The 258,277-nt window shown below is 42.3% G+C and overlaps 2 protein-coding genes, 1 non-coding gene and 2 pseudogenes across 11 annotated transcripts; 3 read left to right on the plus strand and 2 right to left on the minus strand.

Annotated features, from left to right (window-relative positions):
* Nucleotides 1-697: 697 nt before the first annotated feature.
* Nucleotides 698-50,634, minus strand: EXD2 (exonuclease 3'-5' domain containing 2). Of its 4 annotated transcripts, none has more exons than XM_033187618.1 (10): nucleotides 50,400-50,467; nucleotides 34,080-34,335; nucleotides 33,358-33,737; nucleotides 14,520-14,776; nucleotides 12,993-13,119; nucleotides 8,291-8,622; nucleotides 7,163-7,269; nucleotides 6,774-6,909; nucleotides 5,379-5,735; nucleotides 698-2,176 (listed from the first exon to the last, which is right to left on the minus strand). In XM_033187618.1, exons 3-10 carry the CDS (start codon nucleotides 33,688-33,690, stop codon nucleotides 1,960-1,962), a joined length of 1,866 nt encoding a protein of 621 aa, XP_033043509.1. In that variant the 5' UTR covers nucleotides 33,691-33,737; nucleotides 34,080-34,335; nucleotides 50,400-50,467; the 3' UTR covers nucleotides 698-1,959. The 4 variants fall into 4 exon arrangements, with proteins under 4 accessions (XP_033043509.1, XP_033043508.1, XP_033043507.1 ...); XM_033187617.1 differs by lacking the exon at nucleotides 50,400-50,467 and adding an exon at nucleotides 49,586-49,934; XM_033187616.1 differs by lacking the exon at nucleotides 34,080-34,335 and having other exon boundaries at nucleotides 50,400-50,634.
* A 37,928-nt stretch (nucleotides 50,635-88,562) lies between these two features.
* DCAF5 (DDB1 and CUL4 associated factor 5) lies at nucleotides 88,563-206,451 on the plus strand. 6 transcript variants are annotated; one of them, XM_033187620.1, is made up of 9 exons: nucleotides 88,563-89,214; nucleotides 124,154-124,297; nucleotides 127,205-127,241; nucleotides 128,459-128,598; nucleotides 130,235-130,364; nucleotides 155,578-155,791; nucleotides 172,015-172,081; nucleotides 194,456-194,583; nucleotides 201,736-206,451. In XM_033187620.1, the coding sequence occupies exons 1-9, from the start codon at nucleotides 89,001-89,003 to the stop codon at nucleotides 203,488-203,490; spliced, it is 2,829 nt and encodes a 942-aa protein (XP_033043511.1). In that variant the 5' UTR covers nucleotides 88,563-89,000; the 3' UTR covers nucleotides 203,491-206,451. The 6 variants fall into 6 exon arrangements, with proteins under 6 accessions (XP_033043511.1, XP_033043513.1, XP_033043517.1 ...); XM_033187622.1 differs by having other exon boundaries at nucleotides 128,462-128,598; XM_033187623.1 differs by having other exon boundaries at nucleotides 88,910-89,035.
* LOC117069414 lies at nucleotides 95,736-112,894 on the plus strand (annotated as a pseudogene).
* Nucleotides 162,085-164,074, minus strand: LOC117069413 (annotated as a pseudogene).
* A 28,963-nt stretch (nucleotides 206,452-235,414) lies between the features above and the next one.
* LOC117071889 lies at nucleotides 235,415-235,535 on the plus strand. Its single transcript, XR_004432615.1, has one exon. It is a non-coding gene; the product is annotated as a small nucleolar RNA SNORA32 (small nucleolar RNA).
* The last annotated feature ends 22,742 nt before the right edge of the window (nucleotides 235,536-258,277 follow it).

Below are 258,277 nucleotides of genomic sequence, written 5' to 3' on the forward strand. Positions count from 1 at the left end.
TCTATTTTACTGTGCCTTACAGAAAGCTCCATGGGAAAACCCATTCCTTAGCACCTTAAATGTCCTTAAGTGTTTCTCACCTCTTAGCACGAGGATTAGAAGGAAAGAAAATGAAATCGCCCTACTCCCTGGTTTCAAAGGAAAAACTTTTCTTGCAAAGCTATCAAAATGACTTAAAATCAGGTATGCAAAATTTGAAACATAAGTCATGAGTCACGTTCAGTAACCAGTCACTTTTTTCCGCAAGAATGAATATAAAACAAATCTCTGAGTGCCCTCTTGTGGCAAGCCTGACTATTACCACAACCCAAGTACCAGCCTCTCCCCATCTATTTCCACAGCTCCACTCCTGGGCTCCGCATAACACAGCCACGAGGCAGAGACCCCATAATAACCCACTATAGTGAACGCACATTCCTCAAAGTGGCTGGTACTATTTGTTTTCAAGGATTTCTAGTTTAGATCCCAGAAATGCCTGAAGACAAATGGGAATGAAGGGTCAGAGGAGCAAGATGCAGGATGTGCACGTAGGTTCGTGGGCTGCTATTGATGGCCGATGGTGACTGTGTATGGTATATCCATGCACACATACCATGGCACTGCCAGGAGGCAGGGACCTGTAGGATAAATAGCCCCTTCCCTAGGAACACTTACCAGTTTTATAAAGTCGTGAAGTTTTACATTCACATCCAGTGAGCCTTGTGCTTACAAGAAGTTTTATTTATCAATTTTAGAGCAAACATCACCAACTTGGGCACAATTCCAAAATAGAGCTCTTGTTGGATTCTGGTCATAAAATTCTTTTTTAAGCTTGTTAAGATCTTATAAAATAAGAAAGTTTTCCTAATACTTTAGAAAAAATACTAATCATTAATAAGTTAATTTTATACTCAAAGTGACGGCCTAACATTTTGAAAGATGAAACAACACTCCTCTTTTGAACATCTAATGTATTAAGTAACCTCGTGTCCTAGGCTTCAGAGGAGACAGAGAAGTCCTCATATTGCAACCTGACCAGATGACTCTGGGAGTGAATTAAATGCTTAAAAGAGGTCAGTCTTGCAAATTCGATGAAGCACAGACTATAGGGAAACTGATACTGATTCGGATAAAAGATAACATTCCCCTCAGAAAGTGGTGAAGCTAAAAATCTTGCAGTTCTGGGGCAGGAGAAGTGCAACAAGCAGGCAACAAACAGCATGAAAGGAAAAGCTGAGTGAATTTCAAAGTTCTATTAGGAGATGGAGTTTGTGGTTCTTTCTGCCCCACCCTGGTCAAAGGCTCATTTCCAGAAAAGGATTTCTTCCAGTGATAGGGTGGAAGCATGTGGCAGGAATTTGCTGTTTGGTCCTGAATGTGTAAAGGAAAGCCTTTTCAAGTATGTGAAGTAGACTGAAGTGACCCAGATGGGATGGATCTCAATTACATGAGTTATGGGAGAGCATGAAGCCAAATAAATGATAATGATGATGTTGAACTGGGAAAATAAATTTGACTCCTTGCTCACTTCTCCAGCCTTTGGAAGAACTTTTTCTTCCCTCTTAACGGGACTGATATACTGGACAGCCCCTGTTAGAGATAAACTGAGGCACCAGACAAGGAAGAAATGCATTAAAAACATTTTTTGAAAGTCTTGACAAGTCACTTCTGGGAGAATTCTTCATTTTTCCTCTGCACAGGGATAGCAGAAGAGGGAGAGTAAAAATAAAGGCCAAGGCCTCTCTTGTCCACAAAAATAAGAGAGGATAAAAGACCCTGCCTGCTTAAAATCCAAAACCATAAACTCTCCTTCAAACAGTATCTTTGCTCCAGCAGAAGCATCCTAGGATTAGTCTAGGTTAGTATTCTGATTCGTGTCACCCAAGTTTTGACAATTAATGATGTATTAAAATGGGAAGAGGTGACTCTTCAACCTTGGCTCCAGCTTTCCACCTGTCCTAACCGGGAGGAAAGCAGCTATCACGACAGCTGGATGGGAAGATCTTCCCCGAATTTCCGGAGCAGCTTCTGATGGTTGTGGTCCACTGACCACTGCTGGGGCAGGTGCTTGGGCTGCATGGAGTCCAGGAAGTGCTGACGCCAGCGGCTCTCCAGCTGCATGAGGGAGCGCAGCCCACCCTGGCTGTGACACTGCACCACCTTCAGCCCATGAGGAACATAGTTTTCATTGGAGATTCTGCCAAGACACGAAAAACAAAGGTTCTGAGGGAAACAAGCACAGGATGGCCTCACAGCTTCAAATGCTGCAGGGCAAGGGTAAATGGGGAGGTTGAAGGACTCCTAACGGGTTACTTTGGTGTTTTCCAAACATCCTCTTTCTTATCTCTACCCTTTTTTATAGATTGAACATACAACTCACAATTCCAACAGAAGGTATTCCAGGGTTCTGAGCCCTACTGACAGGAAGGCCACTGCATAATGTTCAGCTCCCACGAGAGGGGCCCTACCATCCAGCTGATAATGGCTGAAGAATGCTGGTCTTCCATTTCTTCCAGGATTACCCAGTGACCAGTTCACCCCTCTTTTAAGTTGTTCATTCTGGGACACAGTATTTATATGAGGCTGTTAAATCAGCCCACATGTTACACTTTTTCACAACACAATTTAATAACTGAATGTAAAATGCAAGGTAGCATATTTCTTTAGAGCCTTCTTTCTCACAAAAAGATGCCAAGCCACAGTGGTGACAAGTGTTTTAATCACAGTGAAATGCTACCATGGTTGCTCAGTTGTGCAAATGGTGCCATTAAATGAGATGAATCCCTCCCTCCTTCCTAAGCAGAGTCCTTCAAAACTGCTCCAATGCCATGTGAATGGTGCTTTCACCTCCTGTGAATAAAGATGGCCTTCCTCAAGGAAGTACCCTGCCCACACACACTCTCCTCTCCCTACATTCATACCCCACTTTCAATCCTCCCTCCCAAGACACCCACCATCCCAGCAGTGTTGGTGTCTCTGGGTATCTGCAGACACTTTATTATTAATATTTAGCTCATGCACTTCCCACTAACTTGTCTGTCTCCAAACAACTGTTCTTCTCAGTCACAAGTCCAGCATTCATCTATCCAATTCAGCAAGATGAATTTGTTAGAAAAGTCTGTGGCTGAAAGGGGAGGTTTAGCTGCTTTAGAAAACATATTGGCAGCTGGGCGTGGTGGCTCATGCCTGTAATCCCAGCACTTTGGGAGGCCAAGGCGGGAGGATCACTTGAGGCCAGGAGTTTGAGACCAGCCGGACCAACGAGGTGAAACCCTGCCTCTACTAAAAATACAAAAATTAGCCGGGTGTGGTGGCACACACCTGTAATTCCAGCTACTTGGGAGGCTGAGGCAGGAGAATCGCTGGAACCCAGGAAGTGGAGGTTGCAGTGAGCCGAGATTGTGCTACTGCACTCCAGCCTGGGCAGCAACAGAGTGAGACTATCTCAAGAAAAAACAAAAAGAAAAGAAAAGAAAACATATTTGGAAATGGGTCAAAGTAGCCAGTCTCTCTAATTTGTAATATATATGACCTTGGCAAGTTACTTAACTGTAATCTCAGGGTATCCAACAAAAAACTTACAAAACAACATCTATTCTACAACCTCACAAAATAGCTATGGGGATAAAACTCTATAATTCTTTTAAAACTTGGAAAGATTTTTAAAATTTAAAATATAATAGCAGTTAACCAGTAAGAAATCTAAATCCTACTTTGTCGGGTTGTCATGAGAAACAATTAAGGAAATTTATGTGAAGTTTATTAGCTGGTTTGCTGCAAGATATAGTATATCTATAAATATCTGTTCAATAAATATTTGCAGTATCTGTAATAGATCAGTAGCATGAGTAAAAAAAAATTTTGTTTTCTAAAAAAATTAAATATTTGCTTATAATTAGAGTTACTTTTTAAGTTTTCAGTTAACAAAAACCCTATAGGCAACCAGCATCACTCTCAAGGTTTTGTGAACTTATCAGTTCCCTTATTTCAACTCCTAGTCCTGTTGGAAAAAGTGACAGTTGGGAGGCAGAACTGCACATGATAGCCCAGAGTTCTTACCATCTGAGCCATGTGCCCATTCATTTCTCATTTCAGAACACTACATTGTGTCACATGAATTCAACTATGTACTCATGGAGAAGGAGGGAGAAAGCAAGGAAGGAAAAAAGAGAAAAGTAATTTACATAGTAACAGCAATTCTGCTCAACATTCCATTCAGTGGGCCGATACCCTGGAGTGCAGGTGAGATAGGAACTATGAATTCATTAGTCACAGTTCTCACAGACCTGTATAAAGTCAAAGACACAAAACCACACATAGAATTGGCCCTCCATCTTTGTGGGTTCTGCATCTGTGGATTCAAACCTCAGATCAAAACGACTTAGGGCTAGGCACAGTGGCTCATGCCTGTAATCCCAGTTCTTTGGGAGGCCAAGGCAGGTGGATTGCTTGAGGTCAGGAATCTGAGACCAGCCTGGGCAGCCTGGTGAAACCCCATCTCTACAAAAAATACAAAGATTAGCTGGGTATGGTGGTGCATGCTTGTAGTCCCAGCTACTTGGGAGGCTGAGGTGAGAGGATCACTTGAGCCTGGGAGGTGGAAGTTACAGTGAGCCAAGAGAGTGCTACTGCACTCCAGCCTGGGTGACAGAGCTATCTCAAAAAAAAACAAAAAAACACACACACACACACAAAACTATTTGGAAAAAAAAAAACTATCTGTACTATCTGTACTGAACATATACAGACTTTTTTCTCATTACTTCATAAACAATAAAATATAAAAACTATTTACATAGCATTTGCATTGTATTCGGTATTATAAGTAATTTACAGGTGATTGAAAGTATACAGGAGAATGTGTGTAGGATATATGCAAATGCTATGCCATTGTATATCAGGCACTTAAGCATTGGTGGATTTTGGTATTCAAGGGAGGTCCTGGAACCAATCCTCGATGGTTACTGAGGGGTGAATGTACTGTATCTCATGGGGAACTTCAGAACTTTGAGGGTATTATTGGACTATTACTTCATCTCATGAGCTGGCATGAGGATTTACGTCTGCATAGAAAGTGTAAGATGCAGCTCCACCACAACTGCACTTTCATGCTAATCACAGAAATGACTGAACTTAAGTGTATGATCTTAAAAAAGGTCAAAGATAGGGACCTCACAAAAAGCAAGTTTCCTATGGAAAGGAAATCCTCAAGTAGATTGTTCTATTCCATTTCTAAGGTATCTTAAACTACTAGCCACCTACTAGGTGAAGCATGAGGCTAGGCACTGTGCCTAAGCAGCCAATGCCCCCTCCCCGGCAAGCATTCTCACTAAGTAATGAGGATTAATGTCCCTGGTACATCCCGCACTCCCTTCTCTGACCAGAACTGTGCTTTGTACCTGGTCTCCAGGCTGGCAGCCTCTTGAAGCATCTCCTCTGTGACCGTGTCTGTGTTATAAAACTCTCTGAGTGCTTGCAGCAGCTCCTCCTTTCGATGAGCAGGCAGGCTCTCTGCGTTGAGTAGGGCCCTGGCCCCAGAACGCACCTGCCGACGCTCAGGATCTTCCAGCAGGCGCAAGCCCTCCTCAGAGCCAATGGGGGCCTGGAATTCCTTGGCCAGCTGTTGCTTCAGATGGTTGTCATAGTAGTTGGAAATGGCATGGCAGGAAGTGCAGAGCAGCAGCACATCGTGGGAGTTGTGGTCCTTCATCTCGATGGGGAAGTGCTTCCGGTACTCATGTGGAATCACGTTCTTCCTGGAACAAGCCCAGCCAGAAAGCAGCGCTCATGAGTGTATGACAGAGCACATGGGAAGACAGCAGACAGGCTACTGGGGTTCTAATTGGGGCCTAACCATGACTGGGAAGCCTTGGGCACCACCGCCCAACACAGATCACAAAAAAGCAGTATCACCTATTCCACTCTCAGCCCATCTATGTCTTAGCTTCCTCTCTCCTGCAAGTAAGTACAGATCACCTGCTGTGGGCTTCAATGGAGGGCCAGTGTAGCAAGAGGTTAATAACAACCTCTGAGAGGGCTGCGCTCCCAGAAGGGAAAGTCTCAGAGAACTGAAAAGATTCTCTAATGGCCTTTTGACACCTGGACAACAACTCTCTCAAGAAGGCCTAGGAACCTGAAAAAGCCAGTTTCCTCCATCTGAGAAGCAAATACCTTACTCCATTTCCTCGCTTCACCAGGGTCCATCACTATTTTCTAAGGAGAACTAAGCTCTCAGGAAAAACTCTTGGCAGCAATGACTTTGTCTCACTTTGCAGGGGAGAAAGGAGGAAAGTGAGTGACTCCACAGAAGCCAGGGAGAAAGCCCAAGTGTCTGGGCACTCAGGTGTAGTTGGCAGCCTCACTCTCATGGTGCAGGGACCCTGATGTGAAACAGTATTACAGCACAGGGCAGGCTTCAGGACATCTGGATACTCCACGAACAAAACCAGGGCTCAAAAAGCTGGTGAGCCAGTCAAGAGAGGATGAGAACAACACAGCTTCTGAAGGAACTGGTTTTCAGTCTTTCATGAGCAAAAGGGAACCGCTTTCCACATGACAGACCATTACTGAGCATAGTGTTGCACTCCAGAAGCTGAGAAATGGCTCAGGAGGCATAAGGGCCACTATAGCAAGGGCAGCAGAATACCAGAGCTCTTGGGGAAGCTGCATGCCAGGGATAAGCCTCTCAGCCAAAGTGGACAGACTCAGCCACAGCCCCCAAAGGCTCCGCATATGGCTACAAAAGCAATTTCCATCTGCCACAGACAACCAGGGTGGCCCAATGCCACACTCACCGAATGTAGGAGTCTCTCTTGCCACACACTACACACAGGTTCTCTTTAACCATCAAGTAATAGTCTCCAGGAGATTCGGGCCTTCCTGCAGGTTCAAACCGTAGCTTCACCACAAAGGGCTCTTCACTCACCAGCTCTTAAGAGAAGAGACATCAGTGTTTGACTGTTCCCCTGCCCCCACCACCATGCCCAAGAAGCAGCACTACCTTCACTGTTCTCTGCTATGGCCTGGCAGAGAACAAGATTTCTGGGTTGTGCCTACCCAGTCCCATGCATCTCAAGGTCTCTCTGCCTTCCTCCATCCCTCCCTCTTCCTTATCTCACTCCCCACTCCTGCCAGCATCCAAAGCACCTAATTAGAGATAAACAAGGACAGCTGAATCTCATACCACCAATGCCTTTGTCCAGGTACCACTGAGCTTTTCTTCTATCACAAGTGCAGAGGGGCTGTCCATCAGGAGCATGGAGAAAGCAGTTATCATAAAGAGGTGATTTTCTGTGGGGAAAGGAAAGAGAAATCTCAAACCGAAAGCTAACTGTGGGTCAAAATGTCTGTTGCTTTCCCATGCTCTCTTCTGAGTGACTCAAACTATTCTCAACACTAAGCACTAAGGTCAAACACACCACTATGGAAAAAACAAACAGAGTGAGAAACCATGTTTAATCCTCACCTGCATTGGGCTAGGAAACAGACCTAAAAATGAATTAGTTTATGCCTTTAGTTTTTAAACTTATGGATTAGGACATTAGGGAGTGTGTCGGGTGGTTTACACACAGCTCTTCTGTGAATGCAAAAAAGAACCAAGCAACAAGAAAATTGCCAAATCACTGGGTGAAACAAAGTAAATTAAAAATTTTAAAGTTGAAGCCAAAGTAATGAGGGCCATGTGGATTTACTTCTAACTCACACGCAATAACACTTCCTTCAATTTAATCATCCAATTAATTCCTAAAGGCATTTTGCTACAGGGACCAAATTTATGCTCCAAAGTACTTATTAGTCATCTTCCTACAACAGAGGAGTAAGTTATACAGGAAATTTTTCATTGGCTAGAGAGTAACATTTTCTTGGAGCTCGATGTCATTCTAAATAATCAATTAACATATGAACAAGAAATCAGATGATGCATTTCTCCTGAAAAGTATGAGGCACTACGTGTTATTTATTTTTGCAGCTAGCCTGAAACAAGGAAGGAATGATAATTATACCCCCATTTACAGTTGGAGAAGTTAAGGCCTAAGGTCACATCAGGGTCAATGACAGAACTAAGCTAAGCTTTCCTCATTTCCACTCCAACTGCCAAAAAATAAAAAAGTAAAAGAGGGGAAAAGGAGAAAAATACATAAATAAAGCAAAGGAGAGTCCAAACGTCTCTGATGGAAAGAAAAAGCAAGATTAACCCCTGGAGAGCTGCTGCTCCCCTACTACAAGCCTTCTCCCTAGACCCAAGGGAAGCACCACACTCTTCGCTAAGGCTGGGACTGACTCTTTACTAGACAGGGAGTGACTCAGTTACCTGGCAGAATAGCCCACCCCTAGGGGCTTTCTTTTATGTTTTCTGGGGTCTCTCCCTTGGTGGTTGCCTGGCACCATCCCATCCATCTTAGACTTCTTATGTTTTGGCTTCTGCTGAGATTCTGTTGCTTCCCCATTAACCTCTTCTCCCAATCTGCTCATTCCTTTGCTTCGAAATGGGATGTCGACCACACCCTGGCATTTTTCCAAGACTTTTCTCCAGCTACTGTGGTCATCGTTGTTTTCTCCAGGTGAATTCCTAGAGAAAGGGTATCCAAGAAGATGAAGAAAGAGAGCCACTGAAATCTGGGCATCCCTGGCAGCATAAATTACCTGAAGAGAAAAGTCAGAGATCAGTGGAATCTGGAAGGCAAACCAGAGAGAGCAACTTCAAAGTCAATCACAAAGAAATAGATAGCTCTTAGGATCCTAATTCAAAATGTACGACAACCTGGGCACCATATACTTCCTTAAAACTTTTTATTATAAAAATTTTCAAACTATACAAAAGTAAATTGAATAGCATGATTAACTTCATGTTCGCTATGTTTTTAACTAAAATAGCTAAGAGAATACTCTAAATGCTGGAAAATCCTCACCTATATAAATCAGTGAAGTTTCTATCTGCTACCAAATTGCTGGACAGATTTCTCTCAACTTTGGGGGAAGGGTAGTTAACAAAGGCCTGATAACTAGTACATGAAATTCACTTTGGAGGCAGTCATCCTCTGGAATAGCTGAAATCATGATTCATTAAGAGGTCTGTGTGACTGTCAATCAGAAATGACCTGCCATATCCATTAATAAGATATTGAAAACAAAGAAAACAAATAGGTTTCAAACATGGGCCTCAAATCAAAGTCACAGGGCCCATTCCTGGAATTTATTTATTTAATAGTAGTAAGTCTTTCTCCTAAGCAACTAGTGATACGCAAGCTAGTCATAAAGAAAAGTACTATGGGCCAGGCACAGTGGCTCACACCTTTAATCCCAGCACTTTGGGAGGCCAAAGCGAGTGGATCACCTGAGGTCAGGAGTTCGAAACCAGCCTGGCCAACATGGTGAAACCCTGTCTCTACTAAAAATACAAAAAATTAGCTGGGTGTGGTGGCGGACACCTGTAAACCCAGCTACTCGGGAGGCTAAGGCAGGAGAATCGCTTGAACCAAGGAGGCGAAGGTTGCAGTGAGCTGAGACCGCGCCACTGCACTCCAGCCTGGGAGACAGAGCAAGACTCCATCTCAAAAAAAAAAAAAAAAAAAAAGGAAAAGTACTGTGGTCAAAACTAAAATTCCACTGGGCACGGTGGCTCATGCCTGTAATCCCAACACTTTGGGAAGCTGAGGCAGGCGGATCACCTGAGGTCAGGAATTCGAGACCAGCATAGCCAACACAGGGAAACCTTGTCTCTACTAAAAATACAAAAAATTAGCTGGGCACAGTGGCACCTGTCATCCCATCTACTCGGAAGGCCGAGGTAGGAGAATCGCTTGAACCTGGGGCTTGAACCCAGGAGGCAGAGGTTGCAGTGAGCTGAGATTGCACCACTGCACTCCAGCCTGAGCGACAGAGTGAGACTCCATCTCAAAAAAAATAAAATAAATAAAATTTTTAAAAACTAAAATTAACAGGTTTTCCCAACAAAAAGTATAAGGACTTTAAAATTCTATTACTTCACCTTTAATAACCAAGCCAGTGAATAATTCTATTAGTAAGGATCATTTATACTTTTAGAGTAAAACAAGTTTGGATAAAATTTTCCACCTAGATCCAACAATCTACATATCTATTAGCAGACTATTTCCCGCAGAAGAATGTGTGCTTGAATGCAAAGACTTCAGAGTTCTCTTTAACACATTATTTTCTAATGATAAAGAAACAAATGGTACTAGGATGACTGGAGGTCCACATGAAAAAGAGTGAATGTGGACCCCTACCTCACAAGACACACAAAAATTAACTCAAAATGGATCACAAATTTAAATGCAAGAGCTAAAACTATATGACTTTTAGAAGAAAACATAGGAGCCAATCGTCATGACCTTGGGTGAGGCAATGATTTATTGACTGTGACACCAAAAGCATAAGCAATTAAAAGAAGAGATTTTTAAAAAGAAACTGATAACTGGAGCTCATCAAAATTAAAAACTATTGTGCTTCAAACAAATAATGGGAGAAAATACTTTATAGATCATCTATTGGAAAAGGATCTAGAATATACAAAGAATTCCTAAAACTCAAAAATAAAATAACAAACGACCCGATTAAAACATGGGCAAAGGATATGTATGAATACACATTTCTCCACGGAAGATACACAAATGGCCAATACGCACATGAACAGACGTCCAGCATCATTACTCATGAGGGAAATGTAAATCAAAACCACAATGAAATACCACTTCATACCTACTAGGATGGCTCTAATGGAAAAGACTGACAATAACAAATGTCAGGAAGGATGTAGAACACCGGCACCCTCATACACTGCTGGTGGGAATACAAAATGGTGTAGCTACTTTGGAAACCAGTTAACATTTCTCAAGGATGAACAAGTGGTAACTGACTCAGCAAACAAGGTTGAAACTAGGCCTATGCAAGTGGTATGGCAAAAAGCCTAAGTTCTAATGGGTTTAAGCCACAGAACCAGGAAAGCATGAGGACTGGAGACACCAGGTATCTGTGAAGGCAAGGGTGAAAACAGAAGGATAAGGTGAAATCTCCATAGAGAACACTTACACTCTGCTCTCCTCCTTTACAGCACAGGGCCAGACAACTATCCCTCCCCTAGCCCAAAAGACAGTAAAAGTTTAAATCATATAATGGTTAAACCACAGAGGATCTGGACCTGGTAATACCACTCACAACTGAAGGGAGGGACGAAATGTCACCTGAAGAAAGGGGGATTAAGGGAGAGATTACACACTGAATGTTAAGACCACTGGCGCCTTTCCCCCATTCAGTGACTGGAATATAGGTAGTGGGGCTTACGCTTCTTGAATAGAATACTAGAAGATTCATCTCTGGAGAAACTAAGTCACCTGAGAGAAAAGACACGGTTACTGACATTTTTTTTTTTTACTTCTCATGCTCCCTTTCTCAAGAAGCTGTTATGAACGTACTCCGCCAAAGCAAGAAAGGAAAAAGACGTGGAATTTAAAAAACAGAGGATCTACTATGAAAGAGAGAGGTGAAGGGAATTCCAGGCTGATGGTAAATGCAAATTCCAGGAGGAGAGTTGGGCAGCAGGCCTAGAGTGCAGTCCGTCCTGGGAGGAGCCAGATGAGAGAGGGCTCTAGGAAAGAAGGCTCCAAGGGAAAATGAAACAAGTGACCTGATGGGTGTCTGAACCAGCCCAGAGGAGATCCATAGTTCTGGTAAGGAGTCTGGGGTGGAAACAATAGGTACATGGACACTATGCAAACAAAATACTAATTATTAATCCTGGAAATAAAAGTAACTGCAGTTTACTATGTGACTCAGCTATAAATAATATAAATACTGGATATTAACCTGATAAAAATGATGATTTGCCTAAATTGGAAGGATGGGGAAGAGAAGTATTTGTCTAGGGGCAGGGGAGCTGCAAGAGTACTAAACCATATCTTCCATAGTATGAAGTCAAAAGATAATATATATAGATAAGGAAGAATAACGCATGCATGTAATTTAGAAGTATAATGATAATTACCAGAAAGAAATGAAAGTGGCTGCCTCTGAGGAGAAGAAGGAAGAAGGATTAGGAATGGGGAAAGGTAATACAGGGAACTATTTACTGCTTCTGAAAATAAGTTATAACTCCTACACACTTATAACACTATGTTTTTTTTAAAATTATGCATTTGTATTCATAAAAAAAAAATCCCTTTTTCTGAAATGCCCAACATATAGTAAAAGGTCAAAAAAATCAGGACTCTTGACCGGGTGCAGTGGCTCACACCTGGAAGCTGAGGTGGGCGGATCATTTGAGGTCAGGAGTTTGAGACCAGCCTGACCAACGTGGTGAAACCCCATCTCTACTAAAAATACAAAAAAAATTAGCCGGGCGTGGTGGTGCACGTCTGTAATCTCTGAGGCAGGAGAATTGCTTTAATCCAGGAGGCAGAGGTTGCAGTGAGCCAAGATCGTACCACTGTACTCCAGCTTGGGTAACAGAGTGAGACTCCATCTCAAAAATGAAACAACAGCAGGACTCTTATCTTTTATTTAAGTGATTATTTTATTGTAGACCAGTTAACTGGATTATCACCGGAGAATGAATCCATTTTAAGGCATCTCCATGCAATACTTATACTATATTTGAGAATTTTAATTTTGTTTTTTTTTTTTTTGAGACGGAGTTGCGCTCTGTGGCCCAGGCTGGAGTGCAGTGGCGCGATCTCTGCGGACTGCAAGCTCCGCCTCCCGGGTTTACTTACGCCATTCTCCTGCCTCAGCCTTCCAAGTAGCTGGGACTAAAGGCACCCGCCACCACGCCAGGCTAATTTTTTATATTTTTAGTAGAGACGGGGTTTCACCGTGTTAGCTAGGATGGTCTTGATCTCCTGACCTCGTGATCTGCCCGTCTCGGACTCCCAAAGTGCTGGGATTACAGGTGTGAGCCACCGCGCCCGGCTGCGCCTGGCCGAGAATTTTAATTTTATAAACAGTTATACTTCAGAAACAATGACCTTCCATTCTTCAACTACTCTGATAAGAAGTACCTGGTCCTCTGTAAGAGTCTCAGCATCCCAGTTGCTGCAACGAAGTAGAAGGGACTTGTCAAGGGGAAAGTTCAAAACAGTCTCAGCGAGGGATTTCAGGCTAAGCCCATTACAGAGCAAATTGTTTCTAAAAGAAATAAATAAATAAAACCATGCATCAGAAATGGGCAAAGGACATGAACAAGAAAATCAAAAGAGACATATAAATAGCCAATAAACAGAGATAACATACTCAATCTCACTAGACATCAAAGAAAATGATAATTTATCTATTTGTGAAACACTTTATAAATCCTTTCTGTACTTTAACTCATTTAATACTCACACCAACCCCGAGAGGTGGCTACATTATCATCTCTACTTTACAGATGAGGAAACTGAGGAACAGAGAGGCTTAGTACTGTGCCAAAGGTCATACAGCTGGCAAGTGGCAGCCCTGAGACTCCTACCCATGCAGTCTGCTCCCGAGTCAGCTTTTAGCCTCTATCCACGCTGCCTCTAACAGCACACAGTGACAGTGGCACCTCTGGGGAGCTGGTGCCAAAGAAAGGAGGGCCTGATGAAGGGAGGCTTTTACTGTTATACTCCATAGACTTTCACAGTTTTAATTTTTACAGCAATATCTTAATGTGTTACTTTAAAAAATTATACTTCACTTATAAGAGCTTTATATAAGCCAAACTAACAAACCAAAATAAAATTTCATTTTATACTAAAAAATTGTGGTAAGCACAGATTTTAATCAGGCCTTCTCTTAGTTTACCAAATCTCCAACCTTGTAGTGACTGTGTCACTTCAGGCAGGGCAAGAGGCTGTTTTAGTCCACAAGGTTATAAATGAGGACCTGTACATAAACATGAGGAGGTCATCATGACCCCCCGCCCCAAAAAGACAAGCTGAAATCAAATTTCCGTAGGAGTAAAATTCTAAAGGAAATCTCTCTTCCTCCCAGATAAGGGCCGGTCTACCATCATTTTTGGCCTAAAGCAGGGTCTGTAAACTCAAAGGCTTATCAGGAGGAGCCAGGGGTTACAATGGGAGTGTTGGGGACTCTGGCAAACTGAACAGAGCATGCTCATCTAAAGGGCACATATGCTACCCAGCCAAATGCTGCCATCTAGAACTGTAGACTCAGTGTAGTCAGATTACCTAATTTTTCAAGAGAAGCCAGAAATACAGATTTTTACATTAAATCTTCTTGATTTAAATAAAAATTTCCAAAAATATCATACGGGAAAAAAGAAAACCAAAAACCCTTTGCAGCCATAATTTAGCCAATGGGACCACCAGCTTTTAGCCTATAGCTGTGAGATATCTCAGTAATGTTTGATCTAAAAAGACTAATTCTAGGTAACCAAAGTTTCACAGAAGTTGGAATGTCTTCTCACAAATTCAGTACGAATCTTAGAAGCCTGTAGTCTCCTATACAGTTTCACATGTTTCACTACTGATTCCCAGGCATCTACAAATCTGGCTAAAATATTTGTCCCACAGCTACAGGAATCCCAGCATTCATACAAACCACACCTCTGCCGCATGGCTAGGTATCGGAGGTCCAGGCACCCCCTAACAACGAGGCCATAATCCTGCAGAAGCTTGCTGGCATCTTCTGAGCATCCCACTCCAACTTTCAAAATGGTGCCATCTGCCAAAATATTCAGTAACGTTCTTGGTAGTGTTTTTCCTCCACAGATTAGCTTAGGCAGGCGAATCAAGACACAGAGACCACTTGGGGAGGCCATTTGTAGAAGTGACAGAGGGCTGGCTTTGCCTTCCAAATTTACCTGCAACAGAGGAAGACAGGGTTGTGGTTCACACCTTAGCACAGCAGCAAGCACAACATATAACTGTGACAAAAAAGTCTAAGAGGTGAATCCTTAAATTCCCAAAGGGAGCATCTGACCAGGTTTTGGTTTGCATCTACAGATAAGCCTACAGTAACGAACGCAATGGATTTTGTGAAGCAGCAGCCTAAACAAAGGTTACCGAGAACCCCAAACACCAAGGCCTGAAATACGAGTGGTCCATAAACAGTGACCAGCTGACACAGGGGAGCTCTGGGACATACACTGGCAGTCATATAGAACATGCTGGTTTTACAAGGCTAAAGAGGCCGGGCGCGGTGGCTCATACCTGTAATCCCAGCACTTTGGGAGGCAGAGGCAGGCAGATCACCTGAGGTCAGGAGTTCGAGACAAGCTTGGCCAACACAGCGAAACCCCAACTCTACCAAAAATACAAAAATTAGCTGGGCGTGGTGGCACATGCCTATAATTCCAGCTACATGGGAGGCTGAGGCAGGAGAATCACTTGAACCCAGGAGGCAGAGGTTGCAGTGAGCCGAGATTGTGCCACTGCACTCCAGCCTGGGAGACAAGAGTGAAACTCCATCTCAAAAAAAAAAAAAAAAAAAAGGCTAAGGAAAAAAGGCTAAGGAGTACAGTGTGAAACGATAAACATCCTCTTTTCATTATCCAGCTTCTGTAATGTACACGCAGGTAACTCTAGTCATTTACCTTATCATCACTGACTCAAGATCCAATTTTTAAAAAGAGGTAGGAGATAAGTGGTACCTGATAATATAATAAATCCTGGTAGCACAAAGTGCTTTCTCAGCATTTTCTAGTCACAAATGGCGTTCGTAAAAAGAAAAAATATATATATATTGAGCATAAGTTAGGGCCTTTAAATCTTAAAAGATACAAAAAAACTTTATACAGTAAGTGATCAAGGTTTAATCTTTTTTCTTTTTTTGAGATGGAGTCTGGGTCTGTCGCCCAGGCTTGAGTGCAGCGGCTCAATCTTGGCTCACTGCAACCTCTGCCTCCCGGGTGATTCAAGCAATTCTCCTGCCTCAGCCTCCCAAGTAGCTGGGATTATACGCATGCACAGCCACGCCCGGCTAATTTTTGTATTTTTTGTAGAGATGAAGTTTCACCATGTTGCCCTGGTCTCGAACTCCTGACCTCAAGTGATCCTTCTGCTTCGGCCTTCCAAAGTGCTGGGAATTCTCCTGCCTCAGCCTCCTGAGTAGCTGGGATTACTGGCATGCACAGCCATACCCAGCTAATTTTTGTATTTTTTGTAGAGATGAAGTTTCACCATGTTGCCCTGGTCTCGAACTCCTGACCTCAAGTGATCCTTCTGCCTCAGCCTTCCAAAGTGCTGGGATTACAGGCATGAGCCACTGTGCCTGGCTGAAGCTTAATATTTTTGGGGTCATAGAAAGGTTTGAAAAAATGCTGAAAGTTAAGGATGTTATTCCTAGAAAAATGTATACACAAAACTCACATACATTTTCAAGGGATTAAAGTTTCCCTAAAGCTATCGACAGAACCCAGATTAAGTACCCAATAAATTCCAATCCTTCTCACTTGTCAGGAGAGGAATATAGGTGAATTAGTTTGACCAAATATGGTGAGATCATGGCAAAGCTAGGACTATCACACTATCACCTAAATTTCTCAGTCCCTAGAATAGTAGTTCTCAACTGAGGGTAATTTTGTACCCCAAGAGACATTTGGCAATATCTGGAGAAATGTTTGGTTGTCACAAGTGGGGAGGAAGTACATAGGCATCTAGTAAGCAGAGGCCAGAAGGCTGCTAAACATCCTACAATGTACAAAATAGTTCCTTAAAACAAAGAATCATCTGCCCAAAATGTCAATAGTGAGGAGGCTGAGAAACTGCTCTAGGGCAATGTGGTCCTCTCGCTACTGTGCTAGCTGCCTGCTGGGCCTGCAGTGCCACAGTTGCATACAAAGTAATGGAAGACAGCGTGCTGATTTAAAGAATTTATAATCTTATAGGAAGAGCAGGATGGATACACATAAACACAAGCTCACACACACACAAAATGACATGGTAAATGCCAAAGGAATGTTTCAAGCAAAGTGTCACAATTAATCAGAGGAGGGACATTGCATAGTTGAAGTGACCAAAATCACACAGAGGAAATAGTCAAGATCACAAAAGAACTGCTGTTAAAAAAAAAAAAAAATGGGGAGGGCTCTGGCCCTCAACTTTTTTTCCAAGTCTTGCTCTGTTGCCCAGGCTGGAGTACAGTAGCGCAATCTCAGCTAACTGCAACCTCTGCCTCCCGGGTTCAAGTGATTCTCCTGCCTCAGCCTCATGAGTAGCTGGGATTATAGGCACCTGCCATCACACCTGGCTAATTTTTGTATTTTTAGTAGAGACAGGGTTTCACAATATTGGCCAGGCTGGTCTCAAACTCCTGACCTCAAATGATCCACCCACTCAGCCTCCCAAAGTGCTGGGATTACAGGCGTGAGATACCTCTAGCCCTCAACTTCTTTTCTAAGGTGGAGTAAAACCATGATCTAACCACAAAAGACTCAGGCTTCCTTCTTAGGCACTGCTTTACCAATGAGGGCTATTTCCGTATCCTCACATGAAAACATGCCAGTTTGATCTCATTGTCTATTTCTTGGGGCTCCGCCAAGGTTAAAAACACCTATAAAAAACTTGACTACTGGGGTTCCTGTTCTCTAATAATTCATCTGGATGTGACCAAATTACCTTTTTAAAAATTAATGAGTAGTTCCTTCCCTCTGTGATATCAACTTTCTCCAAGAAAAAGCTATAAATCTCTACTTCTAATAGCTAGAACTGCTAATTTGACATAAAACTCACTACAAATTTCTAAGGTTGGATATTTGTACCTCTTTACAATCACGTCTCATTGTCTACCATACATTGATTTCCTTGTTAATATAGTGGTGAGTAAAAAGAAAAGAAAAAGATAAAATACATTAAATAAATAACTAGATAAATAGACAGATAGGTAAATTGAGTTGTCTTTAATGTTTCTGGATTGTGCTTAAGATCCAATATACTATAATCAAAGTTTTCTCACTAGGAATCCAAATGTTATGATTCCTGTAGCTACATAACTTATATTGAATACATAATTGGAAGAATAATGGTTCTAGGACAGTCAATTTAGCTTAAGAAAAGATACTTAGTCTTTATTTCTCATATTCCCCCCTTTTGCTTTCTAATGTCTTTTTTTTTTTTTTTTTTTTTTTTTTGAGACGGAGTCTTGCTCTGCCGCCCAGGCTGGAGTGCAGTGGCCGGCTCTCAGCTCACTGCAAGCTCCGCCTCCCGGGTTCACGCCATTCTCCTGTCTCAGCCTCCCGAGTAGCTGGGACTACAGGCGCCCGCCTCGTCGCCCGGCTAGTTTTTTTTTTTGTATTTTTTAGTAGAGATGGGGTTTCACCGTATTAGCCAGGATAGTCTCGATCTCCTGACCTCGTGATCCGCCCGTCTCGGCCTCCAAAGTGCTGGGATTACAGGCTTGAGCCACCGCGCCCGGCCTCTAATGTCTTTTTGCCCTGACATCACTACTAATGGAAAACAAGAAACCCTTGGCTTATCAACATCATTAAAAAGTGACACATTTAATCCTAGATTAAATAAAATTAGTCAACATATATAGAAGTTTGAGACATATACTACATATATTTATAAATTACACACATATATTGCTGCATTAATGTGTTATAGATACACAAAACACAAAGTTTAACTGAGTAATACCACCAATCATTACAGATACAATTTGTAACACTCTGCTGTTTCAGTGATTCATTTAGAGAACACTGGGTTAGAGTCCTCCTTCCAGAAGCCAGGGGATAATCCATTTTGGCTTCAATATTCTTAAAAGAAAAAAACCAACAAAACAAAACAGTATTCTTAAAAAATAGTTTCTGGAATGGCCTGTGATTGTTTAAATGACTTCACGAAGGCAGCAAAGAACGACATGGGACCATCTTCTGGGCTGGAACAGGTTAACGAATGAGCACCCCTAGTTTGTGGAGTTTATGTATCAGTTAAATTTAGGCCAGGGTTTGAGATAGGAATGAGTTTACCCTGTTCAGGCAACAGAACTAAGGCCCACTGTGGCTAGACGCTGGTAAGAGTAGGATGGGAAGAGAGTAGGAGGAGACAAAATCAGAGATGCTGAAATAAGCTACAGCAAGTAAGATCTTAAGAGCATGCAGGTAATTGAGACATTTGCGTTTTATTCTTTTTTTTTCTAAGACAGAGTCTCACTCTGTTGCCAGGCTGGAGTGCTGTGGTGTAATCTTAGCTCACTGCCACCTCCGCCTCCCGGGTTCAAGCGATTCTCCTGCCTCAGCCTCCTGAGTAGCTGGGACTTCAGGTGCCTGCTACCATGCCCAGGTAATTTTTGTATTTTTAGTACATACGAGATTTCACCATGTTGGCCAGGATGGTCTCAATCTCTTGACCTCGTGATCCACCCGCCTTGGCCTCCCAACGTGCTGAGATAACAGGCGTGAGCCACTGCACCTGGCCACCTGCATTTTACTCTAAGCAATGGAAAGATTTTGGGCAGAGGACTGACACAATCTGATCTGTATTTTTGTTAGTTACTGTATGGAGAAAGGATTGCTACATGTGCAAGAGTCAAAGCAGGGAGGCCAGTCAGGGGAAGATTTGCAACAGTCCAGGTGAGAGATACTTGAAGCTTAGACTTAGGAGGTAGTAGGGATGTGATATAGTTTGGATCTGTGTCCCCACCCAAATCTCATGTTGAATTCTAATCCCCAATGTTGGAGGTAGAGCCTGGTGGGAGATGACTGGATCATGAGATGGAGTTCTTATAAATGGTTTAGCACCCTTCCCCGTTGGTACTGCATACTGAGTGAGTTCTCAAGATAATGCTTGTTTAAAAATGTGTGGTGGCTGGGTGTGGTGGCTCATGCCTATAATACCAGCACTTTGGGAGGCCAAGGTGGGCGGATCGCTTAAGTACAGGAGTTTGATACCAGCCTGGACCACATGGGGATGGGTATGGTGGTGTGTGCCTGTAGTCCCAGCTACTCCAGAGGGTGAGGTGGGAGGATCACTTGAGCCTGGGAGGTGGAGAGTGCAGTGAGCCAAGATCGCGCCACTGCACTCCAACCTGGGTGACACAGTGAGACCCTGTCTCAAAAAAAAAAAAAAGAAAAGTGTGTGGCACCTCCCCGCCATCTTGGTCCTGCTCCTTCCGTGTAAGACGCCTGTTCCCGCTTTGCCTTCTACCATGAGTAAAAGCTCCTGGAGGCCTCCCCAGAAGCAGATGCTGCCATGCTTCCTGTACAGCCAATTAAACCTCTTTTCTTTATAAATTACCCAGTCTCAGGTATTTCCTTACAGCAGGGCAAGAATGGACTAATACACTGGGTCTACAGGATGATGGTTTTGGGAAAATCACTTCGCTCAACCTTTACTGCACCAATTATTTGTACCTGTTATGCAAGGAAATATGTAGCCAGAGTCTCCAGAAAGGACCAGGCAGGAGTCAGAAGACCAAAAAGGTATTTAATGTCTCCACCTGCCTCAGGAGAAGGGCAACAATAGCTTCTAAAACATGGCAGGATATTCATTTTGTACTGGTGATTTATCCACAGTTACACCTCATTATAGGTAACTCAAAGAAACCTATACCTCTTTGAGATAGCATGCTGTGTTATTTCCTGCTTTGCATAACCACTTCTTTGAATTTGCATATATTTTGCCATTAAAGAAATTTAACATATTATAACTGTCTGTTTATCTCTGACTTTCAATCATATCACCATCCTGTTGGACAACCCTCAGAGAGAAGAATGTCTCACTGATTTTAATCTTAAAGATGGGGAAGACTAGGGATAACAAGTTTGGGAAGAAGAATCAAGAATGAGTTCTGTTAGGAACATGTTAAGGTTGAGATGACTATTAGACATTCAAGGAGAGATGTCAAGTAGGCAGGTGGATATGAAAGATTGGCATTCTGATTTTGAGAGTAATCACCATATCAATGGTATTTAAAGCCATACAATTAGATGAGAATACAGGAAAGGAATGTAAATTAGAAGACATAAATTAGTGGCCCACGGATCCATCTGCTGACTCACAGACATGCTTTTATTATCATATTATTTTTGATCTCCAAGTATTTAAAAACTTATGCCAGAATTTTTTAATTAGTAGAGTTCACATTTTAAAAAATCCACACTCCAAGTTTCTTTTTAAAGAACTGGACAATCCAATAACAGTTGGCTTGAACTATATGGCAGCTTTCTCATTTATATGAGGCATGAATTCTCTAATTCACCAGGATGTCTTTTCAACTGAAGCCAACTGTCATCTTCCACTTCCCATCATATTTGCACACAACTATTTTTCTAATACAAAGAAATATTTCTCAGGATCTATGCTGCTAGTAAAACTACAAAAATGAAAGACCCTAGAGGCCTTACGTTTAAAGAAAAAATGAAAGGTAATATATTTCCTTATGAATTTGAGAACATTCCTATGTATTAAAAAATGCAAACAATAACTCTGTATCATTCATTTACAGAATCTGTTTGGCTCTTGTAGCCACCCACTATCTGGGAGACCAAGCCTGATCCATTTCAATATTTAGATATCAGGTAAAACAAGACAGGAGACAGAAGAATGTGAGTGTGATGCTTTTGGGAGCAAGAATAATGAGTCCAAGTAAGTGTCCACTGGACTAGAAAACAAGAAAGCCATCAACTTGATCAGTTTCAGTGGAGTAATATGGAAAGATGTCAGACTAAAGTTGGTTGAAGAATAATGAAGAATAAGAAATTATACGCAAGAGAACAGAAGGAAAGAAACAATAGAAATAAGAGCAGAAATCAATTAACCACAAATATAAAGAAGATCAACAAAGTGAAAAGCTGGTTATTTGAAAACACTAATAAAATTGATAAACCCATGGAAGGGATTATCAAGAAAAAAGAGAGAAGCACAAGTAAGCAAAGTCAGGAATGAAAAAAGAGACATTCCTAGATATCTACCAAATGGGGAAAAAATTGTCAGAGGATATCATAAACAAATATATGCCAATAATTTTTTTTTTTTTTTGAGACAGAGTCTCACCCTGTCACCCAGGTTGGAGTGAAATGGCACAATCTTGCCTCACTGCAACCTCTCTGCCTCACAGGTTCAAGCAATTCTCCTGCCTCAGCCTCCCAAGTAGCTGGGATTACAGGTGTGCACCACAACGCCTGGCTTTTTTTTTTTTTTTTTTGTATCTTTAGTAGAGACGGCGTTTCACCACGTTGGCCAGGCTGGTCTCGAACTCCTGACCTCGTGATCCATCTGCTTGGCCTCCCAAAGTGCTGGGATTATAGGTATGAGCCACCTCGCCCAGCCAGGCAATACTTTTTTTTGGAGGGGGAGACATGGTCTCACTCTATTGCCCAGGCTGTAGTGCAGTGGCGTGATCATAGCTCACTGCAGCCTTGGACTCCTGGGCCCAAGCCATCCTACCACCTTAGCTTCCTGAGTATCTGGGACTACAGATTCACACCACCATGCCAGGCTAATTTTTTAAATTTTTTGTAAAGACAGATTTTCATTGTGTTACCCAGGCTGGTCTCATACTCCTAGCCTGAAGTGTGATCCTCCCGCCTCAGCCTCCCACAGTGGTGGGATTACAAGCATGCGCCACTATGCTTGGTTTATGCCAGTAATTAAACATTTTAAAAGATAACATATTTAGATGATAGACGAAATATATAATTTATCAAAACTGAGACATTAATAGAAAATATGAATAGCTCCATAATGATTCAAGAAATTATATCCATAATTCAAAAACTTCCCTTAAAAGAAAACTCCAGATGGCTTCACCAGTAGATTCTAACTAAACATTTAAGTAAAAAAGAAAGACAGTCTTATACAAACTCTTCCAGAGAACATAAAAATAGGAAACACCCCTAATTTGTTGTATGAAGCTAGCATAACTTTTTTTAATCAAAGCCTGACAATGGCCAACCACAGTGGCTCACACCTGTAATCCCAGCACTTGTGGAGGCTGAGGCAGGAGCACTGCTTGAGCTCAGGAGTTTGACACCAGTCTGGGCAATACAGCGAGACCCCCATCTCCACAAAAAAATAAAAAATTAGCCAGGTGTGGTGGTGTGCACCTGTAGTCCCAGCTACCTGTGAGGCTGAGGTGGGAGGATCGCTTGAGCCCAGGAATTTGAGGCTGCAGTGAGCTATGACTGAGCCACTGCACTCCAACCTAGGCAAAAGGACAACCCTATCTCTTATTGTTGACTGATTGATTAAGAAAGAGTTTCACTCTTGTTGACCAGGCTGGAGTGCAGTGGCGCAATCTTGGCTCACTGCAACCTCTGCCTTCAGGTTTCAAGTGATTCTCCTGCCTCAGCCTCCCCAGGAGCTGTGATTACAGGCATCCGCCAGCAATCCTGGCTAATTTTTGCATTTTTAGAAGAGACGGGATTTCGCCATGTTGGCCAGGCTGGTCTCAAACTCCTGACTTCATGATCCGCCCGCCTCAGCCTCCCAAAGTGCTGGGATTACAAGAGTGAGTCACTGTACCCAGCCCAACTCTGTCTCTTAAAAAAAAAAAAAAAAAATGCCGGGTGCAGAGGCTCATGCCTGTAATCCCAGCACTTTGGGAGGCCGAGGCAGGCAAATCACCTGAGGTCAAGAGTTCGAGAACAGCCTGACCAACATGGTGAAACCCTGTCTCTACTAAAAATACAAAAATTAGCTGGGTGTGGTAATCCCAGCTACTCAGGAGGCTGAGGTATGAGAATCTCGTGAACCCAGGAAGCAGAGGTTGCAGTGAGCCAAGATTGTGCCACTGTACTGCAGCCTGGGTGAAAGAGTGAGACTTCGTCTCAAAAATAAATAAATACATACATAGCCTGACAAGGCAATTTTAAGAAAGACAAATCATAGGCCAATATGACTCATAAACAGATTTTGTTTTAAATCCTCTAAAATACATTAGCAAAATGAACTTAGCAATGTATAAAAAGAATAAGACATCATGGTCAAGTTGGATTTATCCCAGGAATTCAAAAATCAATGTATTTCAACACAATAACAGAATAAAGGAGAAAAGATACATAATTATCTCAAGAAATGCAGAATAATTTGATTAAATTCACCAACCGTTCATGATTTAAAAAAAAAAACACTCTTAGCAAACCAAGAGTAGAAATGAACATATTTAATCTGATAAACGGATCTACAAACCTCCTGCAGATATTACACTTCAAGGTGAAATGTTAAAAGCTGTCATTTTGGCCGGGCGTGGTGGCTCAAACCTGTAATCCCAGCACTTTGGGAGGCCGAGACGGGAGGATCACAAGGTCAGGAGATCGAGACCATCCTGGCTAACACGGTGAAACCCCGTCTCTACTAAAAAATACAAAAAACTAGCCAGGCAAGGTGGCGGGCGCCTGTAGTCCCAGCTACTCGGGAGGCTGAGGCAGGAGAATGGCGTAAACCCGGGAGACGGAGCTTGTAGTGAGCTGAGATCCGGCCACTGCACTCCAGCCTGGGCGGCAGAGCAAGACTCCGTCTCAAAAAAAAAAAAAAAAAAAAAAAAAAAAAGGCTGTCATTTTGAGATAGGAATAAGTCAAAGATGTCCACTATCACCACATCTACTGAACGCTATACTGTGATCCTAGCCAGGTACACCAAGGCAAGAAAGGAAAGAAAAAATGTCAAGGACGGGAAATAAATAACATTGTCATTTTCAAAGATAATAGTCTACATAGAAATCCAAAAGAATCTACAAGTAATTAGAATAAGTGAGTTTCGAAAGGTTCCTTAATATAAGAGAAATATGTAAAACTCAATTGCATTTCCATGTACCAGAAACAGAAAAATGTTTAAAATCTCCATTTACACTTAAATTTAAAAATCACAGAAAACTATAAATACATTATTAACAGAAACTAAAGGCCTAAACAAATACTTAGATTCAAAAACTCAATATTGTGGTCTAGCAATTCCACTACTGGATATATACTCAAGTGAAATAAAATTAGTATGTCAAAGAGATAGTTGCACACCCATGTTTACTGCAGCACCATTCGTAATAGCCAAGATACAGAATCAACCTAAGTGTCCGTCAACAGACGAATGGATAAAGAAAATGTGATATAGATATATCTTTCTCTCTAAAATGGAATACTATTTGTCCGTAAAAAATAATGAAATCTTGTCATTTGTGACAACATGGCTAAATCTGGAAGACATTATGTTGTTAAGTGAAATAAGCCAGGCACAGAAAGATAAATACTGCATGAGCTCTCTCATATGTGGAATCTAAAAAAGTTAATCTTGGTGGGCATTGTAGCTCCCTCCTGTAATCCCAGCTACTTGGAAGGCTGAGGTGGAAGGATCACTTGAGGCCAGAAATTCAATACCAGCCTAAGAATCATAGTGAGACCTCATCTCTTAAAAAAAAATAAAAATTAGCCAGTTGTAGTAGTGTGTGCCTGTAGTCCTAGCTACTTGGGAGGGTAAGGCAGGACTGACTGAGCCTAGGACCTCAAGGCTGTAGTGAGTTATGATCACACCACTACACTCTAGCCTGGGTGACAGAGCGAGAACATGTCTCTAAAAAGTAAAAATAAAAAATAAAAGAGTTGATCTCATAGAAGTAGAGTAGAATAGTAGTTACCACAGGCTAGGATGGTTGGGAGGAGAGGAGGATGAGAAAATGTTGATCAAGAATATATAATTACAGTTATATAGGAGGAATGAGTTCAAGAGATCTAGTGTACAGCATGGTGACTATAATGATGATATATTGTATTACTAAAATGCAAAGACAGTGTATGCTAAGTGTTCTCATCATTAAAAAATGATAACTATGTGAAGTAATGCATTTGTTAATTAGCTAGATTTAATTATCCCACAATGTATATATGCACGAAACATTATATATAATACATACAATTTCATGTCAATTTTTAAAAACCCTTCAATGATATAAAGAAGTCAGTTCCCTACAAACTTATCTATACAATACAACCTCAATTAAAATTTCAAGAAAATTTTATAGGACCTGAAAATTGATTCTAAAACGTATAAGAAAATGCAAGCCAGGTGTGGTAGCAGGCACCTATTGTCCCAGCTACTCGGGTGGCTGAGGCAGGAGAATGGCTTGAACGTAGGAGGTGGAGGCTGCAGTGAGCTGAGATCATGCTACTGCACTCCAGTTCAGGTGACAGAGTGAGACTCCATCTCACAAAAGAAAATGTAGAGTATCAAGATTATCCAAGATATTGTGGGAAAAGAACACGATGGCAGGTCTTGCTGTCCCAGATATCCAGAGTTATTTTAAAGGAAAGGTAAATAAAAAAATATAATAATTGGTGGGAGAATAGAAAAATAGACAAGACAAAAACAGATCTAGACACATACAGACACTCATTTTGTGATAAAGTGGCATTGCAGAGCAATCAGGAAAGATTTATCTTTTCAATCTGTGATTCTAGGCAGATTGGCTATCCCTTTGAGAGAAAAAATTAAACTTAACCCTACTGCACATCATATACAAACACACCTAAAAAATCAATTTCAGGTGGATGGTAAATCTGAATCGCCAAGGTTAAAACCATAAAACTCCAAGAAAATAACATGGGGAGAATATGTTCATGACTGTGTATAAGAAAAGACCTGACAAACTTTACTACACAGATCTTCCGTTTATCAAAAGAAAACATTAAAAGAATGTAAAGGCAATTCACGGAATGGGAGAAAACATTTACAGCATAAATTTAACTCTCAGAGGGTTCATATGCAGAATATATAAAGAACTTCTATAAAGATAACTTGATAGAAAATGAGGCAAGAAAAAAAAAAGAAAATGAGGCAAGAGATTTGAACAGACCCTTCATAAAGGAGGATATCTAAATGACCAATAAAATACAAAAAGATGTTCAATTTCATTAGTAATCAGGAATATGCAAATTAAAATAATAGTGAACTATTACTACAAGCCCAACAGAATGGATAAAATTTTAAAATGTGACAGTACCAAATGTGGACAAGGATGTAAAACAAAGGCAATTTTCATATATAGGGAGGTTAAATTAGTATAATCACTTCTCAAAACAGCTGGAAACAACGGGATCATTCATATGCTACTGATGGGAAGGTAAATTCATAAAAAGATCTTGGTAAACAGTTTGGCATCATTTATAAAAGTTAAAGTTGTACGTGCACATGCACACACACACAAACTCCATGACCCAGAACTCCACTCATAGACACATATGCCCAATAATGAATGTAAATGTTCAATTGCACCATTCTTTGCAAGAGCCCCCAAATGTAAATGATATATTGTATTATACACACACACACACACATTTTTTTTTTTTTTTTGAGATGGAGTCTCACTCTGTCACCCAGGCTGGAGTGCAGTGGCACAATCTCAGCTCACTGCAACCTCTGCCTCCTGGGTTCCAGCAATTCTCCTGCCTCAGCCTCCCGAGTAACTGGAATTATACCTGTATGCGCCACCACACCTGGCTAATTTTTGTGTTTTTAGTAGGGACGGGGTTTCACCATGTTGGCCAGGCTGGTCTTGAACTCCTGACCTCAGGTTCAGGTGATCCACCTGCCTCGGCCTCCCAAAGCGCTGGGATTACAGGTGTGAGCCACCGTGCCTGGCCTATATTGTATTATATTTACACTATATATACACACACACACACATATATGTGTATATATACATATACACTATATATATTACATATACACTATACATACGTGTCTATATATAGTGTATCTATATATAGACATGTGTGTATATGTCCATTAATAGAATAGAAAAATAAGTCATGGTATATTTATACCATGGAATACTATATGGCAACAAATCACAGTCACACACAACACAGGTAAATCTCACAATGTTTGGAAAAAGAAGCCAGACCAAAAAAGAGCACATACTCGATGATTCATTTATACTAAATTTAAAAAACAGATAAAATTAAACTACAGTGCTTAGGGAGGCATGCCTAAGTAGTAAAAGTATAAAGAAAACAAGAAAGTAAGTACCATGAGACAGGATAATGGTAACCCTTAGAGGGCAGTGAGGGGACAATGATTGCAAGGGGGCACAACGGGAGCTTCTGGAGTCCTAGTAATCTTGTGTTTCTTGACCTAGTTTCTAGTTACACAGCTGTTCCCTTTACATAAATCATTCAATGTTTATTTTTGTTCAGGCACTTTTCTTGATGTGTTATATTTCACAATAAAAAAGTCTAAAAAAAGACTCAGGGGCAGGTTAAACAGATTAGACAAAGCCAAATAAAGAAAAAGGGAATTGTAAAAGAGACCGGAAGAAATGGTATATAATGAATCTAGAGAGACTCAGATGTTAAATATTAAATTCCGCAAGAGGCTGGGCACGGTGGCTCCTGCCTGTAATCCCAGCACTTTGGGAGGCCGAAGCAGGCGGATCACAAGGTCAGGAGATCGAGACCATGGCAACACCCTGTCTCTAATAAAAAATACAAAAAAATAGCCGGGCGTGGCGGCGGGCGCCTGTCGTCCCAGCTACTCAGGAGGCTGAGAGGCAGGAGAATGGCGTGAACCTGGGAGGCGGAGTTTGCATTGAGCCGAGATCACACCACTGCACTCCAGCCTGGGTGACACAGCAAGATTTCGTCTAAAAAAAAAAAAAAATCCAGCAAGAAAGAAGAAAGGATAAAGACAATCTTCAAAGAGAAATTTTAAATTGACAAAACATATCAGTCCTATTATCCAGATATTTTTCTGAATCCCAAGCTAGAAATAAAACACCTAGACTCATCATAGTGAATCTTCAGAACCAAAAACTCAAAGAGAAGATCTTAAGAAGAGATATGAATAAATTACATTACTTACAAAGAATCAAGATATAGACTGACAGTTATCTTCAGCAGCAATAATGGAAGCCAGAAGGCAGTGGAATACTATCTTGAAAATGATAAACTGCCAAGCCAGAACTTTACACCCAGAGAAAATCTCTTTAAGATTAAAATCAAAATAAAGACATTTTCAAAATGACAAAGTTCATTATCAATGGGCCCTAAACTATTAAAGAATGATTTCAAGGAAGATGATCCCCAAAAGAAGGTCAGAGATATAAGAAAAGGTGAGCAAAGAAAAAGGTAAATACAAGGTCAGGAGATCAAGACCATCCTGGCTAACACGGTGAAACCCTGTCTCTACTAAAAATACAAAAAATTAGATAGGCGTGGTGGCATGCTGTAGTCCCAGCTACTCAGGAGACTGAGGCAGGAGAATCACTTGAACCCGGGAGGAAAAGTGAGCCAAGATCATGCTACTGTACTCCAGCCTTGGTGAGAGAGTGAACTCTGTCTCAAAAAATAAAAGAAAAAGGTAAATACAGCTGGGTGCAGTGGCTTATGCTTATAGGAGGACCAAGTGAGAGGATCACTTGAGGCCAGGAGTTGAAGACCAGCCAGGGCAACACAACAAGACCCCATTTCTACAAAAAAAAAAAAAGCCAGGTGCAGTGGCACATTCCTGTAGTCCCAGTTACTCAGGAGGCTGAGGCAGGAGGATCACTTGAGCCCAGGAGTCTGAGGCTGCAGTGAGCCATGATCACACAACTGCACGAAAGAGCAAGACCTCATCTCTTAAAAAAAAAAAAAAGGCCCAGCATGTTAGCTCACGTACACCTGTAACCCTAGCACACTTTGGGAGGCCAAGGCAGGAGAATCACTTGAGCCTAGGAGTTTGGGACCAGCCTGGGCAACACAGCAAAACCCTGTCTCTATGAAAAAGAGATGGGGTGTGGTGGCTCACACCTGTAATCCCAGCTACTCAGGAGGCTGAGGAGGGAGGATCACTTGGGCCTGGGAGGTTAAGGCTGCAGTTTGCTGTGATCAAACAACTGCATTCCAGCCTGGGCAAAAGAGTGAGACCCTGTAAACAAAAAAAAAGAAAAAAAAAAAAAAAAAGAAGAAGAATACAGGAAAGTAAACACTTTGGTAAATCTAAACAAATATTGACTATAAAGCAAGAACACAGGCCAGGCACAGCCGCTCACGCCTGTAATCTCAGCACTTTCTGGGACCAAGGCAAATGGATTGCTTGAGTCCAGGAGTTTGAGACCAGCCTGGACCACACGGCAAAACCCTATCTCTACTAAAAATACAAAAAAATTAGCCAGGTGCGGTGGCACACACCTATAGTTCCAGCTACTCGGGAGGCTGAGGTGGGACAATCATCTGAGCTCAGGGAGGTCAAGGCCAAAGGGAGCCAAAATCCCACCACTGTAGTCCAGCCAGGGTGACAGAGTAAGACCCTGTCTCAAAAAAAAAAAAAAAAATCAACAACCATTGGAACCAAGTGACAGTGGTGGCACATACCTACAGTTCTAGCTACTTGGGAGGCTGAGACAGAAGGATCATTTGAGCCCAGGAGTTCGAGGTTACAGTGAGCTATGATAGTACCACTGCACTGCAGCCTGGGAAACAGAGTGACATCACCCTGTCTCTAAAAAAAACAATGAAGAACAAAACTAATAATCGAATAAGCATTTACATAAAAGTGAATGAAAAAGCAAAACAGGAATGGAGAATAAATTGAGCATGAATGGATGATTTTTCCTTTTATTTCTGTTTTCGTTTTTTCTTTTTTTTAGACAGGGTCTCACTTGCTCTGTCGCTCAGGTTGGACTGCAGTGGCGGGATCTCAGCTCACTGCAACCTCCACCTCCTGGGCTCAAGCGATTCTCCTGCCTTAGCCTCCCAAGTAACTAGGATTATAGGCGCCTGCGACCAGGCCTACCTAATTTTTGTCTTTTTAGTAGAGAGCGGGGGTGGGGGGGGTTTCACCATGTTTGCCAGGCTGGTCTCGAACTCCTGACCTCAAGTAATCTGCCCGCCTCAGCCTCCCAAAGTGCTAGGATTACAGGCATGTGCCACCGCACCCAGCCTATTTTTGTTTTCTATTCATCTCTTAAATGTATTCTATCTTATTTTTACAAGGAAAGAAGCCATGAATGACTTCTTCATTGAGTTTTTTATGACAGCAATCAGGAAAATGCAGTCATGCCTACAGGGAAATGTGGCATTCAATGTGAGTTTAATACACATCAAAAGTCAAAATGAGGTGGGGGTTAGATTATTTGCCACTTTAACTTATCTATGCCTCTGCTATAGTAATCAAAGTTTTTATTTTATTTTATTATTATTATTATTATTATTTTGAGACACAGTCTTGCTTTGTTGCCCAGACTGGAGTGCAGAGGCGCAATCTCGGCTCACTGCAAGTTCACACCATTCTCCTGCCTCAGCCTCCCAAGTAGCTGGGACTACAGGCGCCCACCACCTCGCCCGGCTAATTTTTTTGTATGTTTAGTAGAGACCGAGTTTCACCATGTTAGCCAGGATGGTCTCGATCTCCTGACCTCATGATCCGCCCGCCTCGGCCTCCCAAAGTGCTGGGATTACAGGCGTGAGCCACCACACCCAGCCATTAAAGTGTATTATTAGATCAATTACTATTCACTTCAGTCTACCCTGTTGTTGCTCAAGTTATACATCGTTTAGTTGGAATAATCCAGGTGCTTGGCACATGTGAATTTTCCTAATCTGCTAGAGCTTACCACTTAAACCCTGTTTTCTTTTATTGTTGCTGATGTAAACAGTTCTAAAATGATGTAACTGTTTATACAGAACAGATTAAAATCACTGATCCTTTCCTGATGGCCCAAGGTTATTGGTGTAAACTACTACTACTATTGCTGATATAAAGAAACACCCTCAGTAGCTGTGGTATAAGGGCTTTTGTGACTACAAAGCTTTCCCCACCCTGTCAGGTGTTCTCTTTCTGGTCATCACAGTGTTGGCATCTAGTAGCCTCTTCTATCAACCTGTGAACTGATTTTGTGGAGCCATTCTGCTTAGGGACTCTTAATTACATTTCCTGGATAGAGCAAGATAAATAGAATTAGGGGTGGAGACTGAAGATGTTATTAAACTGCTGCAATCTCATGATAAAACTTTAACAGATGAAGAGTTGCTTTTTGTGGATAAGCAAAGAAAGTGGTTTCTTGAGATGGAATCTACTCCTGGTAAAGATGCTGTGAACACTGTTGAAATGACAAGAAAAGATTTAGAATATTCCATAAACTTAGTTGATAAAGCAATGGCGGGGTTTCAGAGGACTGACTCCAATTTTGAAAGAAGTTCTACTGTGGGTAAAATGCTATCAAATGGCATCACATAGTAGAGAAAAATCTTTCATGAAAGGAAGAGTCAATCAACATGGCAAACTTCTTTGTTGTCTTATTTTAAGAAACTGTCACAGGCACTCCAACCTTTAGCAATCACTAACCTGATCAGTCAGCAGTCATCAATATCAAGCCAAGACCCTCCACCAGCAAAAAGATTACAACTTGCTGAAGGCTCAGATAATTATTAACAATTTTTAGCAATAAACTATTTAAGTATGTACTTTTTAAAGATATAATGTTATTGCACACTTAATAAACTATAGTATAGTACAAATATAACTTTTTTTTTTCCCCCTGAGATAGGATCTCCCTCTGCCACTCAAGCTGAAGTGCAGTGATGTGTTCATAGCTCACTATAGCTTCAACCTCCTGGGCTCAAGCAATCCTCCTGCCTCAGTCCAAGTTGCTGGGACTACAGGTGGGTGTCACCACACCTGGCTAATTTCTCTTTTTGTAGAGATGGGGTCTTGCTATGGTGACCTGGCTGACTGGTATTAAACTCCTGGCCTCAACTGATTTTCCCCACCTTAGCCTACCAAAGTGCTGGGATTACAATCACGAGCCACCACCACACTTAGCATAAGCATAACTTTTATATGCACTAGTAAACCAAAAAACTCATGTGACTCACTTTATTGCAACATTTGCTTTATTGCCATGGTCTAACATCAAACCTGCAATATCTCCAAGTTATGCCCATTCTGTGAAAATTAAATGAGATGATGCAAGCAAAACATACAGTACATGGCTTTGAGTAAATGATGTTTCAAATGTTAACTGTTATCTTTTAAAATCCTAAGTAATAATTTCCATTTAAATAGACTTCCTTATTTTCTCCATGGCATCCTAATGAAAATGCTACTACAAACATTAACAGTGGCTAATATTTCATGAACACTTACTACTACATGTTAACACTGTGCTGAATCCTTTCTAGGGGTTATTTGAATCCTTTGAAAAGCCACTGGAGATAAGTACCATGATGCTCCTATTACAACCAACCAACCAAAGACTCAAAGAGGCTAAATAGCTTGCCCAAGTTCACAGAATAAGTGGGGAAAATAGAATTCATATAGGTTTGACTCCAGAATCCATAATTGTAAGTACTCCCCCATCCTGAGAGGAACAGCAGCTTCTTTTGCTGCTAAAATCTGCTTACAAGCAAGTTGAGAACAAGCTAATTCATTCTCCTTTAACCTTATTTTCTACTTGACTGTCCAAGGTCCCAGTTGGAAAAGCAGAAGTTTTTTTTTTGTTTTTGTTTTTTTAACGTTTGCTTTTTAACTTACCCACTCACAGTCAATTCCAAGTACTGGAAAATCTTCTAATTCACTTCTAAGCAAGGGCTCGATTTGATCCCACTCTGCCTCCTGAGACACCGTCACCACCTTTGCTTTAAGGATCCGTTCCTCCCACGAGGATCTGGGGGCACTGGAGTGCAGCTGATCATCTTCTGGAGGGGGCAGCTCTCTACTGCCCAGCACTTTCTGCTGTGGCTGTGGGGTCACAGGGCTCGTTTTACTCCTTCGGCGGCGCTGGATGCCTTTCCAGAGGACAAACCCCCCTACAGCCACACCCAGAAGGGTAGTCACTGTCAAAGCCACAAAGTTCTGTCTAGACATCTTCGACTTGTCTACTCTTTAGAAAAGCATATCACTAATCCCACAATCTGCAAAACAAATGGCAAAAATACATTTATATACAGAATATAAACCTTTATATAAACAAGTTTTCCTCTAAAGAAGTCCCATTTATAATATCCGTGCCCACAAATTAAAAGGACTGCTATAGATTTCCACGTGAAATAGTACAACAGTTTAATTTCTTCATCTTTATAATCTCTGTATTCCATTTCTATCTCCATCCTCACCCCAGGAAATCTCCCTGCCCTCTGACAGTTCCCCAGGGCTCTCTTAATGACATAAAATCATATCAATCAAAACGACAGGCTATCTGCACAATGAAGTGTGATCTAGGAAAAAAAAAAAAAAACAATAAGCTAGACTCTCACCTCTAACTGCTGATTAATGAATGAATTTTTTAGTTAATGGATCTTCTTCAAAGTATTTTGCATTTTAAACCTTTGATCACCTAACGGTTGAAGGAAAACTTTTGCTTCTCAATTAAAAAAAAATTGTAATCCTCAGTCAGTTGGTAGGGAGATTTTTTTGACTTCTCTGGAAGGTGGGGCAGCGAGGGAGTGGAGGAAACTGGCTTGAGTCAACACTTTCTGTTGCTCCAGAAGGTTCAGTAGTTCTTCATAGAAACTGATTCGGTTATTGTAGGGTAAGGCAGGGGGATATAAAAGAGAAAGGATAAAGAAAGAAAAAGAAAAAGGTAGAACTTAGAGAGATATCCAAGATGCATAGGAGGTTGCAAACTGAAGTGTTCACAGCGCCAGGCAGGTTAATGTAAATAAATAAAGCAAGCCACAAAATAGTCCCTTTTTCATTTTTCTATAACATGTGGCTTTCTCCATGTAGTTTCTGTTTTCTATATGTGAGAAAGAAATGAGTATACAGCACTATTTCTGTACTATTAAAATAACAGTAAAAGTGCAACAGTAAATAGTAAGTGGCCTGGCCAGGTGTGGTGGCTCATGCCTGTAATCCCAGGACTTTGGGAGGCCGAGGTAGGTGGATCACTTGAGGTCAGGAGTTTGACAGCAGCCTGGCTAATATGGTGAAACCCCATCTCTACTAAAAATACAAAAATTAGCCAGGCATGGTGGTAGGCACCTGTAATCCCAGCTACTCAGGAAGCTGAGGCAGGAGAATTGCTGGAACTTGGGAGGTGAAGGTTTCAGTGAGCCGAAACTACGCCACTGCACTCCAGCCTGGACGATGAGAGTAAGACTCTGTCTCAAAAAGCAAAAAAAGTAAATGGCCTTTGGTCTCAGGGCCAGGGAGAAAACATGGGGCAGCAACCATTCGGCACAAGCTGATGACCCTGTGCAGAAAGAAGGCCCAGAGTGGTCAAATACTTTGCTTATTTAAGAGAAGTCAGGAATCTGAATTTTATATGAAATGTCACCATTTTAAAGTGCTGGCAATAAATTTACAGTTTTAAAAAATATTGTGCCAGCCAAACAAAAACACACTAGGCACCAGGCTACCCTCCGTGGCCTCTGGCCTAAAAGCTAAATTGCCCAAAGACAGAGCAATCAGCTGCACCCTGCCTACACTTCTGTATGGCTGAAGGTTACCCACTGAATGTGTATGGTTTTTATTACTTTTTAAAAATTTCATCAATAATAAAAAAAAAATTTTTTTTTAATTGGATGGAGTCTTGCTCTGTCGCCCAGACCTGAGTACAGTGGTGTGATCTCGGCTCACTGCAGTCTGAGTACAGTGGCGTGATCTCGGCTCACTGTAGTCTCTGCCTCCCAGGTTCAAGAGATTTTCCTGCCTCAGCCCCCCAAGCAGCTGTGACTACAGGGGTGTGCCACCACATCCAGCTAATTTGCGTATTTTTAGTAGAGAGAGGGTTTCACCATGTTGGCCAGGCTGGTCTTGAACTCCTGACCTCAAGTGATTCACCAGCCTCAGCCTCCCAAAGTGCTGTGATTACAGGTGTGAGCCACTGCACTGGGCCAAAAAAAATTTCATATTTACAACAACTTCTGGATTATAATCATGCCTATATAGATATGCGAGTATTAGAGAAGAAAAACTCAATCATAGCAATTATTACAGTAATAATGAAAAGTGGTAATAGCTATGCTGTTTTAAAAACATTTACTTTATTCCAGAAACTGTGCTAAGAATTTCATATGTTATTTTCTCCAGTGCTTTTATTGAAGAGGAAACTGAGGCTTAATGAGATTAAATAATTTGTGCAGAGAAACTTCTGATTAAAGTAATCTGAGAAGACATAAAAGTCCTTCCCTTTTCCACTCTAACCAATGCAAATGCTGGATAAGCCACTGAAAAGATAAAAATGTAATACATAGTTAAGCCCCCAAAAGAAAGAAAGAAATCATCAGGTGCCAGAAAAGGAAGAGGAAACCCAAAGTGGGTGGAAGGTTGAGTGCAGTGGCTCATGCCTGTAATCCCAGCACTTTGGGAGACCAAGGCAGGTGGATTGCTTGAGCCTAGGAGTTTGAGACCAGCCTGGGCAACATGGTGAAACCTCGTCTATACCAAAAATACAAAAAATTAGCTGGGTGCGGTGGCACATGCCTGAAGTATCAGCAACTTAGAGGGCTGAGGTGGGAGGATAGCTTGAGCTGGAGAGGTCAAGGCTACGGGGAGCTCTGATGGTGTGCCACTGCACCCACTGCACTCCAGCCTGGATGACAGAGTGAGACGCTGTCTCAAAAAAAAAATAGGTGGGTAGGTGGGAGATGAAGCTGGGCAGAGACCAGAACTCATATCAGACCCAGCGCTGGAGTTTATCAGCAACCCAGAGGCAGAACTCTAGGCCACAGGCCCAGGACACAGCTGGAATCCAGGAGAGTGCCACACTATCCACAAACCATAAGTATTTGCCCACCTTGGCCCAGGCAAGCCACGTGCCCCAGGCTAAAGGCATGAACAGAATCCCTCGAAAGAGGACAAATCCTCAGCTGGGTGCGGTGGCTCAATCTGTAATCCCAGCACTTTGGGAGGCCAAGGCGGGTGCATAGCTTGAGCCCAGGAGTTTGAGATCAGCCTGGCCAACACAGTGAAACCCCGTCTCTCTACTAAAAATACAAAAATTAGCCAGGTGTGGTGGTGCACGCCTATAATCCCAGCTACTCGAGAGGCTGAGGCATGAGAATCACTAGAACCTGGGAGGTGGAGATCGTAGTGAGCCAAGATCCAGCCACTGCGCTCCAACCTGGGCAACAGAATGAGACTATGTCTCAAAAAACAAATAAAAAGAAAAAATTAATTAAAAAATAAAAGACAAATCTTCAAGCCTACACTTCTCTATGGCTCAAGCAGAAACAAGGCTCAAGTTCACATTATCCTCATAAAAGGGAAACCTAAGCCAATATAAACTGAATTTAAACTGGTGCAGAACTGGTAAATTCTATTGGAACCAGGCACAGTCAATCACAACACACACACACACCCCACTCACTCCATGTAGGAAACATACAGGACTACCATGGAAGATCAGTCCCTAGAAGGGGCTCACAATGAATCACAACAAAACAAAACCCTAAAGCCAATAAAAATAGTGCATAGAGCCATCAAATATTTCCATACCTGAGATCTGAAAAGGACTTTAAAGAATATTCAGAGATATTAATGAAAATAATAACCAAAACGAAGACAAAAAATGTACAATTCTAGATATGAAAAATAGTTATTAAAAAATTTTTAAAACTCAATACTCAATAGACAGGTTAAAATGTAGACCACACATACAGAGAGAGTTAATGAATTGAAGAAAAAAATCTGAGGAAGTCACCAGAATGTAGTTGACAGATAAAGAGGCAGAAAACATACAGAGGCCAGGCAAGGTGGCTCACACCTGTAATCTCAATACTTTGGAAGGCAGAGGTGGGAGGATCACTTGAGCCCAGGAGTTCAAGACCAACCTGGGCAACATAATGAGATCCCATCTTTGCTAAAATTTTTTTTAAAACAGAAAGAATACACAACAAAGCAGAGACATGGCAAATGGACTGAGAAACTCCAATATTCAAGGAATAAAGATTTGGAATGTATGAAAAGGGCCAGATTTTGTACTATTCTCTGAGTCCCAAGCTGGATAAATTATATCTATTCATAAAAAGACTCATATAAGAATGTTCATAGCAGTTACTTGTTTGTAACAGCCAAAATCTGGAAACAGCCTGTTGGCCTGACTAATGAATGCATGACTGCTGGTTCATTCACTGTCTGTCCATGAGAACAGGAGCCTTAACTGGCTTTGTTACCACCATATCCCCAGTGACTCAGCACAGAGTTGATGTACTCAGTAAATAGTTACTGAATGAATGAAATTCAGCTCAAGGTATCATATGTTAACATTTGTATGATAAATGTCTCTAATTCAATCACCAGATTACAACATTCTGTTTATTGAAATGAAAAAAAGTTTTTCCCCTTATCGAGCCTTGATGTTATAAGGAAGTACTATGGTTCACTACTGGGCTGGGAGCCAGAAAAAAATCAAACTTTGATAACAGTTTACTCTGGGATCCAAGCTTTTCAATGCCTCACCAAATCTCATGAGTGAAACAATATGTCATTCTTAAGTTTTTTATATAAATTAATTGAACATAAAACTTTTCTTTCAGACAGAGTCTCACTCTGCTGTCCAGGCTAGACTGCAGTAGCACAATCACGGCTCACTGCAGCCTCAACCTCCCGGGCTCCCACTTCAGTCTCCTGAATAGCTGGGGGTACAGGTACACGTCACCATGCTCAGCACATTTTTTGATTTCTTGTAGAGATGGGGGTCTCACTATGTTGCCCAGGCTGGTCTCAAACTCCTAGGCTCAAGTGATCCTCCTGCCTCACCCTCCCAAAGTGCTCGGGTTATAGGTGTGAGCCAATATGCCCAGCTAAATATCAATGGCTACCTAATGATAGTAGGATTATGAACAATTTTTATTTTTCAAATTTTATATGAATATGTACATATTTGTAATTAGAAAAATACACTCTTTTTAAACTGGTGCTCTTTAGAGATAGGCAAGTAAATATCCCACTTGACAAAACACACAATCATATTCTTGGAATAAATCATACTTTAATGAGTTAAATGATTATGTTTAAAGTGTTTGGAAAGTAGTACATGGTAGACAACACAAGCCCTAACATCAAATAGCCTAGGTTTAAATCCAGCCTGTTACTCACTAGCTTTAGGAACTCACGCAATTTACCAAACTTCGCTAAGCCTCAGTTTCCTCATCTGTGAGACAGGAAGGACAGTCTCCTCATTTGTGGAACAGGTATACCTATTATGCATGATTACTGTGAGGCTTAAGTAAAATCAGTAAAATTCACCTAGTATATTGGCTAGAACATTAGGATTCTATAAACGTTAGCTTTTACTACAAAACCACAGAACTTCTATTGAAGGAAATCAAAGAATCAGAGTTAAAATTTTGGAGTCAAGTTCAGCTCCCACCCAATTCAAGAATCCTTTCCAAGATAATCCCGACAGATCATGACCTAGTCTCTGATTGAATACTTCCAGTATCTGAGTTCTTCATCACCTTCAGAGGCAGTTTTTGTTGAAAGTCCTTGCATTCTGTAAAAGCTGCCTACTTACAAATTGCCCTCTTTGATAGCCTCTGCAGTGACAAGTGTTTACTCCCTCCTTAAAGCCTGTTAAATAGGTGAAGAGAGCTCTGAGACTCCCCTTATAGTCTTCCCGTGACCTGGTTTATAGACTCTCCTGGCCAAGGCCTTCTGCACAGTTCCAAGTTTGTCAATGTATCTCTTCAAATGTGGCATTTGGGTCTATACGCAATACTTGAGGCCAGGCATGATGGCTCAGGCCTGTAATTCCAGCACTTTGGGAGCCTGAGATAGGTGGACTGCTTGAACCCCTCCCACCTCAACTCCCGAAGTAGCTAGTGCCAGGAATTCAAGAGCACCCAGGGCAACATAGCAAAATCACATCTCTACTAAAAAAAAAAAAAAAAAATTTACAAAAAATTAGCCACGCATGGTGGCACGCACCTATAGTCCCAGCTACTGAGGAGGCTGAGGTGCGAGAATCACCTGAGCCTGGGAAGTCAAGGCTACAGTAAGCCGTGATTACGCCACTAAAGTCCAGCCTAGGCGACAGGAGTGAGACCCTGTCTCAAAAAAACAAACAAACTTGAGACACGGTCTAACTGATGCAGGCTACAGTGACAGTATTACTTCCCAGCAGCTGGACCCTATATTTTATTAATGCTGTATGAAATGATATATTTTTTCATAACAGAATCTCATTGTTGGGTCATATAAAGCTTGCAGTAAATTAAAATTCACTGATGCCAAATCAGGTTCTCCATTTTAAATATTTGTAATTTATATTTTGTACTTAAATCAAAAATGCTTCTTCTAAATTTCATCTTGTCTGTTTCAGCCAAATGTTTCATATATTGAGGCCAATTTGCATCTTGATTATACTTCCCTCTCAACTTAAACATAATTTTATGTACAAAACTGAGTATCTGTTTTCAGAGAAAATAACATCTCCTAACATATGCTTTTATTAATTCATTTTTATTTGGAGAGGTTTTGTGAACTGCATGTTTTTTTCTTTTCCAGCCAGAGGATTCATTCAGCAAACTTTTATATAACACATTATATAAGTCAGAGACTGTGATAGACCCTGGGTAAAAAGAGTTGAAAGGCACAATCTGCCTTCAAAAAATTCATGATTTAGCCAAGGAAAAATACACATAACGAACAAGTTGCGAAGACTGAGATAACACTGACAGGTGAAGCACATACAGGTATACAAATGGCTTGGACTTGAGGAAAGAGTGGAGATATTGTTTTTATTTTTATTTTTTTGAGACAGGGCCTCACTTTGTCACCCAGGCTGGAGTGCTGTGTCACGATCTCAGCTCACTGCACCCTTGACCTCCTGGGTTCAAGTGATCCTCCCACCTCAACCCCCGAAGTAGCTAGGACCAACCACAGGCGCATGACAGCACCCCAACTAACATTTTGCATTTTTAGTAGAAATAGGGTTTTGCCGAGTTGCCCAGGCTGGTCTCAAATTCCTGAGCTCCAACACCCCAGCTAATATTTTGTATTTGTGGTAGAAACAGGGTTTCATCAGGTTGCTCAAGCTGATCTTAAACTCCTGAGCTCAAGCGATCTGCCCACATCAACCTCCCCAAGTGCTAGGATTACAGGCATGAACCACCACACCTGGCCGAGTTGGGGTATTATTAAGAGAAAACACGGCTGGGTGCGGTGGCTCATGCCTGTAATCCCAGCACTTTGAGAGGCCGAGGCAGGTGGATCACCTGAGGTCAGGAGTTCAAGACCAGCCTGACCAATATGGTGAAACCCCGTCTCTACTAAGAATTACAAAAATTAGCCAGGTGTGGTGGCGTGCATCTGTAGTCCCAGTTACTCAGGAGGCTGAGGCAGGAGAATCGCTTGAACCTGGGAGGCGGAAGTTGCAGTGAGCCGAGATCGTGCCACTGCGCTCCGCTCCAGCCTGGGCGACGGAGCAAGACTCTGTCTCAAAAAAAAAAAAAAAAAAAGAAAGAGAAAACACTTGCTGAGAGAGATAGTGTCTGAGACTGGCATTCAAACAGGAGCAAGAGTTCTCCAGGTGCAGGAGCCAGACAGGAGGAGGGCACTCCAGGTGGAGGGAATAGCTTGTGCGCGAATGGGAAGGGCAGGAAGCACCACAGGATAGGTGAAACATTTAAACAAATGTAAAATGTAGGCGGGTGCGGTGGCTCACGCCTGTAATCCCAGTACTTTGGGAGGCCAAGGTGGGAGGATCACCTGAGATCAGGAGTTTGAGACCAGCCTAGCCAACATGGTGAAACCCCATCTTTAATAAAAATTCAAAAATTAGCCAGGCCTGGTGGCGTGTGCTCGTAGTCCCAATTACTCAGGAGGCTGAGACATGAGAATCACTTGAACCAGGGAGGCAGAGGTTACAGTGAGCTAAGATCGCACCACTGCACTACAGCCTGGGGGACAGAGTAAGACTCAATCACAAAAACAAAAACAAACAAACAAAAAAAAGTAAGATGTACTACACGTGTAAAATATGCACTAAATTTTTGAATACTTACTACAAAAAAAGAATGTAAAATTTTTTTTTTATAATTTCCATACTGATTTTTTTTTTTCTTTTGAGATGGAGTTTCGCTCTTGTCACCCAGGCTGGAGTACAATGGCGCAATCTCAGCTCACTGCAACTTCTGCCTCCCGGGTTCAAGCAATTCTCCTGCCTTAGCCTCCTGAGTAGCTGGGTCTACAGGCGCCCGACACCACACCCTGCCAATTTTTGTATTTTTAGTAGAGGCGGGGTTTCACCATGTTGGCCAGGCTGGTGTTGAACTCCTGACCTCAGGTGATCCACCCGCCTCAGCCTCCCAAAGTGCTGGGATTATAGGTGTGAGCCACCACGCCCAGCCCCATACTGATTTTTGTGGTGACTTCTTTACTGTGGTAAAATATATATAACATAACATTTACCATTTTAGCCTTTTTTCTTTTTTTTGAGACAAAGTCTTGCTCTATTGCAGAGGCTAGAGTGCAGTGGTATGATCTCGGCTCACTGCAACCTCCACCTCCTGAGCTCAAGCCATCCTCCTATCTCAGCCTCCCAAGTAGCTGGGACTACAGGTACTCCCCACAATGCCTGGGTAATTTTTTTTTTTTTTGTATTATTTTTGTAGAGATGGGGTTTCGCAATGTTGCCCAGGCTGGTCTCGAACTCATGAGCTCAAGCGATCCTCTAGACTTGGCCTCCCAAAGTGCTGGTATTACAGGCCTGAGCCACCATGGCTGGCCCATTTTAGCCATTTTTAAGTGTACAATTCAGTAAGTATGTTCACACTGCTGTGCAATCATCACCATCACCCATTTCCAGAACAACTTCATCCTTGCAAACAGAAACTGTTGTTCAATAAGAATTCCCATTCTCTTCTTCTTCTAACCCCTGATAAGCCCTATTATACTTTCTATCTCTATGAATTCCATATTGGTTTTTTAATATTTATGTTGAAATAGCACTTTGGGAGGTTGAGGCAGGCGGATCACGAGGTCAGAAGATAGAGACCATCCTGGCTAACATGGTGAAACCCCGTCTCTACTAAACAAAATACAAAAAATTAGCTGGGTATGGTGGCAGGGGCCTGTAGTCCCAGCTACTCGAGAGGCTGAGGCAGGAGAACGGCGTGAACCAGGGAGGTGGAGCTTGCAGTGAGCCAAGATCGTGTCACTGCACTCCAGCCTGGGTGACAGAGTGAGACTCAGTCTCAAAAAAAAAAAAAAAGTATGTTGAAACAATGTTTGGAATATATTGGGTTAAATATAGTCATGTGCTGCATAACAATGTTTTGGTCAACAACAGACCACACATACTATAGTTCTACAAAATTATAAGATTACAATGGAGCAGAAAAATTCCTATTGCCTAGTGACATCACAGCCATCTAACCATCCTAACGTTGCTGCACAATGCATTACTCACAAATGTGTGTAATTATGCTGGAGTTAACGAACCTATAGCACAGCCAATCGTATAAATGTACAGCACATGCAATTATGTATAGTACATACTTGATAATAAATGACTATGTTACTGGTTTATGTATTTACCATATGTTTTATTTTACAGTGTACTCCTTCTACTTATTAAAAAAAAATTAACTGTAAAGCAACCTCAGACAGGTCCTTCAGAAGTTATTCCAGAAGGCACTGTTAACACAGATGACAGCTCCATGCCTGTTATTGCCCCTGAAGACTTTCCAGTGGGACAACATGTGGAGGTGGAAGACAGTGATATTGATTATCCTGACTCTGTGTATGTCTAAGCTAACATGAATGTGTGTGTTTGTGTCTTAGTTTTTAACAAAAAATTTTAAAAAGTTAAAAAAAAACAATTTTTAAGTTGAAAAGAGCTTATAAAATAAAGAGATAAACATTTTTATACAGCTATACAACCTATTTGTGTCTTAAGCTGAGTGTTATTACAAGTCAAAAAGTTAAAACAATTTAAAAGTTTAAAGTAAAAAAGTTACAGCAAACTAAGGTTAATTTATTATGGCAAAAATTTTTTAAATAAATTGAGTGTAGCCTAAATACACAGTGTTTATAAGATCTAAAATAGTGTACAGTCATGTCCTAGGCCTTCATATTCACCCACCACTCACTCACAGGTTCACCCAGAGCAACTTCCAGTCCTGCAAGCTCCATGCATGATAGATACCCTACATAAGTGTAACACTGCTTATCTTTTCTTGAGACTGAGTCTCGCTCTATTGCCAAGGCTGGTGTGCAGTGGTGTGATCTCAGCTCACTGCAAACTCTGCCTCCCAGGTTCAAGCGATTCTCCTGCCTCGGCCTCCCGAGTAGGCGGGGCCACAGGTGTATGCCACCACACAAGGCTATTTTTTTTATTTTTAGTAGAGATGGGGTTTCACCATGTTGCCCAGGCTAGTCTTGAACTCCTGACCTCAGGTGATCTGCCTGCCTCGGCCTCCCAAAGTACTGGGATTACAGGCGTGAGCCACCATGCCTGGCCCACTGTTTATCTTTTATACCACATTTGTACTGTAGATATGTTTAGATACACAAATATCATTGTGTTACAACTGCCTATAGGACTCAGAACAATAACATGCCGTATAGGTCTGTGGCCTAGGAGTGATAAGCTATTCCATACAGTCTAGGTATGTAATCGGCTATGCCATCTAGGTTTGTGTAAGTGTGCTCTATCGTGTTCATAAAATGACACATTTCACAGAACAGATTCTCACTAAGTGATGCCATTACTATAGTTCACCTTTTTTCTTTTTATATCTTTAATGTGGCTACTAGAAAATTGTAAATTGGGGCTCACATTCTACTTCTAATGGACACTACTGTGCTAGAATATAATGTGCAAGTAAGGAAACAGAGACGATGCTAGAATGAGTAGATACAGGACAAGTCATGAGGGGGCCATGCATTACCCTACAGGACCCTGGAGAGCAAATAACAGACTTATAAGGAGAGTGACAGGATCAGACCACCATGGTACTAAATATACCAAAACACAATATACCCATGTAACAAACCTGCACATGTACCCCCTGAATTTAAAATAAAAGTTGAAATTATAAAAAAAAAAAAAAAAGAATGAATTGACCATTGAGAAAGTGAAAAGACAACCCACAGAATGGGAAAAAATATGTACAAATCATATTATCTTGGAAGAGTGTGTATCTAGAATATATAAAAATCTCTTACAACCAAATAATAAAAAGACAAACCAATTTAAAAACTGGCTAAGGATCTAAATAGGTATTTCTGTTCTTCAATTCCTTTTTAATATATTTTTTAGAGACAAGATCTAGCTCTGTTGCCCAGGCTGCAGTGCAGTGGTGCAATCATAGCTCACAACAGCCTCAAACTCCTGGGTTCAAGTGATCCTTCTGCCTCAGCCTCTTGACTACAGGTGTGCTAACTGAAGAGACATGTCCAGCTAACTGAATAGACATTTCCTAATAGAGGGTATACAAATGGCCAATAAGCACATGAAAAGATGTTCAATATCATGAGCTGTTAGGAAAATGCAAATCCAAACCACAATCAGATACCACTTTACACCCAGTAGGATGATTCTATTCAAAAAAAACAAATAAGGCCAGGTATGGTGGTGCACACCTGTAATTCCAGCACTTTGAGAGACCAAGGTGGGAGGATCACTTGAGGCCAGGAGTTTGAGACCAGCCTGGGCAACATAGCGAGACCCTGCCTTTACAAAAACAAACAAACAAACAAAAATTAATTCGCCAGGAGTGGTAGTCTGCCTATCGATTTAGCCACTTGGGAGGCTGAGGCAAGAGGATTGCTTGAGCTCAGAAGTTTGAGGCTGTAGGAAGCTCTGATCACTCCATTGTACTCCAGCCTGGTCAACAGAGTAAGACCCTATCTCTCAAAAAAAAAAAAAAAAAAAAAAAAGACAAGTGCTGGCAATAATGTGGAGAAACTAGAAATCTCATGCATTGTTGGTGGGAATGTCAAATGGTACAGCTGCTCTGGAACACAGTCTGGCAGTTATATGACCTAGCAATTCCACTGGCAGGTATATATCCAAGGGAAATGAAAACACATGCCCGTACTAAAGTCCATAGCTATTCATAACAGCCCAAAAGTGGAAACACCCCAAATGTCAATTAGTTGATGAACAGATAAATAAAACGTAGCATATCTGTATGTTATGAGTTGAATTATATTCCCCAAAAAGATATGTTGAAGGTCTAACCTCCAATACCTGTGAATGTGACCTTATTTGGAAATAGAGTCTTCGCAGAAGTAAATAAGTTAACATGAAGTCATACTGAAGTAGGGTGGGCCTTTAATCAAATACGACTGGTGTCCTTACAGGAGGAGGAGAAGAAACAGGTTTACATTGAGCAAATCCAATAATGCAGACAGACACACAGGGAAGGTGACCATTTGAAGACAGAGGCAGAGACTGGAGTTATGCAACTGCAAACCAAGAAATGTCAAGGACTGCCAACAACCACCAGAAACTAGGAAGAGGCAAGGTAGGATTCTCCCCTAGAGCCTTCAGGAAGAGCATGACCCTTGCTGACACCTTAATTTTGGACTTCTAGCTTCCTTAACTGCAAGAGAATAAACCTCTGTTGTTTTAAGCCACCAGTTTGTGTTACTTTGACCACAGCCCTACAAAACAAATATACTATAGGATGAAATTTCATTCAGTAATAAAAAGGAATGAATACTGAAACATGCTATAGCATGGAAAAATCTTGAGTACATTATCGTAAGTTAAAGCAGCCAGTCACAAAAGACTACACATTGTATGATTCCATTTACACAAAACACCCAGATCTAGAAAGACAGAAATATTAGTAGTTGCTTAGGGCTGGGGTCTTAGGGGAGTCAGGGATAGGGAGTGACTGCTAATGGGTATGGGTTTATTTTGGGGGTGATAAAAATGTTGTAAAATTAGACTATAGTGATGTTTGCACAACTCTATGAATATACTAAAATCCTCAAATTGTACACTTTGAATAACGAATTATATGGTGTGTGAATTACATCTCAATAAAGCCATTAAAAAATGATTTGGGGCCAGGTGTGGTGATTCACACCTGTAATCCCAGTATTTTGGAAGGCCAAGGTGGGCGTGTCACTTGAACCCAGGAGTTCAGGACCAGCCTGGGCAACATGCTGAAACCTCATCTCTATAAGTAATACAAAAATTAGCCAGGTGTGGTGGTGCACAACTGTAGTCCCAGCTACTTGGGGGGCTGAGGCAGGAGGATCACTTGAGCCCAGGAGGTCAAGGCTGCCATTGCACTCCAGCTGGGTGACGAAGTGATATCTCATCTCTCTCTTTTTTTTTTTTTTTGAGATGGAGTCTCACTCTGTTGCCCAGGCTGGAAGGCAGTGGCACAATTTCAGCTAACTGCAACCTCCACCTCCTGGGTTCAAGTGATTTTTCTGCCTCAGCCTCCTGAGTAGCTGGGATTACAGGCGCACGCCACCATGCCCGGCTAATTTTTGTATTTTTAGTAGAGATGGGGTTTCACCATGTTGGTCAGACTGGTCTCGAACTTCTGACCTGGTGATCCACCTGCGTCAGCCACCCAAAGTGCTGGGATTACGGGCGTGAGCCACCGCGCCCAGTTCCCCAACTCTTAAAAGAAAAAAAAATTGACAAGTTGACTCTAAAACTAATCTGGAAAAGAAACTAATAACAACCAAAAATATTGTTTTTTAAATGAGAGGACACGAGCTGATATATGACTTCCAATAAAATAATAATCATGATGGAGTATTTACCCTATTAGATGTCAACATATAACATACAGTTTAATATAGGACGTTGTGGTATTGGTCCAGCAAATAGAAAAGTATACCATAGAATAGAAGACAGTCTAGAAACAGACCCTGTATGATAAATGAGTACTTGTGGCCAGGTGAGGTGGCTCATGTCTGTAATACCAGAACTTTGGGAGGCTGAGGTGGGAGAATCTCCTGAGGCCGGGAGTTTGAGACCAGCCTAAGCAATATAGCAAGACCTCATCTCTATCTCTAAAAATAAAAATTAAAAAGAAAAAAAAGAAATTAGTACATAGTGTGGCATTTCAGATCAATGGCTCAAGAATGGACTGACTATTCAAGGTGACAGTGTTTGGAAAACAACAATTATACACACACAATTCCAGAGGAATTAAAGAAAAAAAACTATTCCCACAAGAAGAACTTATAGGAGAAAACAGAGCTTTAGGAGAAAACCCTCCTCTCTCTAAAAGTAGAGGAGGATTTTTCAACTTCAGCACAATTGACATTTTTGGCTGGTGAAATTCTTTGTTGTGGGAAGCTTTCCCGTGCGCTGTAGGATGTTTACCATGCGCTGCAGGATGTTTAGCAGCACCCCTCACTTTTACTCACTAGATAGCCAATAGCAGCACCATCCTAGTGGAACAAACAAAAAACATCTACAGACATTGCCAAATAACCCTGAGAGCAAAAATCTTTGCCATTTAAGAACCACTCAGATTGGGAATGATAGCCACAAAATACAAACACACACAGAACAGACTGATAAATTAAAACCTAAAATTTTAAACTTTGTTTCAACAAAGATGTCATATAGTTAAAAGACAAGCAACAACTTAAAAAAGCAATAAGCAGGGAGTAAATATTATAAACATATAAAAATAACAAAAGATCAAAATCCAGAACATATAAAATACTACTATAAATCAGTAAGGAAAAGACGATCCAATAGAAAGAGATGTTTCTCAAAAGACGAAATACAAATGGCCAACAATCATGAAGATGCTCAATCTCAACAGTAATCAGGGGAATGCAAATTAAAACAGCAATGAGAAATCACTTTTCCATCCATCAGATTGGCAAAAATAAAAAAGATTGATACCATTAAATGTTCGAAAGAGCATGGGGGACTGGGCACGGTGTCTCACACCTGTAATCCCAACACTTTGGGAGGCCGAGGCGGGTGGATCACTCGAGGTCAGGAGTTCAAGATCAGCCTGGTCAACATGGTGAAACCCCCATCTCTACTAAAAATACAAAAATTAACCAGGCGTGGGAGCAGGTGCCTGTAATCTCAGCTACTCAGGAGGCTGAGGCAGGAGAATCGCATGAACCTGGGAGGCAGAGGCTGCAGTGAGCCAAGATCACGCCACTGCACTCAAACCTAGGCAACAGAGCAAGACTCTGTATCAAAAAAGAGAGAGAGCATGGAGGAAATTATTATACACAGTGGGTAGCAGTTTGGCATTCCTAAATCCCCATACTCTCCCACCCAGCAATTCCACCTGCGGGTACCCATCCTTGAGAAATGCTCACATGGGCATACAGAGGTGTGTGGGAAGGATGTTCTCCGCCACACTGTGTCTGACAATGAAAAACTGGAAACAATCTATGGAATCTTATATAACTATGGAATTTACAGAGCAAGTAGAAAGAAGAGGTAGATCTCTACATACTGACAAAGAAAAAATTCCAAGACCTGTTTTTAAGCATAAAACGTCAAGCTGTGTAATGCATAAAACATACATATTTGTAAAAGTTTAAGGCGAAATCTTACAAACATATATCATAACGTGCACACACTTGTCAAATAAATGCAAAGAAAAATACACACAAACTGACAACAGTTCTTATTTTGTGAGAAAGGGACTGGTAAAGAAGAAAGAGAGGAGACGGAAAAAAAAAAATCAAAGAGGATCTGTATTCCACACTCCCCACCCTCACCACCAAGGAGAACATAAAGCTAAGAAAGATTTGTCTTGTTTAAAATTGTTACATAATTTTGTTACAAGACTTTATGCACGGACTATAACTAGAATATTTTAAAAATACATTTTTAAAACAAGCTCAACTTTACCAAATTTAATCCATCTTCCTCCCTGCGCCCCGACCCGCACTTCCTAATTCCTATGACTAACAAAACCTTTCACTTCCTTCTATCCTTGTAACAGAACTAAAAAAATAAAGTATAATTTCAATTTTGTGTTTTTGAGAAGAGGGTATATAAAGGAGTTTGAATGTTGGAATCATATCAAAAGCCTATCAAAAGCTTATCGAGGGATGGGTTTGTTTGTATTTTAAGGAGCAGGTGTCAATTTTATCATAAATAATGATTAAGGTTCTTAGTTTTGATCCATCCAGGGATGTGAAAAACGAAAGAGGTGGCTCCCGGCAAGGCCCAGAGCAGGGTGTGGTCTGGGAGGACAGGGATGGCAGCGCGGGTGGCGGCTCACACGCATCCAGGGGAGAAAACAGCAGCAGTGGCCGCGTGAAACTCGCAGCGCCCGAGGAGCTACCAGGTGCTGCGGGCGGGGCCTCCTTTTTAGCTGACTGGGACACGCAGCCTCGAAGGTCTGGTAGGGGCTCCCAGAGAGAGAGGGTAAGGGGGTCGGAAGGAGAGGCCCGAGGAGAGCGTGGGAGGACGTGGGCAGGGGTGAGGCCCTCCTTGCGCACTTGGGTGCTGAACTGCCCCGCCGTGGGCGACGGGGCCACGCTGTGGGGCGGGGAGAGGGGCAGAGCCAACTCGCTCCGGGACAGCGGGGTCCCCGCAATGTCACCCCGTACACGGTAATATCCCCCGCCCCACGACCCCTCTTGGTCTGCACTGGAAGCCCCTCTGCCGCGCGCACAATCCCGGTGCAAGGCCTCGCCGGCCTCTGAGCCTCACTTACCTGCTGCCTGGGACTGGGCCGCACACCTGCAGCGGGCTCACGGTAAAGTGCTGGAACCTGTGCGGCCGCCGGCGCGCACCCACCCGGATTCACTAGGGCCGTAACCACTTCCGTTCCTGCGGCAGGCCCGGAGGACGTAATCCCAGCTGGGGTGTGGGAACGGGCAACGCCATCTTGTACGGAAGCTCCTGGGGCAGGTGATGCGTACCCAGTCTCTCTCCTCTGTTGACCAAAGAATCTGTTAAAATTGGAAGGGCTTAACGTCTTCTTCAGAAAAGTGACGCATTTGTTTCTGGGATGGTATGTTTGTGTTTTGGTTTTGGCTTTGTGTTTTGTGTTTTGGTTTTGGTTTTGGCTGAACTCTCACAAATGTAATATGGGACATCGAATTTTCTTTCTTTAGTATTCTGCCTGCTGTTTTTCTGTTAAACAATAACAGTAAATAGAAGGAAAGACAGTGTATTTAAATAATGTAGTCTTCATTAGCAGTGCACATTATCCTATAGCCACTATAATAATTTTATGCACCCTTGTTTTTTTTTTTTTTTTTTGGTGGCGACTGTCTCCCTAGGCTGGTCTCGAACTCCTGGGCTCAAGCGATCCTCACAGCTCGGCCTCCCAAAGTGCTGGGATTACAGGCGTGAATGCCCAACCTATGCCATCTTTTATAGCGATAATCACAATTCTGTTTATATATTAAATCGTTCATCCAATTAGTCTTTATTAGCAATTATATGTGAGGCAGTTAATGTGTGCTACATGCATGTTTTTCCTTTCTCATGGAATGTGTAAAACAGAAGGAGAAATGAGATGTGCATAAATAACCAATATAAGGTGTAATAATAGCTACCATTTGTTGACTTTGTGCTCACCTGTTGCTAGGAGCTTTGCAAAGCATTTTACTTATTTTTTCTCTTTTAATCCCCATAACAACCCTATGAGGCAGTACTATTATTAGTGCCATTTTACATAAAATGGAAAAAGGTTAAATAACTTCTTCAAGGTAATTCAGCAAGTAAGCACCGGAGTTAGGAATCAAACCTCATACGTCTGATTGCAAAGCATGTGGCCCCATCCTTTATACTACATTGTCTTCTATACAGGGGCAAATGTTTTAAATTCCACTGAAGGAGTATCCATGGGGAAAATTTCCAGCTATTATAGGTGATTAACTCCCTGAATTTTTATCTGTCCATCTTGAAACCCTTAAAAAACAAAGGATAAAGAGGAAATGCAAATTAAAACCGCAATGATATATAGCTAAATGTAAAAGACAGAAAATACCAAGTATTGGCAAGATTGTGGAGCAACCACAGCTCTTATATGCTCCTGAAGGGAGCATAAATTGATGCAATCACTTTGTTAAACTGTTTGGCAGTATCAACTGAAGTTGAATACATGAAAAAGCCTTTGTTCCAACAATTTCGCCCCTAGGTGGGGCACAGTGGCTCAACGTGTAATCCCGGCACTTTAGGGATTTTCACTGTGTTGCCCAGGCTGGTCTTGAACTCCTGGCCTCAAGCGATCCTCCCACCTCGGCCTCCCAAAGTGCTGGGCATCGTGGTGCACACCTGTAGTCCCAGCTACTCCAGAGGTGTAGGCAGAAGGACCTCTTGATCCCTGGAGTTTGAGACTGCAGTGAGTTGTGATTGCACCACTGCAGTCCAGCATAGGTGACAGAGCTAGACCCTGTCTCAGAATCAAAAAAAAAAAAAAAAAAATTTTACTCCTAGTTATAAATATGAAACTGAAATGTCTGCATATATTCACCAAAAGGACATGTACATAAAAAAAGCTCATACCCATACTTTCAACAGCCCCAAACTGGAAACTACCCAAATATCCCTGCTGTTAGAAGTCACTGTATATAGTGATTCATTTTAGGATAGTAATAACTGGAAGGGAACATGAGGAGGCTCACAAAGTGCTGATAATGTTCTATTTCTTAATCTGAGTCCAGCTTTACAGGTGTGTTCAGGTTATATTTGTGAGCACTTTTCTGGTTTCATATATACTTCAATAAAAGAGTTTTTTTTTTAAATGATAGTAAAGGAGTGAAAAGTTTGTTAACCCAAAGAAGAAAGAACAGGAAAGGACATAATACCGAACTAAAAAAAAAGATACAATTTTAAAAGAAATTAGATTAGAATGGCAGATACAGTGTATGCTTGTATCAAAATATCTCATGTGCCCCATAAATGTATACATCTACTGTGTGCCCACAAAAATTAAAAAATAAAAACAAAAAGAATAGCAGAGTGTTGACATTTGGAGGATTTCATAAAGAACTGTCTGGGTTCACAAGCAATCACTCTACCTTAAGGCCCAGTCAACAAGTCTCACCTGTGCATACAGAACTTCTAATCAGCTTTTAAAATACAGTTTCTCACTTTTAAATACGAGAAGACATCCAAGAATCACCAGTCATTATGGGAATGTCTCTGACATAATTAATTAACCTTTTCTAAGGACCATGTGTAGAACTATGTATTGAACCCTCCGTTCTTGAGGAAGGCAAAGAACTACTTACCCAACGATTTGAGAACACAAATTGTTCTCAAATATACTTTTCACATATACAGGGAAGATTTAAGAAAATTAATTTTGATTTAGGCCATTGACTATCTAACAGGTTGCTATTTTTAAAATCAAATAAAAATTTTAAAAAATTTTAGGCTATTGAGCAACTTTTTACAAATTGTAAAAAATTGCTATCATATAGCTCACATTCTCTAGCTACATTGCAATTAAGTTAGAAATCAATAATGAGGCTGGGTGCAGTGTCTCATGCCTGTAATCCCAGCACTTCGGGAGGCTGAGGCGGGTGGATCGCCTGAGGTAAGGAGTTCAAGACCAGCCTGGCCAACATGGTGAAACCCTGTTTCTACAAAAAATACAAAAATTAGCCAGGCACAGTGGCCAGTGCCTGTAATCCCAGCTACTTGGGAGGCTGAGGCGGGAGAACTGCTTGAACTTAGGAGGCAGTTGCAGTAAGCCGAGATCATGTCACTGCATTCCAGCATGGGTAACAGAGCAAGACTCTGTCAAAAGAGAGAGAGAGAGAGAGAGAGAGAGAGAGAGAGAGAGAGAGAGAGAGAGGAAAAGAAAAGAAAAGAAAAAAAAGAAAAGAAAAGAAAAGATTATTTTTTAAACTCCACGTACTTGGGTAATCCCAGCACTTTGGGAGGCTTAGGCATGTGGATCACTTGAGCCCAGAAGTTTGAGACCACCCTGGGCAACATGGTAAAACTCCATCGCTACCCAAAATACAAAAATTAGCTGGGCATGGTGGCACACACCTGTGGTCCCAGCTACTCAGGAGGTAGATGTGGGAGGATCGCTTGAGCCTCGAGGGTGGAGGTTAAAGAATGGCTAAAATGCAAAACACTGCCAACACCAAATTCTGCCAAGGATGTGGAGCAACAGGAACTCTCATTCATCGCTGTTGGGAATACAAAATGGTATAGCCACTTCTGAAGACAGTTTGGTAGTTTCCTATAAAGGTAAAGATAGTCTCAGCATGCAATCCAGCAGTCACACCTTTGGGTATTTACCGAAATGAGTTGAAAACTTAGGACCACACATAAACTTGCACATGAATGTTGACAGCAGGTTTATTTATAAGCTGGAAACAACCAAGATGTCTTTCAGTAGGTAAAAAAATAACCAAACTGGTACATCCTTACAATGGAATATTATTCAGAACTAAAAAGAATTAAGTTATCAAGCCACAAAAAAAAAATATGGAGAAACCTTACATGTATATTCCTAAGTGAAAGAGGTCAGTCTGAAATGGCTACATACTGTATGGTTCCTACAATATGATATTCTGGAAAAGGCAAAGCTGTAGAGGTAGTAAAAAGATCAATGGTTGCCAGGGATTCCAGGAGAGGAGGAAAGGCAGAATATAGCTGGAGCAAGGGGATTTTTAGGCCAGTGAAACTATTCTGTATGATACAGTAATGGCGGATACATGACATTATGCATTTGTCAAAACCTATGGAACTGTGCAACATGATGAGTGAACTCTAATGTAAACTATAAACTTTGGCTAATAATGTATCATTTTGTAGCAAATATATAATACCCATGCAATATGTCAATAATAAATGAAACTGCATGTGGTGAGGAGAGGTATATGGGAGCTCTCTGCACATTCTGTTCAATTTTCTTTTTTTTTTTTTTGAGACGGAGTCTCGCTCTGTCGCCCAGGCTGGAGTGCAGTGGCAGATCTGGGCTCACTGCAAGCTCCGGCTCGCGGGTTCACGTCATTCTCCTGCCTCAGCCTCCCAAGTAGCTGGGACTACAGGCACCCGCCACTACGCCCGGCTAATTTTTTGTGTTTTTAGTAGAGACAGGGTTTCACCACGTTAGTCAGGATGGTCTTGATCTTCTGATTCGTGATCCACTCGCCTCGGCCTCCCAAAGTGCTGAGATTACAGGCGTGAGCCACTGCACCCAGCCTCAAATTTTCTGTAAACCTAAAACTGCTCTAGAAATAAAGTCAATTAATATTTTTTTTTGAAAAAAAGTTATTGTGTGAACTATCTAAAATGTTTTATTCATTTGTTTATCCATTCCAAGGACAACTTAATGTCAAGCACTGGTCTAGGGATTCATGGGACATCATATGCAGAAAATTCATAAGGAACTGTGGCCAGAAGTGCTAGTTGCCCACCTATTATCCATTCTCCCTTTCCACTTAGTTGGAGGCATTAAACAATTGCATTTACAAAATACAATTTTCTGTCTTCATTAGGAGTAGGTGTGGCCATGTGACTAAGTTCTGGCTAGTTATAAGCAAAAGTTTTTGTATGGAATTTTTGGTAATGTTTCTAAAAAGGGGACAGGCTGGGCGGGGTGGGGTTTGTGAATGTTAAATAGCTTAAATTGTGAATGTTATATAACTTCATCTTCTATCTTCCACAGGTAAGGTTCAGCAAAGTCTATGTCATTCTCTAATCCTTTTGATCCAGCGGATTCTTTGGAGGAATTTAAATACATGTTGGATTTTGCAACCAGGTTTGCAAGAGGAAAATGCAAAGGTGAATTCTGGGCCTGCTGCCGGGGGAGGGTAGAGGATGGACAGCTGACATCTAGTCACAGAGGAAAGAACACAGAAAGAGATCTCCAGTTAAAGCCAATAGATTGAACCACACACAACCCACCTCCTTCTAAAATCCCTCTAGAACAATGGTTTAAAAAAACACTTTAACATAAAACTTCAAAATCAAAAAGATAAGGAAAATGATGAAAACCACTCAGATAAGAAGAGAGGATATTTATGCCGAGGCTGCCGTCACTGGGAGTCCACCAACATACCACCATACTTTGGTGAGACTTGAAGGCAGGCAGGGAGTGGAAACACTTTATGCTGTAGTGAAAAAAGGGGAAGGCTTCGGTATGCTCTGACTGGAGGTCACTGTCATGGGGAAACTGCAGGTGGGCTAACTAGAAGCTGGGCTTCTTGTGTAATGGTTTGGCTTTCTCTAGTTGGTCCTGTGTTGAAAATAGGGGCAAAATATAGGGCAGCTGACTCATTGACCAAGCCCTGCCCAGGCTGGCCGATTGCAGAGGTTGTGGGTCAGAGTTCTGTTGTCATATATGGTCTGGCTACTGTCTGTTTATATAATCCGTCTGTCAGAGAACAGTAGAGGAGATCAAATTATTACCATTTTGGAAGCTGGAAAGCAGGAGGATAGTGCGAACTGAATTAGCAGACTTGCCCTCTATCAAAGGGGATGGCCAAAAGCAAGCCAGATTTGCCCCAGAAAACCACCAAAGGTTCAAGAATTGGCAGCACCAGGTACCCCCAGAAGCAGGGATAAAGTGGGGGCTTAAATTGGACAGTTGGTTCAAAGTCTATTTCAGAAGCATTAGAACACTGGATTCCTTCCCCAGCTCCCAAATGACTGCCTGGTGCAAGACTCAGGATTGATTCCCTGGAGACGGTAAAGTAGCGGGTTCTTTGTCTAGTTAAGGATGGGGTGCCATAACAAACATGCCAATTCAGTGAAAATACCTACTTTCAAGACTCTTACTTGACTCCCCTAAATCAGCAGCCAATGTTAGAAGCCAAGTGTTAAAGTTTTTCGGATAATTTTGCTATGAGCCTATGGGGAAATTTCATTACCATCTCATAGCAAGGCCTATATAGTATAAGAGCAGGCCTACAGTAGCATATGGGGGAAAGTCTGAAAGACTTTGAAATGGACCAAAAGATTATTGAGAAATGGAAAACTGCACTGTTTTAAGTATCCTCTTCTAGTTTATCAGATTCTGTGGGGTTTATACCTTTTGTCTTTGAGGTATTTAACAATTCTGAAGAGACAGACTCTAACTTGTAGAAAACTAAGAGTAACATAAATAATTATTGTCTTTAGATATACAAATAAATTCTGTTCTGAGAAGTTTCTGTTGACTTCCCTTTCTCACTGTTCTATTCAGAACATTGATTTCAGGTGGGGTGTAGAGAGGCTCATGCCTATAATCCCTGCACTTTGGGAGGCCAAAGCAGGAGGATTGCTTGAGCCCAGCCTGAGCAACATAGCAAGACCCCATCTCTACAAAAAAAAACTTTAATTAACGGGGCATGGTGATGTGCACCTGTAGTCCCAGCTGCTAGGGAGGCTGAGGTGGGAGGATTGCTTGAGCCTAGGAGTTTGAGGTTACAGTGATGTATGATGGCACCAATGCACTGCAGCCAGGGCAACAGAGCAAGACCCTGTCAGAGGTGGGGTGGGGGAAAAAAGAGAGAAAGAAAGAGAGAAGGAAAGAAAGAGAGAGGCCAGGTGAGGTGGCACACACCTGTAATCCCAGCACTTTGGGAAGCTGAGGCTGTGGATCACCTGAGGTCAGGAGTTCAAGACCAACCTGGTCAACATGGTGAAACCCCATCTCTACTAAAAATAAAAAAATTAGCCAGACCTAATGGCTCACGCCTGTAATCCCACATACCTGGGAGGCTGAGGCAGGATAATTGCTTGAACTTGGGAGGTGGAGGTTGCAGTGAGCCGAGGTTGCACGGCTGCACTCCAGCCTGGGCGACAGAGCAAGACTCTGCCTCAAAAAAAAAAAAAAAAAAAAATGCTGGAGCGGTGGCTTACGCCTGTAATCCCAGTACTTTGGGAGGTTGAGGTGGGCGGATCATGAGGTCAGGAGATTGAGACCATCCTGGCTAACACGGTGAAACCCCGTCTCTACTAAAAATACAAAAAATTAGCTGGGCGTGGTGGCGGGCACCTGTTGTCCCAGCTACTTGGGATGCTGAGGCAGGAGAATGGCGTGAACCGGAGAGGCAGAGCTTGCAGTGAGCCTAGGTGGCACCACTGCACTCCAGCTTGGGCAACAGAGCGAGACTCTGTCTCAAAAACAAACAAAAAAAATGATTCCAGCATTTCTGATGGGTTTATATAGTTTTCTGGGTTTTGGGTTTCCCTTTGAATTGATTGTAACATCTTTTTTATTATTTAACTACTCATTAATTAGTAAATAAATAAAAATATTTACCCCGTATTCATTTCATATCTGCATGAGAGTCATTTTACCTCTTTTTGTTTTTACTATCATCCTTTAAAAAGTTCAATTCAAATATTCACTTTTGATAGGGATATTTTACAGGAAAAAAGATTGTTGACCAGGAAAGATGGCCCACGCATGTAATCTCAGCACTTCAGGAGGCCAAGAGGGGAGGATGGTTCAGCCCAGGAGTTTGAGATCAGCGTGGAAAACATAGGGAGACCTCATCTCTACAATTTTTTTTTTTTTTTTAATTAGCCAGGCATGGAGGCATGCAAGTATGGTCCCAGCTACTCGGGAGGCTGAGGCAGGAGATCCCTTAAGCCTGGGAGGTTAAGGCTATAGTGAACTGTGATTATACCACTGCACTCTAGCCTGGGTGACAGAGCAAGATCCTGTCTCAAAAAAAAAAAAAAAAGATTGTTTATAAAATTATTGTTCCATTAGATACAGAAACGAAAAGAGTATTTGCTAAGTCACTCACTAGACTCTTAACTGAAAAGTAAGTGGGTGGATGATTAGTTTCTTAGAAGTTTTAGTCCCATTAATTTATTAGAGATTTGTGTAGGCATTTTACAAGAAATCCTAATTTCGTCCTAGAAGGAAGCTTTCAATTACATCATGCAAAAAGATTGCATCCTAGTCCAGGTTTGGAATTTTTTTTCTTCTGTAGGATGATGACTCTCAAATCTCCAGTCCAAAGCTGTATCTCTAAATACTTACTATACCAGTGCTATTAGAAGTATTAGGATGAAGTGAGATAATGACCTCACTCCAGAATGTAAATCAGCATTCGGCTTCCTTCATTGAGAAAGAGAAAATCTTCCTACAAAAATGCTGAGGGAACTAAACATGGTGTTCAGTGACATCGTTGCTTTACATTCTGTGAAAAGCTTTTATCTTGTTGAGGACTGATAACAAATTACACAAAATGTGGAATAAATGCACAATGAAATATTACTCAGCCTCAAAAAGGAATGCAACTCTGACTCATACTACAACATGGATAAACCTTAAAGATACTACGCTAAGTGAAATAAGCTAGGCACAAAAGGACAAATATGGTATGATTCTACTTATATGGAGTACCGAGAATAGACAAATTCATAGAGACTAAAAGTAGAATACTGATTATCAGGGCCTGGAGGGTGGAGTTTGTGTTTAAAAGGTACAGAGTTTCAGTTTAGGATGATGAAAAAAATCTGGAGACAGTGGTGATGGTTGCATAACAAATGTGAATGCACTTAATGGCACTGAACTGTATGCTTAAAAACTTAAAAAGGGCTGACCATGGTGGCTCCTGCCTGTAATCCCAGCACTTTTGGAGGCTGAGGAGGTATGATTGCTTGAGCCCAGGAGTTTAAGACCAGCCTGGGCAAGATAGGAAAATCTCATCTCTATTAAAAATTTTAAAAATTAGCCAAGAGTGATGGCACCTGCCTGTGGTCCCAGCTACTCAAGAGGCTGAAGTGGGAGTATTGATTGAGCCCAGGAGGCTGCAGTGAACTATGATCATGCCATTGCACTGCAGCCTGGGTGACAGAGGGAGACCCTGTCTCAAAAAAAGTTAAAATGGAAAATTTTACTTCGTGTATATTTTACTGCAATTTTTTAAAAAATTGCAGACTGGCCAGTGAAGAGGCCACATTTTGAGTTGTGCTATATTAGAGTTCAGGCTCTCTTAAGTATATCAACTCTGTTGGGGTTGGTATATTACAACCCCTACAAACTAGCTCTTCTCTACTCCACATACATTCTACCCCTCTCTCCACTATTCATGTAGTTACTAAAGCTAGAAACCTGTGAAATGTCCTAGACTCTTGCTTCTCCCTCATGTCGTTGTATGTAATCTGAACAATGATTGCCTAACTATGCTGGTTATAAAGAAATTGTTCCGGGCTTAGCATGGTGGCTCATGCCCGTAATCTCAGCACTTTTGGAGGCCAAGGCAGGCAGATCACCTGAGGTCGGGAGTTTGAGACCAGCCTGGCTAACATGGTGAAACCCGGTCTCTACTATAAATATGAAAATTAGCTGGGCTCCTCCTTCAAGTGTTTGGTCCCAATAATCTCAATCTTGACCTTTTATTTCCCCTACTTCTTACAGTCACTACTTCTTTGTTCCATTTTCCCTTTTTAATTCTCCAGTACCTGTGATATCTCTAATAATTCTTTATATTAATTTTGTCAGTTAAGATTGGCCAGGGGGAAGGAGTGGCTCATACCAGAAATCCCAGTACTTTGGGAGGCCAAGGCGGGTGGATTGCTTGAGCCAGGAGTTCGAGGCCAGTCTAGGCAACATAGCAAAACCCTGCCTCTACCAAAAACAAAAACAAAAAATTAGCCAGGTGTGGTATTGCGCGCCTGTGGTCACAGCTGAGGTGGGAGGATCGCTTGAGCCTGGGGGGCAGAGGTTGCAGTGACTGTAATCATGCCACTGCACTCTCACCTGGACAACAGTGTGAGACCCCATCTTAAAAAACAAAAAAGATAACTCCTATGCTATGGCAGTTCCTCAGATCCAGCATTCCACTTCCGGGTGTATATTCAGAGTCAGAAGCAGGGTGTCAAAGAGATATTTGTTTTTGTCATGCCTGTGTTCATAGCAGCATTATTCAAAATAGCTAAAATGTGGAAACAACACAAGTGTACACTGACAAATGAACAGATAAGCAAAGTGTGGTATATACCTACAATGGAATATTATTCAGTCTTAAAAAGGAAGAAATCCTGACACATGCTACACCATGGATGAACATTGAGGACGTTACACTAAGTGAAATAAGCCAGCTACCAAAAGACTATATGATTCTACTTATATAAGTTAGGACAGTCAAAAATCATAGAGACAGAAAGTAGGATGGCAGTTGCCAGGGACTGGGGGGGAGGGGAAATGAGGAGTTACGGGGTTTGTTTCTTTTATTTTCTTTTCTTTTGAGACGTAGTCTTGCTCTGTTGCCCAGGCTGGAGTATAGTGGTACGATCTCGGCTCATGGCAACCTCTGCCTCCCGAGTGATTCTCGTGCCTCAGTCTGCTAAGCAGCTGGGACTACAGGTGCCTGCCACCACGCGTGGGTAATTTTTGTATTTTTAGTAGAGATGGAGTTTTACCATATTGGCCAGGCTGGTCTTGAACTCCTGACCTTGTGATCCGCCTACCTCAGTCTCCCAAAGTGCTGGGATTACAGGTGTGAGCCACCATGCCTGGCCGGAGTTACTGTTTAATGGGTGCAGAGTTTCAATTTTACAAAATGAAAAGTTCTGGAGATGGATGGTGGTAATGGTTGCACAGCACTATGAATGTGTTTCATACCACTTGAACTGAACACTTGAAAATAGTTAAGATGATAAATTTTATTATGTGAATTTTACCACAATGAAAATTAATAAATTTTATATTGAAAAAAAAAAAACCGGCCGGGTGCGGTGGCTCAAGCCTGTAATCCCAGCACTTTGGGAGGCCGAGATGGGCGGATCACGAGGTCAGGAGATTGAGACCATCCTGGCTAACACGGTGAAACCCCATCTCTACTAAAAAATACAAAAAAAAAATTAGCCGGGCGAGGTGGCGGGCATCTGTGGTCCCAGCTACTCGGGAGGCTGAGGCAGGAGAATGGCGTGAACCCGGGAGGCGGAGCTTGCAGTAAGCTGAGATCCGGCCACTGTACTCCAGCCTGGGCGACAGAGCGAGACTCCGTCTCAAAAAAAAAAGAAAAAAAAAGAAAAAGAAAAAAAAAAAACCAACTATGGCTTCCATTTCTTCACTGAATCCTGACTAATACAGAAAATGGTTTTCTAGGAGTTATTCCAGGGAACAGACTTTCAGATACAGGATTTATTGTAGGAGTTTATTTGGTCATATCCTTAAACTCAAATGCAATGTTGAGCCACTTGTCAATGGGAAATGGAATGTAGTGGCATCACAAATAATCAACTTATCATCTGTAGTCAACTGTGTCGAAGTACTTACTAAAGCAAGTAATTGGGAGCCACATTTAACTGTTTGACAATAATATCTACAACAACTCTAGGTTATTCATGGCTTTATTTGAATGCATCGAGGAACTTACTATAAATTAAAAGTACAGGTTATTAAGCATTCAGTTCAGGCCAGGCTCAGTGTCTCGCTCCCGTAATACTTTGGGAGGCCAAGGTGGGAGGATTGCTTGCACCTACGAGTTTGAGATCAGCCTGGGCAACATAGTGAAATACAAAATTAACTGCACGTGGTGGCCAGTTTGTAATCAGACTCCTTGGTAGTCTCCATTACTTAGGAGGCTGAGGTGGGAGGATCGCTTGAGCCCAGGAGATCAAGACTGCTGTGAGCCATCATTGCACCACTGCACTCCAGCCTGGGTGACAGACAGAGTGAGACCCTGTTGCAAAAAAAGCAAAGCAAAACAAAAACATTCACTTCAAGTCACAGTTAGAATACAAAAACTTCTACAGCAGCCCTAAAAGAATTCCTTATTTCCTGTACCTCCAGACTTATCTTTCTAAAAATCAAACATAAAATGTAATTGTGCAATTTTCAGAGTTACAGTATAATTTGATCTCACATCCTTGTCAGATAGCTCTAGTGAAAGGGCACTGATTGGGAAGGGCATGACCCTGAAACTGGGAATAGGAGTATTGGGTTGACTCAAAGAAAGTCGAAGTTCTACAATGTCCAATCTCTCTAAACTTCTACAAGGCCAGTCAAAGCAGTCCTTCTTCCCTTAAAGGCACTAGAATAGCATCATTTCTGTCAGGCATGGTGGCTCATACCTGTCATCCCAATACTATGAAAGGCCAAGGTGGGAGGACACCTTGAGGCCAGGAGTTTGAGACCAGCCTGGGCAACATAGCGAGACCCCCATCTCTAAATAAAAAAGAAAAAAAAATTTAATCATTTGAAGGATGTCTACTTTCCTCTAGTTTCTCTCTTTCTTTCTCTTTCTTTCTTTTCTTTCTTTCTTTCTTTCTTTCTTTCTTTCTTTCTTTCTTTTCTCCTTCCTTCCTTCCCCCTTTCTTTCTTTCTTTTCTCTCTCTCTCTCTCTCTCTGTCTCTCTCTCTCTCTTGACAGAGTCTCACTCTGTTACCCAGGCTGGAGTGCAGTGGCACAATCTCAGCTCACTGAAACCTCTGCTTCCCAGGTTCAAGCGATTCTCCTGCCTCAGCCTCCTGAGTAGCTGGGATTACAGGTGTGTGCACCACCATGCCCAGCTAATTTTTGTATTTTTAGTACAGACGGGGTTTCACCATGTTGGCCAACCTTGTCTTGAACTCCTGACCTCAGGTGATCCACCCGCCTCGGCCTTCCAAAGTGCTAGGATTACAGGTGTGAGCCATGGCGCCCAGCCTACTTTCCTCTAGTTTCACTCGAACCACCCGTTGTTAACTGTAGATCAGGATTTCTCAACATGTTGGGCTGGATAATTCTTTGTGGGAGGAGATATCCCACGTGTTGTAGGATATTTAGCAACATTCCTGACCTCTACCCAGTAGATCCAGCAGCACCTTCCCCTCCAAGTTGTGACAACCAAAATTGTCTCCAGACATTGCCAAATGTACTGTGGGAAACAAATCATCCCCAGTTGAGAACCACAGCTCTACATCTATAGCTAGGGTTAGATCCCGGCGTGTTCCACAGTCTGACTGGGAAGAAATAACTTATTCTTTCAATATTTTGCTAATTTTTATCTGCAGAAATGTGGAGAACATGTGAAAGAGAGGATTCTTCCTTTCTAAGAAGGAAATAGACCAAGAAGACAGAATGTAACACTGGATTTGGTTGAATTGTTAGCATGGTGCTTTTACCACAAATTCTGGATTTAATGTGTCAGCTTGTGCAGCTGGAAACCTCTCTAATAGTTACTTGGTTGGTTGCCTGAAATTTTATTTCAGCAGTAGGCTACTTTCAATAGTGTTGAGATGCAAGAACTTTGTGACATAATTTAGAAGAAGCAATCCCAAAGCTTAAGGAGATAGAAATGTTAGAGTTCATAACATTTGAATTCATAACATGAATGGCCAACATCTCACTATATCACCTAAGAGATCCCAGAGGACATGCTCTTCTCTAAGGCACTGAGAAATACATTAGCAGATGGACACCAATATCCCTGTAAGTGCTATGGTCGCTGTTTTCTGTAGGTAGATATGGTAAAGGAAGACGTTATAGTTGAGATGGGTTCCCTGATATTGATGGAGGTGATGGGATCCTGGGGTAACAGAGGACAAAGACAATGTGGGTCAAGGGACAATGTATAGACTCCCTTTCAGAGTATAGTATGAAAAGAAGGGGATAAAGAGTGGCTTTACAGTGTAGAAACCTGACAAACACTACTTATCAAGGCGATAAGTCATGCTGACAGTATGTGTAGTTGACATGATTTGATGAGAATGGCATTTCACCTTTATGGCTTTCCTCCCAAAAGCACATAACCCCAGTCTAATAATGAAATAAATATCAATCAAAACTCAACTGAGGTCAGATATGGCTCACACCTGTAATCCCAACACTTTGGGAAGCAAAGGTGGGTGGATCACTTGAAGCCAGGAGTTCAAGTCCAGCCTGAGCAACAGGGTGAGACCTCGGTTCTATAAAAAAAATTTTTTAAAACAATTAGCTGGGCATAGTGGTGTGTGCCTGTAGTCCCTGCTACTTGGGAAGTTCAGGCAGGAGGATCACTTAAGCTTGGGAAGAGGAGCAGGAGGTCACAGTGAGCCAAGATTGTGCCACTGCCCTCCAACCTGGGTGACAGAGTGAGACCCTGTCTCAAAAAATAAAATGAAATAAAAAAAATAAAAAAAAACAGTTGAGTGACATGATACCAAATACTTGACCAGTACTCTTCAAAACTGTAAAGTTATCAAAAACAACGAAAGTCTGGGAACCGGTCACAGCCAGAAAGAACCTAAGGAGACATGATGACTAAATGTAATGTGGTGTCCTTAATTAGATCCTGGAACAGAAAAAGGACATTATATAAGAGATAAAGTAATCTGAGTAAAGTATGAACCTCAGGTAATAATATTGTATCAATATTGGTTCATTAATTGTGACAAATATACCATACTAAAATAAGATATTAATAATAGAGGATTACACTTGTAATCCCAGCACTTTGGGATGCTGAGTTGGGCAGATCACCTAAGGTCAGGACCAGCCTGGTCAACATGGTGAAAGCCCATCCTTCCAAAAATCAAAAATTAGCAGGGTATGGTGGCGGGTGCCTGTAATCTCAGCTACTCAGGAGACTAAGGCAGGATAATTGCTTGAACCCGGAAGGCAGAGGTTGCAGTGAGCCAAGATCACACCACTTTACTCCAGCCTGGGTGACACAGCGAGACTCCATCTTAAAAAAAATAAAATAAAATAGAGGAAATTGGGTGTGGGGTATATGGAAGCTTTCTATACTCTCACTGCAAGTCTTCTGTAAATCAAAATCTATTTTCAAATAAAAATTTCATATCAAAAATTAAAAACACGATGTGGGCATCATAATGAGCAAAAGGAATGAAATGGCATTCAGAAAGTTCTAATATATGAGACTCTTTGGCAGTGTTAATTGATCCTGGTGTCCGTAGTTAAATGGACAGCTTGAGAAAATGTTACTGGAATTCATTTATTGTATATCCTAGTAAGCCCCTGCTGGACCAAACACAAACTGGACAAAACACATCAGAAAATAACTCTCTGAATGCACCGGAGAATGGGCAAAAGTAGATAGATTCTGACAGGGAGTTAACATCTAAAAGAAAGCAATAGCATGAGGTGAATTTTCCATCATTTACCATCTTTTAGCTTGAGGGCAGGCTTCAGTGAGTGCTACTTGTGGTGCTAAAACACTGATTAAAAAAAAAAAAAAAAATCCACAGTATTTCTGGCCAGAAAAACAAGAGGCAAGAGTTGGGGGAAAAATAGCTGCTGGACGGTGAGAAGGAATTCAAGAAAGGAGAGACCCAGAGAAGGGGAGCCATATTATTTGTGTTTTAATACTGTTCAGCTTTCTGGAGAACCCCTGAAACACACATGTTTGGGGTATACCTCAAGTAACCCAACCAAAGATGAAAGAACTGAACTGAGATTTGCTGTGCAGCCCAGAGTCAGAGTTTGCAATTTGAGTCCATCTAAATTAATGGCATGCTAAACAAACAAACAAACAACAACAACAACAAAAAAACCACATAACAGGCCAGGTGAGGTGGCTCATACCTGTAATCCCAGCACTTTGGGAGGCCGAGGTGGGTGGATCATCTGAGGTCAGGAGTTTGAGACCAGCCTGGCCAACATGGTGAAACCCCGTCTCTACTAAAAAAAGACAAAATTAGCCAGGTGTGGTGGCACATGCCTGTAACCCCAGCTACTTGGTAAGCTGAGACAAGAGAATCATTTGAACCTGAGAGGCAGAGGTTGCAGTGAGCCAAGATCGTGCCACTGCAGTCCAGGCTGGGCAATAGAGCGAGATTCTGTCTCAAAAAAAAAAAAAAGAAAGAAAGAAAAAAAAAAGCTATTCAACTTTCTGGAGATCTGGAGAACCCCTGAGTCATACATGCTTTGGGTACACTGCAAGTAACCCAACCAAAGATAAAAGAACTGAACTGAGATTCACTCTGCAGCCCAGAGTCAGAGTTTGTAATCTGAGTCCAACCAAATTAATGGCATGCTAAAACAAATATTTAACGACAGGGTCTCACTATGTTGCTGAGGCTGGAATACGGTGGTTATTCACAGGTGTGATAATAGGCACTACACTACACTCCACTCCTGGGCTGAAGTGGTCATCCTGCCTCAGCCTCCCAAGTAGCTTGAACTATAGGCATGTGCCACTGCAACTGGCTTTCAACTCTTTAAGGAACATAATAGTATCTACTGTTCACAACTTAACATTTACAATGTTCAGAAAACAACTCAATTATTAGACAAATGACTGGGTGTGGTGACTTACACCTGTAATACTACTGCTTTGGGAGGCTGATGTAGGAGGATGGCTTGAGCCCAGGAGTTTGAGACCAGCCTGGGTAATATAGGGAGACCTTGTCTCTGAAAAAAAATTTTTAAAAATTAACCAAGTGGACGGGCGCGGTGGCTCAAGCCTGTAATCCCAGCACTTTGGGAGGCTGAGACGGGCGGATCACGAGGTCAGGAGATCGAGACCATCCTGGCTAACATGGTGAAACCCCGTCTCTACTAAAAAATACAAAAAACTAGCCCAGCGAGGTGGCGGCCGCCTGTAGTCCCAGCTACTCGGGAGGCTGAGGCAGGAGAATGGCGTAAACCCGGGAGGCGGAGCTTGCAGTGAGCTGAGATCCAGCCACTGTACTCCAGCCTGGGCGACAGAGCGAGACTCCGTCTCAAAACAAACAAACAAACAAACAAAAATTAACCAAGCATGGCGGCACACACCTGTAATCCCAGCTGCTCAGGAGGCTGAAGTGGGATGATCACTTGAGCCCAGTAGTTTGAGGCTGCAGTGAGCCATGAGTGCACCACTGCACTCTAGCCCAGGTGACAGAGGGAGACCCTGTCTCAGAAATAAACAAAATTATTCGACATATGAAGAAACAAAACTATGTAGCACATCTTCTCAAGAGAAAAGATAATCAACAGAGACTGACACTGATAGGACATAAATGCTGCAATTGTCACGATTTAAAAGCAGATATTGCAACTAGATTCAATGATATAAAGGAAAAAATGATCTTTCCGCATGACTCATTACCCAGAAGCATCTAGCCTGGTGGAATGATGGATTAGCCTACTGATGGCTTAGTTTCAGCACTAGCACCTGTTGAGAGATAGTGTCCTGAAAGACTGTAAGTTCTGTCTTACAAAATTCCATATATATTCCCGTATATCATGCTGTTTCTCCCACAGCCAGAATGCACGAGTCCAGGAATAAATGGTTGGACATGTAAGTGACTTTTCTCATTCTTACACCTAATAACCAACTTCTGGGATTTTTACTTCTCACGTCTGCAACTTTGAGTTCTGCAGGTTTGGAGAACTTTGTTTCCACAGAGAAATGCTTCTATCATGAAACACAATACTAGCTCCATTGAATGAGAAGCTGAGATACCACTTGGCCATTTTGGGCTCTGAGGAGCCACTGAACCAATAGCCAAGAAGATATTGCTCAACTGGCTGAAGCGATTGATCCTAATTACCAAGAGGGAATTGAGTCTCTGTTACACAATGAGGACATGCACCCAGGAGTTTCTCTTGAATCTAGGAGATTCTCTGGGGAGCCTCTGAGCACTTCCATGTTTAATAGGAAAGATTAATGGAAAATTAAGGCAACCAGAAAAAGGCAGAATGCTGAAGAAAATTTAGATCCTTCAGGAATGAAGGTTTGGTTCCCCAACCAGGTAAAGAACCTAGACCAGAAAAATAGGTTCTTGCTGAGGATAAAGAAAATAATGAGTGCAGAACGAACATGGTGGCTCACCCCTATAATCATAGCACTCTGGGAGGCCAAGGTGGACGAATCACTTCAGTTCAGGAGTTGGAGACCAGCCTAGGCAACACAGTGAAACCCTGCTCTACTGTATATATATGTGTGTGTGCGTGTGCGTGTGTATATTTATTTATACACATGCACACACACACATATATATACACGTATACACACACACACACACACACACACACACAGAAATTAGCTGGGCATGGGCTACTCGAGAGGCTGAGGCGGGAGAATCACTTGGGTCCTAGAAGTGAAGGTTGCCAAGCAATGGCCGAGGTCGTGCCATTGCACTCCAGTCTGAGTGACAGGAATGAAACCTCGTCTCAAAAAAGAAAAAGAAAATAATGAACGTATAGTGGAAAACAAGTTATAAATGTCAACTATGACATCATGACCACTTAAAGAAATGAGCACACTAACATCTAAGCATATGTTCTTCCAACTTTTTATGTGTGTACAAAAAAGGTGATCTCTCTTCTGATTTCCCTTATTGTTTCATAGTATTGATTGCTGGTGATGATTGACTTGACAATTTGTCTTTAGGTTTCAATATATTCGGGTAGGACCTTGGCTGAATTTGAGAAGTATTAGCATTGCCTATATATGAATACTGCAACTGTGACTCAATGGCAAGAACATTTGCACTTGATGTTTCCTCTGCTTGGAAGGCTCTTCCCTAGATATCCATGAGTGCTTCTCCCTCACCTCCCTTAAATCTTTATTCAAATGTCACTTTTCTCAGTGACATATTCCCTAACCACTCTATTTAAATTCCATAGTTCTTATCACTACCTAACATATTATAGGCCAGGCACAGTGGTGCACTTTGGGAGGCTGAGGCAGGCAGATTGCTTGAGCCCAGGAGTTCCAGACTAGGCTGGCCAACATGGTAAAACCTCGTCTCCACTAAAAATACAAAAAGTAGCTGGGCATGGTGGCGCAGACCTATAGTCCCAGCTACTGGGGAGACTGAGGAAAAACATATTATACGCCAGGCATGGTGGCTCACGCCTGAAATCCCAGCACTTTGGGAGGCCAAACCGGGTGGATCACTTGAGGTCAGGAGTTTGAGACCAGCCTGGCCTACATGGTGAAACCCTGTGTCTACTAAAAATACAAAATTAGCCCAGCATGATGGGACACACCTGTAATCTCGGCTACTCAGGCAGCTGAAGCAGGAGAATCACTTGAACCCAGGAGGCAGAGGTTGCAATGAGCCAAGATTACGCCATTGCACTCCAGCCTGGGCAGCAGAGTGAGACCCGTCTCAAAAATATATATATAATGTATATATTTTTAAATTTTACTTCTTTACCTTAATTGCTTTCTGTGTCCCACTGCCTTTAGAATATAAGCTTCTTAAGGGCAGGGAATATTATCCATCTTGTTCATAGCCATATCATCAGAGCATAAAACAGTGTACTCAAGAAATATTTATTGACTATGGGACACTATACTATGCAGGAATTTAAAATAATGAGGTAGATATAGATGGTTTGGCTCTGTGTCTGCACCCAAATCTCATCTCAGATTGTAATCCCCAGAATCCCCATGTGTTGAGGGAGGGAACTGGTGGGAGGTGATTGGATCATGGAGGTGGTTTCCTTCATGCTGTTCTCATGATAGTGAGTGAGTTCTCACGAGATCTGATGGTTTTATAAGTGTTTGACGGTTCCTCCTTCACACACTCTGTGTCACCTGCCTCCATTTAAGACGTGCCTGCTTCCCCTTCCGCCATGATTGTAAGCCTCCTGAGGCCTCCCCAGCCATGTGGAACTGTGAGTCAATTAAATTTTATAAATTACCCAGTCTTGGGTGTCTCTTTATAGCAATGTAAAAACGGACTAATACAATATATAAATGCTAAACTGTTAATCATGGTTTCCTCTCAGAGGGTAAGTGGGATTGGGAGAGGGGATAAATATGAATTTTAACTTATTACCTAAGTTAAAAAAATTTTTTTCAATGTTGAGAGACACTTGACAAACTTAATTACTTAAGAAGAAAGGTTAGCACTGGAGTGGATTAATGTATAGTAGAAAGTGGGGATAACTGATGGAATGATTTAATGATAAAATGAGAAAGTAACATGAGATGGTTCTTAGATAAGATGGTGCTTGGATAAGGAGTTTTGCAGTGGAGATGACACAGGGCAGGCAAGCCCCAAAGTGAATCTTAGCCTGCAAGAGTTCTCGGCTTTGCTCAGGAAGGAATTCAAGGGCAAGCCAAAGATAGAGGAAAGCAACTTTATTGAAGAGGCAGTGTTACAGCTCTATGACTGCTCCTTCCAAGCAAGGCTACCACCCCCATGCCATGGGCAGAGGAGCAGCCCAGGACAGTTTTGCAGTCATATTTATACGCACTTTTTTTTTTTTTTTTTTTTGAGAGAGAGAGAGCCTCACTCTGTCACCCAGGCTAGAGTGCAGTGGTTCAAGCTCGGCTCACTGCAACCTCCACCTTCCAGGTTTAAGTGATTCTTCTGCCTCAGCCTCCTGAGTAGCTGGGATTATAGGCACCCGCCACCACGCCTGGCTAATTTTTGTATTTTTAGTAGAGATGGGGTTTTGCCATGTTGGCCAGGCTGGTCTTGAACTCCTGACCTCAGGTGATCTGCCCACCTCAGCCTCCCAAAGTGCTGGGATTATGGCGCCCAGCCTATACCTACTTTTAATTGCATGCAGATTAAGAGGAGGTTTATGTAGAAATTTCTAGGGGAGGGGTAGTAATTTTTGTGTCATTGGGTCATTGCCATGGAAAATAGTGGTAATGGCAGGGTGTTGCCATGGCAACGGTAAATTGACATGGCATACTGGTGGATATGTCTGATTGGAAACTGCTTTCGCCGGGCGCCGTGGCTCAAGCCTGTAATCCCAGCACTTTGGGAGGCTGAGACGGGCGGATCACGAGGTCAGGAGATCGAGACCATCCTGGCTAACACGGTGAAACCCCGTCTCTACTAAGAATACAAAAAACTAGCCAGGTGAGGTGGCGGGCGCCTATAGTCCCAGCTACTCCGGAGGCTGAGGCAGGAGAATGGCGTGAACCGGGAGGCGGAGCTTGCAGTGAGTTGAGATCCGGCCACTGCACTCCAGCCCGGGGGACAGAGCAAGACTCCGTCTCAAAAAAGAAAAGAAAAGAAAAGAAAAGAAAACTGCTTTCACCCTGGCCCCATTTCAGCTAGTCCTCAATCTGGTCCAGTGTCTACGCCTTATCTCTGGAATTGAGTCCCGCCCCCTGCCTCAGAGAGACCTGGTTGGAGTCCTCAGCTCATGGCTTCCATGATCCTTGTGAAGCAGATAGGGAGGTCAAGGCTAAGGGTAAGGGCTTGGGTAGTATGCTCAATTTCTGAGGGTTTAGAAAATATGTTATGGTCCTATTAACAAAATTACTTTATGTAATCCTTGCTCAGTCCATGAGGTGTCATTATCTCTACTTTACAGTATTATTTTACTCTACAATGTTAAAACAGAAGCACAGTGATTATACAATTTGTATAAGACTACTGAGCTGATGAATGATGGAGCCATTTTAGAAAGTTCTAACCCAGGCCTCTCTGACTTCAATTTACCGACCTCATTTAGGCCTCATGTTCCTCCATAATGAAGTATAAATAGTCCAGTGGCCCCGTTTTCTAACACAAGGGTCCCACAGCAGAGTGGGATGGGCATGTCCAGGGTACGCATGATGATCCATTAGGGCATTGGAAGGCAATGTTAGATTTCTATTTATAGTTTTTAAATCTAAAAGAAGTTCAGCTTTGCTAGTATTTAATATGCAGATAGATGCTGGCATCCTTATTTGGTCTGGATGCCAGCTGGTTATGAGTCATTTCAATACTTGAGAGAGACACAGGAGTTCCACAGCACAGATGGAATGATAGTAGTGCTTCCCCATATTATATTTTTTTGTGCCTAAGGGATGACATTAATATGTTAACTTTTGTAGAAATAAGACTTTTACATAGCAGAATCTTTATAATACAGTAGTCTATGATGAAATGGTGATTGATGATGAAGATGTTTGACTTCACTCAGAGGTTTGCTTGGTCTTTCTTGTTAGAGTATTAAAAATAGAATCTATAAATAACTTGCACTTTTCTTTGACAAAAAGACAAGCATTCAAACTGTGTTGCCTTTTTCAATGATAATAAGGTGGCTGTCAGTAGTATGCTATTTATAGATACTAATAAGTAATATTTTAAAATTCCATTTCTTTAAGGTAGGGTTGATATTTTCACAAGTGGGGAAACAACTGCTTTTGGGAAAGCTATTGCAAAATTTTTCAAAATATATATTTGGAAATGTGTATTTGGAAATGTTTCCATTTTGGTGTGACTTTTTTTGCTAAAAATTATATAAGTATGTAACTTATAGCAATGCTCATATATAAAATATGGTGTTTTCTGATTAATTGCAAAGGCAGCTGACTATCATGGAAGATAAAAATTAGCTGAATTTCAGTAAAATCCTTCACAAATTAGTGAATGAAATTGAAAAACTAATTCCCTTATTGAGTAAGCCCAGACAATAATTAATCCATTTAGAGTTCATATTTTGTCAGGTTTTATTTCCATCGAAACCAAGTAATAAGCTAAACAGATCACAGAAACAAGCCTTTGAAATTATCATTATTATTATTATCATCATCGAGATTGAGTCTCACTCTGTTGTCCAGGCTGGAGTGCAGTTGTGCAATCTCAGCTCATTGCAACCTCCACCTCCCAGGTTCAAGCAATTCTCCTGCCTCAGCTTCATGAGTAGCTGGGATTACAGACGCGCGCCACCACGCCCAGTTAATTTTTTGTATTTTTGGTAGAGACGGGGTTTCACCATGTTGCCCAGGCTGGTCTTGAGCTCCTAACCTCAAGTGATCCGCCTGCCTTGGTCTCCCAAATTGCTGGGATTACAGGCATGAACCACTGTGCCCTGCCTCAAATTATAATATTGTAATGTGCTAAACCACAATATCAGAAATAAAGCAGGGTCAATAAAGTTGCTCTTAAAAATAAATTAGTTACAGCAAAAAAAAAAGGCTTTTATTGGCTGGGCAGGTGGCTCACGCCTGTAATCCCAGCACTTTGGGAAGCTGAGATCACCTGAGGTTAGGAGTTCAAGATCAACCTGGGCAACATGGTGAAACCCCCGTCTGTACTAAAAATACAAAAAGCAGTTGGGCATCGTGGCACACACCTGTAATCCCAGTTATTCAGGGGGCTGAGGCAGGAGAATTGCTTGAATCGGTTAGAGGTTACAGTGAGTTGAGACCATGCCACTGTGAGTTGAGACCATGCCACTGCACTCCAGCCTGGGCAACAGAATGAGACTCTGTCTCAGAAAAAGAGGGATTTTTTGGTACAGATAATAAATATAATTTTTATATACATACATAAATGTGTATATTTTAAGTAAAGAAACAGGTAACAAATATATGCATCAACATAGAAATAAAAATTAGAATATGGATGATTTTACATACAATGTTGTAGCACTGTCTGCCAGTCTGTGGTGGTGGTTCTGCATGCAGGCAAGAAGGAAACATATATGTGTGTGTGTGTGTGTGTGTGTGTATGTTTCACACATACATCTATCTATATATTCACACACACAAATAAATATATATACTATACAATGACAAATATGTGTATATAAAATAATATACATAAATATAAATATATGTATAAAATATAGCCAGGCAGGGTGGCTGGCACCTGTAATACCAGCTACTCAGGAAGCTGAGATGGAAGAATCACTTGAGGCCAGGAGTTTTGCAACAGCCTGAGCAACATAGCAAGACTCTGTCTCTTAAAAAATAGATAAGTAAATAAAATAAACAATGTAACAAACACACACACCAACACACATGCAGATGCACTTACATTTATACTAGGGGCTCTCTTGCCACATACTGGCAGGGAAGGGGAACAAAATGGCCATAGGAGTCTTTCTCTGTCAGTTCTATGTGACCCCATGCTGCTAGCAAACACGAGACCACCGCCTTTTAACGAGAACCAGCCCAGGTGGCATCACCCTCCAGTGGGAAAGCGGTTCACTTCTCTCAGATCTGACAGTCAGTACAGGTGGTCTTCTTTGGAACACTTCAGGTGGGGTCCATACAATGGTGTCCCAGTTTGGGTGGGTAGAGAAGAGGCTTTCTGTACAGAGGAAGGAAGGCTAGGTCTGAGCCCTCAGAATGTACTAGGGGCAGAGTGAGTGTGGGTGGGGTAAAATGGTACCAGGCTGGAGAGACAGTCAGGCCAGGGTTTGACTGCCCTGACAGCCACTGGAGGATTTTGGGGGCCAGGAAAATGAACCTCTGACACTGAAGGCTACACAGTCCTCAGTAAGCCTGTTCTGGCCAGTTCCAGCTGGATCTAGAGGACTCTCCAGGACTTCAGCAGGGCCAAAGAATACCTGGATTACAGAAACCTGAGGAGATAGATGCCTGAGGCCTCTTCCACAAGTTTGAGAAGCACAGAAAACAGGTATTTGGCTTGACAAATGCCTATGGACTTCAAAGTAGGTGTCAGACAAAGAAATCTAGTTAGAGGCAGACCACTGGGATCTGCCACCCCAAGTCAATGGATGACACCTGTTCCCAAAGTAGGGCCTGGCTTGTAGGGCAAGATAGGGCCATCACAAACAAAATGTTATATTTTAAAATGCTGTGTTTATTTCGGCATCATCAGCATTTTGTCCTTTAACTTTAAAACATTTTTGTCATTTTAAAAGGTATGCAACATATTAGGACTGTATTACATGCTTCTAATGTATGAATAACTTAGGGTGCATGTTGAAAAATATTTAAAGGAAAGTTTGTGATTCAATAATGTAGAGATCATTATTCAAATGCAGGGTTTCTCAGCCTGGGCACTATGTACACTTTGGGCTGGAGAATCTTTTCTTGTGAGGAGTTTTCCAGTGCATTGTAAGATATTTAGTAGCATCTTAGGCCTCAACCCACTAGAAGCCAGTAGCAGCACCCCCTCCTCTACAGTTTTGACAACCAAAAATGTCTCCAGACACTGACAAATGTTCCCTTAGATTAGGAATGCCAGATTTAACAAAATGAAAAAGTGAAAACAAAAAATCAGAACACATTTACAAAAAATTCTTTTTTTTTTTTTTTTTTAATTGAGACTGAGTCTCACCCTCTATTACCCAGGCTGGAGTGCAGTGGCGTGATCTCAGCTCACTGCAACCTCTGCCTCCTGGGTTTTAAGCAATTCTCTCTGTCTCAGCCTCCCAAATAGTTGGGATTATAGGTGCTCACCACCACACCGGGCTAATTTTTGTATTTTTAGTAGAGACGGGGTTTTGCCATGTGGGCCAGGCTGGTCTTGAACTCCTGACCTCAGGTGATCCACCTGCCCTGGCCTCCCAAAGTGCTGGGATTACAGGCGTGAGCCACTGCACCTGGCCAAAAACTTCTTTATTTCAATGTAACCAGTTGGTTTATGCCTTATCTGACAACCTTAAAAGAGAGGGGAAGAGGGGCAACATCCTTCCCCAATTGAGAAGCATCATTCTCTTTTCTTTTCTTTTCTTTTTTTTTTGAGACAGAGTCACGCTCTGTTGCCCAGGCTGGAGTGCAGTGGCACAGTCTTGGCTCACTGCAACCTCACCCTCCCGGGTTCAAGTGATTTTCCTGCCTCAGCCTCCTGAGTAGCTGGGATTATAGGTATGTGCCACCACACCCAGCTAATTTTTGTATTTTTAGTAGAGATGTGATTTCACCATGTTGGCCAGGCTGGTCTGGAACTCCTGACCTCAAGTGATCCACCCACCTCAGCCTCCCAAAGTGCTAGGATTACAGGCGTGAGCCACCGCACCCAGCCTCTTTTTTCTTTTTTTAAAGCGATGAAGTCTCACTACGTTGCCCAGGTTGAAATGCAATGACTATTCACAGGTGTGGTTGTAATGCGTTGCAGTCTTGAACTCCTGGGCTCACACAGTCCTCCTGCCTCAGCCTCCCTAGTAGCTGGAGCTACAGGCGTGTACCACATCTGGCTCAAGAACTGCCATCTGAATGAATTATTATGCCTATAATATTCCCTACAATATTACTTCTCTCCCAGCCTCATCCTACGTTCCCTTCCTTCCCCTTCCAAATTCTTCCACTGTGGTCTCTGGAACTAATGATCCATAACCTGCAAAAGTCCCTGCCATTCTCAAGCATTTCCCCCAATTTCTTATCTTTATTAAAATCTGGTGCTCTCTTAAAGATATTTTCCCTTTTGCTCATCTAAATGGTAGCTTTTTGTGCTCTCAATTTTCACATACCTCAAAGATGAGAAGTGTAAGGAAATTTGGAATAAGCAAAAATGTAACTGGTATTTCCAGCGATAAACTATACATTCTTTAGAGCACACCTTTCCAAGGCACCTGATTCTACCCTTTTATTGCTTGTGAGGTATTGTACAACTCCGTAAATTGTAAATAACTGACAGCAGTGCAAGATAATTCTTATCTTTAGATATGCAAGTAAATGCTGTCCAGTGGCAGTTGAATTGACTTGCCTCTCCTACAGTGGGATGAAGCCAGTTTTACCTACATTTTCCAGTTCATTTCCGTATGCCTGATCTATAAATGTGGATTCACCTTGGACATTTAACTGGTTCTCTCATTAATAATAAGTTAACTAAAACTTTTAACACATTTCATTTTATATCTTAATGGGAGTCATAATTTTACCTTAAAAAAAGTTTTTCCTTTAACAGTGGTGGGGTTGTTATTCATTTGCTTCCCATTCCTATTTCCAGAATACTATTCTCTCTGTACTCTAAAAGGAAAAGCCAACTTCTCTGAGGTCTGTGCCACTCACCTGCCCCTCTCTCTTCCTCATCTCATTGCTTTCGTCTATTGCCCTTCCTGTAACTCCCTGCTCAGTCAGGCAAAGACGGCAGCCTATGATTCCACTCCACCACAAGCCCTGCCATTATCCTGGGTGACTTCAACAATCAAAAGGATGATCCATCCACCAAGGCCCTTGAGGCTCATTCCCTTGATCTCCTCAACATCCTTCTCATTAACTCCACCTAAGCAGCCCACACCTTTTCATCATCCTTGGACCTTGTCATCATCTGTAACCATGCCACTTCCAGAATCTGTCATTCAAGCATCTTCTTTGACCACAAACTCCTCTCCCTCCAACTTGTCTGTGATGGGGTTCAGGACGCACTACCCCAAAATATGGCACCATGGCATATTCAATATTTTAAGCTGAAGGAGTCTGAGAAAATGGTAGAAGCAGGAAAGTCACTCTCACTCCCCTACTACCCCTTGTCCCCATGGGGCAGGTAGGCCTTAAAACCTAGAAAGGGGCTGGTCGCGGTGGCTCACGCCTGTAATCCCAGCACTTTGGGAGGCCAAGGCCAGCGGATCACGAGGTAAGGAGATCAAGACCATCCTGGCTAACACGGTGAAGCCCCATCTCTACTAAAAATACAAAAAAATTAGCGGGGCGTGCTGGTAGGCGCCTGTAGTCCCAGCTACTCGGGAGGCTGTGGCAGGAGAATGGCATGAACCTGGGAGGTGGAGCTTGCAGTGAGCTGAGATCACGCCACTGCACTCCAGCCTGGGTGACAGAGCTAGACTCTGTCTCAAAAATAAAAATAAAAATAAAAACCTAGAAAGGATTTTCTGACCATCCCTCAAGGCAGGTCATAAGATCTTCATTGAAAGGTACCCTAACCTGGAGGAAAGGAGCATTTTTATCTCCAAAGATACAGAGTCTCAGAGAAGAATCTGAACAAACAGGCCTTTCTAAGTCCTGTTCTAGTTTATTACCATTAAATAATACTTCCTTTTTCCAATTATATTTCTCTGTGACTATATACTGTTCATCAAATTTAGCATAAAAATACACCAGTTTAACTGTCTTCATTTCCTTATGTGTGTTTTTCTCTTGCTAATCTGTCTTTTGTTATAGGAGCCTCAGCCATGAACCTAGGATGGGTGAGGGAAATATATTTTTTCCTTCCCTACATTTGTTAACTACTCCTAAAACTTCCTTTGACCTCATTTGGACCCTCATTCATTGACCTTCATCAGTTCTTTCCATTCCTTTCTTATTTTCTCTCCTGATCTGGTTTAGATTCTGTAGTCTATAATTTCACTATTTTGCCAAGACCCTAAACTCTATTGTTTCTCAATTTTTTTTCCATTTAATCCACCTGGAAACTCCCAAACTCTAATGAACCTAATTATCTGCTTTCTATATGACCCTGGTTTTGTGCACTGTTCTAAAATATCATACATAGAACAGGGCAGATTGGTTCCAGGGAAACTCCAAATGAGCCCTTAAATCACCCAAGCTGGGTCACCTCACTCCCCCAGTTTTCACTGTTTATTCAAACCTTCCTTCTCTCACTAACTGTGGTTCCCCCTTCTCACCCCACACCCTCAATAGAGTATCTTGCCTTCCTTCTTCACAGACAAAATAGAAACCATCACATGGCAGGCCTCATGCTCTTAATACCTTACCATTACCTGCCCCATCCTGTCCTCCTTCCCTCCTGTTTTTTGTTTCGTTTTTTGTTTTGAGATGGAGTCTCACTGTCACCGAGGCTGGAGGGCAATGGTGCCATCTCAGCTCACTGCAACCTCTGCCTCCCAGGTTCAAGTGATTTTCCTGCCTCAGCCTCTTCAGTAGCTGGGACTACAGGCACCTGCCACCACACCCAGCTAATTTTTTGTGTTTTCAGTAGAGGCAGGGTTTCCCCATGTTGCCCAGGCTGGTTTTGAACTCCTGACCTCAAGTGATCCACCTGCCTTGGCCTCCCAAAGTGCTGGGATTACAGGCCTGAGCCACCACACCCAGCTCCCATGTTCTTAATGCCTTTACCTGAGTCATTCTGTCCTCCTTCCCTCCTGTTTTAATGGAGGAGCTGCCCTTCCTCCTAACTGGGGCCAAATTATTTTCCTGTGCTTCAGATCCCATCTGTCTGGAAGATGTGTCTAATGCCAAAAGTGGGGTGTTGAAGTCTCCAGCTATTATTGTATTGGGGCGTATCTCTCTCTTTAGCTCTAATAATATTTATGTATATATCTGGGCACTCCAGTGTTGGGTTCATCTATATTTAAATTTGTTATATCCTCAAGCTGAATCAATCCCTTTGTCATTATATAGTGACCTTCTTTGTCTCTTCTTATAGTTTTTGTCTTGAAATCTATCTTGCCTGAGATAAGTTTGGCTACTCCTGCTCTTTTCTGGTTTCTATTGGCATGGAATATCTTTTTCCATCCCCTTAGTGTATCTTTATAGTTGAAGTCTGTTTCTTGTAGGCAACAGAACAGTGGGTCTTGTTTTTTCATCCATTCAGCCACTCTGTGTCTTTTGATTGGAAAGTTTACTCCATTTACATTCAAAGTTGTCATTGATGAGTAAGGAAATACTCCTGCCATTTTGGTATTTGCTTTCTAGTTGTATTTATTTTTTGTGTGTATGCATTGCATGTTTTTTGGTTTGAGGTTACCATGAGACTTGCAAATACTATCTTATAACCCATTTTTTTTTTTTTTTTTTTTTTTGAGACGGAGTCTCGCGCTGTCACCCAGGCTGGAGTGCTGTGGCCGGATCTCAGCTCACTGCAAGCTCCGCCTCCCGGGTTCACGCCATTCTCCTGCCTCAGCCTCCCGAGTAGCTGGGACTACAGGCGCCGCCACCTCACCCGGCTAGTTTTTTGTAGTTTTTAGTAGAGACGGGGTTTCACCGTGTTAGTCAGGATGGTCTCGATCTCCTGACCTCGTGATCCGCCCGTCTCGGCCTCCCAAAGTGCTAGGATTACAGGCTTGAGCCACCGCGCCCGGCCATAACCCATTATTTTAACATGATAACAACTTGACACTATTTGCATAAGCAAACAAGCAAGAAGAAAACTACTAAAAATTCTATGCCTTAACTTCATCCCCGTTTTTTAGCTTTTTGTTGTTCATATTTATATCTTATTATACTATGAATGTCTCAAAAAGTTATTGTAGTTATTATTTTTATTGGTTCATTGTTTAATCTTTGTACTTAGGATAAGGTTAGTTTACACAACACAGTTACAGTGTTAAAATACTCTGTATTTTTCTGTGTACTTACCATTACCAGTGAGTTTTCTAACTTCAGGTGATTACTTGTTGCTAATTATCATCCTTTTCTCCCTGTGTTAAGTAACTCCTTTAGCATTTCTTTGGTTTTTATTTTTGTTTGTTTGTTTGAGACTGAATCTTGCTCTGTCGCCCAGGCTGGAATGCAGTGGCATGATCTCAGCTCACTGCAACCTCCATCTCCTGGGTTCAAGCAATTCTCCTACCTCAGCCTCCTGAATACCTGGGATTACAGGCGCCTGCCATCATGCCCAGCTAATTTTTGCATTTTTAGTAGAAATGGGGTTTCACCATGTTGGCCAGGCTGGTCTCCAACTCCTGACCTCAGGCAATCTGCCCACCTTGGCCTCCCAAAGTGCTGGGATTACAGGCATGAGCCACCGCACCCAGCCCCCTTTAGCATTTCTTGTAGGACAGGTCTGGTGTTGATGAAATCCCTCAGCTTTTGTTTGCCTGGGAAAGTATTTCTCCTTCATGTTTGAAGGATATTTTCCATGGTTATACCACTCTAGGGTAAACATAATATTCCAATTTAAGTAATTAGAGAAAGAAGACTAAGACTAAAGCAAGCAGGAGGAAGGAAATAGTGAAGGCCAGAGCAGAAACAAATGAAATAGAGAAAAACAATAGAATCAATGAAACCAAAAGTAAGTTATTTCAAAATATCTACAAAATTGACAAACCTTTAGCTAGACTGACCAAGAAAAGACAGAAGACTCAAATTACTAAAATTAAGAATAAAAGAGGTGACACCACCACTAACCTTACAGAAATAAAAGGAATTATAAGGGAACACTGTGAACATGATAACAAATTAGATAATCTGGATAAAACGGACAAATTCCTAGAAACACACAAACTACCAAAACAGAATAAAAAGAAATAAAAAATCTGAACAGAAGTATAACAAGAGATTAAATCAACAATCAAAAACTTTCCCACAAACAAAAGCCCAGGGCAGATGGTTTCCTTTGTGAATTTTACCAAATGTTTAAAAAAGAATTAACATTAATCCTTCACGAACTCATGTAAAAAATAGAGGATGGACTTCCCAACTCATTCTATGAGGCCAGTATTACCCTAATACCAAAACCACACAAAGACATCACAAGAAACAGACACTATAGACCAAAATTCCTTATAAATATAGTCACAAAAAGTCCTCAACAAAATACTAGCAAAGTGAATCCAGTAACATACAAAAAGGATTATACACCATGATCAAATAGAGTTATTTCAGGAATGAAAAATTAATATATGAAAATCAATCCACATAATATACTATATTAATAAAATAAAGGATAAAACCATATGATAATTTCATTTCAATACACAAAAACACTTGACAAAATTCAACACCTTTGTGTGATAAAAAAAATTCTATAGGAATTGAAGAAAACTTCTGCAACCTAATAAATGGCATCTATGTAAAATCAAAAGCTAACATAATATTTAATGGTAACTAGAAGACTAAAACTTTTCTCCTTAATATCAGAAACAAGGCAAGATGTCTGCTCTTGATACTTCTGTCCAACATTGTGCTGGAGTTTCTAGCCAAGCCAATCAGGTAAGAAAAAGAAGTAGAAGACATCCAGATCGAAAATGAAGTAAAACTGTTTCTATTAACAGATGACATGATCTAGTATATAGGAAATTTAAGGAATTCATAAAAAAATTAAGATTAATAAATGAGTTAAGCAAGTTTACAGGGTACAAGATCGATATACAAAAAATTTGTTGTATTTCTATACATTTAGCAGTTCAATGGAGTAAAGAATCATCTTCTAAACAAGTGGTGCTGGGATGGCTGGGTGTCCACATGCAAAATAATGAAGCTGGACCTCTACCTCACACCATATACAAAATTAACTGGATCATAGACATAACTGTAAGAGCTAAAAAGTATAAAACTCGTAGAAGAAATATAGAAGTAAATATTTGTAACCTTGGATTAGGCAGTGGTTTCTTCTTAAAAAAATTGACCATGGATTAGGCATATGACACCACAAGCACAAGTGACAAAATAAAATAACAGATAACTGGAGCTTATCAAAATTAAAAACTTTTGTGCTTCAATGAATACAATCAACAAAGCGAAAAGACAACCCAAAGAATGGGAAAAAAGTATTTGCAAATCAATTATCTGATAAAGGACTTACATCTAGAATATGTAAAAAACTCTTACAACTCAGCAATAAAAAGACAATTCAATTTTTAATGTGGGCAAAAGGTCTAAAGAGACATTTTTCCAAAGAAGATACATAAATGGCAATAAGGCTGGGCTTGGTGGCTCACACCTGTAATCCAGCACTGTGGGAAGCCAAGGCAAGTGGATCACTTGAGCTTAAGAGTTCAAAACCAGCCTGGGCAACATAGTGAAACCCCATCTCTACTAAAAATATAAAAAATAGCCGAGTGTGGTGGAACACCCCTATAATTCCAACTACTTGAGAGGCTGAGGCACAAGAATTGCTTGAACCCAGGAGATGGAGGTTGCAGCGAGCCAAGATCACACCACTGCACTCTAGCCTGGGTGACAGAGCGAGACTCCGACTCAAACAAACAAAAACAAATGGCCAATAAGCATAAGAAAAGATGCTCAACATCAATAGACATCAGGGAATTGCAAATCAAAACAATAATAAGAAACTACTTCACCTACTAGTATGGTTAAAATTTAAAAAGTTGGACAATAACCATAACTGGCAACAATGTAAAAACACTGGAACCCTCGGCCAGGCATGGTAGCTCACGCCTATACTCCCAACACTTTGAGAGGCTGAAGCAGGGGGATCACAAGGTCAGGAGTTCAAGACCAGCCTGACCAACATGGTGAAACCCCGTCTGTACTAAAAATACAAAAATTAGCCGGACGTGGTGGCATGCGCCTGTAATCCCAGCCACTCAGGAGGCTGAGGCAGGAGGATCGCTTGAACCCAGGAGGCGGAGGTTGCAGTGAGCCGAGATTGCACCACTGCACTCTAGCCTGGGCAACAGGGTGAGATTCTGTTTCAAAAAAAAAAAAAAAAAAAAATTAGAACCCTCATACAACCTGTGGAATGTAAAATGGTCAGCTGATACGCAAAATAATTTGGCACTTCCTCACAAAGTTAAACATAAAGTTACCATATAACCCCAAAATTGTCCTACTACATAAAATACCCAAAAGAAATAAAAACATATGCCCACAAAAAAGTTGTACACACGTTAATAGTTGTATTATTATTCATAATAGCCAAAAATTGGAAGCAGCCTAAAAGCCCATCAACTAATGAACAGATAAACAAAATGTGGTATATCCATATAGTGGAATATTATTTGGTGTAAAAAAATAATGGAGTACCTTGAAAATATTATGCACGCTGGGCATGGTGGCTCAAGCCTGTAATCCCAACACTTTGGGAGGCTGAGACGGGCGGATCACGAGGTCAGGAGATTGAGACCATCCTGGCTAACATGGTGAAACCCCGTCTCTACTAAAAATACAAAAAAAAAAAAAAAAAAAACTAGCCAGGCGAGGTGGCGGGCGCCTGTAGTCCCAGCTACTCAGGAGGCTGAGGCAGGAGAATGGTGTAAACCCAGGAGGCGGAGCTTGCAGTGAGCTGAGATCCAGCCACTGCACTCCAGCCCAGGCGACAGAGCGAGACTCCGTCTCAAAAAAAAAAAAAAAAGAAAATATTATGCTAAGTGAAAGAAGCCAGATACAAAGACCACATATATTGTATGATTTCACTCCTATGAAATATGCAGAATATGCCAGGCGTGGTGGCCCATGCCTGTAATCCCAGCACTTTGGGAGGCTGAGGCAAGTAGATCACTTGAGGTCAGGAGTTTGAGACCACCCTAACCAATGTGGTGAAACCCCATTTCTACCAAAAATATAAAAAAATTAGCTGGGTGTCAGTGCATGCCTGTAATCCCAGCTACTGGGGAGGCTGAGGCAGGAGAATTGCTTGAACCTGGGAGGCGGAGGTTGCACTGAGCTGAGAGCATGCCACTGCACTCCAGCCTGGGCTACAGAGCCAGACTCTGTCTCAAAAAAAAAAAAGAAAAGCAGAATAGGCAAATCCATCGAGATAGCAATTAGATTAGAGGTTGTCAGCAGCTGAGGGTGGGGAGGAATGGTGAGCGACTGCTAACGTATATGGGGTTTCTTTTTTGGAGCGGTGAAATGTTCTGGAATTAGATGATGGTTATACCACTTTGTGCATATATTAACAACCACTGAATTGTACACTTTAAAAGGGTGAATTTTATGATATGTCAATTGTATCTCAATAAAGTTATTAAAAAATGAAAAGATATATGTCCTATGGATCTTGTTGGAAGAATACGAATTTAAGTAAATCAGTTTCTTTTCTCCCCAACATTAAAAGTGACCGTTGTCTATTTGAGATGATCAATAAATAATTTACCTTTTAAAATTTAAATGTTGGCAGGCTGAGGTGACTCATGCCTGTAGTCACAGCACTTTGGGAGGACAAGGAGGATAGCTTGAAGCCAGGAGTTCAAGATCAGCCTGGGCGACAAAATGGTAAAACATTTTTAAAAAATTAGCCAGGCATGGTGGCATAAACGTGTAGTCCCAACTACTCAGGAGGCTGAGGTGGGAGGATCACTTGAGTCCAGGAGTTCCATGCTGCTGTGAGCAATGATTGCACCACTGTACTCCAGGCTGGGCAACAGAGAGACCGTGTCTTTAAAAAGTTAAAAATAAATGTTACAGTTAAATTATATGTATATTTGAGGCATTGATCTCTGCATGAATTAACATCTCGTATTATGAATAGTTGTTTAAAGTTGAAAATATTTTGAATAAAAATTTCTGAGCATATTAGTGTCCATATGTAGTACTTAATATGCTAAGATTTAATAAAAGTTTCAGAAGAGCTTAATATTTTCTCAGTTAAAAAAAACAAAATAAACAAAAAAACAGCCAGGCTAGCTGGCTCATGCCTATAATCCCCATACTTTGGTAAGTGAAGGCTGGAGGATCATTTGAGCCCAGGAGTTTGAGAGTAGCGTGGGCAACATGGAGAAACCCCATCTACAAAAAATATAGAAATTAGCTGAGTATGGCCGTGTGAGCCTGTAGTTCCAGCTACTCAGGAGGCTGAGGTAGGAGAATCACTGGAGCCTGGGAGGTCAAGGCTGCACTGAGCAAAGATCACACCACTGCACTCCAGCCTGGGTGACAGAGCCAGACCCTGTTTCTAAATAAATATTAAAAACACAGTTTCTAATGTTTGAGCATTTCCTTAGCATTCAATCAGTTTTTAAATATTCCTTACTCTTTCTTCAGCAATATTGGAGTCAAACAAAATAGAAGTCAAAGAGTAAACACATTTCTGGGAATTCTACATTTGACCAGTATTCAACCCATGGTGAAGCAATTAAGAGTTCTTGGGTTAAGCAATTTCCCTATCTTTGTTTTTCCAGAATGAATTTCCAAATCAGTGTTTCAAGGCTTCCTGAGAATGAACGTTAATACACATAAGTTTCTGGGTTTAGGTAAGAAAAATATGAGTTTTTCACTCTTCTCCCTCTTCCTTCACACATTCTCTGCAGTGTTTCAATTTACTCAGAAGTAATTTCATTTGCTATTTTAAAGCTAAGTACGCTGGCCTTTTCACAATAAATGCCTATATGAAAAAGACAAAGCTCATGTGGTCATCAAAGATGATTAAATGTTTGTGGTATTGCAGTTTTGTTACAGGTGTGGTGGAAAAAAAAAAGTTTGTGGTATGTAGTTATGTACAATATTATTAGTTTGCAATAAATGACACAAGGGACTATGTTAAATTCTTAATAAAAGCAAATTGACATCATGGAGTTTGATCTTTTGAAGTTGGTTATAAGTAGGTGGCCAGATTGAGCAAATAAAAAATTCAGGATGCCCAATTCAAGTTTCAAATAAACAATAATTAGTATATCTCAAATATTTCATGGGGTATAAACATTCATTGTTTATCTAAAATTCATACCAAATTGGGTATCCTCCATTTTATCCGACAACTCTAATTATAGGAACAGGAAGATATTTCATTCAGGCTTATAAAAAGCTGGCCAGACTAGCAGTAGGATATAAACAGACTAGGTGGTCCCACCTTTCTGTCATGGTTGGTCACCCAACAGTTAAGGAAGTTTCCAGCAAAGTCCTAGATTTGGGCTGGCATGTGACCAGATGCTGGTCTATTTTTATGCTGAGGTAAATGGGACAATTTTTCCAGGAATTCAGTAAAAACTGTAGAGAAGGGGGTATGTGCTTAAGAGGGCAGAAGAGGGTACATATTATATACTGCCACAGTAAAGGCCACTTCAAACAAACCTCCCCCACTCCAGGCAAATAGTGTAGGTATAAATGATGGCCTATTAACTGGAAGAAGTCAGAGAGGGTTTTGAATGTGTGGACTGAGGATGCTAAGCAAAGGAACAGTGAGCAGGGAAACTGGCCTTGGAACGAGTGGATCCCACTGGAATGAAACAAGTCAAACTCAACATATCCAAACCCGAAAGCACGACCTTTCCCTCCAAACTCCTCCCCACTCCCTAAGTTCATTCATGGATTCAGCAAGTATTAAAGTGGCCACTAGTGCCAGCAAGTGCTGGCTCCAGGCATACACCCTTGAGCAGACGTGGTCCCTGCTCCCGGAGAACTTATAGCAGAGTGGGGGAGACTCATATCGTCACAAAAATAAATGATTAATTACACATTTTGACATTTCTATGACAAAAGGATGTTTGGTGCTATACATCTTTAATAAAGCTGGTATACTGCTACTAATTTTCAGGTGGTTATTATAATGAATAAACACAAAGGATTATTAGAAGACATCCTGCATAGTTTCCTGTTTAGGGGAACAATATTCCGTTAAAATTCACATTTTAGGAATTTGATTTTTCTTTAAAAAATTTATTTTTTTGCCCTTTTCCACAAATTCTGATGGAATTTGGTTTCTGTTTAGTAATATTTGCTAGAATATGTACTTTTATATGAAACACTTGCATATTTGTTATTAGTACGATTAATCTTATTGTCACTGAACAAAAAGTAGAAGTTAATTTTGCTTGACGGGTAGACCTCTTCCATGTTCAGCCGATTTTTTTTTTTTAATTATTATCATCTTCCCCAGATCAGAGATGTACAGCCCATCGTTCAATGATGATTCTACTCAACAGCTCCTGTGCCACCTCTGGTCCAGAGGATATAATTCCTGCTAACTTGAAAGGGCAAAACTGACAAGTGCCTATTTCAGTAGCTTATTACCACTTAATGACAGAGGATAGCTTCCAGGAAAAGTACTATAATACATCGAAAAGGGGACTTTTAACTGTATCTGGTAGAATTCCAAAGCACTTAACACCCACTAGGGTCAACGCGGTGACTCCCATCCTACTGAAGTGCAGCCACTTCTGGCCTGGAGCGCAGCTGCTGGTTAACAGCTGTCCAACCTCAGCGCTCCCGACTGGAGACCTTTAAGAGGAGCTCACCGCACCCAATTAAATAACATATATCGTTAGTTTCAAATCACGCTTCTTGTGTCTTGCAAATTTATCTGGAACGGAGAGAAGTACCTCGTGCTTCTCGGGACTTCAACAACTCGGTTTTGGCAATTTTCTTCCCACTTCTTTATCCCTTTCTCCCTTTCTCTTTCCCCCCATGTACCACTCTATTTAATCTGCCAGACGGAACAATTTAGCCTTTTTCAACTCAAGGACCGGAGGAAGACAGAGAACTGGACTTGGGGAGGAGCGGTGGTGTTAAACATTTACCGGGAGAGGGGAAGGGCCGGGTGCGCGAACAAAACCCCCAGGCAACGTTCCTCCAAGTGTGCGGCCCTAACTCCCGGTTCCCCCGCCTCGGGCAGGGCCGGACTGCCCAAGGCAGAGGCCAGCAGAGGAAGGAGGACCGGAGCCCCCATTCGCACCTTCCCCCACTCCACTCCAGCCGCATTTTCCCCGAACTCGCACGGGCGCTGGCCTCCCGGCAGCAGCCGGCCCGCGAATCCCCGCGGGAGGAGGGCGAGCCGAAGCCCGGCGGCCACCCGGATTGTTACGCGCATTCAACTCCGCGGAGTGCGAGGCGCTGGGGTGCAACGGTGTCTCTGCCCGAAGCCACCCGGATCCCCGCGTGGGAAGCGGCTCAACGGCTAAGGCAGCAGGCGCCCGTGGTCTCCCGGCCGGCCGCCCGCGTTCTTCCGGCCAGCCCCCCGCAAGGGGGAGGGGCGCCGACGCCGCGTTCTCGGGGCCCCGCGGCCGGCGGAAGGGCCGCGCATCGCGGAAGCGCGGCGGCAGCTGAAGATCAGCTGCTGGAGGAGGCGGAGAGGCAGAGGGAGGAGCCTCGGGGGGAAGGAGAGGGAGGGGACCGTCAGGAAGCCGCGAACGCCGCCGAGTGTCTGCACACCTCGCTCTGCCTGCCATGGCTGGTTAAAGAACCATCCGGATCGCAGCGCGGGGGGAGGGCCGGGTGGGGGGAGCGGCGGCCGCGCGTGAGGCCGAGGGAGGGGCGGCGGCGCGAGCGGCGGCGGCGGCGGTTCCAGCATGAAGAGGAGAACTGGCCTGGGGGGCAGCATGAGGTCAGTGGTGGGCTTCTTGTCCCAGCGGGGCTTGCATGGGGACCCCCTGCTCACTCAGGACTTTCAGAGGAGACGCCTGCGGGGCTGCAGAAACCTCTACAAGAAGGACCTCCTCGGCCACTTCGGCTGTGTCAATGCCATTGAATTCTCCAACAATGGAGGCCAGTGGCTGGTCTCAGGTAAATCAACCCCCTTCCCCTCCCCGCACCCTCCCAGCCTCCCCCTCTCGCTCTCCCCCGTCACCCTCCTCCTGCCCTCTGTCCCCACCCCCTCCCTTTCTCAACCCCCTTCTGCGGTAGGAAGGTTTGGTGTCAAATTAAAACCATTGCAGGGGGAGGGGAAGGAGAGGATGTCTTCTATAAAAAAGACCTAAAATGGTTGACAGCTCCTTAATTCGCTTTATCCCAAGTGCAAAGTGATCTCTCCTGATACCTGCCCTGAAAGTGTGGGTCGGTGAGGGGGGCGAGGTTACCGCTCGACAAAGTTTGACGGCAAACTCTTCCTCCGCGTACTTTAAAAGGTGCTGGGGGCATTTTGGGGATGTGGAGGGGGAGGAGGCCGAGGAGCGCCGGAGGCAAGGGGGAGCTGCAGCCCCTGTCGCCGGCGTCAAGGAAAAGAGGTCTTGGGGCTGGGAAGCGGGCGGTGACAGACCCGGACGCCGAGGGGCCGGGGGCTGCGACCCGGGGGCTGGCGGGGTCTGCAGAAGGGAGGTGACTGGCGGCGGTAGGGCCGCGGCGGGACGCCCCCCTTGGCGCTCTTAGGGGCCCAGCACCATCGCCTTTCGTTCGGTTGTGGCCTCTTCTGCGTCTTGTTTTTAATACGGTTTGGAGAGTGGCGAGGGCTGTGGAGGCTAAAGGGCACCAGCCTGAACTTGAATGCGCAACTTATGAGGCAGGGGGTAGGGTGGGGGACCCCCGGGAGACTTGTTGGCGGGAGTCCGGCGCCCCACACCCTGTTTCCCGCGGCCGCTGTTGCAAGTGGTCTCTGCTTCTCCTCCCTGTCGCCCAGACCGGCCTGGTTGTCCCCTGGCTCTCCCTCTGGTTTGGGGAAAGTGGCGAAATCGAGGCCGGGGCTCCGGCCGGGCGGTGTAGGCCTCGCTCTCCCGGGGCTCCTAGCGACAGGCAGCTGAATCGATAGCCTATTGCTCCCGGGGAGGCCCGGGCCCCGCGGGCCGCGGCGACAGCTGCCCCCGGGGAGGTGCGCCTGCTGCCGGTGGGGGCGCTCGCCGCCGTTGTCCCCTCCTCCCTGGGGTCGCGGGCCCGGGGCAGGAGCGGGTGGGAATGGGCCTACGTGAGGGCTAGGGGGCGGCTCCCCGAAACCTGGCTCAGGGGAGGGGGGTGAAGACGACTGACTGGGCGTTCCTGCTTGGCTGCTGCCCTCTTCTGTCCCTTTTCCTATATTGGGAGGGATGAAGGGGGAGCCCAGCCCTGGACGTGGCGCTTAGCTTCACCCAGGTCGGTCCCCGAGTGGCTTTCTAATTTATGTCAGCAGCTCGCCAGAAACTTCTGGGATCATGGCAAAGCATCCGTCTTCGCGAGTAACCGTCGGAAGTGACACGGGGCGTACAGTCCAATTTGGGGGTAGCAAAGAGAAAGATCTTCTGTGATCATTTTATGATAAACCTTCTGGGGTCTGTCCAGAACTGACTTGACTTTTGTACCCCAGATCGTTTTCTCTTTGACTAGGTAGATTTTGGCCCTAGATCATCCGCTGAAGAAATCTGTTCAGACGAAAGCTTCCTTTCCCCAACCACCATATAAAATTTTATCAAATAAATTTCAAGAGCGTAAGTGAGGGAAGACCTCTTCTTTAAAGACCTGGCTCCCAGTATCCCCGCTACTGTTTTTTATGTATTCATAAAACTCCTGATGTATTCCAACAGAGAAGTTCCCAGACATAAGTAAACTTTACCTACTGAGTGAGGGAATTTGGGGGTACTCTTTTGGAGATAACTGAACTAATCATGTTAACGGAATTGTGAGTAGTCACACGTTGCCCAGCTTGACACGCCTTTATTTATGTATTTATTTGAGACAGGGCCTCACTCTGTTGCCCAGGCTGGAGTGCAGTAGGCTATCGCTGCTCACTGCAGCCTTGACCTCCCAGGCTCAAGCTAACCTCCCACCTCAGCCTCCCAAGTAGCTGGGACTACAGGCAGGTGCCATCATGCCCGGCTAACTTAAAAAAATTTTTTTTTGTAAAGGTGGAGTCTCCCTATGTTGCCCAGGCTAGTCTTGAACTCTTGGCCTCAAGTAATCCTCCTGTCTCACCCTATAAAGTGCTGAGATTACAAGCGTGAGCCACCATGCCTAGCTCAAACTTTTTAAAAAAATAACAAATTTATTGAGATAATTTCCCTGCCATATAATTTATCTATTTGAAGTTACATTTTGAAAAGCACTAAAAAGTTCCCTCCATTTGCTACCAGTTATTATTCGTTTTATCCTTGGGCAGGACGCTCCCCTATATCTTAAATGAACTCTATTTTCTCTAGTCTTGGCCAGGTCATTTCCTTTATCTTAATTTTAGCTTGTAAAAGAGGAGAGTCCTTTCCACAAGGGAGGCTCTGGCAGACCTTTCGATTCTGGGTATTTATTTGCTTACTTTTCTAGGCTTGTGGTGCCCATCTCCATCAGTACTTCCTGGGTTCCAGCCTTCTTTGCCCCTTGCTCCTCCTCCTTCCCCCCATACTCCCTCTAGCTCAGTTCTTCCTGTTTCCTCTTTACTTCCTGTTCTTAATCCTATCAGCAGGCTATTCCACCGCTCCTCCAGCTTGGCTAAGATACACCCAGCTTTTCCTATTTGTTCCTTGAACATAGAGTTTTTGTTTAAAGCCTTTTTAGCTGTTTACCTTCCATTATGAGTATACAGCTGTGTTAACAGAAAGTTCCTCCTGTTTGCTTCAGATAAGGAAGCCCCCTTTGGGAGTCCTAATATACCTTAACTTGTTAAAGCTAATTACATTTTGTTCTGGGAAGTCCTTCGATAATTTTCCCAAGTTTAAAACTAGTGTCATGTTTATATTTTTTTTCTTATCTATCTTTGTCTCTTATTAGCAGTCGACACCTGAGGGGGGGAGCACGGTATTCTGAGGCTAATGCTATGCATCCCCAATGTTGTAATGTGGTGGGATGCCAGACTCTGGGATGGTAATGAGATTACTTTTATGCATTTTGTTGTTCTTGTGTCTTGTCTGGTTTGGAAAGCCCTTAGAGAGTTGTGATTAAAATGATAGATTGTTCATTGTTTTCATTTCATAATTGTTTGGGCAGGCTCACATTTCTGGTAACTGACACATACTACTTGATAGAATTAACTTAGACCCAGAGCAGAAATAATATTTGCATGATTCCTGTGGCTGGGTAAAGTACTATTAGTTAATAATACGTCACTTTTCTGTTCCGACAGCAATCCCCTTTTCCAGGGCACAGTGAGGCCAGCAGATATTGAGTAAACCAGAGAAAATCAGGAAGAAGAAAAGGTGCTGTGCTTGGAAGTGAAATTATGACAGCAACAAGTGGAGAAATGGTTATTTGACACGTTAAGATATTTTAACCTAAAAAGTACTTGATTTTTCTTGTTGATGACCAGAAAAAGGCATCGCTGTGATACTATGTTAGGCAGTGTGGTATAGCAGACATGTGGCTAACATCATCGCTGTGTCATTTGTTTATTCTGTGACCTTAGTCAAGTTTCTAAGCCTCTCTGAATGTGTTTTCTGAGGTATACAGTTGGAATATCGGCATCTACCTGAGGGGCTTGTGAGAACTGTGTTAGTCAAGGTATAGGTTGGGTGCTGAACAGAGTGCCAGGCCTGTCAGAGAAAATACTGAGTTTGTTTTGTTTCTCTTTTGTATTCGTAGCACTTGGGGTCATTAATAACAGACATTTGTTCTTACAGTATTGGTAATAGACCAGTGCAGATTAGGCAGACAGGATAGTTTTGTGACTTTTTGATGTGAAATGAGGAGGCGCAATGTGGTATGGAAAGTGCTTGGGATTTGATGTCATGTGATTTGAGTTGGAGGCTCCACCAGTCACAAAGTGTTTGAATTTAGGTAAGTCCCTTCACTACTCATCTGTAAAATGAGGATAACGATTGCCCTCAAACTGGTAGATGAATGGAGGTAGTGAATGGTCAATGAAATGTTATATGTGAAGGTGCTTCATGAACTTGGTTTTGAGTGAACATTACTTTTTTTTTTTCTTTTTGAGATGGAGTCTTGCTCTGTCGCCCAGGATGGAGTGCAGTGGCACGATCTTGGCTCACTGCAACCTCTGCCTCCTGGGTTCAAGCAATTCTCCTGCCTCAGCCTCCCGAGTAGCTGGGATTATAGGTGCGTGCCACCACGCCCGGCTAATTTTTGTATTTTTAGTAGAGACGGGGTTTCACCATGTTGACCAGGCTGGTCTTAAACTCCTGACCTCGTGATTCACCCACCTCGGCCTCCCAAAGTGCTGGGATTACAGGTGTGAGCCACCCCACCCGGCCCGTGAACATTACTTTTTATAAAGACTAGCTTATACTTGATGATTGTAGTCTCTTCTTAGAATATTTATGTGTGTTAGTCCTTTGAGGGATGGGGAACAACACTGTATGTTGAAGTGACACAAGAGACCCTAACAACATCAATGAGGTTACAGTAGTACACATATTTAGGGTATATCTCGGGTTTACCTTTTGGGTCTTTGGTTGCATCTAGTACTCTAAATTGCTCTCATTGCCTCCTCTTATGCTTTTCCTTTTTCCTAGAATGGGATCCTTTATATGTTTGTTTAAAGTTTTTTTTTTTTTTTTTTTTTTTTGCGCGAGAAAATGAACATCTTTTAGAGCTCTGATTGGATGACCAATCAGAATGTATCTCTATGTGCATTCGACTTGGATTGTTACTCCGCCTTTTTATATGTTGTAAAGGGTTTGTGCAGATCATCTTAGCAGTAAACAAAAACATTTGGCTCTTTGGAATGAGAGTGGCTATAATATTATTTCCCCTGAATTGAGATTTAAGGAATTGGAACTTGTAGAACTAGCAGAATAACCCGTAAGTATGAAGTTTTGAGTTATAGTGAGAGATTATTATCTTTTTTGTGTGCTTATGACTAAATATAGGAAAAGTGCCTTCAGAAGTTTTTCAAATAGCATGACCAATTATGATGTTTCAAAGTATTAATTATGTAGGAGTTGTGAATGGGGAGAGGCATTTAGTTGCTTGGTCGTAATACTTATAAATGGGGATAACTATTTAGCCTATTTCTAGTTCAAATGGGTCTCTGACTATATTGATCATTTTAAGGATCCATAATATATATGGAGAGATTTTGGAGTATGAACCCTGAAGTCAGACTGCCTGGGGTGAATACCAACCCAACTACTTGGTCACTTATCCTCTCTTGTCTGTTTCCTCACCCATGTAATAAGGATAATAATACCCTACAGGGTTGTAGTAAGGATTGAATGAAATACAACATTTGTAAAGTTCTTAGCACAAGGGCCTAACCCATGCTGTTGCTGCTGCTGCTGCAACAACTGTTGTTTCCCTTGAATGTCAGGAAAGGCTTTTAGGAGATTGATACTTTCAACATCTAACATACACTGCACATGGCACAGTACACCATGAAAAATTGAGAAAGATCTCCATGAGGTGAACTGTTCAAAATACTTTGTAAATAAGCTTAACCAGTACTGTTATCAAAGAGTATTTTTAAGCATTGAATAATAGCTATGATTATACCTATATGCTTAATTTGAACCTGTTAATTAATGGTCATTTCCTGTTTCCCAATCACTAGTTTATATCATGTTTTATGAAACCAGTTTTTTGTAAATAAATTAGTCTAAAAGCACATTATCTGCAGGTAAGGTGTTTGGCTTTAGCCAGTTAAATAAAGCCTGACTTTATTAAAGCTGTTCATTTAATTAGAATGATTTTCTTGGTTCTGTGGTTACATATCAGGAGAAATATGGCCAGTGGTAGAGCAGGTTTCTGACTTTGAAAAGCTTTCATAGTATAGACATTTTAACAAGGTAATTGAGGAATCAATTTTCAAATTTTCTTCTGGCCTTTTCTATTTACTGATAATTCATTGCTGTGAAGGTATTAAATTTTATTATTTGGTCTATTTATTAGTTCAACAAATAGTTTTTGAGTGCCTACTATTTGTAAGACAGGAGCTATGAGAGCAGGAATGATGAATCAGATATAAATCAGGTTTTCCTTTTTTTTTTTTTTGAGATGGAGTCTCACTCTGTCGAGGTCAGGAGATCGAGACCATCCTGGCTAACACGGTGAAACCCCATCTCTACTAAAATATATATATATATATGGCTGGGCGCGATGGCTCAAGCCTGTAATCCCAGCACTTTGGGAGGCCGAGACGGGCGGATCACGAGGTCAGGAGATCGAGACCATCCTGGCTAACATGGTGAAACCCCGTCTCTACTAAAAAATACAAAAAACTAGCCGGGCGAGGTGGCGGGCGCCTGTAGTCCCAGCTACTCGGGAGGCTGAGGCAGGAGAATGGCGTAAACCCGGGAGGCGGAGCTTGCAGTGAGCTGAGATCCGGCCACTGCGCTACAGCCTGGGCGACAGAGCGAGACTCCGTCTCAAAAAAAAAAAAAAAAAAAAAAAATATATATATATATATATACACACACATACAAAAAAAGCCGGGCGAGGTGGCAGGCGCCTGTAGTCCCAGCTACTCGGGAGGCTGAGACAGGAGAACGGCGTAAACCCAGGAGGCGGAGCTTGCAGTGAGCTGAGATCCGGCCACTGCACTCCAGTCTGGTTTTCAAAAAGCTGGCGTTTTAGGAGTGTTCAGTTCTCATTTGTAACCTTTCATGACCTTTTAAAATGTATCCCCTCTACCTTATTATACTTTAATAGATACTTGTTTTTTCTCTGATTTGCTATACTTAATACAGCAAAAATGCCCATGCCTGTGAGATTTGATGGGAAAGAAAGAAGGCCTGTAGAGATGGCCCTGAGGAACTTTGCTATGAAAAATTGTAAGGATCATGTCATAAGGATAAAGTAATGTGAATATTTATAGATACACATTATTTGTCCTACTTGTTCTTTAGTCAGCTAATTGATACCTATCAAAGGTTGGCAAATTTAGATTTATGCCTGAGTTTGTTACTTCTGCTTTAAAATAACCTAGTGAGGTTTAGCTGATGATCATTAGTCACTTTAGACATTATTATTAACACATCAAAAAGTTGTCCTGTGTTCAGTATTGTTCAAAGGATCATTTTTAATTTGATTTATACCAATGTGTTTTTGATTGCTAAGCTTTCCTAAAGACTCAATGTTCAGCCTGCTTCCGGACGGGCGAGGAGACTGGTGGTCTGGTTCTTGGACTTCCCTAACAGCATGGCCCCTAAATGCCAGTCTCCACTCCTGCCTCAAAAGAAGAAACTAAGACCACCACGTGCTCTGGGACCGGAGGAGACATCGGCCTCTGCAGGCTTGCGGAAGAAGGGAGAAATAGAACAGCAAGAGCAATTGAACACATTGATGAAGTACAAAATGAAATAGACAGACTTAATGAACAAGCCAGTGAGATTTTGAAAGAAGAACAGAAATATAACAAAGTCCGTCAACCATTTTTTCAGAAGAGGTCAGAATTGATCGCCAAGATCCTAAATTTTTGGGTAACATTTGTCAGCCATCCACAAGTGTCTACACTGCTTGGGGAGGAAGACGAAGAGGCACTGCATTATTTGACCACAGTTGAAGTGACAGAATTTGAAGATATTAAATAAGGTTACAGAACAGATTTTTATTTTGATGAAAATCCTTACTTTGAAAATAAAGTTCTCTCCAAAGAATTTCATCGGAATGAGAGTGGTGGTCCATCTTCAAAGTCCACCGAAATCAAATGGAGATCTGGAAAGGATCTGATGAAAAGTTCAAGTCAAATGCAGAATAAAGCCAGCAGGAAGAGGCAGCATGAGGAACCAGAGAGCTTCTTTACTTGGTTTACTGACCATTCTGATGCAGGTGCTGATGAGTTAGGAGAGGTCATCAAAGATGATATTTGGCCAAACTCATTACAATACTACTTGGTTCCTGATATAGATGATGAAGAAGGAGAAGAAGATGATGATGATGAAGACTCCTCTTAGAGGAGGATTAGAAGATATTGATGAAGAAGGGCATGAGGATGAAGGTGAAGAAGATGAAGATGATGATGAAGGGGAGGAAGGAGAGGAGGATGAAGGAGAAGATGACTAATAGAAAACTGATGGATTCCAACCGTCCTTTTTTAAAATTTTCTCCAGTCCCTGGGAGCAAGTTGCAGTCTTTTTTTTTTTCCTCTTGTGCTCAGTCACCCTGTTCTTGAGATCTCTTTTCTGTACTCCATGGTTCTCAACTTATTTGGGGGGAAATACCTTGAGCAGAATACAATGGGAAAAGAGTCTCTACCTCTTTCTGTTCGAAGTTCATTTTTATCCCTTCCTGTCTGAACAAAAACTGTACGGAATCAACACCACCAAGCTCTGTGGGAAGAAAGAAAACCCCTGCTGCCTTCGCTCTGCTGGAAGCTGGAGGGTGCTAGGCCCCTGTGTAGCAGTGCATAGAATTCTAGCTTTTTGGCCGGGCGCGGTGGCTCACGCCTGTAATCCCAGCACTTTGGGAGGCTGAGGCAGGCGGATCACAAGGTCAGGAGATCGAGACCATCCTGGCAAACACAGTGAAACCCTGTTTCTACCAAAAATACAAAAAATTAGCCAGGCGCGGTGGCGGGCCCCTGTAGTCCCAGCTACTCGAGAGGCTGAGGCGGGAGAATGGTGTGAACCCGGTAGGCGGAGGTTGCAGCGAGCTGAGATCGCGCCATACTGCACTCTAGCCTGGGCGACAGAGCCAGACTTTGTCTCAAAACAAAAAAAAAGAATTCTAGCTTTTTTCCTCCTTTCTCTGTATGTTGGGCTCAGAGAGTACACTGTGTCTCTATGTGAATGTGGACAGTTAGCATTTACCAACATGTATGTATCTACTTTCTCTTGTTTAAAAAAAGAAAAAAAAAACTTTAAAAAATGGGGTTATAGAAGGTCAGCAAAGGGTGGATTTGAGATGTTTGGGTGGGTCAAGTGGGCATTTTGACAACATGGCTTCTACTTTGGCATGTTTAATTGTAATATTTGACAGACATCCTTGTAGTTTAAGATGACATTTTTAAAAATAAATTCTCTCCTAATGATGACTTGAGCCCTGCCACTCAGTGGGATAATCAGCAGAACCTATAGGATCTTATTTGGAATTGACATTCTCTATTGTAATTTTGTTCCTGTTTGTTTTTAAATTTTTGTTTCACTGGAAAGGAAAGATGATGCTCAGTTTTAAACGTTCAAAATGTACAAGTTGCTTTGTTACAATAAAACTAAATGTGTACACACACACACACACAGACAAAAAGATTTCCTAAAGAGAGCAGTAGTCCTCAGTTACGTATTCTGGCCACAACATTGAAAGGACGTGTCAGCCCAGGTACAAGCATGTGCTTATTCACTGATTATTGATGGATTTGGTTGTAAAGTACGGAGTCATTTAGATCAGGGAAACTTTATTGACTAGTAAAACTTGTCACACAAATGCCTACTGCTTTCTGAATTCCAAGTTAAGAAGTAGGTACATTTATTTTCTCATGCATTGATCAAGGCAAAGAGAGCATAAGTTTATAAGAGCACTTCCATTGCTAATAAACGTGGCACTTAATTTTGATCTCTGTTTTCTTTTTATGGTCTTAAGAAAGAAGAAACTAATTGCTTTTCTTATTTTAATCTGAATTTAGATACTCAGGGGTGGAATGAAAGTCTTTTAAAGTTAAAGGAAATAAAATCCTAATTCAGATGAAGATTACCTAGGTTAAGAAGGAATCAGTTCTGTTTTCAATTTTTGTTGCCTCACATTATTTAAAAAATATTCTTACGTATAAAATAACTGAATATTAATTTGTTTAAATTAACCCTTACATTATTGTGGGAATATGAAATTTTATTTCTTTTCTACTCAATTCTCTGTCCTTTAAATTTTTTGATTTTCTTATGTTGCTATAGTATGGGAAATTAAAAATTTTTTTAATTTTCAGTTATAAAAATTAGGTTACCATTTGCCAAAGTTTGGGTATGTTAGATGAATTTAGGTAATCTTTGAGTGAATATTTAAAGTTTGGTAATTTACCTTTAGACACATTAGAAAAATTAACTAAAACCATAAAATATTTTTAACGGTTTTATTACTTAAAGTGAGGTTAAATTTTTAAGTAAATTGAGACCAGGTGCAGTAGCTCACACCTGTAATCCCAGCACTTTAGGAGGCAGAGGCAGGAGGATCATTTGAGCCCAGGACTTTGAGATCAGCCTGGTCAACATAGCGAGACCCTATCTCTACCAAAAATTTTAAAACTAGCTGGGTATGGTGGCGTGCGCCTTTAGTCCCAGCTATGCTGGAGGCTGAGGTGGGAGGATTGCTTGAGCCCGGAAGGTCAAGGCTGCAGTGAGCCATCATTATGCAAGTCAATTTAAAGAAAAACAATAAAGGTGTTATGTGGATATGGCAAAAATGAAAAGATGATCAAGATTGAAGTTTGTGAAAGACTGCATTAGGTAACCCTTTTATATCTTCTCTTTTCTGCATGGAATCAGAGAAATGGAAGGGTTTTCATTTTATGGGAAAGGGAGCTGAGATCTAGACAGGTGACTTGCCCAGAGCTGTCTGCATTGTCTCTGGCTCTCAGGACTCTAAGTAGGACTCATTGCTCCCAGGCAGGTGCTGTTTCTCTCTTTTCCCTCTGTAGGCAGGTCACATTTTCTGGATCTGTCCTAAAGAATTGAAAGCTGAATGTTAGCAATTTCTGGAGCACATGTACAACTCTGGTTGCTTCTCTTAAATGATAAATTATATCTCTGTGTTTTGCTGTAAATAAGGTTAACTTGCTTTACTTATGTTTATTTACTCATTAAAATATTTATTGAGTACCCATTTTGTGCCCCTTTAATCTCTTTTTTTGTTTTTTGTTTTTGTTTGTTTGTTTGTTTTGAGACGGAGTCTCGCTCTGTCGCCCAGTCTGGATGAAGTGCAGTGGGGCGGTGAGATCTCGGCTCACTGCAAGCTCCACGTCCTGGGTTCATGCCATTCTTCTGCCTCAGCCTCCCAAGTAGCTGGGACTACAGGCACCCGCCACCATACCTGGCTAATTTTTTGTATTTTTAGTAGAGACGGGGTTTCACCGTGTTAGCCAGAATGGTCTCAATCTCCTGACGTCGTGATCTACCTGCCTCGGCCTCCCAAAGTGTTGGGATTACAGGCGTAAGCCACCGCGCCCGGCCTTGTGCCCCTGTAATCTTAATAACAATGAAAATCATTATTTAACTTTTAGCTTGTAACATATACCAGGCCTTCTGCTAAGCACTTTACATGTCTCATTTGCCACTTGGAAAATAGCCAGTGTTACCTGTAGTGTAGAAAGGCAAGGAGATTTGAAGGTTTTGTATTAATTGTCATAAGTGAGTGCTAAAGAATCAAGAAAGGACATTGATAAATTACTGCTGAGAGTTCTGTAATCCAGAGAACAGGCAATGCATTAGTGGAAAAATATATATTAGAATTCATTATTTGTGGTTAAAATGAAGTGAAATATGGCCAGTCCGAATGCAATGGTGCTTACAGCTAATTGATCACAACCAGTTACAGATTTCTTTGTTCCTTCTCCACTCCTATTCCTTCACTTGACTAGTCATAAAAAAATGAAGTGAAATGTAATTCTAGGGGTGAAAAAAGGATTTTTTTATTACCATGATCCATTACTTTATAGAAAATTTGGTTCCTGTAACTGCTTTTCAAGTTTTTGTTTTTCAGCTTTAGTTCTTATTAGTCGCCACTGCCATTATAATATAAGCTTCCCAAAATGTAACTAATTGTTTCACATCCCCTGCTGATCTGCAGCACTCCCCAATGCCTACCAAATTAAGGAATGCCTCGCCCAATGTTCAACTGAGACATTGCTGTTTGTAAAAAAAAAAAAAACAAAAAAAATTTTTTAACAGATTTTCTAAATAGCTAATATTTGATGTCATTTATTTATCAAATGTTATTTGGGGGCATTTCATGTGCCAGGCATATGTAACACTTAAAAGAATCTTTCGTAAGTTAGGGTAGTATTATTATCCTTATATTAAATATGAGGGAACTGAGGCTTACAGAAGTTAGGTAACTTATGAAAGTTCCCCTTTATGGTGGAGCTAGATTTCCAGGCTGGGTCTGAATATTTTCTGAGACATGCTAACTGCTTTGAAATTTTTACAATGTTATATACCTTTTTAAAGGATCTCATTTTTTTCTCCTTCATTCTCCTCTCTTGATGTTATCACTCTTATATTTTGCTCTCTGCAGTTTTTCGCTTGTATATGTAAATGGAGGAAGATGGGTGGGATTGCGAAGATGGGAGTGGGCTTGGAGCCAGTAAGCAGGATTCTCATCACAGCCACAGTACTTACTCCTCAAGCAGATCTCTCTTGGTGCTAGCACTCACCCCACCTATATTCTGATGTTTGCAGTCATCTAAAGTCTTATTCTCCCTCACACTCTGTGTATTCCATACATAAACCATGTGAGTAACTCCCACTGGGTTTAACTCCCTACTTTAGTCTAATTAGGAGTAGGTATACTCTAGTTATCAAGTTGGTTTCTCTTGTCTGTTAGCCCAACTAAAAGTAAAAACAATATATATGTATTTACTGAGTCTGTAATTTGAGTTTAATATCTGTCCAAGCCATGCTGAATGATTACATTTGGCTGAATTTCAGTCAACAAATAGGTGTCTTTTCTCATATAGTTATACATGGGGAAAAAATACCTGTCTGGGGCACAGATGAATACTGCGCTTCAGGAGAAAGTGCTTTTTGGAAGAAAGTGTAAACCTAATATGGGCTGATTTGCCCAGAGAGCACTAGTGTGGAAGCACTTTTTCACGCACACAGTATCATAAAGGGAGGTGTAACTGCTAGACCAGATGATAAGCCTGTTTAATCCTTAATGAGCTTGAAGCATAGTGTTTTTGTAAGTAAAGTATACTTCTGTCACCACAGCTTCACTCTGCTTTTGTGGAAAAGAAGGCATTTCACTTTCATGGTCATTCACTGAATGGGTGAAAAGGAAGGTTGCTGCATTGGTTCTGGTCTTGGACTCAGTTTGCTCTTCCTGTCAGTTTTCTTAAATCGGAGATTTAGGGAAAGACTTGACAATAGTCGTTTGTCACTTTAGTTACCCGATCTTCCCATGCCTTCATGTTCACTTTCCCTGCCACTTTATTCATTCCTTGCAGTGTTGAATACCAGATATTTTTTCTTTTCTTTTCTTTTTCTTTTTCTTTTTTCTTTTTCTTTTTTTGAGACAAGATCATGCTCTGTTGCTCAGACCAGAGTGCAATGGCAGTTACGGCTCACTGCAACTTCGACCTTCCATGCTTAAGTGATCTTCCCACCTCAGCCTCCCAAGTAGCTGGGACTGCTGGCATGCACCATCGAGCCCAGCGAATTTTTAAATTTTTCTGTAGAGACAGGGTCTCACTATGTTGCCCATTCTGGTCTTGAATTACTGGGCCCAAGTGATCCTCCTGCCTTGGCCTTCCAAGGTGCTGGGATTACAGATGTGAACCACCATGCCTGGCCAGAATACCAGAAATTCTATCATATACCTCTCGGGATGCAGAGTTGATAATTCATAGATCAAGTCCATGTGCTCTAGTACTGTTTTCCTATTAGGGCCAGTTTAAAAAATGAAAATTATATTCCAGAGGGCTGGGATTATGTAGGAGTCATTGAGAAAATGGCATCTGAGGAAATTGACAGGTTTATAATGGATCCACATAGCAGAGATAATGTTGGCAGGAGGACTGATTCCCGTATTCCCTTCTGCCTCTGCTGGGGCTTCTGCCAGTTGATAAGATGAGGTAAGATTACCTTATAAGGTTCATTAGGTAACTCTACGTCCCCTGCCTGCCTTGTTGACTGTTGGGATCCTTCATAACCAAGCTGATCATATATCCTGATTTACTTGGGATCATCTGAAGCTCCCACATTGTCCCAGTGTAATTATTAGTGTTCCTTTCATTCTTAAAAAGGTCCTAGTTTAAAGGATAAGTTATATGGTCACCTACTTACAATCATTGAACTGTCTGGTGTGCAAGTAAAACGAAAGCCCCAGTCTCTTAGTTCCTCAGTTTCACCGTGGGATGCCTCTAGGAGAAAAGCCTTTAAGCATCCATTCTCCCTACTTCAGGTCTTTCAGCTTCCACTTTTTTTTTTTTTTTTTTTTTGAGGCGGAGTCTCGCTCTATCGCCCAGACTGGAGTGCAGTGGCGCAATCTCGGCTCACTGCAAGCTCCGCCTCCCGGGTTCACGCCATTCTCCTGCCTCAGCCTCCCGAGTAGCTGGAACTACAGGCGCCCGCCACCTCGCCCGGCTAGTTTTTTTTTTTTTTGTATTTTTAGTAGAGACGGGGTTTCACCATGTTAGCCAGGATGGTCTCGATCTCCTGACCTCGTGATCCGCCCGTCTCGGCCTCCCAAAGTGCTGGGATTACAGGCGTGAGCCACTGCGCCCGGCCTTTTTTTTTTTTTTTTAATTTGAGATGGAATCTCGCTCTGTGGCCCAGGCTGGAGTGCAGTAGCGTGATCTCAGCTCACTGCAACCTTCACTTCCTGGGTTCAAGTGATTCTCCTGCCTCCACACCTGGCTAATTTTTGTACTTTTAGTAAAGACAGGGTTTCCCCATGTTGGCCAGGCTGGTCTTTGACGGAGTTCAGTCCTTAGGCGGGGGTGATCCGCCCGCCTGGGCCTCTCAAAGTTCTGGGATTACAGGCGTGAACCACCGCTTCTGGCCTCAGTTGCCACTTTTAAGGTACCAGATAGAGGCTGAGAAGCAAAGTGGTTAGTCACTTGCCTTTTTATTAGAAAGGAGACAAAAAAGGCCAAAACCATTATGAACATGCCAGGTCCAGAGCCTTATGTTATTCCATCCTTTCTATATACATCATCTTATAGTTCTTATTATACTGTTTACTTGTACTTTTTTTTTTAACAGTCTTCCAATGGGTTGTTGTTCTTTGTAGAGTTGATTTTGAGAAAGGTATTTTGAGGAATGATTCTGCACTGAATTGAAGTTTTTTCTGAGGAGTGTTTAAAAGTAGATGTGATATTGATATTAAAACCATGTTACAATTATCTGTAAAATATGAATGATAAAAAATAAGAACTAAATAAGCAAGAGAAAAATGTTATAGGCTTAATTTTTTGGGATAGCTGTCCAGCACCAGAGTATATTTGGAGTAAAAGTTGGTGCCCTCAAGTGGCCTTGAGAAGAATTTTCAGGAATTGTAGTTTTTCAGGTATATGGCTGTGGAATGTCTTTCTCTGTCTTCTCTCTCTCTCTCTCTCTTTTTTTTTTTTTTTTTTAAGACAGAGTCTCATTCTGTCGCCCTTGCTGGAGTGCAGTGATGCTCTCTTGACTCACTGCAACCTCTGCCTCCCGAGTTCAAGCGATTCTGGTGCCTCAGCTTCCCAAGTAGCTGAGATTATAGGTGTGCACCACCATGCCCAGCTAATTTGTTGTAGTTTTAGTAGAGATGGGGTTTCTCTACATTGCCCAGGCTGGTCTCAAACCCCTGAGCTCGGCCTCCCAATGTGCTGGGATTACAGGTGTGAGCCACTGCACCCGGCCTCTCTGTCTTCTCTTTCCTTCCTTCCTTCCTTCCTTCCTTCCTTCCTTCCTTCCTTCCTTCCTTCCTTCCTTCCTTCCCTCCTTCCCTTTTTCGCCCTCCCTCCCTTCTTTCCTACCTTCTCTTTCTCCTTTGTTTCCCTTTCCCTCCCTCCTTCCTCCTTCCCTTCCTTCTTCTTTTCTCTTCTCTCTCTTTTTTTTTTTTGAGACAGGGTCTTATTCACTCTGTCAGTGGTGCTGACAGGCTGTAGTGCAGTGGCGTGATCTCAGCTCACTGCAACCTCCACCTCCTGGGTTCAAGCCATTCTCCAGCTAATTTTTTAGTGTTTTTAGTAGAGACAGGGTTTCACCATTTTGGTCAGGCTGGTCTTGAACCCCTGGCCTCAAGTGATTCACCTGCCTCAGCCTCCCAAAGTACTGGGATTACAGACATGAGGCACTGTGCCCAAGCCGGCTTTTCTTTTTTTCTTTTCTTTCTTGTGAGACAGAGTCTTGCTTTGTTGTTCAGGATAAAGTGCAGTGGCATGATCATAGCTAACTGAAGCTTCGACCTCCTAGGCTTCATTGATCCTCCTGCCTCAGCCTCCCAAGTAGCTAGGACTATAGATGTGCATCACCACGTCCAGCTAATTTTAATCTCTATGTTGCCCAGGCTGGTCTTGAACTCCTGGCCTCAAGCGATCTTCTCACCCTGCCTACCAAAGTGTTGGGATTACAGGTGTGAACCACTGCACCTGGACAGAATGTCTTTCTTGTTTTCTTCTTTCTCTTTCTATTTCTGTTTCTTTCCTTTTTTGAGACAGGGTTATGCTCTGTTGCCCAGGCTGGGGTGCAGTGGTGTGATCACAGCTCACTGCAGCCTCCACCTCCTTGGCTCAAGTGATCCTCCCACCTCAACCTCTGGAGTAGCTGGGACTACAAGCATGTGCCACCACACCTGACTAATTTTTTAAGTTTATTTTTTCTAAAGATGGGGGTCTCACCACGTTGCACAGGCTGATTATTTTGAACTCTTGGACTCAAACAATCCACCCACCTCAGCCACCAGAGTGCTGGGATTACAGGCATGAACCACTGTGGCTGGCCCTAGAATGTCTTTCATGTTGTGAAATGTTTAAGTGATCTAGTTGGAATCCTGTTTTCACCACTCTTATTTGTGATCTTATGCTTCTGATGTCTCTGTAGAATCATAGAATTTTGTTGCTGGAAAGGACTAATAATCATCTAATAGAAGTCTTTAATTTGACATATAAGTAAACAAAGGAGCAAAGAGGTAAAGTGATTTGCTCAGTAGGTTACAGCTGGTGAGTAGTACAATCAGGATTAAACTCTGGGTCTTCTAACCTTTTCCCTCAAAAGGGAAAGTTACAAGGTTCTGCATTTATAAAGGACTTGCTCAAGTAAAGTGTTAAACTCCTAAGTGGCTTACTCTGCCAGTACAATCTATCTGCAGTTTCATTGCCTGTGAACATGGTTTTGATTAAATTGGTGATGCCCTATTATTTTACAGATGAGTAGGTAGAGATTTTTCAGGGTGGAGGCCAACTGTCACTCTGGTTGAGTCTCCAGTTTTAATTCTCAGCCTGCTGAGCTATAGTTCCTTACTTTGGAAAGTCTTTGTTTCCTTCCAAGAACATTACTCAGAAGGAGGAATTCTTTGCAAATCCAGATGCCTGTCAAAATCATGTTACACAACTTCCCCCATTCTGAATTTCCATTCAAGTCTTGTATCTAAATTCCAGTTGTATCTTGGTGTTACAAGCTAAAGCTAAGTGACTAATTGGAACCTTTGAGGATTGCTATGTTCCTTTTTTTTTTTTAATAGGTGTCTTGACTATGTTGATGGCTTAGCACAGATACCTCATTTATATCACTTGCTGCCACAGATGACTCAAGTGTGTGCTTTGCCTTAGACGTACGGTAGTCCCTCCTCATCTGTGGGGGATGAGTTTCAAGCCCCACTATGGATGCCTGCAACTGCAGATGGTACTGAACCCTATGTATACTATGTTTTTTCTTATGTACACATACCTATGATAAAATTTAATTTGTAAATTAGGCACAGTAATACATTAACAACAATAGTAATAAAGTAGAACATTTACAATGTTATACTGTAATAAAAGTTATATGAATGTAGTGTCTCTCTCTCAAAATATCTTGACTGTAATATTTTCAGACCCTGGTTGACTTCCGGTAACTGAAACTAGAGAGTGAAATCATGGGCAAAGGGGGTTACTGTACTGGCGAGAAACAAGTGATGTTTGAGTGTTTGGCAGCTAGCCCCTGATTTAGTCTCAGAGTTGACTACTTTGTTTAAATCTGCTGGTGGGTGGCTGGGTGTAGTGTGCATTCCTACAAGTATTAGGGCCTTCGCTGATTTAGTCTTTTTGGAATTGCCAAAAAATATACAAGAAAGCTTTATTATGTTGTTAATTTTGTGTATACAAGGAATTTTGCAAAAGTCCAGGCAGGAAGTGTTCTTATGTACAAAACTAAAAAAGGAATAATCAGAAATTGCTCATAGAATGGATGAAGAGTATTTGATATAATCAGGAGAGCGTAATGTCCAGGTTAGTCCTCTATGGCAGAAGAGGTACGACTGGAGATGAAGACAATCTGTAATCTGGAAGTACCTGGCAATGCATTGTCCACTAACTTAATAACTTTCCTTCCTGGTGTTGAGGGCCTAAGAACCCGTTTTTAGTATCACCCAGCTCTATTTGAGGAACTTTTATTCTTGCACATGTCACTAGTTCCATCCTTTACTATGGAGAATTGCCTGTTGAAATCATACAAGTCATCAGCATATGGTACTTATAAGATAGGCCTCCCACCCATTCCTAATTTAAACAACCGTTATGTATTAACTAAAGGAAATTTGGAAAATAGATATTTAAAGGAAAAAAGAAGTAATTTCACTTAGGAAGACCATTGTTAATATTTGGAACATGTTGTAGCCTTTTTGATACACATTTAGTATACATATATTAGACATATAATTGAAAGTAGGCCACCTCTGTTATTTTGTAATATTAAGATTGATATTTTAAGGCCGGGCGGGGTGGCTCAAGCCTGTAATCCCAGCACTTTGGGAGGCCGAGACGGGGGATCACGAGGTCAGGAGATCGAGACCATCCTGGTCTACACGGTGAAACCCCGTCTCTACTAAAAAATACAAAAAAAAAAAACCTAGCTGGGCGAGATGGCGGGCGCCTGTAGTCCCAGCTACTCGGGAGGCTGAGGCAGGAGAATGGCGTAAACCCGGGAGGCGGAGCTTGCAGTGAGCCGAGATCGCGCCACTGCACTCCAGCCTGGGCAACAGAGCTAGACTCCGTCTCAAAAAAAAAAAAAGATTAATATTTTAAAACAATATTTTTTCATATATCGTTGCATATTCTTTTATTTTATTTTATTTTATTTTATTTTTTTTTTGAGACAGAGTCTTGCTCTTTCGTCCGGGCTGGAGTGCAGTGGCCGGATCTCAGCTCACTGCAAGCTCCGCCTCCCGGGTTTTACGCCATTCTCCTGCCTCAGCCTCCCGAGTCGCTGGGACTACAGGCGCCCGCCACCTCGCCCGGCTAGTTTTTTTTGTATTTTTAGTAGAGACGGGGTTTCACCGTGTTAGCCAGGATGGTCTCGATCTCCTGACCTCGTGATCCGCCCGTCTCGGCCTCCCAAAGTGCTGGGATTACAGGCTTGAGCCACCGCGCCCGGCCTTGCATATTCTTTTAAAGCAGGGTTTCTCAACATGAACATTACTGACATTTTGGGCTGGATAAGTCTTTGTTATGAGGAGCTGTCCTGTGCACTATAGGATATTTAGTAACATTCCTGGCCTCTACCCAGTATATGCCATTAGCATCTTTCCAGTTGTGACAACCAAAAATGTCACATATTGTCAAGGATGATTTTCCCTGGGGGGAAAAATCACCTGGGTTGAAAACCAGTGTCCTAAAGTAACAGTTCTCAAACTGAAAAAATACTAGTTTTCATAAGTGAAAAAACATTAAATAGTAAAAACAGTGTATTTTCCAAAATTTAAAAAATAGCGAGAGTGTCATTGTTACATTTTCCCAAATCTCTGTGTATCTGTCATAATAAAAGGCATTTACATTTAATCTGTTGCAAAATATTGCTTTAGCTGAAGTATATAAAGAAAATTATAGGCTGGGTGCTGTGCCTCATGCCTGTAATCCTAGCAGTTTGGGAGGCTGAGGCGGGAGGATTTCTCTAGTCCAGGAGTTCGAGACCAGCTTGAGCAACATAGCAAGACTATCTCTACAAAAAAGAAAAAAATTAGCCAGGCATGGTGATGTGTACTTGTAGTCTCTCAACTACTCTGGAGGCTGAGGTAGGAGGATCACTTAAGCCTGGGAGGTTGAGGCTGCAGTGAGCTATGATAGCCCCACTGCACTCCAGCCTAGGTGACAGAGTGGGACCCTGTATCCAAAAAGAAAAAGCTTTATACATCAGTATTTATAAAAGGGAAGAGCATGTTAATGACTTAGATAACTGTGTATTCTTCCTTAATACCGTATCAAAACTCAACAAGTGGAAGTTTCTTAAAGATTACTTGCAATGTAGAATATAAAACCATATCAAATAATTTGTCATAGCCTGTTACATTGTTACATTAAAATCCATTAATCTGTCTTAAACTTTAGGTCTTTCCTCCCATGCATCGTTTTATAACATCATACATTGATCATTTTGGAAAATACTGGTTCACTGAGTTTTTCAGATTTTCCAAATCTTGACACATTTCATTGTATATTTTAAAAAGTCATATCTGTTGACATTACCACCAGTCTCATCAGAAAAGCCTCTATGTATTGGGAAGTAGTTAAGTTCACCATGGTGAATACAATTTTTCCAAAATTTTTATTTTTACTTGAAAGCTTGAATTTTATCATTGGCCTCAAATACTGCCAATTATTTTTCTTGAAGTGACAGGCTCGTCTAACTCATTTTTGAGAAAATATTACCAGATACCCAAGTCTGAATAACCATAGTTTTTCAGTAATTTCAAGTAAAATGTTATTCGTGAAAAAAGCAGCCAGTTCAGCTCACAATGCAAACTATCTCATACATACTTTTTCACAAAATAGGTATTGTTTTTCAGTGTGCAGTAGAAGTGTTTTATGTGTACTTTCCGTTTTGTCATACAAAGTATTTAGATGTGTACTCTGGTTGAAATTTGATACAATCATTTTTACTGCTTCATCAAGGCACTCCTCAGTGAATGTGGCATTTGTGTCTTATTGTGAATGAGTGGCAGTTAAAGAATACACTGATGAATAGTACAATTTGCTGTCACTGCCCTAGTGCCAAGGCCCCAGTGGTTTTACCCACCATTGCTTTTGCATTGTCAGTACAGTTTCAACACAGTGAAAAAGGCAGATAACATTGTAGTGTTATTGCAAAAAGAGTTTTGACTTTGCAGACCTTCTGGGGTCCATGGAACACACTTTGAGAACAACTGTTCTGAAGCATGATATTGTGACATCGTATCCTTTCAAGTGTCTATATCAGAATTTAGCCAATTCTGTCTTGTTTCTTCTATTTATTTTTTTGCTTTTATCACAATCCTTGTAGCTAAATTCAAGAGCAAAAATATTTTCCCTTAGAATAATATCTTTAGAAGTGGAATTCTGAGTCAATGGGTATGAATATTTTTATTTTTTTATTTTTTTTATTTTTTTATTTTTTTATTTATTATTTTTTTTTTTGAGGCGGAGTCTCGCTCTGTCGCCCGGACTGGAGTGCAGTGGCCGGATCTCAGCTCACTGCAAGCTCCGCCTCCCGGGTTTACACCATTCTCCTGCCTCAGCCTCCCGAGTAGCTGGGACTACAGGCGCCCGCCACCTCACCCGGCTAGTTTTTGTATTTTTAGTAGAGACGGGGTTTCACCATGTTAGCCAGGATGGTCTCGATCTCCTGACCTCGTGATCCACCCGTCTCGGCCTCCCAAAGTGCTGGGATTACAGGCTTGAGCCACTGCGCCCGGCCTATTTTTTATATTTTTAAGATACATTTGATATATATCACCCAATCACCCAATTGTCTTCCAAGATGGTTAAACCAACTTATTTACACTTGTACCAATGTATTATGAGACTGCATCGTGGCTAGAGATGGGCATTATTTTATCTTAACCAATTCAGCCAGAATATTGGCATCATCTAAAAAGTGTATTATAACTTCTCATACAACTGGCCTTGATTACTAGTGAGTCTGAATATTTTAAAGTTTCGGCCATTTTGTAGTCTTCCTTTAGACTGATTACAGTGCAACTGGTTAGGTTGTAACTTTCTTTGTTAAAACAGTCACATTCTCCTAATTCCTTTTGAGATTATTCTCTAGTTAACCCTATTTGCATTTGGATGTATATCAAATTGCAGCCTCTGATTTAGAGTCCCTCTCTTAAGGAGGTCGTAAATGTGCCCTTCTCTAAATTTCAGAAGTTTGAGCCCCACGTTTTTGACTTTTGTTATATTTAAGGAGTGTCACCTGTGCTATTAACATTTTTTTCTAAGTTGATTTTCCTTATAAACAGTATTTGAAAGGAAACTTGGTATTACTATAAAGTCTACTATGTCACGGGTTTTATGTGCTAGTTTTTTTTTCTAGTACACCTTAAAATATGTAATTATTAAAATCATTTCTGTCTAAAATTATCCAGTGGCCTTTGTTTACCACACTTTAGGAAGAGCAGGGGCTTTGGACTCAAACATCTTGGATTTGAATCCCACTCTGCTTGTAACTAGTGGTGTGCTCTTGGATAGGTGAGTCTAACCTCTTTGTGCTTCAGTTTCCTCACTGGCAAAATGGGGATGTTCAAAGATGAACTCTTAGGTGCCTTACATCTCTACTCTGTGACTCTGGTATAAGAAGAAAGGGATATTTGAATATTTGTGGATTTCTTTCTCTGTTTCTGATCAGGAATTAGAGACATTGTCTAGGGTTAATATTTTATTTTATTTTATTTTATTTTATTTTTTTTTTTTTTTTTTTTTTTTTGAGACGGAGTCTCGCTCTGTCGCCCAGGCTGGAGTGCAGTGGCCGGATCTCAGCTCACTGCAAGCTCCGCCTCCCGGGTTTACGCCATTCTCTCGCCTCAGCCTCCGGAGTAGCTGGGACTACAGGCGCCCGCCATCTCGCCCGGCTAATTTTGTATTTTTTTTTAGTAGAGACGGGGTTTCACCGTGTTAGCCAGGATGGTCTCGATCTCCTGACCTCGTGATCCGCCCGTCTCGGCCTCCCAAAGTGCTGGGATTACAGGCTTGAGCCACCGCGCCCGGCAACCCTAACTTGATTAAATTCTACTGCTATTAGTCATCTGATTTTGGAGAAACCATTTCATTTTATGGGGCTCTAACTGTCTAGTTAGGATATTACTGCTGCTTTAATACTTCCTATTTAATGTAAAGTACTTCTAGCTAGGAGCTAAGGCAAGCCAGGACCTCACTTTTAACATGTTTAAAATGGGGACAATGTTTCTGTTCTACTTACCTCATTAGAGACATGGAAAAATGAGATAATAGGTAGATAAGTGGACTCAGCTTTTAGCAGAAGGGTACTAGGTAAAGACAGGGTGTCAGCAAAAGTAATGCCTGTAGATGTTATCCCTTCTATAGATACTTCTGTAGTGAAGAGCAACATACGTGTGACACCACCTCTCCTATCTCTCCAGACCTGCCTGTACCCCTCCCTCTTCCCTGCCTACTGGTTTCGATTTGGGAAGTGCCGTTGAACAGCAGTTTTGTGACCTTGGGCAAATCACTCAACCTTAACTATCCGTGGGCCAAAAATTGGGAGATCTGACAACCTTGAGTCTGTAGTTCTCTATGGCAACAACTGGCTAGAGCTGAATGGTGGCTTATCTTTTAAAAATACAGATATATTCTTCAGTCTGTCACTTAATCTGGCAAGTCTGATTCATTTACTTTGCTGCCTGGCCTCTTTGCGAGGCTGGATTGTATCATGGTAAGGAGCATGGTTTCTGGAGCCACATTACCTAGATTCAGATCCCAACAATGACTCTTGGTAGCTGTGTACCCCTTCATATTATGTAGCTTTTCTGTAGTTTCTTGTGAATTCCTACTTCATGGGGTTGTTTAAAGGATTGGAAGAGCCACTACATATAAGACCCTTAGGATAGTCCCTGACCCAGAGTAAACTTAACTGATGTTAGTTGTTGAGTTCAAATAGCATAATAATTAGCTGACATTTATCTAGCTCTTAATATGTATCAGGCACTGATCCAAGTCTTTCACACAGATCTATCTCATTAATCCTAAAGGTAATACTGTGAAATAGGTAGTGTTGTTTTCTCAGTTTTACAGATGGAAGGACTATAATTTAGAGAAGTTAAGTAGCCTATCTAAAGGCACACAGCTAGTAGGTGCCGGCAACATTGAGAGTTGAACCTGTGTTTGTGTATCCTAATCCTGTGGGTTTTTTCTTATTATTCTTTCCTGTGTCTTACTACGTGGAGACTAAGCCTATGGGTTTGAATGCTGTGCTGTGCTATGCTGCCCCACATTATATCCACCTCTAAAATAGGTCTAATCACAGAAGTGGCTGACTTGAGTAAATAGAGCTTAGTGCTCTTAATGTTTTTGTAAGTGATTTGAGGAGAGAATGAATATAAAATTTCCAAAATTTATATATGATGTTAGTTCCTTCAGGCAGTGAAATGCAAAACAATAGGAGATAAATAAACTACAGAAAACTTTTTTGGGGTGGATGGGGTGAGTGAATAGAAAAATGGTAACTGAATTTCATGGTAGGTTCTCATGAAGAAAGATAAACTGTTTGTAGAATGATGTGCTCCGAGATATTTAGTAAGGACTTGAGAGTTATTTTAGGCTATTATTTGAAGGCTAAAAAGGCCAGCAAACATTTCACACCCATTAGGATGACTGTTATCCAAAAAAGCAAAGAATAAAAAGAGTTGGCAAGGATATGGAGAAATTGGAACTGTTGTACATTGTTGATGAGAATATAAAATGGGACAACCATTATATTACTGTTACTGTGGAAAACAGTATGGCAATTCCTCAAAAAGTTAAAAACAGAATTACCATATGGATCCAGCAATTTCACTTCTGGTTATATACCCAAAAGAATTTAAAGTAGGGGCTCAAACAGATATTTGTACACTAATGTTCAGAGTGGCATTATTCACAATAACTGAAAGGTAGAAGCAACCCAAGGGTCTATCAGTGGATGAATAGATAAACAAAGTGTAGTCTATACATGCAATGAAATATTATTATTCAGCCTTACAAAGGAATGAAATTGACACACACTACAATGTGGATAAACCTTGAAGACATTGTGCTAAGTGAATGGTGTCTAGAGGGAGAATGGCAGTTGTCAGCGGGAAGGGGTAGTTCTGGAAATAAAGTGTGGTGATGGTTGCACAACAATGTGAAAATGTGAATGTAGTTAATGCCACAAAACTCTATACTTAAAAACAGGTAAAATCATTAAAATGAAAAAAAAAAAAAAAAAAGACTGGAAAGTGCTTTTCTTCCTTGTGTAAAGCTCCAGAACGTTCCTTATTTGGAATGCTAGGTGCTGTTCTGTCCTCTGCATGTTGGTGGAATGGATACAACTTAGTTTTAGGCTCTAGGCCCAGCTCTTTGGATTATTAGCAAGTCATTTTATAATCTCTGATATGTGTCTAGAAAAAGGGCCCACATAATCCTTACCTCACAAGCAAGGATAAAATGGATATGTATGTGATTGAATTTCTATACAAATGTCAATTATTTTCAACTTTGGAAAAATAACAAAACAGACTTATTTTCCATCCACTGACGTAGCTGGGCTGTGTGTCACACAGACTGTGCCTCTGTAATGCGCTGCAGCTTCTTGGAGCTTAGGAGAGGTATAGTTAACACAAAAGGAGGTTTGGTCTTACACAGTACACTCACTGAAGAGGAATAAATGGGCTGAGAAGAAAGCCAGGCTGAATGATTTTCCTTTGGTCTTTACAGTTAAAAAAAAAAAAAGAAAAAACTTCAGCAATATAAAAGGGTATTAAGTAAAATTGCTATCTGCAAGAGATGACCTCTGGTAACCATTTTGCATGTCTTTGTATGTATAAATTTGTGTATGTTTTTGTGTAATTGTATCATACTATTCATATTCTTAATGCTACCTAAAACAAGGTTTGAAAAATTAGGACAAATTCATGGGTGATACTTTAGGGACACAACGACATTTTGAGAGCTGTGTGCACCTAATGTATTAAATGCTTTTACAGACATTATCTCACAATACACAACAAGCCTGGGAAATATTTGGCATTTTCTCCATTTTACAATAAAAGAATTAGGGTAGAGGAGTAGAATAACCAGGACACATAAATGGTGAAACCAAGATTTGAATCAGGTACTTTTATTCCAGAGCTTGCACTTCCTGTATCCTTCTATAGCACCATCTTTGCTGCCTCTCAAAGATGAAACCCCAAGCTCTGTATCTAATCCCATTGTGTTACTTGTTAAAAGAATGTTTTGAACAATTAATACAGTCACTAATACTTTATATTTTAGAAATTGTTCCATGTGAGTATAAACAGAGCTGCCGCATGCTTTTATTTATTTATTTAGGCTGCATTGTACATATATAAATAGTAAACTTTCTTGCGTTTTTTTATTGTGAAATATATACAACATAAAATTTACCATTTTAACCATTCTTAAGTGTACTTACTGTTCGGTGGTATTAATTACATTCATGTTGTGCAACCATCACCACATCCATCTTTAGAATTTTTCATTTTGCACAACAGAAACTACCCATTAAACTATTAACTCCCCATTCCTCTTTTCCCCCAGCCCCGGCCACTGCTGTTCTACTTTGTCTCTGATTTGAGTATTCCTTATATAAGTGGAATCATACAATATTTGTCCTTTTGTGTCTGGCTTATTTTATTAAACAATAATTTTAACCAGACTTCTATTGATGGACATTTAAATTATTATTCTTTTGCTCTTTGAACAATTGTCAGTTCCAGGAGCATTCGATCCAGAATTTCAGACTGCTTTCTCAGTCCTATGCTTGGCGGGCTTTTGAGGAAACCCAAAGCAAGTCCTTACCTCAGCTTTTCTGAGCAATAAAATAAGAAGAATGTTAAATACTTTTGTTATAGTGTGTTGTAAGGGCTTGCTTAGTTTCTGCTTATAGCTTGGGACCCTTTGGGAAAGGGTACTCATTAAGAATAAAGGTTTTCTATAACTACAAAGCTGCTGCCACAATGTGATTATGGTACATTTTTTGATGAATTGGTGATTTTAGTGCAGAATGAAACCAACCCAAAAAACCAAAATCAGAGTATGTAGTTGTATTTTCTTGGGGTTCTCAGATGAGTCGAAGGTAAGCAATTGTTTATGAGAAAACCAGGCTTAGAAGGCCTGGCCTCTGCTTGTCTTTGCCTGGCACTGGCACTGAGAAGAAAGGGAAGGTCTAGCCTTCCCAAGAAGTCTCTGTGCTCCACCTCCGGTGCCCCAGAGAGGTTGGGGCTGGGCTTCCTCTCTTGAGGCTGACCCCATTCTCATCCAACTGCCAGGCCCATGGGGCTGGCTTAAATGGTCTGAAATGATCCTAAATATTCTTCACTTGGATTATTTGCAGGTCAGTCTCTGTCTGTGGAACTAAACAATAAATCTCTGCCTTTCTGAACTGATTGGGTGATTAAGGGAGACAACTGTAGAGCTTCTTTTGCGTCTGAACTGACTTTCCCTTGCTTCACCAGCCCTCCTCTGCTTTGTTGAGTCAGAGGCTTGGGCACAGCTGTTTGTTTAGCTCCCTCTGCTGGCTGAAAAGCAGCCTGATGGTTTCACATTATGCCTCAATTTGTACTGGTTGTTTTTCTGCCAGCGCATACTTGAAAAGTGCCGTCTTTGCATAGGGATCTTAATACCTTGCCTAAAGGAATGAGAAGTTGAGTGGGGTAAGGGGGTGTGTTTAGCTTACATCTTCTGATGCTAACCTTGAGGGCAAAGTCAAGAAGCAGGCCCCATCACAGCGATAATTTTTGCCTCAGTGATTGCAATCTCCCATGGACTTTGTCATCATCGTGTTAGTTACTAAGGACACATCATTTAAAGTGATCCCAAGACATTTAACAAATAGCCATGAATTTTAAATTACTGAGTACTTGGCAAAATGAAATCATCCTATAAATGCCTAGAATGAACACAAAGATTATTGCTGTCTGGGTGATGGGGGGAGACCTTAGGCTGAGAATGGTTATGAGTTGGACGCAAACATATAGATATTCTGGTTTCTTTTTTTTTTCTTTTAGTAGAGACAAGGTCTCACTATGTTGCCCAGGCTGATCTCCAACTCCTGAGCTCAGGTGATCCTCTCACCTCGACCTCCCAAAGTGCTGGCATGACCTCCCAAAGATCTGCTGGGATTACAGGTCCTCCTACCTCGACTTCCCAAAGTGCTGGCATGAGACACTGGGCCTAGCAGATATTCTGTTTTTGTTTTTGTTGTTGTTGTTTGTTTTGAGATCAAGTCTTGCTCTTTCACCCAGGCTGGAGTGCCGTGGCACGATCTCTGCTCACTGCAACCTCTGCCTCCAGGGTTCAAGCGATTCTCCTGCCTCATGCTCCCCATAACTGGGACTACAGACACACAATATTCTGTTTTTACTTAAGCTGCTTCAATTTAGGAGAGACTGTGCTGTAGGTCTTAGTGAGCCATGAGTATCCCAGCCCATCCTGCAGAGTCTTGTTTTCTTTTTTCTTTTTCTATCATGAACATTAAACATAATCCAAAACTCTTTATTATGGAAACGTCCAGCTGGGCTCACGCCTGTAATCCCAGCACTTTGGGAGGCCAAGGCAGGCAGATCACTTGAAGTCAGGAGTTGGAGACCAGCCTGGGCAACATGGTGAATCCCTGTCTCTTGAAAAAAATACAAAAATTAGCTGGGTGTCGTGGTGCTCACCTGTAGTCCCAGCTACTCAGGAGCCGAGGCAGGATAATCAGTTGAACCTGTGAGGGGGAGGCTGCAGTGAGCTGAGATCATGCCACTGCACTCCAGCCTGGGCGACAGAGTGAGAAAAAAAAAAAAAATTTGTTCAAGCATACACGAAAGTAGAATAGTATAGTGTAGGTATCTACAGCAGTTGTCCATATTTTATTAATAATCTATCCCTCTACTTTTTTTTTCTGGAATGTTTTAAAGGAAGTTCCAGACATACTCCATTTCACCCACCTCAGTATGCATCTCTAATTGATGAGGATTTTTTTCTTTTTTAACATAACCATAGTAGCATTAATAATACCTAAGAGATGTAACAATACTTCCTTAATAACATGAAATATTTAAACAAAGTAGAGAGATACCAATCGGATTTGACAAAATGTTGATAATTTGTTAAATTTACTTCCAATCTATTATTATTACTGGTAGAAGGATTTACTTATGATGTTTTGTTTTTAAGACTATTTATTTTAGAGAAGTTTCAGGTTCACAGTAAAATTAAGAGAAAGGTACGGAGGTTTTCCATGTACCCCTTACTCCCACACCTGCATAGCCTCCTCCATTGTCAACATCTTCCACCAGAGTGGTAAATTTGTTAAAATTGATAAACATATGCTGATACATCGTAAACACCCAGAGTCCCAATGTTCAAAAAATGAAACTTAGGATTCACTTTGGGTGTTGTATATTCTATGGGTTTGGACAAATGTAATGACATGCATCCATCATTACAATATCATACAGAGGATTTTTACTGCCCTAAAAATCTTCTCTGCTCCATATATTCAACCCCTGCCTCCAAGCCCTGGCAATTACTGATCTTTCTGTTGTCTCCATGATTTTGTCTTTTCCAGAATATCATAGAGTTGAAGTCATACAGTCTGTAGCCTTTTCAGTTTGGCTTTTTTCATTTTGTAATGTGTACTTAAGGTTTCTCCATGTCTTTTCACTACCTGATATTTCATTTCTTTTTATGACTAAGTTTCTGTTGTCTGATTGCACCACAGTTGATTTATCCATTTACCTACTGAAGGACATCTTGGTTGCTTACAAGTTTTGGCAATTGTGAATAAAACTGTTGTAAAATAAATCCATGTACAGGTCTTTGTGTAGATATTAAGTTTCAACTCCTTTGGTTAAATACCAAGGAACATGATTGCTGGATTGCATGATAAGGGTACATTTAGTTTTGTATGAAACTGCCAAACTATCTTCAAAGGTGGCTGTACCATTTTGCAATCCCACCAGCAATGAATGAGATTGCCTGTTCCACATTGTGACCCTCGTTTGGTGTCATCTAGGTTTTCTCCTACTATCTTCTAGGACTTTTATAGTTTTGTGTTGTACATTTAGATTTATGATCAATCTTGAGTTAATTTTTATGAAGGGTGTAAAGTCTGTCTAAATTCATTTTTATGCATGTGGATATTGAGATGTTTCAGCACCATTTGTTGAAAAGACCCTTTTTGCTCCATTGTTTTGTCTTTGCTCTGTGGTCAAAGATCAGTTGATTATACTCATGTGGGTCTATTTTTGGCTTCTCTGTTTTGTTCCACTGATCTATTTGTGTATTTGTTTGACAGTATTATACTGTCTTGATTACTGTATCTTTGCAGTAACCTGAAGTCAGGTAATGTCAGTCCTCCAACTTTGGTTTTCAAAATTGTGTTGACTATTATGGGCCTTTTGCCTCCCCTATAAATGTTAGAATCATTTTGTTGATATGCATAAAATGATTTGCTGAGAATTTGAGTGGGATTGCATTGAATCCATAGATGAAGTTGGGAAGAACTGATATCTTAAAAATACTGAGTCTTGGCCGGGCACAGTGGCCCAAGCTTGTAATCCCAGCACTGTGGGAGGCCTAGGTGGGCAGATCATCTAAGGTCACGAGTTCGAGACCAGCCTGGCCAACATGGTGAAACCCCGTCTCTACTAAAAAATACAAAAAAACTAGCCGGGCGAGGTGGCGGGCGCCTGTAGTCCCAGCTACTCGGGAGGCTGAGGCAGGAGAATGGTGTGAACCCGGGAAGCGGAGCTTGCAGTGAGCTGAGATCCGGCCACTGCACTCCAGTCCCGGCGACAGAGCGAGACTCCGCCTCAAAAAAAAAAAATACAAAATTAGCCGGGCGTGGTGGCATGTGCCTGTAATCCCGGCTACTCAGGAGGCTGAGGCAGGAGAATTGCTTGAACCCGGAAGGCAGAAGTTGCAGTGAGCTGAGATTGCACCATTGCATTCTAGCCTGGGCAAAAAAAAAAAAAGCAAAACTCCATCTTTAAAAAAAAAAAAGGAATAGCTGTCCATTTATTTAGTTCTTTGATTTTGTTCATCAGATTTTTAAAATTTTTCTTATATATTGTAAAACTTTGTTAAATTTATACCTAAATATTTTATATTTCAAATTCCACTTATTCATTGCTGGTATATAGGAAAGTGATGAACTTTTGTATATTAACCTTATATCTCCCAATCTTGCTAAAATCACTTCTGTATTTTTTTAAAGAAACACTACAGATACACTTAAAAGCCTCTTTTACTATGTGTGTTTATCCATAAACAATATGAAGTATTGTTTTTGATATTTAAAAATACATGCTTAAATATTATCCCTTTCATATCCTTTTGAAACTTGCTTTTATTACCATTAGGTTTTTAATATTCATGTTTGTATACATGTTTCTTGTTCATTTGAACTGCTGTATAATATTCCATTGTGTTTAGACTCCACCTATTTTATATTCCAGTGGAAGTTATCCATTCCTGAATTGTTAGGGATTTATGTTGTATATAGGTTTTCTTGATATTATGACCAGTGCTTCAGTGAACTTTCTTGTACATTCCCTTGTGCCACTTTGTGAGAATCTGTCTAAATTATAATGTACATTTCCCTGATAACATATAGAATTTGAGATCTTCTATAAAATATGTTTGGTATTTGGGTTTCCTTTTCTGAATGGTTATATTCTTTGCCTCTTTTCCTATTGGAGTTTTAAGAATTATTTGTAGAAATTCTTTGCATCTTCTAGATATTAAGCCATTACCAGTATCGTGCACTGCAAGAATTCTTACAAACTCAGGCAGTCCTGTCCTGGTCCTTCAGTTTACTCCACGGGCCAGTTTGCTGGAGTTAAGTCAGCTTCTGTTTTTACTCCTGGGGTTCCTTTATTCTTACTTAACATTTGAGTTATGCTACTAAGGCGGACAATCCCTTCAGCTGTCCATCAGAATGAATTTGCTTTGTCAGTTATGGTTCATTTTTTGTTCAATAAGGCAGTATAGAATAGTGGTTAAGAGTTGGGGCTACAGAGTCTTTACTGCTTGTGTTTGAATCTTAGCTCGATGAGTTTATTATGTGATGTTGGCAAGTTACTCTTTTGTACTTGGCTTTATCATCTATAAAACCAATGGGGGTAGAACTATTATGATGACCATTTTATGTTTGGTGAAACTGAGGCTAAGGGAGATTAGGTCAGAAACATGAGCAAGTAGAAGAAACATGTGCGCCTCTCTTTTAACTTTTTGCTTTTGCTAGAGGCATGAATATAGAGAAATATTCATTTAATTTAAAAAAATATAGTAGCAGAAGCAGTGATAAGTCCCTGACTCACAGCCTCAGTGTTGGGAGAAAACCATAGGAGTGGAGACTATAGAGAACTGAAGTGCCTATACCTAAGTCTGTTTGTAGTGTGGAAAACCATTTGTGTCATTTTTCATGAAAATAAAGTGACAGAAACCCAAACCATGATTTTCATGACCTTAGCTTGATGTTTTACAGAGTGGTAAATTTGTAAGAAATACATAATTTTGATACTGTCCTAGGCCAGAGAACTCATAGTTGAAATAGGCCTATCATAAAGAGAACACTGTGGGCCACACTTAGGGCATTGGTCTGGTGTACAACTTGATTTGGACTGACAATGGAAGGAAGAAGAAACTCAAGAAACAAAGGAATCTGGCCGGGTGTGGTGGCTCAAGCCTGTAATCCCAGCACTTTGGGAGGCCGAGACGAGTGGATTACGAGGTCAGGAGATCGAGACCATCCTGGCTAACACGGTGAAACCCCGTCTCTACTAAAAAAAAAATACAAAAAACTAGCCGGGCGAGGTGGCGGGCGCCTGTAGTTCCAGCTACTCGGGAGGCTGAGGCAGGAGAATGGCGTGAACCCGAGAGGCGGAGCTTGCAGTGAGCTGAGATCCGGCCACTGCACTCCAGCCTGGGCGACAGAGCGAGACTCCGTCTCAAAAAAAAAAAAAAAAAAAAGAAACAAAGGAATTCAAGTAGCAAAGACAATTTCTTTCTAGGAGCAGGAGAATAAGTAGAATAAGTATGATTTGGCTTCTGTATCTTCTTCTATTTTTTTATTACAAAAAGAAATCTGCTGTGGCAAAAAGTGAAGCAGTATGGGAAGGTATAAAGTAAAAGTTAAAACATAAAAGTTTTCCAATAGTATATACCCAAATTAAAAGGAGGGATTCAAAAAGTTATTTGTACACTCGTGTTCATAGCAACATTATTCACAATAGCCAAAAGATGGAAATAACCCAAATGTTCATCGATGGATTAGTGGAGAAACAAAATATGCATACAAATATATATACGATGGAATACTATTCAGCCTTAGAAAGCAAGGAAATTCTGATACATGCCACAACCTGGATGCACTTTGAAGACATTATGCTAAGGGAGTGAGCCAGACCTAGGAGGAGAAATATTGTGTGATTCAACTTATATGAGGTTCCTAGAGTAGACAAATCCTTAGAGGCAGAAAGTAGAATAGTGACTACTTGCCCGGGTGCAGTGATTCACGCCTCTCATCCCAGCACTTTGGGAGGAACGAGGTGGGTGGATCACAAGGTCAGGAGTTTGAGAACAGCCTGGTCGGTCAACGTAGTGAAACCCCTTCTCTATTAAAAATACAAAAAATTAGCTGGGCATGGTGGCGGGCACTTGTAATCCCAGCTACTCGGGAGACTGAGGCAGGAGAATCACTTGAACCCGGGAGGTGGAGGTTGCAGTGAGCCGAGATCGTGCCACTGCACGCCATACTCCAGCCTGGGCAACAGTGCGAGACTCCATACCCCCCCAAAAAAAGAAAAGAACAGTGACTACTATGCGCTGGGAGGAGTTATTGTTTATTGGGTATAGAGTTTCAGTTTGGGGTGATGAAAAAGTTCTGAAGGTGAATAATGGCAATGGCTGTACAACAGCACAGATGTACTTAAAGGCATTGAATTGTACACTTGAAAATGGGTAAAATGGTAAGTTACATGTATATATATTTTACCACCATAGAAAGTCTCCCAACACCAGCCTACCAGTTATAGTTGGCACTGTAAACAACTTTTATAACCATCTAGATAGGGCTATGCAAATACAAGCATAGATATAAGAGTATAAGCATACTCTCAATGTTCATTCTTTGGAGCACTCACTTATATGCCAGGTATTTCCCAGTGAACAAAACTGACAAGGTTCCTGCTGTCATGGAGCTTTTAAAAATTTTGTTTTATGCAAATGGATATTGATGTACATTACTGTTTTACACCTCATTTTCCCCCTTAACGAGTATCTTTGGATATCTTTCTGCATTAGCTCTTATATAGATCTAACAACTTAATGGCTTCATAGTATGCCCTTGTATGGATGTGCTATCATTTGTGGCTGCATTTTTCATTGAATGGAGGAGGGGAGGCGGAGGTATAGAGCTTGCTATGGTTTGCTGCTGCTGTAAATTAAATTTTTATTAGGAAAATAGTATAGCCTTCTTATAAAAAGTCAGTGCAAGAAAAGTAAAAGTAAAAAGTAAAAGTGAGAAAAAAACAACCACCACCACCAACCCAGACCCAGAGTTACACAGAGTTAAGAGCTGTGCTGAGCCGTATTCTGTCTAGATCCTATTACTGTAAGAGTCAGGTGATTTCTTAGTTACCATTTGTATGGTGTTCCACAGTCAATGAGATCACATTAAGGAGATTGCTTTGAAAACCATTATGCTAGAAATATTATGGAAGTCATCTCAGGTTTTATTAAACAAATAAAAAGGACTTCTATGAAGGGATTCTGGGTAGCAAATGAAGAAATATTTAAACAACTCTGGAAAGACAGGAGTAGGGTGGCTTTAGGAATCTCATTATCAGTGCTTATCCCTTTCATTTTCTGTGTCTGCTTAAGATGCAATTCCTGGGAGAGGATGAATGGCCTAGAGAACATGTGCCTATTGATGGTAAAGTAGGGAGAGTTCTGGGTTTTTGTGCTCCATGTGAATCTTATGGAGTTGGGGAGGTGCAGTTTTAGAAAGGATGGGATTTGAGGCTGGCAAAACCATCTGTCAGCCTTGCGATGTCAGCTGTTATAACCACAGACTCTTACTTCCTTCTTAAGGAGGAGATGACCGCCGGGTTCTGCTATGGCACATGGAACAAGCCATCCACTCCAGGGTCAAGCCCATACAGCTGAAAGGAGAGCACCATTCCAACATTTTTTGCCTGGCTTTCAACAGTGGAAACACTAAAGTGTTCTCTGGAGGTAAAAAGGAAGATTCTACCTTGGGAACGTCACTGTGGTTGGGATTTTAGAGAAAAGACTGTGAAAATAACTCCTTATTTTTCTTCCTGTATTTCATTGAGCTGTGGAATTACTGATTTCTCATAGCTTGTCTTTTCTGCATTACAGCAGTATTATATATTAGGATAGTGTGTTTCTTTTCTCTCTCTCTCTTTTTTTTTTCTTTTCTTCACCTGTCTTTTTCTTTATTTCTCTCTGGCAGAAAACTTTTCACATTGCCATCTGGTACACAGAAACACACACAGACACACACATACACACATATTTGAAACAATACTTAACTTTTTCTATATGTGGCATACTCTGATTTTGTTTTTTATTCTATTCTATTTCATTTTTAGAGATTATGCTGGCCATAACTCAAATGGATGTCATAACCCACAGATGGCTTCTGTTTGAAAAGTGTTGTGTTAGGTACAATTGAAATGGCTGGTGCTCACACCAACCTCTTGGTGATGGCTTCCATCAGCCATACTCCTTCTCACCCCCACATTTCTAGTTCTGACCTCTTTTCTAAGCTGCAGATTTTCCCACTGGATATCTACCTGTGTTCCAAAAGCAACTTAAATACAATAGATGTAAAACCAAGATCATTAGTCCTCCCTTGAGGGAAAATTTCTTCTTGTCTGCTGGATTTTCTTTCTCAGTTATTACCATTCACCCAATTATATAAGCTATTAAGTTTAAGAAATTGCTGACAATTAACCATTTTCAACTTTAAAAAGTAGCAGTTTCACATGGTTCATTCTACCTATGATCTTGGAGTCATCTTCAAACCTGCCTTTCTTACATTTCCACATCTAGTCTGTCACCAAGTCCTGTCAGGTCTATCTTGAAAGCCTCTCATATTCATCCTTTAGTTTGGCCTGGATTTTTGCAATGACTTTCTGTGATTTCTGTTACCACTGTCCATCCTCCTTTGAATTCATTTCATACACAAGTTTACTTTTAAAAATAAAGACTGGACCATGTGAACCATTGAGCCTACAGTGCCTGAAGAATAAAGTCTAAACCCGCATCTGTCTGGCCTGACCTCCCTTCTTTAAGTTATACACTCTAGCCCACCAAACTATTTGTCATTTGAAGAATGCACTGCACAGTACTATTTTGTCCTGTGCCTTTTGTTCATGGTGTTCTTCCACCTTAATTGTCCGGTCCCCACCAATTCCCCTAAGCCTTTCATTTGTAGGAGTTTTGAGTTATTTGGGTTTCTCTTCAAATGTCTCCTTCTCCATGTACTTTCACCCTGCTTATGAAGGAAATAATTGACCCCATAGCTAGATCAGATTGCTACAAAGCAAACCCTCTTGTTGCTATTAGTTGTTTGTCCAATTGGACTGTGAATTCTCAAGGACAGAGTAGAATCTTATTCTTTTTATATACCCAGGACCTAGCACTGTGCCTGATACCTAGAAGGCATTAGTATGGGTTTACTGATTTCATTGGTTTGCACCCACAATAGAATTTACAGCCAGGCCTTTGTTTAAGATGCCCTGGGCCATATCTTTACTGCTACTTTTGCTTTCTATTTAAGTGACTGTTGGTTGTGCATTTTAGCATAGAGTGGGACTTTTTTTATGTTTTGTCTTTTTATATTCAGGTTTTAATTTTTTTGCTATACAAACCATTTGAAGGCAGGACTACACATATCATGAATATAATTTATATCCTTTGATAGAATAAGGAGAAATACAAGATTAAAACTTTCACGTCATTTGGAATCACAGTCATCAAGTTTTAATGCCGTGAAAGATGATGTGGCTGGGTATTGTGGCTCACACTTGTAATAATCCCAGCACTTTGAAAGGTCAAGGCAGGAGGACTGCTTGAATCCAGGAGTTTGAGACCAGCCTGGGCAACATAGTTAGACCCAAACATTTTAGATCTCTACAAAAAAAAAATTTTTTTTTTTTAATTAGCCAAGCATAGTGACACATGCCTGTACTTCCAGCTACTAGGGAGACTGAGGTGGGAAGATTGCTTGAGCACAGGAGGTCAAGACTGCAGTGAACCATGATTGCACCACTGCACTCCAGCCTGGGCAACAGAGCAAGATCCTGTCTCAAAAGGAAGAAAAAATTTTTTAAAAGAGCATGAGGATAGAAATATTAGCAAACATTTATTGGGGGCTTATTAAGTGCTCAGCCCTATTCTGAATGCTTTTACAGTTGTACTCTTATGCTCACAATTACTCTGTGATGTTATTAGCACTATTCTGTAGGTTACAAAGCTGGGTCATAGAAATGTTAAAGATTTTATTGTGGGTCTCATAATTAGTGAGTGTTCTGCTGAAAAAAAAAACAAAGCTAGTGAATTAATTTGCCAATGATCATTTAGTGTTTTCCTTGATGGCCACAGTTTTGTTTTGTGTTGTTTCCCCAACTTTTTTTTTTTTTTGAGACAGTCTCTCTCTCTTGCCCAGGCTGGAGTGCAATCATAGCTCACTGCAGCCTTGAACTCCTGGCCTCAAGCGATTTCCCCCACCTCAGCCTCCCTAGTAGCTGGGACTTCAAGGGTGTGCCACTACCTGGCTAATTTTTTTATTTTTATTTTCATAGCGATGGGGTCTAGCTATGTTGCCCAGGCTGTAGCCACAGTTGTTTTTTTTACATTATCCACTGGATAATACATGTTGGGAACTGTTACTATGTTATACTTGGCTGCTATTATTTTTAAAAAATTCTCTGTAAGAGTGTCCTATCCTTCTTAAATGATTTCTATAAATCTTTTTTCTAGCTAACACTTCTAATTTGTATTAGCATTGGCTTTGTTCATATTTTTTCCCTGAAAACTTAATAATACTAAATTGTAATCTGGACAGGGACCACCTTGCAGGAATGATCAAATGTCTGCTTTTTTCTTTTGCAGGAAATGATGAGCAAGTTATCCTCCATGATGTTGAAAGGTAAATAGATTGGTGGTATGTGAAGGTGATTGACTTTGTTTTTCATATATGAAGAGGCAAATATTTCTTTAGACTAAAATGGTTTTTGTTTTTTGAAGAAAACAGTGTGAAACCAGCTGTTCTTTTGTAAAAAATATTCCTGCAATAGTTTGAAATAAAGTTTTGATTTAAAAAGGAAAAAGGGATTTGAAAGTTGGTATGAAAGTATACGTTTTAGATGAAAATTTAAAACAAGAGTTTAGAAGAGTAGGAACCATAATATTTAAGAACAGTAATAGCTAATATTGATTGAGTTCTTACTATGTGCCAGACACCATTGTAAATGCTTCATACATATTAATTTATTTAATCCTCACACTTATTTTCTAAGGAGATACTATTGTGATCTCCATTCTAGATGAGGAAACAGAGGCACAGACATGTTAGATAGCAGAAGGTCAAGTGGTACAAGAACCTGAACTTAGGCTATCTAGCGTCAGAACCATGCTCTTCATCACCATGCCAGATTGCTAGGAGACCCCTCTTCCACCCTGTTGGCATCAGACTTGGCTGCTCTAAAGCTTTCCCTTGCTCTTTGAAAATCAAGTACAGGCCAGGCGCTATGGCTCACGCCTGTAATCCCAGCACTTTGGGAGGCTGAGGCAGGCGGATCACAAGATCAGGAGATTGAGACAATCCTGGCTAACATGGTGAAACCCCGTCTCTACTAAAAATACAAAAAAAAAAAAAAATTAGCCGGGCCTGGTGGTGGGCGCCTATAGTCCCTGTTACTTGGGAGGCTGAGGCAGAGAATGGCATGAACCTGGGAGGCGGAGCTTGCAGTAAGCTGAGATTGCGCCACTGCACTCCACGCTGGGTGACAGAGCAAGACTCCGTCTCAAAAAAAAAAAGGAAAATCAAGTACGACCTCCAAATCTGTACACAAGCAGAAGAATTCTGTAATAAATGAAAATACTAAACTCAGCTATTGAGTCACTTTTAAATATGCTTATTTAGCACAAAAATTATAAAATCTCTAAAAAGACTCCTTAATAGTACCTTTTCTTAAACCTGAAAGTTGACTACCTACCTTTCAGGAAATATAATATTTTTTGGGTTTAGCTGGGTTGACTTTCTCCTAGAAATGGAGAAGATGGCACCCTCGGTACTGAAGTGCTGGGACTCTGCACTATGCTTGTGTGTATGTGTGTGCCTCTGTCTTGCTCTCTATCTCCCAGCAGTGAGACATTGGACGTGTTTGCTCATGAAGATGCGGTATATGGCTTGTCTGTGAGCCCAGTGAATGACAACATTTTTGCCAGTTCCTCAGATGATGGCCGGGTTCTCATTTGGGACATCCGGGAATCTCCCCATGGAGGTAGGGTCACTGTGCAAAGTTGGACTGTGTTGAACAGTTTGGTGTCAGATTCATTGAAGATCCAATTTATGACCTCAGTATCTATGTGCAAGTGATGTCAAGGGAAAGGAAATGTGAAACACTCACATGGGGGCATAAGAGGTCTTTGGAGGCCTTATCCTCCACCTAAGTACTCAGGAGTGAGGCACCTTTGCCAGTCCTTCTCTACCCTCCTGTGGCTCTCCACAAACCCTTGTACCTTGCTGTTTAGTGCCCCAAGGAGCAGAAGTTGTGGTGCTGACATGTAACTATGCTTGATTATTTACAGAGAATGGGGGTGTTACGTGCTTTCCTGCATCCTAGTTTCAGGCTTGTTATTTTGTTGAACCACAGAATCTCAAATTACCTGTGTATAGGATCTTAAAATGATGGCAGGTAAACTCTATTTAAAGGGGATTGTCTGTGTGAGTGCCTCCTCTGAATGTGCCCTTTGACTCTGATGTGTAAAATGAAGAAGTTGCTTTGTTGACTTTCTCTGAAGTTCTTCAGGAAATGCATCTTCTCACCTCATTTCCTACAGAGAGATTTCTGTAATTCTACCTGTCTTCAAAAGACCCCTTCCTCTAGTACCAGCCTTAGTGCCACTGCCATACTCACCCTGTCCTTTAGTGCAGATTGTAATGATCACAGCTGTGTACCTAAATTTACTATCCTGCCTGCTTTGTCTGGCAGGATCTGGGTCTTTTAATTTTTTTATATTCTAAACATTTTACATTCTGGGCCGTGCTCATTATTTAGGTTCAGGCTATAAGAGAAGCTTGTTTTTAGGGTTAGGTAGGTAAGGTAGCAGGAAGTAGCAGCTGTGGTCAAGTCACTGTGGGCTTGGTAGGTGAAATTCTCCTTAGTCTGAACTGCCTGATGGCGGAGATGACTGAGTGCTTTACCTGCTCAAAGACCTGTGAAGTACTGCATATGGAGGTCATAGACTGAGAAGTACTTTCTTTGTATTACTCTAACAGGTCCCATAGGAGTATATCCTGCTAGATAACTAAGTGGTTTCTTCCTCACTTGGAACCTGCTAATTTTTGTAAAATGATGCAGGGTTTCTAGGTGAAGTTGGTTACAGACTGGCTAGATGTTAGGGAGCATTGTGAAGCAGAAGAGAAAAACCACACCATTATTTCACCATGTCTTAATTTTGTCGTGTTTTGTTTTATCTTCATCAAATCTGTGTGCAGTTTAAAAACTTTTAATTTCTAAAACTAATACAATTGGATTAAAAGCATAAGAATCCTACCAGTAATTGGTTGTGAATTTTTTCAGCTCCTGCGGAATTCAGTTTTACTTACCGTAAAATGGTTTATTTTCCCATTTTTAGTGACCATTTCTGTTTTGTCTCAAGATCTGATAGCTACTATATATATTTCTGGGTGTTACAGCTTAAAATGTCGTTAAATGTGTTTACCTTGCTATGTATAGGACTCATGGGGACCTCGTGAGTAGGGGTGACTGGTGGGATTATGTGCTGTTTTGGGGCACCAGGCCATTGGAGTGGTTATTAAAGAGTGCTCCGACCTACATTCACATTTCTGCTTATCTGCCTGCCAGTGGCCCAAAGGTACCTGGAATGAACTGACTGTAGTTTTTCTTTCCACAGAGCCCTTCTGCCTGGCAAACTATCCATCAGCCTTTCATAGTGTCATGTTTAACCCTGTGGAGCCCAGGTTGTTGGCCACAGCCAATTCAAAGGAAGGAGTGGGACTCTGGGACATTCGAAAACCTCAGAGGTGAGTCCCCTTTATTCATAAGGTGTTAAAACTTTCCCCTGCCTCATTTCTCAGGTAATGTGACCAGCCAGTAAGTGTTGTAAGGCCTTCTTTGGCAGTTATCTCTGCTGGGCGTTTCCTAAGATACATAGTGTGTCTCAAGCCAGGAGAGCCTGTTTCCAAGGAATAGACAGTGAAAAATCCATACTCCTTGCTGAGGAGGAATCATAAACAGTAATCTGGACTGTAGACAGGGTCAGTTTTAGGCAATTATCTGAAGTAGTCAGAGCATCCCTTTAATATTGCCTTCTCTCTTCAGGCCCAGTGTTCCCCAGATGCATAGGAGCTCTTGGTGTGGGGTGGGTGGAGGGGAGGAGGTGGAGGTGGAGATTTGCCAAACTTGTTGCTGCTGAGCCAGAGGTTCTTAAGCCTAGGTTGGAGGGGATCCCTAAGAGGGCTTAAAAAATACTGAACTGCCAAAATTATATGAAAAGTATATATTGTATTTTCAAATAAGTGCATTTTCTGTTTATCAAAAGGACTAATGACCTTTATAGCGACAACAACAAAAGGTTAAGAGCCATTGCACTGTGGTGTTCACAACCTCATGTGTTTCTCCACATGGCGCTATGAAAAGAGCATACTTAAGACAATCCTGAGTGATGGCATGAATCACTAATAGGGGAATCTCAGGTATCATTAAAGGATGTGGGAATGGGAGTGAGTAGCAGGCTCTTTTATGTTCCTTAAGTCCCATGGGGGAGGGACTACTTTTTATGGCACCTGTACATAAAGCTAGCCATGCTTTATTTAAAAACTTCCATGCATTGCTAGCTAGCTCCTCTGGAAATTCTGCATAGATGTAATTTCCCACTTCGTAAAGCAGTGTTGCAAAAGAATATCATGGAAACTAAGTGATGTTATAATTTATTTCATGGGCCTCAGATGAAAGGAATAGTTAAGTACAGAAGATTATCTTCCTTGGTGATTTTTACTCCTAGCTGATTCTCTCCATGGGGCAGTAAGAGATGGTTGGAACTATTGTAGCAGATACGTGTAGCCTGGAGGGTTGTCCCTGGCATTGAACAGGGCTCCCTAAGCTTCCTGAGGGCAGCAGAGATTTCTCCTGCCCCCTCTGTTGCATAGGCACCTGGCTCTTGCTTTTACAGTCTATTGAAATGTGTGTAGTGGCAGGACCCCTAATGTGCTTTTGCACTGTGTACTTTAGGAGGCTTGCTGTCTGCCAAGAAGACAATTGCATTCAGCTGCAGTGTTCTCTACTACTTCAGGCTCTTTAGGAACAACTGTTGTACCTCATCCATATTACGAAAGGCAGGATTTGGACGAACTGCTCCAGCCTTCTCCCAACCTACTATCTCCCCTACTTAAAATTGCAGTGAATAGCTGGCAACTGGAGTAGGGCACTGAGCTATTCATCTCCAGTGGAAAGCTTGAGTAATTCATGGTGTCTGCAGTGTCTTGAGAGAGGAGGAGTGTGTGGATATTTTAATTCTCCCAATTCTCTTCCACCAGTTTCTTACTGTGCATTATATGGGCCCTCCTCCACTTTCCACTTGTCTCCTCACTAATAAATATAGTTTCTTTCTTGTTAAAAGAATTGTAAGTGATGACGATTATTTTATTTTTACAGCGACATTTATTGGTTTTGGGTTTTTATGCAGAAAAAAATAAAAACAAAATCATCTCCAGATTATCCCTGATACTTGTATGTTTTTAAAATGTTTGTCTGTCAGTACAGTTCTACTCCTTTCTAGTGTCTGTAGTCACTCCAGAGGTAACTACAGTGAACAGTTTATCTTTCCAGAACTTAATATAATATGTATACTACTATGCATATGCATCCTTTAAAAAAATGAGACAGAAGGAAGCATGTAGTAATACTCACTGTTCTCGATTTCTTTTTTAAATTAACAATATGTTTTGGAGCCTTTTTTCATACCAATACTAACAGATCTAGCCCCTTCTTTTAATGCCTATATGGCATTCAATTTATATGATGTACCCAACAACCAGGAGGACTTCTTGTTTCCAGTTTTTGGTCATTATAAACAATGTTACATTTGACCTGGTTGTATGTCTATCTTGGCTTACTTTTGCAAAAATATCTGTACAGACTTGCTGCATCAAAGGATGCATGTTTTTAAATTTTTGGTAAAAACTGTCAAATTGTAGCCCCACCACCAAAGGCTGCACTGACTTACAAATCTACCAACTGTGTATGAGATTGCATGTGTCTCCAGACCTTCACCAACACTTGAACTATTGCTAGTATTATGGGGGGAAATGATACCTTGTTTAGAGTTCTTCAGTTATGGGTAAGATTTTATAGTTTCTTTGATAACCTACAGTTTTCAGAGTCCATGTGGGAGAAAAGTTGCCTAGTAAGGCTCATTGGCAATCGTGACTAATTTCTTTTTGGAATAAAAGAAGGAGCATAGTGCCATGGGGACTAGGATGTTATTGCATTTATTTCAACTCTTCTAAGGTTCTACAAGGTTTTATGGGTGTCAGGCAGAAAAGGGGCATGAAATATCTTTGGAACTCTTCTTAACTTTGCATCCACTGGAGTTTGGGGATGAAATTACAGATCTTTTCTGTTAGAATTCCTTCAGTACAAGTTGGTTTGGGGAAAGAGAGCGCCCTTTTTCTTTTCCATGTAGGATTAGTTATGCTGAGTTGCAATAGATAATTTGTCTCTTGAGCACCGCTGCCTAGAAACCCCAACCTAGATTTTGGGGCAACTCTATATCTGTTGGGAGGACAAGCCTGGAACACAATAGAACTTTTTCAGGGATACTTCAAGCGTAGGGAGAGATTTTAAGGAATTTGTGAATCTCTTACAACTGCAGGTAAAATTGTGTGGCTTATGTATCTGAGTGAACACACATCATATTTTCTCTAGGGATGGTAGAAAGCTTTTGCCAAGTTCTCATAGAGACCCTTGACTCCAAAAGGATAAGATTGCTTGGTGTTCTGATTACCCTAGATTTTAAACCTGTTGTGGTTCCTTATCAGGATTTTAAATGACTTCTAGCTTATAATTGCATGGGCATGTGGGTGAATCAGGGCCTGCTGTCCTAGAAACAGATAATCTCCTTAGAGCAGTGATGAGGGTCTCACCCTGAACACCTTCTCCTTCCTGGCTTAACCTATGTATTAGTCAACGCTTGAATGATTTCCCTGGCTTACCCCAAGCCTACACTATACCTCTCCAGTTGGTAGCCTGAAGGTATAGGAGCAGAGTCACTTTTGTCCCACTGCTGCCCTGAAATAAGCTGATTAGAGGGCTGGCTGGCAGAAAAAAAAAAAAAAGTCAGCTCTGAAGAAGACTTTAATTATAATATGATCTGACTTCCTCATTGTACAGATTAAGAATAAGAAACTAGCCCAGTGAGGTAAGGGGAGGCAGAAGAGCTGCCTTTAGTATAGGAAGAATAGGCTCTGAAGCCATACTTCCTGGGTACAAATCCAGGTAGTACACCTTAATAGGCATGTGATCTTGAATAAGTTACTTCACCTCTCGGTGTCTCATAATAATAACTAATAACTAACATCTATTAAGCATTACTTGCCCTCTGGGTATTGACCATCATATGAATAATTACCTTATTTAATCCTTATGATAACCCTATGAGGTAGCTTCTATTATTTTATGATAAGAAAATCAAGGCACAGAGAGGTGAAATAACTTGTATGTTATATTTGTGTGTGTATGTGTGTGTGTGTGTACATATATATCATCCTTCCCCTTTCCCCTGTTTTTCTTTTTCTTTTTTTAGTTTTTATTTTAAGAGACAGGATCTCACTGTGTTGCCCAGGCCTCAGCCTCCCAAGTAGCTGGGATTATAGGCATGAGCCACCACACCCAGTTCCCTGTCTTACTAAATCAGATAGGGTCCCTGTACATTCTAGTTTTCTTTCATCTATGCCTCCTTACAATAGAACTTTTTCAGAATTCCTCTCAAATTTTTCCAATACCGACCTGTCATATTCTGAAGTCTGGGTCCTTTAGACTTTCTGTCCCTGAAAGTTAAACCCTTTTTCACTGTCTCATGGCCCAGAACCTGTCCAAACTTCTTACCTTTTATAACCCTGGAAATCTGCATATACTAGTTATTTTGCTGCAACACTTTAGATCAGAGGTTGTAAACTAGCTGCCTGTAGGCCAAATTCAACCCACAGAGATATTTTGGTCTACCTGATATGCTCGAATTTGAAAAATTATAAAGTAAAATTGCAGTTTCTTACATCTCTTGAAAAAGATGAAAGATCTGCTCTCGTTGGGCCTTTATTCTCATACAGCAAGAGTCAGCCAAAGCCTCTATGATGTTCGTTCAGGGTCCCACCACTTCTTATTGTCTTAATACCGGTGTGTCCCTCATTTACATCACTTGCCTGGCCCTGTAGACATTGGAGTTGGAAAGTTCTGCTTTAGGGATTTTAGTGGTGATGAGTGGGCACTGGGGAGGAGAGGCTTGAATGTAAGTGACTGGATAAAAGAACATTTCACACTTGCAAGTGTACATTACATGTTCTGACAAGGTTTCATTTATTTCATTTAGATGATTTCTGCTGTTTTTTTCACAACCAACCTCCTTTCTTACTGCCAGTGTTGCAGTTATATCTATCTTGGGCTGTTGCAGTGCCTCTGAACAGTTTTCAGAACTGAGATCCTCTAATGTCTAGAGAATTCAGGAAAAGCAAAAGTTTCCCCTGCTCTCTGTCATCCTTTTCATTGCCTGTTTTAGCTGTCTGCTTACTCACCACCTCTCTCCCTTCTAATCTCTTTAGTTTCTACCAGGAACTGTTAGTTCTATGATAGATAACAGTGTCTTGCTTTGACAAGGATAATAAAGAGAGTGTTTTTTTTTTCCCACTCAATAATAAAACTGGGGCAAGCCAAGAATCCCTATAAAGACTTACCTTATAAGATGGTGTTTTCACTTGTGTAAATGACGCATCTGAAAATGGGCAATGAGTGCAAGTTCCTACTATCAGAGGGGATTGCTCTTAGTTCCTCTCTGGGTTTGGGGACCTCTCAGTTAAACGTCTGTTTTTTGGGGCCTGTGCCAATCCTACTTCTATAGAGACCACATTAAATGAAACTCTGCCTTCTGAACAAGCCAGACAATCTCTGCCACATGGCATTTGAAGATTGCTCATACCATTATAGGAAAATAAAGCCCAGGGGCTTAATGTCAAAAGCTGGAAAAGGCACTCATGTGCTGATGTATGTTGAAACTTCAATGAATGAGACTGCCCTGAATTTAGCCTCCTTCCTTTCAGAATGCAAGGCAATCAGGGTAGACAAAGATTTCTTAAATTTCTTAAAACCTCTGAAGCACTATACATCAAAGAAAAAATTGACACATTGGATTTCATTAAAATTAAGAACTTTTGCTCAGCAGACACCACTTTTTTTTTTTTGAGACAGAGTCTTGGTCTGTTGCCTAGGCTAGAGTGCAGTGGCATGATCATGGCTACAGCAGCCTTGACCTCCAAGGTTCAAGCAGTCCTCCTGCTTCAGCCTCCCAAGTAGCTGAGACCACAGGCTCATGCTATCATGCCTGGCTAATTTTAAAATGTTTTTGGTAGAGACAGGGTCTCTTTATGTTACCCAGGCTGGTCTAGATCTCCTGTGTGCAAGCAATCCTGTCTCATCCTACCAAAGTGCTAGCATTACAGGTGTGAGCCACCACACCTGGCTAAAGACACCATTAAGTAAGTAAAAAGGGCTGGGCACAGTGGCTCACGCCTGTAATCCCAGTACTTTGGGAGGCCAAGGCAGGTGGATCACGAGGTTGGGAGTTCGAGACCAGCATGGCCAACATGGTGAAACCCTGTCTCTACTAAAAAAATGTATATGAAAATTAGTGGGGTGTGGTGTCGTGCACCTGTAATCCCAGCTACTCGGGAGGCTGAGGCAGGAGAATAGCTTGAACCCAGAAGGCGGAGGTTGCAGTGAGCCAAGATCACACCGCTGCACTCCAGCCTGGTGACAGTCTGTCTCAAAAAAAATAATAATAATAATAAGTGAAAGCATGAGCCAAGAACAGATCTGAAAAAAAAAAAAAGCATAATACATATATTGAGTAAGAATATCCAGAATTTATGAAGAAGTACAAATCAGTAAGTAAAAAACAAAAAAAAATCAATTTAAAAAATGAGCAGAAATGTTGAACAGGTACTTTACCAAGAAAATATCCAAATACCCAATAAGCATTTGAAAAGTACTGAACTTTATCACTCATGAGAGCAATGCAAATTAAAACTACAGTGAGTGTCAGTATGCACCTAGAGTGTTTAAAATTAAAAAGACTTATAGTATCAGGTGTTAACAAGGGTATGGACCAACTGAAACAATCATACATTTTAGGTGAGTGCTCAGGAGAAAGTAAGCTTTTTATTAAGGAGTTCAGAGGACAGAACACTAGCATGAGTATTGTAAACCTACGTATGGTAAAGATGGGTGAGTAGAAGACAGAAAGAAGGGAGTAGCTTAATAACCAGAAGGCATGCCCCTGGCTAAAGCTAATCATTGTGACAAGCAAATCCCAGTGATCTCCAGCTTTTCTGTTGCAGTTTTCTATAATACCACCAAAATTTCTAGGTCCCCCTGACTCTTCTCTCCCTCTCTTTTGTCCCTTTAAGGCAGCTCTGTAAAGAGCCAGTGTACAACCAGTAGGGAAACCTATTTGTCAGTATCTACTAAAACTAAACACCGTAACTCCATGACACGGCAATCTCACTCTTAAGTATATCTAAGAGAAATGAGTACCTATTTCCACCAAAGACATGTGCAAGAACATTTACAGCTGCTTTATTTATAATAGCCAAAAGCTAGGAAGAACCTAAATATCCATCAAAAGAAAATGGAAAATGGGTAAATAAACTGTGGAATAGCCATACAATAGAATATTACACAAACATAAATAACCAACAAACTATAAATATACACATTGACATGGATGAATCTCACAGTCATAGTGTTGAATAAAAGAGTTCAAATACAAAAGAATCTCTACTGTGTGATTCCATTTGCATGATGCTCAAGAACAGGCAAGTTATGGAAGGCAGAATAGTGGTTACCTTTGGGTAAGGTATTGACTAAGGAAGGCATGAAGGAAACTTCTGGGGTTCTATATCTTGATCTGGGTGGCAATTTCGTGGTTGTATACCTATATACATTTTTACTGAGCAATGCCCTTAGAATTAGTGCACGTTACTGTATTATGTTGTATCTTTTAATTTATTTCTTTTTTTTTTTTGAGATGGAGTCTCGCTCTGTTGCCCAGACTAGAGTGCAGTGGCGCAATCTCGACTCACTGCAAGCTCCGCCTTCTGGGTTCACACCATTCTCCTGCCTCAGCCTCCCAAGTAGCTGGGACTACAGGCGCCCACCACCACACCTGGCTAGTTTTTATATTTTTAGTAGAGACAGGGTTTCACCATGTTAGCCAGGATGGTCTCGATCTCCTGACCTCGTGATCCACCTGCCTTGGCCTCCCAAAGTGCTGGGATTACAGGCGTGAGCCACCACTCCTGGCCTGTATTATGTTGTATCTTAAAATTTAAAAAAAGAATCCGGCCGGGCGCGGTGGCTCAAGCTGTAATCCCAGCACTTTGGGAGGCCGAGACGGGCGGATCACGAGGTCAGGAGATCGAGACCATCCTGGCTAACATGGTGAAACCCCGTCTCTACTAAAAAATACAAAAAACTAGCCGGGCGAGGTGGCAGGCGCCTGTAGTCCCAGCTATTCGGGAGGCTGAGGCAGGAGAATGGCGGAAACCTGGGAGGCGGAGCTTGCGGTGAGCCGAGATCTGGCCACTGCACTCCAGCCTGGGCGACAGAGCAAGACTCCGTCTCAAAAAAAAAAAAAAAAAAAAAAGAATCCAAGGCCACTATTGTCTTCAAATGGGTATTTATCTTCTTCCTTATGATTCCAGTGGCTGTGGCAATAACACTGGCTCTTTACAGAGCTGCCTTAAAGGGACAAAAGAGAGAGAGAGAAGGTCAGGGGGACCTAGAAATTTTGGTGGTATTATAGAAAACTGCAACAGAAAAGCTGGAGATCACTGGGATTTGCTTGTCACAATGATTAGCTTTAGCCAGGGGCATGCCTTCTGGTTATTAAGCTACTCCCTTCTTTCTGTCTTCTACTCACCCATCTTTACCATATGTAGGTTTACAATACTCATGCTAGTGTTCCGTCCTCTGAACTCCTTAATAAAAAGCTTACTTTCTCCTGAGCACTGTATTCCTTTCTTAAACTTCTTTGTTTTTTATTAATGTCATCGTCTCTCTTATAATCATCCTGGCTGAAATCTCAAAGTCTATTTGCCTCTTCTGTCTCTCCCTCCCTCTGCCATAAACATCTTTGCTCTGTGTTAGTGCTTGGCCACTCCTTTCATTCCTTAAATCCCTACCCTACTTCAGACCCATTTCACTGTCTCCATAAGGTTCTGACTTCACTGGCTCCTTAGCTTGCGTCTCTTCTCCGTTTGCACCACCCCCCAAAACACATACACATAGAGGATACTTTCTCCTTTTTTCTTGATTTTTCTTTACGTATTCATGTCATAGTTACCAAGATCAAATGGTGATCCATCAGGGAAAACTTCCTTGCTAGATCTCCCTGTTACATAATCTTAAAAATGATTTTACTCACCATGTCCCCCAGCACCTGGCACTATTTTGGCGCAGAGTGTATGTTGAATGAATGTAGCTGTCTCTAACTTCTAGAGGAAAGGATCTCTCCATTCAGAATTTCTATAATGTTTATGGACCTGTTAATCCCTGAGTATAATGATATGAATCCAAATGTTGTATTTCAGGAATGAATCCTTAGAGGAGATTGTAAGATTTCTTGCTGGGCTTTGAATGTCACCATCAGTTATGTGGCAGAGAGCCAGGTAGTCTGGTGAAGTTGCTTTGTAGCTTTTAGGCCACAGGGTGGAGTTGTAGAATCAGTTTTGCCCACTGGAGGACACCAGGTCGCTGGTTTCCTAACCCAGTGATTCTCAAACTTTAAGGGGCATCAGAATCACCTAAGGAGCTTGTTGAAGCACTCCTTCCCGGACCCCATACCTACAGACTGAATTGTTGGTCCAGGGTGGGATCTTTGATTCTGCCATTATTTAACATATACCCAAGGTGATTTTGCAGTTTTGCTGATCTTACAAGATGGAAGCTGTGGTTAATCAGAGAGGTCCATGTTGAATTTCCTCAAGTTCACTCAGACCCCAGGTCTTTGGGGTTTAGGCCCGAGAGTCCTTGTGTCCATTCCTTCTCACCAAACACAAATGTCTTTCATGACAAGAGACTTCACTTCAAACCAGAGCATCTGGGGGAATGCCTGATAAATGGAGGGGAGCTCTGCAAACACGTATCATTTCATAGTCTTCCTTTCGTATTCCACAAGTCCAGTTATTCAGAAGTAGATGATATCAAAACCTAAATTAAATGGACTTTCTTATTTTATTTTTTAATTTTTTTTTTTTTTTTGAGACAAAGTCTTGCTTTGTTACCCAGGCTGGAATGCAGTGGTGTGATCTCGGCTCACTGCAGCTTCCACCTCTTGGGTTCAGGCAATTCCTCTGCCTCAGCCTCCCGAGTAGCTGGGACTGCAGGCATGTGCCACCATGCCTGGCTAATTTTTTTGGACTTTTAGTAGAGATGGGGTTTCACCATGCTGGCCAGGTTGGTCTTGAACTCCTGACTTCAAGTGATCCACCCATCTCAGCCTCCCAATGTGCTGGGATTACAGGCATGAGCCACTGCGCCTGGCCAACTTTCTTATTTTAAAATCATACGTTGACTTTTTCTTCTTAAAAATTTTTATAGTAGGGCTTTTTTTCAAATATATGTAAAAGTAGGCTGAGTGTGGTGACTCACGCCTGTAATCCCAGCAATTTGGGAGCCCCAGGCAAGAGGATTGCTTGAGGCTAGGAGTTCAAGACAAGCCTGGGTAACATACACCCTATCTCTACAAAAATGTTTTTTTTAAATTAGTCAGGTGGGGTATTGGCAGAACCTGCAGTCCTAGATACTGGGGAGGCTGAGGCAGGGGGATCGCTTGAGCCCAGGAGGTTGAGGCTGCAGTGAGCCATGACTGCACCAATGCGCTCCATCCTATGTGACAGAATGAGACCCTATCACTAAAAATAAAAAAAAAAATTTTTAAAACAGATAGGGCTAGGCGCGATGGCTCACACCTGTAATCCCAGCACTTTGGGAGGCCAAGGCGGGTGGATCACCTGAGGTCAGGAGTTCGAGACCAGCCTGGCCAAAATGGTGAAACCCTGTCTCTACTAGAAATACAAAATTAGCCGGGCATGGTGGTGGGCGCCTGTAATTCCAGCTACTTGGGAGGCTGAGGCAGGAGAATCACTTGAACCTGGGAGGCAGAGGTTGCAGTGAGCTGAGATCATGCCATTGCACTCCATCCTGGGCAAAAAGAACGAAACTCCATCTCAAAAAAAGCAAAACAAAACAAAAAAAACCAGGTAAAAGTAGAATAGTAGAAATAAGATTTACCTGTTCTGGGTATTTCACACTATGTGTAATTATTCGGGGTTCTCCAGAGGAACAGAACCAATAGGATATCTGTATATATAAAAGGGAGTTCATTAGGGAGAATTGGCTCATACCATTACAAAGGTAAATGATAGGCTGTCTGCAAGCTGAAGAATGGGAAAAGCCAGTAGAGTGGTCAGTTCAAGTGTGAAAGCCTCAAAAGCAGGGAGGCCGACAGTACAGGCTTCAGTCTGATACCAAAGGCCCAAAAGCCCCCAGGAGGCCACTGGTGCAAGTCTCAGAGTCCAAAGGCAGAAGAACTTGGAGTCTTATGTCCAAGGGCAGGAGGAGAGGAAGCAAAGCATCAGGCTTGGAAAGAGAACAAGGAATGTCAACAAGCTGAATATCCCCCTTTTTCTGCTAGCTTTGTTCTAGTCACACTGGAACAATGCCTGCCCACATTAAAGGTAGGTCATCTTCTCCCTGCCCACTAACTGACATCTCAGTCTGCTCTGGAAACAGCCTCACAGACACACACAGCAACAATGCTTCAGCAGCCGTGTAGGCATGCCTGAATCCAGTCAAGTTGACACCTAATATTGACCATCACAATTTGTGACTTTCTGTCTGGCTTCTTTCACTTAGTATCATGTTTTTGAGATTCATCCACATGTATTACTGTCTCATTCCTTTTTATGGCTTAAATAATATTCTATTATGTATACATTACACAGATATGGATATACACGTTTTATTTCACCTAATGATGGCCATTTGGATTGTCCCATCTCCTGGCTATTGTGAATGATACTATCATTAACATTCATGAAAAAATTTTTTTTGAGAACCTGTTTTCAATTATTTTGGGTATATTACACCTAGGAGTAGAATTACTGGATCATATGGTGATCTATATTAAACTTTTTGAGAAACTACCAAACTGCTTTCCATAAAAAGATAATTAAAAAAGAAACATAATCACAATATTATTCTACCTAAAAAATAACAGTAATTCCTTAATACCATCTCATATCTAGTTGTTACAATGGTTTTTATGAAGCAGGACTCAAACTCCTTACAAAGCAATTAGATTATTTGACTTATAAGTCTTTTTTGTTTGTAGGTACCCCTGTCTTTCACTTCTTTCTTTTTTTTTTTTTTTTTAAGACAGAGTTTCATTTTTATTGCCCAGGCTGGAGTGCAATGGTGCAATCTTGGCTCTCTGCAACCTCCACCTCCTGGGTTCAAGCGATTCTCCTGCCTCAGCCTCCTGAGTAGCTGGGATTACAGGCGTCCGCCACTACACTCAGCTAATTTTTGGTATTTTTAGTAGAGATGGGGTTTCACCATGTTGGCCAGGCTGGTCTTGAACTGCTGGCCTCAGGTGATCCACCCACTTCGGCCTCCCAGAGTGCTGGGATTATAGGCATGAGCCACCCCACCCGGCCATCTCTCACTTCCTTTGCTTGCAACTTATGTGTTGAAGAAACTGGATTATTTGTCTTAGGAATTTCTTATATTCTAGTTTATGCTGATTGCATTCTTTTTTTTTTTTTTTTGAGATGGAGTCTCACTCTGTCACCCGGGCTGGAGTGCAGTGGCCGGATCTCAGCTTACTGCAAGCTCCGCCTCCCGGGTTTACGCCATTCTCCTGCCTCAGCCTCCCGAGTAGCTGGGACTACAGGCGCTCACCACCTCACCCGGCTTTTTTTTTTTTTTTTTTTTGTATTTTTTTAGTAGAGACGGGGTTTCACCGTGTTAGCCAGGATGGTCTTGATCTCCTGACCTCGTGATCCGCCCGTCTCGGCCTCCCACAAGTGCTGGGATTACAGGCTTGAGCCACCGCTCCCGGCCGATTGCATTCTTATACTGCAATTTCACATGTTCCTCTGACTCTGGTTTTTCCCATAATTTGATATTAGATCTAGAAGCTTGAACAAATTCAGATTTGATTTTTTTTAAATGGGTACAAAAATATTTCATTGATGATGTGTATGTCCATAAAGAAGTTAAAAATACCTAGTTATCTCTCCTTTTGTTCTGAAATACTTTGACAGACTTCTTAGTTTAGCTTTTTAAAATACAAGCAATGCCGGGCGTGGTGGCTCACGCTTGTAATCCCAGCACTTTGGGAGGCTGAGACGGGCGGATCATGAGGTCGGCAGATCAAGACCATCCTGGCTAACTCGGTGAAACCTCGTCTCTACTAAAAATACTAAAAATTAGCCAGGCGCAGTGGTGGGCACCTATAGTCCCAGCTACTCGGGAGGCTGAGGCAGTAGAACGGCGTGAACCCGAGAGGCAGAGTTTGCAGTGAGCCGAGATCGCGCCACCGCACTCTAGTCTGGGCGACAGAGCGAAACTGTCTCAAAAAAAAAAAAAGCTAAAATACAAGCAATGCTGGTGAAGATGTGGAGAAACTCAGTCACTCATATATTGCTGGTGGAAATATATGATGGTACATCCTCTCTGGAAAACAGTTTGTAGTTACTTTATAAATTAAAGATGAGCTTATAACCCAGCAATTTCATTCTTGGATCTATATCTAGAAGAGATGAAATTTATTTCTACACAGAAACTTGTACATGAATGTTCATAGCAGCTTTACTCCTTATAACCAAAAGCTGGAAACTACCCACATATCCTTCATTAGGTGAATGTGGTACATTCGTACCACAGACTACTACTCAGTGATGAAAAGGAACTAACTGTGTTGATACAACTTGGATGAACTTTAAGGAAATTTTGTTGACTGAAAAAAGCCAATCTCAAAAGAATACATGCTGCGTAATTCCATTTATGTAATCCTCATTAATGATATAATTCTCAAGATAAGTACAGATTATTGATTGCCAGGAGTTAGGGATGAGAGTAGAAGACAATTGCATGAGGGAGTCTTATGATGGTACCGATAAATATCTTAATTGCAGTGATTGTTACATGAAGCTATGCATGATGTACATATACAAGCTATACAAGTGAGTTTCCATAGCATAGTGGTTATCACGTTCACCTAATACAAATGAATGCATGTGTAACTGGTAAAATCTGAATATAGTCTGTGGATTGTACCAGTGTAATTTTCCTGTTTGCGATACTGTACTATGGCTATGCAAGATGATGATAACATTGGAAGAGGCTAGGTAAAGGATGCACAGGACATTCTTGTACATTTCTTGTGTCTTGCTCTGAATCTATAATTATTTCAAAAGGAAAAGAAAAAACCAGCAACAGGTAATAATGTTCTCCTTTTAAAACTGTCCACAGGCTAAAGCCCCCTCTGACTACCTCTTCTAGTCCTGGTCCTTCATGTTTTCTCCTGGGGGTAGTGAGTATTATGAGTTTATAACATATGCTTCCAGAACTTTTTCTTGGTTTTTATATGCTTATACATGTACCTGTAGAAAAATATATGGCATTATTTCCAGATGCTTGTATGTTTTTCACACAAATAATATGCTGCTATATAATCATTCTACAACTGGACTTTTGCAGCTCATTGGTATGTGTTGAGAATTTATCCATATACTTGTGCGTTCTGCATAACGATTTTCAGTCAGTAATGGACCCACGTATATGACAGAAGTCCCATAAGATTATAATGGAGCTGAAAACTTCCTGTCGCCTGGTGATGTAGCTGTCATAACGTTGTAGCACAACACATTATTCATGTGTTTGTGGTGATGCTGGTGTAAACAAACATACTGTGCTGCCAGTCATATAAAAGTGCAGTACATACAATTTGATGTACAGTACATAACACTTGATAATAAACAGCTATGTTACTGGTTTACCTATTTACTATACTGTGTTTCTTACAGTTATTTTAGTGTATATTCCTACTTATTTAAAAAAGTTAACTCTAAAGCAGCCTCAGGCAGGTCCTTCAGGAGGTATTCCAGAAGGAAGTATTATCATAAGAGATGACAGCTCCATGTGTATTATCAACCCTGAAGACATTAGTAGGACAGATGTGAAGGTAGAAGATAGCGATATTGATGATCCTGACCCTGTGTAGTTCTAGGCTAATTGTGTGTGTGTGTGTGTGTGTTTGTGTGTGTGTCTCTTAGTTTTTAACAAAAAAAAGTTTAAAAAGTAAAAAAAAAAAAAAGGAAAAAGCTTATAGAATAAGGATATAAAGAAGGAAAATGTTTTTGTATAGCTGTACAATGTGCCTGTTTTAAGCTAAGTATTATAAGAGTCAAAAAGTTAAAACAGTAAAAAAGTATTATAAAGTAGAAAAGTTATAGTAAACTAATGGCCGGGCGTGGTGGCTCACGCCCGTAATCCCAGCACTTTGGGAGGCTGAGGCAGGGATCACTTGAGGTCGAGAGTTTGAGACCAGCCTGGCCAACATGGTGAAACCCTGTCTCTACTAAAAATACAAAGATTAGCTGGGCGTGGTGACATTGCCTGTAATCCCAGCTACTAAGGAGGCTGAAGCAGAAGAATCACTTGAACTCGGGAGGCAGAGGTTGCAGTGAGCTGAAATCACACCACTGTACTCCAGTCCGGGTGACAGAGTGAGACTTTGTCTCAAAAAAAAAAAAAAAAAAGTTATAGTAAACTAAGATTAATTATTGCAGAAAGAAAAATATTTTAAAATAAATGTAGTGTAGCCTAAGTGTATAATATTCATATAGTCTGTGGTGGTAGTGTACAGTAATGTCCTAGGCCTTCACATTCACTCATCACTCACTCACAGACTCACCCAGAGCAACTTCCAGTCCTGTAAGCTCTATTCATGGTGGAAACCCTATACAGGTGTAGCATTTTTTAAAATCTTTTATACTGTATTTTTACTATGCCTTTTAAATGTTTAGATATGTTTAGATACACAAATACTTACCCATTGTGTTACAGTTGCCTATGGCATTCGGTGTTCTGTATAATAACATATATTAACATGCTGTACAGGTTTGTAGCCTAGGTTATATCACATAGCTGGGGTGTGTAGTAGGCTATACCATCTAGGTTTGTGTAAATACTCTCTATAATGTTTATACAACAAAATTGCCCAACAACACATTTCGTAGAACATATTCCTGTTATTAAGCTGATGCATGACTGTATTAACATATCCAGATTTATCTTCTTTTGCCAGTTAAGAATTTGAGTCAATCCTTTGACTCTCTGTTGCGTCAGCTCGGGTTTCTCTTCCAGGAAGTCTTTTGTGACTACTGCCACTCCTGTCTCCCCAGTAGAGGGCAGTTATTCTGCCTCTGTCCTCTCATGGCACATCTTCTCCTTATTACAGCAGTTTGTGGAAACTGTAACATCTTTGAATCCATGAGCCTGGCGCAGTGCCTAAGATAGTCAGCAGGCATTCAATAAATATTTAAATGAATGTATGCATGAATAAATGAATTACTGAATTGTAGGGAAGCGTGTAAGGTGAATGACTTAGATGAATCCCTCTGGCCCTCATGCATTGCAGTCTGATGCTGTTCTTTTTAATGGGTGGAATAATCCATCTCCACAGTGTATTCTGTGAAATCTTGTTGAACCAAGAAGCAGAAAAAACTTGCTTCTCCTATTTTGGCTGCTTGATTGTGTGGTCAGGGCCAAGTCATATAATTACTCAGGACCTTGGTCTCCTCCAGTGTAACATAGGTTGATGTTACCCACACTATTTTATAGGTTTATTTTAAGGATTAGATGATATGATATACATGAAAACATTTTGGAAATTAAATTTAATGAAGAACTTGTTGCTTCTTCAGGGGTATCTATCTTGATATAATCCCTTCAGTGAATTCTTTGTCGTTTGAACTTTCTATTTTGTGATTCCAGGTTTGACCTTACGTCTTACGTGTTGGGAGTCACATATTTTAGATAGGGACTTCTTAGTATACTCTCAATAATAATCTTGGCTTCTTTTACCCATGAATTTGCCCATATATAGAAGACTTTCCAAGAACACTGCTAATGTTTCTGGATTATGCATAAAATACTTGTGTGTTTTGAATCTGTTTTCTATTCTGATCACTTAACTTTGCCATTTATTTATGGATACTTTGGAAGTGGGATGGTGGATCAGTAGAAAGAAATAAAACAGTGTAGTTTCAGACCTGACTTGGTGACTATGTCCAGTGCTAACCAAGGGAAGCTTGTTTAGTATCTAGAAACCTACCAAAGGAGGGATATTATTTGCCCTCATTGAGAAGGTGGTAAGGGACACTAAGATTTTCAGAATCCTTTGAAAATTTTCGTTTGATTTAATTAATATTTAATTAGTATTATATGGATTTAAAATAACGACTGAATTTCAAGTTTAGCATTTGTACCAGAATCCTATGGGTCAGTTTATTATGTGAAGTTTCCATTAAGAGGCTCTCTAAATTCCCTATTCTCATACTTTTCTCAAAGCTTTCTTCCATGGACCCTTTTTAAAAGAGGGAGTATATGTGAGAAGACATTTCCTTCTGATTATAGAAGTTTATATTCATTGTAGAAAAACTTGGAAAATAAAATGAAAGCTATAAGGAAAATAAAAATGACCCAAGTTCTATAGTCTAGTTAATATATCTTCTTATTAATATCTGTATATCCATCAACATGTACAGTATATCACTACCTATTTTTGAACATAATTGTGTAGGACATATATTTAATACCTGCTGAATTCACTGGTCACTTTCTGAAACATGAATCTACTTTCTTTTAACTTGTAATTGACTTCCTTTTAAAGCTTAATTATTAATTTTCTTTTTGAACTTCTTTTCTGCAAATATCAGAAACTTGATTTTGTTTTTTTTTTTTAAATGTTATTTTATTCTTTGAGACAGTGTCTTATTCTGTTACCCAGGCTGCAGTGCAGTGGCTCAGTTGATCCTCCCAGCTCAGCCTCCTGAGTAACTGGGACTACAGGCATGTGCCAGCATGCTCGGCTAATTTTTGTATGGTTTTTTTGTAGAGACAGGGTTTCACTTTGTTGCCCAGGCTGGCCTCGAACCCCTGAGCTCAAGCAGTTATCTTGCTTGGGCCTCCAAAAGTGTTGGGATTATAGGCACGAGCCACCATGCCCAGCCAGGAACTTGCTTTAAAGTCTAAGATATAATTAATATACTTGTTTACCTGTTAAATTATCTTGTTGGATCCTTACATGATTAGCACATGGATGAATTTAACTCACTTAAAGGATGTATGGTGGCATCATGGCTTCATGTGAGATGTAGAGACCTGGATGGTCATTGACAAATCACTGTGGACCACAGATCTGCACCTATGCACCTATATAGGAGGACTTTGACTCAGATGCTCTCCAAGCCTCCTGCTATTTATCTGATTTTATGCTGCTCTGCTGCTTGCCTCTCAAGATCAGGTTTCATGGGTAGACAAATGTCAAGAGCCATGTGAACTCAATGGAGCCTGTTTTTACTTTGTGTGTGTGTGTGTGTGTGTGTGTGTGTGTGTGTTTTGAGACAGAATCTCACTCTTTGTCACCAGGCTGGAGTGCCGTGGTGCAATCTCTACTCACTGCAACCTCCGCCTCCCGGGTTCAAGCGATTCTTCTGCCTCAGCCTCCTAAGTAGCTGATACTACAGGTGTGCACCACCACGCCCAGCTAATTTTTTAAATTTTTGGTAGAAACTGGATTTCACCATGTTGGCCAGGATGATCTCTATCTCTTAACCTCATGATCTGCGTGCCTCGGCCTCCCAAAGTGCTGGGATTACAGGCGTGAGCCACTGCACCAGGCCTGTTAGTTTCGTTTTAAAAATGTTTTAAGTCAGTGTTTTTCAAACTGCTGCTTATGATCTATTAGATTGTTCATTCAACAGCTGATTATCAAATGCCTATTGTCTGGCAGTGTTTAAGCATGAGATACACAAAGAAAAGATACAAAAGCTAATCATCTAGTGGGAAAAGACAAACAGGAAACAAAATAAATATGTAAAAATACATGGTATATAAGATGATGATTGATGCAGTAGAGGAAAATGAAGTGGGCCAGGGAGGAAGCACTGGAGAAGTTGTATTTCTGCATAAGGTGTCAGGAAAGGCCTAACTGAGGATACTTGAATAAAAAGCTAATTAATGAACCATGCTCAGACCTAGGGAGGAACATTCTAGGCTGCAGGGTCTGTAAGTACTATAGCTCTGCAGCAGAAGCATGCCTGGCATGTTCTAGGAGCAGTTAAGAGGCACCATGTGGTTGAAGTTGAATAAGGTCCTAGGAGGTGGGGTCAGAGACATAAAGGATGAGGGTAGTGGGTATTGTCTAGGGCCTTGCTGGCATTGTAAGGAATTTGGTTTTTACTCTAGTTGAAATGGGGAGCCACTGGAGGGTTTTCAGCAGAGGAATGATAGGATTAGATTCATGGTTCAGCATCTCCTCTGCCTGCTTTGTTAAGGATAAACTGAAGCATGGGCCAAAATGAAAGCAGAGACAAACTAGGAAGCTTTTTCAATAATCCAGTGGGTGGCCAGGCATGGTGGCTCATGCCTGAAATCCCAGCACTTTGGGAGGCTGAGGTGGGCAGATCACTTAAGGTCAGTAGAGTTCAAGACCAGCTTGGTCAACATGGCAAAATGCTGTCTTTACTAAAAATACAAAAATTAGCTAGGCATGGTGGTGCCGCCTGTAATCCCAGCTACTCGGGAGGCTGAGGCAGGAGAGTCGCTTGAACCCGGGAGGCAGAACTTGCAGTGAGCCAAGATTGCACCATTGCACTCCAGCCTGGGCGACAAAGTGAGACCCTGTCTCAAAAAATAATAATGATAATAATCCAGTGGGTGATGAAATCAATTTAGATGGTCACAAGTACTTCTTAAATAAAAAGTACACAATGGAGGCCAGGTGCGGTGGCTCACACCTGTAATCCCAGCACTTTGGGAGACCGAGGCAGGTGGATCACCAGGTCAGGAGATCGAGACCATCCTGACTAACACAGTGAAACCCCCTCTCTAATAAAAATACAAAAAAATTAGCCGGGCCTGGTGGTGGGCACCTATAGTCCCAGTTACTCGGGAGGTTGAGGCAGGAGAATGGCGTGAACCCAGGAGGTGGAGCTTGCAGTGAGCCAAGATCACACCACTGCACTCCAGGCTGGGCGACAGAGCAAGACTCTGTCTCAAAAAAAAAAAGAAAGTGCATTGCATATAGTAGCTGCTAAGTATTGTTTAATGAATTTATGCTAAATTAATGTGGGTATAGGAGAATGCAGTATAAAATGTACTTATTATGAAAGGTTACTATAAAAAAATTTTAAAGCTATTGTTCTGAGGCATTCATATTATTGCCAACTAGAGGTGATTTTGGTTTTTGGACATGTTCTCAATGAGTGGCTCCTGTATGAAACAAGCTGTTTTCCTGTAATCGTGTCTCATCAGCCAGCAGGTGGAGGAAAGGAGTCTTTCCTTGACCTTTCTCTCTTCTCTTGTTTTCAATTGTTTTTATGAGTTCTTTTTAGAAAGTACCAAATCATAATTTTTGTTTTCAGACCCTCTTCTGCTTAGGAATTTTTTCCACACTTTTCTTCTCTCCTCTTCAGCATTCCTGTAGCTTTGTGGCCTTGTCATCTAATACTCAGTGCACCCACCCCCAACTTCTTGTCTTGCCATCACAGACTGTCCGTTTACCTGCGTATCTTCCCACTCCCTCCTTCTGCACTATTACTGTTGCTGTAGCAACTGCCATCTCAGTGTCCCTCCTTCCCCTTGCTTTTTTCCTTCTTGCCAACCACTGTTCATTGAACTCTTCCCAGTTTTATGCACTGTGAGGTCAGGGCTGATACTACGTAAGATGAAGATTAAATGGCTGTTTATGAAAATCGTTATTTCACCAGCTTTTGGGTAGAGAGGGGTTTTGAATAAACCAGGCCATCTGATAAATGACTAAATGTTGAGTCCCTTATTTTGTGGAAAGTCATGATAATAAATCTGTTATTATACTGTTTCTTAATTCACTTTGAGATCTTGGTTGGTTCTGTGGGGCTTTTGGAACCTGTGGGCCAAAAAAGTTGAAGCGTTCTGGGCTCTAGAACGCTTCCTCTCTGGGCACGTTCCTGTTCTGGAAGATGATGGTTAGAAACACTGCAATGCCCGCCATCCTTATGTGCTTCATGAAAGGGCTGGATACGCCATTTGATTATATAAAGATTTCTTTATAGAAATTTAGTCAAGCTTTTCTGCCAGCTTCAGTCAAATTTCTGGAGATTCAGAAAGTATACTGAATTCATCTATATATCAAGCCAGAGAAGCCTAGCAGTGAATCATGTTCTGGGGAAAATAAATGTGTTTATTCACAGATCGCAATGTGTCTTTCTTAGGCTGGTTGTCTGACAGTTCTGGGTCTCTCTAGAGAAGTTTCAGTCTTGGGACTGAGGAGTGCATTAGGAAAACAAAAGAGAAAGCCCAGGTTTTTCATCCCCCTTCCAACTGACGTAAAATAAATGGTTAAGGGATTATTGGGACTCTAAACATACTTGAATGCGACCAGTGTGGACTGTGACTCCCTGAACTTGCTCACTTTTTACCTAGTTCTAGTATCTTCTAGGATTTATCATATGCTATGGGTTGTGTTATAGGAAATACAAAACATCCCATATTCCTTATAGGTCATCCTGTCTTAAATCAGAAACTGTGGTGGGGAGAGACTTTCTCCCATAGAAAGGACCTTGCTTTTCCCTCTCTGCTTGTGGTATGACACCAGCTCTGATGTCTGTGAGTTAGGACAGTAGTGCCTTGACTCCAAGCATTCCACTGGTCTTATAAAACTTTTACATGTGAACAATGAAGAAATTCATGCCAGTGGCCTTTGGAAAATCTTGTTGGCATCACCAGGTGTACCATATGGATTAACCATGGATTTATAGTAATCTAGGTCCACAGAGCCTGATCTTGGAAGCTTTTTCAATTCCCTGTGTTGTGCTAGAAGTGATACTGTCGATCACTTTCCCTGGAAACAGCCTTGGCCTGTTTCTCTTGTGCTCCAAGTCTTGCCTTGGTCAAGTACTTTTTTAAATGTTCTTTTTACCCCACCAGAGCAATAAAGAAGTCCAACTGAGTGGACTTAAAAAAAAAAAAAAAACCCACAGGAGAGGGCTTGTGAGGAATGTTTTCCTGATGTTCTGAGGTGTTCTTGCTTTTTGCCCTGGGTCTTTTGGATCACCTTGGATCACCTTCTACCCTGTTCTTGTTGTGTTTTATAGCAAATACTTGGATGAAGATAGGTTGGGATAGATGTATTTCATTAATTTTTCTTATAAAGATATTTTTATTTGAACTCATTGTTAACATGTTTTGCTAGTTCTTGCAGTATATTGGTCATCTCATTTGAATGTATTGGTAGCCACTTCTCTGAAGGAGTAGAGACAGTGGCGTTTTCATTATCAAGATAAGTGTCCAGAAAGCAAGTCAGGATTGAGGCATTCTTGTTTGTATAGAGGCATCCCTATTTCTTTAAGAGAAAATGAGAAATTAATTCTTCAGGGAATGTGTTGAGGACAGGAATAGAACTCCGATCTGAAAAGGAATTGGAGATCATTCTGCAAACAGACATGAGACCGTAAAAAGTGCCTTATGGTATGGTTAGCTTTTCATTGACTTTGATAATTTATCTTTTGTTCACCTTGTTTTCTCTCCACCCCCAACCCCACAAATTCCAAAATGGAATCGTGTTTCTCACAGTGTGGTTTGAAAGTCACCTGTATTACAATTAACTGGTGTTGCTGGTAAAATTCAGATACCTGGGCCCACTTTCCAGATTGAATTAGAATATTGTTGGGGGGCAGGGGGTGGGAATCCTGAGAATCTACGTTTTTTAAAGTCCTTGATGATTTTTCATGCATCTCACACTTGAAGGCAGAATCTTTGACATCATCTTTGTATCTTGACTATGAGGGCAAACTGCTTCCAAGCTCTGCCTTTCTAGCAAACCAGATCATCCTTATCATTCTCACCAGGAGTGGCCAGCTGCAGACCCCTGCTGATAAATTACAGCAGGTAATGTATGATAATATAATGATAATGTAACTTACTTTCTGGATTTCAGGTGTCATTCCATCCCTCTGGAAGGAATGGAATTTTGTGACAAAACATGAAGTTTTCAGTGTTGGTGGCTGCTGCTCTTTAAATAGCACCCCTGAACATTCTAGGAGCAAGATTCCTCTGTACTTTCTTTGTGTGAGAGGTTAGAGTTCCCTGCCCAGAAGCATAGACAAGAGAAAAGTTAGTTACCATCCTGGAGCCCACAACCTAATTCCTGTAGTGTAATCAGACTGCAGATGGTGGGTCAGGGAGCTTGGGTGTGGTTGGGATGGTCCATATGCCATCCTGGGCAGACTCCTCTACAGGCCTGACTAGACTGGGCAGAGGAAGTTCCTGGTAACAGATGGAAAGTGTGTTTGCCAGAGGCTCTAGCTTTCCTCTCAAGGATGCCTGAGCTGCTGCAAACCCCTGCTGCTATGGCTGGTGAGGCTGGCCAAGTCTCTTTCTGTTGACTCTTGTTTCCACCCCCTAGTCAGTCCTACAAATGCTGGTTTATTTGCACACTGCACGCTGATTTTGGATTGAAAGCCTCTCATTGTTTTTGAGTTCAGTGTTTAGATAACACCACATGCCTATCGCAGCCAGGGCACCCTGTAAAGGAAATGCCTGGTCTCTAACAGTCCTGTCATTCATTTTATGTATGCGAGTGAGTGTGGTCTGTGTTTCGGACCATTATAAGAGCATTTCTCTGCAGGGATTACTACTTGGGGCCTGCAGGGATACCAGGCCCCTCCTTGATGTCTGGAATTCTAGGGGTGGTTTTCTAAGTCTTCCCTCTTTCCTTTCATTCCAATCCTAAAAGGATTACAGGTTGTTTTGCCCAAGGCTCATTTCCACACATAGCTGCAGTACCAGAGCATTCCTTCCTTTGGTGAGAAGACTGCTTTGGGGGACACAGGACTGACTGGGGCTGGTGTTGGTACAGGATGATGTTTTTGTGACCAAGCTAGGTTGGCAGCTGCCTCTGTACTGTGGTTTCAGGGCTTCCCTTCCCATAGGATAGGATAGCTCTTTTCTTGTCCACTTAATTTTCCCCACCATTCTCTTGGCAAAAAAAGAAAATGTGTTATCTTCATTCAGTATTAACTTTTTCTGGTAATATATAGCTCTTTTTTCATTTGGTACAATGTGATTAAAACTTCTTTAAAATGTTTCAAATAAATCTGTTAGGCTCTGATTTAGTCGTCTTGAGGCCCTTTTCAGGTCTGTGATTCTCTAGAATTTATAAACTTTTTTCTCTAAATCTACTGGGATCACTACCTATCCATGACAGTAATGTCTGCATGAGACAGAGTGAGTTCTAATGTGGCATTTGTTCTACAGTGTCCCCAACATATATACTTAACTTCACTTTCCTGCCAGTAATTCAGTGCTCCAAAAATTAACCCAAAATACAAAAGAAAACTTGGTTTTGACATGGACTATGAGCATTCATCCCTCTGTAATAAAATAGTGATCCTGACTGCCTGAAAGATCACACTTACCACTCCCCACAACCTTTAAAAGTTAGTACTGTATATACTTGTTAATATTCATGGCCATCCTGGTTCACTGTAATATTGAAAGTACGTTCTGAGTCATCAAAAGAAATTATTTAGAACCATACTGTGTGAAACTTTTTAAAAAATGTGAATCTTATGAAACTATGGAAGAATATTAGGTGAACCAGAACATAGTACTCTTTAGTGAAGCTAGATAAATGAAGTTCTATGTATTAACCAAAGTATGTTTTAATGCTACATATCAATTTGTGGGGAATTGTAAGGAAAACAAGTCATTTTCCTTTTCTAATTGTTGCACTCCTTGCTCTGCATTTAAATTTAAGAATTGTCTTTAATACTTATTCTCTAATCATGCTATATAGAATATAAAAATTCTCCGTGAACAGATTAAAAATTCAAAATAAAGTAATAAAATGATTATGATTGAAAAATTATCCATTATAAACAATAAAGTTTCTATTGTTCATTTTTTTTAGACAGGGTCTTGTTCTCTCACCCAGGCTGGAGTGCAGTGGCGTGACCATGGCTCACTGCAGCTTCATCCCCCTTAGGCTCAAGTGACACTCCCTCCTCAGCCTCCTGAGCAGCTGAGACTACAGGCACATGCCACCATGCCTGGCTAATTTTTTTATTTTTTTGTAGAGACAAAGTCTCATTATGTTGCCAGGGCTGGTCTCAAACTCTTGGGCTCAAGTGATCCTCCTGCCTCAGACTCCCAAAGTGCTGGGATTATAGGCATGAACCACTGCACCCAGCCTATTGTTTTTGCTGATGGTTCTTGTATCTCTAATATGAAGGATGAATATATTGCTTAAACACCGTCCATGGCTACCCAGTTAGAGTGGATGCAACCCACTTCTCAGGGTCTTGACGAGTATGTTTTCAGTTGTGCAGTTAGCTTGGGTAAACAAAATCATTATTTTAATATGTCTCTTCTTTCAAGATGTTTTTGTTATCCTTTTCTTGTAAATTTACTGGTGATTCATCTTTTGGAGACTGAGAAAGAGAACTGACAATTGAAGTAAATTGTTTTAAAGTAACCAAGGAAGCGTTGCTACCCTCATTATTCTAGCCACTGCATAGAAATATCCTTTTGCTGAAATTCAGCTGTACAAGCTTGACAGGAGGTCCTAGGCAATGTGTTTTTCAGACTTTTGTCTGGTCTATCTCATGCCTGATTTCTGTGCCTTGTGCCTTCCAGTTCTCTCCTGCGCTATGGTGGAAACCTGTCCCTCCAAAGTGCCATGAGTGTACGATTCAACAGCAACGGGACCCAGCTCTTGGCCCTGAGGCGGCGCCTGCCCCCTGTGCTCTATGACATCCATTCCCGCCTGCCTGTGTTTCAGTTTGACAATCAGGGTTACTTCAATTCATGCACCATGAAAAGCTGCTGTTTTGCAGGAGATCGTGACCAGGTAAGTGCTGTCTGCCTCCTGCATCTCACACTCATGCTTTTCTCTCTGATTGTTCTTTCTATACTAGTCTTTATTTCTCATTAGCATTATGTCAGGTAGAAACAATTAAGGGGAAATAGTGAGTGCCTGGAGATGTTCTGACTTAATAATAGTGAGTTTCTTCATCAAGGCTGCTACTGGGTATATACAAGGCACACACCATAAACCAAGGCTGGCCACGATATGGTTCTGAGCCACCTAGCTCTGCCAAGTTTGTGAACAGATTTTAAGATTCTAAGAATGTGCCATTTCAGAAGAAAGGAGGGAATCCATGGAAAATTAGCCTGCTGGGGAGAGAGACATTAAAAAAAAGAAATCAATAAAACACAATGATGAATGAAACACCCTAAGTACCATCCAAAAGACATGTATCTTGAATGGCCTCTTGGGATGGCATCTTTTTCTTGGATGAAATGGGGTAAGCAGCTTTGTTTGAGAGGGAGCCAGATGCTGACTCTTTTTCTTTTTACTGCCAGCATCACAACTGGAAATGGAGAGCCCAAGCTGTGAGTTTCCAGCCTTTTCTCAGTCTCACTAGGAATGGAGATGCTGATGTTGACTTAAAGCTGGCAGTTTAAGAATACACTTGGCATTCTTGCACCTTTCTGTCTTGGCCATAGAAGTTCTGAATTGTCAGTGACCAGTTGGGCTGGTCTGGGTAACAAGCCAAGGAAAGACAAATGCGAAGAAAGACAAATCTAAGGAAAGGTTGATCAAATAAACAAACAGGATTTTTTATTCTCAAGCACAACAAATCTTATTGCTACTTCACGTATAGATTGGGAAAAAGAAAAACCTTAGTCTCTTGCTAATGCTTAGTGTTCTTATCTTTGGGTCAATGAACTATGTCAAATTTTGAGTTAACAATTCTTATATGTTGTACTCCACCTCTTTAGAGCTATTTTTGGCATAAAATAAATATAAAAGAGGCATAAAAGAAAAATTTCTTTGAGAAACTGGCAAGACCTTGCTTTTTGAAGTAAAAGCTAGCATTTTTCTCCCTAGATAGGGGTTGCTGGAGACTTCCTAATGTCATAGTTTAAGGATTAGTAGATGGAGTAGGAACCGAATAAATGCCTGTTGAATTGTCTTGTGTGTAGATAGATGAGAATGTTCTTTTAAGTTTTCTGAACTAGAGATTTCCCCTCTTTATATAAATAGAGACCATATATCCAAATTAAGAATTTATACGCATGTTGGAGTCTTAGGGCCTACTTAGCTGAGATCCATACTGGAGACCACTAGGTGGCCTCAGTGATGTCTCCTTGGGGAGGCCACTGTACCTGAATGACTTAATTTGTATGTGCCTATATGGCACTGCAGGGAATTTGTTTCTTGGGTGGGAAGAAACAGTTTCTAGAGACGATCAGACTCACGATAGAACAGATATGCAGAATGGTTGATTTAGCTTTGTCTGGCTGTGGAAATGACAATCACATTTCTCCCTCTCTTCCTTTTTTCCTTCCTTCTTCTTTACTTTTGTTGATTTTCCATATTTTATCAACTTCTTATGCATGTAATTCTTGTTTTGTTTAATAATAGAGCATGCAGTGAAGATGATATTCATAGTTTATTAGGCTTTATTTCCAGAAACCAGAGGCTGAGGGAAAGGTGATTTTCTTCAGGTTGTATTTAGCAGCCAAAGCCTGTCTTCATGGACCTTAGAAGAGCCAGAACAAAGACCTCTAGCCAACATGTAAGCACTTAGACCATGGTTTCCCATCTTTATCATTGTTAACATTTTGGCTAGAGAGTTCTTTGTTATGTGGGGCTGTCCTATGCATTATGAGATGATTAGCAGTATCCCTAGCCTGTCTCTACTAGATGCCAGTAATATCATCCTAAGTTATCCTCCAGGCAACCAAAAATGTCTCCGGACATTGTCCCTTGGGGGGAAAATTGCCCCTGGTTGAGAACCTGTGATCTGGATTATAATTACCCATTTTGCTCAGAGGCATTGGGGCAGGTATTGTCATAGTCAGAGCCACAGAAGGTATTTTGTGATAGTCCTAAGTATATACATCAAATATATCATTGTTTCTGCCTTTCAGTTTGTATATAATTATAAAAATATTGAATGGCTTTTGATTTTTCTCTATTTAGATTTGACTAATTTATTATTTGTGACTTATGTCCTGTGGGAAGAGTTTATGGGTATTTTATTCTCTCTGACAAACAAGACTTCTTTTTGGCTGGGGTAAGTGGTTTTTCTTGAAAGAAGATGCAAAGTCATTGAATCTAACTTTGGATCAGTTAACAGAGTTAGTCTTAAAAGTCTATTCATATTCCTGAAATAGTTAGAGGTATATAAAATACAGAGATTTATGCTTGGCTTTTTTGTTGACTCCTTACGGACTAAGAAATGTGGCTAATTCATCATTGTCTTGTTTCCAAATCCTGGCACACAGTGAGAACACAATAAAAATTTGTTGAAGTAAATCTTGAATACTTTTGTCAATGTGTGGTATTTAGCTTTGTGGGCCTAAGTCTTCTCTAACTGTAAATCAGGATTGATAAGTATGATTTTTCCTGTTCAACTTCCAGGGGCCTGGAAGGATGGATGAATTAAATAATTCATCCAATTAGGAAGATGAATTAAATAATGGATTTATAGTGAAACTGATCTGCTGAACTTACAGTTTTTTCAAGTGTTGAACAAGAGGTCAGTCTTACTGTCCCAGTCCTAGAATATGTCTCAAAGGTGATTTTTAGACTCTGACTTTCCACACTCAGGGATAAGGCAGCAGTTGTCACAGTTACAGTATGACCTGCAGGACTGACATGTATATTGTTTGATGAGTCTAGACAGAATCTTGTTTCCTGCTTTCAATTTCCAAAGCCTGCCTTTTCCTTATATTGGGTTTTATATTTGACCTCATTCCTGTATGCTCTGAGAACACCCACAGCCTGAGGCTCTGTGTTCTGGAACTCTTCATTTAGTCATAGGCTGGGTAACCATCCCAGACAGGAATCTGAGAATTTCCATAATAGGAATGACTGTGGATAAGAAAAGCAGTAAGAGATCCTATTTATCTGAGACAGTCATCTGGCTTTTAATTATGAGATTATTCAGTCCATACAGATGGACCCAGATATTGTTCAGAGTACGTGTACTTCTTTTTAAACTATCATTAGTCTCAAAATAAAATTAATGTTTCAAGAAATTAGACTTGTGGAATAAAGTGTGAAATATCTGGGCCTCCTTTGTGTCTCCCTAATGCTCACTGTCACCCCTGTAGATGAATTCTAATTATAGAGCTATTAGAGATCATTTTGTATAAACCTTTTCTTTTACAGATGAGTAAACTGAGTCTCAGAGAGGTCACAAGCCACAACACATGCAAGTTTGTAGGCAAACCGGGGCTAGAACCCAGATTTTTGGGCTCTCAGTAGAGACCCCTTTTCACTATACAAATGATCACAACTTATTGCGGACAGGAGCAAGACAGGCAGCAAAAAATAATTGGATTGGGCTGGGAGTAAACATTAAAGAGTGGCGGGGACTATGGAGAGCCCACATCCCATCTAAATGGGTCAACTTCTACATAGCTTTAGCCCATTGTTGCCAGGGTCTCTGCTTTTTTTCAAGAGAAGACAGAAATAAGGATTTTTATGTGAGGTCTCTTGGTTTTAAAATATTACAACAAATTCATACTTTATTGTATAGATGAAACAAATCTGTACACCATACCTATTCTGCTGTAGATCCACCAGTTTGAAACCTTTGTGCTTCATTCAGCAAGATGTTTTTTCTCATGTTTAGTGCCATGGACTGTCACTAACTCACCGAGACAAGTTCCTTTTTCCTGCTTCCTACCGAAGGCTTCCTAACTTCATGTCTTTTTTCTCGCTCCTTTTTTTAAATTATGAGAGCATATATTTACTGAGCATTTACTGTGTGCCTGATGCTCTGATAGATACATTCACATAACATTGCCAGATGGTACCCTCTTTGAGATTTGCACTCAAAGCCCTGTATACAATCTGTCTTCCCCCCCTCCTTTTGGCTATAAATACATAGTTTGTTTCTTTCTAGTGTATTATAATTATTCAAGTTTGATAACTTCTAGCATCAGATCAGGTGACCATAGTGAAGTGACATCAGGTTGGCTGGGTATCAACAGAAGCAATTAGCCTTAACTAAACGCTTACATTATTTTATTTTATTTTATTTTTTTAAAGCAAGCCTACCTTCTAGTCTTGCAATATAGTGGGGAATCTTGCAGTAAAACAACATTCCTTTCCTTGGAGGCTGCCTGAGCCCAAAGGTTCTTCTTGCTTTCACTTCCTACTTGGATTTTTGTTTTGTTTTCTCCTGGAAGCCTGACTGGGTACATTCTGTCTTCTAAGCTTCACACACTTCTCTACATACTCAGTGAGCCAGTCTCTTAATAGGGTTAAAAAAGAATGCCAGTGTTCTACCTGCTGGCTTTTCTGGCATGCACGTATAAGACAGCAGTTGGCTCCTGTTCCTTCTCTTTCACAATTCCTTAAATGGCTCTTGTCCTAGATTGTGAGTCCAGTAGAATGGCTGAGGCTTCTGGTAAGCAAGTCTTTCAGGCTAGCAGGCTTGTTTGCCTGGAAATGGACAGTTTGATCATTTAAAATATTTCTTGCTTTAGTCTCATATGATGCCTGGTCTAATAGTCCCTACATCTTGCTGAAAGTAGGATGTACACGAAAGGAGAAAGTATAGTAAGATTTTCTTGAAACGACTGAGCACTGGAGTACCTGAGCACTAGGATCTCTTATACTGGTCTTTTGAACTTGATAGATGGCAAGGCCCCAAAAATCGTGATCATGACATCATCTTGTCCCGTCCTCTGGAGGAAAGAGCTGACTTGTACCCTATGAGTCCAACAAAACGGCCTTGGATAAATGGCCTCCCTCAGACATTACATCACCACTCAACCTCTCTGTGTTGATATTATATGGGTATAGCCGAGGTGTGGAATGCACCAGTAAGTACTCTGTAGGCCAGAGAGGCCCTCTAAAGTTATAGCTTTGCCTTTTTATTTTGTTTTTTTTTAATAACTCCATGCACCCCTGATTAAGCCCATTTTTGGGCCTGGCATGCCATATGTTCTCCTTTATCTGAGATAAAGATATACTTTTAATGAGGGAAATTCAACCCTTGGTTTCTATCCTTTGATTTGTTGTGATTTTAGGCTACTCTTTTTTTTTTTATCTCCTTGCTGTTTATATCTTACATATTTTTAGCTCTTTACCTTGTAAAGCATGTTCACATCCACTGTTACATTTTTTGTTGTTGTTGTTTGTTTGTTTTTAGACGGAATCTTGCTCTGTCACCCAGGCTGGAGTGCAGTGGCTCCATCTAGGCTCACCGCAACCTCCACTTCCCAGGTTCAAGCAATTCTCATGCCTCAGCCTCCGGAGTAAATGGAATTACAGGCACGCGCCACCATGCCTGGCTAATTTTTTGTGTTTTTAGTAGAGACAGGGTTTCGCCATGTTGGCCAGGCTGGTCTCGAACTCCTGACCTCAAGTGATCCACCCGCCTCAGCCTCCCAAAGTGCTGGGACTACAGGCATGAACCACAACACCCGGCCCACTATTATATTTGAATGCTCCCAGCAACCTTTGGGTGCAATTGGACAGGTTTATCCTCACATGAAACTGAGGCCGACAGTAGTGTGAAACGGCAAATCGAATTGTTAGCAAAACCAGGACTAGACTCAGTTTCTTGTTTTTGACTGTACCCTCTTTCTCACAGGCATGCTGCCCGCTGTGTTATAGAGATCAAGCAATGATATGATCTGGTAAGGAAGAACTGAACACAGAATGTGGCGGAAGAATTCCTTGTATGTCTTGTTTAGAGAGTGAATGTTTTAGGAAACTTTTTTTGAGGAAGAGGGCAGACTTTCTGTTTTGTAAAGAGAAGGTAGAGGGAATATAACTTTTTTTTTAAAGGTACAAAAATAATTAAAACAGTAACATACATTTGTGTGTATGAGGGAGGGATATTTAAAATTAAAATATTATATTGTCACAAGAAAGACCAGATATTCCTTACTCTGCCGTTGGGCAACCATGAAAATTAAAGCCTATTTTATATACCAAAAATAAAAGAGAAACTTGATAGAAGTAACAGTGCTCAGTGCTTGCAACCAAAGTCAATTTATACTCTTGTTAGATAAGTCCAAATTCTAAAGGCTACAAAAATCCTATTAAATCAAGGGGGGAAAAGAATCATTTTAGGAGAAAGTTATTCAAGATGAAAGAAAGGCATGTCTTCAGTGAGAGAACTGCCTACTGTTGGATACTTTCCTGCTAATGTGTTTAAAGATTTTGGACTTCTCAACTTTCTTGGTTTTCTGGTAGCCAGATCCACCACTGCCTACTCGCTTTTTCTGCTCGCCTTCATTGCTGTTGACATTCAGATCAGCAAAGGGAGGCATCTTGAAACCAAATGATAGAGTAACTTGAGGCAAATTGAAGTTATTAACATTGAAGATCTGTTTCAGAGAATGGGAATCGTAGGCTTGTATGTATGATTTATATGTTTCCTGGGCTGACTTATGAAGAAAGTAGTTCTTTTCAAGCCAAGACTGAATGTCAGAAATTTTAGACCAGGAAAAGTCAAATTCACTTGACAGAACCTTGGATTGTTTCAAGTAGTGAAGAAAACCCAATTCTTCTGGTTGCAGAATGAGCAAGGCATGCCGTCTCCCATTTAGGCCTCTGGCTGTTCTACCCACATGGTGAATATTATTCCTTAGGGTCATCCGGAGGGTCATACTGAACAATCCAGTCGACTTCAGTAATGTCCAGTCCTCTTGCTGCCACATCTGTACACAATAGTGTTCCCGAATCTGCATTGCAGAACTGGAAGAATGTGGTTGTATGCTTATTTTGCTTTTGCTTTCCATGAATGGCCAAGATGGGCAAATCATTGTAGTTCAGCAACTCATAGTGGTATTTCACGGACATACAAGATGAAAAGAAGGCCATCAGCTTATTTTTTTTGGTTCTTCTTAAGGAATGTAAAGAGCAGAAGGAATCTCTTTTCAGAAGGACAAACAGCATATCACTGCTCAAGACCATCCACTGTTGCATTAGCTGTATTATCAACACCAACATACAATGGCTCCTTATTCAGAGAAATCCTTGCCAGGCATTCAACTTTTTGAGTTTGGGTGGCAGAAAAGAGCATCGTCTGTCTACGTGTTGGCAAAAGTTTAATACTTTGCTTTAATTCCTCTTCAAACTCAACATCCAAGATACGATCAGTTTCATCAATGACCAGACACTTCAGATTTTTATACATAAACCCTGGGATATTCTGCATATGGTCCAGCAGATGGCCTGGTGTGACCACAATGATGTTGATCCCATTAGCAAGTTTCTATGCTTCAGTAGGTCTGTTACTGCCACCCATTATCAACCCATAGGTATGCATGTGGTAAGTCATTAGCTCCTTAGGAACACCAAAAGTTTGCATGATTAGTTCTCTAGTAGGTGAGAGAATAAGGACCTCCGTTCCATTCCTGGGCATGAACTTAAATTTAACAATGAGTTCAGCTGCAGGGATGAGAAAAGCCGGGGGTTTACCACCGACGGTTTTTGTAGCTGCAAGAAGATCCATGCCTTCCAGAAGTGGTCTGATACTTTTATGCTGAATTTCAGTCATGTTTGTAAAACCCATTTCTTTTATTGCCTTCAGAGTATTTTCATTGACAAGATTACATAGAGAAGCAAATGAAGTGTCCTCAAAAGCTCCTGTCAGTCCCAGGGGCAGACTGGGCACCTCACTGTCATCTTCATCATTATCTGGCTTCTCCACATTATTTTCTGTTTCTTTAGGAGTCTTGGCACTTTCTTCTTCAGATTCCTCTTTGTTTTCAGTTTTTGCTTTTTTTGTATCAGGTCCGGCATCATTCACCATTTTTCTCTTTTTCTTTTTTGATTCTGAATTAGGAGACTGCATTGTTGCTTCTCCATTGGTTAATACAGTGGATTTCAGGGGAGATGTTTTAACTTTTATATTTTCCACTGCTTCTTGTGACACGTCTCCATTTTGAGCATCTGATAAGCCCATGTTCATAGAATGTTTTGATTTTTTAACCTTTCCACCTCCCATTGTTTCTTCAGACACATCTCTATTTTGAGTTTCTGACAGGGTCAGATTTGAGGCCCCCTGAAACTTTAGGTTCCGCTGCCGCAATTTGAATTTCCACTTCTCGATCTTCTTGCGTAGGAGTTTCATCGGCAGGTGAGACATGCTGTCCAAGTAGTGTCTAGACCATGGTGCTACACAGTACAGCTACTCAGTTCCAGAATACAACTTTATTAAATCAGCCATTTGTAACTCTTTTTGAATCCTGTACCTTTCTGAAACTCTAAAAACTATAAACAGTCATCTCAGAAAAATGTACACATCTACATTGTTTTCCATATAATAATAAAGTGTTTATGGAACTCTTGAAACCTAGAGGCTCAGGTATTATCAATCCTGGGTTAAGATTTTATCTTTGGGTTATGTTGTCTTTTAGTCCGTTTACTGATGCAACTTTAGAACTTAGAAGCTTAAAAGGTTTTGGAGTATATGAGGCCTGCTAGGTATGGTCTGATTTATAATCGTTCAGGAACACAAGGTGACCTGGATTCTTCTTAGGAACAAGTGGAATTGATGTGATCTGGTGACAGGACATGGCAGTTCTTTAATGCATGGCTCCTGGCTAAGAGTCTGGGCCCCACTAGGAAATCCTTGGTAGATGTTAATGAAGAGGAACAGAGTATAACCTGTCTCATCCTCCTTAGAGATTTTACTTTTGGTAGAAGAGCTTTGCCTCTTTTTGAGGTATCTTCAAGCTTTGGAGAAAAAATAATGTTACTTCCTCAGAATGCTGGGACACCTTTTCTTGAATGAAGAGTATAAATGCTCATATATGGACTGAAGTGAGTGCTACCATCTCCTCACTCCCCAGTCCTCACATACAAAAACTGAAGCCCATGGAAGGGGGCCAATGGTTAATGGCCCCTCATCTTGCTCAGGTTTCCAAAATAGTTGGCCAAATAAAGATTCATGTTTCTGGCCACTTTGTTATAACCACCTGTTGGTAATTTACAGCATTTTTTTCCTTTTCTGCTGATTATTTGACTGTTACTGGCTGCCTTTATGGAATATTCCTTTATTAATAGAATTTTTTCTATGCAGAACCCATAAAGGTTGGTTATTTTAATAAACTGAAAGATTCCAGAAGCCTAATGGAGCTGAAATGGCAAATGGCTCAAAGAAGCAAGAAGAATGTAACTTCACATGCAAAAATAGTGTTAATCTTATGGGTATGCATATTTGTATGCTTTTATTGGGAGGCAATGAAATTTCTCTTACCACAAATAAAATAAATCTATGGCTTTGCCCGTTTCCAAAGAAAATTTGCTCTGATTGCTTTGTATTTGTGGCAAGCACTGGTTATAAATGGTATGATCAAAGGTATATTATATGCCAGTTAGCAAACCTTTTTCTGGAAATAGTCATCTAGAGAGCATATCACAGAGTTTTCAATCACATTGTTTTTTCCCCTTCTGACAGAAGGTCAGGGGAAAATAAGAACTATGTTTGATTTAAATTTAAATAGCAGTCTCTGTGATGTTACTGATCTAGGCTAGCAAGCCATCTGGTTTTTCTGTCCTAGTCAATACAGCTAATTAGACAGGCATGCCATTTACTGAAGAATAATTAATCAATTACTATGGAAGGAGCCTTTGGAGAGAACTGGGTAAATTGATCAGTACTCAATGAATAGTAACTGATTGATATGTTTCCTTTGTCATCAACAGATGTTGGAGAAGATCAAATCCTGTGTAAGCATGCTCCACAAACACACACATACACACAAATACACACACACACACATTTTCTATAAAGGTCAATGAATTGACAGAGGACTTTTGGGTCAGTGAGACAGTGACAGATACCAATCAGTAATCTTTTTCAGTGTTGTTCTTGGTGGTGGTCATGATGGTGGTTCCTTCCTGAAATCTATTGAGAGGGAATTGTTGATCTGTTCCTATGCTTGAGCAAGTTAGTATCTCCATACTGACAGTGGATTGGATGAAACCCCACCATGCACTGGCCTCAGGTTAACCCTACTTAAAATGTCTAGATCAGTAAACATTCAGATCAGTAAATAGCTTGCCCCCTTGGACCACAGAATGAATGAAAAGTGAGGTAAATCAGAATGTGGCCAACTTTTAACCTTTGTGGCCAGCTGGGAAGGATTAGGGATAATGTGTGTCCACACAACAACTCACGTTCATTTTAGCATTGATATTTCCCGCCTTACCCACAAAACCAAACAAAAATTAAATATATCTTCCACTCTGATCTAATTGTAGTCTATGGATCTCCTACCACCCCCTCAACTCAGGGTGTTTTGGGAAATGGAGACTTTACTGCCTAGATAATGAAGTATCTAAAACATTCTTTCTTCCTCTTGGAGCCCCGCCCTGTTCTTCTCAATAGAATATAAGATAAAAGGCTCTGTGAAGTGAGTTTCGTTTTTTTGTTTTTTCTTTTCTCTTATAGTCTTTTAAATCTTATTATTTATTTTTTCCTCTTACATTTGTTATTGCCTTTTTTTTTTTTTTTTTTTTTAGCACAGAAGCAGAACATGAAGTGAATTTTTAATTTGTGGTTTCCCCCTCAATGTTTAGAATGATGTTAAAAAAAATAACTTAGAGAAGGTAATGAATTCTTCATATTCATGTCCCCATTTGGCCACAAACTTCTTATCACCTTATTTAGTTTCTGCCTTTCCAAAGTTGAATAGTAATTTTTAGTTTTTTTCACAGTAGTGTATGAAATATGAACGTTGGTTTTGAAGTCATAAAAAATATGAAACAGGAATTTGGAGTAACCAATTTTTCTATTAAGTTTCTATAGCTTGCCTATTTATATAGAAGTATCTGCTGCTGAGCCTTTCTGTTATCTAGGCCAGAAGCACTTTACTCCAGGTCAGCTTCAGACCCCAAACACCAGATTTCCTGCGTGAGAATGAGCAGGTACTGTTTGAAATTAGATCATCAAGATAAAGAAAAGACAGAGAGAAAAACCTATGCCTCCAATTTCAGCTCTTGAGGTGAAGTCCAGTTTTCTGGTTAATTGAATTACTGTGTTTCTTAAGTTTTAATATAATGAAGTACTTTGGGTTTGTTTCTTTTGGTAGTGACACAGTGCCATCGGCACTGTTTGATCTTTGTTTTCTTGCTTATATTTCCTTATATCCTTCAGCAAATATTTGTAAGATGGCCCACCTAGACCTGCAGTGTCCTGGTGGTCCTTTTAAGCACTAACCATCAGCAAGGCCCCACTCGGTGGCCCTAGCCAGCCTGAGTCCGGGAGGGGATGACCCTTTCAGCATAGCTTTAGAAGACAGGAATGTTTCTAGCTGCTCTTATGATAGTAAATGTATCTCTGTACTCAGCTCACTTGAAATAATCTTTATTTCCACAAAACTTAAAAAAAAAAAAAAAAAGACAAAAGAGCTCTTAATGGCTGCCTTATATTTTAAAATAGCCAGAACTCTTGTCTGCTCTCCTGGAATACTCTTCTCCCAGATATCCACATAACTTGCTCCCTCATTTCCTTCAGGGCTCTATTCAAAATACCGTTTTATCAAAGAGGCCTTCTGTGACCACCCTCTGTAAAACGGAAACTAACACGCCAACCCCCAGCACCCCCTATATGAGCTAACCTGCTGTTTAATTTTTCTTTAGAATACTTGTCACCACTGGACACATTATATATGGTTTTTTTTGTTTAACTTTTTTTGCTCTCCCCATATTATATATGTCTATAATATTTTCCCCCTCCCATCAATAGAATGTAAGCTTCATGAGACAGGAACAGGGTCTCTTTTGATCAACTCTGCCTTCCCTTCCCTGGAACAATGCCTAACATGTATTAGACATTCAATAAATATTTGTTTAATGAATAAAGGAATGACCTCACTTTTATTTCTGTCCTTATAGTCAGCAGTACCCAGGCAGCCAACTTTTAATGCTAGAAGGCATCCAGCAGACAACCGTGAAATGCCATAATGAATTCCACAGGACAGTTTTGTGATTCCAGAGTGTGTGAACACTCAAATGCCCTCACTAGATGGCAGTGAGGCAAGATGCGCCCCCTTAAAAATCATCCCGAGCTGTTCTCTTGTGGTGGATGGAAGAACAATTCCAAGAGGAAGAGAGGTCAGGAGTTGCCTTTATCCCTAAGAGGAAGCCTGTACATTTTATGCATTTTCTGCATATTTTAGGAGCTGTCATATTAAACCCAACAGGCCTTAACTCTGGGAGAGTTTTCTTCCTTCTAAGGCAGTCTTCTGAGTCAGCATTCTGTCTGGGAATCCCATTTTCCCTTCTCATGGCTTTGTCCTGGTGAATAGCTGAACAAATAGGAAAGCACTGATGCTTCACAATGAAATAGTAAAACCCCTGGTAAGCCCACTGGGCTCAGTCTGTTTAAATATTATTTTTTGTTTGTTTAGTTTGCAGTGGTATGGGGGGCAGGGTAGCAGGAATTCCACGTGAAGTTCATAGCCTTTTTTAAACACGTAACAAGTAACAGGAAATGGTGGCGCCCGCCTGTAGTCCCAGCTGCTGGGGAGGCTGAGGCATGAGAATCGCTTGAATCCGGGAGGTGAAGGTTGCAGTGAGCCGAGGTTGCAGCACTGTACTCCAGCCTGGGCAGCAAAAACTGTCTCAAAAAAAAAAAAAAGTGTACATTAAATATATACATTTACATTGTTGTGTAACCATCACCACCATCCATCTCTAGAACTTCTTCATCTCAAACTGAAACTCTGTGCCCACTAGACATCAACTCCCCATTTCCCCTCCACTAGGCCCTGGCAACCACCATTCTACTTTGTGTCTGAATTTTCATGACTACTGTAGTAGGATCATATAGTATTTGTCTTTTTGTGACTGGCTTATTTCAGTTAGCATGATGTGACGTCCTCAGAGTTGATCCATGTTGTAGCATGTGTCAGAATTGCCTTCCTTGTTAAGGCTGAATGATGTTGATGGACACATAGGGGATGATTCCACCTCTTGGCCATTGTAAACAGTGCTGCTATGAACATAGGTTGCAAGTATCTCTAATTTTGTTTTCAGTACTTTTGGATGTATACCCAGAATTGGAATTGCTGGATCATATGATAATTCTATCTTTAATTTTGGGGGGAACTATTTTGTGGGTCTTTGTTTTGTTTTTGATAGTAACCATTCTAATGGGTATGAGGTGGTATCTCATTGTTTTGATTTGCATTTCCCTAATGATCGGTGATGTTGAACATCTTTTCATGTGCTTATTGGCCATTTGTATATGGCCATGTTCTACTTCTTTGGAGAAATGTCTATTCAAGTCCTTGGCCCATTTTTTAAATCATATTTTTTCATTGTTGTTGTTGTTTAGGAAACTTTTAAAGTTTAACAAGATTAGCCTTATGAGTTTCCTTGTCTTGAGCATGTTTGTGGAGTGACTTATCAAATCACTTGGGCTGGCAGCTTAGGGACTTTTTGGGTCTAATCCAGCTTCCAACATTCCTTCACAGAGTAATCATAGACTCTTAGAATTAAATGAGCCTCACAGAGCCACCAGTCCAGTTCTCTCATGTTGCAGATAAAGAAACTGAGCCTACTGCTTTTTCCACTGTGCCCTTATTACCTAATCCCTATAGACAGCATTTTCTTCATCTTTAAACCTACCTGTCTTTGCGTTTTTTCTCATGTTCCTACGAGTGTTTTGAAGGCTAGGAAACTGATTTTAAATTATTGCACAGTATTTAGTAATTTATGTTAGGCAGGAGGTTGTGTATATGTTGGACTTATACTTTTTGGGGATTGTTCGATGTCATTTTCAAGTATGACATTTTCTTTAGAAAACTGTAGACCTGGCCAGGCACTGTAGCCTATGCCTATAATCCCGACACATTGGGAGGCTGAGGCAGGAGGATCACTTGAGCCCAGAAGTTTGAGACCAGCCTGGGCAATGAAAGTGAGACCCCTGTCTCCACAAAATATTAGCTGGGTGTGGTGGTGCCTGCCTGTAGTCCCAGCTACTCAGGAGGCTAAGGCAGGACAATCATTTGAGCCTAGGAGTCAAGGCTGCAATGAGCAATGATTGTGCCACTGCACTCCAGCCTGGGTGACAGAGCGAGACCCTGTCTCATAAATAAATAAATGAATAAATAAGCTACGTGTTGTGGTGCGTGCCTGTTATCCATCTACTGCGGAGGCTGAGGCGGGAGGATCACTTGAGCCCAGGAAGTCGAGACTGCAGTGAGCCATGATCATGCCACTGCCCTCTAGCATGGGCAACACAGCAAGGCGCTGTCACATACACACACACACACACACACAAAAGGAAAACAGTAGGCCTTTCTTTTTCAGGGAAATGAGCAGAGGGCGGCAAAAGACAGGAAGAAGTAATGCTGACCTCAACTTAAAGTAAAACGCTTATGTTAATCTTTGGAAATAAATGAACTCTCAGAATTACTCTCTGGTTGCTATTAGACAATGTTAGACAATGCTTTTATGAGTACACATTAGAGTTGATCTGGTACAGTGTCCTTTTTGAGATGAAGCAGTTTGGAGCTGCCACATAAAAGACCCCTGCTTATGCCCAGGCACTAATTCATGGCTATGTTGGTGATGGCTTCCTGCTCAAAGGTATCAGCTGGCAGTAGAGAAGTTCAGGATACTTGGCCTTATGTAAAAGATCTCTGGGAAGCTCCTAGTTTTTACATTCTGCATTAAAATTTTTTTAAATTGTGGTAAAATATACATAACATGAGATTTACCATTTTAACCATTTAGAAATCCACAATTCAGTGGCATTAAGTACAATCACATTGCTGTGCAGCCATCACCACTATCCACCTTCAGAACTTCTTCATCATCCCAGACTGAAACTCCCCAACAAACAATAACTCTTCATTCTCCCTCCTCCCAGTGCCTGGCAACCACTTGCTCTTTCTGTGAATTTTACTACTCTCAGTGCCTCATATAAGTGGAGTCATACAGTATCTGTCTTTTTGTTTCTGCCTTATTTCATTTAGTATAATGTCACGGTTTATCCCTGTTGTAGCATGTGTCAGAATTTCCTTCCTTTTAAAGGCTGAATAATATTCCATTGTATGTATTACCACATTTTGTTTATTCATTCGTCTGTCAGTAGACCCTTGGGTTGTTTCCACCTTTTGGCTATTATGAATAATGCTGCTATGAAAATGGGTATACAGATATCTCTTAGAGTCCCCGCTTTCAATTCTTGGATATATACCTAGGATTGTAATTGCTGCATCATATGGTAGTTCTATATTTAACTTGTTGAGGAATTGCCATATTGTTTTCCACAGTAGCTGCACTGTTACTCATTCCTACCAGCAATGCACAAGAGTTCCCACTTTCTCCACATCCTTGCCAATACTTGTCTTTTTTTTTTTTTTTTTTTTTTTTTTGGTAATAGTCATCCTAATGGGTGTAAAATAGTATTTCATTGTGGTTTTGATTTGCATTTTTCTAATTATTAGTGATGTTGAGCATCTTTTCATATACTTACTAGCCATTTGTATATTTCTTTGGAGAACTATCTAATTTGCCCCTTTTTGAATTAGGTCATTTTTTTCTTGTTGCTGAGTTTAGCTAACATGCCTTTTGATTTGCAGGTATTTTTAAGAGGGTGTTTGCTGTGTGGTGCCTTATAAATATATGCCCATTTATGATGTTTATTTAAAGGAAATCTCTGTACAGATAGATGTATTAAAAATCAATATGTTTAGGCCAATTGTGGTGACTCACACCTGTAATCCCAGCACTTTGGGAGGCCAAGGTGGGCGGATCACCTGAGGTCAGGAGTTTGAGACCAGCCTGGCCAACATGGTGAAACCCCATCTTTACTGAAAAATACAAAAAATTAGCTGGGCGTGGTGGTGCGCACCTGTAGTCCCAGCTACTCAGGAGGTTGAGGCAGGAGAATCACTTGAGCCCAGGAGCCGGATGTTGCAATGAGCTGAGATTGCACCACTGCATTCCAGTCTGGACAACAGAGCAAGACTCCATCTCAAAAAAAATTAATATGTTTATTATTATAGTATATATTGTATTTATTCTATGTTATAATATATAATGTTATCTATTTTTTTTTGTTCCAACAGTATATCCTTTCAGGCTCTGATGACTTCAACCTGTACATGTGGAGAATTCCGGCAGATCCAGAAGCAGGTGAGTATATCCTTCACATGAACATACTGCTATTGCTGGCCCTGTTGACCTTTGGTATGCTGTGCCCTGAGGAGACAGATCTTTAGCAGTAGAGGATAACACTTCTCTTCTGACATAAGCTGTGACCAAAGGAAATTTAAAAATAAAAATTATAAACCAGATTAAACTATATCCCTCAGACATAGCTTTATCTGACATAAATGATGCTTAGATTTTTTCCTCCTAAGAACCTTTCTTCAGACTTCGTAGAACTCCTTTATGTCCTTTATTTCCAATCTCCTCCTATTTCACACCTAGATTTTTTTTTTTGAGATGGAGTTTCTCTCTTGTTGCCCAGGCCGGAGTGCATTGGTGGTATCTCGGCTCACTGCAACCTCTGCCTCCCAGGTTCAAGTGATTCTCCTGCCTCAGCCTCCTGAGCAGCTGGGATTACAGGCGCACGCCACCACACCGGCTAATTTTTTGTATTTTTAGTAGAAACAGGGTTTCACCGTGTTGGCCAGGCTGATCTCGAACTCCTGACCTCAGATGATCTCCCCTCCTCAGCCTCCCAAAGTGTTGGAATTACAGGCGTGAGCCACCACGCCCAGCCACACCTGGAATGTTTTTGTCTTGCTTTTACATGCTTTGCTTTTATTATCCATCTTCATATTCTTGCTTATTACTCTACAAACAGTTGGTAGGGCTCTTTCTTTCCTTTGTCCTCCCTGGTCATGTTAACTAAAGGGAGGCTTTCTCTGTTGATGGACAGGTATGTTCCCTGGGGCTTTGTTGACCCAGGATGTCAGAGAAATTAGGAAGAAATATTTCTGCATTTGTTGTAGTTGTATTCTGAAAAAAGCCTACAGCTTTCCGTAAATTCGTATTTAAGCAATCTGAGCTTTCAAAAGTGTGGATCATACCTCTTTGTTCTTTTTACTTGCTGTTTTTTGTTTGTTTGTTTGTTTTACCTTTTTTTTCTTAGGATGGTTTGTTTCTTAATCTTCATTCTTGATAATAGTGTCTTCGTGTGCTCAATGAGTGTTACCTAATGGTAGAAAAATGTCTGTTTTTAATACTCAAACAGCTCAATATAGCCATCTGTTCCAGGTGATATATGACATTAAGCTGAAAAATGGCCTTTAGGAAAATTAGAGTACTATGCCCAGTATATTACACAAAACATGTCTATAGTAGTGCTCAGAGTTTAGGGAAGTTCTTGGCTATTGCTGAATTAACAATATTCTTACCAAATATCTGCCTTTCAAAACCTGTTGAGGCCCACTTTTGGCATAACTCAACATTTGCTGCGGTCTAGTTACTAAACAAGTTACAAAAGGGCTTTTCCCTTTCTAGAATTTAGAAAGCATGAGTGAAACAGCTTACCTTTGAAGCACAAGCAAATGGAACAGCAGTAGTCTACCTGAACAAAAAGTGAAGTTCTAGCACTTGAGGTAGTTGTAGATACAAGTCTCTCACCCCTGTAAATCCTAGCTTGATTGGTTGAGAAGTAATCTTTGGGTTTAATTGTATCTTTTACTTGATTTGGAAAGCTTTTAATTATTAAGTTAGTATGACTTTAAAAATAGAATGAGGATAATCCTTCTTCTCCCCAGGACTATTCTCTGGAATCTTTTTCAAGTTTGAATAGAGACAATAGGAAAGAATTAGCAATAGTATCATAGGTTTTCTTCTTCTCCCTGCTGCTTTCTTTTTTTTTTTTTTGTAAGAGATAGGGTCTCACTCTCTTGCCCAGGCTGGAGTGGAGTGGCATGACCTTGGTTCACTGTAGCCTCAAACTCTGGGCTTAAGTGATCGTCCCACCTTGGCCTCCCAGAGTGCTAGAAGTATATGGCATGAGCCACTGTGGCTGGCCCCCTGCTGCTTTCTTTACTGATTTAGGATATGGACCATCTAGTCTGCCAGAGCTGCAGTAACAAAGTATCACAGACTGGGTGGCTTAACAGAAATTTATCTTCTCACAGTTCTGCAGGCTAGAAGTCCACGATCAAGGTGCTAGCCGGTTTGATTTCTCTCATTGTCTCTCTCCTTGGCCACCTTCTCACTATGTTCTCACTTTTTTCTGTGCACATGCATCCCTAGTGTCCCTTGCCCTTCTTATAAGGAAGTTCTCATGTCACCTTCTAGATGTTCTCCAGAGATAGTACCCCTAAGTTTAGTTAGTAGTTCCTTAAAAAATAATTATGTCAATTCCTCTGCTGTACTGATTTTCTCTCCTGAATTTGTTCTACCCCTGTTTATGGATTAACAGAATACATCTAGCAGATTTAGTCTGACCAGGCCAGATAAGAATCTTTAGCTGCTTTATTCTAAAGTGCACTATGCAGTGTTTCAGAAAGTACACCCAGTGTCACATAAGCTTTTTTAAAGGCCACAGAACCCATGATCTATTAATACTTTCCACATGGGCTGTGGTTGGTTCTGCATCCCCATCCTTTACTTGGTACTTGGGCTTCTTTGTTCACAAGGACAAGACCTTATGACTATCCCTGTTGTTGGATTCACTAACTGTAATTGAGGGTTTGTTTTATCTGTATCGCTCTTCAGCTCACATCATCAATCACAGCAAGTCTGTCCCTTTGATCATCATCTTGCTCTGTATGTGTCTAAAGTATCTTTTAAGATTATTTTTTGCATGTCTTGACTCATTTGGGGATTCAGCCCTTCTGCCACTATTCTGACAGATCCCACCCACATTTTTTTTTCTCTTCTCTCTCTTTAAAAAAAAAAAAAAGTCAGGGTCTCGCTATGTTGCCCAGGCTGGAGTGCAGTGGCTTTTCACAGGCACAATCATAGCATACTACATACAGCCTTGAGCTCCTGGGCTGAAGCAATCCTCCTGCCTAAGCCTCCCAAGTATCTGGGACTACAGGTGCGCATCACTGTGCCTGGTCTCTTTTATTTTTTCATATTCATGGAACTTCTCTTTTTTTTTCTATTCTTCCTTCTTGTTCTTTTTTATTACCTCCACTATTTTTGTAATTAAATACTTTTTTAATCAAAGTAATAGAGCTATATAATTTTTAAATCAAATAATATTATAAAGCTTATTTTTTAAAAGCACAGCAGTCCCTTTCTCTACCTTTGCCTATAACATGCTTATAATATTTTTGGATTTTCAATATTAGACATTCTGTGTTGACTTTCTACTATTGAAATCAATCAGTTTCCCAAGAGAGGAATCTTCATTCTCCTATGTAGAGAGTATTTGCCTGGTAATTAAACTATGGCTCTAAGAGCCAAATAGGGAAATGAGGCTGTGGGTCTTACAGATCTATATGAAGATTTTTGTTTAATCCTACCCCCCAACTGTGCCTTGTATCCCCAGTCTAAAACCTCTTTGGGTCAGTGTCAGTTGGCAACCCCCAGACTTCTGCTTATGTGGGGAATGGATGGTTTCCTGGCCATGTGGACTCAAGGGAAGAGTTTTAACCATGCTTTATACATGGTTTTAACTCCTCCTGTTTTCAGCCCTACTCTTCAACCTGGCTTCAGGAATACTTGGTACCTCTCATTTTTATATGTAATACCTCAATTTTAAAATGTTGGCAATTAATGCATAGCTATAAAAAATATTTAGCAAAGTTCAGTAAGCCTAACAAGATATCTGTGGATGCATCCCTTGAGTTCTAACTTTGAATGCTTAGATGAGGAAAATCTTGTCAGGAAACTCTTAATCCAATCTAATGTATTTTTGACTTAAATAATCATGGGCCAAGAATAAGTGTGTACACATTCATTCAATCATTCATTTTCTCTCTCTGTCTTTCCCTCTTTCTCTCACCTATTGGATATATGATTCTAAGGCAGGCTAGTAAGGGAAAGCTGACTTGCCATTGTATACCTAATGACATAATCAGAACTAGACTCTAGATGACAAGCAGTCAGCATTTATTTGATGCCTGCTGTGTGTTTCATGTGCGTGCTGAGTGCTGAGAGAATGAGATGGAGAGCAGTCCTGAGTGTTAGCCAAAGTCAAGGCCGTCTTTTTCTTCTGCACACTGCTGCTCAGGAAGACTGTTAATCAGTCTTTGTTTTTTTGCTATACCAAACTCCAAAGAGATGAAATTTATTTGCGGTATAAACAATACTATATAGGTCTTTCCAACAGGACTTCCTAGTGGGCTGAGGAGATCATTTCAATATATAAGACCTATATCTACTATAAAACTTGCTACCAGGGAAGATCAGGTCCAATTTTTTAGTTGATTTTAAATAACTCATTCTAAAAATCCCTTTAAAAATTAGAGGAAGGGGCCGGGCGTGGTGGCTCATGCCTGTAATCCTGGCACTTTGGGAGGCTGAGGGAAGCAGATCACTTGAGGTCAGGAGTTTGAGACCAACCTGGCCGACATAGTGAAACACTGTCTTTACTAAAAATTCAAAAATTAGCCGGGCATAGTGGTGCACACCCATCATCCCAGCTACTTGGGAGGCTGTGGCAGGAGAATTGCTTGAACCCGGGAGGGAGAGGTTGCAATGAGCCGAGATCGCACCTCTGCACTCCAGCTTGAGTGGCAGAGGAGACTCCAGCTCAAAAAATAAAAACAAAAAAATAAAAATAAAAATAAGAATTAGAGGAAGGAATAGAACTAGAACTGGGAACTTTGCTGTGGCAAAGAAAAAGTCCACTGGAATATGTCTATGACCTCTAAAGTAGGTAGGAAGGGCATCTGTTTTTATGTGGCAATTCTGAAAATAAAATAAATAGACTAGCAGTTACATATAGAGCCAGTGTTACATGTTGAAAGGAGCATTAGACTTAAAATCATACCTGGATTCAAGTCCTCTAACTTGAACTTAACTACCACTAACTACATGACTGATTTTTAGCAAGTTACATAATAGTATTTGTCTGAGCCTCAGTTTCTTATATAAAATGTCTCCCTCCCCTGCCTTATATTGTGTGATGATTTAATAATCTTGGAAGCTTTCTGAAAACAATGCATATTCAAATATAAGACATTGTTACTGCTATATATAGTAAGCTCAGTGTAGATCCATCATTTCCAAAGCATTTTTTCCCTAATAAGTTAGGTATGGAGGTAATGGATTTGGCAATGTGCGGGGAAGGTTGGTAGGTGTCTCTTGAAAATATTTATTTTGCCTTTCCCTTCTCTTTCCCTGAATTCTTGTTAGAAAGGGCTTTAGGGTTTTCACAGGTCAGGTTGCTTTTCTTGAGCTACCTCTTACTCTAAGACCTTCTTATTTATGGAAAGAAGCATAATGTGATAGAGTTGTTAGGACTGGCTTTAAATTCCTGATCCATTTATCTTCCAACTGGGGGCTTTGGAAAAATTTCCTAATCTTACCAAACTCCTGTGAAATAAGGATTTTAACACCACCACCAATAATAGTACTTTCTCAGGATTATTGTGAGAGTACTTAGTAGCTACTGAATGACTGTTATTCCTCACTAAGAAAACCTTCTCGGCTGGGCACAGTGGCACATGCCTGTAATCCCAGCACTTTGGGAGGCTGAGGTGGGAGGATCGCTTGATGCCTCAGGAGTTTGAGACCATCTTGAGCAACATAGTGGAACCCTGTCTTCACAAAATTTGTTTTTTAAACTAACTGCTACTGGGCACAATGGCTCGTACCTGTAATCCTGGCACTTTGGGAGGCTGAGGCAGGAAGATCAGTTGAGCACATGAGTTTGAGACCAGCCTGAGCAACACAGCAAGACTGTGTCTCTAATAATAAAAAGAAAGAAAGAAAACTGGGCATGGTGGCATATGCCTGTAGTCCCAGTTGCTCAGGAGGCTGAGGCAGGAGTATTGCTTGAGCCCAGGAGTTTGAGACTGCACACTTCAACAACAGAATGAAAGAATGAGACTCCATGTCTACACTCTCACCTTTTAATAACTCCTTAGAGATCAAGACGATGTCCTTCCTTGCTACCCTCCTGGAATGGCTGATTGAGTTGTTCTTGCATGAAGGCTGCCCTTGACTCATCAGTAGTTCAAGAGGGTTCTCTTATGTGACAAATTTTTCCCTGAATGGAAGGGAAAAACATGTATTTTTACTGCCAAGTCACTGCAACCGCCCCCACTGGCAGTAGGCTGATGAAGTAGGCTGGAAACAGCTGTAAATGCGTTTTTATGGGCCTGCATATGTTTGTGTGCTCTGTCTTCTTTTTTTTTTTTTTTTTTTTTCAGTTGATGTTATTTATTTGTTTTTTAGACAATTTATTTATATATGTAAATAAATATAAATATAAGTTATACATATATAAAATTATATATTATATAATTTATTTATATAAAGTTTATATATGTATATTTATATATACATATGTAATTTTTATATGTATAACTTTGTATTTTATTTTTATTTTTATTTTTATTTTTTATTTTTATTTTTATTTTATTTTTTTTTTTATTTTTATTTATTTATTTTTTATTTTTTATTATACTTTAAGTTCTAGGGTACATGTGCATAACGTTTATATCATGTATAACTCCCCAATGCAATCCCTCCCTCCTCCCCCCTCCCCATGATAGGCCCCAGTGTGTGATGTTCCCCTTCCGAGTCCAAGTGATCTCATTGTTCAGTTCCCACCTATGAGTGAGAACATGCGGTGTTTGGTTTCTCTTCTTGTGATAGTTTGCTAAGAATGATGGTTTCCAGCTGCATCCATGTCCCTACAAAGGACGCAAACTCATCCTTTTTGATGGCTGCATAGTATTCCATGGTGTATATGTGCCACATTTTCTTAATCCAGTCTGTCACAGATGGACATTTGGGTTGATTCCAAGTCTTTGCTATTGTGAATAGTGCCGCAATAAACATACGTGTGCATGTGTCTTTGTAGTAGAGTAATTTATAATCCTTTGGGTATATACCCAGTAGTGGGATGGCTGGGTCATATGGTACATCTAGTTCTAGATCCTTGAGGAATCGCCATACTGTTTTCCATAATGGTTGAACTAGTTTACAATCCCACCAACAGTGTAAAAGTGTTCCTATTTCTCCACATCCTCTCCAACATCTATTGTTTCCTGACTTCTTAATGATTGCCATTCTAACTGGTGTGAGATGGTATCTCATTGTGGTTTTGATTTGCATTTCTCTGATGGCGAGTGATGACGAGCATTTTTTCATGTGTCTGTTGGCTGTATGGATGTCTTCTTTTGAGAAATGTCTGTTCATATCCTTTCCCCACTTTTTGATGGGGTTGTTTGTTTTTTTCTTGTATATTTGTTTGAGTTCTTTGTAGATTCTGGATATTAGCCCTTTGTCAGATGAGTAGGTTGCAAAAATTTTCTCCCATTCTGTAGGTTGCCTGTTCACTCTGATGGTAGTTTCTTTTGCTGTGCAAAAGCTCTTTAGTTTAATGAGATCCCATTTGTCAATTTTGGCTTTTGCTGCCGTTGCTTTTGGTGTTTTAGACATGAAGTCCTTGCCCATGCCTATGTCCTGAATGGTACTACCTAGATTTTCTTCTAGGGTTTTTATGGTATTAGGTCTAACATTTAAGTCTCTAATCCATCTTGAATTAATTTTCGTATAAGGGGTAAGGAAAGGATCCAGTTTCAGCTTTCTACTTGTGGCTAGCCAATTTTCCCAGCACCATTTATTAAATAGGGAATCCTTTCCCCATTTCTTGTTTTTGTCAGGTTTGTCAAAGATCAGATGGCTGTAGATGTGTGGTATTATTTCTGAGGACTCTGTTCTGTTCCACTGGTCTATTTCTCTGTTGTGGTACCAGTACCATGCTGTTTTGGTTACTGTAGCCTTGTAGTATAGTTTGAAGTCAGGTAGCGTGACGCCTCCAGCTTTGTCCTTTTGACCTAGGATTGTCTTGGCAATGCGGGCTCTTTTTGGTTCCATATGAACTTTAAAGCAGTTTTTTCCAATTCTGTGAAGAAACTCATTGGTAGCTTGATGGGGATGGCATTGAATCTATAAATCACCTTGGGCAGTATGGCCATTTTCACGATATTGATTCTTCCTATCCATGAGCATGGTATGTTCTTCCATTTGTTTGTGTCCTCTTTGATTTCACTGAGCAGTGGTTTGTAGTTCTCCTTGAAGAGGTCCTTTACATCCCTTGTAAGCTGAATTCCTAGGTATTTTATTCTCTTTGAAGCAATTGTGAATGGAAGTTCATTCCTGACTTGGCTCTCTGCCTGTCTGTTACTGGTGTATAAGAATGCTTGTGATTTTTGCACATTAATTTTGTATCCTGAGACTTTGCTGAAGTTGCTTATCAGCTTAAGGAGATTTTGGGCTGAGACGATGGGTTTTTCTAAATATACAATCATGTCATCTGCAAACAGGGACAATTTGACTTCTTCTTTTCCTAACTGGATACCCTTGATTTCTTTCTCTTGCCTGATTGCCCTAGCCAGAACTTCCAACACTATGTTGAATAGGAGTGGTGAGAGAGGGCATCCCTGTCTTGTGCCAGTTTTCAAAGGGAATTTTTCCAGTTTTTGCCCATTCAGTATGATATTAGCTGTGGGTTTGTCGTAAATAGCTCTTATTATTTTGAGGTACGTTCCATCAATACCGAATTTATTGAGCGTTTTTAGCATAAAGGGCTGTTGAATTTTGTCAGAAGCCTTTTCTGCATCTGTTGAGATAATCATGTGGTTCTTGTCTTTGGTTCTGTTTATATGCTGGATTACGTTTATTGATTTGCGAATGTTGAACCAGCCTTGCATCCCAGGGATGAAGCCCACTTGATCATGGTGGATAAGCTTTTTGATGTGCTGCTGAATCCGGTTTGCCAGTATTTTATTGAGAATTTTTGCATCGATGTTCATCAGGGATATTGGTCTAAAATTCTCTTTTTTTGTTGTGTCTCTGCCAGGCTTTGGTATCAGGATGATGTTGGCCTCATAAAATGAGTTAGGGAGGATTCCCTCTTTTTCTATTGATTGGAATAGTTTCAGAAGGAATGGTACCAGCTCCTCCTTGTACCTCTGGTAGAATTCAGCTGTGAATCCATCTGGTCCTGGACTTTTTTTCGTGGGTAGGCTATTAATTGTTGCCTCAATTTCAGAGCCTGTTATTGGTCTATTCAGGGATTCAACTTCTTCCTGGTTCAGTCTTGGGAGAGTGTAAGTGTCCAGGAAATTATCCATTTCTTCTAGATTTTCTAGTCGATTTGCGTAGAGGCATTTATAGTATTCTCTGATGATTGTTTGTATTTCTGTGGGGTCGGTGGTGATATCCCCTTTATCATTTTTTATTGCGTCTATTTGATTCCTCTCTCTTTTCTTCTTTATTAGTCTTGCTAGCGGTCTGTCAATTTTGTTGATCTTTTCAAAAAACCAACTCCTGGATTCATTGATTTTTTGGAGGGTTTTTTGTGACTCTATCTCCTTCAGTTCTGCTCTGATCTTAGTTATTTCTTGCCTTCTGCTAGCTTTTGAATGTGTTTGCTCTTGCCTCTCTAGTTCTTTTAATTGTGATGTTAAAGTGTCAATTTTAGATCTTTCCTGCTTTCTCTTGTGGGCATTTAGTGCTATAAATTCCCTCTACACACTGCTTTAAATGTGTCCCAGAGATTCTGGTATGTTGTATCTTTGTTCTCATTGGTTTCAAAGAACATCTTTATTTCTGCTTTCATTTCATTATGTACCCAGTAGTCATTCAGGAGCAGGTTGTTCAGTTTCCATGTAGATGAGCGGTTTTGATTGAGTTTCTTAGTCCTGAGTTCTAGTTTGATTGCACTGTGGTCTGAGAGACAGTTTGTTATAATTTCTGTTCTTGTACATTTGCTGAGGAGTGCTTTACTTCCAATTATGTGGTCAATTTTGGAATAAGTGCGATGTGGTGCTGAGAAGAATGTATATTCTGTTGATTTGGGGTGGAGAGTTCTATAGATGTCTATTAGGTCCGCTTGGTGCAGAGATGAGTTCAATTCCTGGATATCCTTGTTAACTTTCTGTCTCGTTGATCTGTCTAATGTTGACAGTGGAGTGTTGAAATCTCCCATTATTATTGTATGGGAGTCTAAGTCTCTTTGTAGGTCTCTAAGGACTTGCTTTATGAATCTGGGTGCTCCTGTATTGGGTGCATATATATTTAGGAGAGTTAGCTCTTCCTGTTGAATTGATCCCTTTACCATTATGTAATGGCCTTCTTTGTCTCTTTTGATCTTTGATGGTTTAAAGTCTGTTTTATCAGAGACTAGGATTGCAACCCCTGCTTTTTTTTGTTCTCCATTTGCTTGGTAGATCTTTCTCCATCCCTTTATTTTGAGCCTATGTATGTCTCTGCATGTGAGATGGGTCTCCTGAATACAGCAGACTGATGGGTCTTGACTCTTTATCCAGTTTGCCAGTCTGTGTCTTTTAATTGGAGCATTTAGTCCATTTACATTTAAGGTTAATATTGTTATGTGTGAACTTGATCCTGTCATTATGATATTAACTGGTTATTTTGCTCATTAGTTGATGCAGTTTCTTCCTAGCCTCGATGGTCTTTACATTTTGGCATGTTTTTGCAATGGCTGGTAGCGGTTGTTCCTTTCCATGTTTAGGGCTTCCTTCAGGGTCTCTTGTAAGGCAGGCCTGGTGGTGACAAAATCTCTAAGCATTTGCTTATCTGTAAAGGATTTTATTTCTCCTTCACTTATGAAACTTAGTTTGGCTGGATATGAAATTCTGGGTTGAAAATTCTTTTCTTTAAGAACGTTGAATATTGGCCCCCACTCTCTTCTGGCTTGTAGAGTTTCTGCCGAGAGATCTGCTGTTAGTCTGATGGGCTTCCCTTTGTGGGTAACCCGACCTTTCTCTCTGGCTGCCCTTAAGATTTTTTCCTTCATTTGAACTTTGGTGAATCTGGCAATTATGTGTCTTGGAGTTGCTCTTCTGGAGGAGTATCTTTGTGGCGTTCTCTGTATTTCCTGAATTTGAATGTTGGCCTGCCCTACTAGGTTGGGGAAGTTCTCCTGGATGATATCCTGAAGAGTGTTTTCCAACTTGGTTCCATTTTCCCCCTCACTTTCAGGCACCCCAATCAGACGTAGATTTGGTCTTTTTACATAATCCCATACTTCTTGCAGGCTTTGTTCATTTCTTTTTCTTCTTTTTCTTTTGGTTTCTCTTCTCGCTTCATTTCATTCATTTGATCCTCAATCGCTGATACTCTTTCTTCCAGTTGATCGAGTCGGTTACTGAAGCTTGTGCATTTGTCACGTATTTCTCGTGTCATGGTTTTCATCTCTGTCATTTCGTTTATGATCTTCTCTGCATTAATTAGTCTAGCTGTCAATTCTTCCACTTTTTTTTCAAGATTTTTAGTTTCTTTGCGCTGGGTACGTAATTCCTCCTTTAGCTCTGAGAAGTTTGATGGACTGAAGCCTTCTTCTCTCATCTCGTCAAAGTCATTCTCTGACCAGCTTTGATCCGTTGCTGGCGATGGGCTGCGCTCCTTTGCAGGGGGAGATGCGCTCTTATTTTTTGAATTTCCAGCTTTTCTGCCCTGCTTTTTCCCCATCTTTGTGGTTTTATCTGTCTCTGGTCTTTGATGATGGTGACGTACTGATGGGGTTTTGGTATAGGTGTCCTTCCTGTTTGATAGTTTTCCGTCTGACAGTCAGAAGGACTGTCTGTTGGTCTGTTGGAGATTGCTTGAGGTCCACTCCAGACCCTGTTTGCCTGGGTATCAGCAGCAGAGGTTGCCAAAGATAGAATATTGCTGAGCAGCGAGTGTACCTGTCTGATTCTTCCTTTGGAAGTTTCCTCTCAGGGATGACTCCACCCTGTGAGGTGTGGGGTGTCAGACTGCCCCTAGTGGGGGATGTCTCCCAGCTAGGCTACTCAGGGGTCAGGGACCCACCTGAGCAGGCAGTCTGTCCGTTCTCGGATCTCAACCTCCGCGTTGGGAGATCCACGGCTCTCCCCAAAGCTGTCAGACAGAGTCGTTTGCCTCTGCACCGCCCCCGCTGCTTTCCCTATTGGACCTCAGCTGTGGGCTGTCCCCAGAGGTGGAGTCTACAGAGACAGGCAGGTTTCCTTGAGCTGCTGTGAGCTCCACCCAGTTCGAGCTTCCCAGCGGCTTTGTTTACCTACTTAAGCCTCAGCAATGGCGGGCGCCCCTCCCCCAGCCTCGCTGCTGCCTTGCGGATAGATCGCCACAGACGGCTGTGTTAGCAGTGAGGGAGGCTCCGTGGGCGTGGGACCCTCCCGGCCAGGTGTGGGATATATTCTCCTGGTGTGCCTGTTTCCTTAAAGCGCAGTATTGGGGTGGGAGTTACGCGATTTTCCAGGTGTTATGTGTCTCAGTTCCCCTGGCTAGGAAAACGGATTTCCTTCCCCCTTGCGCTTCCAGGTGAGGCGATGCCTCGCCCTGCTTCAGCTCACGCTGGTCAGGCTGCAGCAGCTGACCAGCACCGATTGTCCGGCACTCCCTAGAGAGATGACCCCAGTACCTCAGTTGAAAATGCAGAAATCACCGGTCTTCTGTGTTACTCGCGCTGGGAGTTGGAGACTGGAGCTGTTCCTATTCGGCCATCTTGCTCCGCCCCTCTGTCTTCTTTTTCTAGACATGTATTTACTCTCAGTGACTTAGGCCTAGGTATCTGCTTTTTCCTCCCATGTAATTGGAAAAAACAGCTGTTTTTAATTGGTTGCAAGTAGTTGGTTATAAACACATGTGAGGCACATATGATGAAAGAAGAACTCAGCATAACTGACTTTTTTGTGCAACTAAGCATTGATGCCTATGGAGCTCTTTGAGCTGTACTGACAGCATTGGCTATCCCCATTGGCTTTTCTCATCTCTTAAGTGGTTATGTGGTCTCCAGGAGGCAGTCACTGCTCTGTCTGTATTGTCAGTATCCTTGATTGTCCTTCTCTTTATGGTTTGAGACTAGAAGACCCTGCAACTGTTAACTTGGGCCTTTTTGAAATGCTAAGAGGCTTGGTTACCTTTTCTAGATGTACCAGGAAAAGAAGTAGTCTCTTGTCTTGCCGTAAACTTTTTTTTTTTTTTTTTTGAGATAGAGTTTCGTTCTTGTTGCCCAGGCTGGAGTGCAATGGCACGATCTCGGCTCACTGGAACCTCTGCCTCCCGGGTTCAAGCGATTCTCCTGCCTTAGCCTCCTGAGTAGCTGGGTTTACAGGCATGTGCCACCACACCCAGCTAATTTTGTATTTTTAATAGAGACGGGGTTTCTCCATGTTGGTCAGGCTGATCTCGAACTCCCGACCTCAGGTGATCCGCCTGTCTTGGCCTCCCAAAGTGCTGGGATTACAGGCATGAGCTACCACGTCCGGCCCTTGCAGTAAACTCTTAATTCTACCAGTGGAGTCAAGAATGAAACAGATTGTCTTAAATCTGCTTACCAAACCTCATTTTAGCAGATAGCTTTAAGCTTCAAGCTTTATCCCAAAGAGGATGATGAGGGCTTTAATTTCAATTTGTTCACTTATTGAGTATCCTTAGATAAGACATGATGTAAAGCTCTATGGGCCACTGAAAAATGAACATTTTTTTGCCTTCAGAGAGCTTCCAGTATAACAGAGACAACAAAAAGGATGTGCGTGAGCACACACACAGACACATACACTCAATGTAAAACTGGCTTCTGAGGCCTATAAAAAAGATAATGAAGGAGGTCTTGAAGAGACTTGGGGAGACTGGTAAAATTTTCATGCAGTTAGCATTTCAGAGGACCCTGAAGGATAGGTAGGATTTCAGCCCCTTTCTTTCTTTGCTCCTACTTACTACATTATAGTAAAAATGCTGTAAAAGAATATCTAGGCCAGGCGCAGTGGCTCCATGCCTGTAATCCCAGTACTTTGGGAGGCCAAGGCGGGCAAATCACGAGGTTGAGAGATTGAGACCATGCTGGCCAACATGGCGAAATCCCATCTCTACTAAAAATACAAAAATTAGCTGGACATGGTGGTGCGTGCCAGTAGTCCCAGCTACTTGGGAAGCTGAGGCAGGAGAATCACTTGAACCCCCGATAGGCGGAGGTTGCAGTGAGATCACACCACTGCACTCCAGCCTGGTAAGATTCCATCTTAAAAAAAAAAAAAAAAAGAATATCTGGGCTGGATTAGGTGGCTCACACCTGTAATCCCAGCACTTCGGAGGGCCAAGGCAGGAGGATTGTTTGAGCCCAAGAGTTTGAGACCAGCCTGAGCAACATGGCGAAACCCTATCTCTACAAAAAATACAAAAAATTAGCCAGGCGTGGCGCCATGTCCCTATAGTCCCAGCTACTAGGGAGGCTGAGGTAGGAAGATTGCTTGAGCCTGGGAGGTGGGATTACTGTGAGCCAAAATCATGCCACTGCACTCCAGCCTGGGGAACAGAATGATACCCTGTCTCAAAAAAAAAAAAAAAAAAGATATGAAATTGGCTGCAGGAAGATTGGGGAAAAAGAAACACTTATTGGGTGATGGAACACATATGTGGAGATTTTTTTTTCCTGCATGCTTGTGTTCCACCATCTAATACACTCACATCTTTTCATTTCATCATATATTTATTAAAAACCTTACTCTGTGCTAGGCACAGTTCTAGAGACTAGGGATACAGTGGAGACAGAAGCCCTGCTATCGTGGAGCTTATGTTCTAGCAGGGGAAACAATGAACAATAAACATAGTAAATTATGTAGTATGTTTAAAAGGTTAGAAGTGCTATAGAAAAAGTAGAACAGAGTAAGGAAGATAGGAAGTGGTATTGGGCGGCCTGGGGTGGTATTGGGGGCCTGGGGTGTTGCAGTTGTATATAGAATATTTAGTATAGGCCTTATTGAGAAGTTCATATCTGAGTAAAAGCCTCAAAGTGCTTAAGGAGCTGGCCATGCAGAAATTTGGTAGAAGAGCATTTCAGGGAGAGCCAGCATGAAGGTCCTGAAGTAAGAGTATACCTGGTGTATTTGAAAAACAGCAAGGAAGTCAAGGTGTTAAGGCAGAGTAGGGGATGGGGATAATAGTGGGAGATGAAGTCAGTGATGAGTGAAGCAAGGCCGGTGTGCAATCCTGTAAGCTCTTACTGAGGAAATGGGGTGACATTAGAGGATTTCGAGCAGAGGAATGGCATGATCTGACTTGTTTTAAAAGGATCACTCTGGCTGCTGAGTTGAGGATTGATGGTAGGAATGGGGCTGCCAAGAATAGAAATGAGAACTAGTAGGGGTCTCATTTGATACAGGTGAATGGTGATGATGGCTTGAACCAGGGTGATAGAGGTTGGATTCTAGATACATTTTGAAGGTAAAACCATCAGGATTTCCTCAAAGATCTAGGAAGAGGGCAGTGCAGGTAGTTCAAGATGTTTCTTAAACATCCAGATAGAAATGTTGAATGGTTTGAAGGTCTAGAGTTCAAGAGAAAGGTCTGGACTAGAAATAACAATTTTAAGTTTGGATAACATGTAGATAGTATAAAGCCATAAGACTGGGTGAGCTTACCAAATAAGTGTGTATAGTTAGTCAGGATTGAGCCCTTAAGGTATTCCAATCTTTAGAAGTCAAAGGAAGGAAGCTGGGTATGGTGGCATGCACCTGTGTAGTCCAGCTACTTGAGAGACTGAGGTGGGAGGATCACTTGAACCTATTAGTTCAGGGTTGTAATGTGCTGTGATTCCAACTGTGAGTAGCCACTGCACTCCAGCCTGGGCAGCATAGCAAGAAAACAAAAAGGAATCAAGGAGAGTATCCAAAAAGGAGATCAAGAAGGAGTGACCAATTGAGGTAGAAGGAAAACCAAGAGAGGATGATCCTAGGAAATCAAGTGAAGAAGCAACTAACTATGTTGAATGTTGCTGATAAATCAAATAAGAAGAGTTCAGATGAAGACTGAATTAACCATTGGATTTTTTGGTGAATAGCATATGCTGTCATATACTAAATTTTCCCAAGTCCAAATCATTCATATTGCTCAGGGAAGGACTAGGTAATTAACAGAGATTTGATGTCCATTTTATCATTTGAATAACTACTGTTATCTGGTTTTCAACTTCTCCCCTACAAAGTACTACTACCCTTTTAGGTATCTGTTCACAGTCTTGCCTTATCAGTATGTTGTTCAGGATGGTTTGATACCCCAGCCTAGAGCTGCCAGATAAGGTTCTTCATGAAGTACTGAAAGCATTTCCTATACCATAATCTGTCTTTTTAGCCTGATGATGGAGTTGTTGTTTGTTTGTTTGTTTGGTTTTTGAGACGGAGTCTCCGTCTGTTGCCAGGCTGGAGTGCAGTGGCACAATCTCGGCTCACTGCAACCTCTGCCTCCCAGGTTCAAGTGATTCTTCTGCCTCAGCCTCCCACATAGCTAGAACTACAGGCATGCGCCACCACGCCCCACTAATTTTTGTATTGTTATTAACGTAGAGATGGGGTTTCACCATGTTGGCCAGGATGGTCTTGATCTCTTGAACTCATGATCCGCCTGCCTTGGCCTCCCAAAGTATTGGGATTAGAGTCATGAGCCACTGGATGATAGAGTTTTTTAAATAGCACTCTTAACAGTGTTCTTCACCAATTTCCATTTAGCAATCATTTATCACGTCTCCTTCTTACATACCTTGCTCTATTCTTACTATTTTGTATACGTCAACATCTAAATCTCAGAAGACCAAGGTTCTTTACTTCTTCATGAAGGTCATTGCTCTATTGTTTACAAATGCAAGGTTTATCTCCTGCTGTCATAAGTTTTTGTCTTCTGTCAGCCCCTTCCAGTCTTTTGGCCCCTGTTCTAAGTTCCTCACTATTGCCTTCACACTTAATTTCTTCCCACTCTTACAAAGGTATTTGTTCCACCTATTATAGTCATGAGCCACTTAATAATGAGAATGCATTCTGAGAAATGTGTCATTAGGTGATTTGTTGTGCAAAATTCATAGGGTGTATTTACACAAATCTAGATGATAAAGCATATACACACCTAGGCTGTGTGGTATAGCCTATTGCTTCTAGTCTATAAACCTGTATAGCATGTGACTATACTGAATACTGTAGGCAGTTGGACACAATGGTAAGTGTTTGTGTATCTAAACATAACTAAACATAGAAAAGACACAGTGAAGATACAGGATTGTTTTTTGGATTTTTGTTGTTGTTTCTGTGGTTGTGTGTGTGTGTGTGTGTGTGTGTGTGTGTGTTTGAGACAGTCTTGCTCTGTCACCTAGGCTGGAGTACAGTGGTGTGATCTAAGCTCACTGCAACCTCCAACTTCCGGATTCAAGCAATTCTCATGCTTCAGCCTCCCGAGTAGCTGGGATTACAGATGTGCACCACCACACCCGGCTAGTTTTTGTATGTTTAATAAAGACAGGGTTTTGCCATGTTGACCAGGCTGGTCTCAAAACTCCTGGCCTCATGTGATATGCCCACTTTGGCCTCCGAAAGTGCTGGGATTACAGGCGTGAGCCACTGCTCCTGGCCAATATACAGTATTATAATCTTATGGGACCACTGTCATTGACTGAAACATCATTATGCAGCACATGACCATAATGGGGTTGCAAGGAAAGGGCAAAAAGTCCAAAGACTCTGGCAAGAAAAATAATCCTAGTGTTTTGTCCAGGTTGCATTTGGGATTGATTTCAGTACAGAGTACTTAAGTGGTCTCTTTTATAGCCCAAAGTGCCATGATTGCTAAGTTGCTATTAGACCAAGACATCAAGAAATCTTGACCACATTGCTTTCAGCATTTGAGTGAAAAACATACTCATTCTTGGAGGACTTCATGAAGCAAATGAACTTGACACTAAACAAAAGCAACTGAAATTGGCTAGAAATGGGAATAGTATTCTGACTCTTCAAAGGCCTGAGGCAGTAAACCCCTGGCTGAATGTGATGGAAGTGGGCCATAAGTAGAGAAGGGAGGGAAATTAGGACATACACATTTCCCTTGGTGTTCTCTAAGGAGACATTTGGCCTTGGCATTTAGAAAAATCTTTATCTGAATTTTGAGCAAGTTGTTTTCCCCTGGGATCCTGGGGTGTCCTAAGGTAGTAAGTGGATCACTGATACTGAAATTCTTTGAGATACCTTGTTCTAATTTTCTTTTCTGAGATCTTGCAATAGATATGGTTATAGTCTTACCCACCCCCCTACCATCTCTTCTAAATCAAATAAAGATTAATATATGGAGACTTTGGCCTCAACTTAGGAACTAAACTTAAAAAGGGGTGTCAGCTGGTTGGGCGCGGTGGCTCATGCCTGTAATCCCAGCATTTTGGGAGGCCAAGGCAGACAGATTATGAGGTCAGGAGTTGGAGACCAGCCTGACCAACATAGTGAAACCGCATCTCTACCAAAAATACAAAAAAATTAGCTGAGTGTAGTGGCATGCGCCTGTAATCCTAGCTATTCAGGAGGCTGAGGCAGGAGAATTGCTTGAAACCAGGAGGTGGAGGTTGCAGAGAGCCAAGATTGTGCCACTGCACTCCAGCCTGGGCAACAGAGCAAGAGTCCATCTCAAAAAAAAAAAAAAAGTGTCAGCACATTTGGCTAAGCCTACCAAAGCAGATGGCCCAGAGAAATGACTGTTGGTTTATACAGAATTTTATAAACAAATGGCAGCTCAGGAATGAGTCAGATCCTTTTTCCTGGGTATGTGGTATTTTATTTATTGGTACCCATTATTAGCAATTCGGTCAGGACAGTTCAACAACCAAGGGGGTGAGGTTGATCCTTACCTGGGCCCTTACCCACAGTCTTAAGAGATGACCCTGAAGGGAGATTATGTGGGTTGTATAGTTCTTGGATAAAAATATGCCCTTCCTAACTCCTTCCAATTTAATCCTACTATCGCCCAGCACAGTCTGGTTAGATGACAGAGGAAAGGAGACCCTAGACTCTTTCTGATATTGGCATTTTGACTTTAGCTATTTCAGATTAAAGGAGAAGCTATCTGGCTTATACGGATATCTAGGATGAATCTCAAAAAATTATTGTATGTAAACTGTTCGGTAGCAGTTGTATTCAATCATCTCAAACCTGGGAACCAGGAAAGAAACTATGAAAAACCTCTCTGAAGTCATTTATTGCTATGATTGTACACAGTCTTGGTTACCTTAAACAAATGGCCACTATAATTCTGCCTATACCTGTTTTCACCATCAGTCTCTGAGTTTATTGATTTCCTCTTCTTTTTCAGATTTCCTAGGTACCAGTGTGGGTGGAAAGAAGGAAAAAAAAGACCTCGTGTTAAAATTGCTACCAAGAAGAGAAATCAGGGCCGGGCGCGGTGGCTCACGCCTGTAATCCCAGCACTTTGGGAGGCCGAGGCGGGTGGATCACGAGGTCAGGAGTTCAAGGCCAGCCTGGCCAAGATGGTGAAACCCCGTCTCTACTGAAAATACAAAAATTAGCCAGGCGTGGTGGTGGGCGCCTGTAATCCCAGCTACTCAGGAGGCTGAGGCAGAGAATTGCTTGAACCTGGGAGGTGGAAGTTGCAGTGAGCCCTGATCGAGCCACTGCACTCCAGCCCGGGCAACAGAGCAAGACTCCGTCTCAAAAAAAAAAAAAAAGAGATCATATTGCCTGAAAGTGCAATAGAAACAGTTTTTCCATGGTCTGAATTTTCAGACATTGATACCCTTCAACTATTCTTTAGATCTGAAAGTTACTTTAATTGTGTTCCAAGTCAGAAAGATTGGTTTGGTTGATGCATTTTAGTTCTATGATAGCTGATTCTTTGTGAGACCTTCCATCTGTCCTCTTTTGACATACTTATTCTAAAATTGCTCTCTTTTCAAACACTATTCATTCAGCAAGTATTTATGCACCTGGTGGACTTTGGACATTGCACCCCAGGTTCTAGGTACGCAAGAGTAAGTAAGACAGATCCAGTTCTACTCTTATCGTATACTAGTGTCAGTGATGTGATGAAATGGCTTATGGTAATGCTATAGAGCTTGTGCTTGGGATACCATTGAATACAGTGCCCCTTCTTTTAATTTAGGACTTCAGAAGAAAACCACCTATCTAATAACTGCCAGAAAGATTTAGAAATCTAAATCTTCTGAATGTAAGCTTCTGACTCCATTCCTGTTCAGACTTTTCCATCTTCCAACGGCAGCTGATATGGTGGAAAGCATATTAGGCACTGTAGCCAGACTTTGGTTGAAATCTTGGCTCTGCCATTTTCTAGCTTTGTGACTTGGGATAAGTCACTTAAATCCCCCTACATCCCTCCCCCCCGCCTTTTTTTTTTTTTTTTTTTTTGAGATGGAGTCTCGCTCTGTAGCCCAGGCTGGAGTACAGTGGCTGGATCTCAGCTCACTGCAAGCTCTGCCTGCCGGGTTTACGCCATTCTCCTGCCTCAGCCTCCCGAGTAGCTGGGACTACAGGCACCCGCCACCTCGCCCAGCTAGTTTTTTTGTATTTTTTAGTAGAGACGGAGTTTCACCGTGTTAGCCAGGATGGTCTCGATCTCCTGACCTCGTGACCCGCCCGTCTCAGCCTCCCAAAGTGCTGGGATTACAGGCTTGAGCCACCGCGCCCGGCCCATCCCCCCTTTTTATGAGGCAGTAGGATTAAACAAGAGACTGTTGCTAGATTTAAATCAAAGTTTCTTTGCTAACCACCCTAGTGGGAGTAGAGGTAGAAGTAGGATGTTAAAAAAGTAAAATTCAGAGGAGACCCATGAGCAGAAACGCTACTTGTCATAATTAACCTTATCTAGAAGAAATAGACCCAAAGGAACTTTTGGGGGATGGTAGGATCTCTCTGTCAAGACAACTATTTTGGGGTTCTTTAGATTCCTATTTATCCCTCTTCCCTAATTCTCTCTAGTTTATTTTCATTTTGACTAGGCCCAGCTTCCCTTTCATCTCACCTTAGGAACCCAGTGCACTCAGACCGCCTAGAGGTTCCCACAATGGCAGTGTACGTCAGTGCCTAACTTTTCCTCATCCTCTTTCTCCATGAAAAATACACTAATCCTGTGTCCTAGTCCCTTTCTTTTTTTATGGTTTATTAGCAAACTTGATGTTGGGCTGAGATATGAATATGATAAATGTGTTTTCCATTCTGGACAATTCAAATATTAATGTCAAATATGGAGAAAAGTTTTGTCACCCACCAGATTGAGCACCTAAAGCTGGCTGAGTGAGCAGATGGGTGCAGTCTGGAACCTTTTGCTGTCATAAAAAAAGATATGTACATGGCAATAGGAGGTATCTCTTCCATGAGACAAAGGAGAGTTGTGTTAGGGGACCAAAAGCAGAAGGTAGCCCTAGAGCCATACTATTTTGGGGGAAGGGACATTGTTGTAGCCTTTTTCCCTCTAAACACAGACATTGAGAAATATTTGGAATGAGTATTTGTACAAGGTGGAGTTGGGAGTGGAGGGAGGCACTTGGAGCACAGTTTGTCTAATGATACTTTGTGGCCTGGTGGAGCCATGCTCCTGGTAAGGACTAAGAGGTGATTTCTTGAATAGATAAATGAACACTCATTTGTTTGTGTCTAGATGCATCACATTTTGCCAGTTAGCCAAGGGCACATGTTTTTCTGTGTGTACTGAGTTGTCTCATTGCTCAGAAGGAACTTGATCAGAATTTATGTGCATGTGTTCTGGAGGGGTATGATATCATTACCAGTGCAGTGGAACCTTTGAATTTATCCCAAGTTCATAAATGATAACATGTTTATCTGTGTTATAAGTTCCAGGCCTCTGGCACTTTTCTCATTCACTGAAGAAGGAAGCCTACAGGATGGTCCTTAAAATGCAGCTTCTATCGATGTCCTCTTGACTTTAATCTATACATGGTATCTTTAAGTCGCACTCTCTAATTCTAATTTTCAGTACTTGGACCCTGCTTATTATGAAAGTAATCCAAATCTTCTTTCTTTCTTCTTTCTGTATCCTTAGTTCTCCCTGCTATTGGGGGGAGGGGTGGTGAAGTATTCTCTCTGTTATTTCCCCCAGTGGTTTTGGTTTTTATGGGTTTTTTGTTTTGTTTTGTTTGCTGTCTTCATCATAGAAACTGAGGGCAAATGGATTAGCTATGTTTTTTGTACGTTTAAGTCATTATATGCTTCTGATTCTGCATGTCCCTGGTTCAGCTGCCTAACTATTCCCAAGCAGTTCAGTCTCATTTTGCTCATGATTGGCCTTTTCTAAGGTAGCACTTGGATTCTATCTTGGGAATCAAAAATTTGAGAAATTTTTAAGTGGCTTTGGTTTCATTGACAATGGAATTGCGGTGGGTGGGTGTGGGCAATGCTTAAAGGCTAAATAAAGGCTCTTCATAAGAGCACATATGCTGAGAGGTGTTTCTTCTTCTCTCTTTCCATAGCAACTTATCTGTAAGATTAAGCATTCTGCTGGTGGTATAATCAAAAAATCTTAGCTCCCATTCAGAGCTGTTTATCTGCCGTTACTGGAACCTATTTACTTTCATTCATTTCATCATCTGATTTTTGTTTCCTTCTGTTTTCCCAGGTGGCATTGGTAGGGTGGTCAACGGAGCCTTCATGGTGCTGAAAGGGCATCGATCTATTGTTAACCAAGTCCGATTTAATCCCCACACCTACATGATCTGTTCTTCTGGTGTAGAAAAGATTATCAAGGTGAGGCACCTTCCCCTTCTGTCCTTTTAGAGAAATTCTCGCAATTTATAATTAGAAGAAACTAGAACAATATATGTAGGACCTCATATCTAAACATACTAAAGGTCTATCAGAATTCTCAGATTTTGACATATTACGAAATATTAGAAAGCTGATATTAAAAAAGTGATGCCAGGCATACTGACAGTACCTGTAGTCCCAGCTACTTGGGAGGCTGAGGCAGGAGGATCACTTCGACCTAAGAGTTTGAGACCAGCCTGGGAAACATAGCAAGACACCATCTTAAAAAATAAAAAATAAAAAAAGAAGAAGAAAGAAAGAAAGGTGATTTAAAATGCTCTTTTCAGAACGATTTAGTTTTTCATTTTAAAAGGTTTTTTTAGAGATAGGGTGTTGCTATGTTGCCCAGGCTGTACTTAAACTTCTGGGCTCAACCAGTCCTTCTGCCTGAGCCCCCCAAAGTAGCTGGAACTACAGGCATACACCACTGTACCTGGCTTGGAACCATTTTTTTTTTAAACTAATCACTAGGCTTTGAAACAGACATTGTCTTCTAGACACTACCTTGTATGCTGCAACATTTTCAAAGGCGTTTGGCCTTGAGTATAATGAATTCTGTTTTCCAGACCTCATCTGGAGGTTAGGAGAGCCACTATCCCCTCAGTTACTTTGTATGTACTTTGCATTAATTGCCGTCCTAATATGGCATGGATAAAACTAATGATTGCCAGAATCATAATTAAATTGTCTCAGAAGATATCAAAAAAACTACTGCATGTGGTTGTAATTGAGGCTACTTGGGTAGCTCTGAATACTGAATACTTGCATCATTTGCACATTGGCTGAATGAACTCACCTCTGCTAAGAAATGTTTTTATAGCTGCAAAAGTGGGTCCTAGCCTGGCCTGTGTCCACAGAAGGATGACCCACTGCCCATCACTTGTATTCCAAGTTGCTAGTACCATTTTTTCCACATCTGAGAAAATGAGAATTCAGGGTAAATGATTAATTCTGGAGGTCCCTGAGTTAATGACTTTTAAGGATAGGTGATGTTCCTGCCAAAAGCTAAAATACTTCGATTTTGGCTGGGTGTAGTGCATCACACCTGTAATCCCAGTACTTTGGGAGGCTGAGGGCTGAGGCAGGAGGATCACTTGAGCCCGGGAGTTTGAGACGAGCCTGGGCAATATAGTGGGACCCAGTCTCTACAAAAAATTTAAAAATTAGTGTATACCTGTAGTCTTAGCTACTCGGGAGGCTGAGGCTAAGGGATTGCTTGAACCTAGGAGGTCGTGCTACAGTGAACCATATTCCCACCACTGCACTCCAGCCTAGGCAACAGAGTGACACCCTATTTCAAAAAAAAAAAAAAAAAAATTCCTCAATTTTTTAATTAAAATGACTTTGAAAACCTGAGAGTTTTCAGAGAAAAACATAAAAATTGACTTGTGATTATTTTATTTCATAATTTTCATTTTCTTTTGTTCTTAAAAAATAATAACTATCCAGAGCTAAATCAAGTTGTACTTGATGGCAGGGGGCAGCTGTCAGAAATAAAATATTGAGGCCAGGTGTGGTGGCTCATGCCTGTAATCCCAACACTTTAGGAGGCCGAGGCAGGTGGATCACCTGAGGCCAGGAGTTCGAGACCAGCCTGGCCCAAACAGTGAAACCCTGTCTCTACTAAAAATACAAAAATTAGTCGGGTGTGGTGGTGTGTGCCTGTAGTCTCAGGTACTCGGGAGGCTGAGGCAGGAGGATTGCTTGAACCCAGGAGGCGGAGGTTGTAGTGAGCCAAGAGTGTGCCACTGCACTCTAGCCTGAGTGACAAAGCGAGACTCTTATCTCCAAAAAAAAAAAAAAATACATATATATATATATATATATATATGTATATATAATATTGGCATGTAGGTCAGTATTTTTATTCGCCCTTAGTCCAACTTCCTTGATTTAGGCTTTGCTGGTCCTATGGATCAGAGCTGACTTTCATGGCAGCACACATTTCCCTGTGGGGCTAGAATGAGGAAATCATTTTTACAGACTTTTTCTTTTTACAGATGATGAGACTTAAATTATAAATTAACTGTCCAAGGTCACACAGCTAATTGGTGGCAAAGCTAGGATAGAGCCCCCTGCCCTTTGTTCTTCCCAGTATACCACCACATTTGCCATGCTGGTGGGAAGGCAGCAAGCAGCCCAATTCCCCTGCTGGATTCGATCTTTTCAACAGGGCAGTCATTGAAATGGCCCAGTTCCTTGCATTGCTTTCCCCTTTCCTTTGGCTGATGACTGATGAGTTGTAATGTGTCCTTTCTGGGCCTGTTGATGTCATTCTCTTTCTCAGAGAGCTTTCTGCTTGGCCATCTCCTTTACCAGAGGAATTCCTGTTTGAGTGTGCACTCTGGGATGCTTCTATGATAAGTCTCCCTATTTATTGTTTAGTCAACTGAAGTCCTTACCCTAAATGTCGTATGTTGCAAACTAGCCAGGTTCTCAGAGGAAAAAGAAAAAAGTGTTTTCTCTGTGAGGTTATCCAGACTGAACTATGGAGCTCACTGCTCCCTGGTTTGCATGGGATCTGAACCCTGTTCCAACAGGAGGCACATTTAGCCCTTTGAAATGTTAAGTATGTACAGATGATCATAGTGAGAAGGAAAGCAGAAAGCTCTGGAGTCCTCAGCTTTGCTGTCTCATAGGTGTCATCCCCATTCACAGTGTGGCTGGGAATGACATAGCAGTAAGCATTGCAGGAAGGGAGGTGGTAAGGAGAAGGATGAGACCAACAGCCATGCTGGCCTCATCTCAATTGGAATTACTGCCTCACCCTGCACTTACATTATCCTGAAAGGCCACTGAGTCTCGACCCTTGGTTCTGTCTCCCATCTGGAAAATGAGGGTGCTGACAGTGACTTGCCACCCAGGAATGCCTTATGCATTACCTGTGCCTAACTCCTATTTTAATAAATGTCACTTTCCTGCCTGCTATTTCTGAGAGGATCAGTGGCTCACAGAGCATTAGCCAACACGTTCTGGTCCAGCCTGAGACCTGCTTTTCTCTCTCTACTCACCCTTCTCTCTGTCCTTGTCCTTTACTGCCACCTTCCTGGCTAGGAGAAGAGTCCCATTGTCAGGAACGACACAGGGAAACCCCATCTCTACGAAAAATTTAAAACTTAGCCAGGTGTGGTGGTGCCTACTATGGTCCCAGTTACTCGGGAGGCTGAGGTGGGAGGATCACTTGGGCCCAGGATTGAAGCTGCAGTGAGCCATGTTCATGCACTGCACTCCAGCGTGGGTGACAGAGCGAGACCCTTTCCCAAAAATGAAAGTGTGTCGTGATCACTCGTGTAACTCAAACACTTGTCACTTAATTGTTTTCCGTGTTTATGATGTTTGAATAAGAATTGAACTGCATCCTTTTTCTCAGCAGCCCCTTAAGCTAAACTTCACTGTGCATGGAGAGGAAAATATTTGTTTCATCTCTCGTCTTGCCTCTTCACTTCTTTCTTTCTTTTCCTTCTTTTCTTTTCTTTTCTTTTTTTTTAATTGAGACAGGATCTTACTGTGTCACCCAGCAGGCTGGAGTACAGTGGCACAGTCATGGTTCACTGTAGCCTCAACCTCCCCAGGCTTAGGTGATCCTGCCACCTCAGGCTCCTGAGTAGCTGGGACTTCAGATGCACACCACCACTCCTGGCTAATTTTTGTATTCTTGTGTAGAGACGGGGTTTTGCCATGTTGTGCAGGTTGGTCTCAAATTCCTGGGCTCAAGCGGTCCTCCTGCCTTGGCTTCCCAAAGTGCTGGGATTACAGGTGTGAGCCACCACGCCTGGCTCTGTTTTTTTTTTTGAGACGAAGTCTCTCTCTGTCGCCCAGGCTGGAGTGCAGTGGTGCGATCTCGGCTCACTGCAAGCTCCACCGGGTTCACGTCATTCTCCTGCCTCAGCCTCCGGAGTAGCTGGGACTACAGGTGCCCATCACCACGCCCGGCTAATTTTTTGTATTTTTAGTAGAGGCGGGGTTTCACCAAGTTAGCCAGGATGGTCTCGATCTCCTGACCTTGTGATCTGTGTGCCTCGGCCTCCCAAAGTGCTGGGATTACAGGCGTGAGCCACTGCGCCTGGCCAACGTCTGGCTCTTTCTCATGAACTTTGCCCCATGATGAGACATGTCTAGCCATATATATATATATATATATATATTTTTTTTTTTTTTTTTTTAGACAGGGTTTTGTTCTTGTCGCCCAGGCTGGAGTACAGTGGCGCGATCTCGGCTCACTGCAACCTCCGCCTCCCGGGTTCAAGCAATTCTCCTGCCTCAGCCTCCTGTGTAGCTGGAACTACAGGCACCTGTCATCATGCCCAGCTAATTTTTGTGTTTTTGGTAGAAACAGGGTTTTACCATGTTGGCCAGGCTGGTCTTGAACTCCTGACCTCAAGTGATCCACCCACCTCAGCCTCCCAAAGTGCTGGGATTACAAGCTTGAGCCACTGCGTCTGACTGCCACATTTAACATGTAACGGGAAGTTGGTTTTTTCATTGATTTCCCTTCTGAGTTGTTAACTTTCCAGTGTAAAGAAATTACCAGTTTCACAAATGGTTGGAATTGATATATTAATATTAGGACCAAGAAAATAGGGACGGTCAGTACTTACAATGTTCAGAAGTCTCTCTGAGGGTGGGTTTTAACATTCTGGTTAAGGCATTCAATTGCCAAATGAAAGAGAAGACATCACATTTATTGGTGTTGGGTATAGGCTTTGGTATCATTCTCATTTACACATATGAGAAACAGGCTTTCAAGTGTGAGGTCATTTGCTCAGGGCCACAGGAAATGACAGGGCTGGGGTTCCTACCTGCTCCCCTTACTCCTGAAGTGCTGTAAGTCCCTTGAGGATTGAAGACTGGCAGTCTGGAGTGAAGGTTTTGTTTTGCTCTGAATCTTAGGATTGCATGAGACCCATCTAATCTACTGTTTAGAGGAAGGAGCTGAGCGTCACCCACTAACTAGGAGTGAGTGGGAATCCGCACTCAAGACTCCTGCCTTTTAATCCTGCGTTTCACTCCGTTACTCCAGGCTTCAGGAATGAACAGTCTACCTCAGCTTAATACATTCCAGAGCCCAAACACAAACTAACTTTCGGTGTTATGACTTTCATTCCTGAAGGGAAAATGTGGAGCTGGGGTAGTAATACATTGGAACTTAAAAATGGGCTTGGTGAGGAATTAAGCCAGCATCTCACTGTTGTTATTTTGTACTTTTGTTAACAAATTCTGAGTTTCTGTGAGGTACAAATAGATTTATCTTTATATTAGAGAACATGGTTAATGACATTTTACCACTTTTAAACTGGAGAGGTGAGAGATGTGGCTCAGAATTACGAATAAGATGCAAAAAAAAAAAAAAATCCTAAGAGCTTTCCCTTTTGGACCTCTCAGCTTCCTTTCTAAGCCACCAATCTCTTTTATTCCCTTAGACATCTGTTTGCAGAGATAGTAATAATAGCTTAAGCCACATGCTGGAGACCGTGTGTAAACCTTCAGATAAACCCTTTGTTTTATTCTACTTATTTTATGTTAACTGTAGTCTAGTGTTTCTCAAAAGTTGGTCTCCCTACTTATTCATCCCTTGAGTGGTTAAAAATGCATGCTCCTGATACCTGTTCGTGACTTACTGAATCAGAACCTCTAAGAGTAGGACTCAGGAATCAATATTATAATTGCTCTTCTGGTGATTCTTGTGTACTCCAAAGTGAAAACCAATCCCTTAAAATTCTCTAGGGTGAGATTATGAAGCTGGAGAGGAGAGAACATCTGAGCAACATCTAGAGTTATGGGTAGGGAAAAAAGTTGAAGGAGGAATGAATCTGAGTTGGAAACTGGTGGAGAGATGCTAATCTAGAAGGTTTCTTCAGCCTCTTTGGAACTGGGGGGTCCTCTGCAGAGACACCACCTCTCAGGAATTGCCAAGTAAAGCATGGCAGGAATGGGACTCAGGAGAATTCCCACAGGGAGGTGCATTTGTCCTTAGATAGCATTTGGGGAAACGAAGTCTTGGTCTAGATGAAGGATGGGGAATGAGGGGCCACTGTTTTTTGGGTTGGATGCCATCTAAAGATAGACACCAGCCTGTCAGGCAAGAAGATTGCCTAGGATTTCATCTGAGTTGCCATGACTACAGGCTGATGTAACTGGGCTGCTTTGTGCTGCTGTGAACCAGTCTGGCAGTCAGGTGGAGCTAATCGTTCTCATTTGCAGTGACAGCTTAATTACCTTGCACTTGAATTTTGCATAACAGTAAAGTTGAGCCTTTAAGTCAGGCAGACCTGAGTTTGAGTCCTAGCTCTGCTGCCTTTTATCTATGAGTCCTTGTCCCTGACCATGGAGTAGAGGGGTATTATGAGTGGGGCTGCAGTTACCTGTCCTTGGGGCATGTGTCCTACCTACTCCTATAGCTAACAGACTTGTTGGGGAGCAAGCCAGCAGCTCCCTGGTTAAGAGAACCCAGTTTCCTGGGTAACTGGTGCCTGTATATCCAAGAGGGAACTGCAGTGTAGGCAGTTGGCTATTCTTATCAAGCTCCAGTGAGCAATTCCCATTAGTTAAAAATAGGAATGTTGCAGTTGGGCAGAAGTGGAGCCATAGGCTCAGATATTAACTACCATAGAGGGCTGAGTGCTGGGTCTGTTTACATTTCAGAAAAGTGGTACCTCTCTGTGCACAGCTTCAGTCTTCTGAAAGTCTTTAACACCTTGGCCAGTCTTCAAGTCATTCTCTATCCTCCAGGATTATTATTATTATAATGTCCAACTACTAATAGATGAAACTAAAAGGGAGGAAGATTCTGGTGGAGAAAGTATGTGATTACTCTGGGCCTAGAGGCAGGACTTAGGTAGGTCTTTTGACACTAGACTAATACTGTGTTCTAAACCATGCATTTCCCCACATCTGATTCTAAAAGCCTCAGTTTTCATACACAGCCCACATGATCCAGTCTAGTAAAGAACATGTTTTTAAGTTGGTTAGCAAGTCCTAGCTAAATTACAGGGAGGGTCTGGGGAAGTTCTGCCTTGGTGTTCTTTATTACCACCAGTGAAAGAATACTTTCCAGTTACTCCTTGTTGCTTTTGTTTTTCATTTTCTGTGCAGATCTGGAGCCCATACAAGCAGCCAGGATGTACTGGAGACCTCGACGGTCGGATTGAGGACGATTCCCGCTGCCTCTATACCCATGAAGAGTACATCAGCCTTGTGCTGAACAGTGGGAGTGGCCTGTCACATGACTATGCCAACCAGTCGGTCCAGGAAGACCCGCGGATGATGGCCTTCTTTGACTCCCTGGTACGCCGAGAGATCGAGGGCTGGAGCTCTGACTCAGACAGTGACCTCAGTGAGAGTACTATCCTGCAACTGCACGCAGGGGTCAGCGAGCGCTCAGGCTACACTGACTCAGAGTCTTCGGCCTCACTGCCTCACTCCCCGCCTCCCACAGTAGATGAGTCTGCTGACAATGCCTTCCACCTGGGGCCCCTGCGGGTCACCACCACAAACGCAGTAGCCTCAACTCCACCAACACCCACGTGTGAGGACGCAGCCTCTCGCCAGCAGCGTCTGTCTGCTCTGCGGCGCTACCAAGACAAACGCCTCCTGGCCCTTTCCAATGAGTCCGATTCTGAGGAGAATGTCTGTGAGGTAGAACTAGACACAGATCTCTTTCCCCGGCCACGGTCACCCAGCCCCGAAGATGAATCCAGCAGTTCCAGCAGCTCTAGCAGCTCCGAGGATGAGGAGGAGCTGAATGAACGCCGAGCCTCTACCTGGCAGCGGAATGCCATGCGGCGCCGACAGAAGACAACACGAGAAGACAGGCCCAGTGCCCCAATAAAGCCCACCAACACTTACATTGGAGAAGACAACTATGATTACCCCCAGATCAAAGTGGATGACCTCTCCTCCTCCCCCACCTCATCTCCTGAGCGGAGCACTTCCACACTAGAGATTCAGCCAAGCCGGGCCTCACCGACTTCTGACATAGAATCAGTTGAGCGGAAAATTTATAAAGCTTACAAGTGGCTCCGCTACTCTTATATCTCCTACTCAAATAACAAAGATGGAGAGACCTCCTTGGTGACCGGGGAGGCAGATGAAGGGAGAGCAGGAACCAGCCACAAAGACAACCCAGCCCCTTCTTCCAGTAAGGAAGCCTGTCTAAACATAGCAATGGCCCAGAGGAAACAGGACCTGCCCCCTGAAGGCTGCAGCAAGGATGCTTTTAAAGAAGAGACTCCTAGAAATCCCAGCAATGGCCCAGGCCATGAGCACAGCAGCCATGCTTGGGCAGAGGTGCCAGAAGGTACCTCTCAGGACACTGGCAATAGCGGCTCTGTAGAGCACCCTTTTGAAACCAAGAAGCTCAATGGAAAGGCCCTGAGTAGTCGGGCTGAGGAGCCGCCTTCTCCTTCTGTCCCCAAGGCATCCGGCTCCACTCTCAACAGCGGGTCTGGCAACTGTCCCAGGACCCAGTCTGATGACAGTGAGGAGAGGAGCCTCGAAACCATCTGTGCCAACCACAACAATGGACGCTTACACCCTCGTCCCATTCACCCTCACAATAACGGGCAGAACTTGGGGGAGCTGGAGGCGGTAGCCTACTCTTCCCCAGGACACACAGACACTGACCGTGATAACTTGTCCCTGACAGGGACACTCCTACACAAAGATTGTTGTGGGTCTGAAATGGCCTGTGAGACCCCCAATGCTGGAACAAGAGAGGACCCCACTGACACCCCAGCCATAGATAGCAGCAGGGCTGTTCATGGCCACAGTGGCCTCAAAAGGCACCGAATTGAATTGGAAGATACAGATTCAGAGAATTCCTCCTCAGAGAAGAAATTAAAAACATGATAAATACAAAGGGAAAACAAAAAGCTACAAAAGTAGCCTTACCAAAAAAAAAAAAAAAAAAAAAAAAAAAAAAAAATCTGTTTAGTGAATACAGAGGAAAGGAAACAAAGTATTAAAGGCACATGAAACCAGGGCCTGAAATTTTGTGTCTGATGCTGCTCCCTTCTATCCAACATTCAACAACGGGTCTGAATGTCTAGCTGGCCATTGGCTTGTGCTGTGTTAAGAAAGGGAAAAAAAAAAAAAACCCAAGTGACTCCCTTCTAGTGAGGCGTGAGCGTAGTGTGCCGCGCAAGGCTCTGTGGAAGTAAATCTTTGTTGAGACGTTCGACTTGTTCTTGTGTACGCACACTGGCACGTGTGCGCTCATTGTCTCATAAGACCTTTCTTTCAGTTCTCCATCAGAGAGGACCTATGAATTTGTACTTTTTGCCATCTCACCTTGTTTACATGCCATAGGTGTTCTGGTCTGGATGATGCGTGCCTGTTAAATCAGGTTGTGCTGCCAGTGAGTTGTAGATTTATGCTGGAAGAATGGAGAATGGAAACAGGCCTTCAGCCCATTGGCTGCACTGGAGAGGAAAGCATGGTTCCTTTCTTAAAGAAATCTTCCATGTTTTCTCTAAGTAACACTTCTTTATTGAGCATTTAATGTGGACATACTATAAAAAAGGAGAAATTTTAATGCTAATGAGAGGTTTAGCACTTCAGATTCAAGAGAATATAGATTCCTGATAAATTTCGCTGTTTGCAAATTGAGCAGTGCTGCAACATGTACTGTATGAAGGCCATAAAATAGAGCTAGTCATGGATAACAGACTTTAACCAGTTAGGTGCTAGATCCTAAGAGGCACTCACAAGGCCAGCAGGTGCTTCCTTGGCTCCTGTGATGGATCGAGGCATAGTGAAAGAAGGGCAAAGACAGCTTTCCAGAGCTTTGTGCTCAGACTACTAAAGTAGTTGTTATAGGTGTGTTAATGAAGAAGCTTAGTGAGGAGCAGAATGTGGTACTATATTCATTTAACTCAACCCAGAACCATTGGTCAGACTTGATGGGACTGGCATCTTCCCTCAGACTTGCAGTTGATAGAGGCTGTGGTGTTCTCACTAGACTTTGCAGAGCAGTAGGCATCTCAAGGTAACAGATTCTTATTGAGTAGGTCTATTAAGAGTCAGAGGGTAAGGGAGAGGAGTCTCCGGCTTATGACTGCTGGTTCCCATGAGTCTTAAGTCTTCTGGTTCCCATAAAAGACTCAGTTTTATTGAGGTAGATACAGGTTTAGAAGAGAAAAGAGCAACAGATTTTCAGCGTTGCAGTCACTTGGTTATCTGTGAAGGGTTGTGCAAAACAGGAAGGTCTAGGAATGACCACATATCTTGTTGGCATAAATGTTATGAAAAGGCAGAATACTGGCAAGAAATGAGGAAGAGAGAGAGAGAAAAACAGTATAACTTTCTTGAGTGCAAAGGTGCTAGACAACTAGGAACCCAGCTGGGATTGGTGCAGGGAGGGCCGAACGCTGACTAGTGTGGCCTCACTGCCCCAGCCTTCCTTTTGGAGGAAGGCCTGTCCTGCTGGAACTGGGGCCAAGGGGAGGCTGCCTATGAAGGCAGAAGACGTGGATGAATTCAGGCACTGGGGGGTGGGGGGGTTATTTATAAACACAAGGTGGTTGATTTAAGCCAAAAGGAGATACCATCCTGATAAGCTCTGTGAAAGAGAAGATGTGCCTGGTGTGTGTGATGCGGCTGGGGTATGAAAACACTGAGAAGGAGATGGAGTGTGCGTAGCATGGGGGTGTGTACAACTTAACACCTGGACTTTTACTGGGGGAGTGGGAAAGTGATTCTGTAACCAATATTAGAATTACTTTGGATTTGTAATCAAATTGGTTCTATGATTTGTCTTTGACTATTCACAGATAATTGTAAATGCTGGTTTTATAAGCCCAAGTCATTTTACATTTGCTTTTCCAAAATGTATTAAATTTGAATTTTTTAATCCTTTATATACAAAAAAAAAAAAAATATATGATCACTCAGTGTGTGTTTCTCTTCCCCTTCTTAGTCAGCACACCCAGTTCTTCATTTTATTCTATTCTATTTTATTTTCATCAGCACATAGCCTCTTCTGACTTCTCAAAGGACAATCCATGAGTCTTCCTGGAGAGAAGTAGTTAAAGTTCCCTTAGGAACTAGCTGCTTGGTAGTTACAATTCCCAAATGCAGAATTTGGTCTTTTCATGTTAAAAGCCTTAATCTCATTTGGGTACTCAAAAGAGAAGTCAGAGTTTATTTTGGTTAACTTGAGAAGCCAAGAAAGATCATTTTTAGTAAGTATGCCTTCCATCCTTGGCAGAGGCTTCCCAGCATCCTAGGCTCAGCTCACCAGGTGATAGGCCCCATAAGACACACACATGAGCAGGGTGAGAAATGCTTGCTTTATAGCTGCTCCACCCTCATCTCCAGAGATTTTTGTGTCTGTGGTTGTGGGTCTGGATACCTGGTAGGAACCACTTTTAGAGTACCTTTGCCTAAACTCTTTTAGAATTGAGGCCCCAACTTTGACAGCGCATTTAATACCCAATTTCTTCCATAATAGATATTTTTAATAGCAGAACAGATGGCACTGATTAGATCAAGAACTATTTGGAAGTGCCTCTTAAGTTTTTTTCCTGCATCCTGTACATAAAGTTTTAAGTGGCGGGTCCAGATATGTAAAAATCATTTCTCTCTGTTTTCCAGCTGGTTGTGTTAGTGATTCTCTACGACAGCAGGTAAATGAGTTAAATAAGTTGTTGGCTTGGGGCAAGTGAAGTTTGTGACTATGCTTGATTTAATAAGCTGAGAGTCTCTTGTTTGTCTGTCAAGGTGCCTTCCTCTGCTGAAGCCTTACCTCCTTCTCACCCAGCAACAGTTAACTCCTCTTGTGTATATGCAAATAAACCTATTATTCACTTCTCACGTCTTCCTCTTCTCTTCCAGGGAAGACTTGGTTGCTTAGACACCTCTCCTTTATTTATTTTCTGTTTTAATTCTTACCTAGTTGGAAACTTGATTGAAAGCTATGCTGAAAACTAGAAGAAAAACTGCAGTGTTCCACATCCATGACAATGGTCATTGTCACTTTTAAGTATCGGGACAAAGGTCATATCTGGACAACAAAATGCAGGGTAGGAGGAGGTATTTATTTGGTCTCCTTTACCGTGTTTAAAGGGACGTAAGATAGCGAGACCCTGGAACTGATCATTTTATTAGTTGGAACAGAGGGAACAATGCAGTGAAGTGACATTACAAACGGCTCCCAAAGAAATATTTTCTGATGTTTCCAAATACCAAATTGCATTTCCTGCCTTGCCCCAGGCATGCACTGCAAACTTAAAAAAAAAAAAAAAAAGAGAGCGCGAAGCTCATACCTCCTGCCTGTAAAGCTGCCTGCTACAGTTTACTGAAAAATTCTTGTCAACCAAGGCTTGTCAGGAAAACAGATGCTTCCAAAGGAAGACTGTCCTTCCCCCATGACCTAAGCAAGACAGCATGCCACGATTGAAACACCAAGGTGAAGTAAGGCTCAGTGAGTCCCAGCCTTGCAGCAGCAGGATAGTGGTTTTGAACCAACTGTGGTTCTCAGGTGGGATATTCGGATCTCAGTGCTCATTTGTCCTTGAGCACTCATACTGGAATGAAATTACATGAATTCAAATAGTTGAAAGTAATTTTGAATTTCTTAATGATGCTTCTCACATGCAATAGTGCACGTGGATCAAAAACCTGTCTGAATCCTAACTGCATTCCATTGTTAGAACAATGGTGGTAAGATGCTTCTCAGAATGGAGGCTTAGAGACAAAACTTAAACTTCCCTGTGCCCTACACTAACATGGCCCGGATAAGCAAGAGCAGTTACTCTGTTCAGTTCACAATAGGATTTACTCGAATGTGCAGAGGATCTAGTAGTGCTTATCTGCAAGACAGTTATGTTGTAAGGAAATAGGATATCTAATGTTTCAAAGTACTGAAGTTGGGAAATGACTCCTTTGGGCTTATGGAGTCTCTACTTAAATCCGATTCCTTCTGTTCCAGCTCCTCTGTGTGTCCCTCCTAGGGATCAGAAGGCTCTCTAGCTCTCACTCTGATAAGCTCTCATTTTTAAAACATCTCTGTAGTGCCCACCAGAACCAGTGAGCCAAGATCTTTGGCAAGTGTACAGCTGCTCAGAGCCTCAAGCTTTACCTCTGTAAAATGGGTTCAGCACACTGTCAAGAGATCAAATGAGCAGATATGTATATATATGCTATCTATATGTTATATAATATACAAACTATGATAGAATAATATACAATGATTATATAATAATTATATAATATAAGCTATACATAGCTTGGAACAATGTCTGTTTAGAAAGCACTGAAATGTTTGCTATCATTAGTACATTCTCTCTTTTTTGCTTTCATTGCTTGTTGATACCAGTGTGCACACCATGTGGAAGACGTTTTTGGTTGGAGTCTGGTGAGAAAGTAACCTCTCCTTCCGAGAAAGAATGTACTGTACCTCAGTAAGTCTTAACCTGAAAACACACAAAAAAGAGTAAACTATTCCCATTACAGTGGACCTGACTAAAGCAGAGTTTGGGGCCTTGGACACCACCTCCAACTTGGGAAGCCAACTGTCTAGAGGCTCCACCTGAAATCTGGGAGCTTAAAACAAAGCGAGGCCTGGCTGACAGAGACCTCTCAGCTCCTTGCTTATGACGACCCTTACCATGAGTGCCGGACCTCCTGACAGCCTCATTGATTCCTGGGATTTGGTGCCAGCTCTCCACTTTCTGCAAGTCTGCAGGGGTTGGGGTGAGTAGTGGCAGATTTTATTAAACTATAGTCTTAATATGGTGGTGCTGAAGATGACAGGCCTCAGGAGCTGGGATGGCAAACTTCTCTCCGGCTTTCAGAGCTAAAAGTTTCCTATCTGGCATTGGGCCAGCCCTGAGAGAATAAGGAAAGTGGCAAGCCATGGAAATGCTCTGCGTCTCTGCCAAAGAAAAGTTTTGACCAGAGTTTTCCATGCAGGATTGGTGTGTGGGTGTGCATGCACACGTATGCATTCGGTAACATCTGATTCAAGAAGAAGCCAAACCATAAAACAAAAACAAAAGAGAAGTCTGACTAGTCCAAGGGGAAGGAGGGTCAGAGTGCAGTCCTGGCCCACTAAACCCTCAGGACAGATCTAGATGGAACCTGGATCCCAGGAGCACATGCGTGGCACTTGGAGAGGCAGTGGAGTGAGAGAGGAAGGTTTTGAATTGCTGGTGGAAAAGAGGCAATGGAATTATACTTAGGGAAAAAAGCTTTTCAAATAAGACACATCTGCCAGAAGAGAAACCAGAGCAAGGGTGGGGATATGGGGAGGGCAGAGAAGAGTCCAGGCCGAAATAAGCATTTCTGAGCTTATCCTGAAGGAAAGGGAGTGGTTAGCTGTATCACCCAGTTCAGCTCCCTCATTTTAGAGGTTGAGAGGCAAGGCCAGTGAGAGGCTGGGCTTGACTTTTGAGGCTATGCTCTCCGCGCGTCTTGCTGCTTCCTTCACTAAGATGTGGGTCTTGGTTGGGGAAGTGCTTACCTTGACCTCCCCACCCTCACCCAGCACGACTCCAGTGGGGACTCTGATGACAACATGCAGCAGTAGCAAGGAACTGAATATGGTCTGTGAGGAGGCAGGGTGAGGATGGAGCCTTTGGCAAAAGGAAAACACAGGGTCAGCTGTGCTTGGATCACCCTCACCGCTAGAAAATCATCACTCAGACTAACATGACTTGTCTCTGCACCTCGCTTAGCAACTCTAACCACTTCCAGGTTGCTGAATGCTGTCCTGGTGTTTCAGCCCCCTGGAGATGTAAATGAATCCTTTGGATGACTTTTAGAGAAGAGCAATAAACATGGTGGGGTACTGGAAGAAAAGCAAAAGGGACCAGAGGGTGGGAGCTGAATCATTAGGTTGTAGGTATGCAGAGGCTTTAGAATGGGAGAAGACCTTTCAGGTTGTAAGCACCCAAGGGCCAGAAGAGGAAAGGACAAGTTTTAAATGGAATATGCCCAGTTGCAGGCCCAAGAAGACTGGCTCAAATTGCTGTTCTCTTCTTGCCTGTTGGGTCCTGGCATGGTCTTTTTCCTAAACTGGCTGTGATAAGCAGCTTATAGCTCATATCCTGTTATCTTTATCCTAGTTTTAAACATCCCTGCTCAAAGCAAACTCAAGCACTTTGTTTCTCAAGCAGCTGCCTAGGTTGGAATTCTATGGGCCGGAGCTGCCAAGTTTAGCCTCAGTGGGGAAGGCTGGTCAGCGCCAATAGATGGAACAGCTGGCCATTCCACTCAGCTGTTCCACCCCACAGTCCCAGACTGTCTCATTCCAGGTCTTGCTGACTGTGGGGGCGAGAGTTGGCACAAAGATGAATTTTTCCTTCTGCTCAGGCTGGTGTCCAAATCCTGCAACTCCCCCAACTTGTCCTTTGGAGAGACCTGCAGAGATGTCCCAGGCTTGGGGCCCCGCTGAACCAGGGTGTGTGGCGTAACTTCTCATGAGGCTGGCTGAGTCAGCAGTTAAACATTTGATCTACTGACCCTCCCTCTCCTCTCCTGACTTGGGATCCAGTAGGCAACCTCACTCCCTACTAAGACCAGCAGACATGCTTGAGGGATCACTGAGGGGTTGGAGTGTGGACCCTCTGTCTGTTACACACAACACTGTTTCTGCCGCTTCATCCCTTGGGTCAATATGGGTGGCTTAAAGAATTCAGGAAAAGGTGAGTTCTTGGATTTCACTTGGAAGGAAAGAGTTGGCTGGACTGATTCTAATGCTGGTGCACTAGGGAGAAGGGGAGCCAGGAAGAAGGCTGGGGGCCCTGAAAAGGTGGAGGACCAAAGGCGAACGTGCCTCTAGGGTCTTCTTGGAAAAGAAGTCAAACTTACTGGATAAACTGGAATTGCCAGGACAGCAGGTCTAAGAGGCCAAGCTAGGTCTTCATTCAAGAGGATTAACTCATTTGTGTCAAATCAGATAATTTAGGCTCTCTATTCTAATTGGAATTGACTCTTGTGATTACTAATCCAGGAATGGATCAAGGACTCTGCACTTCAGCCGTGGGTGCCTACAGGGCCAGGGACAAGTCCTTGACAGGCAGAAGGAAGATCTGTTGGCCAGGCCCTTACCATGAGCACCTGGCCTCACGGCAGGTGACAGCCTCTTGGATTCCTGGAATTCCTGATGCCAGGTCTCCACTTTCCTCAAGCTCCAGGGTTCCCACCTTCAATGTTTAGAATAACAAGAAGCTCTAAGATAATCTATGGGTAACCAAGGGCAAAACCGCTCTGTGTGTGTCTGCAGTCCGTAGAGGCCTGTTGCTGTCACACTGTGGCCCACAGGAATGGTGCCTCCTCACCTGTGTGCCACCATCCTGCAAGCTCCATCCAATGGAGCAGCCAGTCCAGGAAAGGGAGGTTCTTGAGTCCTGCAGTTCTGCTTCCCTTCATTCACTCCCTGCTGCCCAGGCTGAGGACACTGCGGGCTCTCCTGGCAGGCTTGCATCCTCCCCTGCCCAGCCGCCCTCTTTCCCCTCTTCGCCTCAGGCCAGCTAGCCCCAAACAGCAGGTGCGGGAGCCCAGGTTGTTGCAAAGTTGGAGTGGAGGGAAAATCTGAGCCCAGCGCACATCCCTGGACCCTTGCCGAGCCCACAGTACAGGGTCTTTCTTCTTCTCAGCCCCCACTGTGACTTTAGGGGTCAAGAAGGGTTCAGCTGCCCAGTTTTCCAGACTGCTTCAAACTTACTCCACTGAGGAAGCATTGCCGGGGTGAGGATGCCACACTCTCCCAGGGGCAGTGGGATCAGAGGGCAAGAATAAGAAGTGTCTTCCCATCATCCCTGCTTTCTCGTGATCTAATGAGCTTATTCTGGCTCTAAGCTGTCTCCCTGAGCCCTGAATTCTTTCCTGGTGCCAAGAAACCTCCTCCCCTCATGCTCTGGGTCACAGCTCAGTTTTCTTAGAAGAGCAGAAGTAGGAAGTCAGGGAAATATGAGGGCCTCAGTGAGGTGGAAAGTGGGGGTCCCAGATAGCATGGTGTGGTAGGAAGAATGTGATGTTTAAAGCCAGAGACTTAGGATAAACTCTCTGCTTTGTGACATGGGCCAAGTCACTTTCCTCTTCCGACCTTGAATTTCTTCATATACAAAGTTGCAACGACGCTTACCTTGCAATGCTGTCCTGTGGATTAGTGAAAACATACACAAAGCACCTAGCACAATGCCCAATAGGAACTGGGTAGAAAGAGCAGCTGTTATTGTCATCATAATCCTGTGTTTTTTCAAGTCCAATAACCCGTTGACTTTGGCTCCACTGCCATGATACTGCTCTTAAGCAAAATATTGGGGACAAATAGAGGTAGAAGGTACTGGTGACTTCTCCAAAAATGTCATCTCTTCCTCTCTGCATTTATGAGAACATAAATAGAAATGAAGCTCAGCGTTGTGAAATTCAGGGTTCCTTTTTTGCCCTAAATACTTCCGAATAAAGCCAGCCACAGGAGCTGCTCCACAGAGCTGGGATTTGAAAACCAGAAGCTGGTGAGGGGAACGGAGTGGCAGCAGCTGGAGGGAGCCCGAGGCGCTCCCAGCCCTGCTTCCCCTCCCAGCCGCCAGCCAGGCGCTCACGGTGACCTGCCCAGACTGTCCCAACACTGCCCAATTCACTCTCACCTCTGGCCTGTTGAGCACAAGCATGGCTTTCACTTTAAGAAAAGCCAATTATGAGAAATCCAAACTTAGGAAACCAAAATGAGGACAAAGGGATTCACATGACATACAAATGGGTTCTTTGCAAAAGACTTCTGCTGATGCCCATCTGTTGTGTAAAAAGAGGCACCCTTGGGTGTAGGGATCTAGGGTAAACTCTGAGTCCTTTAAAAAGAGACAACTTCCCTTCAGTAGACTCACAGTGATGTGATAACCCCAAGGTTTGCTGGAATGATTGACTGTTCCCAAATATAGGAAGTTTCCACAGGAAAGAAATGTCTCAGCCTTTTCTGCTCATGAGGATTTTATTTTCTCTAGGAAACAACCAGAAGTCAGAGGTAAAAATTCCTAACCAATCATTTGAATTCTCCTTTCCTTTCCTCTCCTTGGTGATCCTGGGTGCTGGGAAGGGTTTTAGGAACCAATTATTTCCCAGAATCTCCTCCCCAGTCATAAAACACAGAAATGGTCATTCCAGGTCAAAGGATTTTGCACCCCAAGACAAAGGAAAGTTCTTGGGAAGTAGTTTCCCTTCATAATCTTTTTCCATAAGGGGTAAAGAACAACCTCAATGAATGAGACCAGAATGTTTAAAGGGAATCAGTGCTCTAGAAACAGCAAAGTGACGTGAGACAAATAAAAAGAGGAGTCTACCTCTATCCTTCGGTAGGCACGGTGTACCTTGGCACTGATGTACTGAAGCTTTGCCAACCTGGATAGTGAGTGCATTTCAGCTATTGTTCCTGCTTGGTAAAATGCAGGAAAACAACAATTCCATCTCCTCCATGTGTCCCTAATCTTGTTGCCTGCTGGCAGGGGAAAGACTGTTCATAATCCAGCACAACTCAAAAGTAAGCGTGCACGTTTCTATGACCCAGCAATCCACTCCTGAACATAAATTCTAGACATTCTCCCCCAGGTCCTGAAGGGGACACGTGGGTTTGTGTATGATGACAGGGAGCTGGGGGAAAGAAGGCATTCATCCCTGTGGGAGTGGACGTGCACATGTGCTCTCAGCCCACCCCCCGGGGGCCATGCAGCAGCTGAAAGTAGTGGATCAGGAAATACTCCTGGCAACATGGGTGGATCCTAAAAACACGGTGTTGAGTGAAGAGAGTAAGACAGAATAATAGCTAAAACACAATAGCATGTATGTGAAATGTACAAATGCACGCAGGCAAAAGAGGAACACACATTTTTCATAAAATGCCTTAAAATGAAGGATATCCACTACACACACTGGAACTGTGACCTATGTGGGGAGGAAAATGAGGGTGGGGAGTGGGGAGTTATTTATTATACATAAATAAATCAAGAGAAGAAGTGACCACCCACAACCCTGTACACTCTGTTCATAGCAGAATTATTCATAATACCCAGAAAGTGGAAAAAAACCAACTGTCCATCAACTGATGAAGGGATAAGCAAAAGGTGGTCTATCTATACAAGGAGATATTATTTTTTGCCATAAAAAGGAATGAAGTACTGATTGATGCTACAACGTGGATGAATGCTCACATGAGCATTTGAAAACATTATGCCAGCCAGGCACGGTGGTTCATGTCTGTAATCCTAGCACTTTGGGAGGCTGAGGCACATGGATCACTTGAGGTCAGGAGTTTGAAACAACCTGGCCAACATGGTGAAACCCTGTCTCTACTACAAATACAAAAAAGTTAGCCAGGTATGGTGGTGGGCACCTGTAATCCTAGCTACTTGGGAGGCTGAGACAGGAGAATCGCTTGAACCTGGGAGGTGGAGGTTGCAGTGACCAGAGATCACGCCACTGCACTCCAGCCTGGCGACAGAGCGAGACTCTGTCTCAAAAAAAAAAAAAAAAAAAAGGAAAAAGAAAACATTATGCCAAGGCAAAGAAGCCAGTCACAAAAGGACACATATTGTGATTCCATTCATATGAAATGTCCAGAATAGACAAATCTATAGAGAACAGAAAGTAGATTAGCTTTGCCAAGGGTAAGAGGAGGAGTTTAGGGGGAACTTGGGAGTGACTGCTAATACATGGGGTTCTCTTTTTGGGGTGATGAAAATGTTAGATTGTAGCATCATTGTAACAACTACCTAGTAAATAAATTAAAAACCATTGAATTGTACACTTTAGTAAATGTTATGGTATATAAATTATAAATTATATTTCAGTAAAGATGTTTAAGCTGGCTGCAGTGGTGTGTGCCTGTTACCCCAGTCACTCAGGAGGCTAAGGTGGGAGAATTGTGCCTCTTGGGCCTGAGTTTGAAACCAACCTGAGCAACATAGTGAGATCCCTTCTCTATTTAAAAAAAACAAATTAAGATGTCTAAAACGAAAAACCGAGAAGAATGAGATAGGATGCTCACATGAGTTGCCCTTGGCTAGTTCCTTTTTGTGCTTCTGGTTTCATATGGGAACTGGGTGAGTTTCACCTACCTTAACCCTGCCCATGGCCATTGCCCTCAAATGATGCACACTTGCCTCCGGCCCTTCAGGCTTGAACACCCAGCACTGGCCAAGGGCTCCCTGAAATGGACTCAAAGCTGACTCCAGGGGAGGACTGACTGGCTACCTCCATAGCTGCCAGCTAACAGACAACTTCCTCCTCTCCGTAAAGACACTCATGGGCAGACTGTGGTGGAGGCTTTTCTCACAATGGAAGTTGGAAGGGACATTCAGGGCTTTTGGTATTCTGTTAACTGAACATAAGTTTGTTATCAACAGCGTGAGTGTAAGAAGGTATTTGTTTCCTTTCTGACTTTGCCAGTACCAGCTGTGACTTTATTTTTGAGATAAGAGTCTTGCTATGTTGCCCAGGCTGGAGTGCAGTGGCTATTAACCGATGTGATCATGGCTCACTATGGCCTTGAACTCCTGGGCTAAAGTGATCCTTCTGCTCCAGCCTCCCAAGTTTCTGAGACTATAGGTATATACCACTGAACCTGGCTAGCTGTGTGACTTTAAAATTCCACCCAACTTCTCAGAGCCTCAGTTCCTCTCTCTGGAAAGTGGGCATAAAATTAACTAGAGCAGTTCGGGATAGTAAATGAAGTAATACACGTGAACGCACCTAGCAGTGTACCTAACTCATAGATGGCACCTGGTAGGTGTTTGCTGAAGCTACCTTTCCAAAACCTAATCTGCTCCTCCAAACAGACAACTAAAAATACCAATGTAATCTTGAGTTTGGGGAAATTGGTAGAAGGATCCAGATAATGGGAAGTAAAGTTTTCATCTTAACTGGTTCTCCTATGTGCCAGTCAGTGTTGGGTGCTGGGGAAACGAAGATGAATACAATGATTTTCTGAGTCACCTATCTTGGGTACTAGTGACAGAAACCCAACGTAAACTGGCAGCAGCTGGAAAGGGAGTGTATGTCTCCCTGAGCTGAGTTGTTGGAACTAGATCTTCTCTTCTTCTTCTTTTTTTTTTTTTTTTTTTTTGAGGCAAAGTCTCACTCTGTCGCCGGGCTGGAGTGCAGTGGCCGGATCTCAGCTCACTGCAAGCTCCGCCTCCCGGGTTTACGCCATTCTCCTGCCTCAGCCTCCCGAGTAGCTGGGACTACAGGCGCCCGCCACTTCGCCCGGCTAGTTTTTGTATTTTTAGTAGAGACGGGGTTTCACCGTGTTAGCCAGGATGGTCTCGATCTTCTGACCTCGTGATCTGCCCGTCTCGGCCTCCCAAAGTGCTGGGATTACAGGCTTGAGCCACCGCGCCCGGCCAGATCTTCTCTTCTTTTGCACCATTTTCTGTGGATAGGCTTCTGCTGTATAGCCTATTCCTACTCCTCTTAGCTTACAGACATAGGTGGGAAATGAGGGGACTCTTCAAACACATTCCTAGTCTCCCTTCCTGTGGAAACCCAGTGGGTGCATCCAGTGGTGAGTCACACAGGGTGGGACTGTAGTCACTGAGCAGAAATGACAAAGAAATCAATCTCTGATCAGGAATCCCAGCACTTTGAACCCTAAAAGAAGTCTCTGTCTATTAGAAGATGGGTGATGGCAAGTGTCAGAAAATGCAGCTCTAAGTACATGGAAGAATGATGATTTTTTGCTATAAACATAACTGAAACATTCCATGATAGAATGGCCTTAAAATGTATCAGGGTTCTGTCTCTTTCTCTGCAGTTCTCTTGGCTCTGCCCTCCATGTGTATCTGCCTTGTCTTAGACTGGCTTCCTCCGAGGAGTTAAGGCAGCCAACATTGTCAGCCAGGGCAACACACTGCCTCGTTCTCATCTGGGGACAGGGCAAGCAAATCTTCCTGCAGAAAGGAAAGTCTGAAGAGTGGCTGTGCCTGGACCACCACAGCCAGGGCAATGCTCAAACTCCTGAGGCCAAGAGGGCGAGAGGCATGGTGTGGGGATGACGGGTTTTAAAATCAGAACCCACCTGGAAGATTGCAGCTTGCCTCGCAATGGGAAAGGGGTGGATGGATGCTGAGAACACAAGCACATGCCTACCATGGGATCATAAATCTCATTTACAGATGGGGAAGTGGGCCAAAGACCTCCCAAGGTTCAACATCTAGTTGATGACAGATCCAAGACCAGATAGTGGCAGTCTTGGCTTCAGTCCAGACAGTTGCTTTTGAATCAGTCACGGAAGAGAAGGTCTCGGTGGGTAACAAACACCCCTCACCAGGGAGGTTCAAGCCAGGGCTGATGATGTCATAGCCATGAAAAGAATGACCACCCTGATCTCCAAGGAAGGAGGAATTGAGCAAGGAGATTAGCTCACTAATCCCAGCATGGGGTCCCACAGCAAGGCAGGGATAGGCTTATCCTGTTCAGCTTCTTGGATTTGTAATTTCCTGAGGGAAGCTCTAGCTTCCCCTCTGCCCTCTCCTCTTCCCTGCCCTGTTCCCAGGCTGAGATGGACCGGCCTGGGCTGGTAATTGTGTTAGCTCAGTTTCCTCCCTGACCCTGCCCTCTCCATAATCTGATTTCAGAGGGACGAGGGATGGCAGGGTCCAGGCTCAGGAAGAGTTCTGCTCCCTCGTGTCCATCGAGCCTGCTAATTTGATAGAGCCACTTGCTGAGCTTCCACAGAGCCCCCATTAGGAACCAATTTCATCTGGTTACCAAGCCCTGGCCCTAGAGAGCTCTCCTGGTCTCAGTCCAAAAGGAAATTCAGCTTCCAATTCAATTTCTGCATAAGGAAGTTAAGGCTTCATTATCATAACAGCAACCAGTGATTAAGCACCTACTATGTGTCAGTGTTGGGTGCTGTGGATCTGATGACTCATTAGGTATGATGTCACTCTTGGAAGTCCACAGGTGCTGCCAGTGAGGCCTGGGACTGTCAACCCTTGGCTACTCATTGCCTTTGTCATGCAACTCTCCCTCTATTGGAATGGACTTGCCCTTGCACAGGAGGACTTTGACTAGTTCTTGTGTGATCCTCAAGAGCAGCCTTGTTTCCAGGGGAAGATTCCTGCCGTGTGTGAAGTGTGAAGTGTGAGTGTGAAGTAGGATCTGACCCAAATCTCTCCCACCGGAGGACTGCTGATGTCTAACAGGGGCCAATAGCCACTCCAACCGCTGGAGCCGCCCCATTGCCATGACAACTGACTTCTGTAGACCCCATTCTAAAGCGCAGTCTGCCAGGCATCCTGGAGGGCGTGCACCAGGGCAGCGAGAAAGCTCTGCCGCCATTGGCTCTAGGACCTTGGGCGAGTTACCTAAACTCAGAGCTGGAGCTTCCTCATCTGGAAAGTGGGCATCATATAATCTACCCCATAGAACACGGAACTCCCATGCTCTCATGACACAGATTCAAACAGGCAACAAACAAAGGAGTAAATGTATAAAGTGCCCCATAGTGACACATGCTCTGTCCCAGTAGCTGTGAGGGAGGCTGCTGGACCCCCGGCTAGGGTCAGGAAAGTGATGAGTGACTCCCATGCTCTATTCACTCAGATAGACAGCCCACACCCTCTCCCACTTCGGGGCCTCCCAAAGTGCTGAGATTATAAGTGTGCGCCACTGCACCCGGCCTATTTCTTTTTAATGAGTAGTTCTGGCTAATTATGGAAGAAGTATACTTAAAACATCTCACTTTAATTTTTATAAACTTCTTGTATTTCTAATTGTTTTGCCATCTATAATTAGCAGCTATTTGTTTGGTGCACGCAGGTTTATAGCAATTCACAGGCTGGTATTTATTGAGCACTTAGGTTAAAAATGGGTCTAGAGAGAGACCCATTCTGCTCTCAGGCCTGCTGATGAAAAGTTCCTCATCCTATTTGCATCTAGAATGAGAACATCTCAGCCCAATTGGTGATGGTCTCAGAAAATTACCAGACCTTGAAAATGAGAGTGGAGAATGGAAATGCTATTTCAGCCCTCACTGAAAAGAATTAAATGCCAAAACCCTCCATCCGGATTCCATGGACTGACAACAATTAAACTATGTCAGAGGAAGCTAACGTCACCGTCACCAGGAAAGGTTCCCCACAGCTTTCAGGATCCACAGAGCTCCCTCAAAAGGCATGGTTCTTGAGGCTTTGCGGCCCATGGGCCAGGGTGAGGGCTAGAGACACATGTCCTGGAGGCTTCCAGACCCTTGGGGCTGTCACCCTCCTTTCACATTTAAATTCTCAACTTCAGTGTTAGTTAAATTTCTTACTTCAGGGTTAAGGGATAAGGGAATGCTTTTTTTGGAAGGGTTGGTCTTTTTTTCTTTTTTTGGTAACAATGTTAATTTTTTTTTTTTTTGCATTCTGAAAACTTTAAAAATGGAGTTATATTTCATGGACATTGCATAATGAAAAAACTGAGTCATAACTTATATACAAAATGCACTAATCTTCAGTGATGAATTCCAGTGAAAATGTCAATGAATTTTTACATATTCATACACCCATGTAACCATACCATACCCCAAATCAAGATGTGGGGCACTCCTGCCACCCCACTCCCTGTACCCTTTCCTGTCCTAACCACCATCCCCTTCACCCCTAGCCTGCCAGGAAACCACTCTTCTGACTCCTATCATCACAGATTTCTTTTGGCTACTCTTTAACTTTTCAATATGGATGTAACCTGCTGGGGGACTTGGCTCTGACTTTCCCTGGTCTCTACACTGGTTGACCCCAGGTAGACCAGTTGTGCAGCTGGCTTGATGAAGACACAACCCAGTGAGACCAGGGCCTGTCCCCACCCTTCCTGCTCTCAGTCAGATGGTTGCTGACCACCAGGCATTCAGGAGAAGAGCAAGTGTGATGGGGCAGGACAAACTTACCTCTGCCAGGAAGGCTCAAAGTCATGTGGAACTGGAGTCCAACACCCTGGGTTTTAGTCCTTCTTCTTTAACTGTGTAACCGTCCCAGTTTCTTTGACTGTAAAATGGATGTTGTAATGATACCTTCTTCATAAGATAATGGATATAAACTATCAAGTGCCAGGCTGGGCGCGGTGGCTCACACCTGTAATCCCAGCACTTTGGAAGGCTGAGGTGGTCTGATCATGAGGTCAAGTGATCAAGATCATTGTGGCCAACATGGTGAAATCCCATCTCTACTAAAAATACAAAAAAATTAGCTGGGCATGGTGGTGTGCACCTGTAGTCCCAGCTACTTGGGAGGCTGAAGCAGGAGAATCACTTGAACTCGGGAGGTGGAGGTTGCAGTAAGTTGAGATCATGCCACTGTGCTCCAGCCTGGCGACAGAGCGAGACTCCATCTCAAAATAGATAGATAGATAGATAGATAGATAGATAGATAGATAGATAAATAAATAAATAAGGAAACCTTGCTGTTATGATAGCACATCCTCGATCCCAAAGGCACTGCTAACCTATGCAGGTTACGGATGTCCTTTCTGGGCACAGATCCTCTGGCATCCCAGGTCCCTCTTCAAGATGGGAACTTGAAGTCAGATAGGAACGTCTGGAAGGCTTTGGCCTATCCTCTCCAGCAGTTTAATTACAACTTTTTGTTGTTGTTTATTGTGCACTTAGTTCGGTGCTAGGAATTTTATGAACGTGCTCATTAATTTCTCTCAGCAAATCTTTGTGTAGATACTGACTTTGTTCAATTATACAGATGAAGAAACTGAGGCTCCAGGAGTTTAAGGGACATGCCAAAGTCATGTAGCCAATGAGAGAGCTGGAATTTGAAACAGAAATTATGATTCTAGAAACTGCTTTCTTACCTAACTTTCTCAGAGTGCCTTAACCTCTGCAATACTTACATTTCTTTCTTCCTTTGTTTTTTTTTTTTTTGTTGGTTTGGTGGTTTTTTTTTTTTTTTTGAGATGAAGTCTTACTCTGTCACCCAGGCTGGAGTGCAGTGGCACAATCTCAGCTCACTGCAACCTCTGCCTCCTGGATTCAAGCAATTCTCCTGCCTCAGCCTCCCAAGTAGCTGGGACTACAGGCGTGTGCCACCACACCCAATTAATTTTTGTATTTTTTTTTTTTTATTAGAGTCAGGGTTTCACCATATTGGCCAGGCTGGTCTCGAACGCCTGACCTCGTGATCCGCCTGCCTCAGCCTCCCAAAGTGCTGGGATTACAGGCGTGAGCCACCACGCCTGGCCAATACTTAAATTTCTTATCATGAAAGAAAAATAATACATGAGAAAGACTTGGCATATTCTGTGGTACATAATCAATAAATGTTAGTTTCCTTTCACATCATGTGTGCATTGGATCCATTCACAGGGGTCGATATTTACTAATATCTACAATGTCTTTCACGTACTGCTGATGATAATGAACCATATAGCATTATCAAAGATTTGCCAGGCTTCGCATGGTGGCTCACACCTGTAATCTCATCACTTCGGGAGGGTGAGGCAGAAGGCTCACTTGAGCCCAGGAGTTCAAGACAAGCTTGGGCAACAAAGTGAGACCCCTGTCTCTACAAACTAATTAATTAATTAATTAATAAAAATTAGCTGAGTATGGTGGTGTGCACCTATAGTCTCAGCTATGGTGTGTGGCAGGACTGCTTGAGCCCAGGAGGTCGAGGCTGCAGTTAGCCATGTTCCCACCACTGCACTCCAGCCTGGGTGATGGAGCAAGACTCTGTCTCAAATAATAATAATAATAATAAATGCCAAGAGAAGTAAATGAAAGCATAGTGGTTATAATTTAAATTTATACAGAATAATTTATAATACCCAATGCATTTGGGAGGTACTATAAGATGCTTTTATTTTTTTCTTTCTTCTACCTTTCTACAATGTCACATTCTGTATAATAATAATGTACTATATTTGGGGGGATTCAACAGAATTTTAATCAAATATACCAGTTTTAAATGTATAATGAGTTTTTATACATTTATACACCTGTGTAATCACCAATGCAATCTAAATATAGAACATTTCCATACCCCCAAAATGTTCCCTTGTACCCCATCTCAGTTAGTCTCCTTCTGTGCAAGCAACCACTGACCACTTTCCTTCCCTTTAGGTCAGATTTGTTTTTTCCATGGTTTTAAATCATTGGAATCATGTAGTATGCATGCTCTTGTACCTGTGTTCTTTCTCTCAGCATGTTTTTCAGATTCATCCATACTGTTGTGTTCATTCCTTTTTATTGCTGAATAGTACTCCCTTGTATGGATATACCAGATGTATTTATCAATTCATCTGTTGATGGGCAGCTGAGTTGATGGGCTATTATGAATAAAGCTAAAAACTTGTGTACAGGTTTTTGTGTGGATATATGTTTTCATTTCTCTTAGGCAAATACCTGAGTGGAATTACTGAATCATATAAGTGTTCGTTTAACTTTGTAAGAAACCACCAAATTGTTTTCTAAAGGGGTTGTACCACTTAACATGCCTACCAGCTTCATATCCTTGACAACACTTAAGTATTGTATTTTTATTATATTATTATTTTTTCTTTCCAAACCCAGGACAGTCTCTGTAATTGTCAGTATTTTCAATTTTAGCCATTCTAGTGGGTGGACAGTGGTATCTCATTGTGGCTATAACTTCTGCCTCCCTAATGACCAATGATGCTGAACATCTTGTCATATGCTTCTTTGCTGTGCATCTTCTTGATGATGCCTGAAACCTTTACCTATTTAAAATAAGTAGTTTGCTTTCATGTTTTTGTGATACAAAAGTTCTTTATATATTCTGGATATAAATCCTTGCATTTTTTGTAGAGACGTGGTTTCACTGTGTTATCCAGGCTGATCTTGAATTCCTGGGCTCAAGGGATCCACCTGCTTCAGCCTCCCGAGTGCTGGGATTACAGGTGTGAGCCACCACGCCTGGCCTGAAATTTTCATAACAATTTTTTTTTTAATTGAGATGGAGTCTCTGTTGCCCAGGCTAGAGTTCAGTGGCATGATCTCTGCTCACTGCAACCTCCCCGCCCCAGGTTCAAGTGATTCTCCCACCTCAGCCTCCCCAGGTAGCTGGGATTACATGAGCCCACCACCACGCCCGGCTAATTTTTGTATTTTTAGTAGAAACAGGGTTTCACATGTTGGCCAGGCTGGTCTGGGACTCCTGACCTCAAATGATCTGCCCACCTCAGCCTCCCAAAGTGCTGGGATTAAGGCATGAGCCACTGCGCCCAGCCCATATTGTCTTTAATAAGGGTAGTTTTCTTTCCAATCTGGATGCCTTTTATTCATATTACTTGTCTTACTGCATTGTCTAGGGCCTTCAGTAAAATGCTGAAAAGAAATGACAGATGTTTCTGCCCTTTTCCCTATCTTTGGGGAATTTTCATAGATTTTTCATAGGCATCCTTCACTAAGTTAAGAAAGTTTCCTTCTATTTCTAGTTTGCTGAAAGGCTTTTAAATTTTGCCAAATATTTTTTATATCTCTAATGATATATTCATAATTTTTTTAAAAATTGTGTTAGTATGGTGAATTACATTGACTGATTTTCTAATGGTAAACAAACCTTTTATTCCTAGGATAAACCTGATTTGGTCATGCCTCATTTCCCTTTCTAGCTATTGCTAGATTTGATTTGCAAAAATTTTGTTAAGCATCTATGTGTCTACGCTCATTAAGGATTCATTTCTTTTCTTGTAATCTTATAATCAAATCTTTTTTCTGATTTGGGTGTCAGGGTAGTGCTGGCCTAAAAAAAGAGCTGAAAGGTGTCCCTTTTTCTCTCATCTTCTAAAGAATTGATCTTACTTCTTCTTAACTGTTAGGTAGAATTTACCATTGAAGCCATCAGGACCTGGTGTTTTCTCTATGGGAAGATTTTTTAATCTGATTAACTTAAAATATTATTTTTATTGAGATAAATTCAACATGAAACAAAAGTCACTATTTTAACGTGTACAATTCAGTGTGTGTGTGTGTTTTTTTTCCTGTACTCACAATATTGTGTGATCATCATCACTTATTCCAGAACCTTTTTTTTTTCTTTTTTGAGATGGAGTCTTGCTCTGTCACCCAGGCTGGAGTGCAGTGGTGTGATCTCTGCCTCCCGGGGTCAAGTGATTCTCCTGCCTCAGCCTCCCAAGTAGCTGGGACTACAGGCGCTCACCACCACGCCTGGCTAATTTTTGTATTTTTTAGTAGAGATGGAGTTTCACCATGTTGGCCACGTTGGCCTTGAACTCCTGATCTCAGGTGATCCACCCGCCTCGGCCTCACAAAGTGTTGGGATTACAGACATGAGCCACCATGCCTGGCCCCAGAATATTTTTATCAGCCAAAATTTCATAACCCTCAATTTCCCTTTTCTCCCCTCCCCTGTTAACCACTGACGTACCTCTGTCTGTATAGATTAGCCTATTCTGGACATTTTCAAAGAAATGAAATAACACAAGATGTGGCCTTTGGGTTTCTTTCTTTCACTTGGCATAATATTTTCAAGGTTCATCCATGTGTGCCGTGGGTCAGTACTTCATTCCCTTTATTGCTGACTAACTTTCCTTGTGTGGATATACCACATGTTGTTTATTCGGTTCAGGTTGTTTCCATTTTTTGGCTATTATAAATAATATTGCTATGAACATTCATGTACAAGTTTCCATGTAAATATATATTTTCAGATCTCTTGAGTACATACCTAGGAGTGGAGTAGCTAGGTTATAATGTAATTCTATTTTAATATGTGAGAAACTGCCAAACTGTTTTCCAATGTGGCTGGACTATTTTACATTCCCATTAGCAATGAATGGAGGTTTCAATTTCTCCACAGCCTTGTCAACATTTATATTTTCGATTTTATTTATTTTATTTATTTTTGAGACAGGGTGTCACTCTGTCACCCAGGTTGGAGTACAGTGGTGCGATCTTGGCTCACTGCAACCTCTGCCTCCCAGGTTCAAGCGATTCTCCTACCTCAACCTCCTGAGTAGCTGGGACTACAGGTGTGCATCCACCATGCTCAGATAATTTTTGTATTTTTTGGTAGAGACGGGGTTTCACCACGTTGGCCAGACTGGTCCAAACTCCTGAACTCAAGTAATCTGCCCGCCTCAGCCTCTCAAAGTGCTAGGATTACAGGTGTGAGCTACCGTGCCCGGCCTTCAGTTTCATTTTTAAAAGGCATTTTCACTGAGCATAGACTTTTTATATTGTCATTGTTTTTCCCTCAGCACTCTGAAAAATATTATTTCATTGTTTTCTGGCATGTATAATTTTTTAAATAGTCGTTCTAGATTTTAGAATATACAGCTTTGATTTACCACCATCTACCTTCAAGTAATTCTCTATCACTTCATATATAATATAAGAACTTTAAGATAGTATACTTCCATTTTCTCCTGATCCCCAGTCTACGAAGGACGTGAACTCCATGATATACTGCTACTGTTTTTTCTTTTAATGATCAATTTTCTTTTAAATAGATAGAAAAAAAGAAAAATGTAGGTTGCATTTACCCGTATTTTAAACATTGTACATGCTTTTTATTCCTTTGTATAAATCCAAATATCCATCTGGTATCATTTTCCTTCTGCCTGAAGAATTTCCTTTAACAGTTTTTACAGTGCAGGTTTGCTGGCAATGAATTCCTTCAGTTTTTGCTTGTCCAAAAAGTCTTTATTTCACCTTCATTTTTAAAAGGTGTTTTCAATGAGCATAGACTTTTGAGTTGTCATTGTTTTTCAGCACACTGAAAAATAACATTCCATTGTCTTCTGGCTTGCCTAATTTGCATAAGAAATCTGCTTGATATGGTTTGGCTGTGTTCCCACCCAAATCTCATCTTGAACTGTAATTCCCATAATCCCCACGTGTCATGGGAGGGACCTGGTGGGAAGTGATAGAATCATGGGGGTGGTTTACCCCATGCTGCTCTCGTGATAGTGAGTGAGATCTCACAAGATCTGATGGCTTTATAAGCATCTGGTCTTTCACCTGCTTGCACTCATTCTCTCTCCTGCTGCTCTATGAACCTTCCGCCATGATTGTAAGTTTCCTGAGGCCTCCCCAGCCATGTGAAACTGTGAGTCCTCTTTCTTTATAAATTACCCAGTCTCAGGTGTTCATATCTGCATGAGAACGTACTGCTCTAATTCATATATTTTTTCTATTAAAAAAAAAAATCTCTGGCTACCTACTAACAGTGACTTTTTTTTTTGAGATGGCGTTTTGCTCGTTGCCCAGGCTGCGGTGCAGTGGCATGATGTCGGCTCACTGCAACCTCCGCCTCCCGAGTTCAAGCGATTCTCCTGCCTCTGGGATTACAGGCGTGTGCCACCACGCCTGGCTAATTTTTTGTATTTAGTAGAGACGGGGTTTCACCATGTTAGTCAGGCTGGTCTTGAACTCCTGACCTCAGGTGATCCACCCGCCTCAGCTTCCCAAAGTGCTGCGATTACAGGCATGCGCTACCGCGCCTGGCCCTAACAGTGACTTTTAAGATTTTCTTTTTAACCGGCCGGGCGCGGTGGCTCACGCCTGTAATCCCAGCACTTTGGGAGGCCAAGGCGGGCGGATCACAAGGTCAGGAGATCCAGACCATGGTGAAACCACATCTCTACTAAAAATACAAAAAATTAGCTGGGCGCGGTTGCGGGAGCCTGTAGTCCCAGCTACTCGGGAGGCTGAGGCAGGAGAATGGCGGGAACCCGGGAGGCGGAGCTTGTAGTGAGCCAAGATCGCGCCACTGCCCTCCAGCCAGGGAGACAGAGCGAGACTCTGTCTCAAAAAAAAAAAAAAAGATTTTCTTTTTAACCAGGAGTGGTGTCTCATGTCTGTAATCCCAGTGCTTTGGGGGCCAAGGTGGGAGGATCATTTGAGGCCAGTAGTTTGAGAACAGCCTAGGCAACGGAGCGAAACCTTGTCTCTACAAAATAAAATTTTTAATTAGCTAGACACGGTGGTGTGCACCTGTAATTTTAGCTACTCGTGAGACTGAGGTGGGAGTATCACTTGAGCCCAGGAGTTCAAGGCTACAGTAAGCTATGACTGCACCACTGCACTCCAGCCTGGGTAACGGAGTGAGACCATGTCACTAAAAAATAAAAATAAAAAAGTTTTTTTTATTGTCACTAGTTTTTGGTTTTTCAGATATTTTTCTGTCTCCCTCTCCTCTGTCTGGGGCTCCAATTACATGTGTGCTAGACCTCTGGTTATGACCCCCTAGGTCACTGAGCTTCAATCAATTTTTAGTCTTTTTTGTTCTTGCTGTACCTCATTTTGGATAGTTTATTGTTGCAACCTTTTCTACAGAGTCTAAATGGCTGTTAATCCCATCCAATGTAATGTTTATTTTCAATATTGTATTTTTATCTCTTGAAGCCTGATTTGTGTCTTTTGAAATACGCACTTTTCATTCCTCACTTCATGGAGTTCACGTTTTCCTTTATGTTCTTGAGCATATTGAGCATATTTATAAAAGCTGTTTGAATGTCTTTGCCTGACAATTCCATCATTTCTGTCATTTCTAGATATGTTTTTATGGCTTCTCCTAATTATGGGTGACTTTTGCTTGCTTCTAGGTATATATGTTAATTAATTAATTAATTAATTTTTTGAGACAGACTCTTGCTCTATCACCCAGACTAGAGTGCAGTGGTGTGATCTCAGCTGGCTGTAACCTTGAACTCATGAACTCACATGATCCTCATACCTCAGCCTCTGGAGTAGCTGGTACTACAGGTGCACACCACCATGCTCAGCTGAGTTTTAAATTTTCTGTGGAGATGGGGTTTCACTATGTTGCCCAGGCTGGTCTTGAACTTCTAGCCTCAAGCGATCCTCCCATCTTGGACTCCCAAAGGGTTGGGATTACAGGTGTGAGCCACTATGCCTGACCCCATAGGTCAATATTTAAATTAGAATGCACATATTGTGAATTTTACATTGCTGAGTGCTGGATTTCATTTTATTCCTCTAAAGAGTGATTAACTCTTTCTGGCAAATAGTTGAGTTATATGCAGATTAGTTCAATCTTTTCAAGGCTTGATTCAAGCCGGGCATGGTGGATCACACTTGTAATCCCAGCACTTTGGGAGGCTGAGGTGGGCGTATCATTTGAGGTCAGGAGCTCGACACCAGCCTGGCAAAAGAGTGAAATCCTACTAAAAATACAAAAATTAGCTGGGCGTGGTGGTGGATGCCAGTAATCCCAGCTACTTGGGAGACTGAGGCAGGAGAATCACTTGAACCTTGGTGATGGAGTTTGCAGTGAGCCAAGATCATGCCAATGTACTCCAGCCTGGATGACAGAGCAAGGGAAAATTATTCTCTTCTAGCTATTTTGAAATGTATAATAGATTATGTAAACTATAGCCACCCTACTGATCTATTAAACACTATGTTTTATTTCTTCCATCAAACCATATATTTATACCCATTAATCAACTTCTCTTCATCCCTCTCTCCCCATACCATTCCCAGCTTCTGGTAACTGTCAGTCTGTTTTCTATCTTTATGAGATCTACTTTTTTAGCTCCCACATATGAGTGAGAACAAGTGATATTTGTCTTTCTGTGCTTGGCTTATTTCACTTAACATAATGACCTTCAGTTCCATTCATGTTGCTGCAAATGACAGGATTTCATTCTTTTTTATGACTGACCAGTATTCCATTGCATATATATACCATATTTTCTTTCTTTCTTTTTCTCTTTTTTTTTTTTTTGTTTTTTGTTTTTTGAGAAGGAGTCTTGCTCTGCTGCCCAGGCTGGAGTGCAATGCTGCAATCTTGGCTCACTGCCAACTCTGCCTCCTGGGTTCACGCCATTCTCCTGCCTCAGCCTCCTGAGTAGCTGGGACTACAGGTGCTCGCCACCACGCCTGGCTAATTTTTTTTGTATTTTTAGTAGAGCTGGGATTTAGTAGAGATGTTAGCCAGGGTGGTCTCGATCTCCTGACGTTGTGATCCACCCGCCTTGGCCTCCCAAAATGCTGGGATTACAGGCATAAGCCACCGTGCCCGGCCACCATATTTTCTGTATACATCCATTTATCCATTGACCGGCACTTGGGTTGATTCCATGTTTTGTCTATTGTAAATAGTGCTGCAATAACCATGGGCATGTCAAAGCTTGTTTTAAATCCCAATACCTGGGAGACCAAGGCGGGAGGATTGCTTGAGGCCCAGAGTTTGAGACTAGCCTAGACAACAGCCTGTTTCTACAAAAAACAAAAAAATATATTTTAAATTAGCTAGGTGTGATGGTTCATGCCTATAGTCCCAGCTACTCCAGAGACTGAGATGGGAGGATCTCTTGAGCCCAGGAATTCAAGGCTGCAGTGAGCTAAGTTTACACTGCTGCACTCTAGCCTGGGTAACAGAACAAGACCCTGCCTCAAATAAATAAATAATAAATAAATAGAGCTCTTGTAGAGATGGACTAGGGTAGCCTTTATCCCAGGGCTAATTTAGCTCCACTTCAAAGACACAGCTCTTCTGGAGTCCCCACTGAATGCCTGTGTGTTTGACACAGCTTCTCCACTCTGGTTAGAGGGATGTTTAGCCGTTCCAGGCTTTGTACAGGCTCTCGGAATTGTTCTATTTACAGCTACCCAGTAATAGTTTTTTTTTCCCCCAGAATTTGCTTTTGCTCCACCTCATAGGCTTTGTCCTAAGTGTGTGCAGATTGGTGTTCACTCAAAGACTTTAGGGGACCTTGTTTGGGTCTGTGGGACTCTTCCTCTGTGTAGCTCCCTGTCTCTTGAACACTGCCCTGCAATTGTAGCTGCCTGAAGCTCTCCTTAACTCAGTAAGACTAAGCTTTCCCCAGACTCCCCCATCTGTGAGGCAGCCTGGAAACTGCCTCTAGGAAGCAGGCAGAGGCAATCACACAGCTCTCCTCCTCTGCTTCTCTGCTCCCAGGGATCACAGGCTGCCGGCTATTCAATGTCTGGAAATAGGCATTTCATATATTTTGTCCAGTTTATGGTTGAAGGGCAATTCCCATAACTGTTAATCCTTCATAGACAGAAGCAAAACTTCCTATTAATTTTACTACAGGAAAAAACCCAACTTTATTGTATTTAAGAATGTTCTATACTTACCTCACTTACTATTTTTGCCATGTAGATGTGCATTCATTCTATTTTTCCATGTATGTTAACTTCATACAACATAAGAGATACAATACAATAAAACACACCTCCATTAACTCTAAAAATTAATAGAAATGAAACTCTGGGAATGTTTTTTGGGGGAAAAAATGAACATATCTAGAGGGACTAACCAGCCCAAACCCAGGGAAGAAGGAAGTTCAAGATCTTATCTTCTGAGACACAGGATCAAAATACTTAAGGAGCTGTGCTACCATCCTTGATCTTTGGCAATATCCCATTCTCTACACTATCATGGAGACAGCAGGGTACTAGTAAAGTGCATAGGCTCTGGGCTCAGAGAGACTAGGTGTGTAGTCTCTAGGGGCAAGCTGGATTTGGCTAATTTGCAAAGACTGTAAGATGCTTGCAGGCAGGGCCCACATCCTGCTCATTTTCGTGGCTTCCCACAGCTCTTAGCTCATCCATATGGGAGAAGTATAAAAAAGTTCCAATAGGAGGATTACATTTCATAAGCCTATACTTGCCAAGATGCGGATGACTGATGATATGTTGATGATGACGTGTCCAAGTAACACATTTGCGTTTGAAACATATTTTCACCCCTTCCTGAGGTGATCAGTAGGGAAGGGGTAAAACTGGTAAATCAAATTGTTTGGTCAAATTCAACCGTGACACAGACTTAATCGTGGGTTGTTGGAAGTGACAGGACCAATCTCTCCAGGTTGTCGTAAAAATGAAAGAGTTAGTGCATTCATTCAACACATACTTATTGATCATACACTCTGTACTAGCCACTGTTCTAGGTACCTAGAGCACAACAAAGAACAAAACAGACAAAATTTTCCAACTTCATAGAGTTTATATGCTAGTAGAGGAAGGCAAAGAATACATGATACCTAAGTGAAATATATGGTATATTACATGATATTATGTGCTACATTACAAAATATAATAAAGCAGGCCAGGCACTGTGGCTCACACCTGTATCCCAGCACTTTGGGAGGCCAAGGCAGATGGATCATTTAAGCCCCAGAGTTTAAGCCCAGGAGTTTGACCCCATGAGTTTGAGACCAGCAAGATGGCACAACCCTGTCTCTACAAAAAATACAAAAATTAGCCAGGTGTGGTGGTGCATGCCTGTAGTTCCAGCTACTTGGGAGGCTGAGGTGGGGGCATCACTTTAGCCCAGGAGGCGGAGGTTGCAGTGAGCCAAGATCACACTACTATGTTCCACCCTGGGCAGCAGAGTGAGATGAGACCCTGTTTAAAAATAAAATTAAATTAAAATTAAGAATAAAGCAAATAAGGAGACAGAATGTTGGGGGATGCTGTATACTGAATGTTTGTGTTCCCCTAAAATTTCTCTGTTGAAATCCTACCCCCCAAGGTAATAATATTAGGAGGTGGAGACTTCAAGACATGATTAGGTCATGAGAACAGAGCATCACGAACAGGATTAGCATCCTCAAAAAAGAGGCCCCAGAGAGCTTTCTTGCCCCTCCTACCATGCGAGGACATAGTCATAGTAAGGAGATGGCCACCTAGGAACCAGGAAGTGGGCCCTCCCCCAATGCCAAATCTGCCAGCACCTTGATCCTGGGCTTCCCAGCCCCTAAAATGGTGAGAAACAAGTGTCTGTTGTTAATAAGCCAACCAGTCTATGGTATTTTGTTGTAGCAGCCTAAACAGACTAAAACAGGGTTCAATTTTCAAATAGTATATGAATAGAAGGCCTCAGTGAGAAGGCGATCCTTTAGTCAAGATGGAGGGGCCGGGCGCGGTGGCTCAAGCCTGTAATCCCAGCACTTTGGGAGGCCGAGACGGGCGGATCGCGAGGTCAGGAGATCGAGACCTTCCTGGCTAACACGGTGAAACCCCGTCTCTACTAAAAAATACAAAAACTAGCCAGGCGAGATGGCGGGCGCCTGTAGTCCCAGCTACTCGGGAGGCTGAGGCAGGAGAATGGCTTAAACCCAGGAGGCGGAGCTTGCAGTGAGCTGAGATCTGGCCACTGCACTCCAGTCCGGGCAACAGAGCGAGACTCCGCCTCAAAAAAAAAAAAAAAAAAAAGATGGAGGGAGGTGAGGGAGCGAGGCACACAGGTCTCTGGGATAAGAGAACAGCAAATGCAAAGGTCTTGAAGCAAGGGGGCAATCGATGTTGTTCAAGGAATAAAGAGGCCCACAGGGCTGTAGCTGAGGAAAAAAGAGTGGTGGGAGTTGAGATAAGAGGAGTCAAGACCTGGATTATTCAGGGTCTTGCAGGCTGTGGGAAGGACTTGGGGTTTTGCTCTGAGTGAGCTGGGACCACAGGGGCACTTTGTGTAAAGGAATGACAGGTTCTGTCTGACATTTTAGCCGAATCCCCTGGCTGTTATGTGGAGAGTAAACAAGTGGGGAGCAAAGGTCTGGCATAGGGAGACCAGCTGGGGGCTGTTGCAGTCTTCCCAGCCACACAGAGATGCACATCCAGTGCAAGAGCAAGTGCACCGCCCAGAAGATGCCTAATGCATGGATTCTGTCAGGGCTGGCTGCATTTCCAGGAGCAGAAAGCATGAACCCGGCCAGGCAGGTTGGTGCACGCCTGTAGTCCCAGCACTTTGGGAGGCCGAGGCAGGTGGATCACCTGAGGTCAGGAGTTCAAGACCAGCCTGGCCAACACGGCAAAACTCCGTCTCTGCTAAAAATACAAAAATTATCTGAGTGTGGTGCCACGCGCCTGTTATCCCAGCTACTCAGGAGGCTGAGATAGGAGAATGTCTTGAACTCAGGAGGCAGAGGTTGCAGTGAGCCCTGAGATTGTGCCACTGTACTCCAGCCTGGGCGACAGATCAAGACTCTGTCCCAAAACAAACAAACAAACAAACAAGCAAACAAAAAAGTCGGGTCTAGGTGGTAGTTAATAGGACAGGAGGGAATTTGGATTTGGGACCTGGCAATTCAGCTGGTAAAATTCCCCTTCCATAGGTTTCAGCCATCAATCATTTCTCACCTGCTGTCTCTGTGGGCTGGCTATATTTGCCTGAATCAAGCACGTCACACCTTTAAGTAACCAGAGTCAATCAGGGTGTCCTCATTTGTCCCAGTGTGGATGTGGTTGAGATGAAGCATGCTGATTTGTGGAGTTTCCCATGATTTCTGCAAAGTCAAAATCCTACCTGTCTCTCCAATTCCAGCATGGGTGTCACCTGTTCTGAGAGGCTCTCCCTGGTTCCTTTCCCTGTGCAGATCCCTCACCCCACCCCAGGCTGAAAAGAAGCTGGGGTAGAAAGGAGCTGCCCTCTCCAGTGTCCTGCAATGCTGTGCCCTCTGTTTTGGTCTGGCCTGATGTACCATCACTGATTAGATAAAAGCAGCTCCTACCAGGCCCAAATCATGGCCTCTTGAAAGGCCCTCTATCTAGTGGCATTATTCATTATGATAAAAATGTTTTACATTGATATCCAGGCTCCACAGCTTTTAAAGATGGAAAATAGCATATTCTAGGAGGCTGGAAAGCATTACGGTTAGGATGTGATTCTGGAACTCAATGATTGGAACTAGAACCCCAGTTCTACCACATGGGAAAATACCTTGACCTCATTTACAAACATCATTTAATATGTCTGTGTAAATGGTTAATCCATGCACACATATAAAATCCAAAAGGATACACAGTAAAAATAATTATCTTTCCATCCCTGTCTCATAAGTCATCAGTCCCCACATCAGAATTAACTGAAATGATCAGTTTCTTTTTCTTTTTTTTTTCGAGACAGAGTTTCGCTCTCATTGCCCAGGCTGGAGTGCAATGGTACGATCTCCATTTACTGCAACCTCTGCCTTCCAGGTTCAAGCAGTTCTGCTGCCTCAGCGTCCCAAGTAGCTGGAATTACAGGCACCCACTACCATGCCCGGCTAGTTTTTGTATTTTTAGTAGAGATGGGGTTTCACCACGTTAGCCAGGCTGGTCTCCAACTCCTGAACTCAGGTGATCTACCCACCTCAGCCTTCCAAAGTGCTGGGATTACAGGAATGAGCCACTGCACCCAGCCTGCAATGATCAGTTTCTTACTTAACCTTTTAGAGTCTCATTTTCTCTTCCGGAGCTCTTTCCTTTTGCCTTGTTGCACTCCTGAAAGTATACCTCAAGATGGGGCACCAGCAGCTCTACTGGGGCCAGCCTCAAAAATTGGGTCAGGGCTCTCACTCTTGTGTTGGCTCAAACTAGACCGGCCTGATTTGGAAAAACAGCCTCAATGTGTGCCGCCAGTGTTTTTGTCAGTCTGCAAAGGATATAGGCTTCATTAAGCCAGGCTATGTGATCTGGCTTGAATAGATTATCCAAGGCATCCACTCAGTGAAAGAAAACCATGCTATCTATCTCTTTGTATATTAAACACACACACACACACACACACACACACACACACTTTCCCCCTAAAATTTCTCTTCTGTAGAATAAGAACAATGACACTCACTCATCCTCCCATCCAAGGCTTTTATAAAGTTCAAGTTAAATTAGTGAATTGTAGAGCCCATACTAACGGAAGGATAGCCTACACAAACAAGGGACAGGAGCCTGGAACTTTCAGACTGACTGGAGCACATCACACCTTTACATAACTAGAGTCAATCAGGGTGGGCCAGGGGCAGTGGCTTACACCTGGAATTCCAGCACTTTGGGAAGCCGAGGCGGGCAGATCACATGAGGTCAGGAGTTTGAGACCAGCCTGGCCAACATGGTGAAACCCTGTCTCTACTTGAGACAGGGTTTTGACCTCATTTACAAACATCATTTAATATGTTTGCGTAAATAGTTAATCCATGTGCACATATAAAATCCAAAAGGTACAAAAGGATACACAGTAAAAATAATTATCTTCCCATCCCTGTCTCATAAGTCATCAGTCCCCACACCAGAATTAACTGAAAGGATCAATTTTTGTTTTTTGAAGGGTTTTTGTAAAAATACAAAAAATAGCCGGGCGTGGTGATGCATGCCTGTAATCCCGACTACTTGGGAGGCTGAGGCAAGAGAATCGCTTGAACCCAGAAGGCAGAGGTTGTGGTGAGCCGAGATCACACCATTGCACTCCAGCCTGGGCGACAAGGCTGAAACTCTGTCTCAAAACAAAACAGAGTCAATCCGAGTGTCCTCACTGGTCCCAGGTCTGGATGTGGTTGAGATAAAGCATACTGATTTGTGGAGTCTCTCATGATTTCTGAACAGTCAAAATCCTACCTCTCTTTCCTATCCCAGTGCGGGTGTCACCTGTTCTGAGAGGCTTTCCCTGGTTCCTTTCCCTGTGCAGATCCCCCACCCCACCCCAGATGTGCTCTTTGCCTCTTCAGGGCCTCCAGCATCCCCTGCTTAGACATCTCTGTGCTTCAGGGGGGCTTTCCCTTGCTTGCTGACCTGTTGCAAGGTGGCCTCCTGTGGTAGAGTGAGCAAGTCTTGGATTGTGACTTCCCCATCCACTGGCTATGTGACCTGCACAAGTCATTAAACATCTCTAAACCTCAGTTTTCTAATCCACAGATTTTGGTTAATAACGTTTATCCCTCAGGCAACAGTTCTTAAACTTCCACCTCTTAGGACTCCTTTATATTCTGAACAATTAAAGACCACCAAGAGTTTTTGTTTATGCCGGTTATATCCATGTATTATCCATATGTCTACTCTATTAGAAACATAGCTGAGAAATTAAAACATATTTATTTATTTATTTAAAAATAACAATAGGAATGGTCATTACCAAGGCTTTTAGAATGCAGTTTCTCATTTGCTGTGGACATGACCATAAAAAAATTTCCCAGTAGGTTTTCTATCTGCTACTTTGCTAGCAATCAGCTTATTGGGAACAGTTGATTAACTGTAATAGGCAATACAAATACAATGTGAACCACATGTGATTTTTCTTCTTTTTCTAATAACTTTCATCAGTAATCAATGAGATTTTAAAATTCTGCTAGATCTCTTGAATCATGCAAATGTGCTTTGCCTTTGTATTGTAACCCTTGTGGGATGCTAATAACGAAGCAGTTTGTAGTAGAGTTAACTCAGGCTGGTTCTAGGACTCATTCATGTTCACTCACTGTACAATCATCTCTGGAAATGTAAAATTTACTTTTATATTGTTACGTAGGGCTGACAGGACAGCTGGATCAGTTTCATTAAAAAGGGCAAACTTGAAGATCTTTTGACTCCAGCTTTTTAGGGGATCTAAAGTGACCTTGATGGACAGTGGAAGAAATCACAACATGGAATTCCTTGAATAAAAATTTATTGACTTTAAAAAAATAAATAAATAAATAACAATAGGAAACCCATTACATGTTGACATAGTTGTCTGAGACAGGGTCGCACTTTGTCGCTCAGGCTGGAATGTAGTGGCATGATCTCAGCTCACTGTAACCTCTGCTTCCTGGGATCACGTGATCCTCCCACCTCAGCCTCCCAAGTAGCTGGGACTACAGGCACACACCATCACACCTGGCTAATTTTTGTATTTTTTGTAGAGACAGGGTTTCACCATGTTGCCGAGACGGGTCTTGAACTCCTGAGCTCAAGTGCTCCACCCGCCTCAGCCTCCCAATGTGCTGGGATTACAGGCGTGAGCCACCGCGCCCAGCAACATAGTTATTTTTAATTTGTTTCCTTTCTTTTCTTTTTTTAGAGATGGGGTTTCACTATGTTGTCCAGGCTGGTTTTGAACTTCTGGCCTCAAACAATCCTCCCACCTTAGCCCCTCAAAGTGCTAGGATTACAGGCGTGAGCCACCACACCTGGCCTATTTTTTATTTTTAAAGTGTTATTTAGCCAGGCATGGTGCTCACGCCTATAATCCTAGTACTTTGGAAGGCTGAGGCAGGCAAATTGCCTGAGCTCAGGAGTTTGAGATCTGGCCTGGACAACATGGTGAAACGCCGTTTCTACTGAAAAAAGAAAATAATACAAAAAAGTAGCTGGGCGTGGTGGCAGGTGCCTGTAGTCCCAGCTACTCAGGGGGCTGAGGCAGGAGTATTGCTTGAACCCAGGAGGCAGAGGTTGTAGTCACTGCACTCCAGCCTGGGTGACAGAGCGAGACTCTGTCTCCATAAATAAATAAATAAATAAAATGTTATTTATATTTTCCCAAACAAAAATACTTACCAAGAAGAATATTCCTTTACATTTTTGCAAATTTCCTTAATAGGAGATAGCTGGATTCCCACATTTGTTCTACATTCAATCTGTTGAGATATGTACTTTTAATTGAAGTATATGAAAAAACCCAACCCCATGTAAATTTATAGTTGGGAAGAGTATTTTAGTAGTCTTCTCAAATTGTTATAGATATTCTTTGGCCCTGCACCAAAAGTCAGTAAGTGGCAGTGTTTTAGAGTCAGTTGCCATGCGAAATCTGCACCTATGTCAATAAATTTCCATACGCTGTTACATTAAATTCCATGGGTCTGGCCAGGCATGGTGGCTCACACTTGTAATCCCACCACTTTGGGAGGCTGAGACGGGTGGATCATTTGAGGTCAGGGGCTCGAGACCAGCCTGACTAACATGGTGAAACCCTGTCTCTACTAAAAATACAAAAATAAAATAAAATAAAATAAAAATTAGCTGAGCGTGGTGGTGCACGCTTGTGATCCCAACTGCTTGGACGGCTGAGGCAGGAGAATTGCTTGAACCCGGGAGGCAGAGGTTGTAGTGAGCCGAGATCGCAGCATTGCACTCCAGCCTGGGCAACAAGAATGAAACTCCATCTCAAAAAAAGATAAAAACATAAAAATAAAAATAAAATCCACTTTAAGTGGATCTTTTACCTACGCATGCTTTTGTAACTTTTTACATTAGGCATTTGAGAAGTATTGATTTACTGAATATGCCAGTCTTCCAAAAGTTGATATATTTTATTCTCAACACAGAAAAACCATATGGCTAATATTGCCACCAATCTCATCAGAAAAGTCTGTCAGTACCAGGAAGCTGTCAGGCCCAACACGGCAGACACAATTTTCCCCAAATTCTAATTTTCACTTAAAACTCAAAATTTTCAGCTGGATACAAAAACAGAAAAAAAGAAAATTTGTATTTTATTATTGGCAATAAATACTGTCAGTCATTTTTCTTGAAGTGGCAGGCTCATTTGTTTATTTTTGAGAAAACGTCTATCCAGGCTTCAAATCTGATTAGCCACAGTTTGTCTGCAGGCATTCTTTCAAGCAAAAATGATGTTCCATGAGAAAAGTGACTAATTTAGCTTGCAACTCAAACAATCATACATCATACAAAAGCACAAGTTCCCTCCCTCCTTCCCTCCCTCCCTCCCTTCCTTCTTTCCTTCTCTCTCTCTCTTTCTTTCTTTCTTTCTTTCTTTTTTTTTTTTTTGAGACGGAGTCTCGCTCTGTCGCTCAGGCTGGAGTGCAATGGCCGGATCTCAGCTCACTGCAAGCTCCGCCTCCCGCGTTTACACCATTCTCCTGTCTCAGCCTCCTGAGTAGCTGGGACTACAGCCCGCCACCACGCCCGGCTAGGTTTTTTTTGTATTTTTTTTAGTAGAGACGGGGTTTCACCATGTTAGCCAGGATGGTCTCGATCTCCTGACCTCGTGATCCGCCCGTCTCGGCCTCCCAAAGTGCTGGGATTACAGGCTTGAGCCACCACACCCGGCCCTTCCTTTCCTTCCTTTCCTTCCTTTCCTTCCTTCCTTCCTTCCTTCTTTCCCTTCCTTCCTTCCTTCTTTCCTTCCCTGCCTCCCTCCCTGCCTCCTTCCTTTCTTTCTTTCTTTTCTTTCCTTTCTTTCCTTTCTTCCTTTCTTTCTTTCTTTCTTTCTTTCTTTTCTTTCCTTTCTTTCTTTTCTTTCCTTCTTTCTTTCTTTCTTTCTTTCTTTCTTTCTTTTCTTTCCTTCTTTTTTCTTTCTTTCTTTCTTTCTTCTTTCTTGTTTTTGAGACTGGGTCTCACTCTGTCACCCAAGCTGGGGTACAGTGATGGGATTTTGGCTCATTGCAACCTCTGCCTCCCAGGCTCAAGCAATCCTCCCACCTCAGCCTCTGGAGTAGCTGGGACAACAGCCATGCACCACCATGCCTGGCTACTTTTTGTATTTTTTTGTATGTTGCCCAGGCTGGTCTCCAACTCCTGGACTTAAGCAATCTGCCCAACTCGGCCTCCCAAAGTGCTGTGGTCTCAGGTGTGAGCCATTGCATCCAGCTCACAAGTACTTTTTCTTGAGACAACTATTGTACTTTAGAATTTACTAGAAGTACCTTCTGTGTATTTCTCACTTTTTTGCATAGAATGGTAAAAAGACATGAACTCAGGTGGAGATTTAATAAGAGTAATAATTTTTATTGCTTTCCTAATGACATTTTTAGTGAAATGAATATTTTTCCTGCAAGTGTGGTGAAGAATGCAGTGATCATTAGTACAGTTTGGTGCCACTGCCTTGATTTCTGCTCAGTCACCAGCAGTCCTACCCACTGGCTTAGTCCATTTTTTGTTGCTATCAAAGAGTACTTAAGACTGAGTAATGTATAAAGAAAAGAATTCATTTCTTACAATTCTGGAGGCTGGGAAGTCAAGGTTGAGAGGCCTGAATCTGCTGAGGACCTTCTTGCTGTGTCATCCCATGGCAGAAGGTGGAAGAGCAAGAAAGCACATGAGACAGAGAGAGGAAGGGTGCTGGACTCATCCCTTTATGAGGAGCCCGCTTGCACCGTAACTAACCCACCCTTGCCATAACCTCTTAAGGATCCCAACTCTTAATACTGTCACAATGGCAATTAAATTCCAACATGAGTTTTGGAGGACACGTTCAAACCATAACACCCACCATTGCTCTTTCACCATCAGTGCAAATGTCAGTACAGTGAAAAAGGTAAATAAGTTCCAGTATTATAATGAAACTAGTTTCAGCCTTGTGGATCCCCCAAAAGGATCTTAGGGACCATCGGGGTCAGCAATCTATACTTCAAGAATCACTGCCTATAGAGTTATTGTGAGAATTAGATAAAATAATGTATGCAAAGCAGTTGGCATGGTGCCTGGAACATTCTAAGTGCTTAACTCCATTTATTGCTAGAACTCCATTTATTCTTCAAAATGATTGCACATATTTCATTTCTATGTCCTCACCACATCTAGCCCAAACTGCCTTTGTAGAAAGAACCTCACTGGATGATACTTTTCTCTGAGCGTCTCAAAAGAAGGGCATGTATTCATAATCAGAGGCCTGCCTAGTATCCAACTTATTTAAATGAATATATGAACTAGTCAAGGCAAATGTGCCAAATTCCATTTTATAGACAAAAAATGCTGTATGTTTGAGACTGCCTGATTTTTCAGTTGCAAGGTCAATGCTGTGGGCGGTGTGGGGGTGGGGTGGAGAGGTGGGGGAAGGTTAGGAGGGTAGGGTGGAGAGGCAGAGGTGGGTTGGGGGTGGGGTGGAGAGGCAGGGGAGGGTTGTGGAGGTGGAGTGGAAAGGCATAGGAGGGTGGGGGTGTGGGGTGGAGAGTCAGGGGAGGGCTAGGGGAGTGGGGTGGAGAGGCAGGGGAGGGTTGGGGTGGAGAGGCAGGGGAGGGTTGGGGGGTGGAGTGGAGAGGCATAGGAGGGTGGGGGGTGGGGTGGAGAGGCAGGGGAGGGCAGGGGGGTGAGGTGGAGTGGAGAGGCATAGGAGGGTTAGGGAGTGGAGTGGAGAGGCAGAGGAGGGTGGGGGGTGGGGTGGAGAGGAAGGGGAAGGTGGGGGGTGGGGTGGAGAGGCGGGGAGGGCAGGGTGGGTGGGGTGGAGTGGAGAGGCATGGGAGGGTTAGGGAGTGGAGTGGAGAGGCATGGGAGGGTGGGGGGTGGGGCGGAGAGGCAGGGGAGGGCAGGGGGGTGGGGTGGAGATGCAGGGGAGGGCGGGGGGGTGGAGCGGAGAGGAAGAGGAGGATTGAGGGGTGGGGTGGAGAGGCAGGGGAGGGCTGAGGGGGTGAGGTGGAGTGGAGAGGCATGGGAGGGCTATCGGGTGGGGTGGAGAGGCAGGGGAGGGTCGGGGGGTGGGGTGGAGAGGCAGGGGAGGGCAGGGGGGTGGGGTGGAGTGGAGAGACATGGGAGAGTTAGGGGGTGGAGTGGAGAGGCAGGGGAGGGTTGGGAGTGGGATAGAGAGGCAAGGGAGGGTTAGGGGGTGGGGTGGAGAGGCAGGGGAGGGTGGGGGGGTGGGATGGAGAGGCCTGGGAGGGTTAGGCACCAAAGTGGGGATTATTGATTCTTTCGTTCTATGAACATGCTGTATCATCCTTCCATTTACTTAGGTCTTTAATTTCTCTTGGCAATGTGCATACAGGTCTTGCTCATCTTTCATTTAAATCATTCCTAGGCACTTTATGTTATTTTCAATAGATTGAAAGAATCAATATTATAAATATGTTAATGTTCCTTAAATTCAATGCAATTTCTAATCAAAATCCCATCAAAACAAGCTAATTCTATGTATTCATTCATTTATTTGTTTAGTTATTTATTTATTTTATTTATTTATTTTTATTTGAGACAGAGTTTCGCTCTTGTTGCCCAGGCTGGAGTGCAATGGCGCGATCTTGGCTCACCACAACCTCTGCCTCCCAGGTTCAAGCGATTCTCCTGCCTCAGCATCCCTAGTAGCTGGGATTACAGGCATGTGCCACCACGTCCAGTTAATTTTGTATTTTTAGTAGAGACGGGGTTTCTCCATGTTGGTCAGGCTGGTCTTAAACTACCGACCTCAGGTGATCCACCTGTCTCGGCCTCTCAAAGTGCTGGGATTACAGGTGCAAGCCACCATGCCCGGCCAAAACAAGCTAATTCTAAAATGCATAAAGAAATGCAAAGGGGCCGGGTACGGTCGTTCATGTCTATAATCCCAACACTTTGGGAGGCCAAGGTGAGTGGATCGCTTAAGCCCAGGAGTTCAAGAACAGCCTGGGCCACAGGGCAAAACCCTGTCTCTATAAAAAATACAAAAAATAAAAAATAAAAAAAAAGTAGCCAAGCATGATGGCATGTGCCTGTGGTCTGAGCTACTTACTTAGTTACTTGGCAGGCTGAGAAGGGAAGACAGTTTGAGGCTGGGAGGTTAGGCTGCTGTGAGCCTAACCTCACACTCCACTCCACTCCAGCCTGGGCAACAGAGTTAGATCCTGTCTCAAAAAAAAAAAAAAAAAAAAAAAAGGATCTGGGGTAGCCAAAATAATCTTGGAAAAGAAGAAAAAAATGTTAGGACTTATACTACCTGATTTGAAGACAATAAAACTATGATAATGAAGACAATGTGGTATTGGGAAAGGATAAACAATGACATCAATGGGACAGGAGAGTTCAAAAACAGCCACACAAAATACAATCCGCTGATTTTGACGAGGACATCATGGCAATTCAATGGGTAAAGGGCAGTTACATCAATAAATTGTGCTGGAACAAGTAGTTATTCATATAGAAGCAATGAATCTTGACTTTCATCTCATACCATACCCAAAAATTAATTCAATTTTTTTATACACCTACACATGAAAGCTAAAACTCTAAAGCCTCTAAAAGAAAACATTAGAGACTATCTTCACAAACTTGGAGTAGGCAAAGATTGTTAAGGTAGGGACAGAAAGCTAAATAAGCATGAAGGAAAACTTCCTCTATTCCCAGAATCTCCCTCTGGGCTGGCAGCCCCTCCTGCACCTCTGGGTGCTAATACTTGCCCCTGATGCTCCATGCAAAGCCCCCAGCCCTGCACTCCCATCACCATGGGCTTCTGAAAGCTGAGGGTCTTTGGGTAGCATTTACACAATTTTTGCCACAATTTATTCAACATTTCCCTTTAAAGCATCTCCTTTATTATTATTATTATTAATGTATGTATTTATTTTTTGAGACAGAGTCTCCCTCTGTTGCCCAGGCTGGAATGCAGTGGCACGGTCTTGGCTCACTGCAATCTCCACCTCCCAGGTTCAAGCGATTCTCCTGCCTCTGCCTCCCAAGTATCTGGGACTACAGGTGTGTGCCACCACGCCCAGCTAATTTTTGTATTTTTAGTAAAGACAGGGTTTCACCATATTGGCCAGGATGGTCTTGATCTCTTGACCTTGTGATCCACCCACCTCAACCTCCCAAAGTGCTGGGATTACAGGCATGAGCCACTGTGCCTGGCCTATTTATTTATTTTTGAGACAGAGTTTCACGCTTGTTGCCCAGTCTGGAGTGCAATAGTACGATCTCGGCTCACTGCAACCTCTGCCTCCTGGGTTCAAGCAATTCTCCTGCCTCAGCCTCCGAAGTAGCTGAGATTACAGGCACATGCCACCACACCCAGCTAATTTTTGTATTTTTAGTATAGACGGGGTTTCACCATGTTGGTCATGCTGGTCTCAAACTCCTGACCTCGTGATCCACCTGCCTCGGCCTCCCAAAGTGTAAAGCATCTCCTTTTCCCTTACATCTTGTCCTATCTATTTTAGCCCTATCCTAAATAATCACTGCTGTGAAATTCCTAGTTTGATAGGTTTGTCATTTTTCTCCATTACGTATTGGAATAAACGGTAACTGGTAAATGTTTAAAATGTGTGAACAACCTAAAATGTTTTCATGTACTGCACTTAGGGTTTTTCTATGTTCTTGTGTAGGAATGTGTGTGAGCCTGTCTGTGTGGGGGTGAGTGTGGGTGTGGGGGTGAGTGTGGGTGTGGAGGTGTGAGTGGTGAGCATGTATGTGTCTGTGAATGTGCAAGTGTGTGTGCCTGAGTGTGTGGTGTGTGAGTGTAGTGTGGGATGGGGCTGGACGAAGTCTAGGCTGACTACATAATGATGAGTCCTAGTCTGGGTGACCCACACTTCCTGGCAATGAGCCACACTCACCAGGAACCAGGCAGGGCAGAGGAAAGGCGTGTGAGGCAGAGATCCCCACCCCCTTTTCTGCTCATTGCCCACAGGCCCTCAGAGGAGAGAAGGCTCTGTCAGTGGCCAAGGGAGCACCTGGTTACGGCCCGGCAGCCTGGTAACCATCACCAGGGACTGGGAGTACTTCTGGGAACAGCAGGCGGGGGCAGATCCTTCATTGCTATATTTACAGGTCTGAATTTAGCACAGGACCTTAGGCGAGGGACTGAGATCCAAAGTTTTCAATATGTTCTTCCCCCTGGCAGCCTTGTGCAAGGGGTGTTTTCATAGGAGCACAGAGAAGCCAGGAAAGTTCCTCAAGGTCCCACAGCTACGACATTCAGAGTTAGAGGAGGACCCAGGCCTTCCGGTTCTAAGGTCAAAGGCTTTTCCAATATAGCAAGGTAGTACGGCACCTGCCAAAAGCACTGTGCCACCTGCTGCCCAGGTGTGAGAACCCAAGAAAGCATGCCAAGTGCCACCTAATTTCATTGGCTTTTCTTACATAGGTCTGCCTTAGTGGTCTCAGCTGAGTGGTTCTTGCGCCCATCTCCATGACAAATTCCACAGCCAGAAACGACTGGCCTCCCGCGCGCAGAAGACCCATGAGCAGGGGTGATATTCCACAGAGCACCTGGCCTGCAGGGCACTGACTGAACAGAACTAACTGCAGTTTGAGGAATGGGGGCAGGGTCCTGAAGGTGGCGGGGGGTGGTTCCTGAGGAGGCGCACAGCAGCCAGTGCACCGGGGACACTTGTGGGGCCTCAGGACTGACTACTGACAACCAGGAAGGAAGCATTTGCATATGTAAATAATCCATATTGGCACACCCGCACACTGTGGCTGCATGCCAGCCTTGCTCAAGAGGTCTCCTGTATGTTCACTCTTCTCAGAGGCAGAAGATGAGGAAGTTCCTTTATCTGTCCCTCCCTCTTTTGCTTTATGTGAACTGGGCCCCATAGTGCCAGGCACAATACTGAAGATAAGAAGATAATAAAATCCAGAGCCCTGCCTGCCCCCAAGGAGCTCAGGCCTGGTTCCCAGGAGATGTCCTCTCAATGATCTGGCCCCAGTGCTAGGCTGTCGAGGGGCCAGGTTGGTTAGTGCTGGTCAAAGGGCACACAGAGAACCCAGACCTAGTCCTGCATGCAGGCCCCCCACAGTCCTGTTTTGGGACTTATAGTGAAAAATATACATAGGAACTAATAAGGCTAAAGAGGCTTCATGTTAGAGAGAGCATCCTGCAGCACCATCGCCAGCTCCAACCAGAGTGTTATTTGGGAGGCCCCCTACTCCTGCATAAGGACCTGCCTTCATCTCGTGTAGCCGTTCCAAATGTTAGTGACACAAAATCACTCTAGGGGAGTCATGGTTAGAGATTTATTTTAATATGTAATGGAGGCCGAGCACGGTGGCTCATGCCTGTAATCCCAGCAGTTTGGGAGGGCAAGGCAGGTGGATTACTTGAGGTCAGGAGTTCAAGACCAGCCTGGCCAACATGATGGAACCCCATCTCTACTAAAAATACAAAAATTAGCTGGGTGTGGTGGCAGGTGCCTGTGATTCCAGCTACCTGGGAGGCTGAGGCAGGAGAATCACTTGAACCCAGGAGATGGAGGATATGGTGAGCCAAGATCGTGCCACTGTACTCCAGCCTGGGTGACAGAGTGAGTAAGACCCCATCTCAAAAAAAAAAAAAATATATATATATATATATATATATATATATATATAAAACGTGTGTATGTGTGTGTGTGTATGTAAAGGAGACAAACGACAAGCCTGTCAACTAGGAGTTTCACACCACTCTCATAGCAGCTGCTGCCCCCTACACTTGCTTATTCCATCTTTGGATCTTTCTGTTCAGAACTCAGAGTCCCAGGGGAGGAAGCTGGAATGACAGCCCCAGCAAGACTGTGCACAAGGAGAGAAGGAGTCCCCCTAAAAATCAAAGCTGGGCCCTGCTTTCAAACGAAGGGCAGAATATAAGCTGGACCAACAAATAACAGCAAATATTCCACTGGTTTAGGAGTGAGGTGGGTGGTGCTGGGACAGGGCATGGACTTGGGGCCAAGGAGACCTGGGTTAGGACCCCAGCCCTGGCACGGCTGGCACTGTGGACATCCGCCACTTAAAACCCACCAAGCTTCCACTTGCTCCTGGGAGAAAGCCTCCAGTTCTTTCAAGCCTCTGCATGCTCTACCTCCAGACTCATCGCCTGGACGTGAGCCATTACTTTTCTCTACAGAGCTTTCCCTCTTCCCTTCCTCTGTGTATAGTTAACACCTCCTCAGCCTTCAGGCCTCACTCACAGCCTCATCGGCCTGGTTGCCTAAATATATATATATGAGAGAGAGATTGAGATTTTGATTTTAAGGAATTGGCTCCTGTGATTGTGGGGGCTGGCAAGTCCCAAATCTATCAGGCAGGCCAGCAGACTGGAAACTCAGCTAAGAGTTGAAGTTGCAATCTTGAGCTCAAAACCCACAGGGCAGCAGGTTGGAAACCCATTCAAGGGTTTGATGTTGCAATCTTGAGGCAGAATTTCTTCTGAAACTTCAGCCTTTGTTCTTAAGCCCTTCAAATGATTGAATGAGGCCCACCCACATGATGGAGGGTAATCTGCTTTACTGAAAGCATAGAGGCCAGGCACGGTGGCTCACACTTGTAATCCTAGCACTTTGGGAGGCTGAGGTGGGCAGATCACTTGAGGTCAAGAGTTCGAGACCAGCCTGACCAACATAGTGAAACCCTGTCTCTACTAAAAATACAAAAATTAGCTGGGCATGGTGGTGCATGCCTGTGGTTCCAGCTATTTGGGAGGCTGAGGCAGGAGGGTTGCCAGAGCCCAGGAAGTCAAGGCTACAGTGAGCCATGATCTCACTACTGCACTCCAGCCTGGGTAACAGAGTGAGACCCTTTCTCAAAAAATAAAATAATAAAAATGTTTTAAAAGATTTAAAAAATTAAAAATAAAAGAAAATAAAGCTGTCCAGGTGCGGTGGTTCACACCTATAATTCCAGCACTGTGGGAGTCTAAGGCAGGCAGACGGTTGAGCCCAGGAGTTCAAGATCATCCTGGGTAACATGGCAAAACCCTGGATCTACAAAAAATGAAAAAAATTACCCAGGCATGGTTGTGTGCACCTGAAGTCCCAGCTACTCAGGAGGCTGAGGTGAGCGGATCACTTGAGCCCAAGTGGTGAAGGTTGCCATGAGCCGTGATCATGCCACTGCACTCCAGCCTGGGTAACAGAGTGAGATCCTCTCTCAAAAACAAACAAACAAAAAAAAAAAAACAAAAACAAAAAAAAAAGAAAGAAAAGAAAAGAACAAGAACAAGAAAATGGAACTTAAGTTCAACCAATCATAGGTGGCCAACTGGGTGTATATTATATTATCTCAAACTTCCCATAGGATAGTCCAAATAAGGGAATTGCTCAAACATTAACCAGTCAAATAATTTTTTTGCTCTCTTCTGCATTTGCCCTATAAAAGCCTTCCCCTCTTACCCCATTGGCAGAGCCCCAAGCCTGCTTTAAAGTCTGTGTTTTAGGGTTGGGTGCAGTAGATCACTCCTATAATCCTAGCACTTTGGGAGGCTAAAGCGGGCGGATCACCTGAGGTCAGGAGTTTGAAACCAGCTTGGCCAACATGCCGAAATCCCGTCTCTACCAAAAATACAAAAATTAGCCAGCTGCGGTGGCTGGTGCCTGTAATCCCAGCTACTTGGGAGGCTGAGACACGAGAATCACTTGAACTTGGGAGGTGGAAGTTGTAGTAAGCTGAGATCGCTCCACTGCACTCCAGCCTGGGCAACAGAGGGAGACTTCATCTCAAAAAAAAAAAAAAGTCTATTTTAAAATTGCCCTATAAAATCCTGTTTTAGAGATGCCCAATTCATGAGTTGCTGTTTGCTTGAATAACCTCTTTAATATTTTAATGTGCTTCAGTTTACCTTTTAACATTCCTGAGGTGTGAATTTGTATTATTTATTCTCAAGTCTTCAGATGCTTATTTAATCTGAAGATTTAGGTGTTTCTTTAGTTTTGATCAATTACCAGCCATTTTCTCTTTATATTGCTCCTTCCTCATTTCCTCTTTGATCTCATTTTTCCCTCTATGTCTCTTAGCCACAATTGCTTCCATACTGTTCTTGTTGTGCTGCTGAGAGGGTGATTTTTTTCAGAGGCATCATCCAGTTTGCTAAGTGTCTCTTTAGCTCCATCTTGTTCTGCTGTTTAATCCATTAATTTTAATAAATAATCCTTTTTTTTTTTGAGATGGAGTCTTGCTCTTGTCACCCAGGCTGGAATGCAATGGTGCAATCTCAGCTCACTGCAACCTCTGCCTCCCGAGTTCAAGTGATTCTCCTGCCTCAGCCTCCCAAGTAGCTGGGATTACCATGCCTGGCTAATTTTTTTTGTATTTTTTTAGTAGAGATGGTGTTTCACCATGTTGGCTAGGCTAGTTTCGAATTCCTGACCTCAAGTGATCCACCCAAGTTGGCCTTTCAAAGTGCTATGTAAAATTACAGCCATGAGCCACTGCACCCGGCCCTAAATAATTCTTAAAGCTGTATTTTTCATTTCTAGAACTTGTACAGAGTACCTTGGGTTTTGCTTCTGTCAGGGCCCTAGGTTCTGGACTGACTAACTATTTTTTTTTTTTTTTTTTTTTTGAGACAGAGTCTCCAGTCACCCAGGCTGGAGTACAGTGGCATGATCTTGGTTCACTGCAACCTCCACCTCCTGGGTGCGGTTGATTCTCCTTGCCTCAGCCTCCCGAGTAACTGGGATTACAGGTGCACACCACCACCTTCAGCTAATTTTTGTACTTTTAGTAGAGAAGGGGTTTCACCATGTTGGTCAGGCTGATCTCGAACTTCTGGCCTTAAATGATCCGTCTGCCTCAGCTACCTAAAGTGCTGGGATTACAGGTGTGAGCCACCACACCCGGCCTCTGGACTGACTTTTAGATTAACTTTTTGGCATAGGAATCCTGGGACCAGTGGCATGCCAAAGCGGGGGATGAGGCAGCAGCAGTCCATCTCTCTCCTCCAAGTGGGGGAGGTCTGGCCTTTCTATCTTTCACATGAACTTTTCTCCCATCCAAGACTTTCTATAGAGAAAACTGTTGCTCCTTCTGCAGACCCAGTTGGTAGTTTTTCCAGCCTTTCTTTTCTGTGACTGGGATATTCTTCAAGGCTCCAAGCTGTATTCAGATGGATCAGTTCCAACTCTCCTGCCTCAAACAGCCTGGGGCTGCCTCCTGTTTTTGAAGGGGCTTTAGAACTCTGGGCTCTAGGCCTTAGGGCCTGTATCTAGTCAAAACCTCACAAACCAGAGGCTTAGCCCTCACTCCATTTTTTGGTTTGGAGTTCTTGGAACTGTTTCTGGAATCTGGGGTTTTCCTTTCTCTTGAGCTCAGCTTTGTATTTTCAAGTGTTTTTCTTGTATTTTGTGCAGCATTTTTATAGTAATGAGAGAGGGGCTGTCTGAAACAGTGCAATCTGTCATGTTGCTAAAAGCCTTCTGCTGCATTGACCTGTGATTATTCAAGGAATATAGTCCTCTCCACTAGACCGTAAACCCCATGAGGCAGGGGCTATGTTGACTTTGCTGAATGCCCAGCTTCCAAAAAGGACCAACCACATGGCAAGGGCTCAATACACACACATATATATATTTAAAGACAGTGTCTCACTATGTTGCCCAAGCTGGTCTCGAACTGCTGGGCTCAAGTGATCCTCTTGCCTTAGTCTTCCAAAGTGCTGGGATTATAGGTGTGAGCCCCTGCACCTGGCCCCTCAATAAATATTTTTGAATGAATGAACATAGATACTCTCTCTAGGGGCATTAATACCTAAATCTTAGGGCTGCTGGGAGAATTTAACAAGAGAATATGTAATATGCTTGGTATATGGTGGCAACTCAGGAAAGGTAGCCATCACCATAATCTTGTCTGTTAAGGCAAAAGCTTGAATGATGGTTTCCCTGCAATTCAGCTCCTACCCTCATCTCAGACAGTAGTCCTGGCCCAGAATGGCAGGCAGGTTCTGTGGGTGTGGCCTCTTGCCACTTCCCAGGGTACAAGGTCAGCCCTTCCACCAGAACAGCCACAGCACTGTGGTTTTGTTTTTATTTTTTATTTTTTTGAGATGGAGTCTCGCTCTGACACCCAGGCTGGAGTGCAGTGGCTCAATCTCGGCTCACTGCAACCTCTGCCTCCTAGGTTCAGGTGATTCTCCTGCCTCAGCCTTCAGAGTAGCTGGGATTACAGGCACCTGTAACCACGCCTGGCTAATTTTTGTATTGTTAGTAGAGACAAGATTTCTCCACGTTGGCCAGGCTGGCCTTGAACTCCTGACCTCAGGTGATCCTCCCGCTTTGGCTGCCTCCCAAAGTGCTGGAATTATAGGTGTGAGCCACTGCGTCCGGCCTGGAAACAGAATTTGAACATTGATGTGTGTGTGTGTGTGTGTGTGTGTGTGTGTTGTAATATCTCCTTGGACATATTGGAAGGATAACCCATTAAGGACTATAATAATAATATGTATTAAATTCCTATTGTGTCAGACATTCTCTTTAGTTTAATGCTATTCATTAACTGCTAGGTGGGTACCATCTCCCACTTTACAAATGAGGAAACTGAGTCTGAGTGATCATAAGTAGTTTACCCAAGGTCCTGTAGCTGATAGGGCAAGAGCTAAACTCCTCTGACTCCCAAGCCCAGTCTCCTGCTACCAAAGGATTTTCTTTCCTGTGAATGAGAAATTCACTCGGAGTCCTGGTTCCCAACTTTGACTACTTGTTGGCCTCTCCTGGGAAGCTTTACAAAATCCTGATGCTTGAGTCCTACCCCCAGAGATTTTTATTGAATGGGAAATCAGGATTTTTTTAAGTTCCCTAGGTGATTTTAACAGGCATCCAAGGCTGAGCGCCACTGGCTTAGTGGGTTCCAAATCCCACATCCACCAAGGTCTTTGGCTGTAAATGTCACCTGGCCTGACCATCCCCAGGACTGGAAAGAAGGCCAGAGAAGTCCAGGACAGGAGCCCACCTCAAAGTCCAAGGTCCGTAACTGGTGCCTGTAACTGCTTACCCAGAGCCAAACTGGGAAATAGGCACCAATAATAGTAACAACATAATGGTGACAGTAATAAAAACAAGGGTTCAAACAGTATTTCAGTAATTTACTTATTGTGATGTAGCAGGCACCTTGCATACTTTACCTCATTTGTTTCTCACAGCAATGCTATGAGGGAGGTGCAATGAATCTCTCCATTTTACAGATGAGAACACTGAGGCATAGGCAGGTGAAGTGGCCAGTCCAGGGCCACTCAGCAAGGCTGGGCGGGTTGTGTTCTGGACCACTGGCTTTTCTGTGCCGCCTTTCCAATCCCAGGCTGCCTCCAACTTGGCAGTCCCTGGGTCCCCTCAGAACTCTCCCGCTACTCACAGCCCTAGTGCTTGATTTGCTGAGGGCCTGCCTCGAACTGGGGAGGTGGGGGTGAGCAATAAATGTGGATAAGGGGCCTGGCCTGTCCCCCTCCACTGGATCTCACAGTCTGGCAGGGGCGATAAGGCCAGAGCAGGTGGAATGAGACACAGAGGATGGGTAGGGGGCGAAGGTGGTGAGATTCACCCTCAGCCACCAGTTGATGAACAGGCTTCTAAGACACCCCCGCCACCGCATCCCTTGAGGCCAATGCCTGAGGCTGGAGCCCTGAGCCCTCTCTCTGCCCCCGCACAGTTTCTGGAGGAAGACCACGTCATGGTTAGGACACATGTCGGTTCAAGACCAGACACCTCAACTCTGCAGACCTGGCTTCCTCACCTATGACATCCCTCTTCCCAGGTTTGCTAGAAAGATTGAACCAGCCAGACACAACCAGTGCCTGGAGTCGGCCTGGCATAGTGTGGGTACAGTCCTTCTCTCATCCTCACCCTGCACTCCTCCCAGCACCCAGCCTGGCTGCCCAGCCACTTCCCAGCACCAGCTTTCCATGCGGGAATGGAAACTCTGAGAGGGACCACATCTCTTTGTATTTCCCCAGACTGAATTGTTCACAGCTGGCAGCATGGCCGAATGACTCACCCCTCCCGGAAGGATGCCCATGTCAACCCAGCAGCTTCATTCAGGTCAACGCTTGTTCCCTCAGCACCCGGTAAGTCCGTGACTCTCATCCCTGGCTGCACACCAGAATCAGAGGGTTTGGAAGTGGGTGAAGCCACGAGGCAAGGAAGAGGCAGTGGAATCAGGATCTCTGGGGTGAGGCCCAGGCATCCACATTTCTTACACAGGCTCTTTCATAGGTCAGCAGAGGGTCTTCAGTGTAAGAAGACCAGGGTGTTTGCTTAAAATACAGAGTTCAGGCACACGCCCACACCAGGTGAATCAGACTCTGGGGATGGGTTGTACAACCTGTTTGAACCCCTCTCCCTGCAGGATTTCTTTCTTTTTTCATAGGAAGGTTTAGAAACTACTTAGAAGAAGCCAATGTGAGGAATAAATGAGCCCAGCTGCGCAAGGACGTACCCTTGAGATGAGAGGATAGCCAGGAGCTGGAGAAGGTGAGGGCTGAGGGCCAGGAGGATGAAGAGGAACCTCAGCTGAGGGAGAGACCAGTCTGGGCTAGGGAAGGTGAGGTTGGGAGGCCTCTTGGAGGAGGCAGCTATATTCCTCTCATTCCTTAAAGGTGAATTTCTGAGGGTAGAGTTTCAAGGGGGCAAATGGAAAGGGAAGGAGCAGTATTTATCTATCTACCATCTATTTATCATCTATCTGTTTTCTATCTAGCTATCATCTATTTATCTATCATCTATCTATCATCTATATATCTATCAGCTATTTTTCTACCATCTCTCTATCATCTATACATCTATCATTTATCTATCGTCTATTTTTCTATCATCCATCATCAATCTATCTATCTATCTATCTATCTATCTATCTATCCTCTCCCCCAATCCCCTCCCAGGGTTAACCAGCTCACCCTGTGGCAGCAGGAGCCTCTAGAGCTGGGTGTGTTGGAGGTGGGTGTGTTAGACTGCTCGGGTTTCCATAACAAGATACCAGAGACTGGATGACTTGCACACCAGAAATCGATTTCTCATAGTTCTGGAGACTGGAAGTTTAGGATGCCAGCAAGGCAGCTTTCACCCTGAGGCCTCTCCTCTTGGCTCGTAGTGGCCGCCGTCTTGCTATGTGCTCACATGAGCTCTTCTGTGAGGGAGAGGGGGGTGAGGGAGGAGAAGATGGGGAGAGGGCAGGGAGCGCTGGGGAAAGAGGGAAGAGGGAAGGGAAGGGGAGGGGAGGGAGGGAGACAGAGTCACAGACAGAGCGTGCTTACTCTCTCTTGTGCCTCTTACTAATCCTGTTGGCTCAGAGCCCCACCCTTATAACTTCATTTAGCCTTAATTACCTCCCTAAAGGACCTGTCTCCAAATACAGCCACATGGAGCATTAAGGCTTCGAGGTAGGAACTTTGGGGGACACAGTTCAGTCTGTGGCAGTGGCTTCTTTAACTTCTCAGCTTGCACAAAGGACCATGCTGGAACTCACAGCATCCTCTGGGGAGACTGGACCAAAGTGGGAAAGGGTGTGGGTGGCCATTGAGTCCACCTCGTGCTCCTAGTTCAAAGACTGACCTAGGGGTTGGGGGTGGAGGAAGCCTTGCCTGTGCTTAGGCCTCTGGAGACCCATATATAGGAATAAAGGAGATCGGGATCCAAATAGCACACAGGGCTGGCCGGGGGGATCCCTGGGAGCCAGACACAAGGACAGCAGCCGTGGCCCAGGTGACTAGGAGCTTCCCGGGAAGCAGCTCCGAGGGGCACTGCAGCCTCTTAGGCAGATCAGCCTGAGCCCAACTGCCTTCCCCACAGCATGTGTCTGGAGTGTCACAGGCAACATGTATCTGTTCATTCATTCATTCATTCATTTATTCATTCAACACTTGCTATGTAGCAGGCACTGTGCTGGGCTCTGCAGCTCAGCTGTGCATGAAACAGACAAGGCCATGCTCTCACGGAGCTTATATATGAGACAGGCAGCAGACAGGACAAGAACAACTCAATATCTGATGTGATCAAGTCGGCTCACGAGCGTGAGGAAGAAGCATGAAGCAAGGCTCGGAGCGGGGGTGACTGGGGTGGAAGGTTCCACGCAGTCCCCTGAGAAGACAGCATCAAGTAGAGAGAAGCCTGATGGTGTAAGACGGGGAATGTGCAGATCTGTGGGGAAGGGCATTTCAGGCAGAAGGGACAGGAAGTACAGAGGTTCTGAGGCCAGAAGGACCTTGGCACAGGTGAGGTGTGGCAAGGAGGCCAAATGGGTTGAGTGGAGGGACAAGAGAGCGCCGTGGTGAATGGAGTGAGGGGCAGGCAGAGCCAGGTCACTGGGACGAGTGGGATCCATCTGTTTCTGTCTGATGGGAGGCCATGGAGATTTTGGGCAAAGGAGTGGCATGACTTAGGTTTACGAGGTTGGCTTGATGCTATGTGGAGAACGGACGGTGGAAGGTCAGGTGGGGAGCTGAGAGACCCAACAGGAAGCCACTGCAGGTCAGGGAGAGGAGGTGACGCTTAGGGGTTAGAGACCTACCTGTCATTCGCTTCCAGATGGAACTGACTGCTAGGGAGAGGCAGGGTCCCCTGGAGAAAGAGATGGGAAAGCAGGAAGAGTGAGGAATGAGCCCTGGCCTCCAGCTTGAGGAGGTCAGGAAGAGGAGGCTAAACCAGCTCAGGAGACTGAAGAAGAGCCAGTGAAGTATGAGCGGGACCAGGCAAACGGTGTCCTGATGACAGTGCGTGCAGAGGCAAAAAAAAGAGGGGACGCTGACCTGTGCCAAAAGCTGTGAACTTGCCCAAAAGACGAGGACCACCCCAGACCATCCAGATGGGCAAGTCGAAGGTTACGACAGCTTTGACCGGAGCAGCTGCAGAGCAGGGCTGGGGGCTTAGGCCTGATGAGAGTGCACGAGAGAATGGGATGGAAGGAGCTGGAGATGCAAGATGGGCAAATTAGTTGGGGGGATTTTGCTAGAAAGGATCAAAGAAACGAAACAGTCAAGCTGGTTGGCCATGCAGGAGGAGGGAGGAGAGGACACAGGGTGTGGCCCCAATGGCCTCAGGAGGAGGTTTTAGAGCTGCAGAACGGGTGGTCAGGGACACCATGTCAGTCACTAGGCAGGCTTGACCTCCCTGAGGGTGGCAGGAAAGAGGTGGATCGGGGAAGGGGTCTGGGAGATAGAGGGCTCTGCCTGTGCTCTCTCTCCCCAGCCTGAGACTTCGCCATCTTTGTGTTTCAGAAGTTGTTTTTTATTTCATTTATTTATTTTCTTTGAGACAGAGTCTTGCTCTTGTTGCCCAGGCTGGGGTGCAATAGCACAGTCTCGGCTCACTGCAACCTCCGCCTTCTAGGTTCAAGCGATTCTCCTGTCCCAGCCTCCCAAATATCTGGGATTACAGGTATGCACCACCACACCCTGCTAATTTTTGTATTTTTAGTAGAGATGAGGTTTCACTATGTTGGCTAGTCTGGTCTCGAACTCCTGACCTCAGGCGATCCACCCACCTCGGCCTCCCAACGTGCTGGGATTACAGGCGTGAGCCACTGTGCCTGACCGGGAAGCTGTTTTTTTTTTTGGTTGAATGAATTATTTATTTATTTATTTATTTATTTATTTTATTATACTTTAAGTTCTAGGGTACATGTGCATAACGTGCAGGTTTGTTACATATGTATACTTATGCCATGTTGGTGTGCTGCACCCATCAACTCGTCAGCACCCATCAATTCATCATTTATATCATGTATAACTCCCCAATGCAATCCCTCCCTCCTCCCCCCTGAAGCTGTTTTTTAGAATCATGGAAAATAGCAACTAAAGAAAAATATGCCACCTGAAATGCTACCCCTGATTACTAGCTAAGAGTGTAGCTGGGATAGAGGTTGGTGGTAGAAGGATCCAAAAGAAAGAATGAGCTCTAGGTAGAGCCGAAGGCTGAATCTGGCTGGGTGGGTCTGGTCAGAAAAGCTGGCCTGGCTGACATAGCAAGCACAGGACAGGACGGACAGGATGTCAGCAGTTCACAGCCTCATGACCTGGGACTTTCCTTACCACTGGGTGGTGCATTGACTTAGGAACCTACTGGCTACAGCGGAGGACTGGTGATGCTGAAGGACTCATGGACCTCTGGTCGGGGAGGAGCCCTTCTTGCTGTCCCGGCGTTCTCAGAAGGATAGTCCTGCCCCACCTGGGAAATATGAGGGCGACTTTTGCATCCAGAAAAAGGATGTACCAGCTGGGTTGCGTCCATTTAGAGTAACAGTGACCCTTGCTACTCAAAGTATGGTCCTTGGACTGGCAGTATTGCCATCAGCTGGGATCTTGCTAAAAATACAGAACCTCAGGCCCCACCCTAGTCCTACTGAAGCTGTGTGTATTTTACCAAAATTATAAGTGACTTCTATGCACATTAAAGTTTGAGAAGCACTGGCTTAAGCCTGATCCTCAGACTTGCTGCACTTTGGAATTACCTAGTGAATCTTAAAAGATACTGATGCCTGGGTACCAACCACCCTGCAGTTCCCCAACACTCCCAGAAATACTGATTTTACTACTATGGGGCATGGCCTTGGTACCAGGAATTTAAAAGCTTTTCACAGGATCATAATGTGCTGACTTAACCACTAATTTTGAGAACCACTACCTGAAGCCATAAAGAGGTTTATCTGGGAGTTAGATTCCAGGGTAACTCTAGGTAGACTCAGCAGCCCCAGGATATAGCAGAGGACTCACCACTATCAGGACTTGTTTTGTATCCTTAGGTTTGTTGCCTTGTGATTAAAGATGGTTGCCATGTCTCCTAGAATACTGCACTTACCTGAGGTTCAAAGGTTGGGAAGAGAGCACAAGTGCGAGGAGGGAAGAGAGCTTGTTTTGTGACTTCTCTCATTTTGTCAGACAGGGAAAAACTTTCCCCAGATCCCAGCACTTCGGAAGGCCAAGGCGAGAGGATCACATGAGGCAAGGAGTTTAAGACCAGCCTGGGCAACATAGCAAGACTCTGTCTACAAGACAAACAAACAAGGCCAGGTGTGATGGCTCACATCTGTAATCCTAGCACATTGGGAGGCTGAGGTGGGAGGATTGCTTGAGCCCAGGAGTTCCAGACCAGCCTGGGCAAAATAGCAAAACCCCATCTCTACAAAAAATACAGAAGTTAGCTGGACCTGCAGTCCCAGCTACTTGAGATGCTGTGGTGGGAGGATCACCTGAGTCCAGGGGGGTCAGTGTTGCAGTGAGATGAGTTTGCACCAGCCTGCACTCCAGCCTGAGACCCTGTCAATCAATCAATCAATAGAAAAAGAAAAATATTTCCCAGAATTCCTGCAACAGATGTCCCCTTTATTTTCATTGAGCAAAGAGAGGTAACCCTTAGCTGCAAGGGAGTCTGAAAAAGCACATTTTTGGCTTTTTCACTTTCTATAGTAGGAAGCAGAAAATGGAGAACGGGGTTAGAAAGGACTGTTAGCCAGTCATCAGTATGCACCGTAAAATGCACATGAGATATAAATGCTCATGTGGCAAACTTGATAAATTAAATTATTAAGTAATTAGTTGGCTAGGTTTTCAATGGAAGAAACAGAAAAGATGGGGTCTTCTATTAATTTTCTGTTGTTAACTGATTTGATCAATTGATCTTTCTTTCTGTTTAATTGATTTGTTTTATGTTTGTTCAGATCAAAAAGTCAAAAAGTTTTCTTTAAAATACAAGGGCCAGGTGTGATGGCTCATGCCTGTAATCCCACCACTTTGGGAGGCCAAGGTGGGTGGATCGCCAGAGGTCAGGGGTTCAAGACCAATGTGGCCAACATGGGGAAACCCTGTCTCTACTAAAAATATAAAAATTAGCCGGGCGTGGTGGTGGGCACCTGTAGTCCAGCTACTCAGGAGGCTAAGGCAGAAGAATCACTTGAACCCGGGAGGTGGAGGTTGCAGTGAGCCAAGATCATGCCACTGCTCTCCAGCCTGGGTGACAGTGAGACTCCCTTTCAAAAAATTAAAAAAATTAATAAAATAAAATAAAATATAAGCGCCTTTGAAGGCAGGTGTTCCCATCTGAATGTAAATGTTGTATATTGTTCCTAGCTAAAGGTCACAACACTCAGTAAAAATAGAGGTGAAGAGTCCAAAAAAATAAGATGGCAGACCATATTCATTCATGCTCTACAAACTAATACACGTGCTGTCTAAAACAGCTGCATCTAAAAACCCTTAGGATTTTGTATCTGTTTAACATAGAAATTCAACTTCTGGGAATTAGTTCAAAGGAAATAATCATGTATCCATTTCAGAAATAGTCATTGCTGGTCAGGCATTGGTGGTTCACACATGTAATCCCAGCTCTCTGGGGAGGCCGAGGTGGGCAGATCACTTTGAGTCCAGGAGTTCTAGACCACCCATGCCTGTAGTATAAGCTAAGCAGGAGGCTGAGTGAGAGGATTGCTGGGTCTGGGGAAGTGGAGATTGTAGTAGGCCAAGATTGTGCCACTGCACTCTGGCCTGGGTGGCAGAGTGAGACCCTGTCTATAAACAACAACAAATGGTCATTGCCATGCTGCTTATAAAAATTGGAAACTCCCATGACAGGGGATTGGTTGGATGATCCAGCCACATACAATGGAATACTGCACAACCATAAAAACAACAATGTTGAGGCCAGG

The sequence above is a fragment of the Trachypithecus francoisi genome, unplaced genomic scaffold (genome assembly GCF_009764315.1).
Source record: "Trachypithecus francoisi isolate TF-2019V2 unplaced genomic scaffold, Tfra_2.0 Lachesis_group3, whole genome shotgun sequence".
NCBI classification, from domain to species: domain Eukaryota; kingdom Metazoa; phylum Chordata; class Mammalia; order Primates; family Cercopithecidae; genus Trachypithecus; species Trachypithecus francoisi.

Excerpts from the sequence above, each read along its gene's own strand:
- EXD2 (XM_033187616.1), bottom strand. The coding sequence starts at position 33,690 with ATGTCTAGACAGAACTTTGTGGCTTTGACAGTGACTACCCTTCTGGGT. Across the intron at positions 14,777-33,357 it reads TTGGAATTGACTGTGAGTGG|GTAAATTTGGAAGGCAAAGC; the intron begins GTAAGTTAAAAA and ends CCTCTGTTGCAG. Across the intron at positions 8,623-12,992 it reads AGACTCTTACAGAGGACCAG|GTAATTTATGCTGCCAGGGA; the intron begins GTACTTCTTATC and ends TTTTCTCTTCAG.
- DCAF5 (XM_033187620.1), top strand. The coding sequence starts at position 89,001 with ATGAAGAGGAGAACTGGCCTGGGGGGCAGCATGAGGTCAGTGGTGGGC. Across the intron at positions 89,215-124,153 it reads AGGCCAGTGGCTGGTCTCAG|GAGGAGATGACCGCCGGGTT; the intron begins GTAAATCAACCC and ends TTCCTTCTTAAG. Across the intron at positions 124,298-127,204 it reads CACTAAAGTGTTCTCTGGAG|GAAATGATGAGCAAGTTATC; the intron begins GTAAAAAGGAAG and ends TTTCTTTTGCAG.